Source organism: Aptenodytes patagonicus, chromosome W (assembly GCF_965638725.1).
Source record: "Aptenodytes patagonicus chromosome W, bAptPat1.pri.cur, whole genome shotgun sequence".
Lineage (NCBI taxonomy): Eukaryota > Metazoa > Chordata > Aves > Sphenisciformes > Spheniscidae > Aptenodytes > Aptenodytes patagonicus.
The window spans coordinates 29,551,363-29,839,720 of NC_134981.1; the positions used below are offsets into that span (position 1 = coordinate 29,551,363).

The following is a 288,358-nucleotide window of genomic DNA, read 5'->3' on the forward strand; positions in this document are numbered from 1 at the left end:
GCACAAGCATTGCCCACTAAAACATCTGCCCAAAAGGCTGAATTGATTGCCCTCACTCGGGCTTTGCAGCTAAGTAAAGACAAGCGTGTAAATATTTGGACTGATTCGAAATATGCTTTTGGAATAGTGCATGCGCATGGAGCAATCTGGAAAGAAAAGGGACTATTGTCTGCACAAGGGGCAGAGGTGAAACATAAGGAAGAAATTTTGAGTTTATTAGAAAGTGTAAAAGCCCCTGCTGCTGTAGCTATTATGCACTGTAAAGCTCATCAATCGAGACGAACCACTCAAGAGCAAGGAAATAAACTGGCTGATTTAGCTGCAAAGCGGGCTGCAGAAAAAGGCATAGAGGAGAAAGTGCTAGCTATAGTGCCAGAGAAGAGAATCTCCCTCCAGAAAAACCCTATTTATGATAAGCAAGATTTAAAATTAATCGAGACTTTACAAGCAGAAAGACGAGAGGATGGATGGGCAATTATACCTACAGGTCTAGTAGTCATACCTCATTCCCTCATGAATAATTTAGTAAAGGAGGAACACAACACTGTGCACTGGGGAACTGAAAATTTGCTAAAATATTTGCAGAAGTCGGTTATTAGCAGGAACATGGTAGAAATTATTAAATCGGTCACACAAAGATGTGAAATATGCTGTAGGAATAATCCAAAAACACAGAATAAAGTTCAATTTGGAAAAACCGCTGAAGGACAGGCACCTGGGGAATATTGGCAAATAGATTTTACTGAATTGCCAAGAAAAGGAGGGCTAAAGTATTTGTTGGTCCTCGTGGATACATATACAGGTTGGCCTGAGGCCTTTCCATGTCGCACCAATAAGGCAAAAGATGTAGTAAAAATATTGTTGAAAGAAATAATTCCAAGATTTGGAATACCTCTAGGGATGTCATCAGATAGAGGTCCACATTTTATAGCCAAAGTAATTATTGAAATAAGCAGATTATTAGGTATTAATTGGAACTTACATACCCCTTATAGGCCTCAATCTAGTGGTAAAGCAGAGAGAATGAATTACACCCTTAAAACTCAGTTAAGCAAAATAAGTCAGGAAACCTCAATGAATTGGACACAAGCTTTACCTCTGGCTTTGTTAAGAATTAGAGTCCAACCACGAGGTAGGCAACATCTCAGCCCGTACGAGTTGACGTACGGACGACCGTACCAAATACCTGGACTACCAGGAGAGACGCGAATACAGAGGGAAAGTGATGCAAGAAATTACTTAATTGCCCTCGGGAAAGTTTTACGAGAACTAAATAGATATGTGATTTTAAATAAATCTATAGGTCTTGATTCCCCAGCGCATCCATTTCAGCCTGGCGATTGGGTATACATCAAATCTTGGACTTCTGAACCGCTACAAGAGAAATGGAAAGGACCATTTCAAATCCTGTTAACTACACATGCAGCAATTATAAGAGAAGGAGAAGAAGGCACCTTACCCACTGAAATTCGAAAGGTAATCTGGGACAATGCAACTAAATTTGAAAAGGAATTCCAATCTTGGTGGTATTTAGTTAATTTCACTTATGACCCTATCAACAATAAGGCCACAGCTTTTGTTTTAACAATTCACAATGCTTCAGTATACACCATATACCCAATTATTGCGTTAGGATTAAATCACAATGGAGCTATACTCTATCCACTAGAACACAGAGTATGGGCCCAACAAAAAGGAAACAAGTGGCAGACTGTCGATGTTAACACATGCGTTGTACGGGAACAGCAAGGATTTATTTGTGAAAGTAACACCATCAAAGCCCAAGACATTTGTCTCGACACTGAGCAAAATGTTTGCCATTTTGAAATACATCCTGATGAAACACCTGAAACTGTGCTCGTATATATTGGAAAAGGATGTGTTTGTATGAGAACCCTTTGTGACTCTATTTCTGTAGATGAAATTACTGTAGATACAGACAATCGCTCAAATATATGTGTTTGTAACTTTACTAACATTATGGGATGTGATTTTAATTATTCAGCTCCTGTCACATCTTATCAATTGTTGCAATCAAATTATACATTAAGTGAAGACTTATTGCCTGCTCCCATTGGAATGAATCTTACATTGGTAAAGAAACTATTACATCGCAATGATCTGTGTCAACTACTAGAACGTGTCCAAAACCATGGACACAAAACTCTAATCACTGTTCATCATGATACAAAAGAAATACATCAAATTTTGGAAAGAGTAAAGAAAGATGGAGAACATCACTGGTGGGAAATTCTTTTCGGATGGTCACCGACAGCAACGGGAGTGCTTAACCTTATGCTTCATCCAGTGGTAATTTTACTAACTCTGATCTCAATATGTTTACTGCTTATAGTTATACTGTACATAAAGGTTTGGTACATGATGAGACAAATAACCCAGCTTAGCATATACTATTAATATACTCTGCTCTTTATGCACTGTCCCATTTACCATTGAACTTTGTTAACTCTCTCTTAATGAAATGAGGATTGTAGCTTGCTAGCTACAAATCCTCAAAAGAAAAGGAGGGATTGATACCGAAATACTAAGGAGACATACGGTTTTCTTTGTCGAAGCAAAGTAGCTAAATGTTCTGCAGACTGGACATTCCATAGATAAAAGGAATCCTTGAAGCTGTGTGTACAGGGGTGGAATGGATAAGGAAGTTATGCTGAAATCAGCTACTGCAACTAGGTGAAAAGACTGAGTTCAATTAGCGGACACAGTGAGGAAGACTATCGACGACCACCAGAGGACCCTGGAAGACCACCAATGAACATAAGAGCGCATGCGTTAAAGACTCTTACATATGTTGATGAGTTCCAAGAAATAACATGAATATGCTAATCATTTCTTAGAAATTTAATGAATATGTATATTCTGATTGTACATAACTCCCATAGTTGAGCAGCCCGGCGCACACACTAGGTGGAGCGATCCCCTGTGCGCCCAGCGCCGCAATAAAGAATGCCTGCTTTCTAAAACTCCAAATTGAGTCTTAGAGAGTTTTTCATCTGCCGACTTACGGTAACAGAAATGTGTAGGAAACACAGCATGGAGCAGTGAGCAGCATTAAAGCTTAAATTGCCACAGCTATTTTTGAACAAACCCAGGAAGAGACTTATTCTGGCACTTGATATGGTGCAACAATTGTCTAAGTAAATTATTCCCAAAATTAATTGATTTAATGGGAAAAAAGTCACATTCTACTAGCAACTTCCTACGTATTCTCATTCCACATTTCTTGCAAAAGATAAGTTTGTTTACCAGGGAGTGTTCATGAGTTGAGAGACTTGAGCATCTTCCATCAGCTGACATCACACCTGCATCCACCCTCACCTTTGAAATATTTCTGTACTGTGTACCACCACCATGAAAGAAGCAGAAGAACAGGCAAGCCAGTAGCTAGGACTAATGGACATTTGGGGTTTGTTTATGGATCGCAAAAAAACTTTCTGATACTCCCTGATCCAAGACAGCCACTCCAGCTGTTGGCAAATACAGCTCTGTCAGCTGCCAGCCACAGGGCTGCCAATACAGCCCAAGGAAGGTGCTCCATGCACCTATAGTCAACATAGCACAAGAAGCATTTACTGAGTAACTCAGCATTAGTAGACAACATAAAAGCATTTCAACCTTCTGGATTTCAGTAAGTTTTCAGAAATAGGGCCACCGCTTCTGAAGCTTCAATACAGTTACTGAAACTAGTGATCAGCCCAGGTGTGCAAGAGCTGCTGTAACCATGACCTTACTAATGGTGTCTGGAAAGAGACCATCACCTAAGATCTGCTCAGTTTACACAAGAATTGTAAGAACAAGGGCAACATTTACATAGCTAGCACAAGTTCAGAGTTAACCCTCTTATCACAACCATGACAAGGATTTTGGAGGTCTCAGGGTCACAGAGATAATCCACATCAACACTGAGCTTACAGAATCTCTCACATTAGTATATTTATACTTGAGATGACAGTAAATGAGGTGTTTTACAGGTCTAGTTTGCAACAATTTTCAAATGATCCCATGGATTTTTAAATGAAGCTAAAATTGAAACTTCTATAAAAAATAACCAAAGAGCATGCAAAGAAAATAACATGTTTTAATTTCTGAATGCAGATTTATGGAACCCTTTACAAGACAATTCCAAGTTATTCAGTGATAACAATTCCCAAAACTGTCTGGTTTTGTTATTTTTAAAAACTGAGGCTGGAAAAAAAAGTACTGCAAGACATACAGCAGCATTTAACGCTTCCTGGTCATTCATTTGCACTCATATGTGACTATTTGCAATAGTTCAATAACACCACATGGCTGCTTCTAGCAGGCCGATCCTTTAATAAGGGGTTTGCCACAGACATACCAAAAGACTTCTTATACCAAAAGAAGGCAAAGAAAGGAGCAGAGGCTTTTATTTCCCAAGGCCAATCCCCCCTCAATTTCCTGCCACCAGAGACTTTTCCCCCACGGAAAGCAAGACATGAGCAAGGAGAAGGGCTCTTTTGGCACCACAACAGGGAAGCTCAATGCACAGGACATAAGAGGATGGAGAGAACAAAATCATCTTATGGTGACAGAAAAGAATTTGCAAAGTCAAGATTGAGGGAGAGGAAGAGAGATACATGAGTGAATACTGTAAAATGCTGGAATAAAAGTTTTTCACTGGAGCATTTGAATTAAATATTAGCTAAATCACATTTGGCAGTCCCAGCTGTGTGCCATCCTGGCCACACAGTAGGCAAGGCAGCACTCCAGTCCACTGGCAAGAAATTCTGCAAGTTTTGTGTATCCCCCCCACCTTCCTGCCTCTTCCACCTGAGCCCCTGCCTCCCTGCCCCAGTATTAGCACACTGAAAAGCATTTAATAGAACCATGCTGTAACAGCTGAAAACACAAAAACAAAAGCCAAGCCCCTCTTGCACAAAAACTCCTGACTGACACTTTGCTGGCCATAGCCAGCCCTGGTGAAAGTAGAGCCCAGTATGAATGCAGTGACTGACAGACACTAGGCAGCATACCATTTACATATGTCTGTACCATGAGGACAAGCTGCAAACGTGAAACATTTGCCATCACACTTCAGTGCTGTAGTTTCAAGAAAAAGCTAGTTGCATTTTAGGTGGTCAAGGTGACCCCAAAAACCTTAGGCTATATGAGACCATATAACTATTTTGTCCTAATGTGAACAAGGCCAGTAAGTTCAGTGCCATCTTTTTATTTCTAGTAAAATTTGTACTTTCAGGTACCCAGGAACCCCAGGAGTGCCTGCCCAGGGTGGTTTGGCTCAGCTGTCGCTCCTAGGGTGGAAGTTTAGGTGCTGATACCCCACCAACACAGCACCAGCCAACCCCTGTAACTGGAGCAGGTCTGACCTGGTAATGCTCTCTGAGCCAGGCTCATTGCTACCTGAGCTGCCCTCACTACAGTGGGGCAGAAGCCTATAGCACTGACAGGCAGTTGGAAAATACATGGACAGGATTACATGTACAGATATCAGAAGAACACTGCTCAAAGATATAGAGGCAGAAAGAGTTCCCTCCCAAGCCTCCATTCCCAAATACCAACTGACAGGTATCTAATGTAACAGTTTATTAAATATGCAGTAGAATATGCCAAATTTAACTACGAACAGAGATCATTCAATAGGCCACTAAAAAATGGTTTTACAGCACCAAATGCCTATGAGTTCTGTTAAGGTATTTAGTACCTACAGGTCTACTGTTGTACGGGAGACATTTATCTTTGGATGAAAAGTTTAAGGCTCCGATCAAGACAGCCTTCTATAGACTTCCTCTGTCAAAGAGGACAGTTGCAAGCAGCTAGCACATACCCCACAACAATAAAACCAGATTGCCCGAGTCTTTTTGTCTATGGCTCCAGTTAAGGGAATTTAGTTCATTCCCTGAACATTTTCTCTAAGAAAGGGCTCTGGGCAAAGGCAGACACTGTAAACACTCAAAAACCTACCACAGCTATGAACTTGGAGGGCAGATTCACTTGATATAGTAGACTAATACACTTTATTAATTATGAGGCTCTTCAATCTGGCATTTTTCAAATCTCACAGGTTTAAGTATAACTGTATTAGTTCTAATAAATTCAAATTCCCTCTGAACTGACAAGACTTTGTTAATCTCATCTTGAAGAACTTAATTTTTCAGGTTACTTGCTTGTGTCTACTCTATAGCCCACTCTAAAAAGTAAAGTTTGGATTAATGCAGCAAATACTGACCATAAGAGCCGCATTGTCTTGAAACCATTTCCACTAATGAAAGCACTGCAATGACATTAAATGTCAATCTTGACTAAAATATCAGGATAATATTGGAAGCATTGTGTAAACACCTCAAAATAAGCATTCTGCTTGAAATAGCAATACCAAGACCACTAAAATACAGGAAGCATAACTAGCTTTCAATCACTGTTATAGCAACCACAGCACAAGCAACATACAAACTTAGCATCAAAGCTATTAGTTTGCAAGTTTTTAAGTCTCTACTCAACAAGGGAATTCACATCCTCAAGGGCTGAGCACTGACTTTTATCAACTTTTGCATAGCTGCAGTCTGTTTCTTTTGTTAAAGTACTACAAGATTTAGCACTTTTTCTAGAACTTGTAATGGTTTTTCCTCCAAGCTTTGCCCTAGTTTTCAGCTCACACTCTGTGGTCAGCCTCCTTATAATAAGGCATTTACAGCTGCTACAGGGAGCAGAGTGGTCTGAATAGCTACTCCATCAGTAGTATCTTGCCCAGGTGAGTCTCTGCCGTTCCTCTGTACTACATGGGAACTCTCTGTAGAGACCCAGTGTCACAACAAGGCTTGTTCTCTTACCATCAGCAGTTTTTTCCTGCTTCTCCTGGCCTGAAAACTAAAGGCTTTCAAGAGTGAGCTCAAGTAAAATACTTAATTGCTAACAGTTTTCATACAAATGGTCAACTTCCAAGAAAGCATAATATTTTATAACTTGATGGAATAAATTTAAATAACTTGATTGAATGTAAATTTGCATCTCAAGTGTACCAAAAAAGCTAGTGCAGACCAATTCTCCCTACTGCTATAGGAGCCCAAAAATCTCAACTGCTCATTTCTTCATCCTTTCAGGGATTCCAGATACAACCATCAACGGGCAGCATTTGCAGCCTGAACAGAAGCAGCCTACTGCCAATCAGCACCCTCCCACCATGGTTTTAGTAAAAAGGATCCAGATGAATGTTACAGAAATCCACCTCTATTTTTATCAGAAGCCTCCATAAACATTTATGGAGCTACTTAATTTTGTTTAAGTATGGCAAAAAAAAGGGGAAACTTGAGTGTTATTGTCATGGTTCAATGTTATGGGAAACACCAGCCCTTGTTTTGCCTGTTATTATCCACAATACTAAGAAATTTTATTCATTTTGTTCTAGAATAATTTACATCAGTGAAGTCTTCAGCAAAACCATGTGGTCTTACTTCTCATTATATGTATGAAGATAGAAATTGGCGCACAAGCAAGCAGCTTGCTTTACATATAAAAGCTGTATATCTTCTGGAGCATTCTAACCCATTTATTAAACATTACCATGGTCAGAGGTGATATAAATTCAAAGCAGCAGGCAGTCACATCTGATACTTGCAGGTAAGCTGTCTGCCTACCTTCAGTAGTCAGCTGCCATGCAACTTCAAACACCAAACCAAGGCTGGTTGGTCTCCCAGCCTCCACTAAATCCCAGTGAAGAAATCTCTTCTGCTCTGGTCCGAAAAGCAATATTCAAAACAACTTCTGAGCTCAGATATAGTGAAATCATGTTTACTGTGTGCCTGGTTCTGTAAAAACAGCTGACCATTTTTCCTTGGTAAAAGCTCTGTCTCAGATTTATCTAAATGACTCTTGTGTTCCTTTTCACTTACACCACCACATATCCATACTGATATTTCAATGCATTATTTCTTCTGCTACATTGTGTTGAGAACATATGGAATTTAAGACTTGTTTACCACTGAACAGAGGCCAGCCAGCTATTGATTGGGTAAGTTGGCCTCAAAAAACCTAAAAATCCCAGAAATAAGCAGCACATACCACAAGTCAAATCTCATCCCTACAGTTTTGAGGCCCTGCAAGTCAAGAGTAACTTTACCAGCAGAAAAGGGTTGGAAAAGCATCTTGAATCTTACTTTGTGTACAAGAAGCATTTATTTTTCCTTTCTTGTTCAAGTAGTCTAGTATTTAGACAGTTCCTTACTATTTTCTTACCATTGCAGCAGTGCCTGGCAAACACTGCAATGCCTTTACTGACACTTACAGCTTTATGAAACTACAGCATTAGAGACCAAATTCCCTCAGACATTTCTGTAACTCCAAACTCCCTTGGCAGCAGGAGAGCTGAGAGCAGCCCCAGCCCTAGCAGGCAGGCAGAGCACCAGGGTAGCAGCAGCACCACAGCAGGGGCACCCAGGGGGAGACCATGGTGATTCACACTGCTCCTTCCCACATGCCCTGGTTCACCTCCACACTTGTGTGCCACCCACACATTTTGCTGCCCCATTGCACACACATTTTCCAGATCTCTATGTGTAGCAGTAACACAGTTTAAATCAACTTGACCTGCTGTTCCCCCAGCTGCTTGTGCTCATCCCTGCTACTATGTCACATTGGCAGACCTGCCTGCAGGTTCATGCTGCAAGCCAGACCAGGGACCTAATCCAGTCAAAAATAATCATGCGGAAGGAGTTGAGGTTGCCTCTTCCACCAGCAGAGCTGACTGAAAGCATGTGCTAAACCACAGCTTCAGGGTACCTTTCCAGAGCACATTTAAATTCTGGCTGCCACAGTCCCACCTGGCCAGAAAGTGTCATGTGTCATAATGTCATGTTCCCCCCACCTCAGGCCAGCACACACAGCTGTGAGATCTGCAGCCAGCCCCTTCAGAGGCCTGAAGTGACTGGAAATCCAGCAATGCAAATCATCTCTGCAAGTAGCTATTAGCTTCCTGACAGATTAGGTCTCTGTGCCATTGTATGAGCATTGGCAAGAGGTGAAGACTGCAGCAGCCTGGCAAAGCAGCTGAAGGTACCTCAGCAAGTTCAGGCTGCTGAAGCTTCACCAGTTGCAATAATCTGTAGCAAGGCAGGAGCTGGGATCCCAATGTAATTAACACCAGTTAAAAACAGGAGCTTCTCTCATGAAATAAGATGACCCTAGATACAGGATCATGTTTTCCGCAAAGCAAACCTGTGTCCTTGTTAAGTTTAAGCTTTTTACCTTGTTTCTAATTGCTTCAGACTATTAGGCACATATATCCCCTGTACTTATCTATGATTGAAGCATCCCATTAAAAACACAAGTAAAACATTTACTGGCCTGTAGTTCCACATTATAACCCCATAGAAGAGTGATTGCTTTAGTGAAGCATATTTCTGTACAGAGTTTGGGCATTTCCCATTCCAACTCCCCCTTGATTAATCTGTGCTGCACTCCTAGAAGCTGTGAGGCTCTGATCCTGCAAATATAACCAGCGTACTTAGCAGCTTTACAAATCAAGCACAAATGCAGGAGGATACCCTTAATTTTCAGGAGGAACAGCCAATAGAGGATGGGTAGCACATATGACTACATATTTCCCAGACTTTGGAGCCTGGTAAGAATCAGTTTAAATACCTTGCTGGAGGCCATGAGAGCTTTTGTTGCACTTTGGAGCAGGCCAGAGTCCACAGGGGAGGACTGGCAGAGACCACATCCTTCATCACCTACTTTAGCTGAAGCCACAGGCCACTTAGCCTGATAGACCCCAAGCCAAGAGAAGCACCTGGGATCAGGGCAGTTTCTGCCAGCTCTGGAGCTTGGCTGGCAGGCACCACACCTTGAGGCAGCAGCTCCTTAGGGGCTGGCAGCTGTTTGCCAGTGGTTGCAAGTCAGAGCCATAAGGTGCTCCTTGAATCTGACTCCTGAAGAATTTATACCTGGCCGACCTCTTAAGTTGGGCAATAAGTGATAACAAAGACCTGACATAATTCCTCCAGGTAAATGTTTCTTGCTAGTGCATACTCACTTGAACAAAACAGGAATTTAACACTGAAATCGGCCACCAGCACAAGTTCTTAATGGCTGTTTATTTGCTTATACATTTCAAAAGGTATTTAGGAGCGAGAGAAGGGTACCATGCAGAGTTCGTATGAATACCACCTGGTTCAGTATCTCCTCTGATGGGTAGCAGGGAAGTTGATCTCCAAACCAAAACATCCCTTTTCTCCACTCCACAGACCTCCTTGCAAGCACCGTGGCCCCATCCCCTCCCTCTCCTGCCCACCCCAACGCTCTACCAAGGACCTCAGCCATCACACAGCACCCTGCAGGCACTGCCTGCCCCTGCCAGCCCATCAGCCCCATGGACCAGGGTACCCCCAGCCAGTGCCACAGCAGCTGGCAAAACACAGCTGGAGCAGTGCCAGGGCAAGGTGTTGGTCACCAACACAAACCTGCCCCTGTGCCAGGTGCTCAGCAGCTCCCCACTCCCCCCTTCTTCCCCCCAGCTCTGAAGGTAAGACAGTATACATCCTGCAGACAACCCTCCTCAAAGCCCAGCTGGCATCGGGCTGAAGATGATGTTGTTTTCTGAAGGTGAACACAAGCCTCAAGGTACAGGAAGTGCTGACCCATGAGCGAGCCATGCAGGGCCCAGCTCATCTCATCAAGGACTGGAAAATGAGGTTCCCACAGCAGGCAAGTCCTCCCCACTTGCCTCCCCTCCCCAGGGTGGGGGCACCTGGACCCTGCCCTCCCCAGGCCAGGGTGGGCACCACTTCCCCCCTGTCCAGCACCTGCACTTTCATTCCACAACATGCAGCAATTCAAGGATACCTGTTCCAAAAAAAACCACAAAAATAGCCTGAACAAGTGAAGTAAACACAGCAGGTTAATTATTTCCTGCAAGAAGTGGAGCACAGGAGAGCACACTCTTATCTCAGTGAAATATGACCCACCAGTCCTGCCTATCACTGCCAAGCATTTTTTCTACCTTACATGTAAGATTATTCCTAGTAAATCAGTCAACTTGAATCAGCAACAGTATCAAGCTAATCTTGAGCTAGAACTATGTAATTGAAACACCACTTAAAGAGGCAAGTTGCAAATCTGCATACTTCCTATTCCCTGCCTTGAGTATTAGAGTTGATCTAGCACACTCACATGTGCTATAAATCCCATTTCCAGCGCAATATTAATATTTCCTGTTTCAATGGCATTCAAGTAGCTTTAAGCATGCTGTAACATAGCTCCGTCCTTTCTTTACTGAGGGACTTCAGGGGAGATGAGCCTGCTTTGTATAAAAAGCACAGAGAACCACTCCTACCAAATGAATTATGTGCACTTGGTTAAACAAAGCAGTTAAAGTTTAAGTTCTCATTCAGCAGTTTAATTATTAGCAACCTACAAAAGAGTGGAAGATATAAACAGTGTATTTGGTTGCCAAATTACACCCCTCAATAAAAAAGCATTCACATGTATAGGATACAGTTAAGTTTTGGGATTTTTTTTTTTCCCCAGCTTTAAAAAACCCACCTGTTTTCACTTAGAAAAATCCTATGGAACTTTTACCAAAAGATTTTTCTTCTTCAGTTGAAAAATAGCCATTTGTTTCCCCATGCTCAATACAGAGATGCAGACAAATTTATAGTTTCTGAAGTTAAACACTTTTTGAAAAGCCACCGGTTTGCAAGCTTTCACATCCTGCCAAAGTAAGAAGCTAGCTGCAGTTTCATAGAGAGGCATAGGCTGTGTTTCACTTTAGGTTTGCCCTGCCTGCCTCCACAGGCAGGGCAGCTCTCCCTCACAAAGCTTCATGTTGCTTTTGTCTCACCTCCTAACTCCTAGCACCAGACAGAAGCATTTCAGGGATGAGCCTACATGATACTCCTTTCTGACAGGTTTCCTCACACCTCCTTTTCAACATGTTTGACGATGCTGAAGCATCTAATTTCTCTCCCACTCTGTACACAGGGACCTGGGGTGTATGTTAATTCGGCTACTCTGAGCATGGAAATGCCCAAAATCCTTTGCAAATCCAGACCTTCATGGCCTCACTCACTATAGCTTTATTACATTCTTGGAAGCATGGTGAAGCCATTCAGACATTTCTTACAAAACATAAGTATTTATTTCTGCACACAGGTTTCGGGGAGACCTAGCTATAATGGACCTGAAAGTGTTAGGAAAAAAAGGCCCTCAAAAATACACTGCTGCCTGATTTGCTATCTTCCTATGTTCAAAACTTCACATTTAATCTGTGAAGCACATCCAAGATTTATACTTTTCTTTGTAATCTTCAACAGCACTAAGCATTTTTGTCTTAAAAATGGCTCATACCTTGAATTGTATTACAAGTCCCAGTTCTCTGCAATTCTGTGAACCTCTGCAACTGATTGTGCTGGGATTGAGAAATAAGCCAGGCAACAGCTGTAGCCGGACTGGAAACTAGCTATGTAAATTCAGTTGCAGTGCACCTGTTAACACTGTTTCTGCTGTATAAGCTGCTTCCTTGTACTTGTATGATCTCACCTGAGTTAGCGCTGGACACAAGTATCTGAAAGACTCAATGGAGCACCAACAGAAATATCTTCCACATCTTTAAGCTATTGACAGCATGCAGAGTTGGAGGCACCTTTCAATAAGCAGTCCATGAAGCCACAAGGGTTTGGCCTTAATAGGCTAAGAGAAGGCTCAAAGACTTTGTTCTGATGTCCTGTTTCTCCCACGAACAGTGTTCATCCTGAACTAGCACCCAAGAAGGGATCCTCTTGTTTGGTTTCCTTCAGCTATTTCCTGACTTTAGAGATGAAAGCGATCAGCCCTGAGGATTTTTTTCCAGATGCGCACCTTTGAGTTACTACATCAGCAAGACTTGTAATGCAAAACTAGTTTTTAAGTTAGGGGTATGTCTTCCCAGTTACTCTCCCTTTGTGCTACAAGGTCTTATGCCCAGGGACACTTTTCTCCCAGTAGTATCCATCAGGCTACAAAACATAACTAGAGAAGAAGACATATGCAAGTCTTGGCTATCAAAATGAAATGCCACTGATAACCACACAGACTGGTTCATGTATTTCCTAGCAGAGAATTATCATAGTAAAATGCTAACCTTCTTCAGAGCAACACAAACTCTGCCAGGAGCCTGAAGCCAAGTCAATGTATTGGGTCTGGCTGGGATGGAATTAACTTCCCCAGAGCAGCCCTCAGTGCTGTGCTTTGTATTGGTAGCTAGAAAGGTGTTGATAACACACCAGTGTTTTGGCTACTGCTGAGCAGTGCTCCCACAGCATCAAGGCTGTCTCTCCAACATCCCTCCCCCAAAGGCCAGTAGGCTGGGCAAGATCTTGGGAGGGGACATAGCCAGAACAGCTGACCAAAGAGATATTCCATACCATATGACATCATGCTCAGCAATAAGATCTAAGAGAAAGGAGGAGGGGAGAGGGCATTCATTATTAAGGCTTTTGTCTTCCAGAGCAACCACTACTCATGCTGAGGCCCTACTTCCCAGGAAGTGGCTGGACATCACCTGCTGACGGGAAGTAGAGAATAAATCTTTTGTTTTCCTTTGCTTCCACATGCAGCCTTTACTTTTGCTTTATTAAACTGCCTTTATCTCAACCCACGAGTTCTTTTTCATCTTATTTTCTCCCTCCCTGTCCTGCTGAGAAGGGGGAGTGATAGAGTGGCTTAGTGGGCATCTGGCAACCAGCCAAGGTCAACCCACCACAGTCAGAAATCCAAGTTAAATGTTTAAAACAGTACTAGGTCACTAAAGCAAGGAGTCTTAGCAATTTGATAGCCTAACTTGGACAACTTATTAACTCTTCTAGGAAAGCCAGCACAGATGATGTATTCAATGTCAGGAGATGTTTGCAAGTGATCCAAAGTGCAGTTTTAGTTATACAGAGAGCCTACAACTTATGTGCTTCATAAGAGCTCAGATAATGCTGGCATAAGTTTTCTAGTTAGAGAGATTTTTTTGGGGCTTTTTAAGATGCTGCTTCTCTCCTCCTCCCAAAGTGGCAGGCAAATACAGTGTAGATAAAACATTTGGTTCTCTAGACACAGGCTAGAGCTAAAAAAAGCAATCACATGCACCCATACTTGTAATATCACCACAGACAGGGCTATGGTTTGCAGGAGTTCCTTGTTTTGTTTTTATAAAATATAAGCATCAACCTGGCATATTTGAGGAGCCTTTGCCCATTCCCTTGAAAGGAATGTTATCTCAAAGGTTCCTACAGCAAAAAAAACATCCTAAAAAAAGAGGATGCAGTGCAATACAGCAGCCACAACCTCTCACTCAGGGAAGGACAGAATAGCCACTGGAGCCTGAGCAAGCAGGCAGCATTGGTCAGAGGGGAGCTGGCATCAGAAAAGCAAAGAATGCTCTCATCCACTCCTGTCTGCACCCTGGGACAGAAGGTCAAACACCAGGAAAGCAGCTACAACTCAAAACAACTTTTACCTAGTCACCCCAGCAAAAAGCTCTGAACTATCACAGCAAAGCATAAATACTGAGAGGATAGACCATATCTTCAAATCAATATTCAGCATGCTTAATGTGGTCATTCTTTCCCCACAATAAATGAGAGCCTGAAATTCTTAAGAATACTCTGAGCAGCTCTGGCAACAAGGTAAATCATCCTTAGCACCCAGGCAGAAAACAAGGCAAAGGATGAGCCCTTTGCTCAAAGTCAAAGCCTCATCTTCGACCATATTGGACTTTATGGCAGACTAGCAAGTGCCACGTGTCCAAATTCACACATCCCGAGACCAGTCAAGACCAGATCTGCACAACAAAGCCCCTTTTGCTGGGGACCCAACAGGCACATCACATACATTCAAGGGGTTTCTGCACATCAGGCAAGCAGACAAAGTGCCAACCTGGGGCCGGAGCACCATGCAGCACAGAGCATGCCCTCAGCACCATATCCTCCCAGGCCCCATTCACCTGCCCAGACACTGCCTCACCATGTGGGCAACAGCACAGCAAGCCAGGATGACCAGGAGATTGGCTTCACAAGCAAGCTCTTCATCATTGCTAACGCTAGCGTGGACATCCAGCCTATGTATCTAGTAACCACTCCAAAAAATATTATCAGTACTAACAACTGTGAACACACCTTCAAAAGTCTCTCATCTACTGACTAGATAGTACAAATGAAAAATGAAACCTACAGGCAGGGTCCATAGACTGCCCTAACTGGCAGGCATCGATAGAGGAAAATGCTCGGGAGGGTGCAACATCCTCCAAGCTGATGGTCTCATTGCCAAACACCACCTTTTCTGTCTACCCTGGGTGGAAGTAAGGTGAGCCCTAACATTGTCAAGGGTTTTCATACTTCTGTCAAAAAAGAGTTTTCAGAACTGGTTTTAAACAAAACTGCTATGCTAAGACCTGGAAAGCTGCTCATCAGAACACAGGATGCCAGAGTTGTTGCAAGCTTTACAAGTAATTTGCATGTTCACATTTTGTGATGTCTAAAGTATCAGAGGCATTTCTTATAGGGATGGCAAAGCCAAGGGCTTGCACTGCTCTGCCCAAAGGAACCAGGAGAAAGTACAACCCCATGCAGGATCCCAGCACAGCAATGCTGAGCGCACCCTGCAGCAGGAGGAGGGAAGGTGCTTCAGGGCTTTTCTTAAGTATACTTTTGAGAAGGAAACACACATCATCTGAAAGGAGATGCCTGGTACCTGCACTACTTCTCACCTCACCCCAACTATTAAAGTTACAAAGTTCTAAGCCAAAGTTTTAATTTTATAATCCAAAATTCCAAAGTTATAATCCAAAGGTTACAAAGTTACAACCTGAAGTTATAGTCACAGCCTAAAGTTATAAAGTTACAACCCAAAGTGATACTTATAACACCAAGTTATAAAGTTAAAACTCAGAGCTCTAGCTCTAACCTAAAACTCTCAAGTTACAATGCAAAATTACAGCTATAATCCATTCAGAAAGTTTCAGAACAAAACCCAGCCAGAGCTCACTGCAAGCAAACCTAAAGCAAGCCAGAGTGCTGCTCTGCAACAGCATCTGCTGGGATGGCTTTGTTTTCCCTCAAGCCCCTCTTTTAATATTAAACCGAGAAAGCCAGTAAGGGATGGGGACCAAAAAAAAAAAAAAAAGCCTGAAGCGCTCTGCCTGACCCCACTCACAGCTGTAGCAGGGCCACTGCAGGGGCGCCAGCATAGCACATAGCACCAGCACCAGCACCAGCACCAGCACCAGCACCAGCACCAGCACCAGCACCAGCACCACGGACAGCGCCTACTGCCACCCGCCCTTCTTATGTGCGGCCTGGGCCGCGCTGATTTGCTGCCACCCGCACCCGCCCCTCGTGGGGCTGCGGCCACCCGGGAGCAGGAGCGGAGTGTATGCCGCGGGCGAGGCACAGCCACGAGAAAAAAAAAAAGAAAGGGAGAAAAACAAAGAAAAAAGGAAGAAAGAAAAAAGGGGGAAAAAAGCAAAGAAACCCAAAACCAAAAAGCAAAAAACAAAAATAAAACCAAATCAAAAAGAAAAAAAACAAAAAAAAGAGAGAAAAAAAAAGTGATAAAAAACCCCGCAACCCCACAATGGGAAAGGCCAAGGAGCCTCTGGTGTTTTGGCAGCACGGTCTGTGAAGAGGGGTGAAAAGCAAGCCTGGAACTACCCCCTGCAATTTTGCTCTTTTGAAAAACTCTCACCCTCCACAAGCAGCATTTTCACTGGGCCTGGAATCCACTGACGCAATCTGCAGGGCACCTTGGGAGTGGGGTGCGCCCATGCGAGCCTGCCCCTTGTTGGTGCCCCTTTCCAAGGGGTTTTGCACAGGAGCAGGGCAGGTGCCTGCATCAATGGCTTCCCTGCAGGGTGCCAGCCCTCAGAGAGGGCTTCATTTCAGACAGCAGAAGAACAAAGAAGAAGAAACAAAGCAGAAGAACAAAGAAAAGAACAAACAATAGAACAAAACAAAAGAACAAAGCTGTGTGCCAAAGGTTCACATTTTGTGGCCACCAGCTCCCGGGCACATCTGAAATACACCTGGAGATGGGCAGGGTCAGGGGTTTCTCAAATGGAGGTATATTTTAAGGTGGCACTGTATCTTCAGGGCTGCCTCTAAGCCCTCTGACATGAAGTTTGCTGGAAGACAAGAATAAAAGTGTCCATGCACAGCCACAACCTGCCTCACAGAGTCCATGGGACATGACACACTTGAACGTGTTTTGTGGTTCAATGCACAGCAAGGTGGCTCTCGATGGGTGTTTGCAGATTGTCCAGAAGATTTCAGTCATTTCTGTTTCAAAATAAAACAGTGCTTGATCTATAGAGCCTCCTCTGTAGCTTTCCACAGGTTTGAGGATGTCTGTGGGTTGTTTGCAAGGCCTCCGTTTTGCTCCCTTTTTCCTCCATCCCTAGAGCCCAGGGACAATGATTTACTGTAAAGGTGTGTGATGAAGGTACTGGCAGAGCCACAGTCTGCACTTGGCTTTCTGAATGTTTTCTTGAATTTTAAACAATCACCCATTTACTTGCTTCTCCTCTTATTAAAGAAAGAAAGTGGGTGACCAAACCCAACATGGACATTGAGAGATTGGCTTTCACAGTTTAAAGTGCATTTGAGTTGATTGAAAACATTACCTTTGCTTTAAATGACCATTTTTACTGTCTTTTATACTGTTATACTTAGTCTAAGTCAAGAAAATATTGAAGAACACTCTCTCCCTCCATTTCTTTTATTCTTTAGTCAGAATCAGACATTTCAAAGTTTTCTTTAAAATATTTTTTCTGACTAAAATCGAGTGGCTTTGTCCCCCGAAAAAGCTTAGTTTTGGCAGAGCTGCATCACGTTTTAAATGACAAAACTTCTCTCTTGAAAAGTGCTCAGCCTGGTCTGCACCGTGCATAACATGGTGGCAGGAGGGTCTCCCAGAGGAACTGTCTGGCAAAGCCCCAGAGGGTCTCTGTGAGATGGTGCCAGTCTCTGGTGCGTTTTCTTGCTCCCTCACTCACTGTGGTTGGAAAGACAAGGGTGTGTGCAGCCGTAGTGTCATGTGCATGTACATTGACACTGCTGCTGAGAGAATGTTCATCCTTGTCTCTCAGCCTCTGTACCTGCAATGTGTCCTCTCCCTCCTCCGCCCTGTGGCTCCCTTTGCCCTGGACTGGCACAGGTGTTTGTGTCACTGGATGGGGACTCAGCAAATTGATCCAGATGAAAAACTAATTTTTTTCTTTCAGTAGGGTTATTTCTTAGGCCAGCAGTTCCTCAATCTCTTTCACCCAGCAGCCTTTCAAATGTGAGTGCCAGCACAGAACAGGGGGCAGCCTGGGGAGGAGAAACGAAAGGCCAGGGTAGGGAGAAGTGAGAGTGATTTTTTGGCAGCAGTAACCTCCATAATGCTCGCAGAACAACAGGCATGACAGGAACCAAATGCTCTCAGCAGGAGATGAGACAGGTAAAGAATATTGGAGTAATAAGCAGCAGCCACGTGGGTCTGCTCATGACTTTTTGCATTAGATTTAATCCCTGGTTTTCCAACTTGAAAGGCAAGTTCCATCAGCTGTTCATGGCATGAAGATTTAGACACCTCTGGTAGGAACAAAGCAGAGGGGTGGCAGCCTGCCCCTGCAAGCTGCCGGGTGCTGCACAACATGTTGGGGAGTAGCCCTTCTGCACCTCCCTTCTTTCCTTCCTCCTTATTTCCCTTCCCAAGTGCCACTGCAGCTGCGTTCAGTGCCCACTTGGCTCGTCGGAAAGTTTCCCTGCAAGAAAGGCAGCACACCGTGCATTCTCCCACTGTGTTACAGGAACCTGATTGCAGTAAATGATATAAAATCAGCCTTTTAGTCATTCTACACCAGACCTAAGTCTATGGACCATATTCTCTTTTAAGCACTCAAGTGCTCCGCTTTTATAGTTACTAAGAAGCACGCACTTAAGAAATCAGTGTAGTCAGCTATCTAGAGTAAATGTCTGAATGTGATCATTTCCTGTTTGCACTCTGAGTCCTTTAATGGAGCTTAAGATCAACATCCTCACTGTATTATTAAGGACATCGTGCTGTGGATAATGTGATTCTCACTGCATTCTTGCTAACAGTCCAGTTCCAACCTCCGCACCTGCCCATGAATGAAGCAATGCGCACCCATAGGGAGTGAACATGGGAGTAAGCTCCGGGTGAACAGGCTGTATTTAAATACACTGACTGTATTTTCAGAGGCAGCTATGGACTACTCCAAATCTAACAGGGAAACAAGCTGAAGGAAAACTGAGAGGAGAGAGGAATAAAAATGTACCCTTCCTACATCTCATTGCCTGCCCTTGGATCAAAAAACTGCAGAGGCCTCTGCTACTTCATGTTTCCTGACAGTCCTGTTGTGTACAAAGGGATTTTATACAGCAAAGGATATTGATATTTGAAATTCTTGGGTGGCTTATGTAGCAGTGACGCAAATACATGCAGGTAATTTTTTTTTGGAAACAGCAGCTCTAATGTCACTTTTTCTGTGACAGTACCTTTATTTTATTGGTAAATCATATGCCTTGGCTGGCTACATTTGTCCTACAGAAAGGAAAACTGCACTTGCTAATTTAAAAGAGGCTTTTTTTTTTTTTCTATTAGATATCACAGAGAAAGTCCGTATCCTTTTAATTTTCGCAGGAGAGAAAGCCTGGTCTGGAGAGATCGCCCGGGTAAACAGGAACAGGGAGCTGCTCCTTGGGTGGGGCAGCCTGAATCTGTGCAGCACAATATGGAAGGAGATTAACTCCAGGCAGGTTCCCAGTTACCACAAGGACCTTTTCAATTGTTTCCTTCGCACAGCTAATTAAAGGCTGACAAGCTCAAGCTGGACTTGCCACACTGGCACTTGTGCAGATCGAATGGCAGTGTGTCGTAACCAAAAACATCTGGCCATCCTTTACGCTCCCTGTGCAGTGAGCAGATCTTTCCTTGACTGGTGAGGTGGACCCCAGGTGCCTCAGCATGAGGGGAGGGCCACCTCAGCCCTGCTGGACATCAGAGGTGGCCAAAGGGACAGTGACTCACGGGGGCCGTGGTGGCAGAACTGGGCCCCCTGTACACTGACAAGGATTTCAGCAGGAGCGCCAGGTGAACCCAGATTTATAATTTTGCATAGATTGCAGTGAAAAGGCCACGACCACTGTGTTTATGAATCAAACCAGAAGGTCAAGAGGCGCTCAAGGCAATGTTAGGAAACACAAAATCAGGAACTGCCCCCCCAGCACAGCTGCCGTGCAGTGCTACAGCAGTGCTACTGTCTGTGGTGGATCTTGCAAGCAGCCTCTTCCGCCGCAAAGGGAATCGGCTGTGGGGATTAGCACCGGGAACTGGGCTGGGTTACAGCCTCCCCCTCAGCACGATATTTGTGTTATGCATTATTTATTGTCATGAGGTACATAAACAAATAAGTCATCACATAATTGGCCTCAGGGATCCCTGAAAAAAACACAGCTAGTGTCAGTGGGAGGCTGTAACTCCCCTGGTTGGGAAAAGCATGCGAGGGACATCACTTGCCTCCGCTCCCTTCCTTATGCGCTTGGAGCAGAGAGGCGACAGTGCAACCCAGAGCTCCCCTTCCCTGATTCCCCTGTTGGCTCTTCCCTTCCAACAAGTGAGCTCCTGTGATCACAGCAGAAACTCCAATTAAAAAAGTAGATTAAGCTCAAGCTAGACCAGAGCTATATCAGCCAGAAGCATCCTAAAGAAATGTGAGAGGGTGAACTGTGGCAGTAATTCAAAATACTGTGGCAAATTGAATGGATGGGTAAAATGGAGACCCGGAGCAGAAGTGACAAAAGCGCTTTTTGATCTCAGCAGCAACGGTTCCTTTCCGTTGAGGAAGTTATTTTAACTTCTGAACTATCCTGGCATACAATCGAAGGCAACACTGAATACCAAAACTCAACGTCTAGAGGAATACATTCCTCAGATTTTACAATGGTTTCTAGGGCGAGCGAAGGTAACCAGAAGTAGGCCTAACTAAGCTCTACTGGGCATCAATCTAAATAAAAAATAATTATGTTGTTATTTATCTTGAAATCGAAAACCCAGTTTTTAAAAACAAAAGAAATAGTTCATGGGATGGAGGGAAAACAAACGTGGGTAACTTTGACTGAGCCAAACTTTTAGAGAAAGAAACCAGAAGATGTGTATAAAAATGTGCACAAAAGAGTGTTTTTGTATAGCACTGACACCTGAAAAAGAAAATTATAAAGAAATTACTTCAGAGTCAGAAATCGTTCATCTTTCTACTGCTTGCAAATCTCATGTTGTTTGTCTTAAAACTCCAGCTACCAAAGTGAGAAGGTGCTTAAGCATCTGCACTTACATTGTTCTAAGGACAAGAGCCTTTCTAGACCTTGTGTTTTGAGGGAAAACCTGCAAATACAGACCTGAAAATATCAAAAGCCATATACCCCCCAGCATTTTTTGTCAGTAAAACCTCATGATTTCTAAGTTAGTGCCATGAATCCAAGGATTTTGATTTCAAACACTTACCCCTTGGCGACAACAATAGTGTGACTCTGCAGTGACTCTTCCCGGGTCCTGAATTGCACGTTACAAATTGGAGACGCACCACTCACACTGATGTTGTTGTGCCTGCATGGCTATCTGTGGAGCCACACCATTAACTCAGTTGTGGGACTGAGTTGACTTAACATTCCTCTTCCCTCCCCAAAAGATGTGATTCTGAAGAAGCCAGCTCAGCTCCTAAAGAGCTGCTTAAGTATAAATGAGGGGGAGTGGTATGTCTTGTGCTGAAAATGAGAAGCAGTGGTTGGGTAGGAATACCATGCTATACCATACCTTGCTGCATCTACCACTAATTATTTCTTGCTGTGCATCATAGCCTTACCTAAGGTACATTTCTAAAGTGTACTTTTATGTCCTTTCCTGTCAGGTGAGGGGTCCCTCTGCTTTTCCCATCCTGGCAAGGCCTGGTTAAATCCTGCCTGCCAAGGTACCTAAGAAACCAGTTTCTCCGCTTGAACAGGTTTTAAAAAAAAAGTATTTGTTCAAAATGTCTTGGACAAATGCCCTGGATCCTGAAAAAGTGTCAAGAGTTTAGCAAGACAGAGGTGGAAATCTTTCTGCAAGAACTCTGCCAGAAAAGAGCACCTGGAAGCAACTTTGTTTTTCTAAGGGAAAAAGGGTATTCCTCAGATAACCAGATCCCAAATCAGTTGCAGCTGTAGAATTAAAATCAGTATCTCAAATTCCACGTAAAAATTAACCAGAAGCCCGTGTAGGTCAGGGAGCACTGGAATCCTGATGCTGGATTATTGGGTTATGGCAGCACCACTTGCGGAGAGGCCCAGAGCCACCCTCCGCTTGAGACTTGACAGAGGGAGCCTGGGTCAGACACAGTCTGAGCCTCCCTTGGAAAGTGTGTCCCGGAGATCCTGTGCCCCAAGGCTTCCCAGACTGGCGGCGTGCAGCCTGGCAGAGGCTGCTACGCATGAGACCCCTTCGGAGAAGCATGGCCACCAGCTCCCATGCAGCACCTCAGAGCGATGCTAGCAGGCGACCTCGCCAGGGAAATATCCAGCCGGGTTCTCATGGTGCTTTTAACCTTGAAACTATTTTGTCAGCTATCTGTCAATAACAAGTGAAGAGGGGCTGTCTCGGGTCCTCATCAACTGCCCTTCTCAAGGCCCCACCAAAACACATGGCTAATTCTTGTGGCAGGAAAACAAAAAAAGGATGTGAAATCACTTTTGGTTTGTACCTCTAGAACTTATTAAATGTCTCTTTTCTGCTGGAAGCTTTCCATGGTGCTATCTGCAAAGTTTCATCCTGGAGCCAAACTTTGTGGTGATTACAAAGCCCCTGAAAATGCTCTGGTTGAAGTAGTCAGAGTGACTCGGGGCTGCACGATGCTCTCCCTGAGCACCGACTGCCTGTGAGCAGAGGTGAGCTAGTCCCTGGCTCAGGACATTTTGCTCGCCCGTGTCACGAAGCGTGCGGTTCCCGGGCAGTAAGTTTACCCACAAGTGAAGGATCTCAGCCTGCTGCTGTGCAATGATAGCTGAAACTGTGTGAGCTTTATGATAAGATCTTTCCTGATCCTTTCCATTAGTTATTTTTCCTACTCCACCTGTAGGTCAAATTGGCAATTGCATTATATCAACGTAGACCTGTTTATTTTCTATACCCAGATACTGGTTTCTGCAATAAAATACGCTCCCCTGACATGGCCAGCATTAATGTTTCCACGTAGGGAGGGTCCTGTGTCATAGTGAACAGATATTTTTCCTTGGTTTCAACATTCATGTAACAATAACAATGCAAAGCAACATATTTAATTACAGATGACTTCTTAAACAGATGTGTGCTATTATCCACCTTTTTTGGGAGGGGTTATGATCAGTCAATAGTTTTGATATGCTTTTGCCAGACAAAGTCCCGAGTTTTTCCCTGGGAATTGGGTTCCATATGCCCACGTATTCCTGTCCTTAGCAATTATGTATTTTATATGTATTTTAGCTCACAAAACAGTATGACAGCCCTACCAAAGACTGGTTAGAGTTCACATTAGTGGTGTAATACTGATATTCCTGTAACTCAAGAGTATAGCAATATCTTATTTTTCCTTGGGCCTACTTCAACATCTTTACTAATAGCTAGTGATCTCTTTTTTTCTGAACAGATTCACCATTTTATTTGAATTTAAAAAGCTCTGATTTTAGCTAAAGACTGAAAAGGCAAAGTCAAACTCCTCCTGCATACTGAGAATTGGGCTGTTGAGTAATTGTGCTCAAGGAGCCTGAGCTCATTTTCCATATAATTTTACTGGACACTAACAAAAAAATGTAACTCATTATGAACAGAATAGCAGGCAAACATATCAATAGATAGGAGTTCGCCAAGGCCCCGGACCTGCTGGATGGGAAATAAACCTGGGAAAAAAGATCCTAACTGCTATGTAATCCTACATACCAGGAGGATTGCCTTTCAAATGGTCTAGCTCTACCACCAACGCTGCAAAACACTGTTTGTAGGCAGAATCCAGACTTTGCAAGCAAGTCCTTGGGGCAGCGTGTGCAAGGACAGCCGCTCAAAGCTAAATGATCTAGCAAATATGAGAGTCCACTAATGGCTTCACTTCCAGGACGCTGGAGAAGGTGAATTACTCTTAGTTTTATCTGATTTTTCATTCCTACTCTCTGTAAAGTCTGCCAGCTGGCCTGACTGCAAAGCAAAGGATGTTTTTACTTCAAGTCAGGAACGCCCTGAGATTCCTGGGATTAAGTGGTTTGCAGTCTGTATGGGCACACAGGTCCTGAAAACCAACATTTTCCTTCTCTGACAGAATTTGTGGTTGTTGTAGTAGTTTAAAGGCAGTGGCTAGTAGGAGAGCACCTGAAGGAAACGTGGCCTTAGATGAAGTGCTCAAAGTAATCAGGTGAAAATTGCACGATTCTAGTCTCAGTTTTGGGTTCCTTGGGTGAGGAGAAAAAGAAAGTCCCAGAGGAAAAGAACATAAAAAGAACATAAAAATGGCTCATCCCTATCCTCCCATTCTCTCCTTTCTCTCTTTCAGGTGTATTTGGGAATTTCTCTTCTTATTTAATGAATTGTCAGTGTTGGATGATGAATAAGGGAAAATACAATTAAATATGTTATGATGCAACCTATTGTAAAATCCACAATTCAGAGCTATTGTAACCACTGACAAAACCACTGTTATTCTGCAATAATCCAACTCTGTGCATTATCATGAAACTTTTTTAATAAAAGTGCCATTTGCCTGTGGGAGAACTGAGGTTAGCTTAGCCTGTATCTGATCAGAATTCAGCCAAACTATCTAGATATCCAACCAACATTTTATGTGGTTACAGCAGGCATTTCACACTTCATTTTTGTAGCTAATGATTCTTAACTACCTATTTTTTTCAGCATTGGGACAGTGTGTTTGAGGAATACTTTGACAATTTCCCATTCTGTGGTTAGAAGTGCCACAGTCTTAGCTTTTCTGAAGGATAACAGAAGTAACTCATGAATTGATAAGGCTGACACTGGTTTGTCTTCTCATTTTCAAGGCTGGAAACATTGCCTGGATTGGTTAGCGCAGGCGTTTCCAGATGTAGTTTGTTCAGGTATTACCACTGATGGCAGCAGCTGCAGCTTCTGCCTCCAGGTCTAAACGTAGGGATGGCATTTGGCTTTCTGAGCAGAATTAATACGGCATTTTGAAGAAGGCAGTGTACCATAGTGCAGTCAATAGTGGTACACAGATCACAGCTGACGAACCTCAGTGTTTGCATAATTCAGCAATTCAGCAATTGATGTGGTCAGGCCCCTACTTCTATAATCTCAGGAGGTCTCTCTGTAATATGGCTCTTGGTGTCTTCCCAAGCTATTCTGCACATATAATATTAGTCTGCTATAGTAATACAAAATCATTACTGCAGTCCTAATCAGACCAGTTAGGTCCACTCCAAGAGCAAGAAGTAACATGATGTGCAAGAAGTAACATGATGTGCGAGAAGTCTCACGATCACTAGCCCTTGTTCTCGTGGGGGACTTCAACTTACCAGATGTCTGCTAGAAATACAATACAGCAGAGAGGAAACAGTCGAGGAGGTTCCTGGAGTGTGTGGAAGATAACTTCCTGACACAGCTGGTGAGTGAGCCAACTAGGGAAGGCTCCCCGCTGGACCTGTTGTTTGCGAACAGAGAAGGACTTGTGGGTGATGTGACGGTTGGAGGCTGTCTTGGGCAAATGAGAGAGTTTTCGATTCTCGGAGAAGTAAGGATGGTAGTTAGCAGAACTGCTACCTTGGACTTCCAGAGGGCAGACTTTGGCCTGTTTAGGGGCCTGGTTGACAGAGTCCCTTGGGAGGCAGTCCTGAAGGGCAAAGGAGTCCAGGAAGGCTGGATATTCTTCAAGAAGGAAATCTTAAAAGCACAGGAGCAGGCCGTCCCCTTGTGCCGAAAAACGAGCCAGCGGGGAAGAAGACCGGCCTGGCTGAACAGAGAGCTTTGGCTAGAACTCAAAAAAAAAAGAGAGTTTATGACCTTTGGAAGAAGGGGCAGGCAACTCAGGAGGACTACAAGGATGTCGTGACGCTATGCAGGGAGAAAATCAGAAGGGCCAAAGCCCAGCTAGAACTGAATCTGGCTGCTGCCGTAAAAGACAATAAAAAATGTTTCTATAAATACATTAGCAACAAAAGGAGGGCTAAGGACAATCTCCATCCTTTACTGGATGCGGGGGGAAACATAGTGACAAAGGATGAGGAAAAGGCTGAGGTACTCAATGCCTTCTTTGCCTCAGTCTTTAATAGTAAGACCAGTTGTTCTGGGGGTACCCAGCCCCCTGAGCTGGAAGACAGGGATGGGGAGCAGAATGAAGCCCCCATAATCCAAGGGGAAATGGTTAGCGACCTGCTACACCACTTACTTAGACACACACAAGTCTATGGGGCCGGATGGGATCCACCCAAGGGTACTGAGGGAGCTGGCGGAAGTGCTCACCAAGCCACTTTCAATCATTTATCAGCAGTCCTGGCTAACCAGGGAGGTCCCAGTTGACTGGAGGTTAGCAAATGTGACGCCCATCTACAAGAAGGGCCGGAAGGAGGATCCGGGGAACTACAGGCCTGTTGGTCTGACCTCGGTGCCGGGGAAGGTTATGGAGCAGATCATCTTGAGTGCCATCACACGGCACGTACAGGACACCCAGGTGATCAGGCCCAGTCAGCATGGGTTTATGAAAGGCAGGTCCTGCTTGACTAACCTGATCTCCTTCTATGACCAGGTGACCCGCTTAGTGGACGAGGGAAAGGCTGTGGATGTTGTCTGCCTAGACTTTAGTAAAGCCTTTGACACCGTTTCCCACAGCATTCTCCTGGAGAAACTGGCTGCTCACGGCTTGGACGGATGTACTCTGCGCTGGGTAAAAAACTGGCTGGATGGCCGGGCCGAAAGAGTTGTGGTGAATGGAGTTAAATCCAGTTGGCGGCCGGTCACAAGTGGTGTTCCCCAGGGCTCAGTTTTGGGGCCAGTTCTGTTTAATATCTTTATCAATGATCTGGACGAGGGGATCGAGTGCACCCTCAGTAAGTTTGCAGACGACACCAAGTTGGGCGGGAGTGTTGATCTGCTTGAGGGTAGGAAGGCTCTGCAGAGGGACCTGGACAGGCTGGATCGATGGGCCGAGGCCAATTGTATGAGGTTTATCAAGGCTAAGTGTCAGGTCCTGCACTTGGGTCACAACAACCCCATGCAACGCTATAGGCTTGGGGAAGAGTGGCTGGAAAGCTGCCTGTCGGAAAAGGACCTGGGGCTGCTGGTTGATAGCCGGCTGAATATGAGCCAGCAGTGCGCCCAGGTGGCCAAGAAGGCCAATGGCATCCTGGCTTGTATCAGAAATAGTGTGGCCAGCAGGACTAGGGAAGTGATCTCCTAAGTAGCAAGTGATAGGACGAGAGGAAACGGCCTCAAGTTGTGCCAGGGGAGGTTTAGATTTCTTCACTGAAAGGGTTGTCAAGCATTGGAACAGACTGCCCAGGGAAGTGGTTGAGTCACCATCCCTGGAGGTATTTAAAAGACATGTAGATGTGGCACTTAGGGACATGGTTTAGTCGTGGACTTGGTAGTGTTAGGTTAATGGACTTGATGCTCTTAAGGGTCTTTTCCAACCTAAATGATTCTATGTTTCTATGAAATGCATCCGCATGCTTTCTGCAGAATGAGCGGATTCACCTGAATACTGTGAAAGTTTACATACGGTGCCACCAGAAAACACATAGAATGGTATGATTTTCAGTTCATCTTAAGATTCTTAGGAAAGTCTATGAAGTACTTTGAGCCAATGTTTCTTTTCTCTGTTGTCAATGTAAAGCGCCATAAAAAGCTTCCAGATATGACTAAATGGGATGGGGAGCAGTTTGAATTAGATACTGATCTCACATCAGCCTAATATATCATGTGCATAACTTTACAATTGCAATGGATTAAATAATAATCATAGTCTAGATTACATCCTAGTGGAAAGCAAGACATATGGAGGATGCACATGATCTATCTTAACATTTGGTCTCAGGTATACACAATGCCGCATACCACAAAATGCTGCCTCCTCCTCTTACATTTGCATCCACAGTCTCTATGTACTTGTGTTGTCTCACACAATATATAGACACACACACACAGAGCTCTAAGTTAAGCATCCAATGCTCTGTCTGAATTAAGTATCACCTTTTTCCTAGCATAACTGTGTCAGCCAGGAGCTTACACACATATGCCTGCAAAATTCTTCGGAGAAATGCAGTCCTACAAGCAGGAGTGTCCTTTTTGCAGGATGATGTGCTCCGACACAAGATTGCCCTGCTACTGAAGGTTTTCTGGAGATTAGGTAAAGTTTCTGAAAGGTAGCTATGAAGAATATGTGCAAATCTTCTCCCGCACTCCCTTTTGGATTGTTATCTTATCTTCTACACAAAAGAGGTTGATTTCTTCCCAGAACGAGACTAGGAGACACAGGCATAAAAGCTTCATCTCTACTAGAGGAAGAGAGTAGTATAGTTATACTAAAAAAACCCTTCACACACAGGTAGATGAGGGTGTAGATCTAAGCAGGCTTAAAATATGGATTAGTACTTCTGTTGGTTATACTTAAAAAATGAAGAATGTTTTTTCTATACTGTACCACAAATAGAAAAAACTCCAATTGCCAAAGGACAGTCACAAAATCACGTGTCCTTGGTTGTTGGGTTTTGCAGTCAGTGCTCTTGCATGAGCTGAAAAACACTTCAATTTACATGTCGCTTAACTTTTCCCTGTTGGTGACACAGCTGAAAAGGCTCACGTGCTTTGCTTAGTCCATCATCTGTTTGGAATAATCTATATTTGGAAATGTATTTCCAATCCAGCCATGGAGATGGCAGAATATAACTAACTCAGCAGTTTTTTGTTATTTTAAAGCTACCACAATGAAGAACTAATATTGCAGTGCTGCTTCAGTTTTTTGTTTGTTTGGGTTTTTTTGTGGATACCAATTTCTTATGGAACCATAGTTTATTGTATAAATTCCTATTGGCCTTTTGGATCCATGGATCATTACACCTTGCAGCAGTATGCTTTTCACACAAAGTTAGATTATACCCTGTGAGTGATAACATACCCCTGCAGTGAAGTTATGTAGTGAAAGAGCAAATTTCTGTTTTGTGCAATTATATACCATAAAAATATGAATCTCAGATGATTACCTGAAGGAGAACTTTGTCTCTTGCAACCATAGCAATTTTTACTGTCTTTTTTTTAATGGTTATTTACATTTCTTTAACTTTATTGTTCCATGTTTTCTTTTAATACATGTTCAACCTCTATTACAGGCACTGAAGATGAGATACATAGAGAGCATTTGTAAAAGAACTATTAAGGTAAAACAACTGTTTTCAGTATTTTGTGAGTAGTGAAGAATGATGTTCTGGCTATCATCACACACACACCCCTGATGTATTCATTACAGAGAACAAATCTTTATTTGAATATAGCGGAGAAAAAAATGTCCCTTTATTAATCTGATGTACACTAAATAACTTTGCATTTATTACATGGATGATAACTATTTGGCAGATAAATTTATAAACACTTCCACATTTTATAGATTTATACCGTACACAGTCATCCTACACAGAGCATGCCCTTTCACAAGTATACAGACAGCTTTCCTCAGGGGACTTAAAACACTTGATCAAACATTTTGGAAGTTAGCAATCTGACACAGAGGAGCATACTGGAAAGATGAGTTCACAATTGTACTATCTGGACTTGAAATGAAAAATTCAGAACTCTAAAAAAGAGAATGTATCAATGCACACACATGCAAACACATATATACAATAGTGATGACTGTAACCTGCATTACAGGAGATCACACACAGCAGTAAAGAAAACAAAGAAAGAAAGAGAGGTCAGGACCATTGCCAAAATCTTGTTGCAGATTAGTAGATCTGGAAGTAAGCATGTATAAATGGGGATTTGACTTCAAGGTATCTCATTACCATATATACAATATGTACATGTTTCCTCGCATTAAGAAATGGAAACTGTCAGAAATGGTTATGATTTCCTTGACATATGCACACTAACACACCTGCGCTTTTGTACACTAAAGACAGTTTGAAAAAATTATAATCCTAGTTGGCTCAGACCAGTTGGCAATTTGAGTGGAAGTTTAGTAGGAGAAACTGGAAGCAGAAAATAGCTCACGAAAAACAACAAAAGAATACATTTTTTTTCCTTCTGTTCCTCAGCATTAGAAGATGCTAACAAGTTTTTAAGAAAATCAGTAACCTGACAATGCCAATAAATTACAGTGAAGGCAAAGAGCTCTACTTTCAGTACCTCATCCTTGCTGCCTGACTTCTGCACATACATTATTACACTGCAAAGGAAACTGCCCACTTAAAAAAAAATCTACTTATGTACAGTAAATTGTCACAAGGATAAGATACAATTTAGTTGTCACAATGTTATGCAGCTGAGGGTAATACAACAATTTTTAATACAATGTAGAATCATAGAATCATTAAGGTTGGAAAAGACCTCTAAGATCATTGAGTCCAACTGTCAACCCAACACCACCATGCCCACTAAACCATGTCCCTAAGCACCTCATCTACATGTCTTTTAAATACCTCCAGGGATGGGGACTCAACCACTTCCCTGGGCAGCCTGTTCCAATGTTTAACCACTCTTTCAGTAAAGAAATTTTTCCTCACGTCCAATCTAAACCTCCCCTGGCGCAACTTGAGGCCATTTCCTCTCATCCTATCAACTTGCTACCTTGGGAGAAGAGACTGACACCCACCTCGCTACAACCTCCTTTCAGGTAGTTGTAGAGCGCGATAATAAGGTCTCCCCTCAGCCTCCTTTTCTCCAGGCTAAACAACCCCAGTTCCCTCAGCCGCTCCTCATAAGACTTGTTCTCCAGACCCCTCACCAGCTTCGTTGCCCTTCTCTGGACACACTCTAACACCTCAATGTCCTTCTTGTAATGAGGGGCCCAAAACTGAACACAGTATTCGAGGGGCGGCCTCACCAGTGCCGAGTACAGGGGCACGATCACTTCCCTACTCCTGCTGGCCACACTATTTCTGATGCAGGCCAGGATGCTATATATAACATTCTGTAGAAAAAGGCTAAAATAAGCTGTCAGTTGATTTATTAGGCTTGCAGCATGGAATGCTATTTAAAACCCTTTTACTGTTTGGGAAACATTGCATTCATAGGGAAAAGCCAGGCTAAAATTATTCATATTAAAAAAAAGGGGCTAAATGAACACATTTCTCTCACATCAGCAATTCCAACATGACAGTATACACAATCATGTATTTAATATTTTTGAGAATATGGTTTGTAAGTCTTACATCCACCTGTGTTGTAGGGGGGTGTGCGTATATATGCATGTATACTCACCCACACCCACATGTGTGTCTGTATATGTATTCACTTTTATCTGTGTAATACTTATTCTTTACAATCTACAGTATTATATAGCTGCAGGCTAGGATTTAAAGAAAACAGCTGCCAAAATTAAAAATAATTGAACTCTAGGCCTTGAAATCTTACTCTTCATGGTTTGCATTTAATTTGATTCCATTTTTTTTTTTTTCCCCACCCTCTTCTTTTGAAGGATCACTTTTTAACTGGTTAAGACAGGCCTACATGAGATTCACAAATGATTTCTATCACATAGCCAGTGGGGGACAGGTGTATATTTACAAGGCAGACATTAAGAGGACAGAAGACGTATTATCAGAAATACATAGTTAGAAAATATGCAGCATTATCAGAGAGAAATGCTAGGTGACACTGGAACAACATATAAGACATTGGACTCTTACAGAATACTATGCTTGCAATGAGTTATGAGTGCTGTCCATTAGCAGCAAGTAGCTTCAACTTGCTTGGTCAGGACTACTGGTGAAAACTGAGTGGCAGGTGGTAGATGTCCAAAACCAGAAAGTAAGAGGCTGAGCAAAAAAGCAGATCCTTAGGATCCAAGAGACATTAGGAAACATTTCTTTACCGAGAGGGTGGTCAAACACTGGAACAGGCTTCCTAGAGAGGTGGTCAATGCCCCGTGCCTGTCAGTGTTTAAGGGCATTGTCCAAATGCCTCTTAATAACATGCTTTAACTTTTGGTCAGCCCTGAAGTGGTCAGGCAGTTGGACTAGCTGATAATTGTAGGTCCCTTCCAACTGAAATATTCTATTCTAATTCCTACTGTCCAATATTTATTACCTGAAATTGCTTTGGAAGCTGGAGGAAAAAAAAAAAAAAAAGATTCATTAAAGACCAGCCAAATCACTTTTGCTTATAACCTAAGTAACATTTGTGTACAGATCTCCATAGATTAAATATTTCTGTTCCAGCCTGTGGATTGTACCTATCTAACCAAGTATTTATAGCTTGAAATTGCATTCACTCCTTCTGTCTTCATGGGATAAATCTTTACTGCACTCAAGCCCAAACATCTTGATTGTTCAAACAGCTTTGATGCTGGCTTGCACTAGGAAGATTCTAGCTTTAGGTTTTGTTTAATATGTTGGAAATGTTCATGGATTTTTTTTCTTTGTCCTTCTCTTCCATTTACTTTTTCTCCCTTTTCTACCCACTATCCTCCTTTTTTTTTTTTTCTTCCTTTCCTTTTCCTACCTTAGAACATTCACTCTAATCCCAAACCATGCAAGGTCCATGTTGTTGGGCATTTTGTTCATCTTTACTAATCCCTGCTGTTGCTATATTCAAAGCACAACGTAGGCTCTCATGCTGCTCACTTCACTACATCCAGACTTAATCATATACTTACAATGTGGTCAGGATTTAAGATAAGAACCAGAATTGAAATCAGCCTAATTTTACATGTAATGAGATTTTAGCATGTTAGCCTTGAACCAGAGGCCTCAAAAGTTGAATCTTATTTTCCTGTGGCCCATTTTCTCCACACTGGTCAGGTGGCATGAAGTATTGGATCTGGATGTTCTTCAGAATTGCATACAGAGATGGACAGAATATACTACTTTAAGTGGACAGTGCATAGCAAGACAATGTAATATTTTACCATTGCTGTTGATGTTTACTCCAAACATGTACAGAGGCTTCAGATTTCAAAATAAGATGTACAGTAAGTACAAGGAGGTGAACACATGCTACTAATGAATGGCACAGAAAAGCAGTGCTCAAATATAATTCTCATTGGAGAAGACAGCCTTGAAATAATAATAAGACTATGACTAGTGGACAAAAGCCACAGATGCAAAACTAAGGCCAGCATTTTGTTCTTAACCTGGGGCTTGGTGAAAAATAATTCTTCCTCCTTTTTTTTTTTTTTTAAACATAGTTTAGAAATTTAAGACGTGTTTAAATCAAATTTAAATATCAAATATTTTCTCAAATATTTTGACTGTTTATATTGTAAAATAAACACACTTCCTAAACTTTGTTTCTTACTATATTATATTTAAATTATCAACATCAAAAAAACCCCACTAGTTTTCTGTACTCATGCTTTTTTAGTTTAGCCACTTTTCTCATTTGTTAATAGCAGAAAACCACATCTTGGGCTAACATTTTGGTGCTACAATGTGTAGCACAGGCATTTGTTAATAAATGTAACTTCCAGATTCAGTAAATTAAACAGTGAACTTTAAATGTAATGAATGGTCATCTTATGTGGACTGTCTTTTACTGACTCTTTCATTACAACTAAGACAATGACTGACAGAATGCAGTGATAGATATTACTACCCAAAGGTAAGTAGTTCACATATATGAGCAAGAGAGAAATTCATGGAGAAAAAACAAACAAAACTATCTTACTACACGATGACCTTATCTGAAAGCCTAATTTCTTTGGCAATGATTCAACCACCTAATAAATGTTGTCAGGCATAATTAGAAAAAATACTGATAAGTCTTCCCTTATGTTTTATACCAAGTTTTTTCTTTGAAACTTGAAACTGCAGATAGTTCATCAGCCGATACAAGTTGTCTTAGCTCCACTGAAAGCAATGCCAGTTTCTGTCATCACAGGATCTGCCCCTTTTGTCTGCTAGTTTTATGGATGTATCTATATTTAATTTTTAATGCTAACATTTTAAAGAGATCCCAAAACCTTTTACAGAGCAGTAGGATTGGTGGGAAACTCTTTATCGTAATCCAGAACAGTTCACAGCATATGGATTAGAAGGAATATCTTCACTACCATTTACTCTCTATCCTTACACTTGGTCTAATAAATACATTACCACTTCCTACAGCCTTGGCATGGCTTCTTTTTTAATGGCCTTTCAGATAGATGTTTGAAAGTGTTAAATGGTAAGATATCTCTAGAACTATTAAAAATCAGCTGAGTAAATGGTTATATGAAGGAGTGTATAAACTGTGAAAATAATTAAGGTGTTTTTTATTATTGCTTTTCTTTGTTTTGATATTATTTTAAAAAAATATTTTTAGATGTGTTAATTACATTATACTCTATGTTGAAATTATGACCTGACTAAATTTAGTAGGTGGCATTCTACAGCCACATATTTTTATAACCATTCTATGACAAAGAAATATATATTAGAAGTATAAATACTAAACAAACTTTTCTGAAAACATCTTACTTTTTATATAGTTCACTGGCCTGATTCTTCCTTTATTCATACTTACAACAACATAAATACTGGTTTCCATTGATTCACTCCTGGAGTAAGACAAATTCACTGTTTTAAAATGACAAAAATATTCCAGGTGCCACAAGTGAGAAGAAAACAAAAAAAAAATCTGGAGGACCAGCAGCAAAGAGTGAAAGTGCCTATTTTATTATTCTCTTTTTGCTGCTCACCCATTATGGGCTTTTCATCTCCCTGCAGTAGCTGTTGCCTTCTCCTCAGCAAATACAGGGTGTAGTTGGTAATCTTTACTTTAGATTGAATCTACCTAAAAGGGTTTCCCCAAGAAAGAGGCATTGCCACAAGCTTTTACCATCTAAGCATAGCCACAGAAGGTCAGTATTCTCAGTACTGATGAAGTCTATACAGTTTCCTGGTTAATGCTGCATGCATTGATAAATGCAAGATTAACATTCTCTGCACCAATACTGTTAATTGACTTGCATGTCTGTACTGTTACAAAAGCTCACAATGCCACGGCCAAATTTAGCATGTATATTTAAATAATATGACTGCTTGTATTTTAAATATCTAATTATCAGTATGGTTTTTACCTTCCTGGACATGTCATTGAAAGTGTTTTAAGAGGTAGCTTTGCAGTTTGAAGTTAAATGGTTTTATGCAAAAGCAAACAAAAGTGAAGTTTAAAACTTTCACACAGAGGTTTCTAAATCTCTGCCACTCCAAAGTATCTTTTGAGTTTGATTTCTGACATCTGAGCACTCTACTAAGTGTTGAGAATCTGAAGCCTTTGAACCATCAGTCAGGAGAGTTGACATTTGTATGAAGGAGGAAATAAATACTAAATGGCCTTTTCCAGTTACATCAACACCTGGGTTCTTGTGTCAGGAAGCCGAAGTCCTACCAGACCTCCACATACTAGAACAGTAGAAGCAAGGAGAATAGGGATTGCTTTGGTGATACCAACAAGGGAACCGAATATTAAGTTTCCAAGTACAGCTGCTGCTTTACATAGTGCATTCAAAAAGCCAAAGCCTGTTGCCCTAGAAGAGAAAACAGAATAAAGTTAAAAATGGGTGAAAGAGTAAAGCCTTTGAGACAAACCCTCAATGGGAATAAATCAGTACAGCCCCAATATCTTAAACAGAATTTATGCCAACAAGGATTCTGTACCTTTTCTTTATAATGTGAAATCAAAGCTCGGCTGCTACAGCATTTTATTAAGGCAAATCCATTTTATTGCCTCAGGGACCAAAATGTGAAATGAATGACTGAATAGATAACTTTGTACCTCTACACTAGAACAAAGGACTTGCAAATGGAAATTCAGTAACATTTGAAGTGTTGGACTGGGAGACAGGAGGTGGGGAATCTTTTGAGAGCTACTTTGTGATTTGGGAAGGAAGTCATCAGAATAAAAGGATGATCATCGTGGGGTACTGAATAGAAATGGATTTCTTACAGGTGGTATACATGTTCAACCAGTGCTTTCTCAAAAGGCTAATTAGACCTCCAACAATAATGAATAACTGTCTCTTAGGGGTAAAGAGAATGGGGCATAATAAAACCTGCTTGGTACAGAAGAGATCTGAGAAACTTTAGAGAAAAGGGAAAGGAAATAGATTGCCAACAGAAAGTATGACACTGGTAACTCAGAGGGGCTTTTGCATTGCAGAGGCGTGATTTTAGTAATCTGGATTTAGTATTTTAGATATTTGGTAACCTGTGTGTAGATGTATTATGCAAACTGCTATCATTTTAATAAATTGTGTTTTGACATGACTGTATGATTCATAGTTGCAGGAATAACCTTGTCCTAACAAAAGTGTCTTAAAAATATCTGTACAATAGTAGAATCTCTAACATTTCTCAAATCTCTTAGAAGCGAGAGAAGGACTACGCAGAGCTCACACTGTGCTCGCTGGGGTAAAATAATAAGAATCAGGAGGATAGAAACTTCTTTTCAGAACAAAACGTTTCTTTCTTGTTAATATTAAGTACTGCCATTAGAAGGAAAAAGCCCCCAGTCTAAACAGCAGGGATTAACAGAAATACTAATGGACTGAGAGACTAAAAAGAGCCCTAGTTATTGTACTGAGGTACACGTGAGGGAAAGGAAGAAGTCCTGTGCTTGGATGCGGCCTGAATTCCTAAGTAAGTTTGAGGAACTTCTACTGGAGATCCTAAAGAGCAGCCCAGAGAATCAACTTGAAGTAAGCAGACTTGATCCCAACTGAGATCAAGGATATAAACTCTTGAGGTTCTTCACAACACTATTTTTTTATTCTGAAAACAGCAAACCATGGTATCAAGGGAGAAAAGATCCTCTCCCTCAAGCAACCAATGGACATGTCCACAGCCCAGAGTGTCACTAGTTCACCTACACTGCTCTTCTGCAAATCTGGTCATTGGATCTCAACAGTGTTGATCAGTCAGGCCCTTCAGTGTCCTACACCCAAGTCTTATACCGGGGGAGAGGCAAAAGCTTTGTCTAGTATAGTTGATGGGGATATAGGTGTTTTCAGCACTGTCCATGCCCTGACTGTATCTGACATGCTGTGCTTCAGAATTATACCAGTTCTGGTATATTTGAGGACCCTGCACCAAAAGAATGATGAAGGTAGGTCTAGATCCTTCTGGCATATTTCTAAAGGGCTCTAGTTTGCTCTAAGAAGCTGAACTCTAGTTAATCCACAGAGTCAACTTCAGAATCTGAACAAGATTCAGAAGTGTGCTAATTTGAAATAATGGTACTTTGACTGTCAAATTCTTGAATCAGTTAACAGAATGTTTGCAGGACAGAATTAAGTCATGGAACAGACTAGTTAATATACCTTCAAAAAGTTTTTTTTCCCCGTTAACATTAAATATTCATTTCTCCATGGTTGCAGACCAAAGTCAACCCTCTAAAACATTTCTTATGGAAGTAAAATCATAAGAGTCGATACTTGCTGTTCCAGTGTCAGCTCTATGTATTATATGCCTTTTCTGACCCCAGGACAAGACACAAGTTAGTCTCTTTTGCTGGGTGATTATAACCATAATATATTTATTGGAACTTTGGCTATATGTCTCTTGCAATGGACAGCAGTATTTCAGTCTCTTTAGAATATCTGAGATTTAGCAAAGTAATTATGATTTTGCCTGAAGTAATCTTAATTCCTCTTTTTGTAAAACATGGTACCCATCCAGATATTGCACGACAAGAAATATCTGTGATATCTAAGGAAGGAGAGAAAGATCATTTGGATGGCAGAGCAGAAACTACCCAGAAACACTGGTTGAAAAAACAAGCAGAAGAGACTCAAATATGCTTCCTGAATGGTCAAAGCCCTTACTTGCTTGTTTTTTCTAAATTTGATTAAACTTGCAGTACTTACATAATACTTAGTGCCTAAAAAGCTAAATGTGCACATCCTGGAGGTTACCATCTTCAAAGTGACATACTCTGCTGCCCAACAGTGCAGACCAGTGAGGGCTGCACACTGCTGAGAGCAGCAGATGAGGAAACTTTGGAAGTGTTGCTTGTGAAGCTTTTCTGACAGAGAAACATTTGCAGCAGTTCCTTGAAAATTCCTTCCTCAGAGAAGGAATGAGCAAGTTTTAGGAAGACTTTTGGAGAAATCAGTCCAAAGGAAGAGTGGAAGATGCACTGAAGGAAGCAGCAAAGAGCCACCCTACTGGAGTAATCTTTCAAAGCCTATGAGAAGATCAAGTCTCTACCACAGAAACATCTGTACTACAAGGGCAGATAAAGTGGAGCATCAGAAGAATACCTGGAGGAAGCTGACCAGAACTGGAAGAAGCTCCTGACAGGGAAGGAGCTCCAGACTGACATATCTTCTAGGGTGAATGAGAGCGCAGGTAGGAAGAAGGAGCAGGAAGAAGACAGACTGGTTGACAGCCAGCTGAATATGAGCCAGCAGTGTGCCCAGGCAGCCAAGGCCAATAGCATCCTGGCTTGTATCAGAAATAGCGTGACCAGCAGGACTAGGGAAGTGATTGTCCCCCTGTACTTGGCACTGGTGAGGCTGCACCTCAAATACTGTGTTCAGTTTTGGGCCACTCACTACAAGAAAGACATTGAGGTGCTGGAGCGTGTCCAAAGAAGAGCAACGAAGCTGGTGAAGGGTCTAGAGAACAAGTCTCATGAAGAGCGGATGAGGGAACTGGGGCTGTTTAGCCTGGAGAAAAGGAGGCTGAGGGAAGACCTTATAGGCCTCTACAACTACCTGAAAGTTTGTAGCAAGGTGGGTGTCAGTCTCTTCTCCCAAGGTAACAAGTGATAGGATGAGAGGAAACGGCCTCAAGTTGCACCAGGGGAGGTTTAGACTGGATATTAGGAAAAATTTCTTCACCGAAAGGGTTGTCAAGCATTGGAACAGGCTGCCTGGGGAAGTGGTTGAGTGACCATCCTTGGAGGTATTTAAAAGACGTGTAGATGTGGTGCTTAGGGACATGGTTTAGTGGTGGACTTGTTAGTGTTAGGTTAATGGTTGGACTCGATGCTCTTAAGGGTCTTTTCCAACCTAAATGATTCTATGAAAGTAGACTTTATCCCAAACAGGTAGGAAAAGGTTAAAGACAACACAGCTAGCCTGGAAAACAGAGTCTATCTGATAGGGTAATAACAGGCTACAGCTATTTTGAACAAGTCAGGGAAAGAAGGAGAGAGGAAGAGTCAGAACTGTTCCAATTTCGGCCTTGTTTATGCACAGAAAGTATTTCTAAAGTTATAGTGGTGACTGGTTGTGATCAATGTCTGCACATGTAAATAATTTCTTCAGCTGCCAGTACTGATGTAAAACCAAACTTGCTCCCAAATAACTGTAACAGGAAAAAAAACCAGCAACAACTAAAACATCGGTGCGTTATCAACATTGTTCTGGTCCTAAATCCAAGACACAGCACTGTACCAGCTACTAGGAAGGAAATTAACTCTATCCCTGCCGAAACCAGGACAACAACCCAGCAGAAGCTCAATCTTTTGATCTTAAGCAGTTTTCAGGCATGTCCTTTTGCCTAAAATATGCACATCATTGGCAGGAACATTTTTACAGGCTTAAGTAAAATGTTGTTGTGACCTGTACCTGAAAAGCATTGTCACTGTTCAATCTTCTGCCTTCATATCCTTAAGTTTTAATACTATGTTTGAATGTGAATTTGTTGTGCACTAATACTCAGAAAAAAGTCATTGAGCAAACTGTTGAGCTCTAGGGATAGCAAATTCAGACTTGTTGGTTTATAATCATCTTTCTTTGAACAGTGTTTGCAATTCAAATCAGCTAAAATCTGTATGAATTCATACCTTCATAAGTCATTCTATGAATCCAAGGAGTAAAAATAGCCATGCAATATATATGCTGCAATACAAATACATATATGAGTGCAGTTTTCCTCTTGCAGCACAAATACAGTCTTTGCTACAGTGTTTCAGGAAAGTGCTAGAATGTATGGAAAGTCTGCAAATGATCAAAGATATGTGACGTGTCATCTCAGCATCATGAATGAATTAAGTGAAAAGAATTCAAAGGCATAAGGCCATTACTATATACACAAATTTCTGTTATGTTGATCAGTTATTGGGTAAAGCACTGGCACAAAAACGTCTTTTTGACTCCATGAGCAATCCTCATCATTGGCCAAGGGAGTTTGGTAGCAAGAATCCCTTGTCCAGCTAGAGAATGTCAACAAATCCTTCAAGCACATCAGTAAGACAATGCTGATGAATCAATTTGGGCTTGCCTCAAGAACAAAAAAAAAGTTACAGATTTTAGTATTGATAGAAGAAAAATGCAGAAGTCCTATAAATGTGTCAGGTCTGAGAGAAAGCTGAATGTTAGAGAAGGAATTTTCCCAAATGTATTTGACTTCTGGTGCTGGGAAAGCTGTGACAAATTAAAATACTTAGCTTCCTTTCACCTAAGCCCCACATAACAAATAGCAAGAATCCAAACAGTTAAAAATAGAGATATTATCCAAGCCTTTAGATTAAAAGAGCTTGTTTCCTGGTTGCCACATATGCTCCTTCTTAGACCAGGTGCTTATATTCCTACATAAAATATTTCAGGCTCACCTTTCCACTGCTGATAGTCAGAGCACCTAACAACTTCGTTGTCCTGCAGTGGAGTGCTACTGAATGTGTAGCACAGATATTTCATAACCTTCTTGCCAGAGCTAGTGCCGAGCCTATCCAGCACTTCACAAAAATCTCTGAATCCCATTTATGTGGATGTTGATAATATGCAAAGGCTATGAAAACAGAGTTTCTGAGTGTGCTATGGACAATTTTCTAATGTCCAGACATTTTCAGATCTTTTAAAAAATGAGTACATAGATGCATATTATAGCCTGGCCAATTAGAGCACTCAGTGTGCAAGTAAAACCGTGAAATTTGCCTTCCTGCCTTGGTCTACTGCCTAAGGAATTGCACAGGTTCAGCATTTCATGCCTTAAAAACATCAACATGAAATTTCAGCAAAATGCAGTTGAACCACATCCACAGGATGGCAGTAGAAAATAGCTGTCAGGAAGTCTACTGTAAGTTCATGACTGCTGTTATGACTCAAAAGAATAGAAAACTTCTCTTCTGACAGCCACAACAATAAAAAGTTGTATTTGAGATACCCCATGAATAATGTTTATTACTCTGGGGACAAATTCTCAGGGCTCAAGAAGAGGAGCAAAAGATAAATATAATGAACTGAAGATAGGTGACTTATTTCTTAATTATGACCAAACCCTTATGAACTTATTTCAGAGGTATTAAAAAAGGCAAACCAGGATGACTTCATTTTATAGCACACCTTGAATTCTAAATATTCCTGGCCAAGATTCAAACCCAGATGTGTCTGGCAGCTGTAGTAAAACCGATGAATTGTTGGTTATGATGCAATCTGACCTTGATTTACTCTGCGGGAGATACAAGGAGATGACCTATTTCTATTCCACTTTCTGTTTAGGTTTGGCTTATTTGTTGTATCCACTCCTTGACAAGAGTCTTGGCTTATAAAGTTGGTGCTTCCTAAGTTAGTTCACAAGAAGATATTTATCATTTATGTGAAAGTAACGATTGCATTTTAAAGTCATAAAAATCTCCTAAATATTACTTCTTCAGAGAATTTTAACTCTCTTCCATTCATATTTGTACTACAGGCAGAGCTAGGAAATTGTGCAATGTTATTGCAAGCCCCTTGGGCACACACATTACAACGCATTCTATAATTACCTCATCACGCAATATTTTTTTCTGCATTACTCTGCCAATGCACAGAACAAAGAGAGCTTGAGGGATAAAACATGTATGTAGTGAAGGAAACTTGGTTTCCCTCATCTGTTGCAGAAGTTGAAAGGTGCACTGTGAATAAGGTTGGGGACTGCAAGATGAGAAAGCAGAGTCTCATGGTTAAGGTACTTGAGTGCTGTCAGGAGAAAGGATACAATCCCTGCTCCTGCCACAGAATTCCTATATGATACTAGCAAGTCACTTAAAGCTAACTAAACGGTCATTAAGTATGCATTTTACATTTTCTGTGTGCTCAGCTTAGCACCTTCAGGTTTGTGTTGCTGAAGTGCTGAGCACTTATAGCTGCAGTGGAAGTTATACTTTCGCCCCATTCCCTCTTCTAAAATGCTCAGTGACTGGGATCATAGGTACCACATGTGTCAAATTGGGCACCTAAAGTAATTTTTAAAAATATCTTTTTCCTCTGTGCCTCAATTTCTACATCACCTTCTTTCAAAGTAGTGTTCTGAAAATACAGAAAGTTTATGAAAGAGTAGGAAATGACTCTAGGAGCACTCAGAAATACTTGCAAGACGTTTAATAACTCTCCTTTAGAGCAGAGCTTCCATGGCTATGGAATAGTTTGGTTTGGCTTTCAAGAGGGTCACAACCGACCAAAGACTTTTCAGAACCAGCTGACTGCTGAGCAATCCAGGATAACACAGGCCATTAAGATAAGACAAAAGACAAGAGAAAAGATGAGACAAAAGATGAGATAATACAAGTTCTTTACATTGCGGAGCTGGATTAATTTACTTGCTTATTGGAAATTAGCTAGTCATCATGAGTGTCCTTTAAAATTTGTGTATTGAAAAGTAAAAAAAATTAAATAATATTATTAAAAGATTATTCATTACCACCATCTGGAAGACAGAAACCTACCTATGACTAGCACTGGTAACATATCATCATCTTTTAACGTAACTTCTTCATCTACCTGAGAACCATTTGAAATCTATACAGTCTCTAACATCTCTTATTTTAGCAGTTGTGCAAATCAACTGAGGTTTTATAAAGAATATGCAGACAAAAGCTACGCTACAATGGCATAAAGTTTGAAAGTACTTATCAAGAATTTAGGACAAACTACTTATCCCTGGATTTGAGGTGATTAAGTAAATTAAAATGTAAATATGTAGGGGACTTTGAATGCATACAGAATCCAAACCTGTTAAGATTTTGAAGCAACCTTAACTCTGCCCTGCAGGCAGCTGATGAAGAGGAAACAAACATGTCTCATGTATCATATACACTGAACATTTCCAAATTGCTCACCACACCCCTACCTGGCAAAAAGCCAGTATGACCCATAAATAACCTAGAGTGCAATTTATGAAACACCTTTTGTACTACCCTGCATGACACTGGCAAAGCCCCAGCAGTTTGGCAAGTGGCTGGTTTCCATGAGGAGTTGTGCAGGAGGAAAAGGAGGAGCTGTCCAGCCTGGTCTCTTGTGCATTGTAGTGTGAACTGGCCTCCTTCCTGTCCTGGTTTCGGCTGGGATAGAGTTAATTTCCTTCCTAGTAGCTGGTACAGTGCTGTGTTTTGGATTCAGTATGAGAATAACGTTGATAACACACTGATGTTTTAGTTGTTGCTAAGTAGTGCTTACACTACTCAAGGACTTTTCAGCTTCTCAGGCCCTGCCAGCAAGAAGCTGGGAGGGGGCACAGACAGGACAGCTGACCCAAACAGGCCAAAGGGGTATTCCATACCATATGACATCATGCTCAGTGTATAAACTGGGGGGAGTTAGCCAGGGGGCAGTGACTGCTGCTCGGGAACTGGCTGGGCATCAGTCAGCGGGTGGTGAGCAATTGCATCGCGCATCACTTAGTTTGTATATTCTTTTATCATTATTATTAGGATTATTTTCCCTTCCTTTTCTGTCCTATTAAACTGTCTTTATCTCAACCCATGAATTTTACTCTTTTTTTCCCCCCAATTCTCTCCCCCATCCCACTGGGCGGTGGGGGGGAGTGAGCAAACAGCTGTGTGGTGTTTAGCTGCCTGCCAGGTTAAACCACAACACTCATCCACACACATTTCTTCCAGCCCAACCTTCAGCTGCACTTTGCTGCTGGTTTGTGGTCATTTCACTGGTTGGGAGTAAGGAAAAAGTACATATTGGAATAGTAAAATGGTGACACAGTGAGCAAAATTGTTGTGCCTAGATCGCCTTTTGAGGGAAAACTGGAAGCCAGTTTCAGGACCGGATTAATTCTGGATGCAGCTTTAAAGTGAAAGTGGAGCACATCATCTTAAGTATGAAGGACCTCGTATGCAAAAACAGATCAGGCAGCTTCGTTTACCATATATGCCTGGAAAGGCTGTTCAGCCCTACTGCTACTTGCAGAACCTGGAAATTCCCAGCAAACTGTGGCAAGTCATGCCAGGCTATGGAGATCAGAGGAGTCTTAGAAGGAAAGACTGGGCCATCAGAGGTGGGTAATGGTGGCTGTTAAACTGTAGCTGGTCTGGACAAAAAAAATATCAGAGGAAAAACTGTGGGAAACAGCCTATTTGAGTCCCTGAAGGTATTAATTTTCAAATAGTTCTATGAAGCATGAAGAAGCTTTGCCCCAATCTAAAAGAGACATGTATAGGAAGAGACTTTTAGAATTGCTTGTTTACTTATAACCCAACTGGCAAAAACTGGCAGTGATGGAACCAGAACTTTTGGGGGGGAAAAAAAAAAAAATCTCATCTTCAGTATATGTCAGCAATGTCTTTACAGACAAAGGTAGATTTGGCCTATCAGCCTTTTTATATTGATAATATAAAATGACAAGTTTTCTATCTGAGTTGTTGTGAAAAAAACCCCAACAACTCAGCTGCAAGTAAATTTTTGAGGTGGAATTCAATATAGCTATTATTGTACACATAAGCTTTTTAAAAAGGAAAATGGGGAAAAACTTGCTACAATCCCAAAGCTAGCAGAAACTTAAAAACAGCTATTATCTACAAAATTCAGATGCCCTAGAATAGATATCAGTTACATTCTTTTTATCATTTCTAGTAGTAATGATCATTTTTTCCTCCGTTAACATCAATGGCTTTTTAAATTATTTTTCTTTACTTCATTTTAAGAAAATATTTGTGCCCACTACATTCAGGAATGTCAAGAAGATAGCTATTTCTAAAGGATATTTATTAGAATTATATCATAGAGTTTGGCTGATGGAATAATTCTTGCCAGAAGAGCAATTTCCTGAGGTATAATAAAAACAGTAGTGCTTAATATTAAAGCTTAGTGCTTTGGATTCATAAATACCCTAGTATGGTTATTTGATACAACCACAACAATGGAGATACATTTCTTGTGTGAAGAAGCATATATTTTTTTAAATGCCAATGAAAAGAAAACAGAGAAGCCAGTCTACAGTCTTCCTCTCCTAATGGACAATACCAAAGCCAGTTGCACCTGTGTCCAAAAACTTCGACTTGCCAGCAAGGTATCACACATATATAAACTGAAAATTTTTTTCACCATATTTGAAACTTCTGGTGAATGCCATAATGAATAGCACTGTGATAAGAGAAAGGACACGCTGCCCCTTGGCAGGAATCTGGACAATTTTACACAGAATTTCTTTAACGAGGGGGGGGAGATCCCAGCCTATTCAAGAAAATGTGGCTTTTATATTTTTACACTTGACATAAAATGGCATATGACTCAACTGTTCTTCCTTCAGTCCATTCAGTGACAAGATCAGTGTTAAGGAGTACCCTGTATGTCAAAAAACCCCCTATGTTGTCTAGCAGCAATGCTTGCAGGAAATGAAAACTGTCCTGAGCATTTCTGCAAGAGCCTTGAAGGGTCAGGAGCAGTGCCTGAGATGTTTTTGTATCTGCTTAATGACCACAGAATCATAAAATCATAGAATCACTGAGGTTGGAAAAGACCTCTAAGATCATTGAGTCCAACCGTCAACCCAACACCACCATGCCCACTAAACCATGTCCCTAAGCGCCTCATCTACATGTCTTTTAAATACTTCCAGGGATGGGGACTCAACCACTTCCCTGGGCAGCCTGTTCCAATGTTTAACCACTCTTTCAGTAAAGAAATTTTTCCTCGCGTCCAATCTAAACCTCCCCTGGCGCAACTTGAGGCCATTTCCTCTCGTCCTATCGCTAGTTACTTGGGAGAAGAGACCAACACCCACCTCGCTACAACCTCCTTTCAGGTAGTTGTAGAGAGCGATGAGGTCTCCCCTCAGCCTCCTTTTCTCCAGGCTAAACAACCCCAGTTCCCTCAGCCGCTCCTCATAAGACTTGTTCTCCAGACCCTTCACCAGCCTCATTGCCTTCTCTGGACACGCTCCAGCACCTCGACGTCCTTCTTGTAGTGAGGGGCCCAAAACTGAACACAGTATTCAAGGGGCGGCCTCACCAGTGCCGAGTACAGGGGCACGATCACTTCCCTACTCCTGCTGGCCACACTATTTCTGATACAGGCCAGGATGCCATTGGCCTTCTTGGCCGCCTGGGCACACTGCCGGCTCATGTTCAGCCGGCTGTCGACCAGCACCCCCAGGTCCTTTTCCGCCAGGCAGCTTTCCAGCCACTCTTCCCCAAGCCTGTAGCGCTGCATGGGGTTGTTGTGGCCGAAGTGCAGGACCCAGCACTTGGCCCTGTTGAATCTCATACAGTTGGCCTCGGCCCATCGATCCAGCCTGTCCAGGTCCCTCTGCAGAGCCTTCCTACCCTCGAGCAGATCAACACTCCCGCCCAACTTGGTGTCGTCTGCAAACTTACCGAGGGTGCACTCAATCCCCTCATCCAGATCATTGATAAAGATATTGAACAAGACCGGCCCCAAAACTGAGCCCTGGGGAACACCGCTCGTGACCGGCCACCAACTGGATTTAACTCCCTTCACCACAACTCACTGGGCCCGGCCGTCCAGCCAGATTTTTACCCAGCAAAGAGTACACTTGTCTAAGCCGTGAGCAGCCAGCTTCTCTAGGAGAATGCTGTGGGAGACGGTGTCAAAGGCCTTACTGAAGTCCAGGTAGACCACATCCACAGCCTTTCCCTCATCCACTAGGCGGGTCACCTGGTCATAGAAGGAGATCAGGTTGGTCAAGCAGGACCTGCCTCTCATGAATCCGTGCTGGCTGGGCCTGATCCCCTGGTTGTCCCGCACATGCCTTGTGAGCGCCCTCAAGATGAACCGCTCCATAATCTTCCCCGGCACCGAGGTCAGGCTGACAGGCCTATAGTTCCCCAGATCCTCCTTCCGGCCCTTCTTGTAGATGGGCGTCACATTGGCAAGCCTCCAGTCGTCCGGGACCTCCCCCGTTAACCAGGACTGCTGATAAATGATGGAGAGTGGCTTGGCAAGCTCCTCCACCAGCTCCCTCAGCACTCTCGGGTGGATCCCATCCGGCCCCATAGACTTGTGAGCATCCAGGTGGCGTAGCAGGTCGTTAACTGCTTCCTCTTGGATTATGGGGGGTTCATCCTGCTCGCCGTCCTTGTCTTCCAGCTCGGGAGGCCGAGTACCCTGAGGAAAACTGGTCTGCCTGTTAAAGACTGAGGCAAAGAAGGCAATGAGTACCTCAGCCTTTTCCTCATCCTCGGTGACAATGTTCCCCCCCTGCATCCAATAAAGGATGGAGATTCTCCTTGGCTCTCTTCTTGTCATTAATATATTTGTAAAAACTTTTTTTGTTGTCTTTAACGACAGCGGCCAGATTGCATTCTAGCTGGGCTTTTGCCTTTCTCATTTCCTCTCTGCATGACCTAACGAGATCCCTGTACTCTTCCTGAGTCGCCTGCCCCTTCTTCCACAAGGGGTAAACTCTCCTTTTTTTCCTGAGTCCCAGCAAGAGCTCCCCGTTCAGCCAGGCCGGTCGTCTTCCCCGCCCGTTCTTCTTATGGCGTACAGGGACAGCCTGCTCCTGCGCCTTTAAGACTTCCTTCTTGAAGAACGTCCAGCCTTCCTGGACCCCTTTGCCCTTCAGGACTGTCGCCCAAGGGACTCTCTCAACCAGCGTCCTGAACAGGCCAAAGTCTGCCCTCCGGAAGTCCATGGTTGCGGTTTTCCTGGCCCCCCTTACTTCACCAAGAATCGAGAATTCTACCATTTCATGGTCGCTAAGCCCAAGACGGATTCCAACCACCACATCTCCCACCAGTCCTTCTCTGTTAGTAAACAGCAGGTCGAGTGAGGCACCTCCCCTGGTAGGCTCACTTACCAGCTGTGTCAGGAAGTTGTCTTCCACACACTCCAGGAACCTCCTAGACTGCTTCCTCTCTGCCGTGTTGTATTTCCAGCAGACGTCCGGGAAGTTGAAGTCCCCCACGAGAACAAGGGCTAGCGATCGTGAGACTTCTCCCAGCTGCTTATAGAATATTTCGTCTGCCTCTTCATCCTGGTTGGGTGGTCTATAACAGACTCCCAGCAGGATATCTGCCTCGTTGGCCTTCCCCCTCATCCTTACCCATAAACACTCGACCGTATCATCATCACAATCGTTGAGCTCTAGACAATCAAAACACTCCCTAACATACAGGGCCACCCCACCGCCTCTCCTTCCTCGCCTGTCCCTTCTGAAGAGTCTATAGCCATCCATTGCAGCACTCCCATCGTGAAAGTCACCCCACCATGTTTCTGTGATGGCGACTAAGTCATATCTCTCCCGCTGCACAACGGCTTCCAGCTCCTCCTGTTTGCTGCCCATGCTGCGTGCATTGGTGTAGATGCACTTGAGCTGGGCTATCAATTTCGCCCCCAGCATTGGCATGCTACCCCTAGGCTCATCTCTAGCGAGCCTGGTTTTATCCCCTTCCCCCTTCAAACCTAGTTTAAAGCCCTCTCAATGAGCCCCGCCAATTCATGAGCAATGATCCTTTTCCGCCTGTGAGACAGCTGAACTCCATCTGCCGCCAGCAGGCCCGGTGCCGTGTAAACCTCCCCGTGATTAAAAAAGCCAGAATTCCTCCGATCGCACCAGCCCCTGAGCCACGTGTTGATCAGGTGTGTTTTCCTGTTCCTTTCAGTATTCTTCCCTGCCACTGTAGGGATAGAGGAAAACACTACCTATGCTCCCGATCCTTCAACCAGTTGCCCCAGTGCCCTGAAGTCCCTTTTGATCACTGCAGGACTTCTCTCTGCAACCTCATCACTGCCAGCCTGTATAACCAACAGCGGGTAGTAATCGGAAGGCCGTACCAGACCAGGGAGCTTCCTAGTGATGTCTCTGACCCGGGCCCCAGGGAGGCAGCAGACTTCCCTGTGGGACAGGTCCGGTCGGCATATAGGGCCCTCTGTTCCCCTCAGAAGGGGAACATGATGGGTACATACAGACTCCTAGTGACCTTGCATACAAATTCGTAGCAGACTGATTAACGGCTCGGCATGGTTCAAGCCCACAGTCTCTTCCAGAAGATGCTGTTCAGCTCCAGAGAGTGATTTTTTATTATCATCCCCACCATTTCACAGCCAACAGACAAATGCAGCTATATTGCTATTTTGGACCAACTGTTGCCATCATAGCTAGTTGCACTAGGGGAAACCCAAAAATATTCCATAACTGTTTTCAGAAATACTATTCATTAGCTGTGTTTTAAATGAGAGTAGCAGTTAGACCTTTTTTTTTTTTTCCATATGAAACTACATTTGTGGTATTTTCCCGATTAGGTGATATTTGATGCGAAATACATACCAAATAACTAAAAAAATAATCTTTTTGATTATTTCCTTCCCCCTTGTTACTCATAAGACAAACTATTCGTTCAGCCCACTCAAAACATCACTACCACTGTAAACCTCATACTTAACCATTTCTATTTACCATTTCTACTGGTACGTAGAGATAGAGTCAGCAAGGTTAATGGAGATGCATCTGTACGTACCTTCTGTCTGTAGGATACAGCTCCACAGTAACGACATCAAGAGAGTTCCACGCTGAGATGGTGAGACCGTTGTAGAGGCACAGCATACCTATCATCATGGATTCACTGGTCCCAAACCACAGGAAAAAACAGCTTATGCCAGAAAGAACCATGGAACCACCTAGGTACAAGACAGATGAAACGAACACTAAGTGGAGCTGTATTTAAAGAACAATGTTTGTTGTATCAAATGTTTCTATTCACACAATGTAGCTAAATAATTTACCCATATATTTGAGTTAAAAACTAAAGAGACATCCTCTGCTGGTAAGACCAGTCAGGCAGACAAACATTATAAGGGGCTCAGGGAAAAAAAACATAACTCCTCAAACATTAGTATATATAATAAAGTATTAAGCTGGAACCCTCTCTGAACTCCCAAAGCAATCTACCTGGGAAAAACTACCCTTATTCTTCTTCATTCATCATCTTCTGCAATCACATGAAACTCATTCATATATTGTAGTAACGAAAACACTGAGTGGGAATTGCATTTATATAGAAATATTCTCCTAGAAAATGAACATAATGAACTACCACATAGTTATTTAAGTAAAATGAAAACAGATTTGTGATTGCAGATAATCCACAGTAGATATCTTTCAGCTGTGTTACTTTGCAAAGTAGATAACAGGCAAAGGACTGCTGACTCTTCCTAGGAGCTGCTTCACAAATGGAGGGTCATCTGTATATATTTTGCTTTCCTTTCAGTTAGAGCAAAGACAAGCCAATGGTCAACACTCCAAAATCTCATCCCAAATGCCTAAATTGCAGTCTTGTAATATCAGTGTGGAAGACCAATGACTGATAACGTGACATAGCAGAACTGGTTACAGACCCCTTTGTTCCTAGAGTTTCTAAACTGGGGGCTTTTTAAAACTGCACTTAGAATACCACATAAATGAAGTATCTGTAGAAGGAATGTTCTGCATCTCTCTGAACCAAATCCTTTAAAAAGAGAACATGTTACTTTATCAGGAGAGCTTTAGGTGTTGGTGTTGTACTCTAAAGTGAAGCCCCTACCTAGCATCGTTAACCGTCCAATTCTATCCATCAGGAGAGCAGACACAATATTCCCTGGTAACACTGCCAAAGTTCCCAGGAAATTAACAAAGTAGATCCAGTAGGCACTGTAGTCGTCATTGAAAGAAATCGTGCATCCTGTCCTGATGTGGAAAAATGTGCAATTTATCAGTTCGCTGTCAACAAATTTATATTGCTCGAGATCTGTGGAAAGAAGAAAAAGAAAGATTTCAGCTAACAGCTGACTTCATGTGCAGCTTTTGATTAAAAACATTTCAAGTTTAGGCAACTTTAATGACAACTAGGAGCTTTCACTGCTTTGTAAAATGGGACTAGTTATTGCTGATAACTTTTTATCTTAATAGAAAAATATGCAAAGCTCATGAAAAAGAGCAACTAAGGCCTGGAATTAGGCAAATTATATTAATGTATTTCAGCTCTGCTTGGACTGTATTTGGTTAAGACCTCTCAGCACCAGCTGGTCTTGCATAAAAAGCACTGGATATCTGCAAGTTTCTATCACTTGGTCCTGCTCAGTATCAGACCTTCTATTCCCACAAGAGATAGCCTTTCAGATGAGACTGCTGATTGCACCCAGCTTGGTTTGACTTCTTTTAAAGGGAAATGTTCCTACAGAATTCAGATTAAACCCATTTTCATTTCTGAGCAGGCAGCTTTGTCTTCAGCTTGAACATGCAACAGTTCAGGCCATTCTTCTTCGAATACCATTTCAGAGATCTCTCCTTATACTTTCCTCTTTCCTTCTGTTCCTCCTGTCAGCCTTTTAACGCTGAATCAAGAATACTTTCCTTCCAGGCAAAGGAAGCTGGGCACTGCTTGTTCTGAAACATAACTCTATTACTGTTGTGATTGCTGGAGTTACAGGAAAGCGATAAGAAGTGCCGCATCATTCCAACAAGCTTAGCTGGCCATATTCTATTTTCACTTACATTGTATTAAACTGAAAAAAATGAGTCCTCTGTTTAAACATAGGAAAATACGCATTCCTATTTTTGGTAGAATACTTAGTAGTCTGGGAATGATTATAGATAAGGTACTTTGAATCCTGAACTCAGATCCCCATGCCACAGCAAGCACAATTGTCCTGGTTTTGGCTGGGATAAAGTTAATTTTCTTCCTAGTAGCTGGTACAGTGCTGTGTTTTGGATTTAGTATGAGAATAATGTTGATAACACACTGATGTTTTAGTTGTTGCTAAGTAGTGCTTACACTAGTCAAGGACATTTCAGCTTCCCATGCTCTACCGACTGAGAAGGCTGGAGGTGCACAAGAAGCTGGGAGGGGGCACAGCCAGGACAGCTGACCCAAACTGGCCAAAGGGATATTCCATACCATATGATGTCATGCTCAGTACATAAACTGGGGGGAGTTAGCCGGGGGAGGGGTGATCGCTGCTCAGGGACTGGCTGGGCATCGGTGGGTGGGTGGTGAGCAATTGCATTGTGCATCACTTATTTTGTATATTCTTTTATCATTATCATTATTATTATTATTATTTTCCCTTCCTTTTCTGTCCTATTAAACTGTCTTTATCTCAACCCACAAATTTTACTTTTTTTTTTTTCCAATTCTCTCCCCCATCCCACTGGGCGGTGTGGGGGAGTGAGCGAATGGCTGTGTGGTGTTTAGCTGCCTGCCGGGTTAAACCACAACAGTCCTTTTGGCACCCAACGTGGGGCACGAAGGGTTGAGATAACGACAGATCTGACCAGAGCATGTTAAGACAAATTTGTTATAAGCATTCATCATATTGGTTTAACAGTCGCTGGTCACAATGTTGATTAATTCACTCTCAAAGTTGTCATGCTTGCTCTCAAAGTCGTGTTATGTAACACCTTACTTGCTGTATATGTTCCCTGTTGTGCTGTCTATCACCTCTGGGAGCTGGATCAAGGATATCATTTTGCTGCACTGTGTAACACTACTGGTTTATGATGTGATAAAATTTTTGGTCATGAGACTAATTTTTGTATTTGTACTTCCATATTTGTACTCAGCATTGCCATCATCTCCGTACCTCAGGAGCCACTTTTCAGAAACTATTAATAATTACACCTTTTCCCTTTTCTTCTCGGGGAAACAATCTACGGGGGAGATGAGGGGAGACACTTTCCCCCGCTCCTTCACCTTCCCTTTCTCCTTCAGGCCAGTTGCAACATCTCTTCAGAATATTGAATATCCTTGGGATGTTCAAACCAGCATGGTCCTATTGCACTGTCTCCTGAATGTGGTTCAGGTCGTGATCTTGTTCAAGGTTAAACAATTATTTAAGAATACCATCCAGAGATCAATCGCGTTGACAGGCACTGCGGCTAATCAAACACATTTATAGGCACTGCGGCTACTCCAAACCCCACGACAGGCATTGTGGCTACTCAGACCCTGGTGACAGGCACTGCAACTACTCCAGCCCCCACGACAGGCATTGCAGCTACTTAAACCCCTGCGACAGGTACTGTGGCTACTCAAATCCCCACGACAGGCACTGTGGCTGAACCAGAGAACCAACCCGTGCTAGTATCGGTCACCCTTATACACAAGAAGAAATAGACAAGAAAATCAACTTGTTTAGTAAGGGATGAAGATGAACCAGGACCATCACGAGAACAGGAGCAGGAAGAGGCAGAACCCAAAAATGAGATGGTAACCACCCGATCCCTATCCCTGAGTGAGCTGCGAGATATGCGAAAAGATTTCAGTCGTCGTCCAGGCGAGCATGTTGTCACCTGGCTGCTCCGATGCTGGGATAATGGAACCAGTAGCCTAGAATTAGAGGGTAAAGAAGCCAAGCAGCTGGGATCCCTTTCTAGGGAAGGGGGCATTGACAAAGCGATTGGAAAAGGGACACGAGTCCTCAGCCTCTGGAGGCAACTCCTGTCAGGCATGAAGGAAAGGTATCCCTTCAAGGAAAATGTTCTATGTCACCCAGGCAAGTGGACCACCATGGAGAGAGGTATCCAGTACCTGAGGGAATTAGCCGTGCTGGAGGTGATTTATGATGACCTGAAGAAAGAGCAGTTCTCCAAAGATCCAGATGAAGTCAAGTGCACAGAACTCATGTGGCGGAAGTTTGTACAGAGTACACCATTGTCATATGCCAATTCATTGGCAGTGATGACCTGGAAAGATGGAGAGGGACAAACTGTGGATGAATTGGCTCGTCAACTCCGGCAATACAAAGAAAGTCTCTCTTCCTCCCTCGTCTCGGCTGTGGAGAAACTGTCCCGGGAGGTCCAGCAACTCAGAGAGGATAGGTCCTACTCCCCACCTGTACGGACCAGTATCTCAGCCATTAGGAGTCAGCATTCCTCTGCTCAGGAGAGAGGATATAGTGGATATACACCATGGGACACCCTCTGGTTTTACCTGCGTGACCATGGAGAGGACATGAGGAAGTGGGATGGAAAATCTACCTCAGCCCTAGGGGCACGGGTATGTGAGTTGCAAGGGAAAACAATCACAGAAAGAGGTTCTTCCAGGAAAATTGCTGCTCCAGTTTCCAGCGGGCAGTTCCCCAGACAGAGTAGAAGGGCTGATTTTACTTCCAATCTTAATAAAGGGACTTTTGATTCGCATTTACAAGAAGTGAGTAACAGACACTATGACCAGGACTAGAGGGGCCCTGCCTCCAGCCAGGGGGAGGAAAGGGACAACCGGGTTTACTGGACTGTGTGGATTCGGTGGCCTGGCACATCAGACCCACAGAAGTATAAGGCTCTAGTAGACACTGGTGCACAGCGTACCCTAATGCCATCAAGCTACATAGGGGCAGAACCCATCTGTATTTCTGGGGTGACGGGGGGATCCCAACAGCTAACTGTATTGGAAGCCGAAGTGAGTCTAACTGGGAATGGCTGGCAGAAGCACCCCATTGTGACTGGCCCAGATGCTCCGTGCATCCTTGGCATAGACTACCTCAGGAGAGGGTATTTCAAGGACCCAAAAGGGTACCGGTGGGCTTTTGGTATAGCTGCCTTGGAGACGGAGGAAATTAAACAGCTGTCCACCTTGCCTGGTCTCTCGGAGGACCCCTCTGTTGTGGGGCTGCTGAAGGTCAAAGACCAACAAGTGCCAATCGCTACCACCACGGTGCACTGGCGGCAATATCGCACCAACCGAGACTCCCTGATTCCCATTCATGAGCTGATTCGTCGACTGGAGAGCCAAACAGTGATCAGCAAGACTCGCTCTCACCCTTTAACAGTCCCATATGGCCAGTGCGGAAGTCTAATGGAGAGTGGAGACTGACAGTAGACTATCGTGGCCTAAATGAAGTCACGCCACCGCTGAGTGCTGCCGTGCCGGACATGCTAGAACTTCAATACGAACTGGAGTCAAAGGCAGCCAAGTGGTATGCCACAATTGATATTGCTAATGCATTTTTCTCAATCCCTTTGGCAGCAGAGTGCAGGCCACAGTTTGCTTTCACTTGGAGGGGCGTCCAGTACACCTGGAACCGACTGCCCCAGGGATGGAAACACAGCCCCACCATTTGCCATGGACTAATCCAGACTGCACTGGAACAGGGTGAGGCTCCGGAACACCTGCAATGCATTGATGACATCATCGTGTGGGGCAACACAGCAGGAGAAGTTTTTGAAAAAAGGAAGGAAATAGTCCAAATCCTGCTGAAGGCTGGTTTTGCCGTAAAACAAAGTAAGGTCAAGGGACCTGCACAGGAGACCCAATTTTTAGGAATAAAATGGCAAGATGGTCATCGTCAGATCCCAATGGATGTGAACAACAAAATAACAGCCATGTCTCCACCAACTAGCAAAAAGGAAACACAAGCTTTCTTAGGCGTCGTGGGTTTTTGGAGAATGCATATTCCAAATTACAGTCTGATCGTGAACCCTCTCTATCAAGTGACCTGAAAGAAGAATGATTTCAAATGGGGCCCTGAGCAACGACAAGCCTTTGAACAAATTAAAGAGGAGATAGTTCATACAGTAGCCCTGGGGCCAGTCCGGGCAGGACAAGATGTAAAAAATGTGCTCTACACCGCAGCCGGGGAGAATGGCCCTACCTGGAGCCTCTGGCAGAAAGCACCAGGGGAATCGGGCATATAGAGGATCCAAGGCCTATTCTCCAATTGAAAAAGAGATATTGGCAGCATATGAAGGGGTTCGAGCTGCTTCAGAAGTGATCGGCACTGAAGCACAGCTCCTCCTGGCACCCCGACTGCCGGTGCTGGGCTGGATGTTCAAAGGGAGGGTCCCCTGTACACATCATGCAACTGATGCTACGTGGAGGAAGTGGGTTGCACTGATCACACAACGGGCTCAAATAGGAAACCCCAGTCGCCCAGGAACCTTGGAAGTGATCATGGATTGGCCAGAGCACAAAGATTTTGGAATATCGCCAGAGGAGGAGGTGACGCGTGCTGAGGAGGCCCCAATGTATAATAAACTACCAGAAAATGAGAAGCAATATGCCCTGTTCACTGATGGGTCCTGTCGTCTTGTAGGAAAGCATCGGAGGTGGAAAGCTGCTGTATGGAGTCCTATGCGACAAGTTGTAGAAACTGCTGAAGGAGAAGGTGAATCGAGCCAATTTGCAGAAGTAAAGGCCATCCAGCTGGCTTTAGACATTGCTGACCGAGAGAAGTGGCCAGTGCTCTATCTCCATACTGACTCATGGATGGTGGCAAATGCCTGTGGGGGTGGTTGCAGCAATGGAAGCAGAGCAACTGGCAGCGCGGAGGCAAACCCATCTGGGCTGCCGCATTGTGGCAAGATATTGCTGCCCGGGTGGAGAACCTGGTTGTAAAAGTCCGTCACGTAGATGCTCACGTACCCAAGAGTCGGGCCACTGAAGAACATCAAAACAACCAGCAGGTGGATCAGGCTGCTAAGACTGAAGTGGCTCAGGTGGATCTGGACTGGCAACATAAGGGTGAATTATTTCTAGCTCGGTGGGCCCATGACACCTCAGGCCATCAAGGAAGAGATGCAACATACAGATGGGCTCGTGATCAAGGGGTGGACTTGACCATGGACACTATTGCGCAGGTTATCCATGAATGCGAAACATGCGCTGCAATCAAGCAAGCCAAGCGGTTAAAGCCCCTCTGGTATGGAGGACGATGGCTGAAATATCAATATGGGGAGACCTGGCAGATCCATTATATCACACTCCCACAAACCCGCCAAGGCAAGTGCCACGTGCTTACAATGGTGGAGGCAACCACCGGATGGCTGGAAACATATCCCGTGCCCCATGCCACCGCCCGGAACACTATCCTGGGCCTTGAAAAGCAAGTCCTATGGCGACATGGCACCCCAGAAAGAATTGAGTCAGACAATGGGACTCATTTCTGAAACAACCTCATAGACACCTGGGCCAAAGACCATGGCATTGAGTGGGTATATCACATCCCCTATCATGCACCAACCTCCGGGATAATTGAACAATACAATGGACTGTTAAAGACTACACTGAGAGCAATGGGTGGCGGGACATTCAAACATTGGGATACCCATTTAGCAAAGGCCACCTGGTTAGTCAACACGAGGGGATCTGCCAATCGAGCAGGCCCTGCCCAGTCAGAACTTGTACGTACTGTAGATGGGAATAAAGTCCCTGTAGTGCACATAAAAATATGCTGGGGAAAACAGTCTGGGTTATTCCTGCCTCGGGCAAAGGCAAACCCGTCCATGGGATTGCTTTTGCTCAAGGACCTGGGTGCCCTTGGTGGATAATGCGGGAGGATGGAGAAGTCCGATGTGTACCTCAAGGGGATTTGATTTTGGGTGAGAATAGCCAATGATTTGAATTGTATGCTGTTAATTGCTATGTAATACTGTATATCATCACTTCTGTGGTGGCTATATGCCATATCAATGGTATCACAGTAAGAATCACCCATATTAATGAAGAATATACTTTGATGAAACCAAGCTAAGTGCAGCGATGATAGAACCGGACAAGTGCAGTGGTGATGCAACCAAAATTGGCTTCAGCATGCAACAATCCAACACCACACACCATCTCTCCTGCCCTGAAGGACTGTTATGAGAGACGGAGGCCAAAGTCATGGACTAAATGAACTCAACAAACATTTTAGAGGGACAGCCCATAGACTAAGGGAATGATATCTGTGTGTATATATCAAAAGACAGGAAAAGTGGTGGTGATTAATTGGGATGTATTATGAAGTGTGGGGACCTGGGCATGACGTAGATGGTATAGAATAAGGGGTGGATACTGTCCTGGTTTCGGCTGGGATAGAGTTAATTTTCTTCCTTGCAGCTGGTACAGTGCTGTGTTTTGGATTTAGGATGAGAATAATGTTGATAACACACTGATGTTTTAGTTGTTGCTAAGTAGTGCTTACACTAGTCAAGGACTTTTCAGCTTCTCATGCCCTGCCAGCAAGAAGCTGGGAGGGGGGCACAGCCAGGACAGCTGACCCAAACTGGCCAAAGGGATATTCCATGCCATGTGACGTCATGCTCAGTATATAAACTGGGGGGAGTTGGCTGAGGGAAGGGTGACCGTTGCTTGGGAACTGGCTGGGCATTGGTCGGTGGGTGGTGAGCAATTGCATTGTGCATCACTTATTTTGTATATTCTTTCATCATTAGTATTATTATTATTTTCCCTTCCTTTTCTGTCCTATTAAACTGTCTTTATCTCAACCCACGAATTTTACTTTTTTTTTTTTCTGATTCTCTCCCCCATCCCACTGCAGGGCAGGGGGGAGTGAGTAAACGGCTTTGTGGTGTTTAGCTGCCTGCCAGGTTAAACCACTACAACAATAGAACAATTTATTTCACCAGTCCCATTTAGACCAAATAAAAATACACCTAGTTAAAGCTGTCAGTAAAGCTGTAAACATATTTTCTCCTCTCCAGACTGAATCTTTGTAGAGATTATTAAAATCAAAGTGATGTTTATTATCTGAGTCAATATTAGGCCTGCGGTATCTCCAATGGCGTGTGATCCTTTCTCTTTTCTGGTATTACATTACTGAGGCCTGTTGTTTTTTATAGCTTTTTATTCCCTACAAGAAGGCTTCTTGTATGCCCTATTAGAAATCCAGAAATTATAAACAGTCCAATATAGTAAGATGAGAACATGCAGCTAAAGAATGGGTGTTCAGGGTTTTTTCTTGCAATACCTGTGTTGTAGAAGGTGGTATTCACGAAAGTACAGTTCCTGAAGTACGTGTTCAGTGAAGTAATGTCTTCAAACACACAATTCTTAAAATGGGAATCTTCAAAGGTTACTGATTTAAATTTCATCATAATAAACCTGTTCAATACAAATAATTTCTGTCAGTCTACCTTCATATGTTAGAAAGAGCAACAGGTCAAGCTGACACAGCTACACAGGTCTAAAAAATCTTAACCCCAGAAACAGTGATTCCTTAAAGGCATTCTGGAAACATAATTAACAATTAGCTGATTCTAGAATACTATCGTTCAGAAAAAACATTAATAGGACAAATAGCTCCACATAGCTGCCAGCCATAACCAGTAATACAATGTCTTTGATAGTATTTCAGTTATTACTTGCCCTTAATCATCCACAAAAACCAATGTCATGACAATCATGGAATAGCTTTGTAAAATCACTATTACTTGTAATTTGACATTACAGTTGGAAATTAGGAGCTCAGGCTCTAGAAACCCGGTCTCTTGGAACAAACAAGTGCCTGCTAGTACCAACAAGCTGAAAAGAAAGAATTTTTGAAAGAACCTTTATTTTTCCACATGAACACACTGGGCACTGTGTCAGACTCAAATCCAAAACACACTGGTCCAAGTGTTTAAAAATGGTTTCACAAAATGGTTTAACATGAACACAACAATTACATTGGCAGTTATACAGCTAGGTATCTAACTGGAAGTACGTGTTTGTTACTCCTATGTCTGTGGATGCAATTGCAATTACTGTGTACATAAAACATGCACAAACAAATTGTCAGTAGCTTTTCTTATTTCTAAACATCCTTCTTCCTACTGACTTTCATTTAACTCCTAGGTCTTTGATCATGACTGTAAATCAAGTCATTCATAGAAAAAGTCAAGGACAAAGTGTATTACTAGCAGTAACTTTCTACCTCAACATTACTAGGCTAAAACAATGCTGTAAGCCTTTTCTAGTATACTCATATCAACTAACATTATGCTAACCAAAAAAAAAGACAGATGTAGCAATATATCATTATTTTTGTGATGTCTTTTATTTCACATGAGGGTGTGGAAAAAGCTACAACTAAAAAAGGGCAGTTTTGCTGGCAGACTTCACCCAAAGTGGCAACAATTTGAAAAGCAGTGCTTTAATAGTTATATGACAGTAAGAACTGTTAAAATGGCAAAGCCTTCTGAACACAGACCTGGCTCTACTCTAATTAAACCTGGTGTGACTAGCTAAATATTTTTCTTATAACAAGACTAATAGTAGGAATAGGAACACACAAAATATGCTACCTATGAAATAGTAGGAATTAAACTCTCTCATCAATAAAGTTGTTGGAATCACATCTTTATGAGCAAGGAGAGCAAAAGCTAATTGTGTTTATCACAGGAAAAGGCTTATTAGCTAATGAATTCTCTTTGTGTATTGGTCAGAAAAATGGTGTTTTCAACCCATTAGTTTTAGTTACTATATCATTTCTCATTTATGACAGACTAATTAAAATCAGGCTGGCGTTCAGTGTCAACTCATTATCATTTTTCATATAGCACTTTCTGTTTTAAAATGTAGCTTAATTCCAGAGGAGAACAAAGAGAATTTAGCAATTAGATTAGTCAGTTGGAACAGAAATGACAGACTATATGTCCTACATTCTTCTGATGCACTGATGGACAGGAAATATCTTGTGAGTATATTAAAATTGGTGTTGCAACGATTTGAATTCAAACCCAACAGAAATGTAATGAAGTAAAAAGTATTGATGAATCTTCTAGTTAAGAAATAACATGAAGGAAACACTGAAATTAGGGGTGAGTGGAGCATTGAAACATTTGTGGAGGAAGAATATCAAGAGTCCATACTACTGTGGAAAATGTTTTGTGAATCTCAAATAACTGTCATAGGCCTATTAAATCTGCACATTTGAAAGAGTAAATTAGTGTTTTAGAGGAGATTAGTGTTAGATTTAGTGTTTTACAAGAATTTTCAGTTTAAATTGATAAGATCTCAGTTGACAGAGTGCAAACCAACTAAAACTTAATGACAGTAAATGGTTCTTTGCTTTTAGGAGAACATCTACCTCCTGGAAAGGAATCGAACTGGGAATCTATGGCTAGGTTAAAAATGAGATAACTGTTCATTTTTGTCTGCAATGCATAGACTTTTAACTGCATCAAAACTCAAGTTCTTATAAAAAAAAAAAGCCCTGAATACCAAAATCATTAATTTTATTCACTTAGATATACATTTTCCTATGGAAGTAATAATTAGCACCATAACATCCAGGAGACCATTCACATGGTTATTCTGTATATTTCTTAAGAGAAACCAGATACCTAAACCAGCTGTGTTTAATTTCCCCCTAAGTTATCTAGTTATCTGTAAAGTCTAGATAGAGCCTTAATATGCACAGATTCAGTTAAAAACACAAAAGGCATTGCGAACGTGTTGTTTCCCATTTTAGAGATGTTCATACTTTTTATTGATTTACAGTAATGTTTAGCTTTTATTTTTCTGTGATAAAATCCTATCCTCTCAATGCTCAACGTTTTCACAGAAGCGTCTTTCATCGATACAAGAAAAGAACCAGCAACAGATATGAAAGTACATCCAGCCCCCTACAATATGCCGCATGTGTTGGGTCTGAAAACCTTTGAATACCACTGTGAAAGGAAGTATCATTAACTTAGGCTTTTCAGTTTATTTTTCGGGAGGGCAAGGAAGCTGGGTTTGCATGGAGGATCCTCACACAGGAACCACCAGGGCATGTACAGGTCCACTTCTTCCCATGCTCCAGAGCACCGTTCAAGATCAAGTCATAAGAAATCAAGAGAAATAAATTCCCATTAAAAAGTAACAAAATCATCTATTATTAGTGTGCTGGTTTTGGCAGGGATACAGTTACTTTTCTTCATAGTAGCTAGTATGGGGCTATGTTTGGATTTGTGCTGAAAACAGTGTTGATAATACAGGGATGTTTTAGTTATTGCTGAGCAGGGCTTACACAGAGTCAAGGCCTTTTCTGCTCCTCACACCACCCCTCCAGCGAGTAGGCTGGGGGTGCACAAGAAGTTGGGAGGGGACACAGCCGGGACAGCTGACCCCAACTGGTCAAAGGGATATTCCATACCATATGATGTCATGCTCAGCATATAAAGCTAGGGGAAGAAAAAGGAAGGGGGGACGTTCGGAGTGATGGCGTTCATCTTCCCAAGCAACTGTTATGCGTGATGGAGCCCTGCTTTCCTGGAGATGGCTGAACACCTGCCTGCCGATGGGAAGTAGCAAATGAATTCCTTGTGCGGCTTTTGCTTTACCTATTAAACTGTCTTTATCTCAACCCACGAGTTTTCTCACTTTTACCCTTCTGATTCTCTCCCCCATCCCACTGTGGGGGGAGTGAGCGAGTGGCTGTGTGGTGCTTAGTTGCCGGCTGGGGTTAAACTGCGACGATTAGTTAACGAAGAAAAATATTAGATTATTAGGACATGCTTTAAAACATGCATTTATTCATTCCAGCAAAGTCAGGACATTAGGAAATCTCTAAACCTGTCATTGATGTATTCTCCATTGCTGTGAATCTGATTTTCCAGTGTGAAGTTGAAGACAAAATGTGAAACCTCCTCATTGTGGAAATGTTTCACTCGGGACGCATACTCGTCTGACTGCAGATGTTTAATGACATCAGGAAACCAGATAGACAAGCCATAGTAGCTGTGAAAAACAGAAAACACTCAGTTGCCAATCTCACTGGTTCAGAAACCTGTGCAAGGTGAGGACAATCAGCTCCCTCGGCCACTTACATGATGGAGCTGTTGTACCCCATATCATGGTCTCCATGTATCATGTATAAAGAGCAGAACCAAAGTGGAATTCACTTCTGCATGAAATCAATGTGTCCGGGCCCTGAGAGCACTCCCAGCCCTAACGTCTCTGCACACCCCCGCAGGGCTCCCCCACCCTGACCACAGCCCAGGACCCCATGTCAGCCCCCCCAGGGCCGTCATCCCCTGCCCCAGTGACGTCACAACAGGGCCGGTCTCCAGCTCCCCACAGCCATGCCCTGCCCGGCCATGGGTCCCACCGAACTGAACCCATCTGCAGGCCCACATTCTGGCCTGGCCTCAGCCTGCCCCCATCCCCAGGGAGGTGCCCGATACCTGGGTGCCTCCATCTGCCCTGCTCCTGGCTGGGGCGGTACGACGGGAGTCCCTGCAGGGCCCAGATACAAAGAATGGAGTTTTCCATAGACTGCAGACCATGAGAGGTACAAAGAAGAAATCTTTTCTAGAGTCTGCTTTAAACTTAAATTAGTTTTAAAAACTCAAAAAAAATCCACACAGCACAATTGCCTTTAGATACAAACAGGTGAACTACAGCAGCATGTGCCTGCAGTGACAACAGTGGGCTTGGGAACAGTGGGTGACAACACCCAGTACATCTTTTAAACCCTGTACGAATGAAGTCTGACATCCCTGGTTAAAACATGTACTTCTTTTCAAGTTAACGCAGGTAGAGTACCAAGCGCACATTTTTAAAAAGCTGAGGCAGGCACAGTTCCTCTGTGTTTGCTGATTGACTATATAAAAATATTGAAAGATGCTGACCAATGAAGATGCCAGTTTTCTGAAGCAGATATTCATAGAATCATAGAATCATTGAGGTTGGAAAAGACCTCTAAGATCATTGAGTCCAACCGTCAACCCAACACCACCATGCCCAATAAACCATGTCCCTAAGCGCCTCATCTACATGTCTTTTAAATACTTCCAGGGATGGGGACTCAACCACTTCCCTGGGCAGCCTGTTCCAATGTTTAACCACTCTTTCAGTAAAGAAATTTTTCCTCACGTCCAATCTAAACCTCCCCTGGCGCAACTTGAGGCCATTTCCTCTCGTCCTATCGCTAGTTACTTGGGAGAAGAGACCGACACCCACCTCGCTACAACCTCCTTTCAGGTAGTTGTAGAGAGCGATGAGGTCTCCCCTCAGCCTCCTTTTCTCCAGGCTAAACAACCCCAGTTCCCTCAGCCGCTCCTCATAAGACTTCGTCTCCAGACCCTTCACCAGCCTCATTGCCTTCTCTGGACACGCTCCAGCACCTCGACGTCCTTCTTGTAGTGAGGGGCCCAAAACTGAACACAGTATTCGAGGGGCGGCCTCACCAGTGCCGAGTACAGGGGCACGATCACTTCCCTACTCCTGCTGGCCACACTATTTCTGATACAGGCCAGGATGCCATTGGCCGCCTTGGCCGCCTGGGCACACTGCCGGCTCATGTTCAGCCGGCTGTCGACCAGCACCCCCAGGTCCTTTTCCGCCAGGCAGCTTTCCAGCCACTCTTCCCCAAGCCTGTAGCGCTGCATGGGGTTGTTGTGGCCGAAGTGCAGGACCCGGCACTTGGCCCTGTTGAATCTCATACAGTTGGCCTCGGCCCATCGATCCAGCCTGTCCAGGTCCCTCTGCAGAGCCTTCCTACCCTCGAGCAGATCAACACTCCCGCCCAACTTGGTGTCATCTGCAAACTTACTGAGGGTGCACTCAATCCCCTCATCCAGATCATTGATAAAGATATTGAACAAGACCGGCCCCAAAACTGAGCCCTGGGGAACACCGCTCGTGACCGGCCGCCAACTGGATTGAACTCCCTTCACCACAACTCACTGGGCCCGGCCGTCCAGCCAGATTTTTACCCAGCAAAGAGTACACCTGTCTAAGCTGTGAGCCGCCAGCTTCTCTAGGAGAATGCTGTGGGAGACGGTGTCAAAGGCCTTACTGAAGTCCAGGTAGACCACATCCACAGCCTTTCCCTCATCCACTAGGCGGGTCACCTGGTCATAGAAGGAGATCAGGTTGGTCAAGCAGGACCTGCCTCTCATGAACCCATGCTGGCTGGGCCTGATCCCCTGGTTGTCCCGCTCATGCCTTGTGAGCGCCCTCAAGATGAACCGTTCCATAATCTTCCCCGGCACCGAGGTCAGGCTGACAGGCCTGTAGTTCCCCGGATCCTCCTTCCGGCCCTTCTTGTAGATGGGCGTCACATTGGCAAGCCTCCAGTCGTCCGGGACCTCCCCCGTTAACCAGGACTGCTGATAAATGCTGGAGAGTGGCTTGGCAAGCTCCTCCACCAGCTCCCTCAGCACTCTTGGGTGGATCCCATCCGGCCCCATAGACTTGTGAGCATCCAGGTGGCGTAGCAGGTCGTTAACTGCTTCCTCTTGGATTATGGGGGGTTCATCCTGCTCGCCGTCCCTGTCTTCCAGCTCAGGGGGCCGAGTACCCTGAGGAGAACTGGTCTGACTATTAAAGACTGAGGCAAAGAAGGCATTAAGTACCTCAGCCTTTTCCTCATCCTCGGTGACAATGTTCCCCCCCTGCATCCAATAAAGGATGGAGATTCTCCTTGGCTCTCTTCTGGTCATTAATATATTTGTAAAAACATTTTTTGTTGTCTCTAACGACAGTGGCCAGATTGCATTCTAGCTGGGCTTTTGCCTTTCTCATTTCCTCTCTGCATGACCTAACGAGATCCCTGTACTCTTCCTGAGTCGCCTGCCCCTTCTTCCACAAGGGGTAAACTCTCCTTTTTTTCCTGAGTCCCAGCAAGAGCTCCCCGTTCAGCCAGGCCAGTCATCTTCCCTGCCCATTCTTCTTACGGCGTATGGGGACAGCCTGCTCCTGTGCCTTTAAAACTTCCTTCTTGAAGAACGTCCAGCCTTCCTGGACCCCTTTGCCCTTCAGGACTGTCTCCCAAGGGACTCTCTCAACCAGCGTCCTGAACAGGCCAAAGTCCGCCCTCCGGAAGTCCATGGTTGCGGTTTTGCTGGCCCCCCTCCTTACTTCACCAAGAATCGAGAATTCTACCATTTCATGGTCGCTAAGCCCAAGACGGCCTCCGACCACCACATCTCCCACCAGTCCTTCTCTGTTTGTAAGCAGCAGGTCGAGCGAGGCACCTCCCCTGGTAGGCTCACTTACCAGCTGCGTCAGGAAGTTGTCTTCCACACACTCCAGGAACCTCCTAGACTGCTTCCTCTCTGCCGTGTTGTATTTCCAGCAGACGTCCGGGAAGTTGAAGTCCCCCACGAGAACAAGGGCTAGCGATTGAGAGACTTCTGCCAGCCGCTTGTAGAATGCTTCATCCGCCCCTTCATCCTGGTTGGGTGGTCTATAACAGACTCCCAGCAGGATATCTGCCTCGTTGGCCTTCCCCCTCATCCTTACCCATAAACACTCGACCGTATCATCATCACAATCGTTGAGCTCTAGACAATCAAAACACTCCCTAACATACAGGGCCACCCCACCGCCTCTCCTTCCTCGCCTGTCCCTTCTGAAGAGTCTATAGCCATCCATTGCAGCACTCCCATCGTGAGAGTCACCCCACCATGTTTCTGTGATGGTTACTAAGTCATATCTATCCCGCTGCACAATGGCTTCCAGCTCCTCCTGTTTGCTGCCCATGCGCTGCATGCATTGGTGTAGATGCGCTTGAGCTGGGCTATCGATTTCGCCCCCAGCATCAGCATGCCACCCCTAGGCTCATCTCTAGTGACCCTGGTTTTATCCCCTTCCTCCTTCAAACCTAGTTTAAAGCCCTCTCAATGAGCCCCGCCAATTCATGAGCAATGATCCTTTTCCGCCTGTGAGACAGCTGAACTCCATCTGCTGCCAGCAGGCCCGGTGCCATGTAAACCTCCCCATGATCAAAAAAGCCAGAATTCCTCCGATGGCACCAGCCCCTGAGCCACGTGTTGATCAGGTGTGTTTTCCTGTTCCTTTCAGTATTCTTCCCTGCCACTGTAGGGATTGAGGAAAACACTACCTGTCCTCCTGACCCTTCAACCAGTCGCCCCAGTGCCCTGAAGTCCCTTTTGATCGCTTCTGGACTTCTCTCTGCAACCTCATCACTGCCAGCCTGTATAACCAACAGCGGGTAGTAGTCGGAAGACCGTACCAGACCAGGGAGCTTCCTGGTAATGTCTCTGACCCAGGCCCCAGGGAGGCAGCAGACTTCCCTGTGGGATGGGTCCGGTCGGCATATTGGGCCCTCTGTTCCCCTCAGAAGGGAATCGCCTATAACAATTACCCTCCTTTTTTTCTTAGCAGAGGCAGTCATAATGCTTGGGGCTGACTACCTCACCCTAGGCAACCCCCTGGACGGACCTTCATCTACATCCTCATTTGCCTGGCCCTCATGTTCCAGGGCCCCATATCTGTTGTGTAAGGGCAACCGGGAAGGTGAGGGAGGCCGGGCAGGGGTTCGCCTGGCACCCCGAGCAGGGACCTGTTTCCATTCCCCCCCATCACTTAGGGTCCCTCCTTCTGCCTGGTGGCAAGAAGGCAGGGGATCCTCTGCTTCTTGTGGAGCCTCCATCTGCTGCCTTTGCCTCAGTGATGGTAGGGTACGGCTCCACCAATCTATCTCCCTCTCACACTCCCTGATACTCCTTAACCTTTCCACTTCCTCCTTCAGCTCTGCCACCAGGCTGAGCAGATCATCCACCTGGTCACACCACACACAGGTGTTGTCTCTGCTGCCCTCCGGTACAAGTGACAGGCTCAGGCACTCCCTGCGGCCAGAGACCTGGACAGCTGTATGCTTGTGTGAGGGCTCCGTCTGGGTTGCCACATTCCTTCTGGCGATGGTTTTCGGCCAAGTGGAAACCGTAGCTGGTCCTCTTCTGGGAAGGTGATGAATACTAGTTGAGTTGGCCTCTAGAGCCAGGAGGGGGACTGCACCCCGCCCACTCACCCTCCCTGTGCAAACTGCCACGCCACGTCCTGTTTGCCTGCCCTGTTCACCACGCTCGGGGTTGCTCACGCTCCCTGGGGGCTGCTCTTGTATGTGACGGGGTTTGGCCACCGTCCCTCCTATCCCCGCCCACGCTGAGTCAGAGCTGCCGCTCATCAGGAGCTCCCTCCTCTGGCTTGGGGAGGTTGGGGCCGGGGCACCCTCTCACTCCCTGTGCTTTTGCTTTCGTGGGTTTTGCCGCGGTTTTGCCACTTCAGGAAGGGTCCCCTGGCGCGATCCTCCACTCCGGAGCCCTTCGCCTTGGTGGCTTCGCTGAAATGGCGGGTACACTGGGTTTTAAACTTGATGAGTTAATTCTCGATGAGTTTTAATTCTTGATGAGTCAGTCTTGCAACCAAGAATAGACTAACCAATAAATATAACGTTTTGTGGAAAGATACTGAATAAAACCTTTTTCAAACAAAAGAGGTAATCATAGTGACAGAGATTTGCATGCAGATGATTCTTCTGTCTGTCAAAGTCTATCAAAAATAGTTTAGGATCTCAACCTCTCTTACCCAAAAGACAGGGTGAACCATACAGCTGTAAGTTTGATTGTATTATCCTTCACTGGGTAGTTGAAGCATCTCATAAACGTCAACCAAATCTGTAAATCATTAGGAAATAAGTTTATTTTAAATCGCATTTTGAACAATTTCGTTAAATGATAGAAGCTTTTTGATTCTGATTTGCTTGCTTCTTCAGGGCATCAGAGAGAGCAGATCAGCTCTTTGATACTGAGGTCATAGCTGTATTTCTGATACAAGTATGTTAATCTCCAGCTATAGCCAGGTTGTGCGTGTTCTGTGTCTTTCCAGCTTCTTTTCATAGAATCATAGAATGGTTTGTGTTGGAAGGGACCTCTAAAGGTCATCTAGTCCAACCCCCCTGCCGTGGGCAGGGACATCTTCAACTAGATCAGGTTGCTCAGAGCCCAGTCCAACCTGACCTTGAATGTTTCCAGGGATGGGGCATCCACCACCTCTCTGGGAAACCTGTTCCAGTGCTTCACCACCCTCAGCGTAAAAAATTTCTTCCTTATATCTAGTCTAAATCTACCCCCCTTTAGTTTAAAACCATTACCCCTTGTCCTGTTGCAACAGGCCCTGCTAAAAAGTTTGCCGCCAACTTTCTTATAAGCCCCCTTTAAGTATTGAAAGCCGCAATAAGGTCTCCCCGAAGCCTTCTCTCCAGGCTGAATAATTCCAACTCTCTCAGCCTTTCTTCATAGGAGAGGTGTTCCATCCCCCTGATCATTTTCATGGCCTTCTTCTGGACCCACTCCAACAGGTCCATGTCTTTCTTATGCTGAGGGCTCCAGAGCTGGACGCAGTACTCCAGGTGGGGTCTCACCAGAGCAGAGTAGAGGGGCAGAATCACCTCCCTCGACCTGCTGGCCATGCTTCTTTTTATGCAGCCCAGGATATGGTTGGCTTTCTGGGCTGCAAGTGCACATTGCTGGCTCATGTCAAATTTTTCATCCATCAGTGTGGACTGTGTCATTAATTCACCCCTGCCCTGTTCACCTCAAACTTTCGTAATCTCTAGGCAGCTTCATTTCACTATCTCAAATAAACCAGAGATCGTCAGAAATGTTTCCTTCTCATTTCCCAGTATTACACTGCTTTAAGTTTAGAGAAACTATATTCCATAATTCAACAGGGACACACTCAGAGTCTGATCTATCATAACCATCACAGCTAGAAATTGGTACTTTAACTATATGAGGAAAAGCTGGGACTACCCCCAGGTCAGAGATGCTACAGCAGAGCTGACTGAGAATGGTGTTTCCCCGCCCCATATCTCAAGATGATCTCCTCCTTTAGAAGAGGCAGTCTGTCCTAGGAGATTTTAGCACACATACTTTCCACGTACAGGGAAGACACTGACCCAGGGGGTAGTCCAGTAAGATAACAAGGATGTGAGACAACCAAGCTGCAACTCCTTTAAAGCTGCTTTAGAAACAAGGTCAAATCATAACATTTCAATATTCAAGTACTCTATTTTTGGACAAATAACTTTAAAAGTAGACACTTTCTGGATTTTTTTTTTTCATAGGGAAAATGCTATTTTTCCAAGCAAAGCAATTTTGATTGGAAACATGTGACAAACCTTGGTTTACAACACTTCATCATAGCTCTGGAGAGCTTTAAGATGCCAGATTTTTAACAGCTGTGAAAAGCTATTTTTGACATTTTTAGTGTTTTTTTAAATTAATGAGACTTTTCTCAATTTTCATTACAAGGTTCAAAGATACTGCATAATTTTGGTTTTGTAAAAAAGGATATGGAGCACAGTCCCAGTGAGCTTCTATTAAATTCTCTGAAATAGCCCTAAAGTAGTTTTCTGGTAAAACATTTGACATGACTAAAAATACATGCAGATACGATGCCTTTTAAAGGTTTTATTGACATTCATTTACACAGTTTATACATGACTTTACCATTTGTAAGTAATGTGGCTGCCTCAATTTCCTGCTGATAATTTTTCATCTCATCATATGTCACCTCTTTCCATAGGTATATGTTAATATGCATTCCCAGTACATATTATATTGTGGTGCTTGGACATATGGCTGTGTAACTATTAGCCATCAGTTGTGTAAAGGCCAATGCAGCATTTTCCTCCTCAGAAGTCGGAACCAACCTCTGTGATTCACCTGTGCCTCTTCTGGGTCGGGAAACCAGAATCTTACACTGATTCCTGAATCTCCCAGTTGCATAGAAAATGTAACATTGCAGCTATCACCAGCATGAGCTCAATCAATTCATCCCATTTCTGAATGCTGATTAAAAAAGAGAAAGGTAATTACAGAATGAACAGAGATGTTGTTACTTACACCATATAGCTCTGTGCGAATTCTAACAAAACACCTCCTGTACCAAGTTCCTGTATCGCTCTCTATTTCTATGAGCTCATCTATCTGCTTCGGAGTTTTGATTCTTTTAACCTAGAAATAAAAACAGAACAACAAATATTTGCATTTTCTTGAATCATTAACTGCCTATCGAGGAGTATTAGAAGGTTTTAATAAATCCCATAAACTAAAAATGAGCAGATATTAAACCTGTGTCTACACTAGGAATGCTTTAGAAATATAAAAGAATAGTAGCACACTATAATGTCAAAGTTCATTATGGATGCAACTGTATTGAAAAGCTCTGCTTTCAAACCATGCAGGAAATCCATTTCCTCTGAATAAAACAAGCTGTTACTGTCAGGTTTTGCTAGAGTGTTGCTGTACATGTATCTAATGCCACAAAGGATAAAACATTGTTTAAACCCTCAGTTAAGCATGTCCAGAGTTTGCTATCAAGTTGTTTCTGACTTGCTATCACAACATTGTTGAAACTCTATTGATTAAAGATACAGTATGAAAATAGAAGTATTTGAAATGTCAAGAATTAATAGCTGAATAACATTTTTCTTCTGTTCTTATTTCCTGTAGTGGTAGACAGGGAACTCTCCTTGTCTTTTGGATGTCAGCTTTAACTATTCTTTTTAATGAAGAGAGAAAAAGTTATGAGAAATTATCTGGAACCATGCATGTTATTGCTGTTATGAGCAATCATCTACTTAATCTAAAGTGAAATGAGATAAACAGACATCAGGGAAAAATACAGAAATATCAGTGACAGAGAATGTGATGTTGTCTACAATGCTAATTTTCACTTGCACTCTCCTGTGTAGCAGAACAAGAATATATTATATGGTCTTCTCAGCCACTTCAGGACCTGACAAACTTATACCTTTGTATGGTTTTGGTTTTGGCTTCCACTCTGGTCCCAGGATCATAGCAATATCACAAAAGGCAGTGTATTCATCCACAGCTTATTTAAAAAGACGGCAAATAGAAAGAGAATGGAAAGAAAATAAATAAAATAGGGAAAGGGACTGAAATATAAGGAGGGAGAGAGCAACAGACTGAGTGTTCAATGTTTGGCTGCAATTTCTGAAGGTAGCAATAGCTCGTGTTTCTTCTTAACAGAATGAAGACACCACCACCCACAGATGTATCATAGTGGATTACAGGACATCAAGGAATAGCAGTATTGATGGTAAAGCTCTAGTTTTCAGCCCACTGCTTTTACAGATGTACACTGTTTAAGATGCACCAGCAGCCTCATCCCGTGAACAAAAACAAACAAAAGCCCACTAAGAGGTTTTAGCTGTAACCACCTTCATTTCTGAAACACTGCAGCTCACTGTCTTGCCAAACCATGACTATATCAAAAGCCTGTACCCTTCTCATCATGCCTCTTCCAATAGCAATAATCCTGTCTGCATCATTCAGTTGATTTTAAGCTTTTCTTAAGCTGCTTTTATGAAACATGTTATACAAAAGACTGAGTTGAGTCCTCCAAGATTATTTAAGACCTTGTACATACAGACATCCTCATGTGCTCTCATGCCACACCTCCAGGCAGAAAGAGCATGCCTTTTGAATCACGCTGTATGAGCAAGAACAACACTTGTAGGCTGAGAGGCAGCCTTTTCACTGTCCTGGCCACATGACTTGTTTGGAGCTGTGAAGGTTGGGGGAATCATATATATCCTAGGACCACTGTATTTGACTGGGGACAAAAAGCCCATGGCCTTGATGGTCCTTTAGGATAAGCAAAGTCCTACTGAATCAGGACAACGGACCATGCAAATTCAGCTGTCAATATATGAAGAATTAAAGAAAAAACAATAAAGAATACCTATTTCAATGAAAATGGAACTTCTGTTTAAAAGCAATGGCTAGAAATATGCAATGTTTTAAATTTTACAAAATCAAGACATGCTGCAAAGGAAAATGTTTGTAGAAAAAATGATTAATTAATACACGGCAATGAAAGAGCGGAAAGAATTTTGGTTTTAGGGATACAAAGGTTTTTTTTTACTTAAACATTTAAACCAACCAATCTAATGAATGTATATTTTAAGGACCCAGGAAGGTAATTAAGCATGTACATAAACGTTTAATGTGGGTAGTCCCATAATGGAAGATACTGTCAACTTGCTACCAGCTCTGTTAATGTCACTGCTCTCAGGAGAGATTTTCAAAAGTATTAAGAGCCACCACATCCACAAATTTCACGGTCAATCACTAGAATACATCCATTTTGGAGTTTCTAACTCTAAAACCAACTGTTCATCAGTTGATGCTTTTTCTGTTCTAAAGGTTTGAAGATAAAATCCTCAATAATATGAGCAACAAGAATAAACATGACTTGTGAAAAAAGCTTCTAGGAAAAGATGACATCAATATAATTAGGAAATTATATCAAGGGAAAGCACACTAAAACTATAGCAGTAATGGAGAAAAAGTTACATCAGCTGTAGAATTAGAAAACTTACTATCAAAGTGTATCTGTTTGATGGAACTAGTGACATGAAGTGGAGGAAAATAGTAACACATTAGTCATAGAATGATACTGGATGAAACAACGGGGCTTAGGAGAGCTATGTGAATAAATTACTGAGACAAAATGCCACAATATCCAGGACTAATTTAAATTTTTAAAAAAGAGAGACTAAAAGGATGTCCCAAACAGATTATGCAGACTTTCTTTGCATTCTGGGTTTTATAAGATAAAGTGCTAATAGTGTCCAAAGAGGAGACAATGATGCATTTTCTAATCATATTAATGCAAGCTAAAATTAGGGACTTCTATCAGTGTGTAACCTTGACATACAGTACAGTATTTCTAATCCTGCAACTCCTCGATATCAAGAGTTGAGTCTTCCCAATGCTCATGGCAGAAACTGGCAAAAAAAATCCCAAGAGAGTGGTGTTTTTTTCCTTATTCATGGCTGGCCAATTAACGAAAAAAGCTATAAATAAACTGCTGAGTTTAGCATGGTTCAGCGTTACATTTTAACAACCGTAGAGAGAAAGACTTGTTAGATCACAAGAACTGGAAACAAGCATGTGCTTTGTTTTCTTCTCCATGACTGCTTTATGATGCGATTACAGTTACATCAAACTGATGTGAGACTGTAGCTGATCCTTCCTCCCACTTTTTGTCCCAGCATATTTCTGTCTTCTTCCTCATGCCTAAACTAACACCGTAGGGGGATAGGGTCTATGCTATGGCTGACTGTGCAATCAATCAATGAATATCAATGCTGGCAGAAGAAAAACAAAGTGACTGGGGGCAGGAATACTCTGTCTGAAAGCAGCTCAGATCAGCATGAGCCAAGTGTGAAATTAGACCCTAGCTGTACAGTGTTAGGCAAATCCCTTTACTTGTAAATGAAATAAAAAAATAAAATTTTAGATTAGACAGGATATGGGGTAGGTCACTGGTGTATCAATAAATGTAGATTTAACATGATAGATATGCTAACCAGCCTTCTTTCAGGCTAAATATAGGAGTTCTCGAGCTTCTTTGTGGAAGAAATGAAATGGAGGCAACAGAAACAGCATCCAAGGCAATAAATTGCAAGTCTCAATGGAATAAAGTTATATGGTCAGATGGTCATTCCTTGAGATTGCCTGCAAATGCAGAACCTTTAAGAGGATTTCTTAATTGAGTTATATGTGCGTTAAAGCACAGAGAAAGCCTCTGGAAGAGGAAAAAAAATCCCACACATGGCTCTGAGAGGGAGCAGAGTGCCAGCACTCCCACGGCACAGCACAAGCTGGAAAGGCAGACTGGATTTCAAAGCAAGAAAATGCCTTCTGCTGTTTGGTCCTACTGTATTCAGGAAGATAAAATTGTTGTGTATACTCTTTATAAATAAGGAAGATGCCATAAAAAAAGCCCTACATCTGAACTGCCAATTTCTCCTCCAAATAGAAACAACCCATCAATACTTTGAATATGGTCTTATCATTAGACCTGAAAGTCAACAACAAGATGCAGTTGAGCTTCCAAGATATTTCGAGAAATTTAAATGTCTGAAAAATTACTATTTCACAGAAATGAAAATTAATTTTTTAAAATTACTGTTGTAGCTGATAAAAATGAAAAATCATTTCAAAAGCTTTAAAGACACAACAGACAACTAATTTGTACTTCTACTATGTGCTTTCTGTTATTATTAAGGATGAAGTAAACTTAATAAAAAAACCACAGATGGAGTCTATTAAGTATCTCAGTACAACAGAGAAAATGATCACACCACGGGTTCATATGCTCAAGAATATGCTGGCCAAAGGCTGATATCTTAACATCTGCTGAATATATAACAATTTCAGTAGGAATTCAGTTCTTATATTTAGATATTTAGAGTGCAAATGATTGGCTTTGTCATGCAGAGCATTAATATTGATTGCTTAAGCATTCCAGACCTTGCCAGTCAGCAAGCTGGCTGATGTGCTAAGCAATTAGCTTTAAAAGCAATACTCACTGTGAAGACTTTCTCAGGCTGACTATGAGCTCGCATGTTCGTGTCATGAATTTGCTTGAGTATCATCCAGGCTTCATCGTGTTTTCCAACCTAAACATTTGATCAAAGCATTTAAACAAAACATATACTCAGATTAAGATATTCACTATAGTCACTGAACAATCTTAATGCCTGTTATACAGATGTTATGATGTAAACACAGAAATAATTTTGACGAATCTAAAAACCATTTTGAAAGTTATACCTCCAGCAAGAACCGCGGACTTTCTGGCATAAATGTGAGAGCTACCACAGAAGAGACGCAGGGCAGCGCACAGACGATCACAAATACTCGCCAGCTGTGAAACTGGTAGGCAGAGCCCATGCTGAAACTCCATCCTATGAAAGAAGAAATTCACAAAATGTAGAGAAATAAGGACTATTGTATGTGGGAGTCTGCAGCTTTTTGGAGATGCAAAACGATACCTGTATCTAAATGAAGCCTGATCGATCTCTTCTATTTCCACAAATATCAATGATTTCACAAATAATCTTACACTATGAATTTCCACCTCTTGCATGTGACTCGTCATGCTGGAAAATGGCCATATAATGCAGGATGGGAGACTTCCTTACACAGAGATGAAGAAGCCTCTTTCAAGCCTTTTGGCAAAATCTGCATGAAGGTAGTTATGTGAACCAAACAGGGACACCATCATCATACATAAGACTATATATACAAAGAAATAGTTTTGTATGAATACTGGAAGAAGGGAGAATTAAAAATCTACACTTAGATGATATATTTTATGGAATTTTACGACCTCTGGAATGCTGCATCTGTGTGTCTATTAAAGTAAAGTCTTTGAAAAAAAAATCCATCAAACAATCTATTAGCTTTCACCAACACTGACAAAATCGAAACCTAATTGGCTTCTTCAAGTCTTCCTCTCAGAAGCTATTTAAAGTAGTAATGAGTATTGGGTATTGAATTCTCATAGCGAATCATTAGCAATCAATAAGAAAGGAAGAAACAGTAAAAATATGAGAAAAACATTCAAACAACAGTACAGTCAAGTCTACAGACTGCTGGAAACGGAAATGCTAAAACCAGAGTAAATTACTCAAAATCTCTATGCTCTTGGACCTTCTTCAAATAAGCAGGCATCTTGTAACTCAGCACTAAAGCATGGGGATATGGTTTACATCTGATCTAATTTTCTTTCAATTTTTTTTTTTTTGGTTGAGATGTTTCTGAATTAGTGTTTCCCTTCCATTAGTAGCATGGATGGTTGAGGCCAATGGTTCCTTTAGGTATGGGTGATTAGTATTTTGGAAATTTGAGAGTAGTTTTTATGGTGATATTCACTGTGCTATTTTATAAAAATGAATGTTGTGGGAATAATAATTATCTATATATTTGATTACAAAATATGACAACTGGAATTTTAAGGCTTGCAATTCTGTCATTATTATTAACAAAGAGTTAATTTCAATACTCTTAATAACAGTATCCTAATGTAATACAGTGCAACACATAAAGCATTTACACTGCCCAACTTCGGTTTCCATCTTCTTCCAGAGCACTATACCACTCCTTCAATTCTGTTAAAAGTAGACTGACAGCCATCCCCCTGCCCCATAACTAGATGTGCAGGAAAAAATATTCAGTATTTAAACTTATAACTGAGATGGACAACCTTAACATTGAAGTAGAGAGAGAATTATAATTATATAAAGAGGTTAAGAAAAAAGTACTACAGGAAAAAAACCTCTCCTCATCCGAAAACTTGTTCTTGAGATATATCTGACTGCTGACTAATAACATGCAGTAGAAGCCATTGTTAAAATATACTGAGAAGAACATAAAAGGAAATACTGGAAAACCTGTATGTGAAACTGCAGGGCTGGTAGTTCAGCTTTTTAATAAAATATCTGATTGGACTATTGAAATGCTAGAATTTTAAGAAATTTAAGAATTTCTCTTAAGAAAGAGAAAAATATGATTTGGGTAACTACCTGACCTTTTAGTCTGGCTTCAATACAGCAGAATCTTTCAAGTAAAATTTTCAAGAAAAACTTATTAAAAGCAGAGTGGAAGATAAGAATAACAATAAATGACAGAAGTGGTTACTGGAAGAAAATGGAATCCTGGTTAATGAAAGAGCTGATGCCGGATTCATCTGATATATTTCTTTGCTGATTTTTCTAGACAAAAGACATGGTAAATTAAATCTGTTTGGATGTCAGTAAACAACTGGTACAACATGGTACCAAAGGGCCTATTAAATAGTTCTTCAAAGGAGGTATTAATCTGTTAAATGTATAGTATATTTTGGAATTTAAAGATCTCATGCTGTGGATCATGAATACATTCTTAGAAAAAAAAAATACTTTCTCTTATTAAAGTACTTACATGCTACAATATGAATAATACAGTCATTTGCCCTTTATCAGCAGCTCAGTGAAACATTTTGATCTGCAGACTTGGGAACCTGTTTTTTCTGGTCTCCTACAAACTTTCTGTTTCTGAAATGATATCAGTTTGCTCTACAGGCTCATTTAGCCCTGCCAAGGAAGGCCCAGGAAGACAGAGGTAAAATCAGTGACAGTATTGGCAATGATCTTGGAATGCCATGTTACTTTTGTTTATAGGTAAGGCTCCAGATAAACATACCTCCCCCCTCCAAAGTTCCCTCCAACAGAAGGGAGCTGTCCAAAGAAGGTGTCTAAAATGTCATGTTAAATTTTATTCCAAAATAGAACTTGGAATGAAAATTTAAGATTAAAAAAAAGTGTAAAAGTGTATTAAAAATTTGCTTTTACTGACTTTTGGAAAGTGTCAACTTTTAATCTTATGGAATTTCAAATCTTAAATAATATGGGCATACTTTTCATCTAAATTGGGAAGGGAAGGAAATAAAGAAGGAAAGGTTTACAGTGAGTTAATGAGGCAATTCGAAACCATAACTATGTTTTGGGTATTGTGTACACATTCTATTATAATAATTAGAATTATATTCTTCATTATATATTTTAAACTATAGTACAAAATCACCTGACATAGAACTTGCAAAATTATTTCCTTTTAGTTAGATTAATTTTCAATCAGAGCAGCGAGCTCATCTGACTTGCTGGGCAGTGGTGCAACTGCTAGTGTCATGGGAAAGGAGGCACAGGACTGGGGTTTTCATCTCTCAGAACAGTATGATCAAGGTAGTGGCTCTTTTTGTCACTAGAAACTGTCCCAGAAATACACAGAGCCACTAGCATATTTAGACAATCTGCCTTTTATCACTCTGGCTTATGTTTTGTAAGACTGAGCTGTAGAAAGGGCATTTCTGTGGTAAATTAAATCAACCTGGCTTTATATCTGTTATAAAACAACAGCAACATCTTGTGCTCTGTAGCCAGTCCTGGAAAACACTGGTAATTATTTTAAGGTGTCATTTATTAATGTAAGTGAACCATACTACACTTAATTAAAAGCAATGAGTGCACCATTCATCCTGCTGTCATCCCGACAACCTGCAAAACATCTTTTTTACTCCTCAAAATATCTGAGGGGCTTGTCAAGTGAAATGTTCATTATGGGTTTTATTGCTCTTATTCTGTCTTTTTCTCTATGCATTGTAATAGCTGCTGCAATTTATCACATGATTTAACATATCTGCTGAATTAATGATAATAGTGAATGTCAGAATTATAAGAAGCAATGGGTAGAAAAAATGGCAGCTGCAACACAGCTTTCTTGAGGCTGCTCTCCTGTCTATTCCAGCAGCACATGCTAGATCAGCAAGACAAACATATATTTTAAATGCAGAGCAAGTTTAGATTTATTCTTATGTTTAACACATCCCATTTTCCTAGGTCATGAGCTAATCTGGAAAATGGAGCCATAAGAGTGGTTCTGAATTTAGCTCACAAAGTGGCTTTCATTCCTATTGTATGTAAGTCTTGAAACCAAATGTAAGTGTGTTCTTGGCTGTAACTCAATTTGCTTCTCCCATCCCTGATTTATGATACAATAGCAAAGTCGGAGCAGCTCTACACAGTTGCGTTCAGAGCACTGCACAGCAACCTAGAGCTAAACTTCACCCTTGCTCCCTGGCTATGTCCAAATGCATCTTGGGAATGATTGAGCAATGTAAAACCCGCAGTGACTGAATCTGAAGCCGCTGCAGGAGCCTTCTTGCTGAATATTACCCTCTCACCTTACTGACTGCTAGAAAAGATCAAGTGAATCACAGACATGGCAATTACTGATTACAGAACCACCATAGCATGGAACAGAGCAAACCCAAAATGTACCAAGATGCTAATCTATATCTAATCATCAATTTATATGTTGAATTCAATGTCAACAAAATCTTCCCTCCCAATGCAGCATTTCATCTACTCCATAATATTAATAAATTAAAAGTATATTATAAACAAGTTCTTGCTCCAAAGGAAAGAAAAGACCATTTTTGTCATAGACTTTCTGAATAAATATAGAGGTAAACTTGTCCATATTATGCTGAATTTTATAAATGTATATTACCTGAGAAACAGTGGGTATCTTCAAGGACAAGGATCATCTTTTACAGTGGTTAGGTGACAAGAGTCTACCCAACAAGAGCAGACTAATGGGGATGGTTTGCTTAACTTTTCAAAATGAGGGTGGAAAGGGAACTTGATAGCTCTCTACAAATCCATAAGGGTTACACTAAAGTGCAATGTGGGCAATGAAATAAATGGGTGCCTACAGGATCTGTATAAATACTGGCTGGCAAGGGGAAAGTTACTAAATAACAGAGGAATAAAGTTGTGGAACGCCTTTCTAAGACACTAATGTGAGCAAAGAAAGCCTAACCGAATATAAGGATTTTATGGCATGGTTAGCTAAAGACTGACCAGCCGTGATAACAATTTTTGTTAGTCATTCAGCAGGAATTGGAGGAACTGGATTCATGGCAGTGTCAGAAATTGTCAAAAGCCAAGTTTGCATAAACTCTTGTCTTTTGGTAGATCAAGGGAGGGAGTAGATGCAAGAACATCCCTAAAATTAGAGGCAGAGAGAAACATAGCCAAGAAGTTTATAGGAATTCATAGATTCCATAGCTGCTTCTGCAGAATCCTTTCTATGATTTTCTAACGTTGCTTATTTCTGTTTTAACACACGATCTTTGGTCAGAAGTCAGCTCTCTAGCCTCAATTGTTAATGTTTTAAATTTGAGAAATTTCCAATAACGAAGATGTGTGATTGATCCATAATATGTTGGGTGAACAACTGGCTGACGGGTTGGGCTCAAAGAGTTATAGGAAATGGGGTTACATCAGGCTGGTGGCCAGTCACCAGTGGGATTCCCCAGGGCTCAGTTTTAGGGCCAGTGCTCTTTAATGTCTTAATAAATGATCTGGATGCAGGAATCAAATGTACATTAAGTAAATTTACCAATGATGCTAAACTAGGAGGAGCTGTGGACTCCCTCGAGGGTAGAGGGGCCTTACAGAGAGATCTGGAGAGACTAGGGAGCTGGGCAATCGCCAACCGTATGAAATTTAACAAGAGCAAGTGCCGGATTCTCCACCTGGGATGGGGTAATCCTGGTTATACATACAAATTGGGGGATGAGAGGCTGGAGAGCAGCCCCGCGGAAAGAGATCTGGGGGGTTTGACTTGATGGCAAGTTGAATATGAGTCAACAGTGTGCCCTGGCAGCCAAAAGGGCCAACCGGGTCCTGGGGTGCATCAAGCACAGCATAGCTAGCCGGTCGAGGGAGGCGATTGTCCCCCTCTGCACTGCACTGGTGCGGCCCCACCTCGAGTACTGTGTGCAGTTTTGGGCGCCTCAATGTAAGAAGGACATCAAGCTATTAGAGTGTGCCCAGAGGAGGGCGACCAAGATGGTGAAAGGTCTCGAGGGCAAGACTTATGAGGAGCAGCTGAGGTCCCTTGGCTTGTTCAGCTTGGAGAAGAGAAGGCTGAGGGGTGACCTCATTGCAGTCTACAACTTCCTCAAGGGGGGCAGCGGAGGGGGAGGTGCTGATCTCCTCTCTCTGGTGACCAGGGATAGGACATGAGGAAATGGAATGAAGCTGTGTCAGGGGAAGTTCAGACTGGACGTTAGGAAAAGGTTCTTCGCTGAGAGGGTGGTCGGTCACTGGAACAGGCTCCCCAGGGAAGTGGTCACGGCACCAAGCCTGTCAGAGTTCAAGGAGCGTCTGGATGACACTCTTAGCCATATGGTTTAGTTTTAGGTAGTCCTGCGAGGAGCAGGGAGTTGGACTCAATGATCCTTATGGGTCCCTTCCAACTTGAGATATTCTATGATTCTGTGATTCTATGATCTAAATTGCCACATGGTGGCACTGTTACTGCACTTCATACAAAAATAAGTTTAAAACAAAGTCTGCACGAAGAGTTCTACTATTAAATGTTGTTGTTGTGTTGAGTATTTCCCAAATCTAAGCTAAATCAAAATTAGGAGGACTGGAAATATTTTGCAGCTGGCAGCACTGAAATACATTATTATTGCACTTATATTTAGTCTGTCCTGGCATTACTGAGTTTACTGTGAGTAACATCTAGGATTTGAACCCATATATTTTAGTGGTACTGATTGCAATAATGGTAAAACATCACTGAATGAAAAAAAATTAGTTCAGGTAAGTTATATAGCTGAGGAAGCGTGGTTAGATGTCTTTATGAAACTGAGTGAAATATATGGTTTCTAACAAATGCGGAAATAATGTTTTCAGAATTATTCTGTAATTGTATTACTGTGAAATTCCAGTAACACGAAGTTGTGTTGTCTTTCCTGTGATTAGATTATTAATATCACATGGGAAAGGCAGTGATATTTTTAGCCTGTATAGATAGTTAGATACTCTATAAACCCACAAGCTCAGCAGGTCAGCTGCTGGTAATTTTTGTAGAAGGAATCTGGAAATAAAATAGCTGAAGTGTGGCAGGCCATGATGGAGGTACCTTAACAAAGCTGCCTGTAGGAGACTCTCTAATTCTCATCCGCATCTGTCTGGCTCTCTAGCTGATGCTATTAGCCCCTGGGAGCCATAAGGATCAACAGTTCAATGAAAGAAGAAAGTAATAGTGTTAAACAGATATATTATATAAATATATTAAACTCAGATTTAGTCTGCTGACCCTTAAAACTGTGATTAAAAGGAATGAGGCATTTTCTAAAGACACATTTCCCCTGTCCGGCAGAGAAGGGGGTTGTCAACCACTGACAGTCATCAATTCCCTGTGCTGGCATTGATCTTCATCTGAAGACCTGAGATTATCAGGTCTCTGATCACTCCAGTAACGTTATCTGCCATTTAGACAAGCCCCAGGACAGCTGCAAGCAGGGCTGACATTGCATAGAAAATTATTTGCTCTCTAATATCATCAGACACAATTTCTCTATCCAGTGCACAGCACTGTAGTCCCAGTGAGGCCTCCAGCTGTAGTACCTCTGAACAGTGACATCAATAATCCCCTTTTTTAATGTTTCTAATACCTGCTGTAGTACTGCCCAGTGGAACCCCACGCTGGAGCAGGGAAAGAGTGTGAGGAGGAAGGAGCGGCAGAGACAATGTGTAATGAACTGACCACAACCCCCATTCCCCATCCCCCTGCACTGCTCGGGGGGAGGAGGTAGAGAAGTCAGGAGTAAAGTTGAGCCTGGGAAGAAGGGAGGGGTGGGGGGAAGGTGTTTTTAAGATTTGTTTTTATTTCTCATTATCCTACTCTGATTTAGATTGGCAATAAATTAAATTAATTTCCCCAGGTCAAGTCTGTTTTGCCCGTGATGGTAACTGGTGAGTGATCTCCCTGTCCTTATCTCGACCCATGAGCCTTTCATCATATTTTCTCTCCTCTGTCCTGCTGAGAAGGGGGAATGATAGACCGGCTTGGTGGGCACCTGGCGTCCAGCCAAGGTCAACCCACCACAGTTATAACAAACAGTGGCATAAGAGTAGAAGAGCTTTCGCAAGAGGCAACTTATGGCATTTTCAGAATTGGTTTTGCCTCTTCTGCGCTTACGATATGACTGAGAAAGGTATGATAACAAGATGATTCCTGTACACTTCACAGAGGTGGACAAATTACCTTTTTGCTCATGTAAAGCAGCACTGAAAAAAAATACATTGTAATGATTATCCGTATATACAAAAAGCATGTTAAAGAGGGGAAAAAAAAAAGATCTTGGGTAACTGCACTTTGCAGGGAACAGTCTGGTTTGAACAGCAGCTGTAAGAGTCAGCTGACAGCAAACTAGCTGACAGGAGATGAAGATTCCTCTCCCTCTTAAGTTATTTATCTTATATAGAGTTATATATGTTTGTTTATTCACTTTAGTTAATGTCCAAACCACCACTCTCCCTAACATCATCCAATTACATGGCGAGTTATTGGCAATCTGCTGTGTTTTATTGTGTTTTTCTGTGTATTTATATGCTGCATCCCTATCTATAAAACAGGAACAGTAATACTTACAGGTTAAGTCCTAACTGAGTGCTGGAAGCTCTCAGGAACACTGAAGAGGCATGAAAATAAGAGAAAAATTAGAGCCAAAATATACTGAGCTTGGGAGAAGACTGTACTGTCCAAATCCATAAAGACAGACATTGACATGAGATGCAGAGCTGTTACCCCATATGGGGAGAGGGAAAGGATAAACATCAAATTTGTACAAAACCCTCTATGTGGTTTCTTGATATACCTGCACCTCATTCGTAAGAGAATTAGGGTTGTTCTCCAATACCTGTTTGGCCCTGGAGAGGTGCTCAGCTGATGTGGGATCATCACACAGAGCTTTGTGAGCCTTTCCTAGATAGATCCCCTGATTTAAACTATTCACTGCACCCATCAACATGATACTGCATGAAAATAAGGGCAAAGTGTTCCACCTACAGGAAAGAAACAAAGGATACCACTGCTGAGGAGTGGAGACAACTTTGCAGTCCTCTACTTCTGTTTGATTAACTTTGGCTGCTTAGAATTTTCCATTCTCAAAATAGGGAGAAATAACAGAAACACACTTTGCTAAGATGTCATGCTGATGTAAATGTCTCCACCTGGCCATCACCGTGCAGGATCCAATTTTGCACCTTAGTAATTCTGAATACAAACCCAGTGCAACTATCCTATAGGGCTGGAAATCTATCAAATCTCAAAGCACTTCAACACAGAATTGAAATGTCTTGACTTAGGTCACCATTAAGAGTTTTGGCTCCATCCTGAATCATTTTACTAGACTTCAGACACCTATTACCAGGAATCAAGCCTGAATAACTTCTACATGGCTTCATTCTGAATGCAAATATTGTTCTACTGCTTGGGAAGTGGGCATATCCTCACTCATTACAGTCCCTGGATAATGAGCATAGATTTTCAAAATGTTCCAGGGCAAACCTGTAATTTTCTGCTTAGATCTTAAATCAGTGTTTCTAAAACTTTCTACTTGTGCGTCTTCAGAATAGCTTCCTTCCTCTCTACCCCATACTATATAAAATTCAAATCAGTACAAATTCTCTTAAAACTTATGTTAATTGCATATTTCCGAAATTTAAAATGAGAAACACTAATTCGTAATTGAAATTATTAAGTAAGTAAATATGCATATTCCAGGCTAGAATGTATGTGCACTTCCCTTATGTGCACTCGTGCCCCTTATTCAGAGAAAACTGCCCAAGACTACTAGATATTAATGTAGATTGACGCAGGTCAAATTTTGGCCAGGGTTCAGATGCAAAAATGATGCAAAAATAGATGAAAAAGCTGTGATTTGTAATAAAAAAAAAGCTCAAATGTTGAATTTTGCTATAAATGGCTGCTTTTGTCAGATTTCTGCATCTAAGTTGGATTTGTAAAATGTTCTCCTTTCAGTTAAAGATCTGATGTACATCTACATCTACTTGTAAGTAGAGATAGTAGAACTCATATGGCACCCTCTTCAGTCCTGTGGAAACCAATGCTTGCTATAAGTGCTTGGATGTAAGATTCTTTTATACATTCTGTTAGAATTTGCAATCTTCCCAATGCCCTTGTAATACTGTGGAGTCAGAAAAAAACAAAAGATAATGCTGGGATGCGGTAGGTCAGTGGTTTGTGACCTTTCTGAATTTAAGGACCACTAGACATTTTTCAAATGCATGTGCAGAGTCCTATATGGCTAAGATATATTTGTCTTAATTATTTTTATGGGCATATAGCCTAGAAGCAATCTATGAAATCCCCGCTATTGAAAACCACAGCAGTAGCTGGCAGCATCTGGAAATGAAAACTAAATCAAAGAATGATCTAAGAATTTTCTTAGGTTAAAAACCAGATAAAAAGTGAGCATAAAAATTAAAATATATTTTTCCAATACAAGCAAGATCTATTAAATAATTATACTGAGTTTATATTATAGTCCAAAGCAGAACAGAGACTGAAGAACTGAAAAGATGATGTTCTAATTACTCACATATAAAAAAACCAACAGAATAGGCCACCAAGGATTAATATTTATCTGATACCATCAAAAATCTCATTACAAGCACTGTGTCACATAATTGATCTGACTGTTTGGCTGACTGAGTCAATGGCCCCAGAGATTTATGTACTCATGCAGTTCTGCAAAGTCCTTGCTTGGGTCTGGTTCTGTGCAGCTGTTCAGTGAAGGCACTTTACAATCCGCAAAACAAAGAGGTAACATCTGCTAGACATGACTCTGATAAGACCATAACTTACAGGCTTGTCAGAAAAGGCCATGTCATGCTTTCCAGAGATCATGGATCAAGCAGGTCCAACTGATTTAAAAAAAAGTGGAGGAGAGCACATTTTAAAATAAGCTGCTGTCAGAGCTTAAAAATATCATGGTCAGTGTCAACATTGAGACTGTGTAATCAAATGTCACTAAAACATGCTTCAAATTTTGTTTGTATGACCTCACTTTTGATTTCTTGTTAAGATTTCTACCTCTGGTCTCCCATATGTACTTAGTGGTTTCCACTACTTTATTTTACTACACCTAATTAGGTGAATTGAATTGAAAAATGGTTTGCGTACGAAGGTCGAAACATCTCTTTGAACGGTGCTAATGAGTACAAGAAGAGTAAATCATCAACACCAGACACAATCTGCTTTTACAAGTAGACAATGTAAAATTGCCAAATGCCCTGTGCAGTAGTCATTATGAACAAAGTCTGAAAGAAAACACTTGTCTGCAAGAAAAACTGATTATATTGTTGTCTTACCAATATGCAAAACACAGACACAATGATCTTTATGTATTTGTGTGTGGCACCCTCCACAGTCTATCCATAGCTCTGAGCTCACAAATTGTGGGTGAAACCATTATGGTTTTAAACACACACTTGTTCTCTGTGTGTGCAATCACACCAAAAAATGTGATTAAAACCTTGGAATTATTTTGCTGGGGGGTTGTAAAAAGTGTCATAAAGCTAAGCGTTATATTTGGTGTGACAAGTTGTTGTACACACTACTAACAGCAGCTGTTAATGTGGAAGCTAATTGAAAATGTAAGTGTTCCTGTCCTGGTCTGGGACTTCCAGTGATTTATATTGTCCTGGTTTCGGCAGGGATAGAGTTAATTTCCTTCCTAGTAGCTGGTACAATGCTGTGCTTTGGATTTAGGATGAGAACAAAGTTGATAACGCACCCATGTTTTAGTTGTTGCTAGGTAATGCTTACACTAGCCAAGGACTTTTCAGCTTCCCATGCTCTACCGACTGAGAAGGCTGGAGGTGCACAAGAAGCTGGGAGGGGGCACAGCCAAACTGGCCAAAGGGACATTCCATACCATGTGACGTCATGCTCAGTACATAAACTGGGGAAAGCTGGCCGGGGGGGCCGCTGCTCGGGGACTGGCTGGGCATCGGTCAGCGGGTGGTGAGCAATTGTGCTGTGCATCACTTGCTTTGTGTATTATTATTATTATCATATTATTATTATTATCATTTTATTTCAATTATTAAACTGTTTTTATCTCAACCCACGAGTTTTTTCTAACTTGTGCTCTTCCAATTCTCTCCCCCACCCCACCGTGGGTGGGGGGAGTGAGTGGCTGTGTGGTGCTCAGTTGCCGACTGAGGTTAAACCACGACAGTGCGACAGGCACTGCGGATATCCACCCCTTATTCTATACCATCTGCGTCATGCTCAAGTCTCATATTTTCCAGTACATTTTCATTAATCACCACCCCCCTTTTTTTTTTTTATATATACATATATATACACACACAGAGATATCATTCCCTTAGTCTATGGGCCATCCCTCTAAAATGTTCGGTGAGTTCATTTAGTCCATGACTTTGGGCTCTATCTGTCATAATAATCTTCCAGGGCAGGAAAAATGGAGATGGTATGTGGTGTTGGATTGTTTCATGTTGAAGTCAGTTCTGGTACCATCATCACTGTGCTTTGCTTGGTTTCACTGAAGTTATTCTTCATTAGTCTGGGTGATTCTTATTGTAATAACATTAGTATGGCATCTAATATTATTAGTATTATTATTATAACTATTATAACTATAATTAGTACTTAACATCACATAATTCAGATCATTGGCTATTCTCACCCAAAATCAAATCCCCTTGAGGTACACATCGGACTTCCCCATCCTTCCGCATTATCCACCAAGGGCACCCAGGTCCTTGAGCAAAAGCAATCCCACGGATGGGTTTGCCTCTGCCCGAGGCAGGAATAACCCAAACTGTCTTCCCCAGCATATTTTTTATCTACAGGGACTTTATCCCCTTCTAGAGTACGTAAAAGTTCTGACTGGGCAGGGCCTGCTCGATTGGCAGATCCCCGAGTGTTGACTAACCAGGTGGCCTTTGCTAAATGGGTATCCCAATGTTTGAATGTCCCGCCACCCATTGCTCTCAGTGTAGTCTTTAACAGTCCATTGTATCGTTCGATTTTCCCGGAGGCTGGTGCATGATAGGGGATGTCATATACCCACTCAAGGCCATGGTCTTTGGCCCAGGTGTCTATGAGGTTGTTTCGGAAATGAGTCCCGTTGTCTGACTCAATTCTTTCTGGGGTGCCATGTCGCCATAGGACTTGCTTCTCAAGGCCCAGGATAGTGTTCCGGGCAGTGGCATGGGGCACGGGATATGTTTCCAGCCATCCGGTGGTTGCCTCCACCATTGTAAGCACGTGGCGCTTGCCTTGGCGGGTTTGTGGGAGTGTGATATAATCGATCTGCCAGGCCTCCCCATATTGATATTTCTGCCATTGTCCTCCATACCAGAGGGGCTTTAACCGCTTGGCTTGCTTGATTGCAGCGCATGTTTCGCATTCATGGCTAACCTGCGCAATAGTGTCCATGGTCAAGTCCACCCCTCGATCACGAGCCCATCTGTATGTTGCATCTCTTCCTTGGTGACCTGAGGTGTCATGGGCCCACCGAGCTAGAAATAATTCACCCTTATGTTGCCAGTCCAGATCCACCTGAGCCACTTCAATCTTAGCAGCCTGATCCACCTGCTGGTTGTTTTGATGTTCTTCAGTGGCCCGACTCTTGGGTACGTGAGCATCTACGTGACGAACTTTTACAACCAGGTTCTCCACCCGGGCAGCAATATCTTGCCAGAATGCGGCAGCCCAGATGGGTTTGCCTCTGCGCTGCCAGTTGCTCTGCTTCCATTGCTGCAACCACCCCCACAGGGCATTTGCCACCATCCATGAGTCAGTATAGAGATAGAGCACTGGCCACTTTTCTCGGTCAGCAATGACTAAAGCCAGCTGGATGGCCTTTACTTCTGCAAATTGGCTCGATTCACCTTCTCCTTCAGCAGTTTCTACAACTTGTCGCATAGGACTCCATACAGCAGCTTTCCACCTCCGATGCTTTCCCACAATACGACAGGACCCATCAGTGAACAGGGCATATGGCTTCTCATTTTCTGGTAGTTCATTATACATTGGAGCCTCCTCAGCACGCATTACCTCCTCCTCTGGCGATATTCCAAAATCTTTGCCCTCTGGCCAATCCATGATCACTTCCAAGGTCCCTGGGCAATGATCTGCATCTCTCTGGAGTTACCAGGGTGACAGCATACTTTGTCCAAATATTCTACTAACTCTTCAGGATTCTGCACTTGCTCAGGGGTGAAGTTCCAAAACACTGGGGGTGCCCATTGGCCTAGGTACTTGCCCATCTTGTCCCACACTCCCTGCCACTCATAGCTATTCAGCCTTGGGGCAGATCTCTGGATGATATTCTTAAATTGCTTACCACCTTTAGACAAAACAGAAACAATCTTCCAAAGAAGTACCAATAGAAGTATCTTAACTACCCAAGGCTGTTCAAAATACTGAAATGTTACTGTAATGAGGGAGGAAACATCATAGAAGAAGGTAGTGACACTGCCATCCTGTATTTCCTCCGTAAAAAAACTCTCAGAAACGTTACTGCAATTGCTAGTTGTCTCCACGAAGTGGTATCCGTGGTACAGTAACGGCTTCATTGCGAAACTTACATACCACACTAAGGTCAAGGTCAATGTTCTAAAAACAAACCTCACAAGCGAGACATCACTAATCACTGCAGACCACAGCAAACTGCAAAAACCAACACCAATCTTTAACATGTACAGCAAAAAAAGGAGCACCGTGCAGATTAGACAAATAAATATCGAGAACAGAGAAACCAACACTGTGACCCACAACTATTAACAGATATAAATTCCTTAATACACTCCGGTTAATCTGTTATTATCTCACACCCTTCGAGCCCCACGTTGGGTGCCAAAAAGGACTGTCGTGGTTTAACCTCAGTCGGCAACTGAGCAACACACAGCCGCTCGCTCACTCCTCCCCCCATCCCCGGTGGGTTGGAGGAGAAAATTGGAAGAGCACAAGTGAGAAAAACTCGTGGGTTGAGATAAAAGCAGTTTAATAATTGAAATAAAATGATAATAATAATATGATGATAATAATAATACACAAAGCAAGTGATGCACAGTACAATTGCTCACCACCCGCCGACCGATGCCCAGCCAGTCCCCGAGCAGCGGCCCCCCCGGCCAGCTTTCCCCCAGTTTATGTACTGAGCATGACGTCACATGGTATGGAATGTTTCTTTGGCCAGTTTGGCTGTGCCCCCTCCTAGCTTCTTGTGTGCCTCCAGCCTTCTCAGTCGGCAGAGCATGGGAAGCTGAAAAGTCCTTGGCTAGTGTAAGCATTACCTAGCAACAACTAAAACATCGGGTGCGTTATCAACTTTGTTCTCATCCTAAATCCAAAACACAGCACTGTACCAGCTACTAGGAAGGAAATTAACTCTATCCCTGCCGAAACCAGGACATATGTGCACCTGGACTAAGGATATTTAAACAATGGGCTCATGGTGAACAAGAAAAGAGAAGCAATTAATCTAAAAGGACAATCAGAAAAGGCACAATAAAACACTGCAGTTTATGAAAAGGGGGCCTATTTATCTAGCCTAACTTTTTCAGACAAAACAATCATTGAAATGCTGGAACATTTTCTGAAGAATACAGAGAGGACGTGCCTTTTACCAGTGATGAGCATTTTACCTTTCGCATGCTGCTGAAGTATAACAACAGACCATCGATGCAATTCAAGAAAGTCTTTCAAAATTTAACCTTATTCTTTTATTTGTTTGCAAAGTTGCTGCAAGAGAAAAATCTTTTTTATGAGCATTTTAGTGCTGTGATTTAAGTCTCATTTCCTTTTTTGCTATTTAATTTACCTTTTTTTTTTTAATGTGAAACAAACTAAAAAGGAGCAGTATCCTATCACTAAGAGAGAGACATATCGACTAAACAGGCAGCCTCCTTTTCTCCAAACTAGACAAACCCAAAGTCCTTAGCTGCTCCTCATAGGACAAAATACAAACACAATATATTAAATAGAGCATTATATTGCTTTCCTTTTATAAAGCTTCATGACTTTCTTACAGAGTCTAGAATTTCCAGAGATCATGAAGGAATCAGATGCTTATATCAGATTGAAATACGTAAGGTTGCTGTGGGGAAAAAAAAACCCAATCTAAAAGCCTTACCTTGGTCTCTTTAGCTGTGATTCCTCACTTTTTTATTATATGGCAATGCTACCTTCAGGAAACAATTAGCATGGGGGCCAAAACTTTCAATGCCCCAGAACAAATAGCCTCTGTACTAGAAAGGAAACAAGATAATACGGACTTAAACAAGAGGAGAACAGAGATAGAAAGCGGCATCTCCTCACCTCGGCCAGCAACAAAGCTGAGGAGACCGGGAACTGAAACCTCAGCCCAGAGCCCTCACTACCAAATCTTGCTGTTTCTCTTTGCTTATTTTATACTGTTTTCTGCTGGCATCTTTGGAAAGCATAAAAATATGTCCATGTTGAGAATCTTAAGCGCACAAACACTATACGGGAGTGTTGTGGTTTAACCTCAGCTAGCAACTGAGCACCACACAGCTGCTCGCTCACTCTCCCCCTGCCCTGGGGGAGAGAAGAGTACTCGGAAGAGTAAAAGTGAGAAAACTCGTGGGTTGAGATGAGAACAGTTTAATAATTGAAATAAAATAAAATAGTAATAATAACAACAATAATAATAGAATATACAAAGCAAGTGATGCACAATGCAATTGCTCACCACCCACCGACCGATGCCCAGCCAGTCCCCGAGCAGCGGCCCCCCCGGCCAGCTTTCCCCCAGTTTATATACTGAGCATGACGTCACATGGCATGGAATATCCCTTTGGCCAGTTTGGGTCAGCTGCCCTGGCTGTGCCCCCTCCCAGCTTCTTGTGCGCCTCCAGCCTTCTCAGTCGGTAGAGCATGGGAAGCTGAAAAGTCCTTGACTAGTGTAAGCACTACTTAGCAACAACTAAAACATCCTTGTGTTATCAACATTATTCTCATGCTAAATCCAAAACACAGCACTATACCAGCTACTAGGAAGAAAATTAACTCTATCCCTGCCGAAACCAGGACAGGGAGGTAGATCAATTTTTCCCATATATTTGTACAGGTCCCTCTCCTATAAATATGAGCAGAAAGAATATAGTAAGATGCTGTATTCGGAGACTCAGATGCTCATGGATAATTAAATATACCTTGGTGGAATTACTTTCACTGAAGTAGGCATGATTTTAAAAAAATAACATTTAATTTTTTTCTTTGAGGAAAAGTATAAATAAACTTCCTGAAAAAGAAATCCAATGCCATTCTGCAATTGATTATGTTAATTTTATTTCAATGGAAACTGCACTGCAAATTGAAAAATGATATTGCAGTTGTATATCCAATCCATAGACAGAATATATTATTGAAGTGAAAAGAAACTGTTACTAAAAGGACAATCACTAACTCCTTCAGAGCAGACAGTTTTATAAGCCAGACAAACAATATGGAAGCATGGCTGACAAATTTGTACTGTCGTACTGTGTTCCAGAGAAAATGAGTCTACTTATGTATCTGAATAATCAGAGTAAGACCAGCAACCTCTTCTTTTTACCCATCCCTACAAATCACCTGAGTTTTTCATCTGTTATAGACCAAGCACATATTATGCATCTGCTTTACAAAAGCAACAACAACAACAAAAATTTTTTGTCTTTTTAACATAAAAAATTTTGAACAAAGAAGAAATCTCATCAGACTAGCACCTTATTTGGTTCTGAAAGTGAAAAGCAAGAGTTAGGCTGGATATTGTAGACATTTCTGACGGCCACTGGCCAGACTTCTAAGGCAGCTTCATCAACTTGGATGTAATTTTTCTTAATTTATACTCAAGGCCAATTCATTGTGTGAAACTGAGTTTTTGTTAAAACTAAGGCCGAGGAGATGCTGTTGTTTTATTGCCATAAGAATGACTGACTATTACTATGGTTTCCATGGAAAATTATTTTTATGGCATTAGACAGTGATGTTTATGGCAATCGTCTATTCACCTGTCTGTCAGTTCCTCCACCAACATCGTTTAAAGCCATTGACCTACTTCAATCAAATTTGACAGGAAGAGATAGTCTCAAAGATAATCACATTCCCCAAAGCATTGTGAAATGTGCATGGCGAGGACATAGGAAGCTGAGTGTTTCTTATTGCGCAGTGCTGGGGACAAGAAAGGGCAACTGTAGAGACTATTGCAGAAAGGGATTTGGAAAAAGCAAGGAGAAACTTAAAGTACTGCCATGGTGCCTTGTAAGGGATATAGGGGAAGACTGGAGAGAAAGAGGTTAACCAGGATCACAGGGACATTGACAGAAACCCCTAAGAAACTGGGCCTCATAACTTTTCTGCTCACAAAACAACTTGTTAGTTTTTTAGTGAACCTCTTGATAAACAAATTTTCTCTTTCACCGTCAACCTAAAGAGCCCAGGAGAAAGTTATATTTGAAGCTCACTAACGAGCATCTTTAGTGCTCATTAAGTAGATGTGCTAAAAGCTACTTAAGCTTCTAACACTTGCGAATATAAACATTTAAATGACCATATCAAACCCTGCATTAGGGCACAGAAAATAGCAAACTGATAAACAAAGTGATTTGTTTTGCTTTCCTACCTGAATTTGCATAAGCAGCTGTTCTAAATTCTGCTGTGTTCTATCATTCTTGTTATTTCTAAAGATGAAGATTTTTTTTTAAGTATACACATTTAGTATAATCTAATTTCATAGGATTTTTTTCAAATGAAGAACAGTTCAGGAGTAGGAGTTGATAACTCAAGTTAACGTTAAAACTGCCTCATACCCACTTTAATTAACTTGGATTTAAAAAGTATAGATATAGCTTCAGCCTGCAAGATACAAAATTAATGGAAGTGCACTAAATATAGGGGGAAGGACAGCACATCGGGGATCATTTTACCTCTTAGTGGAATACAAAACAGATCAACAGATGTTGCATTATGTAGTAGATGCCTTTATGTCTGATCTATTCCATTTGTTCAGCATGACACAGTCTCATAGCAAATGCAGATTCAACATTAACAAAGCTCTATCTTCTTTTAAATCTCAAACAGTATTATCCATTGGTTAAAAGGTATCCATAGATTCATGGATTCTTAAGCCAGAAGGTGTATCAGAAAGGCAACTGTATGAAAAAGGCAAAATTGAAGAGTTGCTCTCAATTTTAAAATTTGGATCAAATGTTTTCTCCAAGTTAAAAAAAAAAAAAGAGAGAATATATGTCGTGGTTTAATTTCAGTCGGCAACTAAGCACCACGCAGCCGCTCGCTCACTCCCCCCACCCCCGGTGGGATGGGGGAGAGAATTGGAAGAGCACAAGTTAGAAAAACTCGTGGGTTGAGATAAAAACAGTTTAATAATTGAAATAAAATGATAATAATAATATGATGATAATAATAAAAAAAATACACAAAGCAAGTGATGCACAGTACAATTGCTCACCACCCGCCGACCGATGCCCAGCCAGTCCCCGAGCAGCGGCCCCCCCGGCCAGCTTTCCCCCAGTTTATGTACTGAGCATGACGTCACATGGTATGGAATGTCCCTTTGGCCAGTTTGGCTGTGCCCCCTCCCAGCTTCCTGTGTACCTCCAGTCTTCTCAGTCGGTAGAGCATGGGAAACTAAAAAGTCCTTGGCTAGTGTAAGCATTACCTAGCAACAACTAAAACATCCGTGCGTTATCAACTTTGTTCTCATCCTAAATCCAAAACACTGTACCAGCTACTAGAAAAGAAATTAACTCTATCCCTGCCGAAACCAGGACAATATCCACCCCTTATTCTATACCATCTGCGTCATGCTCAAGTCTCATATTTTCCAGTACATTTTCATTAATCACCACCCCTTTTTTTATATATATATATATATATATACACACACACACACACACAGATATCATTCCCTTCGTCTGTGGGCCATCCCTCTAAAATGTTCGGTGAGTTCATTTAGTCCATGACTTCGGGCTCCATCTGTCATAATAATCTTTCAGGGCAGGAAAAATGGAGATGGTATGTGGTGTTGGATTGTTTCATGTTGAAGTCAGTTCTGGTACCATCATCACTGTGCTTTGCTTGGTTTCACTGAAGTTATTCTTCATTAGTCTGGGTGATTCTTATTGTAGTAACATTAGTATGGCATATAATATTATTAGTATTATTAGTATATCTGTGTATTATTAGTATAACTATTATAACTATAATTAGTACTTAACATCACATAATTCAGATCATTGGCTATTCTCACCCAAAATCAAATCCCTTTGAGGTACACATCGGACTTCCCCATCCTTCCGCATTATCCACCAAGGGCACCCAGGTCCTTGAGCAAAAGCAATCCCATGGATGGGTTTGCCTCTGCCCGAGGCAGGAATAACCCAGACTGTCTTCCCCAGCATATTTTTTATGTGCACTACAGGAACTTTATTCCCATCTACAGTACGTAAAAGTTCTGACTGGGCAGGGCCTGCTCGATTGGCAGATCCCCTCATGTTGACTAACCAGGTGGCCTTTGCTAAATGGGTATCCCAATGTTTGAACGTCCTGCCACCCATTGCTCTCAGTGTAGTCTTTAACAGTCCATTGTATCGTTCAATTTTCCCAGAGGCTGGTGCATGATAGGGGATGTGATACACCCACTCAATGCCATGCTCTTTGGCCCAGGTGTCTATGAGGTTGTTTCGGAAATGAGTCCCGTTGTCTGACTCAATTCTTTCTGGGGTGCCATGTCGCCATAGGACTTGCTTTTCAAGGCCCAGGATAGTGTTCCGGGCGGTGGCATGGGGCACGGGATATGTTTCCAGCCATCCGGTGGTTGCCTCCACCATTGTAAGCACGTGGCGCTTGCCTTGGCGGGTTTGTGGGAGTGTGATATAATCGATCTGCCAGGCCTCCCCATATTTATATTTCAACCATCGTCCTCCATACCAAAAAGGCTTTAACCGCTTGGCTTGCTTGATTGCAGCGCATGTTTCGCATTCATGGATAACCTGCGCAATAGTGTCCATGGTCAAGTCCACCCCTCGATCACGAGCCCATCTGTATGTTGCATCTCTTCCTTGGTGACCTGAGGTGTCATGGGCCCACCGAGCTAGAAATAATTCACCCTTATGTTGCCAGTCCAGATCCACCTGAGCCACTTCAATCTTAGCAGCCTGATCCACCTGCTGGTTGTTTTGATGTTCTTCAGTGGCCCGACTCTTGGGTACGTGAGCATCTACGTGACGAACTTTTACAACCAGGTTCTCCACCCGGGCAGCAATATCTTGCCAGAATGCGGCAGCCCAGATGGGTTTGCCCCTGCGCTGCCAGTTGCTCTGCTTCCATTGCTGCAACCACCCCCACAGGGCATTTGCCACCATCCATGAGACAGTATAGAGATAGAGGACTGGCCACTTCTCTCGGTCAGCAATGTCTAAAGCCAGCTGGATGGCCTTTACTTCTGCAAATTGGCTCGATTCACCTTCTCCTTCAGCAGTTTCTACAACTTGTCGCATAGGACTCCATACAGCAGCTTTCCACCTCCGATGCTTTCTCACAAGACGACAGGACCCATCAGTGAACAGGGCATATTGCTTCTCATTTTCAGGTAGTTCATTATACATTGGGGCCTCTTCAGCACGCGTCACCTCCTCCTCTGGCAATATTCCAAAATCTTTGCCCTCTGGCCAATCCATGATCACTTCCAGGATTCCTGGGCGACTGGGGTTTCCTATTCGAGCCCGTTGTGTGATCAGTGCGACCCACTTCCTCCACGTAGCATCAGTTGCATGTTGTGTACAGGGGACCCTCCCTCTGAACATCCAGCCCAGCACCGGCAGTCGGGGTGCCAGGAGGAGCTGTGCTTCAGTGCCGATCACTTCCGAAGCAGCTCGAACCCCTTCATATGCTGCTAATATCTCTTTTTCAGTTGGAGTATAGCGGGCCTCGGATCCTCTGTATCCCCGACTCCAAAACCCTAGGGGTCGACCTCGAGTCTCCCCTGGTGCTTTCTGCCAGAGGCTCCAGGTAGGGCCGTTCTCCCCGGCTGCGGTGTAGAGCACATTTTTTACCTCTTGCCCTGCCCAGACTGGCCCCAGGGGTACTGCATGAACTATCTCCCCTTTAATTTGTTCAAAAGCTTGTCGTTGCTCAGGGCCCCATTTGAAATCGTTCTTCTTCCGGGTCACTTGATAGAGAGGGTTTATAATCAGACTGTAATTTGGAATGTGCATTCTCCAAAAACCCACGACGCCTAAGAAAGCTTGTGTTTCCTTTTTGCTAGTTGGTGGAGACATGGCTGTTATTTTGTTGATCACATCCATTGGGATCTGACGACGTCCATCTTGCCATTTTATTCCTAAAAATTGGATCTCCTGTGCAGGTCCCTTGACCTTACTTTGGTGTATGGCAAAACCGGCCTTCAGCAGGATTTGGACTATTTCCTTCCCTTTTTCAAAAACTTCTCCTGCTGTGTTGCCCCACATGATGATGTCATCAATGTATTGCAGGTGTTCTGGAGCCTCGCCCTGCTCCAGTGCAGTCTGGATCAGTCCATGGCAAATGGTGGGGCTGTGTTTCCGCCCCTGGGGCAGTCGGTTCCAGGTGTACTGGACGCCCCTCCAAGTGAAAGCAAAATGTGGCCTGCACTCCGCTGCCAAAGGGATGGAGAAAAACGCATTAGCAATATCAACTGTGGCATACCACTTGGCTGCCTTTGACTCCAATTCGTATTGAAGTTCTAGCATGTCTGGCACAGCAGCACTCAGCGGTGGCGTGACTTCATTTAGGCCACGATAGTCTACTGTCAGTCTCCACTCTCCATTAGACTTCCGCACTGGCCATATGGGACTGTTAAAGGGTGAGCGAGTCTTGCTGATCACTCCTTGGCTCTCCAGTCGACGAATCAGCTTATGGATGGGAATCAGGGAGTCTCGGTTGGTGCGATACTGCCGCCAGTGCACTGTGGTGGTAGCAATTGGCACCTGTTGGTCTTCGACCTTCAGCAACCCCACAACAGAGGGGTCCTCCAAGAGACCAGGCAAGGTGGACAGCTGTTTAATTTCCTCCGTCTCCAAGGCAGCTATACCAAAAGCCCACCTGTACCCTTTTGGGTCCTTGAAATACCCTCTCCTGAGGTAGTCTATGCCAAGGATGCACGGAGCATCTGGGCCAGTCACAATGGGGTGCTTCTGCCACCCATTCCTAGTTAGACTCACTTCGGCTTCCAATACAGTTAGCTGTTGGGATCCCCCCGTCACCCCAGAAATACAGATGGGTTCTGCCCCTATATAGCTTGATGGCATTAGGGTACACTGTGCACCGGTGTCTACGAGAGCCTTATACTTCTGTGGGTCCAATGTGCCAGGCCACCGAATCCACACAGTCCAGTAAACCCGGTTGTCCCTTTCCTCCACCTGGCTGGAGGCAGGGCCCCTCTAATCCTCATCACAGTACTCATTTCTCATTTCTTGTACGTACGAGTCAGAAGTTTCTTCATTAAGATCAAGAGTAAGATCAGCCCTTCTACTCTCTCTGGGGAACTGCCCACTGGAAACTGGAGCAGCAATTTTCCTGGAAGAACCTCTTTCTGTGATTGTTTTCCCTTGCAATTCGCGTACCCGTGCCCCTAGGGCTGCAGTAGGTTTCCCATCCCACTTCCTCATGTCCTCTCCGTGGTCACGCAGATAAAACCATAGGGTGCCCCATGGTGTGTACCCTTTATATTCTCTCTCTTGAGCAAAAGAACGCTTACTTCTAATAGCCGAGATACTGGTCCGTACAGGTGAGGAGTAGGACCTATCCTCTCTGAGTTGCTGGATCTCCCGGGACAGTTTTTCGGACGGTTTCTCCACAGCCGAGACGAGGGAGGAAGAAAGACTTTCCTCATATTGCCTGAGTTGACTAGCCAATTCATCCACTGTTTGTTCCTCTCCATCTTTCCAGGTTATCACTGCCAATGAATTGGTGTATGACGATGGTGCGCTCCTTATAAACTTCCGCCACATGGGTCGTGTGCACTTGACTTCGTCTGGATCTTTGGATAGTTGTTCATTGTTCAGGTCATCATAAATCACCTCCAGCACAGCTAATTCTCTCAGAAACTGGATACCCTTCTCCATGGTGGCCCATTTGCTTGGGCGACATATGACATCTTCCTTAAAGGGATACCTTTCCTTCATGCTTGACAAGAGTCTCCTCCAAAGGCTGAGGACTCGTGTCCCTTTTCCAATTGCTTTGTCAATGCCCCCTTCCCTAGAAAGGGATCCCAGCTGCTTGGCTTCCCTACCCTCTAATTCCAGGCTACTGGCCCCATTATCCCAGCATCGGAGCAGCCAGGTGACAATATGCTCACCTGGACGACGGCTGAAATCTTTTCGTATATCTCGCAGCTCACTCAGGGATAGAGATCGGGTGGTCACTGCCTCGTTTATGAGTTCTTCCTCTTCCTCCTCCCCAGTCAGCGGCCGGCTCTCCTCCTCCCGTTCTCGTGATGGCCCTTCTCCAGGGTAGTCGTACAGTTCTTCCTCCGGTTCCCTTTTAGAAGAAGCTTCTTCCTCCCTTACTAAACGAGCCGACTTCCGCTTCCAAAATTTCTTCTTGTGTACAGGGGCGACTGATACCGGCACAGGCTGGTTCTTTGGTTCAGGCACAGGGCGTTTTGCCGGGGTTGGAATGGTCGCAGTCCATGTCGCCGGGGTTGGAGTGGCCGCAGTGCAAGTGCATGTCACCAGAGTCCGAGTAGCCGCAGGGCCTGTTGCCGGGGTTGGAGTGGCCGCAGTGCATGTCGTCGGGGTTGGAGTGACCGCTGTGCAAGTGCATGTCACCGGAGTCCAAGTAGCCGCAGGGCCTGTTGCCGGGGTTGGAGTGACCGCAGTGCAAGTGCATGTCACCGGAGTCTGAGTGGCTGCAGGGCCTGTTGCCGGGGTTGGAGTGGCCGCAGTGCAAGTGCATGTCACTGGAGTCTGAGTGGCCGCAGTGCATGTCGCCGGGGTCGGAGTGGCCACAGTGCATATTACCGGGGTTGGAGTGGCCACAGGGCCTGTCGCCGGGATTGGAGTGGCCGCAGTGCATGTCACCGGAGTCTGAGTGGCCGCAGGGCCTGTTGCCAGGGTTGGAGTGGCCGCAGTGCATGTCACCGGGGTCTGAGTGGCCTCAGTGCATGTCGCCGGGGTCTGAGTGACCGCAGGGCCTGTTGCCGGGGTTGGAGTGGCCGCAGTGCATGTCGCCGGGGTCTGAGTGGCCGCAGTGCATGTCGCCGGGGTCTGAGTGACCGCAGTGCATGTCGCTGGGGTCTGAGTGGCCGCAGTGCATGTCGCCGGGGTTGGAGTGGCCGCTGTGCAAGTGCATGTCACCGGAGTCTGAGTGGCCGCAGTGCATGTCGCCGGGGTCGGAATGGCCGCAGGACCTGTCGCCCGGGTTGGAGTGGCTGCAGGGCCTGTCGCCGGGGTCTGAGTGGCCGCAGGGCCTGTCGCCTGGGTCTGAGTAGCTGCAGTGCATGTTGCTGGGGTCGGAGTGGCTGCAGGGCCTGTTGCCGGGGTCTGAGTGGCTGCATGGCCTGTCGCTGGGGTCGGAGTGGCCGCAGGGCGCGTTGCCCGGGTCTGAGTGGCCGCAGTGCGTGTCGTTTTACTGTCAGAGCCAGAGACCTTCTCTTCCCTTTGAGGGCACTGAATGGTGTTGAACAGGGCTCGGTAGGCATGGGCCAGGCCCCAGCACGTTGCAGTGATCTGCATCTCTCTGGAGTTGCCAGGGTGACAGCATACTTTGTCCAAATATTCTACTAACTTTTCAGGATTCTGCACTTGCTCAGGGGTGACGTTCCAAAACACTGGGGGTGCCCATTGGCCTAGGTACTTGCCCATCTTGTCCCACACTCCCTGCCACTCATAACTATTCAGCCTTGGGGCAGATCTCTGGATGATATTCTTAAATTGCTTACCACCTTTAGACAAAACCGAAACAATATTCCCAAGAAGTATTAATAGAAGTATCTTAACTGCCCAAGGATGTTCAAAATACTGAAAAATTACTGTAATGAAGGAGGAAACATTATAGAAGAAGGTAGTGACCCTGCCATTCTGTATTTCCTCCGTAAAAAAACTCTCAGAAAAGTTACTGCAATTGCTAGTTGTCTCCACGATATGGTATCCATGGTACAGTAATGGCTTCATTGCGAAACTTACATACCAAATTAAGACCAAGGTCAATGTTCTAAAAACAAACCTCACAAGCGAGATATTACTATTCACTGCAGACCACAGCAAACTGCAAAACCCAACACTAATCTTTAACATGTACAGCAGGAAAAAGAGCGCGATGCAGATTATACAAATCAATATCGAGAACAGAGAAACCAACATTGTGACCCACAACCACTAACAGATATAAGTTCTTTAATACACTCCGGTTAACCTGTTATTATCTCAAACCCTTCGAGCCCCATGTTGGGCGCCAAAAAAAGGACTGTCGTGGTTTAATTTCAGTCGGCAACTAAGCACCACGCAGCCGCTCGCTCACTCCCCCCACACCCCCGGTGGGATGGGGGAGAGAATTGGAAGAGCACAAGTGAGAAAAACTCGTGGGTTGAGATAAAAACAGTTTAATAATTGAAATAAAATAATAATAATAATATGATGATAATAATAATAATAATACACAAAGCAAGTGATGCACAGTACAATTGCTCACCACCCGCCGACCGATGCCCAGCCAGTCCCCGAGCAGCGGCCCCCCCGGCCAGCTTTCCCCAGTTTATGTACTGAGCATGACGTCACATGGTATGGAATGTCCCTTTGGCCAGTTTGGCTGTGCCCCCTCCCAGCTTCTTGTGCACCTCCAGCCTTCTCAGTCGGTAGAGCATGGGAAGCTGAAAAGTCCTTGACTAGTGTAAGCATTACCTAGCAACAACTAAAACATCGGTGCGTTATCAACTTTGTTCTCATCCTAAATCCAAAACACTGTACCAGCTACTAGAAAAGAAATTAACTCTATCCCTGCCGAAACCAGGACAAATTTTGTTTTAAAATTCTGCAGATGTATTAGTGCATTCATGGACATTTTACTACTGAGAAAAGACACATACAGCTCTTCCCCAGGCCATCTTCTTTGGCATCTCTCTTTGGTTTTGACTACTAATAAATTTCAGAGATCTTCTGCAGAGGACAGAAGCTACTGTCCATAGAAAATGGAGCCTTGGGCTCAGCTTTTTCCAAAACAGCTGCTGCCACGGCTTGGAGTTGTTCTGAACCACCATGAAAAGGCAGAGTAATAGAGAAAAGTTTGAGAAAAATAAGAAAAATAATGATTTTTTAAAATTGAGACTCCAGAATTTTCAAGATTAGAGAAGGATAGACTTTTTCATTTATCTTTCTACCAGTACAGAGAAACCTTCCGTCTTCCTTTTGGAGCTACCAGCTAGAATAGTTTGATAGACGGGCATTTTCCTATATGTTTTGGGTATGTCCAATGCTACTCCTTTTTTGGGTTGGTTTTTTTTTGTGTTCTTTTTTATTTCTTCTAATTTCTGAAGTTCTCTCTTTTTGTCTTTGTTTTCTTCATTTGGTCTTTTCTGGCCTACCCCAGCACCCTCTGTAGCAACAGTATCTGTTTAATAGTTCTATGGGAACAGGGGTGGATGGGACCCTGAGGGGGCATCCAATGCATCCACTTGCTCCAAATCAGAATCAATGATGGCCCCTACAATATTCTCAAAATATGTTCATCTAATCTTTTCTTAAAGACTTACAGTGACTGAGATTTCACTACTTCCATAGCAGTTTTATTCAAATGCTTAACTAACTAATGCTTAACTAACACACCATTAGAAAGCATTTTTCATTATCTATACTACCCACCTTGACAGAAATTTCAGCTCATTACTTTTTGTCTTATCACCAGTAAGCGGTTTATTCCTTTTCCCTTTGCAGCTAATCATGCTTTTTTCCTATTTGCCTTCTGCAAGATTAGAGTAGACATCACATCTTTCATGTCTAAATCAGTGATGACATCCTATTTCAGCATGTTCCAACTTCAAAGAAACCAAATGTAGCTATTTTTCCTATTTCCAACTCATGTTAATCAGGTGTTGACATACAAGGGACTGCAGTAAATCATCTCTGTAGATATGACTACTGAGTATAGTTCCTTTCCCTGGTTGTTTTGGGTACAGTCACCACAATGATGCAGCAATATGAAATCAGTCAAGCGTGGCTCTTTTTATTATAAATCATGTAAGCGCATCCTGGTCTTTTGATTGGACAGGTGCACAGCATCAGAGACAGTCATATTCTAGTCCCCTCTGGGGACTACAGCAAAGGAAGGGTGGAAGAAGGAACTCGGTGATCCTTGGCCTAAGATGAAACTCACAGAGGCAATCAGCTCCGGTGCAGGCACGTCCCGCAGCAGAGCGGCGGATCGCGGCGTACAGGGGGGTTTCCTGAGCCGGGGAACCCACAGGGGAGCGCAGAGACCCGCCGGGAGCCGGCAGCTCTCACGAGGGTGGCTGATGAGGCATGGGCAGGGCCAGGAGTAACAGCGGCAGATTTAAAGGCAGTGTAACCGCCACCAACCATCACTCGCAGAGGCGATCAGCTCCGGTGCAGGTGCATCCTGCAGCGGAGTGGCAGATCGTGGCGTACAGGGGGGTTTCCTGAGCCGGGGAACCCACAGGGGAGCGCAGAGACCCGCCAGGAGATGGCAGCTCTCACGAGGGCAGCTGATGAGGCGTGGGCAGGGCCAGGAGTAACTGGCTGCCACCCCCCACTCCCACTAAAGGCAGCCCCAGGGAGCACTAGCGACCAGGATGGGCAAACAGGGCATGGCACATCAGCTAGGGCGTGGCGCGGCAGTTTGCGTGGCAGTTCGCACAGAAGGGCACGCAGGGAGGGCGCCTCTTCGAAGGAGAGGCATTCCACGGGCCGAGTGGGGGACTCGGCGTACACATAACCCAGCAACTTGGCACAGGTCAAGGGCACTCATCCTACCTGACCCTCAAGGCAGAATGGTGGGCACTTGTCTGAGGGTAAAGGCCGCAGCTCCAGCTGGGGGGTCTGCACCATCTACCCCAGCGGCGGCCGATGCCTCCACGCAGACAGAACTGCTGAAGGGAGAGGCTGCAGTGCAGACCTCAGGCTGCAGGAAGTGCCTAGACCTCTCTCCTGGGGTAGGGACAGGCAACAGACCTGCCTGCAAAAGGTGTGCCCAGGTCAAGGACCTCCTGCAGCAGGTGGCTGAGATGCAGGAGGCAGTGAGAAGACTGCATAACATCAGGGAGGCAGAGAAGGAGCTAGATAGCTGGTTCCAAGCGCAGTCTGCAGCGGACCCACAGCCCACGGCCAAACAGCCAAAACCTCCCCCACCGGCACATGCAGAAGGGAGCAGGGGGGCCAATAATGCAGAAGAATGGATGGTTGCAAAGGCAAGGACCAGCAGGAGGAAGAGACTTCCCCCGAAGCCTGAGGTGCCCTTGCAGAACCGCTTCACCGCTCTGCAGGCCAAAGAGGAAAGTCCTGTCACACCAGGAGAAGCACTGGAGCTGAGTAATGCAGCCCGATCTGCCCCCCGTATAACAACCAGCACCACTAAGGAAAGGCGATGGGTGATAGCAGTAGGCAACTCTCTTCTGAGAGGTACGGAGGCACCCATTTGCCAACCAGACGCATTCTCTAGAGAGGTGTGCTGCTTACTGGGGGCTCGCAACAGGGATGTCACCGAGAGGCTACCAAGCCTCGTACAGTCCACTGACTATTATCCGCTGCTGCTGTTTCACGTGGGCACCAGTGACACAGCCAGGAGCAGTCTGAGGACTATCAAGAAGGACTACAGAGCCCTGGGAGCAGCGGTAAGGGACTCGGGAGCGCAGGTAGTTTTCTCATCAATCCTGCCGGTCAAAGGGAAGGGGTTTGAAAGGGCCAGTCGAATCTGGCGAGTCAACAAATGGTTATGGGACTGGTGCCACAGCCAGGGGTTCGGCTACTTAGACCATGGGACTCGCTTTGAGAAACCTGGTCTACTGGGGGCTGACGGGGTCCATCTGTCAGAGGAGGGGAAGAGCATCTTCAGTCATAGGCTTGCCAAGCTGGTGAAGAGGGCTTTAAACTAGAGATGCCAGGGGAGGGGAACCTCAGTCCATCCCACTCCTACCGGTTTGATGCCAGGGCCAGCAATAGATGCCCAGAGCCTGGAGAAGGATCACAGGTCAGCAGGCGAGGGCCTGAAGAGCAGCACAAAGGAACTCCAGCCAGTAAGACAGCTTCATCGGGGGCCCAACTTAAATGCCTCTATGCAAACGCACGTAGCATGGGGAATAAACAAGAGGCGTTAGAGACGTGCGCACGCCTGCAGGGCTACGACCTTACTGGCATCACGGAGACGTGGTGGGATGGCTCCTATGATTGGAGTGTTGGGATGGAGGGATACAGGCTCTTTAGGAAGGACAGGCAGGGGAGACGAGGAGGGGGTGTCGCCCTCTATGTCAATGACCAGCTGGAGTGCATGGAGCTCTGCCTGGGGATGGATGAGGAGCCGACCGAGAGCTTATGGGTCAGGATTAAAGGGAAGGCAGGGACAGGTGACATTACGGTGGGGGTCTGCTACAGGCCACCTGACCAGGAAGACCGAGCGGATGAGGCCCTCTATAGACAGATAGGAGTAGCCTCACGCTCACAAGCCCTGGTCCTCATGGGGGACTTCAACCACCCCGACATCTGTTGGAGGGACAACACGGCAGGGCATAAGCAATCCGGGAGGTTCCTGGAATGCGTCGATGACAACTTCTCCAAGTGGTAGAGGAGTCAACGAGGAGAGGTGCTATGCTGGACCTTGTTCTCACCAACAAGGAGGGGCTGGTGGGGAATGTGAAGCTCAAGGGCAGCCTGGGCTGCAGTGACCACGAAATGGTGGAGTTCAAGATCCTCAGGGCACCGAGGAGGGCGCACAGCAAGCTCACTACCCTGGACTTCAGGAGAGCAGACTTTGGCCTCTTCAGGGATCTGCTTGGCAGAGTGCCATGGGACAAAGCCCTGGAGGGAAGAGGGGCCCAAGAAAGCTGGGTAATATTCAAGGATCACCTCCTTCAAGCTCAGGAGCAATGCATCCCAACAAAGATGGGGCAAAAACGCCAGGAGGCCTGCATGGATGAACAAGGAGCTCCTGGACAAACTCAAACACAAAAAGGAAGCCTACAGAGGGTGGAAGCAAGGACAGGTAGCCTGGGAGGAATACAGAGAAATTGTCCGAGCAGCCAGGGATCAGGTTAGGAAAGCTAAAGCCCTGACAGAATTAAATCTGGCCAGGGACGTCAAGGGCAACAAGAAAAGATTCTATAGGTACGTCGGGGATAAAAGGAAGACGAGGGAAAATGTGGGCCCTCTCCGGAACAAAACGGGAGACCTGGTTACCTGGGATATGGAGAAGGCGGAGGTACTCAATGATTTTTTTGCCTCGGTCTTCACCGGCAAGTGCTCGAGCCTCGCCACCCAAGCCGCAGAAGGCAAAGGCGGGGACTGGGAGAATGAAGAGCCGCCCACTGTGGGAGAACACCAGGTTCGAAACCATCTAAGGCACCTGAAGGTGCACAAGTCCATGGGACCCGATGAGATCCATCTGCGGGTCCTGAAGGAACTGGCGGATGAAGTTGCTAAGCCACTATCCATCGTATTTGAGAAGTCATGGCAGTCCGGTGAAGTTCCCACTGACTGGAAAAGGGGAAACATAACCCCCATTTTTAAAAAGGGAAAAAAGGAGGACCCTGGGAACTACAGGCCAGTCAGTCTCACCTCTGTGCCTGGGAAGATCATGGAACAGATCCTCCTGGAAGCTATGCTAAGGCACATGGAGGACAGGGAGGTGATTTGAGACAGCCAGCATGGCTTCACCAAGGGCAAGTCCTGCCTGACTGACCTAGTGGCCTTCTATGATGGAGTGACTACATCAGTGGACACGGGAAGGGCTACAGATGTCATCTATCTGGACCTCTGTAAGGCCTTTGACACGGTCCCCCACAACATCCTTCTCTCTAAACTGGAGAGGTATGGATTTGATGGGTGGACTGTCCGGTGGGTGAGGAATTGGTTAGATGGTCGCATCCAGAGGGTAGTGGTCAACGGCTCAATGTCCAGATGGAGATTGGTTACGAGTGGTGTCCCACAGGGGTCCTTATTGGGACCGGTACTGTTTAATATCTTCATCAATGACATAGACAGTGGGATCGAGTGCACCCTCAGTAAGTTTGCAGATGACACCAAGCTGAGTGGTGCGGTCGACACGCCAGAGGGACGGGATGCCATCCAGAGGGACCTGGACAAGCTCGAGAAGTGGGCCTGTGTGAACCTCATGAGGTTTAACAAGGCCAAGTGCAAGGTCCTGCACCTGGGTCGGGGCAACCCCCAGTATCAATACAGGCTGGGGGATGAAGGGATTGAGAGCAGCCCTGCCGAGAAGGACTTAGAATCACAGAATCATTAAGGTTGGAAAAGGCCTCTAAGATCATCGAGTCCAACCATCAACCCAACACCACCATGCCCACTAAACCATGTCCCTATGTGACGCATCTACACGTCTTTTAAATACCTCCAGGGATGGGGACTCAACCACTTCCCTGGGCAGCCTGTTCCAATGTTTCACCACTCTTTCAGTAAAGAAATTTTTCCTCACGTCCAATCTAAACCTCCCCTGGCGCAACTTGAGGCCATTTCCTCTCGTCCTATCGCTAGTTACTTGGGAGAAGAGACCGATACCCACCTCGCTACAACCTCCTTTCAGGTAGTTGTAGAGAGCGATGAGGTCTCCCCTCACCCTCCTTTTCTCCAGGCTAAACAATCCCAGTTCCCTCAGCCGCTCCTCATAAGACTTGTTCTCCAGACCCCTCACCAGCCTCGTTGCCCTTCTCTGGACACGCTCCAGCACCTCAATGTCCTTCTTGTAGTGAGGGGCCCAAAACTGAACACAGTATTCGAGGGGCAGCCTCACCAGGGCCGAGTACAGGGGCACAATCACTTCCCTACTCCTGCTGGCCACACTATTTCTGATACAGGCCAGGATGCCATTGGCCCTCTTGGCCGCCTGGGCACACTGCCGGCTCATGTTTAGCCAGCTGTCAACCAACACCCCCAGGTCCTTTTCCGACAGGCAGCTTTCCAGCCACTCTTCCCCAAGCCTGTAGCGCTGCATGGGGTTGTTGTGGCCAAAGTGCAGGACCCGGCACTTGGCCTTGTTGAATCTCATACAGTTGGCCTCGGCCCATCGATCCAGCCTGTCCAGGTCCCTCTGCAGAGCCTTCCTACCCTCGAGCAGATCAACACTCCCGCCCAACTTGGTGTCGTCTGCAAACTTACTGAGGGTGCACTCGATCCCCTCGTCCAGATCATTGATAAAGATATTAAACAGAAGTGGCCCCAAAACTGAGCCCTGGGGAACACCACTCGTGACCGGCCGCCAACTGGATTTAACTCCCTTCACCACAACTCTCTGGGCCCAGCCATCCAGCCAGATTGTTACCCAGCAAAGAGTACGCCCGTCCAAGCCACGAGCAGCCAGTTTCTCCAGGAGAATGCTGTGGGAAACAGTGTCAAAGGCCTTGCTGAAGTCCAGGTAGACCACATCTACAGCCTTTCCCTCGTCCACTAGGCGGGTCACCTTGTCATAGAAGAAGATCAGGTTGGTCAAGCAGGACCTGCCTTTCATAAACCCATGCTGATTGGGCCTGATCACCTGGGTGTCCTGTACGTGCCGTGTGATGGCACTCAAGATGATCTGCTCCATAATCTTCCCCGGCACCGAGGTCAGACTGACAGGCCTGTAATTCCCTGGATCCTCCTTCCAGCCCTTCTTGTAGATGGGCGTATAGTTCAGATGAAGTTCTGTTATGTAATGTGATTACACCAGTCTGAATAAAATGTGTAGACTTGTGACCGTTCACTTAACTCCTGCTTAGATTTTGTCTAACACAGCTCATGCTAAGGCCTGATGTATGCTGGGAGCAGCACCATTAGGTCAAAGCAAGAGCACCATGTAGGCAGGACAGGTGGCCAGAAAGAGCTAAAGGGCCATTATGCAGCCATTATCACCTGCAAATTGCTGTCTCCTGCAACCATCATCTTTTTTCTGGCAGTTTCCTCAGAATCTGCTAATTTATGGAAATGGTATAGACCAAACCTCCAAGCTGGAAGGTATAAAACATCATCTTACCCAAAAAGATTTTGAAGTGGCTCCAACAGCAGCTGGACTGCTGAGGCTTTAATGCTTCCTGGTGTGATACAGAGGATGCCTGCATCATCAGCTAGGTAACTAATTCTTTTCCTTGCTCATAGGTGCACAAATTAAGGGTTATAAGTTATGAAACCTTATGACTTGAATGGTGAATAAGTGAATTCACATGAAAGACTAGTCTGGGCAAAAGGGGATTGAGCCCCTGTTTGTTGTGTTTGGGGTTTTTTTATTTCTTAATGAGCTCATGAAATAAAGTTTATATCACAGAGTATGTTGTCCTGTAAATTTGAGAGATCCAAACAGACTGTGACAAGACTAAAGACTTAAATCTGCTTTTTGCATTGAATGTGTTAGAAAGTAGTATGTTTCCTATTCTGTATTATTAAGAGAGTAATTTTGTAGTCTTTTAGTGAATATCTAGCCTAATTTAATTGGAATTTGATGTATATATAAAGAAGTAATGTCTCTGCCTCAGATCATACCATGGAGATTTGTTCATGAAAGCTGTTTGATATGGTTGTCTCCTCTCTCCCCTGGTAAATACCAGAAGCAGGGCGCTAGAGTGTGGGGAAGGTATCATCACTTCATCCTAAAACCATCGGAAAAATTCAGAAAGATAACTGTAAGGAAGATTCCTGAGTCTAAGGCCTTAGGAAAGTAATAAACACTGTGTTGGCAGTGAGTGAGGGACATTAGAGACCACTGGTTTGAAGTTTTAAGAGTTGTTTACTCTGCAAAATGAAAAATCCCACCTATTTCCAATCCTGTTATTATTAGGACTTTTGGACCTTAGTCAGTAGCATAATCCCCTTGTGCCAGGTTCTCTGCTACCATAGGTCAGTTCAATCGGTGGTCATCATCCTCCCAGAAGGAGCTTATCTGTGGTAACCACCTAGCAGAAAGCAATGACGTCCTCTGCACTCACCAGAATGGATATTGGCTACCCAGACAGAGCTCCCACAAAAACATGCAGCCACCCAGGTCTCAGGCTGCAGGGAGTGCCAGAGCCTTTCACTAGTACCTGATGGCAGTAGTGAGAACACCTGTGTGAGGTGTGACCAAGTAGATAATCTGCTCAGCCTGGTGGCAGAGCTATGAGAGGAAGTGGACAGGTTAAGGAGCATCAGGGAGTCTGAGAAAGAGATAGACTGGTGGAACCATGCTCTGCCCTCCCTGAGACAGGAACAGGAACAGCCACCAGAAAAAAACCAAGATCAAGGGGATCCTCCCCCCACCAGGCAGAAGGCAGTAACTTAAAGGAAAGGAGTGAATGGAGGCAAGTCTACACTTAGCGTGGCAGGCGAATCTCCTCCCTGTCTACCTTACCTTCCTAGGTGCCTCTGTACAACAGGTATGAGGCTCTGGATGTGGAAGGTCAGTCAATGGATGATGTGGATGATGGTCCATCTACACCAGGGGTGCTGCCAAGGTCAGAAAGGCCTACCCCCTGTATCACAACCACCTCCAGTCTGCTGCCTCCCTGGGGCCCAGGTTAAGGACATCACTAGGAAACTTCCTAGCCTGGTACGGCCATCAGACTATTACCCATTATTGCTCTTCCATGTGAGTGGCGATGAAGCTGCAATGCGTAGTCCAAAGGCAATCAAAAGAGACTTCAGGGCCTTGGGATGGTGGGTAAGGGAATCCGGAGCCCAGGTAGTTTTCTCCTCTATCCTTCTAGTTGCAGGCAGCAATATTGGAAGAAGCAGACAGATCCAGTCTATTGATACATGGATCTGTAGCTGGTGTCAGCGCCAGAATTTGGGGTTTTTCAGTAATGGGATGGTCTACATGACACCAGGCCTACTGGCATCGGATGGGATTCATCTTTCTCAAAGGGGGAAGAGGGTCTTTGCTCACGAGCTAGCAGGGCTCATTGACAGAGCTTTAAACTAGACTTGAAGGGGGAGGGGGATAACATCAGGCCTGCCTGTGACAAGCTGTGGGATGACATGCCAAGGTTAGAGGGACGGGGTGCTAGTGAGGGCCCTCAGCCTGTTGCTCTGAGACTTTCTGGGTACACTGGAGCACACTTGAAGTCTTACAGAGAGGAGCCAGGGGCTCCTGAGGTAATAGGAGCCAACAGGGAAACACCAGTGAAATACCTCAAAGGAATTAAGGTGTGTTCCTCTAAGAAGGTGACGTGGCCGACAGCCCAGCTGAAGTGCCTCTACACCAATGCACGCAGCACGGGCAACAAACAGGAGGAGTTGGAAGCCACCGTGCTGCTAGAAAGCTACGACCTAGTTGCCATTACTGAAACTTGGTGGGACGAATCCCATGACTGGAGCGCTGCTATCGAGGGCTACAAGCTGTTCAGAAGGGACAGGTGAGGAAGGAGGGGCGGAGGGGTTGCCCCCTTTGTCAAGAAATGGATAGACTGTGAAGAGCTGTCCCTGAAGAATAGCCACAAGCAGGTTGAAAGCTTATGGGTAAGAATTAGAGACCAAGCAAAGAAAGGGAACTTTATGGTTGGTGTTTACTACAGGCTGCCCGGTCAAGGGGAGCCTATTGACAAAGCCTTCTTACTCCAGCTACAGGAAGCATCACGCTCGCAGGCTCTCATCCTGCTGGGGGACTTCAACCACCCCGACATCTGCTGGAAAAGTAGCGCGGCGAGCTGCAGGCAATCCAGGAGACTCCTGGAGTGCATTGAGGATAACTTCTTAGGCCAGGTAATAGACAGCCCTACCAGAGGGGACGTGATACTGGACCTGATGGTCACCAACACAAGTGAGCTAATCAGAGACGTTGGGATTAGAGGCAGCCTGGGCTGCAGTGATCATGCACTGGGGGAGTTTGCGGTCCTGAGGGATATGGGTCAGGCGAAGAGTAAAGTCAGGACCCTGAATTTTGGGAAAGCAAACTTCTAGCTGTTCAAGGAGTTAGTCAATGGGACCCCCCTGGGAAACTGCCCTCAGGGACAAGGGAGCAGAACAGAGCTGGCAGATCTTTAAGGATGCTTTCCATAGAGGGCAACAGCTCTCGATCCCCAGGTGTAAGAAATCAGGAAAAGAAGGTGTGCTGGTTTTGGCTGGGGTAGAGTTAATTTTCTTCATAGTAGCTAGTATGGGGCTGTGTTTTGGATTTGTGCTGAAAGCAGTGTTGATAATACAGGGATGTTTTAGCTATTGCTGAGCAGGGCTTACACAGAGTCAAGGCCTTTTCTGCTTCTCACACCACCCCACCAGCGAGTAGGCTGGGGCCGCACAAGAAGTTGGGAGGGGACACAGCTGGGACAGCTGACCCTAACTGACCAAAGGGATATTCCATACCATATGATGTCATGCTCAGCAATAAAAAGCTGGGGGAAGAAGAAGGAAGGGGGGACGCTTGGAATTATGGTGTTTGTCTTCCCAAGTAACTGTTACGCGTGATGGAGCCCTGCTTTCCTCGAGATGGCTGAACACCTGCCTGCCAATGGGAAGTAGTGAATGAATTCCTTGTTTTGCTTTGCTTGCGCACACGGCTTTTGCTTTACCTATTAAACTGTCTTTATCTCAACCCACGAGTTTTCTCACTTTTACTCTTCCGATTCTCTCCCCCATCCCACTGTGGGGGGAGTGAGTGAGCGGCTGTGTGGTGCTCAGTTGCTGGCTGGGGTTAAACCACGACAGACCTTTTTGGCACCCAACGTGGGGCTCAAGGGGCTCGAGATGATGACAGGTTTGATTGGAATGTGCTAGATTGAATTTAGAGCTGTTATTGTTGTTTAGCTATTAACTGGCAGGCTCCTGTGCTTGCCATGGGGCTTGCTTGCCTTACTGTATATTAGAGTCTAGTGCTCGTTAGTGGCTGCTTTTTGCTTTTGCTGCTTGCTGTAGTGCTGTACTGCTGATCACCGCACTCTGCTGTGCCTGGGAACATTTTGATAACAGCAATGGCGATGCGCCTGGGCTGGCAGATGGCCAGGGCATCGCTGCTGTTTCTGTGCTGCTGTACTGGACAGGCTGGAACTCCAGTGAGAACTCGAGTCAAAGGGATTGTGACCTGTGGATGAGTCCACACGGGAGCAGGACACCCCGAAGTGTCTGTGGCCATGAACAAGTCCACACCAGAGCAGGTACATCTCGAAGCGTCTGTGGCCATGGTTATGTCTCTGCCGCAGCAGGTATACCTCTGAAGGGATTGTGGCCCAAGGATAAGTCCATGCTGCAGCAGGTACACCTTGAAGCATCTGTGGCTGTGCATGAGGTCGTGCTGGAGCACCTCAAAGCATGTGGCCATGGATAGGCCCACAACAGAGTAGGTACACCCCTGGAGGGACTGCAGCCATGGGTAAGGCCATGTTGGAGCAGGTTTACTTCTGAAGGGACTGTGGCTGTGGGTAAGGCCATGCTGGAGCAGGTCTATCTCTGAAGGCATTGTGGCCCATGGAGAAGGCCATGCTGGAACAGGTGCAGCTCAAAGCGATTGTGGCTGTGGATAACTCTGTGCTGCAGCAGGTACACCCCTGGAGAGACTGTGGCTCATAGATGAGGCTCCACTTGGAGCAGGTACTCCCCTAAGGGACTGCAGTCTGTGGATAAGTCCAAGCCGGAGCAGGGGCAAGGGGAGTTCATTGCAGTGTTAAACCCTATGGTCTGGTCCAAAGGGACCAGGGGTGGAGATTGTAATGGAAATGCCTTTAAATTGTTGTAACCCGGGATTTGAGTTGCATGTTATAGGAATTATTATAGCAGGAACCACCTGAACCAATGGAGGACACGCCTTACAAGAAGCAGTGCAAGTGCAGCAGTGACCCAACCTGAGCTGGCTTTGGTGCCCAGTACCTCCATGCAACACACCACTTCTCCTGTCCTGAGTGACCACCATAACAGATGGAGTCCAAAGTCATGGACTAAATGAACTGAGTGGACATTTTGTGGACATTTCTGGACAGTTTCAGGACATTTTACAGGGGTGGTCCATAGACTGAGGGAATGATATCTGTGTATTGTATCAAAGGATGGGAAGCGGGGTGGTGGTTAATGAGGATGTATTGGATAGTGTGGGACCAGAGCATGATGTAGATGGTATGGAATAAGGGGTGGAGAATGTGCTGGTTTTGGCTGGGATAGTGTTAGTTTTCTTCATAGTAGCTAGTATGGGGCTATGTTTTGGATTTGTGCTGAAAACAGTGTTGATAATTGTGATGGTGTGCTCCCCCACCCAACCTGAACTTTATCTCCTGTAACCCTGCTCAAGCGATAACTACCAGGGGTGGTCGTTAATGGATGCTGGTTGTGATAGCTGCGTCAGGCTCAAAGTGGATTTGGGAGCCAGATAACAACACAATAGCCAAGGGCTATTGTGAGAAATATGCCCACCTAACCACAGTTATCAGTATGCAAATATGACTATGAGTCAATCATCTTACCCCTGTAAATAGTGAGTAGCCCAAGAGCCCTTTGAGCTCTCCTGCACGGCAGCGGGTTGCACGGCGGGATCTCCCCTTGAGTAGGGACGCCTCTCAAGGTTACTCCTTGAGGTTGAGAGATTCCTTGCCGCAACAGGTCCTCGGTAAGTGACTAATAGCATGCAAACTTTGAAATCTTAGCTAAGTGATATAAAGGATGAATTGCGCATATATAATCCTTTAGACATAAACTGTTGACCAAGTCTCGGACTAGGATTGGATCCAGCTGCACCTAGACTCCTCTCCGAGAAGGAGTCTAGAAAGCAAGGGGGTCCTTTATGAACCTCACGACTCAACGGGAGGGTCTCCCTGACAGTTTTGTCTGACCCTGTCCTCTATGCAGTAAATAATCAAGTGTACCTTGCCATCGACTCTTGTTAAACCACTGTCGCATTTACCATTGAACTTTGTTAACTCACTGTTTTCTATCAATAAAGTGTATTCTTGCTTCTCTCCTACGAGTGAAGTGCAGTCTCACTCCATCTGCGACAATAATACAGGGATATTTTAGTTGCTGCTGAGCAGTGCTTACACAGAGTCAAGGCCTTTTCTGCTGATCACACCACTCCACCAGCGAGTAGGCTGGGAGTGCACAAGAAGTTAGGAGGGGACACAGCTGGGACAGCTGACCCTAACTGACCAAAGGGATATTCCATACCATATGACGTCATGCTCAGCAATAAAAAAGTGGGCGGAGAAGAAGGAAGGGGGGGGGGTTGGAGTGATGGCGTTTGTCTTCCCAAGTAACTGTTACGTGTGACGGAGCCCTGCTTTCCTGGAGATGGCTGAACACCTGCCTGCCGATGGGAAGTAGCGAATGAATTCCTTGTTTTGCTTTGCTTGTGCGCACAGCTTTTGCTTTACCTATTAAACTGTCTTTATCTCAACCCACGAGTTTCCTCACTTTTACCCTTCCGATTCTCCCCCCCCATCCCACTGTGGGGGGAGTGAGCGAGCAGCTGTGTGGTGCTTAGTTGCTGGCTGGGGTTAAACCATGACAGAAGGCAAGAGACCGGCATGGCTGAGTTTAGACCTCCTGGTCAAACTAAAGGGCAAGAAGGAAATGCACAGGCAGTGGAAGCAGGGACAGGTATCCTGGGAAGAATAAAGGGCCATTGCCCAGTTGTGTAGGGATGGGGTCTGGAAGGCCAAGGCACAGCTGGAGCTGAACTTGGCAAGGGCCGCAAAGAATAATAAGAAGGGCTTCTATAGGTATGTCAGCCAGAAAAGGAAGGTCAAAGAAAGTGTACCCCCCCAGTGAACACGACTGGCAGACTGGTAACAATGGACAATGAGAAGGCCTCAGTTTTCACTGCAGTCTCCTTTCCCACACCTCTCGAGTGGATGGAGCTCAAGGCACGTTCTGGGGAAGCAAAATCCCTCCCACTGTTGGAGAAGATCAGGTTCGAGACCACCTGAGGAACCTGAACAAACATAAGTCTATGGGACCTCATGAGATGCATCCCAGAGTCCTGAGGGAATTGGCTGATGTAGTTGCCAAGCCACTCTCCATGATATTTGAAAAGTCATGGCAGTCATGTGAAGTCCCCGGCGAATGGAAAAACGGAAAAATTGCACCCATTTTTACAAAGGGTAGGAAGGAGGACCCTGGGAACTACCGACCTGTCAGCCTCACCTCTGTGCCTGGGAAGATCATGGAACAGATCCTCCTGGAAGCTATGTTAAGGCACATTGAGGACAGGGAGGTGATTCGAGACAGCCAGCATGGCTTCAACAAGGGCAAGTCTTGCCTGACCAAACTAGTAGCCTTCTATGATGGAGTGACTACATCAGCAGACAAGGGAAGAGCTACGGATATCATCTATCTGGAATTCTGTAAGACCTTTGACACAGTCCCCGACAACATCCTTCTCTCTAAATTGGAGAGGTATGGATTTGATGGATGGATTATTTGGTGCATAAGGAATTGGCTGGATGTTCGCATCCAGAGGGTAGTGGTCAACGGCTCAATGTCCAGATGGAGATTGGTTACGAGTGGTGTCCCACAGGGGTCCGTATTGGGACCAGTACTGTTTAATATCTTCATCAACGACAGTGGGATCGAGTGCACCCTCAGCAAGTTTGCAGATGACACCAAGCTGAGTGGTGTAGTTGACGTGCCAGAGGGACGGGATGCCATCCAGAGGGACCTGGACAAGCTCGAGAAGTGGGCCCGTGTGAACCTCATGAGGTTCAACAAGGCCAAGTGCAAGGTCCTGCACCTGGGTCAGGGCAACCCCCAGTATCAATACAGGCTGGGGGATGAAGGGATTGAGAGCAGCCCTGCCAAGAAGGACTTGGGGGTACTGGTGGATGAAAAGCTGGACATGAGCCAGCAATGTGCGCTCGCAGCCCAGAAAGCCAACCGTATCCTGGGCTGCATCAAAAGAAGCGTGGCCAGCAGGTCGAGGGAGGTGATTCTGCCCCTCTACTCTGCTCTGGTGAGACCCCACCTGGAGTACTGCGTCCAGCTCTGCAGCCCTCAGCATAAGAAAGACATGGACCTGTTGGAGCGGGTCCAGAAGAGGGCCACGAAAATGATCAGGGGGCTGGAATACCTCTCCTATGAAGAAAGGCTGAGAGAGTTGGGGTTGTTCAGCCTAGAGAAGAGAAGGCTTCGGGGAGACCTTATTGCGGCTTTCAATACTTAAAGGGGGCTTATAAGAAAGATGGGGACAGACTTTTTAGCAGGGCCTGTTGCAACAGGACAAGGGGGAATGGTTTTAAACTAAAGGGGGGTAGATATAGACTGGATATAAGGAAGAAATTTTTTACGCTGAGGGTGGTGAAGCACTGGAACAGGTTGCCCAGAGAGGTGGTGGATGCCCCATCCCTGGAAGCATTCAAGGTCAGGTTGGACGGGGCTCTGAGCAACCTGATTTAGTTGAAGATGTCCCTGCTCATTGCAGGGGGGTTGGACTAGATGACCTTTAAAGGTCCCTTCCAACCCAAACCATTCTATGATACTATGATATGGTTGAATTTACAAATAAATCTGGTCGTGATCACCTATTGCTCTGTAAATACCTGCAAAGATATGATTGGAAATCTGGTTCCTTGGTAACCGGTTGTAGAAATTCCTGCTGAGTTGCAAAAGACAACCAAGAAACTGGTAACAATTAATGCCAATGAAGGCCCCTTCCCATAATTTTGGAATGGGCTTAAAAAGATATGAACATGTGATTATGTTTTTTGCTTATCTTTTAAGAACCAAAACCAAATGACATAGAATCATAGAATCATAGATTGATTAAGATTGGAAAAGACCTCTAAGATCATCGAGTCCAACCATCCACCCAACACCACCATGTCACTAAACCATGTCCCTAAGCGCCTCATCTACACGTCTTTTAAATACCTCCAGGGATGGGGACTCAACCACTTCCCTGGGCAGCCTGTTCCAATGTTTAACCACTCTTTCAGTAAAGAAATTTTTCCTCATGTCCAATCTAAATCTCCCCTGGCACAACTTGAGGCCATTTCCTCTCGTCCTATCGCTAGTTACTTGGGAGAAGAGACCAACACCCACCTCGCTACAACCTCCTTTCAGGTAGTTGTAGAGAGCGATGAGGTCTCCCCTCACCCTCCTTTTCTCCAGGCTAAACAACCCCAGTTCCCTCAGCCGCTCCTCATAAGACTTGTTCTCCAGACCCCTCACCAGCCTCGTTGCCCTTCTCTGGACACGCTCCAGCACCTCAACGTCCTTCTTGTAGTGAGAGGCCCAAAACTGAACACAGTATTCGAGGGGCGGCCTCACCAGTGCCGAGTACAGGGGCACGATCACTTCCCTACTCCTACTGGCCACACTATTTCTGATGCAGGCCAGGATGCCATTGGCCCTCTTGGCCGCCTGGGCACACTGCCGGCTCACGTTCAGCCGGCTGTCAACCAACACCCCCAGGTCCTTCTCTGCTGGGCAGCTTTCCAGCCACTCTTCCCCAAGCCTGTAGCGCTGCATGGGGTTGTTGTGGCCAAAGTGCAGGACACGGCACTTGGCCCTGTTGAATCTCATACAATTGGCCTCGGCCCATCGATCCAGCCTGTCCAGGTCCCTCTGCAGAGCCTTCCTACCCTCGAGCAGATCAACACTCCCGCCCAACTTGGTGTCGTCTGCAAACTTACTGAGGGTGCACTCGATCCCCTCGTCCAGATCATCGATAAAGATATTAAACAGAAGTGGCCCCAAAACTGAGCCCTGGGGAACACCGCTCGTGACCAGCCGCCAACTGGATTTAACTCCATTCACCACAACTCTCTGGGCCCGGCCGTCCAGCCAGTTTTTTACCCAGCAAAGAGTACACCTGTCTAAGCCGTGAGCCGCCAGCTTCTCTAGGAGAATGCTGTGGGAGACAGTGTCAAAGGCCTTACTGAAGTCCAGGTAGACCACATCCACAGCCTTTCCCTCGTCCACTAGGCGGGTCACCTGGTCATAGAAGGAGATCAGGTTGGTCAAGCAGGACCTGCCTCTCATGAACCCGTGCTGGCTGGGCCTGATCCCCTGGTTGTCCCGCACATGCCTTGTGAGCGCCCTCAAGATGAACCGCTCCATAATCTTCCCCGGCACCGAGGTCAGGCTGACAGGCCTGTAGTTCCCCGGATCCTCCTTCCAGCCCCTTTTGTAGATGATGTCGTGCTTTAACCTCAGTCGGCAACTAAGCACCACGCAGCCGCTCGCTCACTCCCTCCCACCCAGTGGGATGGGGGAGAGAATTGGAAGAGCACAAGTGAGAAAAACTCGTGGGTTGAGATAAAAACAGTTCAATAATTGAAATAAAATGATAATAAGAATAATATGATAATAATAATAATACACAAAGCAAGTGATGCACAGTACAATTGCTCACCACCCGCTGACCGATGCCCAGCCAGTCCCCGAGCAGCGGCCCCCCCGGCCAGCTTTCCCCAGTTTATGTACTGAGCATGACGTCACATGGTATGGAATGTCCCTTTGGCCAGTTTGGCTGTGCCCCCCTCCCAGCTTCTTGTGCACCTCCAGCCTTCTCAGTCAGTAGAGCATGGGAAACTAAAAAGTCCTTGGCTAGTGTAAGCATTACCTAGCAACAACTAAAACATCGGGTGCGTTATCAACTTTGTTCTCATCCTAAATCCAAAACACAGCATTATACCAGCTACTAGGAAGGAAATTAACTCTATCCCTGCCGAAACCAGGACAATATCCACCCCTTATTCTATACCATCTGCGTCATGCTCAAGTCTCATATTTTCCAGTACATTTTCATTAATCACCACCCCCCTTTTTTTTTATATATACACACACACACACAGAGATATCATTCCATTAGTCTGTGGGCCATCCCTCTAAAATGTTTGGTAAGTTCATTTAGTCCATGACTTCGGGCTCCATCTGTCATAATAATCTTTCAGGGCAGGAAAAATGGAGATGGTATGTGGTGTTGGATTGCTTCATGTTGAAGTCAGTTCTGGTACCATCATCACTGTGCTTTGCTTGGTTTCACTGAAGTTATTCTTCATTAGTCTGGGTGATTCTTATTGTAATATCATTAGTATGGCATATAATATTATTACTATTTTAGTATATCTGTGTATTATTAGTATAACTATTATAACTATAATTAGTACTTAATATCACATAATTCAGATCATTGGCTATTCTCACCCAAAATCAAATCCCCTTGAGGTACACATCGGACTTCCCCATCCTCCTGCATCACCCACCAAGTGCACCCAGGTCCTTGAGCAAAAGCTATCCCACGCATCAGTTTGCCTTTGCCCGAGGCAGGAATAACCCAGACTGTCTTCCCCAGCATATTTTTTATGTGTACTACAGGGACTTTATCCCCTTCTAGAGTACGTAAAAGTTCTGACTGGGCAGGACCTGCTCGATTGGCAGATCCCCGAGTGTTGACTAACCAGGTGGCCTTTGCTAAATGGGTATCCCAATGTTTGAATGTCCCGCCACCCATTGCTCTCAGCGTAGTCTTTAACAGTCCATTGTATTGTTTGATTTTCCCAGAGGCTGGTGCATGATAGGGGATGTGATATACCCACTCAATGCCATGCTCTTTGGCCCAGGTGTCTATGAGGTTGTTTCGGAAATGAGTCCCGTTGTCTGACTCAATTCTTTCTGGGGTGCCATGTCGCCATAGGACTTGCTTTTCAAGGCCCAGGATAGTGTTCCGGGCAGTGGCATGGGGCACGGGATATGTTTCCAGCCATCCGGTGGTTGCCTCCACCATTGTAAGCACGTGGCGCTTGCCTTGGCGGGTTTGTGGGAGTGTGATATAATCGATCTGCCAGGCCTCCCCATATTTATATTTCAGCCTTCGTCCTCCATACCAGAGGGGCTTTAACCGCTTGGCTTGCTTGATCGCAGCGCATGTTTCGCATTCATGGATAACCTGCGCAGTAGTGTCCATGGTCAAGTCCACCCCTCGATCACGAGCCCATCTATATGTTGCATCTCTTCCTTGGTGACCTGAGGTGTCATGGGCCCACCGAGCTAGAAATAATTCACCCTTATGTTGCCAGTCCAGATCCACCTGAGCCACTTCAGTCTTAGCAGCCTGATCCACCTGCTGGTTGTTTTGATGTTCTTCAGTGGCCCGACTCTTGGGTACGCGAGCATCTACGTGACGGACTTTTACAACCAGGTTCTCCACCCGGGCAGCAATATCTTGCCACAATGCGGCAGCCCAGATGGGTTTGCCTCTGCGCTGCCAGTTGCTCTGCTTCCATTGCTGCAACCACCCCCACAGGGCATTTGCCACCATCCAGGAGTCAGTATAGAGATAGAGCACTGGCCACTTCTCTCGGTCAGCAATGTCTAAAGCCAGCTGGATGGCCTTTACTTCTGCAAATTGGCTCGATTCACCTTCTCCTTCAGCAGTTTCTACAACTTGTCGCATAGGACTCCATACAGCAGCTTTCCACCTCCGATGCTTTCCCACAAGATGACAGGACCCATCAGTGAACAGGGCATATGGCTTCTCATTTTCTGGTAGTTCATTATACATTGGGGCCTCCTCAGCATGCGTTACCTCCTCCACTGGCGATATTCCATAATCTTTGTGCTCTGGTCAGTCCATGATCACTTCCAAGATTCCTGGGCAACTGGGGTTTCCTGTTAGAGCCCGTTGTGTGATCAGTGTGACCCACTTCCTCCATGTAGCATCAGTTGCATGATGTGTACAGGGGACCCTCCCTCTGAACATCCAGCCCAGCACCGGCAGTCGGGGTGCCAGGAGGAGCTGTGCTTCAGTGCCGATCACATCCGAAGCAGCTCGAACCCCTTCATATGCTGCTAATATCTCTTTTTCAGTTGGAGTATAGCGGGCCTCGGATCTTCTGTATCCCCGACTCCAAAACCCTAGGGGTCGACCTCGAGTCTCCCCTGGTGCTTTCTGCCAGAGGCTCCAGGTAGGGCCATTCTCCCCGGCTGCGGTGTAGAGCACATTTTTTACCTCTTGCCCTGCCCGGACTGGCCCCAGGGCTACTGCATGAACTATCTCCTCTTTAATTTGTTCAAAGGCTTGTTGTTGCTCAGGGCCCCATTTGAAATCGTTCTTCTTTCGGGTCACTTGATAGAGAGGGCTTACGATCAGACTGTCATTTGGAATATGCATTCTCCAAAAACCCACGACGCCTAAGAAGGCTTGTGTTTCCTTTTTGCTAGTTGGTGGAGACATGGCTGTTATTTTGTTGTTCACATCCATTGGGATCTGACAACATCCATCTTGCCATTTTATTCCTAAAAATTGGGTCTCCTGTGCAGGTCCCTTGACCTTACTTTGTTTTATGGCAAAACCATCCTTCAGCAGGATTTGGACTATTTCCTTCCCTTTTTCAAAAACTTCTCCTGCTGTGTTGCCCCACATGATGATGTCATCAATGTATTGCAGGTGTTCTGGAGCCTCACCCTGTTCCAGTGCAGTCTGGATCAGTCCATGGCAAATGGTGGGGCTGTGTTTCCACCCCTGGGGCAGTCGGTTCCAGGTGTACTGGACGCCCCTCCAAGTGAAAGCAAACTGTGGCCTGCACTCCGCTGCCAAAGGGGTTGAGAAAAATGCATTAGCAATATCAACTGTGGCATACCACTTGGCTGCCTTTGACTCCAATTCGTACTGAAGTTCTAGCATGTCCGGCACAGCAGCACTCAGCAGTGGCGTGACTTCATTTAGGCCACGATAGTCTACTGTCAGTCTCCACTCTCCATTAGACTTCCGCACTGGCCATATGGGACTGTTAAAGGGTGAGCGAGTCTTGCTGATCACTCCTTGGCTCTCCAGTCGACGAATCAGCTCATGAATGGGAATCAAGGAGTCTCGGTTGGTGCGATACTGCCGCCAGTGCACTGTGGTGGTAGCGATTGGCACCTGTTGGTCTTCGACCTTCAGCAACCCCACAACAGAGGGGTCCTCCGAGAGACCAGGCAAGGTGGACAGCTGTTTAATTTCCTCCATCTCCAAGGCAGCTATACCAAAAGCCCACCGGTACCCTTTTGGGTCCTTGAAATACCCTCTCCTAAGGTAGTATATGCCAAGGATGCACGGAGCATCTGGGCCAGTCACAATGGGGTGCTTCTGCCACTCATTCCCAGTTAGACTCACTTCGGCTTCCAATACAGTTAGCTGTTGGGATCCCCCGTCACCCCAGAAATACAGATGGGTTCTGCCCCTATATAGCTTGATGGCATTAGGGTACACTGTGCACCGGTGTCTACCAGAGCCTTATACTTCTGTGGGTCTGATGTGCCAGGCCACCGAATCCACACAGTCCAGTAAACCCGGTTGTCCCTTTCCTCCACCTGGCTGGAGGCAGGGCCCCTCTAGTCCTCATCACAGTACTCATTTCTCACTTCTTGTACATACGAGTCAGAAGTTTCTTCATTAAGATCAGGAGTAAGATCAGCCCTTCTACTCTGTCTGGGGAACTGCCCGCTGGAAACTGGAGCAGCAATTTTCCTGGAAGAACCTCTTTCTGTGATTGTTTTCCCTTGCAATTCACGTACCCATGCCCCTAGGGCTGCGGTAGGTTTCCCATCCCACTTCCTCATGTCCTCTCCGTGGTCACGCAGGTAAAACCATAGGGTGCCCCATGGTGTGTGCCCTTTATATTCTCTCTCTTGAGCAAAAGAACGCTGACTCCTAATAGCCGAGATACTGGTCCGTACAGGTGAGGAGTAGGACCTATCCTCTCTGAGTTGCTGGATCTCCCGGGACAGTTTCTCCACAGCCGAGACGAGGGAGGAAGAGAGACTTTCCTCATATTGCCGGAGTTGACCAGCCAATTCATCCACTGTTTGTTCCTCTCCATCTTTCCAGGTCATCACTGCCAATGAATTGGCATATGACGATGGTGAGCTCCTTATAAACTTCCGCCACATGGGTCGTGTGCACTTGACTTCGTCTGGATCTTTGGATAGTTGTTCATTGTTCAGGTCATCATAAATCACCTCCAGCACAGCTAATTCTCTCAGAAACTGGATACCCTTCTCCATGGTGATCCACTTGCTTGGGCGACATATGACATCTTCCTTGAAGGGATACCTTTCCTTCACGCTTGACAAGAGTCGCCTCCAAAGGCTGAGGACTCGTGTCCCTTTTCCAATTGCTTTGTCAACGCCCCCTTCCCTAGAAAGGGATCCCAGCTGCTTGGCTTCCCTACCCTCTAATTCTAGGCTACTGGCTCCATTATCCCAGCATCGGAGCAGCCAGGTGACAATATGCTCGCCTGGACGACGGCTGAAATCTTTTCGTATATCTCGCAGCTCACTCAGGGATAGAGATCGGGTGGTCACTGCCTCGTTTATGAGTTCTTCCTCTTCTTCCTCCCCGATCAACGGCCGGCTCTCCTCCTCCCGTTCTCGTGATGGCCCTTCTCCCGGGTCGTCTGTCTTGTGCACTTCTTCCTCCAGCCCCCTTTTAGAAGAAGCTTCTTCCTCCCTTACTAAACGAGCTGACTTCCGCTTCCAAAATTTCTTCTTGTGTACAGGGGCGACTGATACCGGCACAGGCTGGTTCTTTGGTTCAGGCACAGGGCCTGTTGCCGGGTCTGAGTGGCCGCAGTGCATGTCACCGGAGTCTGAGTGGCCGCAGGGCCTGTTGCCGGGGTTGGAGTAGCCGCAGTGCATGTCGCCAGGGTCTGAGTGGCCGCAGGGCGTGTTGCCAGGGTCTGAGTGGCTGCAGTGCATGTTGCTGGGGTCGGAGTGGCCGCAGGGCCTGTCGCCGGGGTCTGAGTGGCTGCACGGCCTGTCGCTGGGGTTGGAGTGGCCGCAGGGCGCGTTGCCCGGGTCTGAGTGGCCGCAGTGCGTGTCGTTTTACTGTCAGATCCAGAGACCTTCTCTTCCCTTTGAGGGTACTGAATGGTGTTGAACAGGGCTCGGTAGGCATGGGCCAGGCCCCAGCACGTTGCAGTGATCTGCATCTCTCTGGAGTTGCCAGGGTGACAGCATACTTTGTCCAAATATTCTACTAACTCTTCAGGATTCTGCACTTGCTCAGGGGTGAAGTTCCAAAACACTGGGGGTGCCCATTTGCCTAGGTACTTGCCCATCTTGTCCCACACACCCTGCCACTCATAACTATTCAGCCTTGGGGCAGATCTCTGGATGATATTCTTAAATTGCTTACCAACTTTAGACAAAACCGAAACAATCTTCCAAAGAAGCATTAATAATAGTATCTTAACTGCCCAAGGATGTTCAAAATACTGAAAAGTTACTGTAATGAGGGAGGAAACATCGTAGAAGAAGGTAGTGACACTGCCATCCTGTATTTCCTCCGTAAAAAACCTCTCAGAAAAGTTTCTGTAATTGCTAGTTGTCTCCACGAAATGGTATCCGTGGTACAGTAACGGCTTCATTGCGAAACTTACATACCACACTAAGGTCAAGGTCAATGTTCTAAAAACAAACCTCACAAGCGAGGCATCACTAATCACTGCAGACCACAGCAAACTGCAAAAACCAACACCAATCTTTAACATGTACAGCAGGAAAAAGAGTGCGATGCAGATTATACAAATCAATATTGAGAACAGAGAAACCAACATTGTGACCCACAACTATTAACAGATATAAGTTCCTTAATACACTCCGGTTAATCTGTTATTATCTCAAACCCTTCGAGCCCCACGTTGGGCGCCAAAAAGGACTGTCGTGGTTTAATCTCAGTCGGCAACTAAGCACCACGCAGCTGCTCGCTCACTCCCCCACACCCAGTGGGATGGGGGAGAGAATTGGAAGAGCACAAGTGAGAAAAACTCGTGGGTTGAGATAAAAGCAGTTTAATAATTGAAATAAAATGATGATAATAATACACAAAGCAAGTGATGCACAGTACAATTGCTCACCACCCGCCGACCGATGCCCAGCCAGTCCCCGAGCAGCGGCCCCCCCGGCCAGCTTTCCCCAGTTTATGTACTGAGCATGACGTCACATGGTATGGAATGTTTCTTTGGCCAGTTTGGCTGTGCCCCCTCCCAGCTTCTTGTGCACCTCCAGCCTTCTCAGTCAGTAGAGCATGGGAAACTAAAAAGTCCTTGGCTAGTGTAAGCATTACCTAGCAACAACTAAAAACATCGGTGCGTTATCAACTTTGTTCTCATCCTAAATCCAAAACACAGCATTGTACCAGCTACTAAGAAGGAAATTAACTCTATCCCTGCCGAAACCAGAACAGATGGGCATCACATTGGCAAGCCTCCAGTCGTCCGGGACCTCCCCCGTTAACCAGGACTGCTGATAATCATTAGTGATATAAAAAAAAGGAACATGCAATCTTATTTTATGCTTCATGCAGTCTTCTGCTTGCTGTCACACAATCCTGTGTTTCCTGGGCTTCAGTTTTCAACTGCAGTTTATGCTGTAGCAGCCTTTATACCTGCACCATCGTGGTCATACTCCCCATCACCTCCAGTTGTCTGCCTTGCAATCGAATTTCTTTTAGGCCCTGTATTCCCCTTCTTGTTCAGGAATAAGATTTACAAATCAGTAAGGTCAATATTTGTTTCTCACTAAGCAAAAAACTCTAGGGAATATTTTGAATTCCAAAAGGTTTTTCTGTAATTTATGAAGCCAGAAAAGGCTCGTATACATCATATATGCAAAACATAAAAGTACACGGAATACCAGACCTGATAGTTTAAATACACTGAAATCCTTATCCAGCTTTCCCTGATTTTTAATTTGGAGATATGGCACAATAAAAATCTAGACTCATTTTTAAAATAATACATGTGTATTGCAGGCAACATACATTTTTTTGTAGAATTGATAATTTTATAACTTTCTTTTTTGTTTTTTAATAAGGGGGTAAAATGGCTAGAACAACTTGGATGATTCTTTTTCGTTCCTATCCTCAAACTAATACATAAACTTGGTGTGACAAAAAGATAATATATCACTATCTGGATTTTAAGCTGAAATGTAATTCCTCACTCTTAAGATTCCTCATTATTTGAAAAATTAACCTTTTATACAATACTGTGATACACATTTGATGCATTTGACAGTCTTTGAACTCATCTACCTTGAGACATTATGCTAAATTTAAAGTTGCACTTGCAAAATGGATTATAAAAGAGTAATTATCCTTCCTATCCAGCCTGGCCTAAGTAGTGCATAAAGCAATTTCTCTGTAGCAGCCTAATCTGGAACTTTGTTTATTGGCAGCAGTTAGAAGCATTTCTCTGCAGATGTTTCTTCTAATACCTTCTCCATGACCTGAACTCCTGTTTCAGAAACTCTGAACAAGTCTACATCCATTTTCAATCTTTAAACGCAAACCAACAGCTATAGACTTAAAGAAGCCCTGAAACAGATGCTTGTCTTCCAGATGAAATTAACCTTTCAGCATGTGGTCACTGCAGCACTACATCACACTGAGTCCTCTCTTGACAACACACTGGTGCCAAGGCAACTGTTAGCTTCTCTTTATTTTATGTTTCAGAGCGTTACTCAGGTTTCAGACACTCTCATGCTTTTTGAACAAAAACAGAGATAAACTGTTACATATGGAGAATGTAATCTTTGTTTTCTCATTATTGCTAAATGTTCAACTGGTAAACTCAGATTCACTGGTTGCCTTGGGCTAGATAATGTAAACTGGCTGTGAATCTAGGACTTTTTGAAGTGGCTTATATAAGAACCAGTACAAATGAAAGGAATACATTTGTAGAGGAGGGAGGGGAAAAAAAAATCTACAAAATTAATGTTTTGCTTCCTAGTCAGTGGAGATGTGAATGATGAGAAGGACTGAAAGTGATTTGGAGAAAAATCTGTATCTTTGCTTAATTCTGGCAAAATAATTCCATGGAAACCATGTAGAAATTGTAAAAGAGAAAATACCACTACAAAAGTCTCCTCATAAACACATGTGATACAAATGGTGCAGACATCTGAGCTGTTATTAACCTGACCTGAAATGTTTCCAGGAGAACACAGCAATGTGTGACCACACTCTCCCGAGTGCTAGAGCAGGGTTTGCCCTGGGAACACTTGGTAGTGCCTGAGAACTTGGCACAGCATCATGAAAACAAAGCAGTTTGCCCCTGGTCCTGAGCTGGAGCGATTCCACTAGGAACTAAGACACAGGTTTTAAACTTCACAACATAATTATCAAGTCTAATTTAAAGTGAAGACAATTTTAAGACCTTATCAAACCCCATAAATAGATTCTGTTTAATTTTGCCAAAATGATGTGTAAACCCAATTCTTTTCCTGTGAGAAAGGATTGTTTCTGCTGTTTATAGCTTCCTTTTTAGCCCTCCTTTTGGCTGTTATGACTTTATATGGCTAACACTGAAGAATACTGTCTTTTAAATCCTGTTTTTACATTCTTTTGTCTTAAGTGATTTCACAAATATTTTTGCAGAAGGACACAAAAAAAATCAGTGCGGCATGGCTTTTTGTTGCTGATATTCTTCCACTTCCAAAGAAAGAAGAAAATTATTCCCTCTAGTGCCACTGCTTTGGTATAAGGATGTGTATTATTATTCATTGAGATATACTGCCATGTGACATTTTTAAAGCACCTCAGTAAAGGATATTGAGTTATTTATAAAATCTACAATGAAATTAGACAACCTATTTAAATCAGTCTGTCATAATGTTTGCATTTTGCACTAAAAGATAAAGAAAATAAAAATACATAGGAAAGCAAAAAGTACTTGGCATCCAGAGCTATTTACTAATTGGGAAAAAATTATCCACATTGTGTCTTGTCAGCAAAAATTCCTCTCTCATTCCAGCAATTCAAAGCCAAAAGGCAAGGTTAAAGACACATATTCAGGCTGCGTGTACGGCACTCTAAAATTAGTCTCAATACATCAGTCTAGATATTTGATTAGTCTGCGTGATTATAATTTATTTCTGGGCATTACCACTTGCTAAATGTTCCAATCACTTTGGGCAAACCTTATGAAGTTTTCCTCTCTTTCACAATCCAACTGTGATAAACCTCATTGCTTGGCTTAAGAAAGCTGCTTTGGATGCCAGCTGACTCACAACGTTGCTTTACTTGAAGAGTGCCAGGGAGAAGTACTTGCAGAGGCTGATTTTTAAGAACCACTGAGCAGTCTCAGTGACCCTTGAGAGCCATGAACACTTAATTCTTCTAAAAGGCAAGCCCGAGATACTAAGAATTGAATCTGTTCCTCCACATAATGTTTAACCATGTCAGGGCAGTAAAGAGTTTTTTCACAAAGTGGCATATATTGCATGTTCATAGAACTTCAACCACTGCAAGCTTTCTGTCTTATTCACCCTCATTCACCCCTACAGCATTTAAGTGCACTCTGTTCGATTTCTGTATTTCTATACCACTTAAAAAGATCTACTAAGAACAAAACATTGAGCACAGCTTTATATTCAGAACTAGTGCCTCAAACATTAAGATGGTCCTTTCTTTTCTTTCTCAAGAGTGTATAATTGACATTTTATCTCTGTTTCAAACAAACAAAAAAATCTAGCACAAATTTGACATCTGGCATTTTAAAAGCTATTTTTCTCTGACACAAGTCTCCATAGCACCTATTTTCTCCAGTTTCAACAATAACACCAATTGTATTTTCATGTGTCCAAGTTTCCAGTAATTTTTTTGCTCCACTTAATATATTGTTATTTAGGGTATAATTTATTCTCCTTACTTCCCCCAAAAGGAATAGATTTTTTCTTAACGGCAGGATCGGTATTTTGAGAACAGACATAAAGTCCCCTCTTTAAACTATACTTTAAGAGTTTACTTTTATACTAGAAGAGCTACAAATCACAAAGAGATGTTTTTCTTACCATAATGAGGAATTATTGCCCAAGCCATTGCAGAAGCATAGATACCACCAATCATCCAAAACATACAGAGCCAACTCAGGTGTTCGCCTCGTTTCTCCCGAGCAAGCACTTCTGGAAAATAGGAGAAGACTGTCGGCACAGCTCCACCAATCCTAAAAGGAGATATATATCATGGATTAAGGCAGAGTGTAACAGCTAGTTAAAGTTTGAACAAGCCCATAGTTGCAGTCATTTAAAACCCAAACTACAAGCAGCTTTTCTGGCAAGACTGTTTTTTTCTCAAATTGCACCATGTATTGGAGAACTCTTGAGGAAACTTTCACCAGTTTGGACACAATTTTTGTCAAAGATTTCCTTGAAAACTCTATGTACAATTTGATATGTTTAGTGATTCAAGTGGATTGTCAGTGGTTGCTGGAACTGAAACCAGCACAAAGCGTTGACTTTCACCATTACAAAAATCCTGTAATCATGGCAGTCTACTGACAAGTGTCAAAATACATTTCTTTTAACTGAAAATATTAGTAATTTTCCCAAAGAATAATAGTCTGAAGGTTAGTTGGACAAAAAAAAGTTTAATTTGGTTTTACAAAACTTAGTCTAACTCAAATTATGTATCATTTTCAGTACCAGCTTCCAGATTATCTTTTACTGTCTTTACCTCTTTACTACCAATGCAAGCTGTCAAATGTTCCACAACAGAACAAGTCCTTGTGGGTTTTATTTTTCCTGCTGAAGAAAATACCTGTGAAGCTTGAAGAGATATTCTCACATACCAGATTACATACTTTAAAGCAGTATCTTGAATGGTTTGAATTTTTAACTGAACTTTAAAGATAAATGCATATTTATGCTGTCATCTCAATGACTGCCAAACTGAGAGCAAAAAGAAGGAAGCTTAAAACAGATTAAAACAAATATTTAAAAGGAAAACATGAATACAGAAATGGTATTTCAGTCCTAAGAAAATTCAGTGCCACAGCAATATGGTTTATTTTAAGACATCTTCAAGTACAGCGATGAAATACTGGATTGAGCTGTTACACTTGTTTAGGGGTCTGCTGTTTTGTCACTTCCTTCTAGACAGCTCTTCATGAAGTACTGCCAGTCAACTCTTAGCTTTACAATTAGTGTTTCCCATAGTTGAGACTGCTAGCTCTTATACTCTCTGCCAGTTCTGCAAAGGTTCATACATTCATGAATTCTTGTTAGGTATACAGCTAACAAGAGCTGTATCTCATTTCTTCTCATGAGTGAAAACACTAAAAGGCTTCACTAGTGAATTACCCTGTCACAGGCAACGGGGGCGGATTGTCCTCGGAGGTTCTCCTGGAAGCCCAGGGTGAGGAACGGTGGAAGGGGCATGGCCAAGGGTGGAACCACAGCTCATTTTGCTGTGATGGGGAAGCCCTGCTAGCTCAGTGGTGCTATGAACTGGGGGCTCTCCAGTTCTCAAAGTATAAGCAGATTATAGCTAGGATTTCTTACCCTCCAGGGCTCAGGCACAGCATTGAATTGCACTCCTACAATATTCCCTGAATACAATACTCGCGAATCTGATTAAGTTCTTTTTTTAATGTTGAAAATTCACTAGCAGAATCAGAAACAAGGTCTTCCTCTTTCCTTCCTAAGCTGGAAAGTGCTGATGAGGAGTTATAGGTGCTCACTTCCAAGAAGCCCTAAATCAATACATTGCTCGTGGTATGTCGGAGTTTCCCAGTTTCGACGGCGGAGCGGGAGTGCGAATCCGGAGTAATGATGGATCTCAATATGAGTATGGTCATCCTCCTTTATTTACACTTATAACAGGGCTTATATAGTTATCTACTATGAACACGCGCTTCCTAACAACTTATGATTGGCTAATTGCGGCTATAGACGCACTCACAACACCTTCGGACACACGCTTCATAACAACCTATAATTGGTTAATCACAGCTGTCCACGCACTCACAACACCTTCGGACACGCGCTTCATAACAACCTATAATTGGTTAATCACAGCTGTCCACACGTTCACAACACCCTTCTCATTGGTAGCTGCCGGCTGGTCTCGCCGATCTCTGCCTCCTCCTTATCCCGGGTGTTGTTCCGCTTTTGTTGTTCATCACGTGGCGAGGCTCCTTCTTCTGCCCAGGGAAGGATGGTCAAGGTCACCAGCCGTCTTTGTCAGCATATCGCTGCTACTGTTAAAAACATGGGTTGCTCACGGATCCTAGATCGTGCCCCTGCTGTATCAGCCACTCCTCCACAATTCCCCCTTTTTGTTTTTGAGCAACCCAGACTTGATTAACAATTTTCATAATTGCTTTCTTCACACAGCTAAAAATTATACAAGAGCATATACTTATTACTAATATAACAATTAAAATGCGTAAGCTTTCTTCTATTAAACTTATTATCCAAGATGGCAGTTCCCCAAATATATTCTTAAGCCAGGTATCGAATAACCCCTGATCTTGTTGAATCTTCTTGGCGTAGGGTTAATGCGATATATAGTTGCCGACCCTGGGATTATTAAGATTAGCCCAATTACGATCACATCTGCCTGGCTCAACATTTTCCCTTCTAGGCGAATTGCCTTTCCCCCCCCCCCCTTTTTTTTTTTTTTTTTTTTTTAACAATAATCAATTTGGCAGTTTCGTGGACTGTATTTCGTGTCCAGTGGTTATTAATATTCTATACAGCACTACTTCTTTCAGATAGCAGGTATCACACCACCTTTGTGCGTGCGTGCACCGGGCCCACCACTTCTTATCACAATGGTAACACTGACATAATACCCACGGCACACACCATAAACACTTTAAGCAATTTATCTCACCCTTCACCACTGTCTTTGGAAACACAGTGGTAAAAGATAAGATAAACCGCTCAGAGTTAAGTTTTGCAGTTACGGGTCCTCTGATTCCTGTTGTCCTGATGATAATGCAGGCTTCACAGATCTGCTGGGCACCCAGACCGGTCCATTACCTGTAGAAACACACATATATCCCCTTCCACTAAAGATTACAGGCACAGGGCCCAGCCATTGGCCCGTGGCAGGATCCTGGTAGATTACCTTCCCCCCCCCCCTTTTTTTTTTTTCCCTCTTTTTTTTTTTTTTTTTTTTTTTTTGAGACACAGTGTTCTTAGCTTGCTGCAAAATTTTCCAATCGTGAGGTGCCCACTTATGTCCGTTATTCTCTTGTAGCACGGGAAAGGTGCCTGCTCCAAGGTCAGATGCCGCTTGCCATTGTCCATCCAAAATAGCGTCTCTAGCCACTTCGCTCCAGCGTCTGGGCTGAACCGCCGCTGGTGGCCCAGGGAGGCAAGGGGGTAGGGATCCCCCTGATGCCCCGGACAGGTGTTCCATACCTCCCCTCTGGGCTGTAATTGTTAAGTCCTGTAACTGTTGCACTACCTTCTTCAGGAGCTCATTAGTCTCAGCCATACTCTGTTCTTTGCTGCCACCTTGTGGCAGAGTAGACGCACCTGAAGAGACTCCTAGAGGCGGGGCTGTTGGCCAGGGAGGAGTTAACGGAACCAGCCGCTCCTCCTCCCTGGGTCGTCGCTCTTCCGCGACCGCCTCAGTTGCCTGGTGAGCCTCCCCACCGGCAACTTCCGGACTCTTAGAACAATGGGTCGTAGCCGGGAGACCCGGGGGACATGTTTTAGCCGGGTCGGACAAACCGGAGCGACACTCAACGCTGTCCTTGAGCTCCTGTACAGTTTTAAATGGGCTTCCCGACATTCCTCTTACCGCCGACAGCCCAAAAAACCGTGAGAGTCTAGATTCCGTGCTCTTTGGCTTTTCGGGCGGAGGCTGCGGGGCCAGCATCTGAGCGGCAGCACACGCCACCTCCCTCTCCGCCTTCATGGCTTTCAGAGTCTCTAAGACAGATCTCCACAGCTCTCGTACTGCTTTGATTTCCTTTTCCGTCTTTTCGTCTCCCTCAATAGTCTGTTCCCACATAGTTTTTCCTAATTCTTTCCATTCGAGCATGGAAAAAATCGTATGGGTGTCTTTAAAACGACCCCAACGCTGTCCTAATTTAATCAACTTACAAAGTTGTTTTACCGTTGCTTCTATCCCTCTCTTGGAGAGGATACTCGCAAGCAACGTTGCTGCCGCCTCTAATTCCATGCTGGCAGCTATCCCGCTGGGAGGCAGTTGATCAGGCTGCTCCGTATCTATCCCCTCCGATCACAGGATAGTACAACTCCCAGTCGCTAGTTTCCCGTTCCCCTTCTCTCGCTGCTCTTACCGCAGTCTCGAAGACGCACGTCTAACCATCCTCTGCTACCAGATGTCGGAGTTTCCCAGTTTCGACGGCGGAGCGGGAGTGCGAATCCGGAGTAATGATGGATCTCAATATGAGTATGGTCATCCTCCTTTATTTACACTTATAACAAGGCTTATATAGTTATCTACTATGAACACGCGCTTCCTAACAACTTATGATTGGCTAATTGCGGCTATACACGCACTCACAACACCTTCGGACACGCGCTTCATAACAACCTATAATTGGTTCATCACAGCTGTCCACGCGTTCACAACACCCTTCTCATTGGTAGCTGCCGGCTGGTCTTGCCGATCTCTGCCTCCTCCTTATCCCGGGTGTTGTTCCGCTTTTGTTGTTCATCACGTGGCGAGGCTCCTTCTTCTGCCCAGGGAAGGATGGTCAAGGTCACCAGCCGTCTTTGTCAGCATATCCCTGCTACTGTTAAAAACATGGGTTGCTCACGGATCCTAGATCGTGCCCCTGCTGTATCAGCCACTCCTCCACAGTGGTATGCAGGACAGTATTATTCATGCAATAACACCCTACCGAAAGGTGTGTGGTCTTGGGAGTCTGGGGAGGTCCCTGCTGACTGGAAGCTAGCCAACATTATTCCAATTTACAAGAAGGGCAAGAGGGAAGACCCAGGAAACTACAGACCTGTTAGTCTAACCTCAGTTCCGGGAAAAATTATGGAGAAGATCATACTGGGTGCTATTAAAAGGCATTTAAAGAACAATGCAATCATCAGGCACAGTCAACACGGGTTCACAAAGGGAAAGTCCTGTTTAACTAATTTGATAACCTTCTACGATAAGGTCACCCGCCTAGCGGATGAAGGGAAGGCGATGGATGTAGTTTTTCTGGATTTTAGTAAGGCTTTTGATACTGTCCCTCACAGCATCCTTCTGGACAAGTTGTCCAACTGTGGGATGAGCAGGTATGCAGTGCGCTGGGTGAAGAACTGGCTGAACAGCAGGGCTCAAAGGGTTGTAGTGAATGGGGCTCCATCTGGCTGGCGACCGGTCACCAGCGGGGTTCCTCAGGGTTCAATCCTATGGCCATTTCTGGTCAATATATTTATTAACAATCTGGATGCAGGAATTGAATGCACCATTAGCAAGTTTGCTGATGATACCAAACTGGGAGGTGCTGTTGACTCTCTTGAGGGACAAGAGGCCTTGCAGAGGGATCTAGGTAGATTGGAGCATTGGGCAATCGTCAATGGCATGAAATTTAACAAGCCGAAATGCCGGATCCTGCACCTGGGATGGAGTAATGCCAGGCACAAATATAAATTGGGAGAGGAGTAGCTGGAGAGCAGCCCTGCAGAAAGGGACCTGGGGGTGCTGGTTGACAGCAGGTTCAATATGAGTCAGCAGTGTGCCCTGGCAGCCAAGAGGGCAAACCGCATCCTGGGGTGCATCAAGCACAGTATAACCAGCCGGTCAAGAGAGGTGATTATCCCACTGTATTCAGCATTGGTGTGGCCTCACCTCGAGTATTGTGTGCAGTTCTGGGCCCCACAATTTAAGAAGGATGTGAAGGTCCTTGAATGCGTCCAGAGGAAGGCAACAAAGCTGGTGAAAGGGCTGGAAGGCAAGTCCTATGAGGAGCGGCTAGGGACTCTGGGCTTGTCTAGTTTGGAGAAAAGGAGGCTGAGGGGTGACCTCATTGCTCTCTACAGCTTCCTGAGGAGGGGAAGTGGAGAGGGAGGGGCTGATCTCTTCTCCCTGGTATCCAGTGACAGGACGCGTGGGAATGGTTCAAAGCTGTGCCAGGGGAGGTTTAGACTGGACATTAGGAAGCATTTCTTTACCGAGAGGGTGTTCAAACACCGGAACAGGCTTCCTAGAGAGGTGGGCGATGCCCCAAGCCTGTCAGTGTTTAAGAAGCATTTGGACAATGCCCTTAATAACATGCTTTAACTTTTGGTCAGCCCTGAATTGGTCAGGCAGTTGGACTAGATGATCGTTGTAGGTCCCTTCCAACTGAAATATTCTATTCTATTCTACAATTATAAAAGTAGCCTGTTGGTCTAGATCTGAAGTTCCTGAAGGCAACTGCTTGTGTAGGCCAACTACCTTGTGCTGTGTCTACATGGTCCATATCTCTGCTGGAACATTTTGAAAGTTGTTATGCATACAGACCACTTGCATGTCCTTCCTGTCTTGGCCATTAAGAGAAGGGGGATCTACAAAACTGTAAGAGTTTCTTGCCACTATACATAATGTACAAAAGTGGTGGTAAAAGTCAACTTGGGTGAATTTGCACAGGCAATCACCTCAAAACTGCTAGTTACAAGAAACTTCATTCACAGTTTTGGATTTTAGCTAACTGTTGATTCCTCACAAGAGTGTGATGGATTTGAGCAAGATCTAAATGACAAGTCTAGTGCTACTACATTGACACCAGTACTTGTTAGATCCCAGTAATGTGGAAGGAGGACTGCAGGTAGCTTTAAAGATATTTTCTGAGGAAGGGCTAAGAAAGCTGTCTGAAGGGGAGTCTCAGATTTAATGAAGTATAGTCTAAAGTCTTTTGGAAAAGAAACACTCGCTATATGATAGTACATCTTGAGAGAGATTCTTATTCACAGGGGGCAATGGCAGGGAAAAGGTTCTTAATAGCTTTTGGTTACATAAGTTAACCACATCTAATCTGTATTTCCTAATATTTCTGTGGGTATGGAGAAGAAATTTGGCCAAACTGGCAGTTTTGGCAAATTAAAATAAATCTCTGTAGTCTGGACATAATGTTTGGTTTGTAAAATAGGACACATATATTTAACCTTTTTTATTTTGCTCATGAAAAAGAATCAGTTTCATCTGGGAGCAAACATATGAGGTTGTCTGAAGAATTTCTAAACTGCGGTTGGTCTCAGTTATATATATGTTTATTTCAACTAGCTTTTTACTACATGAAAACTTTGATTACTTTTAGAAGTAACATTTGGGCTGGATAAGCATGATACATTTTCCCAAATTGTATCATCTTTGGTTACTTCAGGGCAACCAAAATGAAATTTGCTGGGATAATACAAATATATAGTGCACTTTTAAGCACTTTATTCTAAATTGAGTTATTGTACTTAGAAAAACCACATCTAAAATGATCTAAAAGTACCAAAACAGTAAACTAATCGCTTAGATGAAATAAATGCAATTTTTTTTTTGTAATGGAGGTTAGATAAAATTCTCTAGCTGAGATTAATACTTCACAGTGGCAGTGTTGAATAAGCAACAACTCCAGTTCCATTCAAGTTAGCAGCGATATTATGAGTCATGTTCTGGTAGTAGAGAAACCTTCCTTTAAAATTTTAAAGACAGATCTAACAAGGTGCTTTTTGATGATAAATCTTTGCACATTCCCCCAATGGCTAATGATGAATACAGCTCACAGTTTCTTGTCTAGGTCTTTTTACTTTGTAGGAAGCCATGTCTAAAGCACTCCTAGACCTTTATCTGGCTTTGGGATTCAGTTTCCTTTTGAGTTTTGATTTTGGATTAATCAATGGAGGAATCAGAGTTGTGATATTATTGTCTGTAAAAAGAAATGATTTTGCAGACTGTCCAACATTTCTTTATTCTTTTCACTAGCTTAAATTCACCTTTCAGACTTTCATATCTCTCAATGCCCTTTACCCAGCAATATCTTAATATTATTTATACTGTTTTGTATTCCAAATCACTTCTTTTGCAATGCAAAATTTTTGCTAGTTTTAGGTTTTTCAGATGCAAAAAATGATCAGAAGGGATTTTTTCCCTGAGCAGTTTACTTCTATAAACTCATTTTGACTACAAGAGGATCTGAGGAGAATCTATTTTATAGTATTTTTTATAAATAAAATCTTCTATCAGATACTGGTTTTATTGTTCATGCTTCTTAATCTATTTTATATTTTCTAGAAGACAACAGACCAGTTTAAACTCTATACACCTAAACAATTTCATATCTTATGAATACTTCTTAAAATTTTATTGACTTTTAATTATATGAAATTGTCCAGATAACTCTCTGTCCCTTCAGACAGCTCTTCTCCGATCTGAGTAGCAATACTATTTTGCCTTTAAAACGTATCATTCAGTTCTTTGCTTAAAATTATTCATATTTCATATTTGGGCTCTGATTCACACAAAATTACTGGAACAAAGGCTCTTCTCTTGATAACAGAGATATATATTCAGTGTCTTTCACTAAGAAAGGGGAACTGACATCTACTGTCCAAAGACAGGACCTCTAAAATGAGGAGAGGTTATAAAGAGAAATTAAGTTGAATTTCTATTCCCATTCAACAGACGCAACTTCCTTTTCATTTGAGCAAGATGTGGGATGTAGAAAGGAATGCAATAAACATTCAAGATTTAATTCAAACCCTTTAAGCAAATTTCCTGTCATACTGCAAGAAGATATGGCTTCAAAGCTGGCACAAACATCTGGAAGTTCTTCAGTGAGTGATACCAAAAAGAGTTTGCCTTACACAGCAGCTGATGCAAAGTATCTGGAAATAGAGAACTGTAAGATGTATGCTCTAACAGTGGGTATATTTGTGCACAGCTGTCTAAAAGTGGAAAGATTTTACTTTGCTGCCTCTGCAGTTGGAACGTTCTAGCCTCTCCCTTCTTTCTTGGTGTTTGGCATATGATGTCTCTGTTGCTATTACAGCTGCTCTCAACATAAGATCATAGCCAAAAGGGGATTAAAAAACAGAGGAAAGGCAGATGTGACACAAATACCATCTTGAATACCACTCTTAAGTGAAAAGTAAGCTTTCTCTGAGAGCGAGTGAGCAGATGAACATTCTGAAAAAGAAGGGCTCCAAACATGCGAAGTCTGGTGGAAAAACTATATCATCACAGGCAAACAGTGAGAACAGAAAATGGAAGAGCCTTCCCTCATCTTGAGGGTATGAAGGACAGATTCAGTTCTAGAAAACCCATGGCTTTTACGATGGCTGATATCTAGGATAAAATGCAACTCTGATACCAGCTGAAGGAGGTTCTTCTGGAGAGAAATCCTGTCTTTGAAGAAAACAGCAAATGTGAGCCAGCCATGAATCTTTCTCTGCAGTAATAGCTATGAGGAATGACTCTGCAGCTCATGCGGTCTTGGGTTTGTGGTGGTGGTGTTGGATTTTTTTTTTCATGTAGTACGTGGTAGCAAATTATCTATCATCATCTGTTCATGCAGTTCTCAGAGATGAGGTAGGAGGACTTTGGATACAGTGGGGACCCACATGGAGGTGTAAGATATGGATATGAAGAGCCTGCTCCTTCAAAGACCATTAATCATAAGCCGGGTACAAAACTGAACATGCTTCCCAATCCAGGACATACATCTATTACGAGTAAAGCTACAGGTACTGTAAGTTACTGCTACAGGTGAAGAGGAGACCCTGCAGGCAAGTTTGGCATGACAAACATATTTTCCCATATGCCCCAAGAGGGACAATCTGGGTGAAAGGCAACAGTGTCACAAACCTGTCTGCCAAAAGACAAACCTTTGTGGCACAAGGGTCCAGTACTGCCCTCACGAATTGGGCAGGCTAAGCAGGAACACAACAAGCTTCTGGACTTTGACAGGATCATGAAAGAGTGAAAGTGTCATGCAACATGATAAAAAAATTGTTTTCTCAGAACAATGGTCCATTAACCAGCCATAGAGGTACAGGAACAGAAAAATCCCTTTGTAGTGAAGACAGCTTGTAACTAGTGTCAGGACCTTGATGAAAATGCAGAACTATGGAGAGACAAAACATAGCACTTGGAACTGATAGTGGCCTATGAAATGAAAAACATGTAGAGAAGCTGGATGGGATTTTTTTGTTTTTCTAAGTTTTTGGGTTTTTTTTAAGAAGTAGAACAGTTGCCATTTCCTTTTAACCTCTTTTAGAGTCATATCTGACAATTTGGTGACAGACTGAGGAGATTCTTCTAGCAAGAGGACTCCTCACATCTCCTTCCTCTCTCCCCTTGCCCTTCTATCCCCCCTCCTAAATCAGTTTAATAGTACTTAGTGCTATGGCAATTTCTTTTTGGTATGACTTTCTAGCCCTACCCTACTTCAGACCAGTTCAAGGGGTTGCTAAAACTGCAAACATCACACAATAGTGTTAGTGTACTATAGCTACATAAACTACAGCCAACAAACCATACCAGCAATGGACTTCATGTGCACAGCTTTATAACACAATATACTGTGCTTTCAGGAGCTCCTGCCTGTTCAGCATCCTAAAGATTGATAGTGGCCTGAAATGGAATTGTAATTGGGAGTTTTGATCTGAATCAAGCAATTACCAGAAATGCTAAACTAACTGCTCTACAGAACAGAGCTCTTGATTATCCAAGGGTGCAGTAAAGGCAGAAGCTTTCTCATAGTAGTTTACTTGTGTATCTCAATCTCAGCTCATGTAAGTTTAAAATAATAAACTTAATCAATCATTACCAATATCTTAAACTTTTCCAACAACTGAGAAGTTATTTAAATTAAAAGAAAAGTAAGACAAAACACAGGGCCACAAACATCATTCTTCTGAAAAGAGCAGTAACATTTGGCATGCTCTAGGGACCCATTTTAAATTTGACAGTCTTGACTGCAGTGGTATTATAAACAACATTATGCACACAAAGACATTAGAAACTTTACAAATATTACTGAAATCTTACAGTACACCTGTGAGAAGGGTATTATTTTGCTGACTGAACAAGCAATACATAGAGAAGCTGAGTCATAAAGAAGTTAAGCAAGTTGATCAAGTTCACAAAGCAAGTCTGTTGCAAAATAAGAACAGAACTCAATCTCACAATTTGCAGTCTGTGCTTTTCCCCTAAAATCATTATTCTTTCCCTTCAGGTTGTTATTTATGAGTGTAGTAGCTACCTTGTTTAATTCTCTCACCCCTGACACAGACTGTATTCCTACATTAAATGCACTTTTCCAAACAGGAAAGTTTTATTAACACACAGTATTGTAGAAATGAACAAAACCAGAGGAGCTTACCCAAATCCAGAAAACAAGCGACAGAAGAGGAAGAAGCCATAGCCCTGGACAAATGATGAAAGGAAGGCAAAGAATCCATTGACAGACATGCATATCAGGAGTGACTGTCTCCTTCCCACCTTGTCTGCCAAGCCTCCCCAGAAGAACGCCCCCACCATCATCCCAAGGTACACTATGCTACCTGCAATACACAAAAAAGATGTTGCTTTGTGAGCTACATAACCGACCACAATTGACCACACCAAAAATAGTCGCATGTACTTGAGTGACTTGCTTTCAGCGATCTTCTGTGTTTATAAAATAGCATAGAGATTATTTTCTCCTTTCTCAGTTAGTAGAAATTGTATGCATAGCTTTGCAAATGTACCTAGGGAGAACAGATTTCCTATTGTGTCTCTGTCATCTGTTAGCAGACACATTGAAGTTTAATATAATTATTAAATGAGGTGCCTCTAGCTAAAACAATTAAAATACAGACAAATAAGATTGAATAGGAGAAAGAATGCCACCATTTCCTCAGTAATAAACTACATTCATGTTAAATACTGCAGAAATTAAAACTTTCCCTACAGAAGCAAATTGTCTGAACATCTCTAGAATATGAGCAGTCCTGGGATTAATCACTGGGAGTAAGATGTGCTAAGTCTAAAGAAAGCTGATTATGAAACAACAGACACTTTCCATTTGAGATCTACAGAACCAAAGATGTCCAGGCTGATTGTTTTTTTTCTCCCTCCTGCTTCAGTGTAATGCTTTATTTTAAAAGGTATTGTTCTGTATACAAAGAAAAGCGCTGGAACAGTTTTGTTTGCAAAGAATTTTAAACAGATACATTACAGTTTATCTGCATACATTAAAATGAGATGGGGAAAAATTATTTTGGGGTGATTTCTTTTTAAAGTTAATGATTTTTTCAAAGTCAAGTACTTTCCCACAGAAAGGTAAGTTGAAATATTTAACACTGACCATTCACATCATATTGTACATCATTTCCTTTCCAGGGACAAACCCTCTGTGGGACACTTGGCAAAGATGCACAACAACAGCAGACTGTAAGAAGCAAAAATAGTTCCCAAGCGTTGGACAGACCCAACCAGATCTGTATTTTGTTTGATACATGTATTATTTCTTCTTCTACCTACTTTCTTATTGAGCTTCCCAGATTGGGTTTTATCTATCTAGAAGTTGCTACCATCTTGTAAGTCTACTACAGAGCAGGATTTAAATATAGAGTAGCTGGAAGCAGTTAAACTATTAGCAAGCCTTGTCCTGTGTCTCTTTTCGATCAGCCACAAGTACTGACAAATTCCCCAGCAACTCTGCTGGGCTTCAGTTGCAGTTGTGTAAAATTCTGGCCTCCAAAAGAATCACCTCTGCCCTGCAGAAGGTAGTTGGAAGGGAAAGAAAGCTGAAAAAATAATTAAATGCTTGGGCTTGGTTAACTGAATATTAACAGAGAGGTCACTCATCAGTATTTCCATGCTTGGAATTCCATATGTTAACATCGGAAGTGCAGACATCTGCAGGGTCTCATGCACCACAAAAATGTCCCTGTTCCCCTGTTCCTGTTTCCACTCTGCTGCTTCCTTATGAGACATAGTTTTAAAACATTTGATATAACACACATAATGTTAAACATACATTAGCAAGATACAGAGTTATATCTTGGTTAGGTGAGTATACTGTTTTTAAAATTTAGAATTTTAGAATTTTTTTAATAAAAATGATGCTATTTATATTTCAAATATTGAATAGAAAACAATAATATGAAGATGATATTATTCATATAAACAATAATATGAAGATGAGGATCAAGAGGACATGTAGTGTTTTCCTCAATCTCTACAGTGGCAGGGAAGAATACTGAAAGGAACAGGAAAACACACCTGATCAACACGTGGCTCAGGGGCTGGTGCGATGGGAGGAATTTTGGCTTCTTTGATCATGGGGAGGTTTACACGGCACCGGGCCTGCTGGCGACAGATGGAGTTCAGCTATCTCACAGGGGGAAAAGGATCATGGCTCATGAATTGGCAGGGCCCATTGAGAGGGCTTTAAACTAGGTTTGAAGGGGGAAGGGGATAAAACCAGGCTCACTAGAGATGAGCCTAGGGGTGGCATGCCGATGCTGGGGGCAAAATCGATAGCCCAGCTCAAGTGCATCTACACCAATGCACGCAGCATGGGCAGCAAACAGGAGGAGCTGGAAGCCATTGTGCAGCGGGATAGCTATGACTTAGTCGCCATCACAGAAACATGGTGGGGTGACTCTCATGATTGGAGTGCTGCAATGGATGGCTATAAACTCTTCAGAAGGGACAGGTTGTGGGGATTAACGGCACGGACTCTGGCAGGCAGCAACCAAAGACCTTTATTGCTCTTTGTTAGCGTTTTTTATAGCAAGCAGAAGTGTACACGCGCTACCTGCAGCTTGCAGATAGGTTATAGCCTTGTGTTCATGCGCATCTATGCTCTAGCAGATTGGCCCGTTATTCCTGATCACGCAAAATGCCCTCATGGCCTTTATCTTGTTTTCTCCTCCCAGCTGCACATTCCTTCCTCCGTTATCTTCTGCTTATGTGCCTTCTTGTGCCTGGTGGTACAGTACTTGCTCATCAAAATCAAACTCAGGAATGTCCATCGTTAAAATTCCCATCCCCACAACAGGCGAGGAAGGAGAGGCGGTGGGGTGGCTCTGTATGTTAGGGAGTGTTTCGATTGTCTAGAGTTCAACGATTGTGACGATGATACGGTCGAGTGTTTATGGGTAAGGATGAGGGGGAAGGCCAACGAGGCAGATATCCTGCTGGGAGTCTGTTATAGACCACCCAACCAGGATGAAGGGGCGGATGAAGCATTCTACAAGCGGCTGGCAGAAGTCTCTCAATCGCTAGCCCTTGTTCTCGTGGGGGACTTCAACTTCCCGGACGTCTGCTGGAAATACAACACGGCAGAGAGGAAGCAGTCTAGGAGGTTCCTGGAGTGTGTGGAAGACAACTTCCTGACACAGCTGGTAAGTGAGCCTACCAGGGGAGGTGCCTCGCTCGACCTGCTGCTTACAAACAGAGAAGGACTGGTGGGAGATGTGGTGGTAGGAGGCCGTCTTGGGCTTAGCGACCATGAAATGGTAGAATTCTCGCTTCTTGGTGAAGTAAGGAGGGGGGCCAGCAAAACCGCAACCATGGACTTCCGGAGGGCGGGCTTTGGCCTGTTCAGGACGCTGGTTGAGAGAGTCCCTTGGGAGACAGTCCTGAAGGGCAAAGGGGTCCAGGAAGGCTGGACGTTCTTCAAGAAGGAAGTCTTAAAGGCGCAGGAGCAGGCTGTCCCCATACGCCGTAAGAAGAACGGGCAGGGAAGACGACCGGCGTGGCTGAACAGGGAGCTCTTGCTGGGACTCAGGAAAAAAAGGAGAGTTTACCCCTTGTGGAAAAAGGGGCAGGCAACTCAAGAAGAGTACAGGGATCTCGTTAGGTCGTGCAGAGAAGAAATGAGAAAGGCAAAAGCCCAGCTAGAACGCAATCTGGCCGCTGTCGTTAGAGACAACAAAAAATGTTTTTACAAATATATTAATGACCAGAAGAGAGCCAAGGAGAATCTCCATCCTTTATTGGATGCAGGGGGGGAACATTGTCACCGAGGATGAGGAAAAGGCTGAGGTACTTAATGCCTTCTTTGCCTCAGTCTTTAACAGGCAGACCAGTTCTCCTCAGGGTACTCGGCCCCCTGAGCTGGAAGACAGGGACGGCGAGCAGGATGAACCCCCCATAATCCAAGAGGAAGCAGTTAACGACCTGCTACGCCACCTGGATGCTCACAAGTCTATGGGGCCGGATGGGATCCACCCGAGAGTGCTGAGGGAGCTGGTGGAGGAGCTTGCCAAGCCACTCTCCATCATTTATCAGCAGTCCTGGTTAACGGGGGAGGTCCCGGACGACTGGAGGCTTGCCAATGTGACGCCCATCTACAAGAAGGGCCGGAAGGAGGATCCGGGGAACTACAGGCCTGTCAGCCTGACCTCGGTGCCGGGGAAGATGATGGAGCGGTTCATCTTGAGGGCGCTCACAAGGCATGTGGGGGACAACCAGGGGATCAGGCCCAGCCAGCACGGGTTCATGAGAGGCAGGTCCTGCTTGACCAACCTGATCTCCTTCTATGACCAGGTGACCCGCCTAGTGGACGAGGGAAAGGCTGTGGATGTGGTCTACCTGGACTTCAGTAAGGCCTTTGACACCGTCTCCACAGCATTCTCCTAGAGAAGCTGGCGGCTCATGGCTTAGACAGGTGTACTCTTTGCTGGGTAAAAAACTGGCTGGACGGCCGGGCCCAGAGAGTTGTGGTGAATGGAGTTAAATCCAGTTGGCGGCCGGTCACGAGCGGTGTTCCCCAGGGCTCAGTTTTGGGGCCACTTCTGTTTAATATCTTTATCGATGATCTGGACGAGGGGATCGAGTGCACCCTCAGTAAGTTTGCAGACGACACCAAGTTGGGCGGGAGTGTTGATCTGCTCGAGGGTAGGAAGGCTCTGCAGAGGGACCTGGACAGGCTGGATCGATGGGCCAAGGCCAATTGTATGAGATTCAACAAGGACAAGTGCCAGGTCCTGCACTTTGGCCACAACAACCCCATGCAGCGCTACAGGCTTGGGGAAGAGTGGCTGGAAAGCTGCCTGGCGGAAAAGGACCTGGGGGTGTTGGTTGACAGCCGGCTGAACATGAGCCGGCAGTGTGCCCAGGAGGCCAAGAAGGCCAATGGCATCCTGGCCTGTATCAGAAATAGTGTGGCCAGCAGGAGTAGGGAAGTGATCGTGCCCCTGTACTTGGCCCTGGTGAGGCCGCCCCTCGAATACTGTGTTCAGTTTTGGGCCCCTCACTACAAGAAGGACGTCGAGGTGCTGGAGCGTGTCCAGAGAAGGGCAACGAGGCTGGTGAAGGGTCTGGAGAACAAGTCTTATGAGGAGCGGCTGAGGGAACTGGGATTGTTTAGCCTGGAGAAAAGGAGGCTGAGGGGAGACCTCATAGCTCTCTACAACTACCTGAAAGGTGGTTGTTGTAGTGAGGTGGGTGTCGGTCTCTTCTCCCAAGTAACTAGCGATAGGACGAGAGGAAATGGCCTCAAGTTGCGCCAGGGGAGGTTTAGATTGGACGTGAGGAAAAATTTCTTTACTGGAAGAGTGGTTAAACATTGGAACAGGCTGCCCAGGGAAGTGGTTGAGTCCCCATCCCTGGAGGTATTTAAAAGACGTGTAGATGCGGCGCTTAGGGACATGGTTTAGTGGGCATGGTGGTGTTGGGTTGACGGTTGGACTCGATGATCTTAGAGGTCTTTTCCAACCTTAATGATTCTATGATTCTATGATTCTATGATCAGCATCCATCAGTTGTTTGTAAATTCAAGGTCCCTACAAATTAACCACCATCTGATGTTGTCTCTGACGAAATTTCTATCTTCTGTATTTTTTTCATTCTTTGCATGATTCAGACAATGTCTGAAACCAAAGAGCAGTGCTTCTGCCAGGTACAATGTAAACCCACATATATATATATATATATATACACCTTGTATACAGAAGCAGTAACTAGAGCAGACTATTCTTGTTGGTCCATTCCTGTATCAACTTCCTTATTGAAAAGAAAGCAGCCTATAACAACCTCTGGTTCAAATAATGAATTCCACATGCTCAGTTATCTGGACCAAAAGAATATCTGTCAGTCCTCAACCTGGGCAATCTGAAGTAGAGGAAAACAGCTATCTATCTCCTTTGCTATTGATTGTGACCAATACCAGCAAATAAATCTTTTCTGCATCTACCTTTTTAGGCAACAGAAAATAAGAACAGGATATTTCTAGACTGTCTTCTCCTTGAGTCCCTAAGGACAGGATGACAGATCCATTGTTGCTCATCACAGGAGCATTAACTCTCTCTTTACCTAAGTAAGACCAACAAGCTCCTTAAGAAGAACAGCTAAATGTCTTCTCAAAACACCTTTTGTCAATGGACATTTTCTAGCTATTACTGGGATCTTAGTCTTTCATCAAAGGATATTGATGAGAATGTAGGTAAATCCATAATTTGCAGAAGTCCTAAGATATCTTCGTTCTTTCTTCTTAGCCCAGGAAGGACACAGACACTACAATAATCTCTTTGGTTTAGAGGAGCTTAGCAACAGATCATTATCAGATAGCTCCTTCATTCTGATCAGAAATTTTTATTCCAATACTTGGGATTTTCCTGAGAGCACACACAAAGATCTCTTAAATTTTCTGGTCCTAAAGAGACAAAGCTTGGCTTGGCATATTCAGTCAGCCTGCTTTAAAATCTCTCCTGTGGGCAAGGTTATTGCACCACACTTCAGGTACACCAATACTCACAAGCAGTTTGGAAACTCCATCCAAAAGATGAAAGATCTTAGCAAAAATAGCTCAATAGTTGCATTGCCAGCAGATTGATTTCAAAAAGCCAACTAAAATGGTTAATTTTTACTCTTAAAGCAAAATACTTTACTACTCTATATGCCATACATAAATGTTGGGCTTTCCCAGTCAACACTCTAATATTAGAAATACTCACAGAAGGCCAGTCAAATATTTTGGCATTTCTTTACATAGATAACTTTGAAATATTTTATGCAAATAATCTTAATTTTACCAAGTAGCTACTTTCCTTGTGATGCATAGAAATATCAAAACACTCTGAACAAAGAAAGAAAAAAGTTTCCAAGTGTTGAGAGTTTAATAACAATAACCTTTCTTTTTGATTAAAAGTCCTTTGCTCATCGTACTGTGCTTTGGCCACTCTTATACCCATATAATACTCCTGAAGAGCATTCAAAAGATAGCTGCTAAAATAATATTCTCCTCCTATCAATAAACTGCTATGAATAAGCCGCTCTCTCAGCTCAACCATTAGCTCATTTTTTCCCATCATATTAACTTTGAATTTTTTCCTAAATGCCTTGCAGATCCTCCACAATCCCTCTCCCCCACTGTGCTGGTTTTGGCTGGGGTAGAGTTAATTTTCTTCATAGTAGCTAGTATGGGGCTATGTTTTGGATTTGTGCTGAAAACAGTGTTGATAATACAGGGGTGTTTTAGCTATTGCTGAGCAGTGCTTACACAGAGTCAAGGCCTTTTCTGCTTCTCACACCACCCCACCAGCGAGTAGGCTGGGGGTGCACAAGAAGTTGGGAGGGGACACAGCCAGGACAGCTGACCCAAACTGACCAAAGGGATATTCCATACCATATGATGTCATGCTCAGCAATAAAAAGCTGGGGGAAGAAGGAGGAAGGGGGGGTGTTTGGAGTGATGGTGTTTGTCTTCCCAAGTAACTGTTATGTGTGATGGAGCCCTGCTTTCCTGGAGATGGCTGAACACCTGCCTGCCAATGGGAAGTAGTGAATGAATTCCTGGTTTTGCCTTGCTTGCGCACACGGCTTTTGCTTTACCTATTAAACTGTCTTTATCTCAACCCACGAGTTTTCTCACTTTTCCTCTTCCGATTCTCTCCCCCATCCCACTGTGGGGGGAGTGAGTGAGCGGCTGTGTGGTGCTTAATTGCTGGCTGGGGTTAAACCACGACACCTACCAAAGATTTGTATCCCTTCCAGCTTTAACCTACTGCACCTACCAGCGATACCTGTTTCAGTGTATTTTCCTGTCTGTCTTTTTCATATTTTCTGTCTCTCTTTATACAGAACATACCTCTTGCCCACAGCCCATAAAGGTAGTCCCCTTCCTCTCAACTTTCAAATCATTCCTTAAGACCTTTCCCCCCCCAGCAATATTCACAATAAGCCATACAAGTGACAAATGGCGAAGGAGAACTCTAACTATGAAGAGTTGAAATAGCTGAACAACCACCTAACAAATGCAAGTTAACCTTGCATTGCACCTAACCAATGACATCAGATTATCATTTTACCCTTCATCATCCCTTCCTTTCCAACCTTTGTAGCTCATTTATCATGTCATGCTACTTGTCAGAACATAAATCTCATGGGGAAAATGCTGCAATTTTTTTTTTTACTCCTTTCATAAAATCACATATTATGTTTTGCATACTGCAAAATATTTTGCATAATTTTAAATATGTAAAAATTAAATAACCTGATGTTGGTCAGACCTTGTTCCCTTTTCTCATTACCTTTAAACAATGGTCATCAAAACAATAATTGTATGGGTATACATATACGTATATATATTTTAATCTAGCGTGTCGTCCTGAAGGTGGTACTCCCTTTTTAAGAAGATACTACTGATCACAAAACTAGCTGCTTTCCTTTTTCTTTTTGGTGCACCCTACTTGTGCCTCTAAAGAAGTTAGCTCATATAGCACAAGGCACACACTGATTTCACATCCAGCATGATCTCAGAAACATTTTAAAAAGTTAATGTTTATTTTAAAATACCAAGACTACTAATGATGTCTGTAACATAAGTCTTTGATTTCCCCCAGGAAGTAATGTGCAATCTCAAACTCTGTCATTTGTTGGAAAGTCACTGAGAAGAGGGAAGTGACAGCCGAGAAGAAACTTGCGCCATGCTAAAATGAATATTCTCTTCTATTGCTCTTTTACCAAGTTTTAACCACCTGTATCTTCTTTCCACAGCAGAAATTCTACATACTTCAATGATTTTTCCCATTGCAGAAATGTACAAAATACATGATTGCATCCTCTTCAGATGAGGGGAGCCGAATTTGGAATTGGTTTACACCACGCAGACACTTTGGCTACCAAGTGGCTAGATTGTAAGGTTTAGCTGTTACTAGCAACCTGAAAGATGCTGTGTGCACATCCTTTTAAAAACAAAGCAGCCAACCAAGAAATCCCTCAAGTGTCCAAACCCTAGTTATAGGCAATTTAAGCAATGGGATAAGAATACATGTATGATCCATCACTGAGGTTCAGTTAAACAGTATATTACTCCTTGTGATGCCATAACTTTATTACTTGCGACGGGATGTTGCAACTCATATCCTGATATCTAAATAATAGCCAAACCCTTCTGAAAATTCAGTCTGTAAGTAAACACTTCATTGGGCGAAAAGAAAGAAATAAAATTAAATACGGACTTCCTTGCAACAGAGAGACTCAGGCTATGGGACTCACTGATGGTCATTTTTGCTTTAACACACCTATTATAAAGTAGATATAAAACTAGTCTGAAGTTGTTTTTTCTTGTTGTGTTGTTTAGGCCATTTCTCTGAGTGAGGAACACATTTCATAGAACTGGAAAAAGTACTCTCATTAAAAAAACTACTCTAAAAATAAGATTAAAAGATTATTTATATTTTGGAAAATTAGATTATAAATGCAGACCTAAGACAGCTCCAACAGGAGAAAAACTCCTTTCATAAGATTATACTGTACTTTAATCAGTATTTTATTTATTTGTAATGGGATCTTCCTATATATTATTGTATAGAATATGTGGGACCTCTCCGTAATGAAACAGTAGACCTGGTTACCCGGGACACGGAGAAGGCGGAGGTACTCAACGACTTTTTTGCCTCGGTCTTCACTGGCAAGTGCTCGAGCCTCGCCGCCCAAGCCGCAGAAGGCAAAGGCGGGGACTGGGAGAATGAAGAGCCGCCCACTGTGGGAGAACACCAGGTTCGAGACCATCTAAGGCACCTGAAGGTGCACAAGTCCATGGGACCCAATGAGATCCATCCGCGGGTCCTGAAGGAACTGGCGGATGAAGTTGCTAAGCCACTATCCATCGTATTTGAGAAGTCGTGGCAGTCCGGTGAAGTTCCCACTGACTGGAAAAGGGGAAACATAACCCCCATTTTTAAAAAGGGAAAAAAGGAAGACCCTGGGAACTACAGGCCAGTCAGTCTCACCTCTGTGCCTGGGAAGATCATGGAACAGATCCTCCTGGAAGCTATGCTAAGGCACGTGGAGGACAGGGAGGTGATTTGAGACAGCCAGCATGGCTTCACCAAGGGCAAGTCCTGCCTGACTAACCTAGTGGCCTTCTATGATGGAGTGACTACATCAGTGGACACGGGAAGGGCTACAGATGTCATCTATCTGAACCTCTGTAAGGCCTTTGACACGGTCCCCCACAACATCCTTCTCTCTAAACTGGAGAGGTATGGATTTGATGGGTGGACTGTCCGGTGGGTGAGGAATTGGTTAGATGGTCGCATCCAGGGGGTAGTGGTCAACGGCTCAATGTCCAGATGGAGATTGGTGATGAGTGGCGTCCCACAGGGATCCGTATTGGGACCGGTACTGTTTAATATCTTCATCAATGACATAGACAGTGGGACCGAGTGCACCCTCAGCAAGTTTGCAGATGACACCAATCTGAGTGGTGCGGTCGACACGCCAGAGGGACGGGATGCCATCCAGAGGGACCTGGACAAGCTCGAGAATTGGGCCTGTGTGAACCTCATGAGGTTTAACAAGGCCAAGTGCAAGGTCCTGCACCTGGGTCAGGGCAACCCCCGGTATTAATACAGGCTGGGGGATGAAGGGATTGAGAGCAGCCCTGCCGAGAAGGACTTGGGGGTACTGGTGGATGAAAAGCTGGACATGAGCCAGCAATGTGCGCTCGCAGCCCAGAAAGCCAACCGTATCCTGGGCTGCATCAAAAGAAGCGTGGCCAGCAGGTCAAGGGACGTGATTCTGCCCCTCTACTCTGCTCTGGTGAGACCCCACCTGGAGTACTGCGTCCAGCTCTGGAGCCCCCAGCACAAGAAAGACACGGAGCTGTTGGAGCGGGTCCAGAAGAGGGTCCCAAAAATGATCAGGGGGATGGAACACCTCTCCTATGAAGAAAGGCTGAGAGAGTTGGGGTTGTTCAGCCTAGAGAAGAGAAGGCTTCAGGGAGACCTTATTGCAGCTTATCAGTACTTAAAGGGGGCTTATAAAAAAGATGGGGACAGACTTTTTAGCAGGGCCTGTTGCAACAGGACAAGGGGGAATGGCTTTAAACTAAAGGGGGGTAGATTTAGACTAGATATAAGGAAGAAATTTTTTACGCTGAGGGTGGTGAAGCACTGGAACAGGTTGCCCAGAGAGGTGGTGGATGCCCCATCCATGGAAGCATTCAAGGTCAGGCTGGACAGGGCTCTGAGCAACCTGATTTAGTTGAAGATGTCCCTGCTCATTGCAGGGGGGTTGGACTAGATGACCTTTAAAGGTCCCTTCCAACCCAAACTATTCTATGATTCTATGATTCTGTATTTCTTCTTCTTGCTGAGGAGCTCATACATCCTCTCTTTCATTTCATAGCTCAACATTTGATACAAGATGCAAAATTCAGAGCTACAAATACACAAATAATGAAGATCAAGATTTGTATATGTGAAAGCTTGTAGATCATAACTTAACTGCATTGCAGAATTAACCAAACAGGTACTTGGAAGACAGTGCACTATCATCATTAAAATGTTCAGTTTGGTTAAAAAACTCAAATTGACACAGTGATTTAAGAAGCGATGTATCGTCAGCCAGAGATCCCATGGCAGTTGAGAGAGGGAGGAAAAAGTAGAGGTGACAGCCAAATTAACTGTGTGAAATCACCATGAACCTCAGCCTTTTCCTTTGGGAGGCATTGCCTTCTTTTGGCCACTTTTGTAAGATTATAAATTTGTGTGACAAATGGTAAAATCACTCATCTCTGATGGGATAGGCAGAGCCAGAAAATAAACTGCAGTGATTAAAAATCAGCCCAGTGGTTTTTAACTATTTTAGACACAATCAATCTCTGAGACAGGGATTTGAAGGTAACTGCAAGCACATAATTATTTAGCTTTATTTATGTGTGCAAATAAATGGTACAGGCATATTTGCATGTGTTGGTAAAGCATGTTTGTAACTGGTTAAATGTACAAGTATCTTACTGGCTACTCATACAATCTTCACAAGTACAGACGTTATCCCAATTGCAGGCTGTATTTTTTTAAATAAAAGTGAGTTTCCCAATAGCCACTGTATTCATTGAATTTAGCTGAAGTAAGCATAGCTTAAACCTTGAAGAAATGTTACATTCTGGCAACAAATGTCTGGCACAAAAAGTGACCTAGTACTTTACTAGCTGTACGTACATTGATCTCTGACACTGTTCCAAGGTATACAAGTCTAGTTATGTCCATTGAAGTAAAAAAAGTAATAACTAAATATTACGTTACTTATAGAGCTCTCAAAAGATGAGTTGGTTAAAACAGCATTTGGCTATGCTGAAAATGCATACAAACACCAAGGCTCTCAGCTACTGTGGTGGGTTGACCTTGGCTGGATGCCGGGTGTCCACCAACCTGTTCTATCACTTCCCCTCCTCAACTGGACAGGGGAGAGAAAGTATGACGAAAGGCTCATGGGTCGAGACAAGGACAGGGAGATCACTCAGCAATTACCATCACAGGCAAAACAGACTCGACTTGGGGAAAAATTAATTTATTACCAATCAAAAGTCAGAGTAGGGTAATGAGAAATAAAAACTAAATCTTAAAACACCTTCCCCCGACCCTTCCCTTCTTCCCGGGCTCAACTTCACTCCCAGCTTCTCTACCTCCTCCCCCCAAGCGGCGCAGGGGGATAGGGAATGGGGGTTGCGGTCAGTTCATTACATGCTGTCTCTGCTGGTCCTTCCTCCTCACGCTCTTCCCCTGCTCCAGCGTGGGGTCCCACCCACGGGAGACAGTCCTCCATGAACTTCTCCAACGTGGGTCCTTCCCACAGGCTGCAGTTCTTCACGAACTGCTTCAGCGTGGGTCCTTTCCATGTGTCCTTTCCACGGGGTGCAGTACTTCAGGAACAGACTGCTCCAGCATGGGTTCCCCATAGGGTCACAAATCCTGCCAGCAAAACCTGCTCCAGCATGGGCTCCTCTCTCCACGGGTTCACAGGTCCTGCCAGGAGCCTTCTCCAGCATGGGCTCTCCACATGGTCACAGCCTTGTTCGGGGCACATCCACCTTCTCTGGCGTGGGGTCCTCCACGGGCTGCAGGTGGATATCTGCTCCACCATTAACCTCCATGGGCTGCAGGGGGACAGCCTGCCTCACCACGGTCTTCACCACGGGCTGCAGGGGAATCTCTGCTCCCGCAGCAGGAGCACCTCCTCCCCCTCCTCCTTCACTGACCTTGGTGTCTGCAGGGCTGTTTCTCTCACATATTCTCACTCCTCTCTCTCCCGGCTGCTGTTGCACAGCAGTGTTTTTCCCCTTCTTAAATATGTTATCACAGAGGTGCTACCACCGTCGCTGATTGGCTCAGCCTTGGACAGCAGCGGGTCCGTCTTGGAGCCGGCTGGCACTGGCTCTGTCGGATGTAGGGGAAACTTCTGGCATCTTCTCACAGAAGCCACCCCTGTAGCCCCGCCGCTACCAAAACCTTGCCATGCAAACCCAATACAGCTATGAAATGCAATGCATTCATTTCATGTTGGCTTGTATTGAATGTGTTACTCAGGTTAAAACTGCATGACTGAAACTGGGTATTAGGCAGTGAAATATTATATTTAACCCCAGGCTAAATGGTGAACCTCTTAAAAGCAAAAGAGTGAACATGTAAATTAATGTTGTCCAATAGCTTGTAGTCCTCATTAAAGCTGCATGCAGGAACACGGTGAAAGAGGAAAAACATTTGACATGGTGCTATTGTTCTCCCTATTAGCACTGTCTTCAAATGGTTTGGGAATGACAGCTAATCATCTTCAGAAAAGGAGGGCAGCTGTGACCCACTGTATTGGGTCTGGCTGGGATGGAGTTAATTTTCCCCATAGCAGCCCTCATATTGCTGTGCTTTGTATTGGTAGCTAGAAAGGTGTTGATAACACCCCAGTGTTTTGGCTACTGCTGAGCAGTGCTCCCACAGCATCAAGGCTGTCTCTCCAACATCCCCCCTCACCCACAAAGCCCAGCAGGCTGGGGGTGGGCATGAGCTTGGGAGGGGACATAACCAGGACAGCTGACCCAAACTGACCAAAGGGATATTCCATACCATACGATATCATGCTCAGCAATAACAGCTAAGAGAAAGGAGGAGGAGCGGGGGCATTCATTATTACGTTTGTCTTCCGGAGCAACTGCTACGTGTACTGAAGCACTAATTCCCAGGAAGTGTCTGGACATTGCCTGCTGACGGGAAGTAAAATAAAATAAAGTAAGATAAATCTTTTTGTTTTCCTTTGCTTCCATGTGTAGCCTTTGCTTTTTCTTTATTAAACTGCCTTTATCTCAACCCACGAGTTCTTTTTCATCTTATTTTCTCCCCACTGTGCTGCTGAGGAGGGGAGTGATAGAGCGGCTTGGCGGGCACCTGGCGGCCAGCAAACGTCAACCCACCACACCCACCTTAAATACTGGCTTATAATGGGAGCCTGCAACAGTACAGAGAACTGAATACACTGCATTTCATTTATGGTTCAAATCTGTGCTCCCAGTTCCTGTCTTGTGACAAGCCCGTGATATTCATTATGACATGGGTTTAGAACAGTTTGTAACAGATAAAAATTACATTGCATACTCTCTTCACTGTCCCTTTTTTTTCCTCAGAAAAGAAAAAACAAACATAACCATCATCTCCACTGGTCCAAATAACGTAGCTGCTTAGAATAGATAAGGATCTGTCCTTTAATTTTTATCCCTTAAATAATTGTTTGAAAGGCAAGCAGAAAAAGCACTGCAGTAGGAGTACTTTAATAATGCCATTGCAAGGGAACTGAACTGTACCAAAGGCGATGTCCTGGTTTCGGCTGGGATAGAGTTAATTTTCTTCCTAGTAGCTGGTACAGTGCTGTGTTTTGGATTTGGTATGAGAATAATGTTGGTAACACGCTGATGTTTTAGTTGTTGCTAAGTAGTGCTTGCACTAGTCGAGATCTTTTCAGCTCCTCATGCCCTGTCAGCGAGAAGCTGGGAGGGGGCACAGCCAGGACAGCTGACCCAAACTGGCCAAAGGGATATTCCATACCATGTGACGTCATACTCAGTATATTAACTGGGGGGAGTTAGCCAGGGGAGGGGTGACCGCTGCTCGGGAACTGGCTGGGCATTGGTCGGCGGGTGGTGAGCAATTGCATTGTGCATCACTTGTTTTGTATATTCTTTTATCAGTATTATTATGATTATTTTGCCTTCCTTTTCTGTCCTATTAAACTGTCTTTATCTCAACCCACGAATTTTACTTTTTTCCCCGATTCTCTCCCCCATCCCACTTTGGGGAGCCAGGGGGTGTGAGCCAATGGCTGTGTGGTGTTTAGCTGCCTGCCAGGTTAAACCACAACAGATGAACAGCATGCATGATGGCATTTGTATTTCTGGCATCTTCTTCTGAAGAAATAAGGCATTAATCCTACATGCCAATTTTCACTTTGCTCTGGAATATTTAGTGCACATTTCAATGACTGCAGCTCTATTTCTAAATCTTTCTATTGCTGCTAAAGATTTATTACTGCTATTAACTGTAAGTGCAATGGACTCTCATTGTTATTTCAGTGAGATTCCTCACACTCAAAGGTCTGCTATGGTTCCAGCAAGTATTCTTAACCTAGATGCATTTCTTGTGAATACAGTAGTTTTCAGACCCATATATAAGTACCTAACATTTTGACGTCTGTGCTCTCTTCAATAAAATTTATACCATGGCTAAGAGTCCACATTAAAAAATTAGTACTGAATCTCTTCCTCTATCCTTGAAGTCCAAAATAATTTTAAAAGAGGGTTTCAACATGCTCTCCATAATAAAAACAAAGGAGTTCCCCTGAAAGTTTCAACTCTATAGGAGCACATCTACTAGCTATACATAACAGTAAAATATAGAGTAGCAGAGCCTGGTTTTCCTTTACTTTATGTCACTTGTCATCTATTTTATCATCACAGATATGGTACTGTCGTGGTTTAATCTCAGTCGGCAACTAAGCACCACGCAGCCGCTCGCTCACTCCCCCGACCCACGGTGGGATGGGGGAGAGAATTGGAAGAGCACAAGTGAGAAAAAACTCATGGGTTGAGATAAAAAAGTTTAATAATTGAAATAAAATGATAATAATAATAATATGATAATAATAATAATACACAAAGCAAGTCATGCACAGTACAATTGCTCACCACCTGCCGACCGATGCCCAGCCAGTCCCCGAGCAGCGGCCTCCCCGGCCAGCTTTCCCCAGTTTATGTACTGAGCATGACATCACATGGTATGGAATGTCCCTTTGGCCAGTTTGGCTGTGCCCCCTCCCAGCTTCTTGTGCACCTCCAGCCTTCTCAGTCGGTAGAGCATGGAAAACTAAAAAGTCCTTGGCTAGTGTAAGCATTACCTAGCAACAACTAAAACATCAGTGTGTTATCAACTTTGTTCTCATCCTAAATCCAAAACACTGTACCAGCTACTAGAAAGGAAATTAACTCTATCCCTACCGAAACCAGGACAGGTACCCTGCTACCAACCGAAATATAGAATCATAGAATCATAGAATCATAGAATCATTGAGGTTGGAAAAGACCTCTAAGATCATCGAGTCCAACCATCCACCCAACACCACCATGCCCACTAAACCATGTCCCTAAGTGCCTCATCTACTCGTCTTTTAAATACCTCCAGGGATGGGGACTCCACCACTTCCCTGGGCAGCCTGTTCCAATGTTTCACCACTCTTTCAGTAAAGAAATTTTTCCTTACATCCAATCTAAACCTCCCCTGGTGCAACTTGAGGCCATTTCCTCTCGTCCTATCGCTAGTTACTTGGGAGAAGAGACCGACACCCACCTCGCTACAACCTCCTTTCAGGTAGTTGTAGAGAGCGATGAGGTCTCCCCTCAGCCTCCTTTTCTCCAGGCTAAACAACCCCAGTTCCCTCAGCCGCTCCTCATAAGACTTGTTCTCCAGACCCCTCACCAGCCTCGTTGCCCTTCTCTGGACACGCTCCAGCACCTCAACGTCCTTCTTGTAGTGAGGGGCCCAAAACTGAACACAGTATTCGAGGGGTGGCCTCACCAGTGCCGAGTACAGGGGCACGATCACTTCCCTAGTCCTGCTGGCCACACTATTTCTGATACAGGCCAGGATGCCATTGGCCTTCTTGGCCGCCTGGGCACACTGCCGGCTCATGTTCAGCCGGCTATCAACCAGCACCCCCAGGTCCTTTTCCGACAGGCAGCTTTCCAGCCACTCTTCCCCAAGCCTGTAGCGCTGCATGGGGTTGTTGTGGCCAAAGTGCAGGACCCGGCACTTGGCCCTGTTGAATCTCATACAATTGGTCTGGGCCCATCGATCCAGCCTGTCCAGGTCCCTCTGCAGAGCCTTCCTACCCTCGAGCAGATCAACACTCCCGCCCAACTTGGTGTCGTCTGCAAACCAGAAGACTCTCACTTACTTTCTCCTACTGTATTCTATGCAGGAACACGCAATAAATCTCACATGTATATAACGACCTATAATATTCAGCAATAAGAGAGAACAGTTTTATACATAGGTGCCTACTTACAGCAGCAGGAAGGAGTTTTACTGCTATATAAGAATGGTTTTGTGACAATCTATTAAAATTCAGACCTTTTAATAAATAAAGAAATGTCAAATATATGGGTAAGTGTTCCTGTCTTCTGCATGATAGCATATGAAGGAACCATGCTGTTAAAACTAAGTATCGCTGGAATTGAGTAGATAAGAGAAAACCATACAGGTTGAAGTAGATTTTGTTTTGAAATAAAATTGTAAATGTCTGAATTTTAAGAAGAAATGCAAACCAGAAAATCAGCTATTCAGTATTGTACTTCCCTAGTTTTCAGTCATTGAATTCTGGACATGGCCCTGAAAATAGAATTTCAGTTAAGCCACAAGTCTAACATAACCTAGCATAAATAAGGCTAGTTAAAAACAGTTTTAATGAATTCACAAACAGGACTAATCTTAACTGATCATTAAGATCAATACATTTATTTTTCATGGCCTTTTTTCAAGTTTTAAAAGTACTTTTATTTACAATCAGCAAAAAGAAAAAGCTTGTGATAAAATGTTTAGTTAACCATCAATTAGCAAAGAAAATCTTTAGCTTCCGTATTAAATCATAGTCCTCAAAAAAGATTAGCAAGCCCAAGAAAGCTCCTCCTCCCCTCCAAATCACACTGTCTCTAGGCATCTGGCCTACACAGAGAATTTATAGCTACTTAATAGGTAGGAAAACAAAAGAATATCACAAGCACTGAATATCGAAGAAAACTCAACATAAAATTTTGCTTAAGATCATTTTAGACTGAACCTCCACAAAAAGAGAAATCTCTCTAAAAGGGAAGTTTGTTGTTTCAGCAACAAGTTACGTGAAGGAAACCTATCCAAACCTGTTAAAAGGAAACCACAGTCTGAGAATAACAATTTGATTCCAGATTTGTCCATATATTTATGTCTCTAAGGATATGTGCAAGGTGTCTAGTGATTTAGTGAGGTGCCTAGACACATTGGAGAATTCCACCAGGCATGTAGATGCCTCAATATTTACAAAATGGTCCTCTCAGACCCAGGTCCGGCAGTCCTTTATTCACTGACATTTTGTCGCACGCTCCCAGATTTCTGCCAAAGCCAAAGAAAATCCATAAAGCTCAGGAGGAGAACAAACGGCTCAACTATAAGATCTTGCCCAAATAAATTTAGACCCTAGTCTGTGTATAAACCAGCAAGCCTGTGCACAACCCATGAGTTCAGAACACTTTCCTTTAAAGGTTTAGTCAAGTATAACAACTGCAATATCTCTTTTGGTTATAGGAAGCTATGTGTTGTACATTTAAAGACAGTTATTTTTTAATTCATGGAATCAGAAAAACTTTCCTCCTGTGCTCCTCTGATAAAAATTTGACTCTACCTTCTCTATAGCTCCCTCAGTTATAGAATCATAGAATGGTTTGGGTTGGAAGGGACCTTTAAAGGTCATCTAGCCCAACCCCCCTGCAATGAGCAGGGACATCTTCAACTAGATCAGGTTGCTCAGAGCCCCGTCCAACCTGACCTCGAATGTTTCCAGGGAAAACATTCCACCATTTTATCTAGTCTGAATCTGCCCTCTTTCAGTTTAAAACCATTCCCCCTTGTCTTATCGCAACAGGCCCTGCTAAAGTCTGTCCCCATCTTTCTTATAAGCCCCCTTTAAGTATTGAAAGGCCGCAATAAGGTCCCCCCCGAAGCCTTCTCTTCTCTAGGCTGAACAACCCCAACTCTCTCAGCCTTTCTTCATAGGAGAGGTATTCCAGCCCCCTGATCATTTTCGTGGCCCTCCTCTGGACCCGCTCCAACAGGTCCGTGTCTTTCTTATGCTGAGGGCTGCAGAGCTGGACGCAGTACTCCAGGTGGGGTCTCACCAGAGCAGAGTAGAGGGGCAGAATCACCTCCCTCGACCTGCTGGCCATGCTTCTTTTGATGCAGCCCAGGATACGATTGGCCTTCTGGGCTGCGAGCGCACATTGCTGGCTCGTGTCCAGCTTTTCATCCACCAGTACCCCCAAGTCCTTCTTGGCAGGGCTGCTCTCAATCCCTTCATCCCCCAGCCTGTATTGATACCAGGGGTTGCCCCGACCCAGGTGCAGGACCTTGCACTTGGCCTTGTTAAACCTCATGAGGTTCACACGGGCCCACTTCTCAAGCTTGTCCAGGTCCCTCTGGATGGCATCCCATCCCTCTGGCGTGTCGACCGCACCACTCAGCTTGGTGTCGTCTGCAAACTTGCTGAGGGTGCGCTCGATCCCACTATGTCATTGATGAAGATATTAAACAGTACTGGTCCCAATAAGGACCCCTGCGGGACGCCACTCGTCACCGATCTCCATCTGGACATTGAGCCGTTGACCACTACCCTCTGGATGCGAACATCCAGCCAATTCCTTATCCACCGGATAGTTCATCCATCAAATCCATCTCTCTCCAGTTTAGAGAGAAGGATGTTGTGGGGGACCGTGTCAAAGGCCTTACAGAGGTCCAGATAGACGACATCTGTAGCCCTTCCCGTGTCCACTGATGTAGTCACTCCATCATAGAAGGCCACTTGGTTAATCAGGCAGGACTTGCCCTTGGTGAAGCCATGCTGGCTGTCTCGAATCACCTCCCTGTCCTCCATGTGCCTTAGCATAGCTTCCAGGAGGATCTGTTCCATGATCTTCCCAGGCACAGAGGTGAGACTGACTGGCCTGTAGTTCCCAGGGTCCTCCTTTTTTCCCTTTTTAAAAATGGGGGTTATGTTTCCCATTTTCCAGCCAGTAGGAACTTCACCTAACTGCCATGACTTTTCAAATATCATGGAGAGTGGCTTTGCAACTACATCAGCCAGTTCCCTCAGGACTCTGGGATGCATCTCGTCAGGTCCCATAGACTTATGTATGTTCATGTTCCTCAGGTGGTCTCGAACCTGATCTTCTCCTACAGTGGGAGGGACCTGCCTTGAGGTCCATCCACTCGAGAGGTGTGCTCCTATGATTGGAGTGTTGGGATGGAGGGATACAGGCTCTTTAGGAAGGACAGGCAGGGGAGATGAGGAGGGGGTGTCGCCCTCTATGTCAATGACCAGCTGGAGTGCATGGAGCTCTGCCTGGGGATGGATGAGGAGCCGACCGAGAGCTTATGGGTCAGAATTAAAGGGAAGGCAGGGACAAGTGACATTATGGTGGGGGTCTGCTACAGGCCACCTGACCAGGAAGACCGAGCGGATGAGGCCCTCTATAGACAGATAGGAGCAGCCTCACGCTCACAAGCCCTGGTCCTCATGGGGGGCTTCAACCACCCCGACATCTGTTGGAGGGACAACACGGCAGGGCATAAGCAATCCGGGAGGTTCCTGGAATGCGTCGATGATAACTTCCTTCTCCAAGTGGTAGAGGAGCCAACGAGGAGAGATGCTATGCTGTACCTTGTTCCCACCAACAAGGAGGGGCTGGTGTAAGTGGAAAGACTGTGTAGATTAGAATTATGTTAGATTACATTTAGTAGGTTTTGAGATAGAGTAGATGTAGAAAGCATTGCATCAAACCAACTAACATGCAAATAGGCAATCAATGCAGAAGTAGTAGGCACATGCCTGTTGTCCCAAACTGAAAAATACTTCAGCCCAAAAGACCTAGTTGACGCCTCTGATACTCTTCTTCCTACAAATATTATACAAAATGTGATTATTATATTCTGATAATATCAGAGAAAACTATTACATCAAGGCATTATTTGACACTAAACGTGGGGTTTCAGAAAATCCTTCAATTTCCGAAGCAAGCTGTTTCTTCCTCTTCATATTCACAATACCTGCATTATCAGCCCAGTGATTGACCATGAGTTTTTTAGAGAGAAGAAAATATATGGCTAATCAACTAAGAATATCTTTTACATATAAAGATTGTTTCTGGTTTTGTTACTGTACTATCTGTGAGCCCTTATCAAGGACACTATTGCACAGGTCATCCATGAATGTGAAACATGCGCTGCAATCAAGCAAGCCAAGCGGTTAAAGCCTCTCTGGTATGGAGGACAATGGCTGAAATATCAATATGGGGAGGCCTGGCAGATCGATTATATCACACTCCCACAAACCCGCCAAGGCAAGCGCCACGTGCTTACAATGGTGGAGGCAACCACCGGATGGCTGGAAACATATCCCGTGCCCCATGCCACTGCCCGGAACACTATCCTGGGCCTTGAAAAGCAAGTCCTATGGCGACATGGCACCCCAGAAAGAATTGAGTCAGACAACGGGACTCATTTCCGAAACAACCTCATAGACACCTGGGCCAAAGAGCACGGCATTGAGTGGGTGTATCACATCCCCTATCATGCACCAGCCTCTGGGAAAATGGAACGATAAAATGGACTGTTAAAGACTACGCTGGGAGCAATGGGTGGCGGGACATTCAAACATTGGGACACACATTTAGCAAAGGCCACCTGGTTAGTCAACACTCGGGGATCTGCCAATCGAGCAGGCCCTGCCCAGTCAGAACTTTTACGTACTATAGATGGGAATAAAGTCCCTGTAGTGCACATAAAAAATATGCTGGGGAAGACAGTCTGGGTTATTCCTGCCTCGGGCAAAGGCAAACCGATACGTGGGATTGCTTTTGCTCAAGGACCTGGGTGCACTTGGTGGGTGATGTGGGAGGATGGGGAAGTCCGATGTGTACCTCAAGGGGATTTGATTTTGGGTGAGAATAGCCAATGATTTGAACTATATGATGTTAATTGCTACATAATATTATATGCCATACTAATGATATTACAATAAGAATCACCCAGGTTAATGAAGAATGAACTTCGATGAAACCAAGCAAAGCACAATGATGATGGAACCAGAACTGACTTCAACATGAAACAATCCAACACCGCATACCATCTCCACCTGTCCTGCCCTGAAAAATTACTATGACAGATGGAGCCCAAAGTCATGGACTAAATGAACTCAACGAACATTTTAGAGGGACAGCCCATAGACTAAGGGAATGATATCTGTGTGTATAAATATCAAAATACAGGAAAAGTGGTGGTGATTAATGGGAATGTATTGGAAAGTGTGGGGACCTGGGCATGATGTAGATGGTATAGAAGAAGGGGTGGATACTGTCCTGGTTTTGGCAGGGATAGAGTTAATTTCCTTCCTATTAGCTGGTATAGTGCTGTGTTTTGGATTTAGGATGAGAATAATGTTGATAACACACTCACGTTTTAGTTGTTGCTAAGCAGTGCTTACGCTACTCAAGGACTTTTCAGCTTCCCATGCTCTACTGACTGAGAAGGCTGGAGGTGCACAAGAAGCTGGGAGGGGGCACAGCCAGGACAGCTGACCCAAACTGGCCAAAGGGATATTCCATACCATATGACGTCATGCTCAGTATATAAACTGGGGGAAAGCTGGCCGGGGGGTGGTGAGCAATTGCATTGTGCATCACTTGCTTTGTATATTCTTCTATTATTATTGTTATTATTAATATTTTATTTTATTTCAATTATTAAGCTGTTCTCATCTCAACCCATGAGTTTTCTCACTTTTACTCTTCCAATTCTCTCCCCCATCCCACCGGGGGAGGGGAGAGTGAGCGAGCGGCTGTGTGGTGCTCAGTTGCCAGCTGAGGTTAAACCACGACAACTCTCTGTGAGCCCTTATCAAGGACTTGGATACCATTGTGTTAAGCAATGTGTTAAATAAAACAGAACAAAAAAGGCTATTCATGCTCAAGAGTTCATTCAGTCAAAACTTTATACAGGGGATGATATATGGATTCAAAACAGACGGGGGAGAATATGATGAAGCAATGAGGAACCATTGGCCTCTGGAAAGGATGGTAGTCGTAGCATATGAGTGGCTAACCAGTTGTCCAGTTTTGTTGGCATGAATGCAAAAAAAGGTTTAAAGAAGATAATCACTTAATCCTGGGACCTTTATATGATTTTTTTTCTAGTGCTGAGGGGATAAAGTACAAAAAAGGGATGGAGGTATCTGTTTGAAAAAGTGTGCCAACTGGGGCCTCAAAGACTGGCATCATAGGGCAGTCAGAAGCAGAAGTCAGCCTGTACTCACTGCTAGCAATGGTGAGAGCAGTGCAGCTGTTAAGTCTTTCACGTGAAGGCAAGCACTTACAGGTCCCATGGGGGAACCAGTGAGGAGATGGTCAGCAGTGGCATGGCATTCTGAACAGATATAGCTTGGAAAGGCTAGCTTTGCCTAGCTTAGGGAAAAGAATGTTTCATTATTTCAGATGCAGAGATGCTGAGGAAAGAAAAGGCTGTAATTTAAATTTTATAGAAAAAAAAGTCTATAAAACTTAAGAACAGTCTGCATGCAAAGACATAGAAACAAAGTTATGTAGAAAAGTACACCCAAATCAGAACCCAGAGAATTAACCTAAAATCAGTCCAGTTCTGAGCTGCATGTAAAACCAAAGGGATAAGATGCAGGCAGGCAAAGAGCTAAAACAATGTCTTTAGGCCTGAGCCTACAACCTGTCTCATGAAGGTACAGTCCTGCCTCATCAGTGCCAGAGCCCAAGAGGTCAGCGTGGATCCACGTATGTGCTGACTGAAAAAGAAAATTATCTAAAAAGAAAATTATAATCTTCATTAAATCTCTAATAGCTGTTAATGCATTTTGTGGCTTGCTTATTTATATTCAACACAAACATATTTTTATATAAGCATTAGTGTTGACAAATTCATATTTAGGCATATTATAAGCAACACTTGTAACAGCATAAAGACAGAGCAGACTTTACTCACCGAGCCATCCTGATCCAGAATTGGGTATACACATATCTGTTTCAGCACTGGGCAACACAAATCCAACTACAAAAACTTCAACCCCATCAGCCATTAGAGCCATTCCCAACACAAAGAAGAGGGCCCACTGGAAACGACCATGGCCGCATTCTTGTATTATCAGTTCGTACTGCTGTGCTAGCTCTTCTTCATCAGCTTTCCTCTCTGTTTCCAGTTCATGACGATCCTTATATTCATCATGCATAGGCTGCCTGAGGGCCACCATGCCATCCTTGCCCTGCCCCATGTTGGGGATTCCCTGATACTCCCCTTCATAAATTTCATCATCTTCGTCATGTCCTTCAGTTGCTTCACTTGATTCTTCATCATCATTAGCTTCTACACCATAATTTCCTCCTTGGACATAGTAATCGTCGTCATCTTCCTCATCCTGGAATCGGTTGTAGGACCTCTGTGTGTATCCATCCTGAGCTTTGTCAACAGCTTTATTCACTTTTTTCACCACTTGCTTCTTCACCTCTTTGGCAATATCTTTTGCCCCTTTCACTAATGAAGTTCTATCTTTGTATGTTTCCTCCATTTTGTATCAAAGAAAGATTGCCGTTCTGCTGCAGAGGACCTGCCGAATACCGTTTTCAATATCTATTGCGTGTTGGACATCAATAGAAAAAGCCCAAGAACATGTGAAGCTGTAATATGCGACCTGCAAAATATGAGAGAAAAAAGTTTATACTTTGCTCCTTCTTATTTGCTTCTTCACACTGATACAATACCATACCAATCTTCATTTAAGCACTGGACACCATAATTCCGGGCTTCAAATATACAAACATGGATTTTCTTCAGAGATGCAAATATCCCAGGTTACAAGGAAAATACTCTAAAGAGAAATCTAATATCTCTACATGTTTTCAGAATGAAATTTATTACACTCTAGTCTTTCAATGAATACTTTTATTCTGAAAGAAAACAAGCAATTCCATGCACCATACATCATATTGACTGTCTCCAGTGTCTTTCCCCATTTGAACTCCCTGCTATGTAATAAAAGGCTACAAATATTAGCTTTTATCTCAGTGAGTTGCCCTTAAATCTCTGTCCTCTGTCCAGCCTCCCACATACATAAATATTGTAGGGAGTTAATATTCTTGAGATCTGTACCAGTCTTTCAAAGCTAACTCAACTTGGCCAATGAATTCACAGTGCATTCACAATGAGTCTTAGCAATGTGTACTCCCACCCTAAAAAAAAAAAAAATAAGCGCAGGGAGGTGGGTGGATTGAAGTGGTGACACTTTCACACTCTGGAGATTTCAAATACCTAAATCATGGACAGACACATCCCTCTCTCCCCTGTCCATAGTGACAGTAGAGGCAGCCTGGAGTAATTGTATATCCTCAGCTAATACACCCTAGAGCGTTAGTCCAGCGTGAGCTCACACCAATCTAACTGCGTGAAAGCATCAAGACATTTCATCCCAGTCCCCCTTCCTGCTCCCCTGCTGTACCTTTTCATCTCTTCCTTTATGTAACCCCAGGATGACAAATGCTGACACAATGAGTCAAGACAATCTTGCTTATTTGACTGAACACTATTTCCTTTTTTTCTGGGCAGTTTTCAGGCATATCAGCAAGGCAACTTGGCTCATCACACATCTGCACAATCACTACGGGTATGTCGTGGTTTAACCTCAGTCGGCAACTGAGCAACACACAGCCGCTCGCTCACTCCCCCCACACACGGTGGGATGGGGGAGAGAATTGGAAGAGCACGACTGAGAAAAACTCGTGGGTTGAGATAAAAACAGTTTAATAATTGAAATAAAATAATAATAATAATGTAATAATAATGATAATACACAAAGCAAGTGATGCACAGTGCAATTGCTCACCACCCACCGACCGATGCCCAGCCAGTCCCCGAGCAGCGGCCCCCCCGGCCAGCTTTCCCCAGTTTATGTACTGAGCATGACGTCACATGGTATGGAATGTCCCTTTGGCCAGTTTGGCTGTGCCCCCCTCCCAGCTTCTTGTGCACCTCCAGCCTTCTCAGTCCGTAGAGCATGGGAAGCTGAAAAGTCCTTGAGTAGCGTAAGCATTACCTAGCAACAAATAAAACATCGGGTGCGTTATCAACTTTGTTCTCATCCTAAATCCAAAACACAGCACTGTACCAGCTACTAGGAAGGAAATTAACTCTATCCCTGCCGAAACCAGGACAATATCCACCCCTTATTCTATACCATCTACGTCATGCTCAAGTCCCATATTTTCCAGTACATTTTCATTAATCACCACCCCTTTTCCTGGGTTTCTTTTAATATATATATACACACACACACACAGATATCATTCCCTTAGTCTGTGGGCCATCCCTCTAAAATGTTCGGTGAGATCATTTAGTCCATGACTTTGGGCTCCATCTGTCATAATAATCTTCCAGGGCAGGAAAAATGGAGATGGTATGTGGTGTTGGATTGTTTCATGTTGAAGTCAGTTCTGGTACCATCATCACTGTCCTTTGCCTGGTTTCACTGAAGTTATTCTTCATTAGTCTGGGTGATTCTTATTGTGATAACATTAGTATGGCATAAAATATTACGTAGAAATTAACATCACATAATTCAGATCATTGGCTATTCTCACCCAAAATCAAATCCCCTTGAGGTACACATCGGACTTCCCCATCCTTCCGCATTATCCACCAAGGGCACCCAGGTCCTTGAGCAAAAGCAATCCCACGGATGGGTTTGCCTTTGCCCGAGGCAGGAATAACCCAAACTGTTTTCCCCAACATATTTTTTATGTGCACTACAGGAACTTTATTCCCATCTACAGTACGTAAAAGTTTTGACTGGGCAGGGCCTGCTCGATTGGCAGATCCCCGAGTGTTGACTAACCAGGTGGCCTTTGCTAAATGTGTGTCCCAATGTTTGAATGTCCCGCCACCCATTGCTCCCAGCGTAGTCTTTAACAGTCCATTGTATCGTTCCATTTTCCCAGAGGCTGGTGCATGATAGGGGATGTGATACACCCACTCAATGCCGTGCTCTTTGGCCCAGGTGTCTATGAGGTTGTTTCGGAAATGAGTCCCGTTGTCTGACTCAATTCTTTCTGGGGTGCCATGTCGCCATAGGACTTGCTTCTCAAGGCCCAGGATAGTGTTCCGGGCAGTGGCATGGGGCACGGGATATGTTTCCAGCCATCCGGTGGTTGCCTCCACCATTGTAAGCACGTGGCGCTTGCCTTGGCGGGTTTGTGGGAGTGTGATATAATCGATCTGCCAGGCCTCCCCATATTGATATTTCTGCCATCGTCCTCCATACCAGAGGGGCTTTAACCGCTTGGCTTGCTTGATTGCAGCGCATGTTTCACATTCATGGATAACCTGCGCAATAGTGTCCATGGTCAAGTCCACCCCTCGATCACGAGCCCATCTGTATGTTCATCTCTTCCCTGATGGCCTGAGGTGTCATGGGCCCACCGAGCTAGAAATAATTCACCCTTATGTTGCCAGTCCAGATCCACCTGAGCCACTTCAATCTTAGCAGCCTGATCCACCTGCTGGTTATTTTGATGTTCTTCAGTGGCCCGACTCTTGGGTACGTGAGCATCTACGTGACGGACTTTTACAACCAGGTTCTCCACCCGGGCAGCAATATCTTACCACAATGCGGCAGCCCAGATGGGTTTGCCTCCGCGCTGCCAGTTGCTCTGCTTCCATTGCTGCAACCACCCCCACAGGGCATTTGCCACCATCCATGAGTCAGTATGGAGATAGAGCACTGGCCACTTCTCTCGGTCAGCAATGTCTAAAGCCAGCTGGATGGCCTTTACTTCTGCAAAATGGCTCGATTCACCTTCTCCTTCAGCAGTTTCTACAACTTGTCGCATAGGACTCCATACAGCAGCTTTCCACCTCCGATGCTTTCCCACAAGATGACAGAACCCATCAGAGAACAGGGCATATTGCTTCTCATTTTCTGGTAGTTCATTATACATTGGGGCCTCCTCAGCACGCGTCACCTCCTCCTCTGGCGATATTCCAAAATCTTTGCCCTCTGGCCAATCCATGATCACTTCCAAGATTCCTGGGCGACTGGGGTTTCCTATTCGAGCCCGTTGTGTGATCAGTGTGACCCACTTACTCCATGTAGCATCAGTTGCATGATGTGTACAGGGGATCCTCCCTCTGAGCATCCAGCCCAGCACCGGCAGTCGGGGTGCCAGGAGGAGCTGTGATTCAGTGCTGATCGCTTCCGAAGCAGCTCGAATCCCTTCATATGCTGCCAATATCTCTTTTTCAGTTGGAGTATAGCGGGCCTCGGATCCTCTGTATCCCCGACTCCAAAACCCTAGGGGTCGACCTCGAGTCTCCCCCGGTGCTTTCTGCCAGAGGCTCCAGGTAGGGCCATTCTCCCCGGCTGCGTTATAGAGCACATTTTTTACATCTTGTCCTGCCCGGACTGGCCCAAGGGCTACTGCATGAACTATCTCCCCTTTAATTTGTTCAAAAGCTTGTCGTTGCTCAGGGCCCCATTTGAAATTGTTCTTCTTCCGGATCACTTGATAGAGAGGGCTTACAATCAGACTGTAATTTGGAATAGGCATTCCCCAGAAGCCCACAACGCCTAAGAAAGGTTGTGTTTCCTTTTTGCTAGTTGGTGGAGACATGGCTGTTATTTTGTTGATCACTTCCATTGGGATCTGACGACGTCCATCTTGCCCTTTTATTCCTAAAAACTGGATCTCCTGTGCAGGTCCCTTGACCTTACTTTGTTTTATGGCAAAACCAGCCTTCAGAAGGATTTGGACTATTTCCTTCCCTTTTTCAAAAACTTCTCCTGCTGTGTTGCCCCACACGATGATGTCATCAATGTATTGCAGGTGTTCTGGAGCCTCACCCTGTTCCAGTGCAGTCTGGATCAGTCCATGGCAAATGGTGGGGCTGTGTTTCCACCCCTGGGGCAGTCGGTTCCAGGTGTACTGGACGCCCCTCCAAGTGAAAGCAAACTGTGGCCTGCACTCTGCTGCCAAAGGGATGGAGAAAAACGCATTAGCAATATCAATTGTGGCATACCACTTGGCTGCCTTTGACTCCAGTTCGTATTGAAGTTCTAGCATGTCTGGCACAGCAGCACTCAGCGGTGGCGTAACTTCATTTAGGCCACGATAGTCTACTGTCAGTCTCCACTCTCCATTAGACTTCCGCACTGGCCATATGGGACTGTTAAAGGGTGAGCGAGCCTTGCTGATCACTCCTTGGCTCTCCAGTCGACGAATCAGCTCATGAATGGGAATCAAGGAGTCTCGGTTGGTGCGATATTGCTGCCGGTGCACTGTGGTGGTAGCGATTGGCACCTGTTGGTCTTCGACCTTCAGCAACCCCACAACAGAGGGGTCCTCCGAGAGACCAGGCAAGGTGGACAGCTGTTTAATTTCCTCCATCTCCAAGGCAGCTATACCAAAAGCCCACCGGTACCCTTTTGGGTCCTTGAAATACCCTCTCCTGAGGTAGTCTATGCCAAGGATGCACGGAGCCTCTGGGCCAGTCACAATGGGGTGCTTCTGCCACCCATTCCCAGTTAGACTCACTTCGGCTTCCAATACAGTTAGCTGTTGGGATCCCCCCGTCACCCCAGAAATACAGATGGGTTCTGCCCCTATATAGCTTGATGGCATTAGGGTACACTGTGCACCGGTGTCTACGAGAGCCTTATACTTCTGTGGGTCTGATGTGCCAGGCCACCGAATCCACACAGTCCAGTAAACCCGGTTGTCCCTTTCCTCCCCCTGGCTGGAGGCAGGGCCCCTCTAATCCTCATCACAGTACTCATTTCTCATTTCTTGTACATATGAATCAGAAGTTTCTTCATTAAGATCAGGAGTAAGATCAGCCCTTCTACTCTGTCTGGGGAACTGCTCACTGGAAACTGGAGCAGCAATTTTCCTGGAAGAACCTCTTTCTGTGATTGCTTTCCCTTGCAATTCATGTACCCGTGCCTCTAGGGCTGAGGTAGGTTTTCCATCCCACTTCCTCATGTCCTCTCCATGGTCACGCAGGTAAAACCATAGGGTGCCCCGTGGTGTGTACCCTTTATATCCTCTCTCTTGAGCAAAAGAACGCTGACTCCTAATAGCCGAGATACTGGTCCGTACAGGTGAGGAGTAGGACCTATCCTCTCTGAGTTGCTGGATCTCCCGGGACAGTTTCTCCACAGCCGAGACGAGGGAGGAAGAGAGACTTTCCTCATATTGCCGGAGTTGACCAGCCAATTCATCCACTGTTTGTTCCTCTCCATCTTTCCAGGTCATCACTGCCAATGAATTGGCGTATGACGATGGTGAGCTCCTTATAAACTTCCGCCACATGGGTCGCGTGCACTTGACTTCGTCTGGATCTTTGGATAGTTGTTCATTGTTCAGGTCACCATAAATCACCTCCAGCACAGGTAATTCTCTCAGAAACTGGATACCCTTCTCCATGGTGATCCACTTGCTTGGGCGACATATGACATCTTCCTTGAAGGGATACCTTTCCTTCACGCTTGACAAGAGTCGTCTCCAAAGGCTGAGGACTCGTGTCCCTTTTCTAATTGCTTTATCAATGCCCCCTTCCCTAGAAAGGGATCCCAGCTGCTGGGCTTCCCTACCCTCTAATTCCAGGCTACTGGCCCCATTATCCCAGCATCGGAGCAGCCAGGTGACAATATGCTCACCTGGACGACGGCTGAAATCTTTTCGTATATCTCGCAGCTCACTCAGGGATAGAGATCGGGTGGTCACTGCCTCGTTTATGAGTTCTTCCTCTTCTTCCTCCCCAAGCAGCGGCCGGCTCTTCTCCTCCCGTTCTCGTGATGGCCCTTCTCCAGGGTCGTCTGCCTCGTACACTTCTTCCTCCAGCTCCGTTTTCGAAGAAGTTTCTTCCTCCCTTACTAAACGAGCCGACTTCTGCTTCCAAGATTTCTTCTTGTGTACAGGGGCAACTGATACCAGCACAGGCTGGTTCTTTGGTTCAGCCACAGGGCGTGTCGCCGGGGTCTGAGTGGTCGCAGTTCCTGTCGCCGGGGTTGGAGTGGCCGCAGAGCCTGTCGCCAGGGTCAAATTAGCCGAAGGGCCTGTTGCTAGAGTCTGAGTAGCCGCAGAGCATGTCACCGGGGTCAGAGTGGCCGCAGTGCATGTTGCCAGGGTCGGAGTGGCCGCACGGCGTGTCACTGGGGTTGGAGTGGCCGCAGGGCATGTCGCCCGGGTTGGAGTCGCCGCAGTGCGTGTCGTTTTACTGTCAGAGCCAGAGACCTTCTCTTCCCTTTGAGGGCACTGAATGGTGTTGAACAGGGCTCGGTAGGCATGGGCCAGGCCCCAGCACGTTGCAATGATCTGCATCTCTCTGGAGCTGCCAGGGTGACAGCATACTTTGTCCAAATATTCTACTAACTCTTCAGGATTCTGCACTTGCTCAGGGGTGAAGTTCCAAAACACTGGGGGTGCCCATTGGCCTAGGTGCTTGCCCAACCTATCCCACACACCCTGCCACTCATAACTATTCAGCCTTGGGGCAGATCTCTGGATGATATTCTTAAATTGCTTACCAACTTTAGACAAAACCGAAACAATATTCCCAAGAAGTACCAATAGAAGTATCTTAACTACCCAAGGATGTTCAAAATACTGACAAGTTACTGTAACGAAGGAGGAAACATCATAGAAGAAGGTAGTGACACTGCCATTCTGTATTTCCTCCGTAAAAAACCTCTCAGAAAAGTTACTGCAATTGCTAGTTGTCTCCACGAAATGGTATCCGTGGTACAGTAACGGCTTCATTGCGAAACTTACATACCACACTAAGGTCAAGGTCAATGTTCTAAAAACAAACCTCACAAGCGAGACATCACTAATCACTGCAGACCACAGCAAACTGCAAAACCCAACACCAATCTTTAACATGTACAGCAAAAAAAGGAGCACGATGCAGATTAGACAAATCAATATTGAGAACAGAGAAACCAACACTGTGACCCACAACTATTAACGGATATAAATTCCTTAATACACTCTGGTTAATCTGTTATTATCTCAAACCCTTCGTGCCCCACGTTGGGTGCCAAAAAGGACCGTCGTGGTTTAACCTCAGTCAGCAACTGAGCACCACGCAGCCGCTTGCTCACTCCCCCCACCCCCCCCGGTGGGATGGGGGAGAGAATTGGAAGAGCACAAGTGAGAAAAACTCATGGGTTGAGATTAAAAGCAGTTTAATAATTGAAATAAAATAATAATAATAATGTAATAATAATAATAATGCACAAAGCAAGTGATGCACAGTACAATTGCTCACCACCCGCCGACCGATGCCCAGCCAGTCCCCGAGCAGCGGCCCCCCCGGCCAGCTTTCCCCAGTTTATGTACTGAGCATGACGTCACATGGTATGGAATGTCCCTTTGGCCAGTTTGGCTGTGCCCCCTCCCAGCTTCTTGTGCACCTGCAGCCTTCTCAGTCAGTAGAGCATGGGAAGCTGAAAAGTCCTTGGCTAGTGTAAGCATTACCTAGCAACAACTAAAACATCGGTACGTTATCAACTTTGTTCTCATCCTAAATCCAAAACACAGCACTGTACCAGCTACTAGGAAGGAAATTAACTCTATCCCTTCCGAAACCAGGACAGGGTAGTAGAAAGAAACGGCAGCAGAGTACAAGCAGTAGGAGGAAAGAAATGCAGGCTCCTTGTTTGGCAACAGTCCATAGTTAGAACAGCTGAAATCAATTACAAAACTGCAACATTACTTGTGTCTAAAGTTAAGGGTGGGGGGTGAATCTGGTCACTGCAACAGGATTGCAGAAGTCTCACCTCTGGGAAAAAGCAGGCTAAAATTTCTGTAACAGTGCTTCCAAGAAAACACCACTTGCTTCCAGCTTGGGGAAAAGGTTATTTTTAACCACAACCAGTTTAATGATCTTTTTTCCAGCATAACCTCAGAAAAAGATGCAGTAGCACAACTAAGGAGGCAGTGAGATGTAATGCAGGAGTAAGAATAAATGGCTTGAAATGTCTGAAGCAAATCCTATTCCCCTTGCTGAAGTATTGTGAACTGTCCCCTGAGCTCCATGGGAGATGACCAGGGTAGTGCTTTGTGAAGCTGCCCTTTACTCATTCAGTTGTAAATACTGTCCCCAGAAGCATATTCCAGACATCAGTTTTAAGACTGATACTGTTTTGAGGGATAGAAAGAATTACAGACTGCATCAGATAAACTAAGGACATGGCATACTTCTGATAAAAGAAAACCAACCCTAAAAAAAAAAATTAAAAAAAAAAAAAATCACAGAAACATGCAGGTAATATGACTTAATAAGCTAAAAGATATTTCCCTAGCTCTTTTTTTATAATGACTATAGAAATTCACCTATAGTGATTAATGTTTTTATTTTTAGTCCCTTCCTCTAGATTAATTTCATACACTCTGAATGTTTCTCAAAGAAATCAGATGTGATGGCACAATTCAACTATTCAATGCAAACTGAAGCATTTACTGGAAGAGAAATGCAGCCTTAAAAAAGCCAGGATGTATATTTATGACTGAAAACTGTAGCCTGATTTTAGGTACATGATGATCCTTCTAAGTAGGTCATCTTGGTGAATCTTTTATGCTAAGGCAGTTTCTCTAATTACAGCTTTTCAGTTTTCAAGGTGCTCCTTAGAAGTTATTGTTTGTGTACTGAATTAGGCATCTGATCTTTACTGTTACCTGTGTGTGGACTACAGTATCTACTAGCTGTTATTGAACATACAATGCATAAAAAAATTCACTGGGTCTGCTGTAGCCTTCTACAAATACTTTCAAGAACTTCATGAACTCCTAACAGGTACTCTTCTGAGGCTTAATGATTACAAAGTGTTACTAGATTTTGACCATTTTAGATTATTTTAGGGTGTGCATGTACCCTATTTAACCTAAAGTCTGAATTGCTCTGATTCTTAGATTACTGCTTTTTTCAGTGATTACAGCCTTCTTTTAAGGATTTTTAGTTGTATTGATATTGTCAAATTCAATTTTATTGTAGGGTATGTCTATGGAGGGAAGACAGCAGTTTAGGAATACTGAATGAAAGTAAAGTCTAAATGCCAACACTGGCAAAATAGTGCTTTGCACTCCTACAGTATACTTATCTCATGAATTCAGCAGACTCTAAAAAGCAACTGAGCTTACAGTGTAGTGTAACTGTAGTTTATGATAGACCGAGTATTTCGATAAGGAATTACACCTGTTCAAACTCATTAACAGTATAACTCTGCCAGCAAAAAAACTTCACATAAACCAAGTCAAATTTCTATCTGGGCAGACAGAAAGATGTACTGAGTATGAAACCAGAAATTTCTCTTTATCTTGCCTAAGTTTCCAAGCAGCATACCTAGTTTGAACACTATTCTTTTAAAGAGCTTTGCTTTCTCAATGAACTGAAATCTCTGCCTTAAGGGTGATAAGTACAAAGAGGAATTATTTACAACCCATGCATGATAGCTCCCCACCCTTTTAATTATGTTGGACTGATTAACTACAAGTAAGCAACTGGAAAGTCTGAAAGAGTGAGGATTAATGACTACCTGAGTAGCATAAAGCAGTTAAAGCACAGTCTAGCCATATACTCTTGTTTGTGGCAACTGTCTTACCCAACAAGCCTGCTTACTTTCACTAAACTAAACACCGCATTCCTATTCAATTCCTTTAATAAAAAAAACCCAAACAAATATAATATTTTCCCAGGAAAATAGTGATTTCACCTAACATAAAAACACTATTTCAAGTAATACCTACAAATAATTTTTTCAGAACACTCAAAGATGCATGCACAAAAAAAAAAAGAAATTATTTGGTTGCTCTAATGTATATTCTTTTCCATTCTATTTACAGATTTCTGTATAGTTACCACTTGGTACACATTGTGCTACATCTAAAATAAAGGTTGGACATTACAAACTAAATCAATGAGGTCCCATGAAGATGTAAATCTATGAGATGTCAGAAATCCCATTCCCACAAAGGCTTACATCTTTGCTTACCATAAGCCATGAGAAGACTCACTGAAGACCATGGGTTACTAACAACACGATATTAACTATATGCATATCTTTAGATAATTTTTTCAGAATAGAATTGGAAGTCACACTCAAATGGAGCTATGGCATTTAAGATATGCTTAGGGACCTAGTACAGCATCTTTCCTGCTTTTCTTTTGCATTTGTATTAAAATTTTACTAAAGTTCTCCAACAATTTTTACATGGGACAGTTCAAATAGCACAAAGGATACAATCCTACAAGTCACCACAGACCTGAGCCATATGCAGAGGTACAACCCATCCTTGAATTTACTGGGATACCTATGGACTTCCTCCCCATCTCTCCATGCACAAAACCATCCTAGAAGAGCTGTTCTTTTATTGTCCCAGGATAGTACTTGCTTCAGTATGCCCTGATAAAGAATAGATACCTTGATTTTAACACGTAAATAAGAGCTGGCACCAAAGTTGATGAGGGTGGGATTCTTTTCAGCCAATATTAGTTGATTAAAAGATAGGCATCTATAGTCTAAGCAAATTTTCTCAGCCTCTTATAGTCAGAGAGAGACACACACCCAGGCTGCAACTCTTCTATCTCAGGCTGCAGTTGCCAAAGCAGTGTAAATCACTGTAAGGCTGCAGTGCCACCAACAGTGGTGGTCCCCAACCCTCTTCCAGTTGTGACGGCATTCTCACCACTTGTCCTGTACCAGCACTTTTCACTATTCATCCTCAGAGCATCTACAAACTACATACACAAGATGAGCCTGGGAATTCATTAGTCTAGTGCATATCAAAGATCATGAGCTCAGCAGAGACGGCAGTTTCATGGTACACTGCAATCTCTCCCTTCCCATTTTATTCCTTTCGTTCCTCATTAAACCAGCAGAGAGAACTGTTTCTCTCTCTGCACTATATGCTCTATCTGCCCAGCTTCTCCTAAACTATTTAACTAATTCACCTAATTAGAATAAAACCAGAGGAATTGCTTTTAACTTGTTTTTGCTTGAAATTTGACAGCCTTTATCAGCCAAAAAAGGGACATTTTTGCCTGAAAGCTTGTCCATTTTTTCTGTGTACATCAACCATTAACAAAAACCACTATTTTTAACTGCCTCTCTGGGCCTTAAAATATCACAAAAAATCAAATTACTAATTCTTTTCTCACAGTGCTTTTGATCACAGGCCTAATTCTTCCTCACTTACAGATGGATATATAAGCACAGAAACAGGATCTGCAAAAGCTCTGCTTAAAGCAGTACAAATCCCAAAAGCTAATATTACTGGCGCAATGAACTCAGACTGAATGCATGTGAGACCAAAAATGAAAAAGTCTACCCAATGCAAATCACGAAATCTTAACTCAAACTGAATCATCTGTGATAAAAATTCAATAATATTGCAAAAATGAATTATCCTTTAACCAAGGGAGCTGGAGTAGAAAATGATAGGTACATGCTCCACTGCAAAGTTAGGAGGAGGGCCATTCTTCACTTTATACTTGCACTATATTACTCCTCCCTGTATTATTTCTATGCTCTAAATACCTTTCAAAGAATATCCTGAAGAAGGATGCCACAATGCTGATAAGTTTTATGAGCAACATCATCCTTTTAAATAGTGATATAAATATGTCTAATTCAGCTAGTCATCATTAAATACACTCAGGCTTTTATACCCCTCTGATCCACAGTTTCACCTAAGGTCAGAATCTGGATTTAGGATTCATCTATGGTCCACCCTCTCTTATTAAGCTCTTTTCACGCTTTCTTTTGACCTACAAAATAGCTTCATTATTGACAGCAAAGGAAGATTCTATCTACTCTTTGGTTGTAATACTTACCAACCTGTCTAATTCCTCAGAAGTAGATTCCACTCAATACCCCCCCAACAGTAGGACTAGACAATGTAACAAAACTGAAATAGTCATATCTATTAATTAAATTACAGCAGCAAAACTGTAAAGACTCTATAGCGGAGTGATCCTTTCCTTTGAATTTTTTTTAATCAAAAGCTTACTTTTCTAGGAAAAGGTGACTGAACAAAAAATAGGAGATACTTTGAAATTTCTTGGTATCTTTTACACAGTAAACTAATAACACAGAGAATAACACATACAAAGAAAACAACTTTAATAGTAAGTTTTTAAAAATCCAATGCTAATTACCTGCTTCCTTGATTTGCCTTATTGTACTTAAATACAGGAGTTTTAATTGCTATTGTTGGTTTTGCAATCAGTCTGATCACAATCTGGCTACTTGAAGATACTACTTGTTGTTTTCACATGGTAAACACTGAAAATGTGGTTCTCATTAAATGAGTGACTGCAAGGCAAGGCAGGACCTTTGGAATGCTCTTCCAACACTGTGGTTTTAATTTGCACTTTGAGCACTCTTCCATGCTTCCTGTAGACCTCTTAAACAAGCATTTCCAGGATCTGTGTTGAGTGGTGGTTACTAAAATGCATCAATGTGTTCAATAAGTGTTGACAAGAATCAAGCAAGGAGAAATTTAAGCCAGACTGGATGACATAAACCAAGTGTCGTGGTTTAATCCCAGTCGGCAACTAAGCACCACACAGACGCTCGCTCCCCCTCCCTCCCTCCCCCCCCCGGTGGGATAGGGGAGAGAATCAGAACAGCAAAAGTAAGAAAACTCGTGGGTTGAGATAAAGACAGTTTAATACTTGAAATACTCCTCTGAAAGTAAAGGCCCATCAGCTGTCAAGAACTGCTCAAGGTGGAAAGAAGAAAGGAAAAGAATCCCCCTCACAATGGAGAAGACAGAAAGCCTGGGGATAGATATCTAGAAAAATGTGTTTTAAAAGTGCTGAGACTGAAGATCTAAGAACAATAGCCAAGAAGTCCTACTCTGAAAGAAAAATAATAAAATAATGCATTGTAGAAAGCCTTCAGGGAAGAAAATCTACAAGTGCAACAGGATCAGCCTCAAACACTTGATACCAAATAAAAGAAATACTACGGAGACATACGGTTCTCTTTGTCGAAACAAAGTAGCTAAATGTTCTGTGGATAGATAGACTGGACATTCCGTAGATAAAAGGAAGCCTTGAAGCTCTGTGTACAGGGGTGGAATAGATAAGGAAGTTATGCTGAAATCAGCTAGCTAGTGCAGCTGGGCCAAAAGACAAACAGTGCAGGCAAAAAGACTGAGTTCAATTAGCGGACACAGTGAGGAAGACTATCGACAACCACCAGAGGACCCTGAAAGACCACCAATGAACATAAGAGCACACGCGTTCAAGACTTTTGCATATGTTAATGAGTTCCAAGAAATAACATGAATATGCTAATGAAATCTAATGAATATGCATATTCTGATTGTACATAACTGGTAATTGATAGATTCGGCGCGCACACTAGGTGGAGTGATCCCCTGTGTGCCTGGCGCCGCAATAAAGAATGCCTGCTTTCTAAAACTCCAAATTGAGTCTTAGAGAGTTTTTAATTTGCTGACTTACGGTAACACACTCAAGTAGCCATTTCTGGAATTACTCTGTACAAATCTGTGATGCACAGGTACTATGAAACAGCAACCACACAAATACTAGACTGACAGATGCCACAGAACAAAACTGGAGCTTAGGGAAAACATGGGAAGGTTGAAGAGCATATTGTAGGGCAAGCTGTATTACAAGTCAGAATTAAGCACATTTCCTTTCTTCCTGGAATAAAACAAACAAGCATTCTTTACATTTCAGGAGGAAATACGGGGTCACAGTCTCTGCTCCCACTGGGAAAAACTTTCTTAAAAGAATCAGCTTTCTGTGCTGCTGGCTTTCTGCAGGGGCGCGTCATCCCTGTGCCTGCAGAATTAGAGTCCCAAGACTGTTCTCAGTTCTGAGCTAATATGGTCTGCTAACTGCCTCATTCTCTGCTGCTGGTTTATATTGCCCTTCTTGTGCGGAATAAGCTGTTGCGGCCAATAAACCTCAATAAGACAGTAGTGGTTTCTTGGCATAATGTTACACCCTGCTTTTTAACCCCACTGCCTTCCAGGCATTTTGCTATTCACTCAAAACACATATTCTTTCTTTTTTATCTTTAACACCTGTTACTTTTTATGGTTTGTAAAAGGATATAAAAAGTTGGAAAATGTATTGGGTTTGCAAGGCAAGGTTTTGGTAGTGGGGGGCTACAGGGGTGGCTTCTGTGAGAAGCTGCTAGAAGCTTCCCCTATGTCCGATAGAGCCAATGCCAGCCGGCTCCAAGACGGACCCGCCGCTGGCCAAAGCTGAGCCAATCAGCGATGGTGGTAGCGCCTCTGTGATAACATATTTAAGAAGGGGAAAAAACTGATGTGCAACAGCAGCTGGGAGAGAGGAGTGAGAATATGTGAGAGAAACAGCCCTGCAGACACCAAGGTCAGTGAAGGAGGAGGGGGAGGAGGTGCTTCAGGTGTCGGAGCAGAGATTCCCCTGCAGACCCTGGTGAAGACCATGGTGAGGCAGGCTGTCCCCCTGCAGCCCATGGAGGTTAATGGTGGAGCAGATATCCACCTGCAGCCCGTGGAGGACCCCACGCCAGAGAAGGTGGATGTGCCCCGAACAAGGCTGTGACCATGTGGAGAGCCCATGCTGGAGAAGGCTCCTGGCAGGACCTGTGAACCCGTGGAGAGAGGAGCCCATGCTGGAGCAGGACTTCTGGCAGGATTTGTGACCCCGTGGGGGACCCACGCTGGAGCAGTCCGTTCCTAAAGGACTGCACCCCGTGGAAAGGACACATGGAAAGGACCCACGCTGAAGCAGTTCATGAAGAACTGCAGCCCATGGGAAGGACCCACGCTGGAGCAGGGGAAGAGTGTGAGGAGGAAGGAGCGGCAGAGACGACGTGTGATGAACTGACTGCAACCCCCATTCCCCATCCCCCTGTGCTGCTCAGGGGGAGGAGGTAGAGAAATTGGGACTGATGTTGAGCCTGGGAAGAAGGGAGGGGTGGAGGGAAGGTGTTTTAAGATTTGTATTTATTTCTCATTACCCTACTCTGATTTGATTGGTAATTAAATTTCCCTGAGTCGAGCCTTTTTTGCCCATGACGGTAACTGGTGAGTGATCTCCCTGTCCTTATCTCAACCCACGAGCCTTTCGTCATATTTTTCTCTCCCCCTGTCCAGCTGAGGAAGGGGAGTGATAGAAAGACTTGGTGGGCACCTGGCATCCAGCCAAGGTCAACCCACTACAGAAAACAAAATCCTTTCTTAGAATTTCATAATTCTCATTTCCTAAATATTTTTTTTTTATTTAAAAGCCTATTATTATCACTTTTCTTATTCAAAGGAAACACTAAGGCTCCCATTACCCACCCACATAGGGGGGCCTGGATGACTCTCATCAGATAATGTTTTTGATTCAAGAACAGAAAATGATCTGTATGCTACCAGTGCCAGCAGACAAATGAAGGAAATAGGTGTTACGCTCCAAACAGGCCTCTTGCCTACTCTGTGGCTGGGGGAGTCTGAAGAGAGTATAAGAAGAAACAACTCACTTGTGTGTGTGTAAAGGCATAGCTTCAAAGTAGGCAACATAAACAACAAATTAAGTCCCAGTAAAACAAGCTCTAAAAGTTATTTTCATTTTTAAAGGAAAAAAAAAAAAAAAGAAAATCAATCAGATGTTTTAAATGTTACGTGGTTTAGCCCCAGCCGGCAACTAAGCACCACACAGCCAGTCGCTCACACCACCCCTCATCGGGGGGGCGGGGGGATCAAACTCCTTGACTGCTTAGCAACAACTAAAACATCAGTGTGTTATCAATATTATTCTCATCCTAAATCCAAAACACAGCACTATACCAGCTACTAGGAAGAAAATTAACTCTCTCCCAGCCGAAACCAGGACAGTATCCACCCCTTCTTCTATACCATCTACATCATGCCCAGGTCCCACACTTTCCAATACATTCCCATTAATCACCATCCCTTTTCCTGTCTTGATATGTATACACACAGATATCATTGCCTATAGTCTATGGGCTATTCCTATAAAATGTTCATGGAGTTCATTTAGTCCATGACTTTGGGCTCCATCTGACATAACAGTCCTTCAGGGCTGGAGAGATGGTGTGTGGTGTTGGATTGTTTCATGTTGAAGCCAGTTTTGGTTTCATCACCGCTGCACTTGTTCGGTTCTACCATCGCTGCACTTTGCTTGGTTTCATCAAAGTTGATTCTTCATTATTCTGGGTGATTCTTACTGTGATACCATTGATACGGCATATAGCCACCACAGAAGAGATGAAATACAGTATTACATAGCAATTAACATCATACAATTTAATTCATTGGCTATTCTCACCCAAAATCAAATCCCCTTGAGGTACACATCGGACTTCCCCATCCTTCCGCATTATCCACCAAGTGCACCCAGGTCCTTGAGCAAAAGCAATCCCACGGATGGGTTTGCCTTTGCCCGAGGCAGGAATAACCCAGACTGTTTTCCCCAACATATTTTTATGTGCACTACAGCAACATTATCCCCATCTACAGTACGTAAAAGTTCTGACTGGGCAGGGCCTGCTCGATTGGCAGATCCCCTAGAGTTGACTAACCAGGTGGCCTTTGCTAAATGTGTATCCCAATGTTTGAACGTCCCACCACCCATTGCTCTCAGTGTAGTCTTTAACAGTCCATTGTATCGTTCAATTTTCCCAGAGGCTGGTGCATGATAGGGGATGTGATATACCCACTCAATGCCGTGCTCTTTGGCCCAGGTGTCTATGAGGTTGTTTCGGAAATGAGTCCCGTTGTCTGACTCAATTCTTTCTGGGGTGCCATGTCGCCATAGGACTTGCTTCTCAAGGCCCAGGATAGTGTTCCGGGCAGTGGCATGGGGCACGGGATATGTTTCCAGCCATCCGGTGGTTGCCTCCACCATTGTAAGCACGTGGCGCTTGCCTTGGCGGGTTTGTGGGAGTGTGATATAATCAATCTGCCAGGCCTCCCCATATTTATATTTCAGCCATCGTCCTCCATACCAGAGGGGCTTTAACCGCTTGGCTTGCTTGATCGCAGCGCATGTTTCGCATTCATGGCTAACCTGCGCAGTAGTGTCCATGGTCAAGTCCACCCCTCGATCACGAGCCCATCTATATGTTGCATCTCTTCCTTGGTGACCTGAGGTGTCATGGGCCCACCGAGCTAGAAATAATTCACCCTTATGTTGCCAGTCCAGATCCACCTGAGCCACTTCAGTCTTAGCAGCCTGGTCCACCTGCTGGTTGTTTTGATGTTCTTCAGTGGCCCGACTCTTGGGTACACGAGCATCTACGTGACAGACTTTTACAACCAGGTTCTCCACCCGGGCAGCAATATCTTGCCACAATGCGGCAGCCCAGATGGGTTTGCCTCTGCGCTGCCAGTTGCTCTGCTTCCATTGCTGCAACCACCCCCACAGGGCATTTGCCACCATCCATGAGTCAGTATAGAGATAGAGCACTGGCCACTTCTCTCGGTCAGCAATGTCTAAAGCCAGCTGGATGGCTTTCACCTCTGCAAACTGACTCGATTCACCTTCTCCTTCAGCAGTGTCTGTAACTTGTCGCATAGGACTCCATACAGCAGCTTTCCACTTCCCATGCTTTCCTGCAATACGACAGGATCCATCAGTGAACAGGGCATATGGCTTCTCATTTTCTGGTAGTTCATTATACATTGGGGCCTCCTCAGCACGCGTCACCTCCTCCTCTGGCGATATTCCAAAATCTTTGCCCTCTGGCCAATCCATGATCACTTCCAGGATTCCTGGGCGACTGGGGTTTCCTATTCGAGCCCGTTGTGTGATCAGTGCGACCCACTTCCTCCACGTAGCATCAGTTGCATGATGTGTACAGGGGACCCTCCCTCTGAACATCCAGCCCAGCACCGGCAGTCGGGGTGCCAGGAGGAGCTGTGCTTCAGTGCCGATCACTTCCGAAGCAGCTTGAACCCCTTCATATGCTGCCAATATCTCTTTTTCAGTTGGAGTATAGCGGGCCTCGGATCCTCTGTATCCCCGACTCCAAAACCCTAGGGGTCGACCTCGAGTCTCCCCCGGTGCTTTCTGCCAGAGGCTCCAGGTAGGGCCATTCTCCCCGGCTGCGGTATAGAGCACATTTTTTACCTCTTGCCCTGCCCGGACTGGCCCAAGGGCTACTGCATGAACTATCTCCTCTTAAATTTGTTCAAAAGCTTGTCGTTGCTCAGGGCCCCATTTGAAATCGTTCTTCTTCCGGATGACTTGATAGAGAGGGCTTACGTTCAGACTGTAATTTGGAATATGCATTCTCCAAAAACCCACGACGCCTAAGAAAGCGTGTGTTTCCTTTTTGCTAGTTGGTGGAGACATGGCTGTTATTTTGTTGATCACATCCATTGGGATCTGACGACGACCATCTTGCCATTTTATTCCTAAAAATTGGGTCTCCTGTGCAGGTCCCTTGACCTTACTTTGTTTTATGGCAAAACCAGCCTTCAGCAGGATTTGGACTATTTCCTTCCCTTTTTCAAAAACTTCTCCTGCTGTGTTGCCCCACACGATGATGTCATCAATGTATTGCAGGTGTTCTGGAGCCTCACCCTGTTCCAGTGCAGTCTGGATCAGTCCATGGCAAATGGTGGGGCTGTGTTTCCACCCCTGGGGCAGTCGGTTCCAGGTGTACTGGACGCCCCTCCAAGTGAAAGCAAACTGTGGCCTGCACTCCGCTGCCAAAGGGATTGAGAAAAACGCATTAGCAATATCAATTGTGGCATACCACTTGGCTGCCTTTGACTCCAGTTCCTATTGAAGTTCTAGCATGTCTGGCACGGCAGCACTCAGCGGTGGCGTGACTTCATTTAGGCCACGATAGTCTACTGTCAGTCTCCACTCTCCATTAGACTTCCGCACTGGCCATATGGGACTGTTAAAGGGTGAGAGCGAGTCTTGCTGATCACTCCTTGGCTCTCCAGTCGACGAATCAGCTCATGAATGGGAATCAGGGAGTCTCGGTTGGTGCGATATTGCTGCCGGTGCACTGTGGTGGTAGCGATTGGCACCTGTTGGTCTTCGACCTTCAGCAACCCCACAACAGAGGGGTCCTCCGAGAGACCAGGCAAGGTGGACAGCTGTTTAATTTCCTCCGTCTCCAAGGCAGCTATACCAAAAGCCCACCGGTACCCTTTTGGGTCCTTGAAATACCCTCTCCTGAGGTAGTCTATGCCAAGGATGCACGGAGCCTCTGGGCCAGTCACAATGGGGTGCTTCTGCCACCCATTCCCAGTTAGGCTCACTTCAGCCTCCAATACAGTTAGCTGTTGGGATCCCCCCGTCACCCCAGAAATACAGATGGGTTCTGCCCCTATATAGCTTGATGGCATTAGGGTACACTGTGCACCAGTGTCTACGAGAGCCTTATACTCCTGTGGGTCCGATGTGTCAGGCCACCAAATCCACACAGTCCAGTAAACCCGGTTGTCCCTTTCCTCCCCCTGGCTGGAGGCAGGGCCCCTCTAATCCTCATCACAGTACTCATTTCTCATTTCTTGTACGTACGGGTCAGAAGTTTCTTCATTAAGATCAAGAGTAAGATCAGCCCTTCTACTCTGTCTGGGGAACTGCCCGCTGGAAACTGGAGCAGCAATTTTCCTGGAAGAACCTCTTTCTGTGATTGTTTTCCCTTGCAATTCACGTACCCGTGCCCTAGGGCTGCAGTAGGTTTTCCATCCCACTTCCTCATGTCCTCTCCGTGGTCACGCAGATAAAACCATAGGGTGCCCCGTGGTGTGTACCCTTTATATCCTCTCTCTTGAGCAAAAGAACGCTGACTCCTAATAGCCGAGATACTGGTCCGTACAGGTGAGGAGTAGGACCTATCCTCTCTGAGTTGCTGGAGCAACCGGGACAGTTTCTCCACAGCCGAGACGAGGGAGGAAGAGAGACTTTCCTCATATTGCCAGAGTTGACCAGCCAATTCATCCACTGTTTGTTCCTCTCCATCTTTCCAGGTCATCACTGCCAATGAATTGGCATATGACGATGGTGAGCTCCTTATAAACTTCCGCCACATGGGTCGCGTGCACTTGACTTCGTCTGTATCTTTGGATAGTTGTTCATTGCTCAGGTCACCATAAATCACCTCCAGCACAGCTAATTCTCTCAGAAACTGGATACCCTTCTCCATGGTGATCCACTTGCTTGGGCGACATATGACATCTTCCTTGAAGGGATACCTTTCCTTCACGCTTGACAAGAGTCGTCTCCAAAGGCTGAGGACTCGTGTCCCTTTTCCAATTGCTTTATCAACGCCCCCTTCCCTAGAAAGGGATCCCAGCTGCTGGGCTTCCCTACCCTCTAATTCCAGGCTACTGGCCCCATTATCCCAGCATCGGAGCAGCCAGGTGACAATATGCTCGCCTGGACGACGGCTGAAATCTTTTCGTATATCTCGCAGCTCACTCGGGGATAGAGATCGGGTGGTCACTGCCTCGTTTATGAGTTCTTCCTCTTCTTCCTCCCCAAGCAGCGGCCGGCTCTCCTCCTCCCGTTCTCGTGATGGCCCTTCTCCAGGGTCGTCTGTCTTGTGCACTTCTTCTTCCAGCCCCCTTTTAGAAGAAGCTTCTTCCTCCCTTACTAAACAAGCCGACTACCGCTTCCAAAATTTCTTCTTGTGTACAGGGGCGACTGATACCGGCACAGGCTGCTTCTTTGGTTCAGCCACAGGGCGTGTTGCCGGGGTCTGAGTGGCCGCAGTACCTGTCGCCAGGGTCTGAGTGGCCGCATTACCTGTCGCCGGGGTCTGAGTGGCCGCAGTGCATGTCACCGGGGTCAGAGCGGTCGCAGGGCGTGTCGCCAGGTTGGAGTGGCCGCAGGGCGCGTCACCCGGGTTGGAGTCGCCGCAGGGCGTGTCGTTTTACTGTCAGATCCAGAGACCTTCTCTTCCCTTTGAGCATACTGAATGGTGTTGAACAGGGCTCGGTAGGCATGGGCCAGGCCCCAGCACGTTGCAATGATCTGCATCTCTCTGGAGTTGCCAGGGTGACAGCATACTTTGTCCAAATATTCTACTAACTCTTCAGGATTCTGCACTTGCTCAGGGGTGAAGTTCCAAAACACTGGGGGTGCCCATTGGCCTAGGTACTTGCCCATCTTGTCCCACACACCCTGCCACTCATAACTATTCAGCCTTGGGGCAGATCTCTGGATGATATTCTTAAATTGCTTACCAACTTTAGACAAAACCGAAACAATATTCCCAAGAAGTACCAATAGAAGTATCTTAACTACCCAAGGATGTTCAAAATACTGAAAAGTTACTGTAATGAAGGAGGAAACATCATAGAAGAAGGTAGTGACGCTGCCATTCTGTATTTCCTCCGTGAAAAACCTCTCAGAAAAGTCACTGTAATTGCTAGTTGTCTCCACGAAGTGGTATCCGTGGTACAGTAACGGCTTCATTGCGAAACTTACATACCACACTAAGGTCAAGGTCAATGTTCTAAAAACAAACCTCACAAGCGAGACATCACTAATCACTGCAGACCACAGCAAACTGCAAAAACCAACACCAACCTTTAACATGTACAGCAAAAAAAGGAGCACGATGCAGATTAGACAAATCAATATTGAGGACAGAGAAACCAACATTGTGACCCACAACTGTTAACAGATATAAATTCCTTAATACACTCCGGTTAATCTGTTCTTATCTCAAACCCTTCGTGCCCCACGTTGGGCGCCAAAAAGGACTGTCGTGGTTTAACCTCAGTCGGCAACTGAGCACCACGCAGCCGCTCGCTCACTCCCCCCCCACCCCCCCCGGTGGGATGGGGGAGAGAATTGGAAGAGCACAAGTGAGAAAAACTCATGGGTTGAGATAAAAACAGTTTAATAATTGAAATAAAATGATAATAATAATATAATAATAATAATAATACACAAAGCAAGTGATGCACAATGCAATTGCTCACCACCCACTGACCGATGCCCAGTCTGTCCCCAAGCAGCAGCCCCCCCGGCCAGCAGCAGCCCCCCCGGCCAGCTTTCCCCAGTTTATGTACTGAGCATGATGTCACATGGTATGGAATGTTTCTTTGGCCAGTTTGGCTGTGCCCCCTCCCAGCTTCTTGTGCACCTCCAGCCTTCTCAGTCGGTAGAGCATGGGAAGCTGAAAAGTCCTTGACTAGTGTAAGCACTACCTAGCAACAACTAAAACATCGGTGCGTTATCAACTTTGTTCTCATCCTAAATCCAAAACACAGCATTGTACCAGCTACTAGGAAGGAAATTAACTCTATCCCTGCCGAAACCAGGACACAAGGCTAATCATGTAGATTCTAGTTTTAGGTATCTCTGGATACATGGAATCTTAGGAGGATATACATTTTCTGGTCAAATGTTTATTTATTTATCAATGTTGTCAAGACATTATTTAAAATCAAAGAGAAAATAATCATCAGAGAAGAAAAGATCATTGACTTATATAGCCCTTTTTATCCAACAAAACCTCTAGACTGACAGATTCTGAGCCAAATTCACATCAAATGCAAATCCATTCACCTCATTTGAATTACAGTGGGGTGTATTGGGATCTAAGCTAGTCAATATATGTATATATGTAGATCTGTAATAATTTAATGTGGTTTCCTACCTCTCACAACTGAGGTGAAGCCACCTGTGGAGGACATCTTTGTTAACTGGCACTTGAGCCCCTACATAGTACTTGATAGCTCAGTAGGACACATAGCTTTATGCTCTTTATAGGCATTCAGTATTACATGTCTCAAAATATTTTTCACGGATTATTACACTCCAAAAAACATGCACAGTAACATCTTTCTAAGAGATAATGGGAAATGTTTTCTACTGTCCTGGTTTCGGCTGGGATAGAGTTAATTTTCTTCCTTGTTGCTGGTATAGTGCTGTGTTTTGGATTTAGTAGGAGAATAATGTGATAACACACTGATGTTTTAGTTGTTGCTAAGCAGTGTTTATACTAGAGTCAAGGACTTTTCAGCTTCCCATACTCTGCCAGTGAGGAGGTGCACAAGAAGCTGAGAGGGAGTATAGCCAGGACAGCTGACCCAAACTGGCCAAAGGGCTATTCCATACCATATGACATCATGCTCAGTATATAAGCTGGGGGGAGTTGGCCAGGGGGCAGCGATCGCTGCTCGAGGACTGGCTGGGCATCGGTCGGCAAGTGGCGAGCAATTGCATCGTGCATCACTTGCTTTGTATATTCTTCTATTATTATTATTATTACTATTTTACTTTATTTTATTTCCATTAATAAACTGTTCTTATCTCAACCCACGAGTTTTCTTACTTTTCCAGTTCTCTCCCCCATCCCACTGGGGCGGGGGGAGTGAGTGAGCGGTTGTGTGGTGCTCAGTTGCCAGCTGAAGTTAAACCACGACATCTACAAGAAAAATCAGGGCCTCTGTACCAACACCAGTATTATGGCAATGGGACCCCATTTTAATTTATGCTGCTATAGTGTACCCTGTGGTGACAAAGGATAACCATATCCTGGGGTGCATTATCAAGAGTTTTATCTGCAGTAATTATACCCCTCTGCTTGTGAAGCCACATCTAGATTAGTATGTCACATTTTGCCCCCCTCACCACCACCTAGTTATAAGGAAGAAATTCTTCACGATGAGGCCAGTGAAGTATGGGAATGGTTGCACAGAGAAGCTCTGGGATCCCCATCCCTGGAGATATTCAAACCTTGACTGGACAAGGCCCTGAGCAACTTGATCTAACTATAAAAGTTGGCCCTACTTTTAGAAGGGGACAGGATGAAATGACCTGAAGGAGTCCCTTCAAATGTAAATTATTCCCTTATTCTTTTGCATTGCCACAGCGTTGTGCAGAAACCCTCTTGCAAGCTTTAAGCTAGCTAGCTTTGAATGGAGGGCAATCTATCTGCATCACGGTCCACGTTGTAGGATAATCTCAAGCATGTTTGTGGTTCGTTCAGGGCATCATACTGGTGTACTGGACTGCAACAGAAACTGCTATTTTAAACATCTTCATTATATCTACAGTATACTGCAGCCAGTGATGAGAAGGCATACCGATGGAAAGACTCCATCTGCATAGAGGAGACTCCCACAAGCCTTAATACTCCTTTTTTTTTTTTTTTCTGAACAGATCACCCTTACAAGATTTCCAAGCACAGAAATGAGTGTGTTGGTTATATGTTTGACATCATTAAGTGCATTTTTCTTTGATACTCTCCCTGTTGTCAGAGCTTGATTTGTTTAAGAAAGCTGAGAGGAAATAACAGTTGAGTTATTTGAAAATAAGGTGCTGCTCACACGCTGAGAAGGAATGTTAAAAGGATAAGTGAATCTGGTGTGAGTGGCAGTCTGTGCACCAGCTACACATGTAGAGAGACAGTGAGTCCTGCTCACGAGAGGTGACGTCTAGACACCAAGAATACTGTCCAAAAGCAAAAGCCACTGTCAACTGCACAACTATACACCAATATGAAAAGTAGGAGGCCAAGACACATGAAATGTTAACATGTGGTATCTTCACCTACTGCATTTAGAATTATCCTCTTTTATCTTGTTGATTAAAACCAGGTCAAATGCAGCTCAATAAAAAATGAGGAGATCTTTGCTCTGTAAAATAAGGAATACTCGTTTTCTAGAATCATAGGAGACCATGGTAATACTTGGTCTTACCTTTCCTTTCAGGACCAGCCCCCTATGACTTATGAAGAAGCACCCCAATCATTCACAGATCCATAAATTCCCTCAAAGAGCGCTAACGAGCCATCACTATAGGATCTTCCATAATCTGTACCAAGCAATTTACTTCATTGGCTTGAGAGTTAAAAAGGAAAATGCCAAATAGTATCTAGTGCCTTCATATCTGTACAAGAAAGATATCATAAATGCCCTGCAGAGAGCTTTCAATATGATCAGGAAATGGAAAAATATACTGTTGATCTTATCTTTATTGTGGTGCTTGGATATATTTTGTGACAGAATTTTCGAGTGCGTTACTTTTTAATGAAAATAAATATGTATTTTGTCCCATTTTTATAGACAGCAAGGGTCTGAGACATACCATCAACTGTCCAAGAGGCAAGATTTCAAGAATCCACACAGATAAAAAAGAAACAACAAAAAGCTACATGTTCGAGAGGAGCGACTTCCAGCTGGAAGTGCTGCTCCAAGGAACCACTCATTTCTCTGCCTTGGGAGAAGCTCAGTGGACCACTTCATTTGTAAAGCTGCAGCAATGGCTGGGATTCCTGGGAAAAAAGCAAAAACTGCCATGGTCGGGGGGTGGGGGGGTAAGGGTGGAATCCAGTTTGGAAAAACAGCTTCTTGGGATTAGCACTGTTACTCTTACAGAAAGGGAAGTTTATCCTCCAGCTTTACATGGCATGAAAATGGTGCCACTGAAAGATCCAGAGGCCCTATGAGATGCTATGAGCAAAGTCACCTCTCAGTTCCATGGTTACCTGTATTTCTAAATAATCAGTTTTCATGATGTATTTCTCGAAGCTCTTCCCTATACAATTCGTATGATCAGTAAAGGGGAAAAAAGCCTACAGGATGCTTTAATGCTGCTATCAACTGCATTCATTGTAACTTGGATTTTCAGTCAAAAATCTAGATATGATTGTGAGATGCAGATTACTATCCTGGAACAAAGCACATAACTAGACCCACACAGCCACAACCACAAAAATAACCTACTGAGAAGGAGAGAGCCAGCTACAGGGATGCTGCTTTATCTTTAAAAAAAAATCTTGCTGCTGGCAAGGAAACATGAAGCTGCAGCAACACCATATTTTTCACGAGTCTCAGATCAATATAAAGCTATATGCCTTGGGTGCTGAAACAGCTACGTTACGTGGTAGGTGTCATTCATATTTTCATTATGGTGCATTTTTAGTTCAGTTAGAAATATTTGGATGGAATGCCCACCTAATCATGAAAGTCTCTGATGTTTTGTTGATGTGAGGCAAGTCTTTACTGTCAGCAGCCAGTCAGCGGAAATGCAGACAGAGGTAAGAATTCAGCCTTAAAAACAAAACGACATTACAATATCTTAATCAATAAACTGTATTATACCGTAAGCAATTTGATTGTTATGTCTGCAGCATTTAAACTTTTATTATCCTCTCTGGGTGGGGAAGTGACTGAGAGTTTGAACCACAGAGAAGGAAAGGATGTGCTTGGCATTGCTTTACCCCTTCTGTTTGTTTTTTTAATAAGGGGACAACAGCTTCAATAATAATCATGCTAAAGAAATCTGCATATGATTGTATTTAATGCACATGTATTTATCTCTCACTGACATAAAAATGGTAATTTGAGACCAAGCCTGACTAACATATCACAGACTGGCAACATATATATTTACAGGAGAATAGGTACTCTGCATATTTAGAATGTCTCTAGAAGAACCATGTAGTGATACACAAAATCAAAGATAAATTAAATGCCTGTGAGGCTCATCTTTGCAGCTGTCAACCAGTGTTTTATGGAAAAAAGGCCCACCATGTTTTGTAACATAGTTACCAGAGAATATATCACATTTAATTTAAAACTGAAACAGTTTGCTAATTTAAAAGAAAAATTTAAATATCTGTTTTCTTCCCAGTGTCAATACTTTGAGCATAGTTTCAATTATTTTTTCCATTTAACTGCTTACAATTACTTAAAAGAAAACAAGCTCTAAATCCAGTCCTCTGTATCATTTTAAAAAGGAATCTGATATGTTTTTAAGAGGAAAATATTATGCACTACATAATACGAAGGCGGTGGCAGCAGCTGTGGGTTCCCTATCACAGGTTTGCAAACACATTTAATCTAATTGATGAGCTTTTGTTTAAACAAGCATTGATATGCATCCTGTGATGCATATGGGTTGCAAAGATTCACAGCAACATACAGCCCAAGTGATTTGCCTGTGAGGCTGAAACAACTTTTATATGACTGAGAATGTGAAATATCTTCATTAATATTATTTTCATACAAAAAAAATATATAATTATATAGCTGGATTCATTCTGGTTCCCACTGAAATGTACAATAAAATTCACACTGATTTTAATGGGAGGATCAGGACTACTGTGGATAAATGTTTGTCCTCTGTGCTTTGGAACACATCATTTTAAAAATTCATTTGAAATCAGCCATTACTGCAAGCAATTTATACAAGCTTATATAATCAGGTACATATAATCTTGATTATAGATTTCATGTTGTCACCTGCGGTAACACCATATTTTGCAAATATAACTGGATGCTTCATGCGATCTTCTTTTGTTGCAAACATCTTTCTTGCATGTTGCTCAGAACTGAGAAAAACCTAACTCATTTTACTATTATTAAAAAATAATTAGATTTCTCAAACATATAATCAGAAAACACTTGGCTTGATCTTATTTGGCCAAATACAAATCTATTTTTCCAGAATGCAATGACATGTGATTTTACATCAAGTTGTCATCGGAGAAAGGCTATGTCTAGTCTGTACCACTGATATTCGGGTCATCTTTATTGAATTAGCAGTAGGAATACAGCTTCAGAAATATAGACATTAAACCATTGTTTCTTCTTTTTCTTCGAGTATCGTTTGGAGGTACCATGTGTGTCAATAATGTTAATTGACAGACTGTCTTTTTGCAATATTTGGCCTATGCAAAGCTTTCCTCCAAATATATATAAAAGTCCACTTGGAATACACTGTGACTATATTTTAGCAAATTCTGCATTTCTTTGGAACTCAGAAAAGCAATGCTTCCTGTTCTCACATTACAGAAACAGATAAAAAACCCCACAAAATAAGCACCGAAACAGTAAGTTTTAATGCACGTTATCATTCAGTAAAATTGCAGAAAATGACTAGCTGAGGAGGAAGGAATGGTGTCTCTGGTTTACCACGGTGCCTTTTTCTCTATGAAAATGCTGAATAAATGCTTAAATACAGGGGGAAAATGCTGAATATTGCACGAAACAGCACAATGATAGTTTTTCATTCCCACAAGGCCCTCAATCCATTAAAAGATAATCCATTGTAAAACTTCAATAATTCAGGAGGACATATGGCATAGTTAAAACAGGACTCTTTCCCATAGAAAACTCAGAGGAAAAACACTTCCGACAGAAGTATACCATTTACAATGATTCTAATCGGAGAACTTTATTTGGTTTTGGGTTTTTTTTTCCCCTAAAATCCTTTGTGGTTAATTGTAAATTCATCAGGAAGTTCCTTCCAAAATCTCCTTACAGTTCTACTTCCAGTTCTATCTGCATTTCTCTTGCAGAGCAATAATCTTTGGCATAGTTTGTGACATCTCTACAGATCAATTCAGCGTCTCCCTCTGTCCCCTAAGGCAAAAGTTGCTGTGAGCTCCCTGCACTGCAGTGCAATGCAGCCCAAGTACCAGCAGTACCAATTGTGTTTGTCTGGGTAGGTTTCCCTTGTGTTGTACTAACCTCTGCAATCCACACCCACCCCACCCCGCCTCCATCAGAGATACACTCATCAGCCTCCTAACCAGCCTCCTAACCGTTTACAGGAAGGAGAGCCAGATACTATCAATCATGGAGGAGCCTCTGGATGATCTCAGCATCTTTCAATAAGACAATCTCCCTCCTCCCCACCTATCTTTATATGCTTCTTCCTCATCACTTCCTTCTCTCCTCGGCTTCCCCTTTTTGTACAGATGTGCCGTGGCTGCCCCAGCCAGCATGACTCAGCTCCCACCCTCGCCCCCCACTTACACCGCACCCACAATGCTTTGCAGGATTAGGCACCCAAGACTCATCAGTGACCTCCATGTTCAGTTACCCCCACGTCAACCAGCCTTCAGGTCTCTGGGGTGTCCTGCCTCCACTCAGTACTGCTGGACCAGCCCCTTTGCCTCTTTGCATCCCTCAGACTCTTCTGCCCTGCAATCCTCATTAAATTAGATGGTGATCACCTCAAAAAACCTTGCCATCCCATGGCTCTTCCTAACCCCGGGACCTGGACTATAATTTTCCCCACTGTGACTTCAGTAAAGGTTGTGTCCAAGAAACCAACCTTTCTCCACGCTCCCCTCTCCATGTACTGCCGGAGGCATATCAGGATCTAAATCCCCAAAGCACCAGGAAAGCAGTAACTGTGTTTTGGAAAAGTCCTTTCCTGAAGCTGTAAGGAAGGGAGTCCCTCCCCCCCCCTTATGGATCATAAATGTTAAACTGTTCTCTGCACATAGTCAATGTGAGTCACAATCCTTGAAGGCAACCTATACTGAGAAAAGGAACACAGTTTTCAAAAGCACTTACATTGTTTATTTTCTTTTTTTTTTTTTCTGTTGCAGGGTCTGAAACCCTGCCTGTTCCCTTCTAAACCCATCTTAGAAAGTGCTGGTTCTCTAAGGAGCTGGAATCTCGACACCCTTCCTGCATCTTTGATTTTCCTTGCCAGCCTTACCGCTAAGACATCTGCAAGCTTGTTTTCTTCAAACATCTGGAGTCTCTGCAAACCTTAACACCCTTGGTTTTTGCTCCCCTAGCATGCAAAAGTTCTGCCAGCCTTAATATGCTAGTCAGCCTCAAAAGCAGAGATTAGACACTCATACCGCCTTGGATCTGTGCAACCTGCTCGCTCTGTGCAAAAGAGCAAGCGAGCTCTGGATAGAGCTGGAGTGAGCAGCAGCCGAGCAGACTGCTCCCGCTCACCGCCGAGATGCGAGGGAACCCCGCGCTCCCTGTAACGCTCGACCTGTCCCGAAGAGAGCTCACCCCCCTCCCTTCCCCAGCAAGCAAAATCTCTATAAGTCCTGTGGAAAAGCTGAAGTCCGCCTCAAGCATGCAAAAAAAAAAAAAAAAAAGAAAAGTTGCCCGGGAGCAGTAGCGGCCGCCTCACTGCCCGGAGCATGACTTACCGGCGGAGCAGCCGGCGGAAAGCTGCGGAGCGGCCGGGCTGCGGGGCGTTCCCGGCTCCCTCCGCTCCCCGCTGCCGCCTGCTCGCGGCGTGAGGCTGCGGGAGAGAGCGAGGAGCTTTCCGGAGGAGCTGCCAAGCGTGACAGACCAGAGAAGGGGCGGACCGGAGTGGCGGTGTGGGCTTCGCGTTGCGGTGAAGCCTCTGCTGCAGTGCCGGAGAGAGAGAGGGAGGGAGCGGGCGAGCGAGCGAGGCGCAGCGCGGGCGGCGGCCGCCACCATCAATAATTGAAAGCGTGGGAGTGCGGGGAGGGCGATCCCCGCTACAGGCAGCGGCCAGAGCCGGGCGAGGAGGAGGCACAGAAACACACATGCACACACACACCCGCAGGCAAGGCTGGGAAGTCTCTGTGAAAACAAGCCCCTTTTTCCTGGTAGAAGGGAAAAATAAAAATAGTGACACCCATGCATGCACTTTATTTCAGAAGACAGTGTTTTATGAGAGGCAGCGACAGGGGAGAGTGTATGAAATGGCTTGTTTCAGAAGGGGTTGCAAGAGGCCCTATGGCCACCCAAAGACCACTGCATCCTTTCTCCTTACTGTCCTCCCAGAGTGTGGGCCATGAGCACTTTGCAGCAACAGTGAGAAGCTGCCTGCGCTCCACATGCAAAGACTGCAAGTTAAGATCAGGGTGAGAAGAAGTGAAGTTGGTGTAGGAAGTCCCACAAGCGAGATTCACTTTCCTGAGTGGAAAAATTCCTGGCTAGGAGAAGAGTGAAGCATTAGAATGGATTACCTTGGGCAATGGTGGAATCCCCATCATTGATGGCTTTTAAGAAAACATCAGAAAAACATACGTTTAAAGATGATTGATTTGTCTTGGGACAAATGGATAAACTAGATTATCTTGTGAAGTCTTTTTTTGGACTTAAGTTCTATGAACAGTAGGAGGTTATTAAGTTTATTACCATTATCACCAATATTTTTAATGCAGTGGCATCAAGGACTGTAAGTGATATCATAACTTTGTTGCACTAGATGTTAATAGCCACCATAGAACAAAACATGAAGACAGTTCCTCCTTTATGATTATATACATTTACATGCAATTGCACTGGCAAAGTGTGTAATGTGACAAATACAGTGGTATCGCCAAAGCGAAGACATGAGAGAAAGTGAAGAGAGAAGGTAGGATTCCATATTAAAACTATTTTTCAAAATGAGCAAATATTCCACCAGTTCTATTAACAAACATGGGACTTGGCTTTACCTCTCCAAAATGTGTTAAACCACAAATTATACCTGTAATAGGAAGGTAGGATAATGGGCAGATACCATCCCCCCCCCCGTACTCTGCACATGCCTAGTGTGTGGCTTCTAGAGTTGTAAGTAATTTCTGATAGTTTGTCTGCCTTTGAGTCTTCCTGCCAATATTTGTGAGCTTATATGCATGTTTTCCTACGCTCTGAAATGCTTTTCCTTTCCTCTGTTGTTGAGCAAAAGACTCAAACAGCAAAGAAAACTGGCTTATTGATTGTCTACCCAGGGGAAAAGCTGAATGAACTATGCATGGAGTGCCATCAAGTGTGAAATGCAAGCAGAAAAATAGAAAAGAAATACCTATTACTTTTTGGTCTCTTTTGGTAATTCTAGTGTTAGAAAATTGCACCTGATGTTAGAAAACAGCACCTCCTTGTTAATAAACTAAACTTGCCATGTACAATATACAAGAAAAGCAAAGATTCCAAAATTTTCCTATGGCAACAAAAGAAAAGGCTATTTGTGCTGCACAAACAAGAATAATGGTAAAATATTGTTCCTGTCCATTTACTGTTGACTGTCTAATAGGAACATTTCTGTATATAAAATGCATCTTAAAGTATCCCAACTGTATTTACTGAAATAAAATTTATTAGGACAAAAGACATGCTCCTTGTGAGTTCTTGAGCAAATATAGCAACCAATTCTGAAAAAAAAAAAAGCCCACCACCAAAACACCACCACATTTAGGTTTTGAATACATAGGACTAAAATGCTAAGGAAAATAAATCAGTGTAATAAAAGCACAACAGACAGACTCAAGACTTTTTTTAACCTTACCTTCAGATTCCACCCAGAAAGGGCCACTACAGCAGCCACCATCCTCCTCACCTACCGTATTAGAGAGAGGGAGGTTCACGTGAGAGGTTTATAGGCATTTCGTAGAAAACAGGCAGATAGAATAAAGGATAAACACAAGAATTTTATCCACAAAAGTAAAAATGTGCAGTTTCATGGTCAGGTTAAACTGAAGTAACACTGTGTTGCTACTGCGGAGAACGGTTCTTCCACTTGTCTGCATGCCCTGCCACTTTCTCAGCATCAGCTTTATTGTTTGTGTGGCTTCAGGGTAGGATGGGTTGGTGAGTAGATCTGACTGAAGAATAAGCCTGGAAATCAAAGGAAAGTATGCCAAAGCCTGATGGGTTTTCAGTCAGACCAGCAACTGACTCACTTGTCTCATTTAGGCTGAGTTAAGCCAATCCTGAAGCTGCAGCACGTGTATAGGACTGACTGCGCCAGCTCAGAAAGGTTGTTGTGGAATGTGAAGCATCATTTAAGTAAAACTGGGTAGTGTCTCCTTTCTCTGTTTTCCATCCATGAGGAGTATTTGTACGATAGGAGAAAATTCCTTCCCCCAAAATGTCCCCATTACAGGTTGGCAGGAAGCAGGTCTCATTTCTACCACCAGGAAACACATCCTGAGGTGGATTGCCTGCACACAGGCAACTCTGATGGAAATAATGCCTCTCAAGTTTGAGAATTTTACACAGATTACCTCTGTCTTCCCTGCTCCTGGATCTGATGGCTTAGACCTTCCTGAAATTTGCCCTCAAGAGTACTCTTATGTATCAGACAAAATTTATTCTTTATACGCATTCAATTAAGCTCATGAAATCTACTGTTCTGTTAGTTTTCTGTAGAGACTACATGACACATCTGGACAGATTCATTTACAGCTATCACAGACTCAATAACACAAGGTATTTTGCTAGCGAGCAATCCTGGAATATGACCACGTACACATTGCATCCCTCTACCAACAGGACAAAAACAAAGACATTGTTTCTAGGTGGATGGAAAACCAACAAAACCTTAGTATCATTACTTTGTAAAGGAATTGAAAAATGCAGACCTTGTGATCCTTCCAAATTATTCATTCCATACTGGTTTTAAAAGTACATGACAAATAAATGTCTGTGATTAAATACTGTAGGATTGTGTCTGGGGTTTTTTTAATTATTATTTTGTTTTCACTTGCACCTTAAATGTTTGTCTATGAGACATTAGCTTTGTTTCTCCACTATTTCCTTTTCAGGATAGAAATACAGTAATATCTGGCTACAGAAAAAAATAGCATCCAGCAAAGATTTATAGTATTTCCCTTGAAACCAAAGTTAAATGTTTCATAGAATCAGTTTTACACCGTACTATATGTTCCTTTTGTACAAGTTCCACCTTTATCATTGATTCAATCCTGCAAGTACTTTTGTTGACTTAAATAGGACTGGCTATGGGAAATGAATAGAATATAGATGTAAAGTGCACAGAAATGTTTCAAGTTAATCCTCAGCAAGGGGTCAGGGACCCACAGGGATCCTCTGAGCTGCCATGGTAAACAGGCTACCTCAGACACTGAAGCACTTCAGTATTTTACTGTATGCAGTGTATAAACATTTGAGACTACATCCATGCACAGTGACCTAACAGAACAGGACCCAGTCCTGAATGAGAAATTTGGACACCTCTTTATTTCAAATAAATAACAGCAAGAAAAGGCCACTTAAATGTACAAAAAGAATTCACTATGGTTTCAGGTGACAGAGACAGAAAAAAATTTTCTACAGTTTGTCTAAAAGAAAAAGAAGAATTGTTTTCTTTAGCTATACATGATACTTGTCTGAATTTGACCCTTAAGAATGTGTATCATAATGTTTAGCCACATCTAATTGGAAATACAAATACAGAGAGTACTACAGTAAAAGGGAAAAATCTGATACTTTTCTGTAAAATGAAAATTACTTTTTAAATCAGTCTATATGGTACTGATTTATACACATAATATACATCAGACCATGTTTTCCTGTGGCTTCATAAAACAAACAAACAAAAAATCCATGACAGGTAAAGGCTGCCATTGATCAAAAGATCCTCTACCTCTGCTAAAATTAAAGGTGAAGAGTCACTAAATAAATCTTCACATAATGTAAGCAGGAGCAACATTATCAGCTGACTAAGTACTCTACCAACAGGAGGACTATTAATACCTGAATCCTTTTGGCCATGATACAGATATGAAAAAAGAATATCTCTCCTTCTTGACATAGCATTTTTTTCTTTTGTCTCACTGCTGTCTAAATTTCATGCTATCCCCCTTGCTTTGTAAGTTACATCCAGTTTGCAGACATCCTAAGTGCAATCATGAGCCCTGTATCCAACTACTTTACAGCATGCCAGGAGAAGGGCACATCAGTTTGCAGTAAGTTATGAGTAGGCTGAGTGGTGTAAAGGAGAGCAACCCTTGAGTTGCTTTATACTTAAGGATCGGGAGCCAAATCTTGATGTCACTGAAACTAGCAGAGATTTTTGTATTTTGGCAGGAGTAGAATTGAGCTTCAAATCTGCTAAAGAGTACGGGTGGCTGTGTGCAAATAACATGTTCCAAGAGACTGTCTCATTTAAAATATAATCCTATTAAACATTTCAAAAATAGAATTGTTAGGAATGCCTGTAGAGTCCATCCATTAAGCTACTTTTTATTCAAAGAATAAGGAGGCTTCTAATGGTTTATCTAAAATTCTATCTGAGTCACCAACATAAATCCAAAACATTCAAATATCCTCTGGTATTAAGCAAATGTGGCCACAGCTGGAGAAGGGGTAAGTCTAAACTCTGACTTTCACCACCACCCCCCCATCCTAGAATTATCTGAATTAGCTATATCAAACACCTACACACAAAGAGATACCATTTTGGTGATTTATAAACATTCACAAGCCCATAATTATAATGTAATCTTTCAAAGCCAGGTTTGAAACAGTTTGTTCCTCCCAGTGATCAGTTATTCACATAAGGGGCTCTAAGTAAATATTCATGTGACTAACAACTCACCAACATGACTAGATACTTCAGACTGGAGTTTCTGAAGGATAGTTATTTTTCACTCTTTCTCCCCTAATGATGTCCTGTCATATCTAAATTATAAAACTATGGCCAGTCAAATAATTTGCAAAACAAATCTAAAAATGCTCAGTAAGCCTTTTCCAATGTCAGATAATTAACTTTTTATCACAATGTTCACAATAAATGTATTAAGATTATTCACTTTTCTGGGCAATATAATCTATTTGATGTTTGTCTTGAATAATTTTTCTAATTGTCCTTTGCAGCTCTTCAATTACTTTACTTTCTCTGATATTATTTTTAATATTAAGAATGCTTAGTTCCCAGAATGGGAAACCTGCATAAAAAGCCTGCCTGAAGTCAAATTTATTTTACCTTTAGGGTGGCATAGCTTTTAGAACCAAAACTGATCAAGTTGTAATGGGGTATTAGAATTTTACATATGTATCTATTTTTTACAAAGAACATCAAAATACTAATGCAAAATAATAAAAATTTGGATAGAAAGCACCATATAGAAAATATTCTCCTGAAAGATTTCTGACTTGTGCTGTTTCATAAACAAGTAAAGGATTTGATTTAAATTAATCACTGTTTTTACAAAGATATGCAGCTGCAGTTGATCTTATCTTCTACTTATCAATTTATAAATTATTGTGCTAATTTTACTTTTGCCTTAGATCACATACATAAAATATAGTAGTACATAAGGAAGGAGATGACAGGAAGAGAGGATTCGGTTTTCTTCATCTAATGATATTTTTCTGAATACACATAATGACCACAACATGCAAATTGAGAATTTTGTTGCTAGGAGCAACACCATACAAAGTATTCTCCCAGCTGCCTCAGTTATTACAGCTTCATCTACTTATCATCACGTGTATTCTCTACGTGTAATGTACTCACTACTAATTTTGTTCTCATAATCTTCCAAGTCAACCATTTCTTCCAGAAAGCCCACAGAGACATCATTCAAATGATTGTTTTGTTCCAGTAACATATCTAGGAGTGGGATGATGTCAGAGAAGAGAGAGGTAGAAAATACCAGAGTTTAGTTAATGCCAAATGTTGTTTCCCAGGACACTAAAAATAGCACCTCTATGCTTCCATTTGAAATTATCTGACTCTAAGGTGGAGGGGCTTTTGACCAACATTGAATATGTTGGCAGACATGTGATGAATGAGTACACATTTAAGAGCTCATTGCCTGAGTACGTAGAGACAGCCACTGTAAGAAAATGGGGATCGCTGAACCTTCTAGGAATGAAGTCACCAATAGGTAAAATGATGTTCACCTACATCTTTTGTACTTGCAAAATAGACATAAATCTGATTACTTCTGCCTCTAGCTACCTGATTTATACCCTGCCATGAATTTATTAGAAAAGTTTAGGTACATGAGGAGCTTCATATATGTTAAAGGCTAGAACTTGGTCTAAATGGGATTTCCCATGTTTGGATGCTCAACTTGAAATGCTTCTAGAAATCTGATCATCAAGTTGAGCACCCACAAATCCAAATGAAGGTAAATTATGTCTGTGGTTAGGTCTGGGTTTTAAAAAAAATCATTATATGCTAATGTCAGGGAGCAGCAGAAGCAGACTGCTCAGTGAGGGAAGCTAGGAGCTAAGTGTGACAGCAAGGCAGGCAGGGGCAGTGAATTCGCTGACAAGCAGCACAGGCTCACAGCACCCGAACAAAGTGAGCAGGACAGGTCCAGTGACGGTAACGAGGTTCAGCCAAAAATCCTGATTCTCAGACAAGTCCACAGCCACGAGGCAGGTCCAAGGTCAAGCCAGGAAGTCAAGTCAGCAAGTCAGTGACAGGACCAGGTCTGGAGACAGTAAACAAGACCAGACACAGTCTAGTGACAGCCAGACAAGTCCACAGAGATAAGGCAGGTCTGAGATGAAGGCAGGTCAGCAGTTCAGGGCTGGGATCAGGGAGGCACACAGCCAAGCATGGGCACAGCTGCAGGGTAGCTACTGTGGAGACCGAGGGCAAGGGCCTGGGCTTAAAAGCAGTTCCCAAGCAAAGGGGGAGAGGCCCTACTTCTCACAGCTTTTTCTCACACAGCAGCTTCCAGACAGCTCCCTGATGCAAAGCTGGGCAGCTACCAAGGCTGGCCCTGAGCCCAAGCAGCCAACTCTCCCAGAAGGGAGGGTGCGTTCAGGTCCCTGGCACCTAATTCCCATCCTTACCAGGAAAGTGGGGTTTCTGCTGACCTACTGCACACTATGCGGTCCTTTGTCTTTTGTAATGTAACACTTATGATCTACTTTGCTGGTTTAGGATATGTTTTGAGTGAAAAAAGATTTGCACGGTAACAGACACGGAGCATTTGGGGAGACATTTCTGAAGCATGCTTCCCTGTAATAACAGATGCTATGAATATATTGGCAGTTTTTATATATGTGATACACATCACCTTTATGTTCATTATATTATATACACATGCATACAAATACATACTTTTTTTTTTAATATTACACATACAAACATGTACAAACGCACACACATATGTCAATGCATAACCTGACATATATCCTATTTGTGTTAAGGCTTATTCTCAGTATTTCAAGTTGTTACATGTTTTTACAATGTGAAAGACAACCCTTTGTTAAACACAGAATCCAAAGCAGTATACTTAAGGAGGATAAAAGGTCAAAGCAAGGTTAATTGCATTTCTTGACGTTTCACAGAAAATATGAGTTCTTTGCATAGTAAAAGTTTAAAGGAGCAGCTGGCAGTACTGGCAGAAAACTATGGAGTTGTGAAGAAACAATCAATATACCAACACAAAAGGGAAAAGCTATCCTTTAAGTGTAATTAGTAAGGCATTGTAGAAGAGTGGGAATAATGTAAGTACAACATTAGGTCAATAATGATGAAAATAACCCAACTACTTATTTTGTGAAAGTGATCTTTTTTTTCTAAACATACCCTGTTTAGAAACTGGAGAGGAGAAACAAAATCAGAAAAAAGGATTACTAATAATGGCTTTCAAAATACTATAGAATTCAAAAGCTTAACAGACAGAAATACATGTAATTAAAATAAAAAAGCATATTTAAAAGAATGTCTCCTATTAAAAATCTAATTTTAGTTACACTTTTTCTGCACTTTTCAGAGTAAAGTTGAATTCAAAGAATAGGAGCCAAAGGGGAAGACTTGGAAACAGCTGTGAAATATCTTTTTTGTAACAAAAAGCATCAGGCATGTTTTCTGGACTAAAAATTTTTAAAAAGTGTCTCAAATTTAGAAAAAAATCACAGCCAACTGGACTTCTGCTCAGAGCACTGAATTCTAATGCATCCAGTTTCATAGATAGCTGTCACTGAGGTCTCAGTTATGTAAACTATATGCATCTCTGATGTTTCTAGATGCCTTTTTATATTTTGTTTCCCCAACCTTAGCAGCAGCTGTCTCTCTGCTGCTTATTGCTTGTCAAATTGGGAATGGTTATGACAGTCAAGGAAGACTTCTTTCCACTAACTCAGATTTTAATGTTAGCAGCCCTTAAACTGACTATTGCACGGTAGTGGAAAGGATACACTTAAGCCCCTGAGAATTCCAAACACCAAGAGTAGAGTAACATCTCTTTGAGCAGTATTTCTGCACAAGGAAAAGGAGGAGCTAATGTTACCTGGGCAGGGTAGGCTGCGAGAGACTTGATTACAAAATTGAAGTCTGTAATCCAGTTACAGAAGCACATTACAAATTTCCCTGTGACACCTGGCAAGTAAGTCTTCATCTGCTTTGTATCTCCAAAATGGAGACTATAGCACTTCCCTACTTGAGTGGGTTAAGGAAGTGTTGGTACAGTAGTGACTGAGACATCCAGATACCATAAAGAATGAGCTGTATGAGAGAGATTTGAGGCCAAATTCTGATTGCTTTGTACTGCCCTAACAAGCTCTACTAGCCTTGGACATAACTACTACATTCCTTTGTTACAGATTGCTAATGATAATGACTGTGATAATGTTTGATGGATTATGAAAGGCCACTGTTCTTACTTCAGAACATTTAGAGACACCATACTATACACATGTTCAGTGAAAATTCAGTCTTACTCTTTATATTATTAGCAGCTTTGGTATTTGTTGTTATGTAATTCTGAAGACTGCCTTTCTCATGTCTTGCATTTATCAACAAACAAGAGCAAAAAGAATTTGAGAAAAAATTAAAGCCAAATGTATATCATAGATCCTTCTTACTTTTCCTCTTTTTTGTAAGTTCACGTACAGTTCTCAGCAGATTAATGAACCCAGCTCCCAATTTACACTTTTGTTGGCATAGTGAACAGTTTTTGTCTAATTCTACTCAGTTTTAATAGTTATAGCATATAATCCACAGGTACTCTTAAAACAAACATTAATGCCACAGTGCAGGGTTAATTGCTGAATGAGATTATAAAGATGTTTACACAGTTGTAGAAAAAAAAATCCATTGCAATAAAAGCAATTTAGTAAAATCCTTAAAGCAAAGCTGCAGAGTTTGTGGCTATGGAATAAGTGGTCTAAGGAAGAATGGGCAGGCCTATATAGCTATATCAATGAAAAATACTGTAAGTCAAATATATTTAAGTCTGGATAACAGAATATTTGTGATTCTATTAAAAAAAACAGGATAGAAAATGAATTTAATTTTACCATAAACTAGCAAGTTTATCTATGACCAGGCACGTGCTATATTAAAATATCTGTTGTGAGATTACCCACACAGCCTAAGCATCTGGTTAATAACTATTAACCACTAATTAATAACTAACCTAATAATTAACCTAATTAACCTAATAATTAACCACTATTAATAACTAATTAACCACCTGGTTGGGTGGTCTATAACAGACTCCCAGCAGGATATCTGCCTCGTTGGCCTTCCCCCTCATCCTTACCCATAAACACTCGACCGTATCATCGTCACAATCGTTGAACTCTAGACAATCGAAACACTCCCTAACATACAGAGCCACCCCACCGCCTCTCCTTCCTCGCCTGTTGTGGGGATGGGAATTTTAACGATGGACATTCCTGAGTTTGATTTTGATGAGCAAGTACTGTACCACCAGGCACGAGAAGGCACATAAGCAGAAGATAACGGAGGAAGGAATGTGCAGCTGGGAGGAGAAAACAAGATAAAGGCCATGAAGTCATTTTGCGTGATCAGGAATAACGGGCCAATCCACTAGAGCATAGATGCGCATGAACACAAGGCTATAACCTATCTGCAAGCTGCAGGTAGCGCGTGTACACTTCTGCTTGCTATAAAAAACGCTAACAAAGAGCAATAAAGGTCTTTGGTTGCTGGCTGCCAGAGTCCGTGCCGTTAATCCCCACAGTAATATCTAAGCAGCTGCATGATAATTATATCAATGATATATAATTTAGGAAAGAAAATTTAACCTGATCTTTTTAAACTTCCATATTATGAAGTCTGATGTACTATGAAGCACTCCAGGGAAATCACTAGAAGTCACTGTTATTGGACTTTTAAAACTAGAGTATAAACAGCATTGTTGGGCTTTATGTTTAAACTGCAATAATATCCCAGTCTACTCGAAATCTGCCAGGCCTTCAAAATAGTGCAAGATTCAAGAATCAAATGGGTCGTTCTTGTGCCCCTCTAATAACCCTTAATAAAGATTCTTTGAATCAAACAAGGCCTATTATAATACATAAGCAAAGTCAGCTATACAAACATTGAAAGTCTGAAGGAGATTGTAGTCTTCTCACCAGCAGTATCAGCAGCAGAAAAATTCATGGCCACACGGTACAGTTGCTCTCCTTTCGCCCTTCACTTTGGATAGACCTAAGTCCATGCAAAACACAACAATGCTATTTATATTCTTTTCAATGGGTTAAAAAAAACAGGAGAGAAAACACACCCTAGTATATAAAGCCAGAAGTTGTAACCCAGAGTATACAGAAGAGGAGCTAAGAAGCTGCTAACTCTATATAGTCACTCTTCAATTGGATTTATCCTTGTAAGTGTTAGGCAACAGCAGTCACAATGAAAGTATTACAAGAACACTGATTAAATGGGACTGCTATCCATCACAGAGTGCTGCATCTGGTTACTATTAAACCTTAAGTAGTGATTAGAGTCATGCAAAACAGAATTCTGATTGGTTTCTACAAAGACAAAGCTGAAAAAGTTGGCACTTGCTAATGATCTTTTACTGTCAAAAGGGGGAGGGTTGGTGCTGAACATATGAGGAGGAAAAGTTGGTTTCTGAACTCTAAAATGTAGGTCACTTAAGAGATCTGCTAAACTTGCTACATGCTTACAATAAAACTATCATTTGTGTCACTGGAAGACTATTAGAACTGTAATTTACTGAAGTATTATACTGAAGTTATATTCATGCATTTGAGGGTTTTATTTACAGTGATGATAATTTATGAGGAAAAGTTTCTAGGAGGCTAAAGGAAATTGTAGCCTCTTTATCAGTTTTAACTGGTGAAATTGTATTAAATAGTTATCAAAGATACAGTAACTCAATATTCCATATATGTATAACTCTATATACAATTTATGCATGGAAGTTTCAGCTTATTAGTCTAGACCATTTTTTGCTCAGTATCTGATTATTGCAGTATTAAAGACAGTTTGGTATTGTTCCAAAATGCTGCTCTAAAATGTGGTTCCTGATAAGCTAATAGTAAGCTTGAAAAAAACAAAAGCTAAACAGCTCTGTATTTGATCTGCAAATCAGATGCAAGAGAGAAAAGGCTGACATTGTAAATCACAGAGACGTTCAAGGTTAGGGGGCAGCTTGATGGATGAGAAACAGAGGATGAATTCTAGAGTTCTGGAGTGTTTTGATTAGAAGACTCTGTAGAGGAGATCTCTTGTGTTGGTGAACAACTTGCCTTTTCTTTACCCTGCAAAGAAAACCTCTGCAACAAAACATAAGAAAGCACATTAAGTAGTTGTCAGACCAAAGGTCCATCTAGCCTACTAATTTGGGCAGTGCTCAGAAGTGGATGCTTAGGAACTTTAAATAGTTTTTTTTAAGTTTAAGTTTTTAAAACTGTGAGAGTGACTGAGCACTGGCACAGGTTGCCCAGAGAGGTTGTGGAGTCTCCATCCTGGGAGATATTCTGTCCTGGTTTCAGCTGGGATAGAGTTAATTTTCTTCCTAGTAGCTGGTATAGTGCTGTGTTTTGGATTTGGTATGAGAATAATGTTGATAACACACGGATGTTTTAGTTGTTGCTAAGTAGTGCTTACACTAGTCAAGGACTTTTCAGCTTCTCATGCCCTGCCAGCAAGAAGCTGGGAGGGGGCACAGCCAGGACAGCTGACCCAAACTGGCCAAAGGGCTATTCCATACCATATGACGTCATGCTGAGTATATAAACTGGGGGGAGTTAGCCGGGGGAGGGGTGTGACCGCTGCTCGGGAACTGGCTGGGCATCGGTCGGCGGGTGGTGAGCAATTGCATTGTTCATCACTTGTTTTGTATATTCTTTTATCATTATTATTATTATTATTATTATATTCCCTTCCTTTTCTGTCCTATTAAACTGTCTTTATCTCAACCCACGAATTCTACTTCTTTTTTTTTATTCTCTCCCCCATCCCACTGGGGAGAGGGGGGAGTGAGCGAATGGCTGTGTGGTGTTTAGCTGCCTGCTGGGTTAAACCACAACACTACCTCTGGCACAGTACCTCAGAGAAATCCATACAGTAACACCCTACATCTTCAACACTTTGATTTATAGATTGTGTTTATCTACCCTGCAGTGCATTATTGGAATCTAATGTAATCCTTAGCCCAAGATCAGGTACTTGTTAAGTCTTTTTTAGCTGGAGAAGCCCTACTAATTTCTTATGGCTCTTCAAGAAAAAGGCTGTGTAGAGATAAATGGCTCATATGTAGAGATTTAATATAAAGGCACATTACAATGGGCAGAATATTCAGATATATGGATGACAGGAAATCTATAAGAAGTGAATGAGGAAAGGAATATTTAGACATTTTCTTCAAGATGTTGTGATAAAGATGGTGAAGTCTCTTAAGTTGATGAATCTCATCATTATGACTAAAAAGCTTAGTGATGCTGTGAACCCTTGGCATGATGTGAATTAACATATTAGCTTTGGTTGTGATTTCTATATGAGTAATTTCAAAAGCCTCTGATTTCTGGATGTTTTGGATTTGAACTTAAAGAACTTCTATGTGCTTTTTTTTTCTTTTCTCTTTAGAAGATTCCTAATGAACTGAATAATCTACAAAAATTCAAGCTAAATACACAATTGTCATGTTTCCTCACTGATTTTCAAGGTTTCTCTCATTGTAGTTGTTGCCTGAAAATACCCTGGCAGGATCTTGGCCTTCCAGTACTTAAAGGGGGCCTACAGGAAAGATGGGGAGGGACTCTTTATCAGGGAGTGTAGTGATAGGACTAGGGGTAACGGTTTTAAACTGAAAGAGCATAGATTTAGATTAGATATTAGGAAGAAATTCTTTACTGTGAGGGTGGTGAGACACTGCAACAGGTTGCCCAGAGAAGTTGTGGATGCCCCATCCCTGGAAGTGTTCAAGGCCAGGTTGGATGAGGCTTTGAGCAACCTGATCTAGTGGAAGGTATCCCTGCCCATGGCAGGGGGGTTGGAACTAGATGATCTTTAAGGTCCCTTCCAACCCAAACCATTCTATGATTCTATGATTCTATGGTCTGAGGATCTGAGGGATATGTACCAGTAACATACTCCCTGTGACCTTTGTGGTTCAAACATGCACTCCAACATCTTAAAGCCTTCATGGTCATCAGAGGATGTTTCTTCCCCTCTTGCTTCCCCAGTGTCACCCCAGTGTATTTCTCTTTCTGGCCTTTGCAGATGAAAGAGAGGTCCATTACATTACCCTTTGGGTACAATAGGGGGTGTGCTGGTGAGCTCGGGAACCCCATTTTATGTATTTGTCACACTTTTGAGAGAAAATTGACATATTGTTGCCCAGCAAACTTATGTCATGCCTATCTGAAGCCACTTATAGGTCAAATCCAAGCAAAATCATTTATGTATGACTCAAAATAAATCATGTGCTTAATATTTGTAAAAGACATAGGTAAATACACAGAATACACTTAATCTACTTATGCTAAACATACATTAGAAAGTTTCTCACCCCACTGACTTGCTGCTTGCTTCTGTCAAGGCTGCAGTCAAGGTTTCAGTCTCCGTGTATAGCTTATGGGTCAGGATGCATTTATAAGAGAAAATGCTTCCATGAGAGAAGTCACCCAGGAAAGGAAGCCTCCCAACAAGAGCTTCCTTTAGAGACTTCTTTCAGAAGCCTAATCAAATCCTTCTGTCTTAGTGGAACATGTGATGTTATCCTTCACAATCCTAGGAGATCCTGACAGATACAGCCTTTTACCCTGAAACTCAGTCCTTTCTCTTCTTCTATAGGAGTTGATCTGGCCACTTAAAGAGCTATTTCATTTTTTGGAATATACAAGGATCTCTTTGTTAATTGTTAATTAGTCTCTAATCACCTGTACTTGACTGACTAGTTTACTTTCTAGCAAACTGTAGAATTTAAATAGGAGAAGTTAGTAAGAAAGCTGAGTGACCTTGTCATATATCAGTCAGAAGTATTTCTTCCACAAAATCTTAATTCTCTATTAGGCTGTAAATTAACAAACGTCCTTGACGTAAGGACATTAGGAAAATATTCTTCACTGGGAGGACAGTGCAACCCTGGAAGAGGTTTCACAGAAAGGTTGTGGAATCTCCATCCTTGGAGATATTTGAAAGCCCTGAGCAACCTGACCTAACTTTGAAGTTAGTTCTGCTTTGAGCAAGACATTAGATCCCAGAGGTCACTCCCAACCTAGATTTCTCTCTATCATTTATTTAAATGAGACAAACATAAATATCTGATTACTAGTTCTTGACTGAGATCAGATGTTATTGTAATTAAATACTTTGGGGTGACAGTGGATTTGGGATGAACTCAGAAGACCTATAGAAGGCCTACAGGAGTTACATATTTGGTTCATTTCTGTTGTTTCTTTTGTTGCTGGTAAATGAAAGTGAAAAATGTCCAGATCTCCTTTTGTTTGGTGAGAATACACTTCCAGTTGATAAAATAGCCTGCCACTAATCTAGTGCTTGCTTGTGGCAAATTTAAAGTATAAACCAGCTGTCACTTGGGCAAGTCTTTGACTGTTAGGGGAGACTTCTGTAGAAAAGCTTCTGAATTCAGTGGAAAAACAATGTTTTAGAAACAAGCTGTTTCACAGTAATTGCTGTCTGACAAAATTGTTTTGCAGATCCATGAAACAGTTTCCATTCATGCACTCCTTAACTTCTACTTGTTGCCACATTGGTTTTGACACAACATAGTATCAATAAGGAAGGTGCAGGTAAATGTTGAGGGGTAAAACTTAAGGTGAAAATTTAAAATGTGAAAAGACAAAACAGTCCAAATGATGAGATGTTCTTAAGTTTTTGCTGCTTAGCTCATTTGGACCAGATGAACTACTTGAAACTATCTCCATTTGTAGTTTCCACTATTTTCCTTTTTTTTTTCTCCCCAGTCACACTTTAAGCAAAAATATCTTGCAAATACTTTGTATTAGCTTGCCTTTAGCACAAAGAATTTAAGATCACTTTTCAGACAGTCACGTACACTGAGGGATAAGATACCTCTGTTTACTTCAGGACAAGACTGAGTACAAACACATTTGTCACAGAGCAGCTGATACACTGCAGCATCACTCCTGATTTCAATTTCCAGTAACTTTTCTGCCAATGCTCACATTCATATTGTCCAAGAACAGATCATACTGTATCTGGCTAATGAAGAACAGCATGTACTCACTCAAAGTATGGGCTCACTCAGCTCAAAGCTGTATTGTTTTTAATGAATATATATTCAATTATTTTTAGAAGTATTGAATCATTTAACTTCATTTAAACACATTTTAGCAACTCCATTTAGAAATACAGTGAATGTAAGAGATACTTGGCTTAAATGTTTATTAAGTAGGGAATAGCATTTCCAAGAATAGTGTGGCTAAGTTAAGGATTAGAGACAATTTTACTGATTTAGTGTGTCTTTGTATATAAATAATATCCTACTAAATCCATCCAGTGGCTATAATGTTAATTCCTGTGTTTATTACTGACCAGTATTTCACAAGTACTTTGCTGCTATAGGTCAGTCCAAGACTTTATTGCAAGATTAGGTACCTCAAATAATATATATACCTCATTTCAACTCCAGTAAGTTGAAAAGTCATATCAGTACTTCATACACTCAGAATGTCTCCATGATACAAACTAAATGAGGAACAAGCTTTGAATGCCTCCTCTGCTCTCTCTGAATATTGCATTCCTCTTCCTGAAAGGGAAGGACATGCTCTTGCAGCACATCCTTTACTTCCCATCTCTTAGAATAGAATCACTGAGGTTGGAAAAGACCTCTAAGATCATCAAGTCCAACCGTCGACCCAACACCACCATGTCCACTAAACCATGTCCCTAAATGCCTCATCTAAACGTCTTTTAAATACCTCCAGGGATGGGGACTCCACCACTTCCCTGGGCAGCCTGTTCCAATGTTTCACCACTCTTTCAGTAAAGAAATTTTTCCTTACATCCAATCTAAACCTCCCCTGCCGCAACTTGAGGCCATTTCCTCTCGTCCTATCGCTAGTTACTTGGGAGAAGAGACCAACACCCACCTCGCTACAACCTCCTTTCAGGTAGTTGTAGAGAGCGATGAGGTCTCCCCTCAGCCTCCTTTTCTCCAGGCTAAACAACCCCAGTTCCCTCAGCCGCTCCTCATAAGACTTGTTCTCCAGACCCCTCACCAGCCTCGTTGCCCTTCTCTGGACACGCTCCAGCACCTCAACGTCCTTCTTGTAGTGAGAGGCCCAAAACTGAACACAGTATTCAAGGGGCGGCCTCACCAGTGCCGAGTACAGGGGCACGATCACTTCCCTACTCCTGCTGGCCACACTATTTCTGATACAGGCCAGGATGCCATTGGCCTTCTTGGCCGCCTGGGCACACTGCCGGCTCACGTTCAGCCGGCTGTCGACCAACACCCCCAGGTCCTTTTCCGACAGGCAGCTTTCCAGCCACTCTTCCCCAAGCCTGTAGCGCTGCATGGGGTTGCTTCAAAGGTTTATAGCTTTTCAGCTCTGGATGCAAGAGACAACTATGAAGATGAGCTCCTTTAGATCTTCTCACCCAATTCTCATCAGACTACAAGTGTCCCAGACTTCTGCACCTCATCTGCCACAGAGCTGGCAGAGATTTGGAGATAATAATGCTTCTCTACTTTCCTGCAGTGGATAGATACCTTAATGATTGTGGGGTGTTCAAATGCTAAAATGCTGGGAGCCACAAAAAAATTGTTAGCTGTTGGATGACAGTGGGAGTTCACACAACTCAGGCTGTACCTGCTCCAATCTTTGCATTGTACAGAGGACTCACTCAATTACTTTGCTGTAGTTGGCTGAAATCTGAGATACAAGGTACATGCTGCATGTATTGGCTACCATAGTTGCAACAGCAACAACAACAAAAGAAAAACAAAAGTAAATAAAATAGAAATAGATGTAAAGCATGCAACCAAGAGTCAAAAGGTGTCAGAAAGGGCAGTACTTCTCAGCAAGGAAGAAAAATGTCAAAATCTGCCTGGGCAGGACTCTGCAGACAGAAAAGAAGGATTGTCCAGAAAAAAGCCCTCTAACTATCTTGGTGGCATGATGCTGAACTTAATCCAGTTTAGTGATGTTCTTTTATGGGAGCTCAAACTGGATGCGGTATTCTAATGTGGTCTAACGAGTGATGAGAAGAGGGATAATCCCTTCCCTTGGTCTACGAGCTGTGTTCCTGTTAATACAGCTCAGGTTACCCTTGGCCTTCTTTGCTGCCAGGGTGCACTGCTGGCTTACGTTCAGCTTACTGTCTACCAGGACTTCTAGGGCCTTTTCTGCAGAGCTGCTCCCTGGCCAGTCAGTCCCCTGCCTGTCTTGGGACTGTAGCAATGGGTTCTTACTTTCCAGGAAGAGGAATTTGCATTTGTTCTTTTTGAATTTCATGATATTTCCTGTCAGTCCGTTCCTCCAGGCTGTCTGGGTATCTCTGAATGACAGCCCTGCCCTCGAGCATATCAACATGTCCTCTAGTTTGGTGTCACCTGCAAACTTGACAAGTGTGCACTCTGTCACCTCCTCCAGAACATTGATAAAGATGTTAAACAGGACATGTTCCACGACAGATCCCTGCAGTACTATATTTGTTATCAGCATTGAGGTAGAGTACAACCCATTACCCACCAGCCTTTGATCCTGGTCACCCAAACTGTTTTTAACTCATCAAGTTGCACATCTATCTAGACTGTAACATTTTAACTTGGATACAAGAATATTGTGGGAGACAGTGTCAAAAGTCTTGCTAAAGTCAAGGTAAAAGACATCTACTGCTCTCATCTATATTCACATCATTAATTTTAAAAACGGTTAAAAATGTTATTTTCCAGAATTATGAGTTATGAGATGTACCACCAGATAGCAGAAGCCTTTTCCCATTGGGGTGAACTTGCTTTCTTTAATTTTCTTTGCTTTAGATTTCTAAGAGCTACCTTAAAACTTGGTGCAAGCTACAATGTTGCAAAGCAAAATCATAAATGAAAGTATGGAATGGTGACACAGCAGTTCAAGTGGAAAAGCTCAATTCCTCTATGGTATTGAATTAGGTCAAAAGTCCTAAACATGATGGACAGTCTGTTGAGAATTCTGGACATGTTAGCAACAGAAAGTCAATTCTTAAAATGCCATGTACCCCCTCAGTCCATCTCATCATCTACTTTCTGGAAACCAGAAAAGTTTGAAATCAGAGATCGCTGGTAATGTCTGCACTTCTGAGGAAGAGAAAACCTAAAATAAAATTCAAATAAGGATAGTGAGCCCAACTATTCAAAGTCAAAAGAATTCTGAGACATTTACTTCCAAAGTAATCAATGCTATAATGTACATTATTCAATCAAAACTGAATAGAAAGGCAAAAAAAAATCTAAAATCTCAAAGTTCTCATATTAGCTGCAAATATTACAGAAACACAACTTTAAGATACTCCTCATATATAGAGTTCCATTTTCCACAGTCATCTGATTAGTTGCCTTTTCTTGATGCAGATCAAACTATCAGTCTAAAGAAAGATTACTGAAATCAGCTCAGAAGCATTGGTCAGCTGATGCAGGCAACCTAAATTTTGCAAAATGATGAGGACAAAAGTGAACTTGGTGGCACAGACAACCAAAGCAGACTGGTGTAGCTTCAGAGCTCTACATTACACTAAAACATGCCCTCAGTCACAATGGGACAATCACTGTTCAAGTGGTACATCATTTTACATAAGTACAAAGGACAGAATATATTATTTATAGAAAATATACATAGCAAAAGAATTTATTCCAAAAAACCCCAAGATGAATATTGTTCACAGGCTCTTTCTCAGAGTGATAAACCACTATTCTCTACATTTTATTTCAATACAAAGTTTTGTAATATGGAAAAAATTTGTAGCACAACTACATTTCACCTTTCAATAAGGTGAGATTAAAATGTTTCTGTTTGAAATTCAATGCTCCCTTTATTAATACAATCCCTGAAATTTAGGCTAGGGGGTGATGGATATGAAGCCTTTCCAAACTTCTTATTGCATGTCCAGAAACATCTAACTACTTAAAGGCTTAGGGACTTACTAAACAGGGACCTTAATACGCCTATTTGACTATACAACCCAAAACTTACAGAAGTTGGGAGTATAATACACCTGGACATCAATAATAATGTGTGGCAGTAACAGCAAATCTCAAAATTCTCATAAAAAACACTGAAAAATAATGTGAGGTTACACATTGCACAGATGACCTATTGAATTTTATTACCTAATTCTCTCAGCATACAAAAGTACATACAACTACCTGGAGGCAAACTAAATCTAACCATATCTGATAGTGTAAACGTCAAAGTTCTTCACTTCCCCAGACAAAATCAAATGTTTTGGAATCGAGGATCCGAATAAATTAGAACAAGCTTAATATTCATAGTGATGAAACCTATCCACCCATTGCTAGCAGTTAACAGCTGTTAAGGAAAGACAGTGGTGGCAGTGCTTCATTTTGCCATTGAATCATTTTTCCTTATAATTTGAAGAACTGGAAAAAAATATACAAATCATTCTCTGAATTTTCTTTTCCTGAGCAGCCCAACCATGATAACAGTGATGCCCTCTATAACAGGGCCACCTGTTACTGTAAGCAGTTGGACACCGTACAAGCTGTCTTTCCAGTCCAGCATTCTTATTACAGAAATGAGCAACTTTTAATGAGAAGATATTTTAAAATCCTTTAGGTTTCAGTGGTGATAATATTCCACCTAATGATTTTAGAACACTAGATCTTGCTAATCCCAGACTTCGCTTTGAAATTCCTAAAAATTAGATTAATTTAGTTGGCACTTGAAGTGTGTATGTGTGTGTGAGCGCATGTGTGCACACAAACACACGTATTTATGGCTCTGATTGCCTCCATATAAACTTATTAAAGAGTAAAATTAGGCTTGAGCCATCATTTGAAAGAATTACTAGTCTTTTTACCACAAAAAAATTCCACCTCCCCAAAATAAGAACAAATAATTGCATGTAAAGAATTAAGAAAATTTAGCAAAATAGATTTTATCAGTTTGGGAGTAAGGAGTAGAAAAATCTCTCACTTCTGATATGCCCCTTAAAGATGGCCTATTTTCACCTACAAATTATCAGACACTGAAGGATCCATGCTATGAAATAGAATTTCTGCCTTAGTAAATTGATGTCTAGAAGATACCAGAAAAGCTGCAGAACAAGACCTGGAGTCTATGCACACATTTACATTTGGCAATAATTCAAGACAGGCATAGATCTTTATCATGGCCAGATGGTTTGTTTCATCTCATCTCTAAGTCATTTAACATATTTGTGCTCACTACTTGTAAAGAAAGAAAGACAGAAGGAAAGAACCCCTCAGTTATCTCTTCCTTTTCTAATTCCAGAGGGGTGTATGACATTTCTCATTTCTAGAAAGAATGCACAGCACAACAGGGAACATATTCAATTCAGATTAATCTGAATATGTGCTTGCTATATCGTAATACAAGCACAAAACTCTACAAATGTTCATTAAGATGTCACTGATCAATGTTAGCCTTCCAAAAAAGAAAAAAAAATTCAAAACAGGCAGATGTTAATACAATAAAAACTTGATTGCCTTAGAGCAATCTTGAGGCAGATTACTTTTTAAATTATACCTGGCATGACTTTTGTAGACAGAGGGGTAAATAAATGTGCATAATAAATTATTTAAAACATTACAGTGAATAATGTATCTCTCATTTTCATATGAAAACTTCTACATACACCGAGCCCCAAATCAATTCAAGTAATCGTGTGCATTTTGCCCATGTAACAAAAATAAGAATAATAGTTTTTAAATAAAATAGTATCCTTCACAAAGCTATTGTGGAAGGATACTTATTTAAGTTACAAAAGTCCTCCATTAAATTGTTTGTCTAAACACACTTTGGTCATTCTGGATTTCATAATGAAGGAAGAAGCAAGTTATGGACAGTCTGAGGCATGGAGAAGTGGCAGTGCTACAACTCAGCAGTCTCAGGAAAGTGGTGCTAGAGTCTGCAGTCATCAAGAGGGAAAGCTAGGATATTCTCATCATTTAGAAGAAATTACTAGAAAACACTCAGTATATGTCACACTTAAGCAATAAACATTAACTCCAAAGCGGGAAAGCCAGCAAGTCACTGGAGTCACAGTTCACTGGCTGTGTTTTCATGTTTGTGACACAAAATATTAGAGTTCACACTATTCCTATTTAATTTAGTTCATGAAAAATCACTACAGTTAATTTATTAATCACTTTTTATATAAAGAATCCAAATCCGTCTGCAATTATACTTTTTTCCCCTATAACTGTCAGCTGAAACTCATGATGAAGTAATCTGAGTCTTCTTCTGCAACATGAGAAATAGGATTTATGTTACAATCTGATTCAAGCATTGAGCAGGACAATGGATTAGATGAGCTCCAGAGGCCCCTTTTGGTCTAAATTTTTATATCATTCTATACATTATCACAGTGTAACTTTGATGTTTCTAGGAGGCACCAGGCCAAAAGGAAAGCTAGCCAAACTGCCAAATTTCCTTCCTCAATGCTACATTTTCCTGTATAAATAAATAAAAAATGTACATAAGTTTTAGGAGCAATTGTGGAGACTGGTTTTAGCTTAAAAGAGTACGAATTAGGATGCACACTTGGCATCTCTTAGGCCTTCAGAAGTGGCTTCAGTTGGTGAGACAATGATTTTGTAATCAAGTGCTTGTGGCACTGAAAGGTGAGAAGGGTGAAAGAGGCCTCCTTTCTTGTACAGTTAAATGTTCCATTATTTCATGAAAAGCAGCAAGAAGGATTTAGTGATATTTACCCTCAAACATCTTACTAATCATACAGGCAGAGAATTCATCTGGGAGGTAGGAGACATAAACTTCAGTCTCTCTAGAGACAGAAAATAATTGAAATTGGGTCCCACACATCCACAATAAGTAGTGTGATCATGGGTCTTGTGGAAAAGTATGGTCACTCCTCTTGGTACTATGCTGAACCAGAGAAGTGTAGTCTAAGACACAGAGAAATACTTACTTTCAAACTTGAGTGAGCTTGGGTAAGAGCCAGAAACTGAACTGCTTCCCACTGGTAAGCCCTGAAGTACTTTTGTGCATGTTCATTAACAGCTACTCAAGCACTTCTGCAGTTTTCTGAGGAAAACATTGGTGGCCCAGTCCACCAGGTACTCATGAGTTCAGAAGTAGCTGAACTGGAGTTTGGGGAACCATGTTTTGTCCTTGAGCACCTTAGATTTGTAGATCTAAGCATTGGTGCACAAAGTAGGGCTAAATATATGGAAAAAATTAACATGAGGAATTATGAAGGCACGTGAAAGAGAGGAAAAATCCATCAGTTTGATAGTGGTGAGAGGGTGATTCTAATAGAGGAAAGTGCTCTCTCTATAATGAAGGAGAAATAACTCCTAGTGGAAGGGAGACCAAAGGTCAAAGGCACAGCTTTTCAATGCAGGAGAGGAAAGAAGCACACACTTGGCTTCACTAATTTAATGTTCAGTCAAAATTTCTGCAATTTTTTTGTTCTAAGGCAGTTCTCAGTTAAAGGGAGAAGAAAAGAAGAAAGAAACTAACAATCAGTTTCTGGGTATCAGCCAAGGAAAGATATGCCTGAATCCATTAGGCTGAGAAGGTTTCATTGTGTAGCTGTTCTAAAAGATTAAATAACATGGCTGACTTCAGACTAAAGAACCTGAATTAGAATTACAACATTCATTGATATAACTGACTGACAACGGACTACAGATTGTACTTTATAGGCCAGTATAATACCCTGTCCTGATGTAAAGGTGACTCAATAGGCCAACAGCCAGAAAACAGTATTTAAATAATAGAATCTGTACTACTGAAGTAAAGTAGAACAAAACTGAAACTGCATTTGAAAAACAAAATATGAAAAAAGAACTTTCTTTTGCTCAGAGACAGTGCTTAAATTTAAGCTGTCAAAGCTCAAAAGTCATAAATATTAGTGCAGTTTTTCAGATAATAGCCTACAGTCAGCCATGACTAAAGAAGAGATTTTGAAAATCATCACTGTTTTGGCATGATTTCCTCTCTGTCCTCTGGCTTATACATGGGTCCAAAAAAACCCTACACCTGAAGCTAAGACCTCCATCACTTTTCACAGGAAGAGCAGGGCAGTTTGTTTCAGCATTCTTACGTACCCTTCTTCACAATAAAAGAACAGGATGCTCTGTACAAATTCCCCAATTAGAGACTGCATAGTGCATATATAAATCCTACTCCCTGTCTCCACCTCCATGACATTGTGATTGGATGTATGAAATCACACTTTGTTTAAAAGGACCTACTTTACCAAGTGATGCAGGTGACTCTATTTTCATTATTTACTCTTCCACCCACTTAAAATAATCCCAAAATGTTAAAAATTTATAACCTTCTTCCAGGTCACTGATAGAAATGTTGAAAAGAAATAGAACCCTTTCAAATGATGAATCTCCCAAAATTTTTTTGAGATCCATCAGTCAGTTCCTAATGTTCTTTGATGTTTGATCTGTCAATATTAAAGAACAGTGACATTTTTAAACAGGATTCTATGCAATAATGAATTAACCCTTTATAAAAGTTAGTTATTACAACTATGCCATTATTTTTATTAATTTGCCTTAGAGCCTTGACAAAAAAAGAAATCATGCTTGACAAGATTTATTTTAATTAAATTAAAATTATGGAGATAATTGTATTCTAATCCTTTGTCATCTGAATACTGTATCAGCTTTTCTGTTATTTTGCCTCAGAGTAGTAAGACTTCAACTGGCTTATAAAAATATTGACATTATCAGTGTATCTTCTTCAGTAGTGACTCCAATATTCAAAAGTTAGCCAGGTTTTAGGAACAGTAGGTACAAGTTTCCAGACTGTTGTGGTTTAACCCCAGGTGGCAACTAAGCACCACACAACCGCTCGCTCACTCCCCCCACAGTGGGATGGGGGAGAGAATCGGAAGAGGAAAAGTGAGAAAACTCGTGGGTTGAGATAAAGACAGTTTAATAGGTAAAGCAAAAGCCGTGTGCGCAAGCAAAGCAAAACAAGGAATTCATTCACTCCTTCCCATTGGCAGGCAGGTGTTCAGACATCTCCAGGAAAGCAGGGCTCCATCATGCGTAATGGTTACTTGGGAAGACAAATGCCATCACTCCAAACACCCCCCCTTCCTTCTTCTTCCCCCAGATTTATATGCTGAGCATGACGTCACATGGTATGGAATATCCCTTTGGTCAGTTTGGGTCAGCTGTCCCGGCTGTGTCCCCTCCCAACTTCTTGTGCGGCCCCAGCCTACTCGCTGGTGGGGTGGTGTGAGAAGCAGAAAAGGCCTTGACTCTGTGTAAGCCCTGCTCAGCAATAGCTAAAACATCCCTGTATTATCAACACTGTTTTCAGCACAAATCCAAAACATAGCCCCATACTAGCTACCCTGAAGAAAATTAACTATGTCCCAGCCAAAACCAGCACATTCTCCACCCCTTATTCCATACCATTTACGCCATGTTCAGGTCCCACACTATCCAATACATCCTCATTAACCGCCACCCCCCTTCCCATCCTTTGATATAACACACAGATATCATTCCCTTAGTCTATGGACCACCCCTGTAAAATGTCCATAAAATGTCCTGAAATGTCCATTGAGTTCATTTAGTCCATGACTTTGGACTCCATCTGTTATGGTGGTCACTCAGGACAGGAGAAGTGGTGTGTTGCATGGAGGTACTGGGCACCAAAGCCAGCTCAGGTTGGGTCACTGCTGCACTTGCACTGCTTCTTGTAAGGCGTGTCCTCCATTGGTTTGGGTGGTTCCTGCTGTAGTAATTCTTATAACATGCAACTCACATCATGGGTTACAACAATGTAAAGGTATTTCCATTTCAATCTCCACCCTGGTCCCTTTGGACCAGACCATAGGGTTTAACATGGCAATGAACTCCTCCCCTTGCCCCTGCTCCGGCTTGGACTTATCCACAGACTGCAGTCCCTTAGAGGTGTACCTGCTCCAAGTGGAGCCTTATCTATGAGCCACAGTCTTTTCAGGGGTATACCTGCTGCAGCATAGACTTATCCACAGCCACAGTGGCTTTGAGGTGCACCTGTTCCAGCGTGGCCTTCTCCATGGGCCACAATGCCTTCAGAGATAGACCTGCTCCAGCGTGGCCTTACTCACAGCCACAGTCCCTTCAGAAGTAAACCTGCCCCAACATGGCCTTACCCATGGCTGCAGTCCCTCCAGGGGCGTACCTGCTCTGTTGCGTTCTTATCCATGCCCACACGCTTTGAGGTGCTCCAACATGGCCTCATGCACAGCCACTGCTGCTTCAAGGTGTACCTGCTGCAGCATGACCTCATGCACAGCCACAGATGCTTCGAGGTGTACCTTCTCCAGCGTGGACTTATCCTTGGGCCACAATCCTTTCAGAGGTATACCTGCTGTGGCACAGACATAACCATGGCCACAGACGCTTCGAGATGTACCTGCTCTGGTGTGGACTTGTTCATGGCCACAGACGCTTCAGGGTGTCCTGCTCCCGTGTGGACTCATCCACAGGTCACAGTCCCTACGACTCGAGTTCACACTGGAGTTCCAGCCTGTCCAGTACAGCAGCACAGAAACAGCAGCGATGCCCTGGCCATCTGCCAGCCCAGGCGCATCGCCATTGCTGTTATCAGAATGTTCCCAGGCACAGCAGAGTGCGGTGATCAGCAGTACAGCACTACAGCAAGCAGCAAAAGCAAAAAGCAGCCACTAACGAGCACTAGACTCTAATATACAGAGGCAAGCAAGCCCCATGGCAAGCACAGGAGCCTGCCAGTTAATAGCTAAACAACAATAACAGCTCTAAATTCAATCTAGCACATTCCAATCAAACCTGTTATCATCTCGAGCCCTTTGAGCCCCACGTTGGGTGCCAAAAAGGACTGTCGTGGTTTAACCCCAGCCAGCAACTAAGCACCACACAGCCGCTCGCTCACTCCCCCCACAGTGGGATGGGGGAGAGAATCGGAAGGGTAAAAATGAGAAAACTCGTGGGTTGAGATAAAGACAGTTTAATAGGTAAAGCAAAAGCCGTGTGCGCAAGCAAAGCAAAACAAGGAATTCATTCACTACTTCCCATGGGCTGGCAGGTGTTCAGCCATCTCCAGGAAAGCAGGGCTCCATCACGCGTAACGGTTACTTGGGAAGACAAACACCATCACTCCAAACATCCCACCCTTCCTTCTTCTTCCCCCAGCTTTTATTGCTGAGCATGACGTCACATGGTATGGAATATCCCTTTGGTCAGTTGGGGTCAGCTGTCCTGGCTGTGTCCCCTCCCAACTTCTTGTGCACCCCCAGCCTACTTGCTGGTGGGGTGGTGTGAGAAGCAGAAAAGGCCTTGACTCTGTGTAAGCCCTGCTCAGCAATAGCTAAAACACCCCTGTATTATCAACACTGTTTTCAGCACAAATCCAAAACATAGCCCCATACTAGCTAATATAAAAAAAATTCACTCTATCCCAGCCAAAACCAGCACACCCCTTCTATGCACAGCATACTGGAATTAAAAGCTGTGCAGGGTCTATTTATTTAAGCTCCGTTTGCCAGAGAAACACTACCTTCCATGCTCTTTTGGGGAAATTCTTCCCCTTCTCCCTTAAATACAACTAATTAATCATGTAAATAAATAGAAATGAGGGATAACAAAGGCAACATTTCATTCAGAACAGTGACTGGTTTGTAAAGTTCAAGGTCTTTCAACTAATTTGGTAAACATGGGAAATAGTATGATCATCTATTTAGGAGCAGCAGAGATTTAAAATCAGAATATGTGGGAAGAAAACGTGCCTGTCCCAATTGTCAGGTGGTGATTTCTTCATATTCAGTAAAATTAATGAGAAGCATTTTTGGTACTGAAATAATCTAAGGACATTTCTCTCCATTCTGCATATTCCTGTTGGGGCTTTTGTCCCAGGATTTCTCATTTCTATTCTCTTGGTTTTAGCTTGTCTGACTTTTGTTTAGTATATATGTTCTGTTGGTCCTGGAATATAAATTAAAATGCCACGGGCACCAGATGTCTGATGGTATGAGCCGGAGCAGAGGCCACAAAACAGAGTTTCAAATTCAAATGGAAATATGAATAACTTAATGTAGGCAATGATGAAACCTGCCTGGAGATCTACGTCTGAGAGAACAGAATATATAGAATGATGATTGTTTTTTCCTTTACTAACATGATCAGATATTGCTATTAATTTGTTATCACTGTGAGAATGTCTATTAATTTTTTTATTTGTTTCTGGTCTCCTTTCCAGCCACGGAAACAACCTAAAGGAAATGGAAGCCACTTACACTCCTTATTTATACCTACTTAGACACTGGTTTGTATCTGGAGAGGTTTAGTTGCCTGCACATTCATGGATTTTGTAAATGCTATTGTACAGCCATTATCTTTTCTTCTTCCTTTACAGTTGAATAGTGTGGTTAACAGACTGACCATTTTAAAAAAAAGATGAAAAATGTTATAGTCATCAGAAACATGTCCACAGTGATGATTTAGCTTAGGAAATAGAACACCCATTGTTTTTTAATGTTAATGTGGTGTTTGTGAAGCGAAACCCTTGCTTCCTCAAATCAGCGAGGGTTTTACATCTGACTCTGATCACATCAATATTTTACTCACAGAAAAGATCTCTTGACGTTCTCTATCTAAAGACTCAGAATCGCAAGTATAACTTGCTATAGGATTGTAAAACTGCAAACCTGTACCATGGTGAAGTGCATTTTTTAATTCAGTCACTTAATGTATTAGCCCTATTCATAATTCATATTTCTTATATTGGACAAGAGAACCAGAATAGGCTAACTGGCGCTACTGGAAGTTTTAAAATGCTGAATCTGCAGCTTTTTGAAACAAAACAACCACAAAAGCTGCTTCTCAAGGGTGGAAAAGATTTTTTGTAATATTTATTGTAATTATTAATACTAATGTAGTCATAACAGCTAGAAACATTCTCTCCTCAAGCATCCATAGGGAACTCCTACTGTTGTCGATGAGCTGAGAGATGCATAGGACATCAGATTCAGAATCTGATATTTCCCCTCTACATTTTGTTTAAAAAGACAGCTTATTTTGCTTTTGTAGTTTGTGACGCTGCCTATGAGGCTGGATAATGACCTTCCACTGTAGACCATTCAAAAAGACCATTTGTGTCTCCCTGAAAACTGTAAGGTCAGCAGAGCCAATAAAGGACTGAAAAACACAGTAATGTCTGATGACTAAGTCATCCCCTAAAGGAAAGACAAGTAAAATGGATTTAATCTCTCAATAAAAACAGACAGATTGTGGTCAGGACTGGTGAGTCTCCCAAATTAAGAAGTAGTAAAGCATAATCATCACACAAATGTCTACTTTGAGTGAGAGTCATATTAGCTCTAAATATTAGTTCTTCTGAAAACAAATGGGAGAGAAAAAATATCACTGCTTTGAAAACAATGTATGTAGCTTACAGTAAGTATATACAAAGGCCCAAATTACAGAGAACTGTAAATCAGAACAAAATCAATACATGTCAGAAGCTAGCATGGAATAAAAAACCAAAATCTTTGGAAAATCTGAAGGAAGAAAAGTTCCACCTGTCTGCAAAAAATATAAAAGAAAATGCTTTTAAGAACAAAAATCTACTCAGATATATTCATGTCCAAAATATGTATTAAATTATAGGTATATTGCTGGTAGCTCTTTCCAAATGTTTTGAATTCTGCTTTTGAGAACATGTACTTTCTTTTTCACTTGGTTTGTAGAGCTAAAAAATCAGAAGTCTCCAGTTCTGATGTGCCCCAGGACTAATACCTGATAGGTATGTTTCCTATGTTTCAAGATTGATCCTGTGAAGACATATGCAGCTAACTAATTTTACGCACAAGAAACCTACTTGTGTATAAAACTAAATATATGCATGAATATTTGCAAGTTCTGGGCCTTAGACAATGCCACAAAATAGCTTGCAATGTATATGAACTGTTCAAAGATTCCTCATACAAATACAAATTTTTTCATTACTCCATTTGGAACTGATTTGTAAATAGATGGTTTGTCAGAAATACCAGCCTTTAGCTCTGACAGGTGAGGCAAGCAATTATCCCAACAATTCATTGCTCCTTGTGAATGTTTTCTGGTAAAACAGCACATTTGAAGACATAACTCACCATAATTTAACAACTCCATCAAAAGGGAAATAACTGTGTAGCTGACCTTGCTAAACAATGTGGGCACAAAACTCTGAGTAGCAAAAAAAAAGAAAAATTAAGATGCAAGTAAATGAAAAGCAGGCATCACTCCCTTTTCTGGTTTAGATCAAGACCCTCAGGATACATAGGAGATGTCATGCAGCATGAGGCCAGAAATTGATTTTCTGAGGCAGACAGATCCCCTCTCTTTCCCCACTCCCTCCCAGGCACTTTGCAGTGTATCATTGCCTCTTTTCAGACACTATAATAATGGCTGCTGGCTGCATCTCCTCTTCTATCCATATTAGTGTTTCAACCAAGCTTGAAGGTTAAAATAAGCCTGGCACTCAGATCCATTTATATCTAAAAGCAAAAACAATTCTAAGGACAACTAATTTATCTCTTTTTTTTTCTTTACGCCTTATCTCACTAAAATAACAAATGTTCTCACTATCTGCAAATATTTAACAGAATATATATATGTACCTATATCTTTCTTGGTTATAAAAATATACTGTTGGTATTCTCTAAGGAATCTAAATAAATTACATTTTGCTCCCAAAGTCCATAGAATTTCAATGGGATAGGAACAACTGTGTTTTGAAAATGCCCAAGCAACTAGATATTCAGCCTCCAAAAAAACAGATATTACATCAAAATATAAAAAAAATAAAGCTATGATCATAAAGATCTCTTTTTCTAAAATAGTGAAAAAGTATTGAGATTCCTATCCAAGCTTATAAATCTTTCCAAGGTAATCTGTCCAAGGGTCCCAATTAGCCTTATACAAAAAGTCTACATTTGATGTTACTTCACAGAGGAAAATTGTAAGAAAATACTTTTTAAAATACAACATAGATGAAACATTCTAGGCTCAATCCCAGGAGTAGAGAGTAGAGTGACATATATCACAGCGTATACAGCTAGTGATCATAACACAGGTCATAACAGTGTTTTGGCTTCATGTGTCATATAGCACATCTGACAAACCAAGCATCTCCAGCTGTAAATTACTAAAGAATGAATTACTGGACTGTCTTTCCATTTCTTATGGTTCCCCAGATTGCTTTTTGTAGTTCCCCCAACTGCTTCTTTACTAACCAATACTTTAATTTAACAATTTAAGTTTTTTGTTATAAACATCAGAGTATTTTAAAGAAGGTTGATGTGATGTGATAGCCCTTGGTATTATTTTGAGTTCTTGAAAATTACAAATACCGGGATTTGCCCATATGACTTGCCATGTCTAACTTTTATGAGTAAGATCAATATGAAACAAGGCCTCACAGATTAGTGATTCAGCACTGTTGTTATTTCATATAAGTTACTGAAGTTATTCTTTTAAACAAATTAATGCAAAATTATATCAGATGAATGGTCTTGAAACTCCTGAGTTATGAAATAAGCTAATGATACCTGGGAAAAGAGAAGAAAAAAAGATATTCTGCATGGATTTCCAAAACTGTGTGTATTAAATGATTTTAACAATAAATGTATGTCCTTATGTGGTTCACACAAGAAAAAATTTGCTGTGTTACATGATTTTGTACACGTTCCCTAATGAACCATTATTGATTTGGCATAAAAGAATTCTGACATTAAAATAGTTAAGGATGGAGACAAGACCTGTAATTTTGAGAAGAGAACTAAGAGACAAGAAATTCTAACCATGGCTCTTAGCTTCAGCTTCTTGGTTTCTCTATTTATGTACTCTAAGTTACTGTCTTGTTATGAGGAGTAATTAATTACTTTTTGGTTTTAAAAAAATAAAAGCCATGGTGTTGTAGTTTAACCTCAGTCGGCAACTGAGCACCACACAGCCGCTCGCTCACTCCCCCCACCCCCGGTGGGATGGGGGAGAGAATTGGAAGAGTAGAAGTGAGAAAACTCGTGGGTTGAGATAAGAACAGTTTAATAATTGAAATAAAATAATAATAACAATAATAATAATATACAAAGCAAGTAATGCACAATGCAATTGCTCACCACCCACCGACCGATGCCCAGCCAGTCCCCGAGCAGCGGCCGCCCCGGCCAGCTTTCCCCCAGTTTATGTACTGAGCATGACGTCACATGGTATGGAATGTCCCTTTGGCCAGTTTGGGTCAGCTATCCTGGCTGTGCCCCCTCCCAGCTTCTTGTGCGCCTCCAGCCTTCTCAGTCGGTAGAGCATGGGAAGCTGAAAAGTCCTTGGCTAGTGTAAGCACTACTTAGCAACAACTAACACATCTGTGTGTTATCAACATTATTCTCATGCTAAATCCAAAACACAGCACTATACCAGCTACTAGGAAGGAAATTAACTCTATCCCTGCTGAAACCAGGACACATGGAGATCAGAAGTGTCATAACAATAAATTTTTTAAAATATCATCAGTTAAATTATTCAGATCAAATCATAGAATCATGGCAATGTTGTCAGTACTGGACCTCTAGAAGAAATCTAGGGTAGCCTCCTGCTCGTAGTAGGACCATTGCCAATATTAGAGCAGGCTAGCTGTGGATACATCCAGCTGAATTTTGAAAATCTCTCAGGATGGAGATTCCACAAACTCCCTGAGTTTTGAATTAATTTGGAAATATCAGAAGAAAAGCCATGTTTGGAGCTGAACATTGCTTTTTTGGTATTGTAATGTAACAGTCAAGTGCCTAAAGACACCGGTCAGAATATGGGCATAACTGCTTGAGAGTATGTGTTTGTTGCTCAACAGAATGTGAAGAAGAGACTTCAAAGCTAGTAGCAATCACCAATACATAAACAAGGTATACTGTAGTGCTGCATTGAGATAACAGCTTGGATCCTGAAGCAGTTAACTGATGTTTAACTAGCTGGTGATAAGCTCGTTTCTGAGCACACTAAAATTATTGCAGAAGAATTTTGAGCTTGTTTTAACAGAAAAAGTAGAAGTAACATGCTTTATGATTTAAACTAAAACAGTTGTTTACCTACTCTAATCCAGGCTAGCAGAAGGAAGATGGTATAGTATTTAGAAACACCATTGTTCTATCTTATGTACTTTAATATTAATTTACCAACTATTTCTCAGCTGAAATGAGTACATAACAATGTTACTTTTACTGGCTACACAAGTCACTTTTATCAGGTTCACATCAACAGCTAGCCTTGGTTATTTCTTTGGTTATTATAACTTCACCTTGCATTTCATAATTTGAGCTTGCATTTCATCATTCCTTCAGATGAAATAAATTTAAACCAAACAGGCTTAAATCTCTTCTGGCTGTACTACTGAAAACCTGAAACACTTCAATTGAGTTAATACAGTTTGTTTGTACCTACCTTGTTTGATGGACCTGACCCGAGCCTCTGGATCAGGGATTGTGTGTTCTCAGAAGATCAGGATCTTCTTTCTATCAGCCTGCAGAGAACTGGGAGGAAAGCTGAGCCTGGAGTTTATTAGGCTTTTCCCTGACAAAAGCCTCAGTCAAGTCAGCTAACACAGTGAACACTTCAGCAACATCTAAAGTACCCACAATTTCTTCTTAGCTCCTGAGCCCAAATGCCTATCCTGGTTGCAGAACCATCAGATACCAGGGATACAAACCTCCTTCTCCTCAGACATTGCCTTCTATGGAAAGGAAATGTGGATGTGTGCCAGAAGAGATCCACAATATGCCTCAGAGCATCAGGACTCCAAGGTGTGCCACAGCACATATCTAACATTCAGTCAAAAAGCATTAAGTCTATTTTCATTTCCTTTGGTCAAAGGCCCTAATATTTTATTTTTCTTTCTTAAGTGTATGTAATTTATTCCAAAAAGCCAGTCCACCACAAAAGTAGCATCTGAGAAACAGCTCAGAGATCTCAAGGTTGCAGCATCATACTGCAAATCTAACCCTACTGTAATGCTCGCTTAGCCCCATCCTTCTTTTTCCCTCTGTGCCGCAATAGACAATAGCGAGTATGTGGGTGGAAGGAATCACTTGAAGTTGACAGTTTGCTACAGTTCCTTAGAGCTGCACAGAATTCTGAGTCACTGTATCAGGACTACATTTCTCTTAGCAACAGAATTTGCCCTCAGCAAATTGGAGCCTCTTCTCTGTCCTGCATAAGAATGTACTTTAGACCAAGAAAAAAAAAAAGAAAGAAACACTAATACCTGTAAGTGGCTCAGACTAGAAGAAAGTAACATAAAGAAGCAGATATCTGAAAATCACATTTGCCCTTCTTTTCTCTTACCTTTCTAAGATATCTTATCTTTCTTAAATTAGAAAGAATACTCTGCACTTCAGGTTATAGTCATAGCGAGGCTAAAGGTTTTTATATGACACCGTGGGCCTCTAGGTCCAAAATATATTCCTTAAAATTCACCATCTAAACTTGGAGGCCTGTGAGTTTTCTCATTATAGTTGTCAGGACTCTAAATTTCTGCTACTGGGCAACTACAGAGCCACCTAAGGACTGAGCATGCTCAGTTTATTTCATGCTAAGCTCAAACAAGAGTCACATAGTAGGAATTCCCCACATATCTTACCTCTGGGGTCCAAAGCCTACAGTATTCCTTAGAAAATTACAAACTGTCCCACAAAGCACAGTCAAAAAGGAACAATACCCTACTCCTCATCCTCTGCTGCCAAACAGAGCACTCATTCAGAAGCTAGAAGAGAAATCTGGAAATTTCTTCTGTCTGGATATAAATCTTTGTCTTAGAAATGTAGCCTAAACATAGGTCTGTACATTAGTGACATGTACATTAGTACATGGAGTGACTACATCAGTGGACACGGGAAGGGCTACAGATGTCATCTATCTGGACCTCTGTAAGGCCTTTGACACGGTCCCCCACAACATCCTTCTCTCTAAACTGGAGAGGTATGGATTTGATGGGTGGACTGTCCGGTGGGTGAGGAATTGGTTAGATGGTCGCATCCAGGGGGTAGTGGTCAACGGCTCAATGTCCAGATGGAGGTTGGTGACGAGTGCCGTCCCACAGGGGTCTGTATTGGGACCGGTACTGTTTAATATCTTCATCAATGACATAGACAGTGGGACCGAGTGCACCCTCAGCAAGTTTGCAGATGACACCAAGCTGAGTGGTGTGGTTGACACGCCAGAGGGACGGGATGCCATCCAGAGGGACCTGGACAAGCTCGAGAAGTGGGCCCGTGTGAACCTCATGAGGTTTAACAAGGCCAAGTGCAAGGTCCTGCACCTGGGTCGGGGCAACCCCCAGTATCAATACAGGCTGGGGGATGAAGGGATTGAGAGCAGCCCTGCCAAGAAGGACTTGGGGGTACTGGTGGATGAAAAGCTGGACATGAGCCAGCAATGTGCGCTCGCAGCCCAGAAGGCCAATCATATCCTGGGCTGCATCAAAAGAAGCGTGGCCAGCAGGCCGAGGGAGGTGATTCTGCCCCTCTACTCTGCTCTGGTGAGACCCCACCTGGAGTACTGCATCCAGCTCTGCAGCCCTCAGCATAAGAAAGACATGGACCTGTTGGAGCGGGTCCAGAAGAGGGCCACGAAAATGATCAGGGGGATGGAACACCTCTCCTATGAAGAAAGGCTGAGAGAGTTGGGGTTGTTCAGCCTAGAGAAGAGAAGGCTTCGGGGAGACCTTATTGCGGCCTATCAGTACTTAAAGGGGGCTTATAAAAAAAGATGGCAGCAAACTTTTTAGCAGGGCCTGTTGCGACAGGACAAGGGGGAATGGCTTTAAACTAAAGGGGGGTAGATTTAGACTAGATATAAGGAAGACATTTTTTACGCTGAGGGTGGTGAAACACTGGAACAGGTTGCCCAGAGAGGTGGTGGATGCCCCATCCCTGGAAGCATTCAAGGTCAGGTTGGACGGGGCTCTGAGCAACCTGATCTAGTTGAAGATGTCCCTGCCCATGGCAGGGGGGTTGGACTAGATGACCTTTAAAGGTCCCTTCCAACCCAAACTCTTCTATGATTCTATGATTCTATTAGCCTTATGATACTCTTAACATGTTAGTACAATGTCTTCATGAATACCATGTCTACGCACCTGACATTCCCCAAGCATTTTATAGGGAGAGAGGGCACCTAACTTGGGGGTTGAATTCCAGGGCATAAGAAGGCGTTTAAAAATTAGGTTAAAGTTTTCAGTGGTGCAGCACCAGCACAAAAGCAGAGTATGCTAGCAGAAGACTGTGAAGGTGCCCTAAGTATGCTTGAAAGTCTGATCATAAGATCTATGTGCCAAGACAGAATGATGAAGCCTGAAATTCCCCTGTTTGTAACTGTTAACTGCTTCACCTCCAAATTTCTCATTGCCTCAGCTTCTTAAATATAAATTAGAGATCAGAAAAGAAAGGGAAAATGCATGGGGCTTTAAAGTGAGGTTTTGTTGACATCATTCAATAAGAAAAGTTTGTGGAAAAAATAGGTTTGGAACAAAGCACGTACAACTCTTTATGGAGTAAATCTGACATAAATCAGCACTTGATCTCACATAGCTTGGTTCCAAATGTTAGAAGTTATGACAGCCTCATAAACCAGCAAAATTCACTGTGGTTTCCTCAGGATTATAGCACTTCATTTCCACATTTCACCTATTGACCTCTTCATTCATTCTTGTCAGTGACATTTCATTATATAGTATACACATGATTTGGAACTAGAAAAATCAATTCTAAGAACTCATGTCCCCTTTTCACACTGGGGATGAAATGATTTCTTTTAAAATAAATTTACAAAGAAATCAGGAAAGTACTGGCTGCAAACAGGAAAAAAGTAATAAAGAGATGAATTTCAAATAGGCCTTGTGTTTAGTGCATATATTAAACTGTAGAAATGTGAGAAGGAGCCTGAATCTAAAGCTTTAGCTCTAATTGTCTGTTTGATAAATTACACAAACACACAGCCAAATAGAATGAATGACCCCACAGACAGTTGGTGCTTGTTACCAGGTTAACATAGTAAGTCTGTAGTAAAAGAAGCCTGTCTTATCTTTTTAGTCCATCATGTTTCTGCCCTCCTGAAGTCCATGGTTGTAATTGTGTTATTAATCTTGCTCACTTCTTTCAGTATCTTAAACTCTACCATTTCATGATTGCCAAAGCCAAGACTGCCATAACCTTCACACTCCCAACCAGTTCTTTCTGAGTAAAAGATCCAGTAGAGCATCTTCCCTAGTCAGCTTGTCCATCAAGAAATTGTCTTAAACATACTCCAGAAATCTATTGAATTGCTTCTGCCCAGCCATCTTTCAGTAGGTGTTGGAGTAGCTCATGTTCCTCACTAGAACCAGGGCCTGCAACTGTGAGGCTTCTTCCAGTTGTCTAAAGAAAGCTTCATCTACTTATAGTTATTAGGTGGTCTGTAGCAGACACCCACCATGAAGTCACTCTTGTTGATCTCTCCTTTGATGCTCCTTTACCCATGAACATGCAAATTTGAGCTGCTTTGTGTATTTGAGCTTTCTGCCTTTGTGTAAACTGCAACCCCTCCTCTTTGCCTTCCTGATCCGTCTTACCTAGACTCCACGTCCATTCATCACAACACTATTCAAGCGAACTATCTCACCATGTCTCTCTGATCCCAGTGAGATCATAGCTATGCAACTGCACATGGACTTCTCCCATGTGTTTCCCATGCTGTGTGAATTGATGCACAGGTATTTGAGAAGGGCCTCCAGTCACACTGCTTTCTCAGTGGAAATATGAGAGCCTCCTCCTTCATGCTGTGTCCCCAGGCACTTCCTTACTGCCTCTCATGCCTCCTTCCACTTCCCTTCAGGCTTTGGTCACCATTCCCCAGCAAACCTAGATTAAGGTCTTCCTTATCTGTTGGCAAAGATGCTCTTGCCCCCTCACGTTGGTCAATCTCTCCCTTGTGGTTTTTATTCTTCAAAGTGAAAAAAGTAGTTATCAAAGACAAAGCCTTGCCCATGACATCAGCTGTGCAACCAGGCATTGACCTGCCAGATGCCTTTCTGCTCCACTCAGAATCGAGAATGTGAGGTGTGGGAATAAAGAAAAGGAAAGACAATGAAGTTTTCAGCATAACATGTTGATTTCCCTGAGGAGTTTCTTTGTCACAATGAGCTACCTAGCTTGTCACAGAATAGACTTGAACAGAATAGAATAGAACAGAACAGAACAGAACAGAACATTTCAGTTGGAAGGGACCTACAATGATCATCTAGTCCAACTGCCTGACCAATTCAGGGCTGACCAAAAGTTAAAGCATGTTATTAAGGGCATTGTCCAAATGCCTCTTGAACACTGACAGGCTTGGGACATCGACCACCCCTCTAGGAGGTCTGTTCCAGTGTTTGACCACCCTCTCACAGTAAAGAAATACTTCCTAATGTCCAGTCTAAACCTCCCCTGGCACAGCTTTGAACCATTCCCATGCGTCCTGTCACTGGATACCAGGGAGAAGAGATCAGCCCCTCCCTCTCCTCTTCCCCTCCTCAGGAAGCTGTAGAGAGCAATGAGGTCACCCCCTCAGCCTCCTTTTCTCCAAACTAGACAAACCCAGAGTCCTTAGCCGCTCCTCATAGGACTTGCCTTCCAGCCCTTTCACCAGCTTTGTTGCCTTCCCCTGGACGCATTCAAGGACCTTCACATCCTTCTTAAATTGTGGGGCCCAGAACTGCACACAGTACTCAAGGTGAGGCCACACCAATGCTGAATACAGCAGGATAATCACCTCTCTTGACCAGCTGGTTATACTGTGCTTGATGCACCCCAGGATGCGATTTGCCCTCTTGGCTGCCAGGGCACACTGCTGACTCATATTGAGCCTGCTGCTGACCAGCACCCCCAGATCCCTTTCTGCAGGGCTGCTCTCCAGCTACTCCTCTCCCAATTTATACTTGTGCCTGGCATTACTCCATCCCAGGTGCAGGATCCGGCATTTCGACTTGTTAAATTTCATGCCATTGACGATTGCCCAATGCTCCAATCTACCTAGATCCCTCTGCAAGGCCTCTTGTCCCTCAAGAGAGTCAACAGCACCTCCCAGTTTGGTATCATCAGCAAACTTGCTAATGGTGCATTCAATTCCTGCATCCAGATTGTTAATAAATATATTGACCAGAAATGGCCATAGGATTGAACCCTGAGGAACCCCGCTGGTGACCGGTCGCCAGCCAGATGGAGCCCCATTCACTACAACCCTTTGAGCCCTGCTGTTCAGCCAGTTCTTCACCCAGCGCACTGCATACCTGCTCATCCCACAGTTGGACAACTTGTCCAGAAGGATGCTGTGAGGGACAGTATCAAAAGCCTTACTAAAATCCAGAAAAACTACATCTATCGCCTTCCGTTCATCCGCTAGGCAGGTGACCTTATCGTAGAAGGATATCAAATTAGTTAAACAGGACTTTCCCTTTGTGAACCCATGTTGACGGTGCCTGATGATTGCATTGTTCTTTAAATGCCTTTCAATAGTACTCAGTATAATCTTCTCTATAATTTTTCCAGGAACTGAGGTTAGTCTAACAGGTCTCTAGTTCCCTGGGTCTTCCCTCTTGCCCTTCTTGTAAATTGGAATAATGTTGGCTAGCTTCCAGTCAGCAGGGACCTCCCCAGACTCCCAAGACCTTTGGTAGATGATCGAGAGGGGTCCTGCCATAACATGCTCTAGCTCCTTCAGTACTCTAGGATGAATCCCATCAGGCCCCATGGACTTGTGAACACAGTTCTATTTTCCATTGCATTTTGTGTTTTCTGTGCATCTTCAAAATTACCTATTAATTTTTGCCTGTTTGAAATTTTTTTATGGCAAACACTTGTCGTAGTTTAATGTCAGTCGGCAACTGAGCACCACGCAGCCGCTTGCTCACTCCCCCCACCCCCAGTGGGATGGGGGAGAGAATTGGAAGAGCACAAGTGAGAAAAACTCGTGGGTTGAGATAAAAACAGTTTAATAATTGAAATAAAATGATAATAATAATATGATGATAATAATAATACACAAAGCAAGTGATGCACAGTACAATTGCTCACCACCCACCGACCGATGCCCAGCCAGTCCCTGAGCAGCGGCCCCCCTAGCCAGCTTTCCCCAGTTTATGTACTGAGCATGACGTCACATGGTATGGAATGTTTCTTTGGCCAGTTTGGCTGTGCCCCCTCCCAGCTTCTTGCGCACCTCCAGCCTTCTCAGTCGGTAGAGCATGGGAAACTAAAAAGTCCTTGGCTAGTGTAAGCATTACCTAGCAACAACTAAAATATGGGTGCGTTATCAACTTTGTTCTCATCCTAAATCCAAAACACTGTACCAGCTACTAGGAAGGAAATTAACTCTATCCCTGCCGAAACCAGGACAATATCCACCCCTTATTCTATACCATCTGCGTCATGCTCAAGTCTCATATTTTCCAGTACATTTTCATTAATCACCACCCCCCCTTCTTTTTTTTTAATATATATACACACACAGACACACAGAGATATCATTCCCTTCGTCTGTGGGCCATCCCTCTAAAATGTTCGGTGAGTTCATTTAGTCCATGACTTCAGGCTCCATCTGTCATAATAATCTTCCAGGGCAGGAAAAATGGAGATGGTATGTGGTGTTGGATTGTTTCATGTTGAAGTCAGTTCTGGTACCATCATCACTGTGCTTTGCTTGGTTTCACTGAAGTTATTCTTCATTAGTCTGGGTGATTCTTACTGTAATAACATTAGTATGGCATATAATATTATTAGTATTATTAGTATATCTGTGTATTATTAGTATAACTATTATAACTATAATTAGTACTTAACATCACATAATTCAGATCATTGGCTATTCTCACCCAAAATCAAATCCCCTTGAGGTACACATTGGACTTCCCCATCCTTCCGCATTATCCACCAAGGGCACCCAGGTCCTTGAGCAAAAGCAATCCCACGGATGGGTTTGCCTCTGCTCGAGGCAGGAATAACCCAGACTGTCTTCCCCAGCATATTTTTTATGTGCACTACAGGGACTTTATTCCCATCTACAGTACGTACAAGTTCTGACTGGGCAAGGCCTGCTCGATTGGCAGATCCCCGAGTGTTGACTAACCAGGTAGCCTTTGCTAAATGTGTATCCCAATGTTTGAATGTCCCGCCACCCATTGCTCTCAGTGTAGTCTTTAACAGTCCATTGTATCGTTCGATTTTCCCAGAGGCTGGTGCATGATATGCATGCATATGCATGCACTCAATGCCATGCTCTTTGGCCCAGGTGTCTATGAGGTTTGTGGGGATGGGAATCTCACTAACGGACATTCCTGAGTTTGATTTTAATGAGCAAACTCTGTACCACCTGGCATGACAAGGCACTTAAGCAGAAAACAACAGAGAAAGGAATGTGCAGCTGGAAGGAGAAATACAAGATAAAGACCATGAGGGCATTTCGCATGATCAGAAAGAACGGGCCAATCTGCTAGAGCATAGATGCGCGTGAACACAAGGCTATAACCTATCTGCAAGCTGCAGGTAGCGCGTGTACACTTCTGCTTGCTATAAAAGATGCTAACAAAGAGCAATAAAGGTCTTTGGTTGCCGTGTCTGCCGGAGTCCGTGCCGCTTTTCACCCCCACAAATGGCGCCCAACGTGGGGCGAAAATGCTGGAACAGAGCACCGGTGGGGAGCCAGCTGAACGAGTCACAGCCAGCGGGAGACAGAGCAGTCTCAGGAAAGAGCTGGAGCCGGAACTTTGAATCATCGCCTCGTTGGAGCAGAGGTGAGCAGCTGGGAAACTTAAAATGGGATCGCAACTAACTAAGGAGGAGGAATCTATACTATGTATTATTAAGAAACTGTTAGAAAAGCGTGGAGTTAAGTATGATGACCATACCCTCCGCCTATTGCTTTCATGGCTAAAACGAAAGGGAATTCCCCTTGATTCGGCTACTGCTTTTAACGGTGAGCGGGAGACCCGCTACGGGGCGCGGGACTTGCTCAGTTAATGGGGGAGGACCCTATCAATACGCCACAACTGCAGGCATGGCTGGTGCCTGAAATTTTAAGACAATCAGCAGACCTTGCGTTTCAAGCAATGGTAAAGGTCCCTGATACAGGACGACCGGTAAAATCTTTTACTAGCATTAAGCAAGGGACCAACGAACCTTATATGGATTTTATCGACAAGCTCCAAGAAGCTATTCAAAAACAAATACAAAATCCTGAAGCCAAAGAGGCATTGCTTATGAAATTGGCTATAGAGAATGCCAATGAGGACTGTAAAAGAGTCTTACAGACATTGCGAAATCCGACCATAATAGACATGCTTGACGCGTGCAATCGTGTGGGTTCAATTACACATAAGAATGAGGTTTTTGCAGCCTGTTTAGCCGCTGCCTTGCGTCCCGGTAACAAAGCGTGTTTCCGCTGTGGAAACTCGGGGCATTTTAAACGGCAATGTCCTGAGAATCCTGTACAGAAGGGAGGATCAGAAGGAATTCAGCAGCCCCCTGGTATTTGCCCGCGCTGCCGCAAGGGGAGGTACTATGTTAATCAATGTTGGTCAAAGTACGATCTCCGCGGTCGACCCTTGTCGGGAAACGGGAAGTCGAGCGCGAGGTGGGGGCGCGCACCGACACAAATGCCACCCCAAAATCCCCAACCCCAAAACCCCATGAGACCGCTGTCTCAGCAGGCCTGGATCACCTCAAGGCCAGAACCATGGGCAGTGCCGGAGTGGATGTCTCCACAGCCACCAATCTCTCTATAAACGATCAGACTGTGCACAGGGTGCCCCTCAATGTGAGAGGCCCCCTTGGCCAGGGGCTGAGTGCCCTATTGGTGGGGAGGTCCAGTGCTACTATGCAGGGTTTGTTTGTGTTACCTGGGGTTATCGACTCTGATTATACGGGACAGCTGCAAGCATTGCTATGGACCCCCTCTCCTCCAGTATTTATTCCAGCTGGAAGTAGGATTGCACAGCTAGTTCCTTTTAAGAGTATGGTTCGTAATCGGGATCCTATTTCCCGGGGAGCTGGTGGATTTGGGTCAACAGGTGAACCAAATATTTTTTGGACTCAGCTTGTCCAAAGAACTCAGCCCACTTTGACCTGCACTCTAAAGAATAAAGGCAGCAAACCGGAACAACTGGTAGTGAAGGGAATGATAGATACAGGGGCAGACGTTACTATCATCAGTACTGCAAAGTGGCCTGGATCATGGGAAACCATCCCGGTCAACACAGGGCTAGTGGGAATCGGAGGCCTGTCGACGTCCAGGCAGAGTGCCAACTTAATACAGATTGTAAGCCCGGAAGGACAGGTTGCAACTATTCGACCTTTTGTGGTTCCTGTGCCGTTAAACCTGTGGGGACGAGATGTCTTGAGCACTTGGGGACTAGTGATTGGCACTGCTGATCCGCATCAACATTTTTAGCGGGGGTCACTGGCGCTCGGCCCACCGTTCGACTCACATGGCTCACCGATCAGCCAGTGTGGGTGGATCAGTGGCCCCTATCACAGGAAAAGGCCGACGCGTTGCGAACGTTAGTGGACGAGCAAGTGAGTCAAGGACATCTGGTTCCCACCACCAGCGCCTGGAACACCCCAGTGTTTGTTATAAAAAAGAAAAGTGGCAAATGGAGACTTCTACATGATTTACGGCAAGTAAATGCCGTGATTCAAGATATGGGGACATTGCAACCAGGTATGCCTTCACCGACATTGATACCTCGTCAATGGGACATTGTGATTATCGATTTGAAAGACTGCTTTTTCACGATTCCCTTAGCGCCGGAAGATGCTCCCAGATTTGCCTTCTCTCTCCCAGTTGTAAACCATCAAGGGCCTAGGTTGCGATATCATTGGACGGTGTTGCCCCAGGGCATGAAAAACAGTCCCACAATATGTCAAATGTATGTTGCGCGTGCGTTGTCGCCCATAAGAAACAAATATCCTGACTTAATTTGTTATCACTACATGGACGATATTGTAATCGCCGGACGAGACCCAAAGGAACTCATCACAGTTATGAAAGATATGTTGCAGGGGTTAAAGACATACGGCTTGCAAATAGCTCCTGAAAAGGTGCAAGTGCAAGCCCCGTGGAAGTACTTGGGGTGGAAGATTTTAGAACATACGATACAGCCCCAACCCATAACCTTGCAATCTAACATTAAAACACTGAATGACTTGCAAAAACTAGTAGGGACTATCAATTGGGTACGCCCATTGCTGGGAATAGATAATGACATGTTAAACCCACTGTTCAAGTTGTTAAAGGGTAATCCTGAGTTGACATCTCCACGAGAATTAACGACAGAGGCCAAACAAGCGCTACAAAAAAATATCACAGGTGCTTACCGAAAGGCAAGCACAACGCGTAATTGAAGGATTGGGAGTTAACTTGTATGTCCTGAATCAGTCCCGACAAGCAGTGGGCCTCTTAGGCCAATGGGACACCAAGGGTACCCAGGATCCCTTAGCCATCATTGAGTGGGTATTCCTGCCGCATCAAGCACCAAAAACGATAGTGACGAGGGTGGAAATGTTTTCGATGCTTGTGCGAAAGGGACGCGCGCGATGTTTGGAATTAACGGGCACAGATCTTAAAACAATTTATCTCCCACTGACTAAAGACCACCTTAATTGGTGTGAGGCTAATAGCCTAGAACTACAGATAGCGCTGGAAAACTTTAAGGGACAAATTCTAATTCACTATCCATCTCACAAATTATTCTCCCTTAATGAGGAAATTAGTATAATTCCTGAATCGTTGAGTAAGGAGGTACCTGTCGAAGGACCCACCTTATTCACCGATGGATCAGGACGAACAGGTAAGGCAGTTATAGTGTGGTGTGAAAAAGGGGAATGGAAAAATCAAGTTCACCATGTTGTAGGAAGTCCTCAGCTGGTGGAAATATACGCAGTAATTCAGGTCTTTCTCCAATGGGAGATGCCATTAAATTTGGTTACTGATTCTCAGTACGTCGCCAACGTTGTCAGGCGCTTGGAAAAGGCTTGGCTCAAAGAAGTTGATAACGAACCTGTGTTTTTAATGTTCAAACAGGTATGGGACTTGTTGAATCGCCGCGTAAACCCGTATTACATGCTCCACGTGAGGAGTCATACCTCTCTCCCAGGGTTTATATCAGAAGGGAATGCGCGAGCTGATCGTCTCGCTGCCCCCGTATGGACAGTCCCTGTACCAGACGTTTCTACACAAGCCCGATTGTCGCACGAGTTTTTCCATCAATCTGCCCGAATGCTGCGTCGACAATTTGGGTTGACTTGGGACACGGCACGAAGTATTGTACAAATGTGTCCTGACTGTCAGCAATTAGTTCCCATACCCCAAACAGGGGTAAATCCCCGAGGAGAAAAGGCCCTACAGATTTGGCAATCCGATGTTACTCTCATCGGAGAATTTGGCAAACAAAAATATGTGCATGTTTCCATCGATACGTTCTCCGGAGCTCTATGGGCGACCGCAGAGACCGGAGAAAAAAGCAAAGATATTTTACGGCACTGGAAAGGGGCCTTTGCTGCTCTAGGGGTTCCACACCAGATCAAAACGGACAATGGGCCCGGGTACATAAGCGCAAAAACGCAGGCCTTTTTGGCACAATGGGGCATTCAACATATCACTGGTATCCCTTATTCCCCTCAGAGCCAGGGTATCGTTGAGCGGGCTCATCTCACTCTCAAGCAGCTACTACAAAAACAAAAAGGGGGAATGCTAGGGGAATCACCGCAAGCCCGCCTCCATAAAGCAATATATGTGTTAAATCATCTTACAATAAGGGAAGACAGGACAGCAGTTGGCAGCCCTAACACAGTAATAGCGAGACACTTTACATCTTGTAACTCAGCTTCTCTGGTAGGAGAAAGGGCTCGGGTGTGGGTCAAGTCATTGGAAAATAGCCAATGGGAAGGCCCTTATGATCTTATAACATGGGGGAGAGGATATGCTTGTGTTTCCACAGATCGTGGACCCCGGTGGATACCTGCCCGCTGCGTTCGACCGTATCTGGACAAGGAGCCCAAGGAGCCCACAGATGCATCAACGGTTTGAAGTAGATTACTGGGACTTACACAAAGTATCTCATTCGATATTTGGGGAACCACCTAGTGGACCAGGCCGTGCCGGGGTATATAGGGGACCAAGTGGGTTGCCATTAGCCGTGGACTGGGAACACCAGGCAGCAGAGAACAGTCAACTGGATAATCGAGAGGTGACAGGAATTCCCTGCCTCCAGTGTCCCGGATCAACACATCACGCATGGACTTTGTGCAAATGTGATAATTGCAAAAAAAAAAAACCTGGTATTGTCACTCTCAGTTCCGGGCGGGAAGGTGCACAAGGTGTAAAGGGAATACCACCGGGAACGCCGAACCACAGAATCTACAGCTAGTGTGTGGGAGATCACATTGTGTCCCCCAGCTGTGGACTGTGTGGGAAACGGACTGGGAAAGCACCAAACGACAGTGTGACAAATGACTTGGGTGGAAACGGAACAAAAAGAGAATGTAAACCATGACGCCAGTATGGGGGGGTGTCTTGTGGCTAGTATCACTGTGTGCGGTTGCTGCGTTATGGGCACCCTCACAGCCGAAGGAAAATGTTTGGGTAACTCTGGCCAATCAGACAGGACAGGATTCCATCTGCCTGTCGATATCTTCCCCCGGTAACCCCTTTTCTACCTGCCTAGTGGGGCTTCCTTTAGATAATTGGGACTTGGGCCTGATTAGTCCTTTCAAGGAGGCCTGCGGGGGGGGACGACACGCCACTGACAATTGGGATGGATGCCTGCCACATCTTAATCACTTGCCAATAGAACCTCAGGAACTCGAGCTATTAGGGTCCATAAAAATGGATTGGTGTTTGTATTTCAATTATTCAGGGGCCAATGTTTCCCGAGCCTGGTCAGTTAACGCTACCCTGGGAATCTATAAAAATGAATCACTGTGGTGTAACCACACAAGCAGCAATATATCTAAATCATCTAATGCACCTATAGGATTACCCAGGGGGGTCTTTTTAATATGTGGAGACCGGGCCTGGCCTGGCATTCCCTCTCATATTAAAGGTGGGCCGTGTTCGTTGGGAAGATTAACTCTACTAATGCCAAACACATCTATGATCCTAGACCACAGAAGGGGCACCCCTAAGATGCGCGGTAAGCGCAGAGCACATGCCTACACTTCACAATGTGATGATGCTGTCGACCTATGGAACCGGAACACTATAGCTGCGGTTGCAATCTTGGCTCCAGGTGTCGCAGCAGCAAAGAGTTTGGTCACATTAAATAAATTAGGATGTTGGCTAGCGAAACAATCAAATGCAACCTCTGAAGCACTAACGGGATTACTAATGGATGTAGATTCTATACGACATGCTACTTTGCAAAATAGAGCAGCGATAGATTTTTTGCTTTTAGTGCAAGGCCATGGGTGTGAAGAGTTGGAGGGAATGTGTTGTATGAACCTATCTGATCATTCGGAATCAATTCACCGCAGCATTCAGATGTTGAAGGAAGGAGTACAGAAGCTAAGAGTGGAAGACCCCTGGGACTGGTTGGATAAATTATTCGGGAAATGGGGTCTAAGTGGCTGGTTAAAAGGACTAGCCAAGCTAGGAGGGCTATGCTTAGTAATGTTCCGTTGCATCCTGGTTTGTGTGCCGTGTCTGTTACAAGGTATGCGAAAAATGATTGAAAGATCTGTTTCAGCAGTGTTTCTAGTAAAACAAAAAGGGGGAGATGTGGGGATGGGAATCTCACTAACGGACATTCCTGAGTTTGATTTTAATGAGCAAACACTGTACCACCTGGCATGACAAGGCACTTAAGCAGAAAACAACGGAGAAAGGAATGTGCAGCTGGAAGGAGAAAAACAAGATAAAGACCATGAGGGCATTTCGCATGATCAGAAAGAACGGGCCAATCTGCTAGAGCATAGATGCGCGTGAACACAAGGCTATAACCTATCTGCAAGCTGCAGGTAGCGCGTGTACACTTCTGCTTGCTATAAAAGATGCTAACAAAAAGCAATAAAGGTCTTTGGTTGCCGTGTCTGCCGGAGTCCGTGCCGCTTTTCACCCCCACAGAGGTTGTTTCGGAAATGAGTCCCGTTGTCTGACTCAGTTCTTGCTGGGGTGCCATGTCGCCATAGGACTTGCTTTTCAAGGCCCAGGATAGTGTTCCGGGCGGTGGCATGGGGCACGGGATATGTTTCCAGCTATCCGGTGGTTGCCTCCACCATTGTAAGCACGTGGCGCTTGCCTTGGCGGGTTTGTGGGAGTGTGATATAATCAATCTGCCAGGCCTCCCCATATTGATATTTCAGCCATCATCCTCCATACCAGAGGGGCTTTAACCGCTTGGCTTGCTTGATCGCAGCGCATGTTTCGCATTCATGGATAACCTGGGCTATAGTGTCCATGGTCAAGTCCACCCCTCGATCACGAGCCCATCTGTATGTTGCATCTCTTCCTTGATGGCCTGAGGTGTCATGGGCCCACCGAGCTAGAAATAATTCACCCTTATGTTGCCAGTCCAGATCCACCTGAGCCACTTCAATCTTAGCAGCCTGATCCACCTGCTGGTTATTTTGATGTTCTTCAGTGGCCCGACTCTTGGGTACGTGAGCATCTACGTGACGGACTTTTACAACCAGGTTCTCCACCCGGGCAGCAATATCTTGCCACAATGCGGCAGCCCAGATGGGTTTGCCTCTGCGCTGCCAGTTGCTCTGCTTCCATTGCTGCAACCACCCCCACAGGGCATTTGCCACCATCCATGAGTCAGTATAGAGATAGAGCACTGGCCACTTCTCTCGGTCAGCAATGTCTAAAGCCAGCTGGATGGCCTTTACTTCTGCAAATTGGCTCGATTCACCTTCTCCTTCAGCAGTTTCTACAACTTGTCGCATAGGACTCCATACAGCAGCTTTCCACCTCCGATGCTTTCCCACAAGACGACAGGACCCATCAGTGAACAGGGCATATTGCTTCTCATTTTCTGGTAGTTCATTATACATTGGGGCCTCCTCAGCACCTCCTCACCTCATCCTCTGGCGATATTCCAAAATCTTTGCCTTCTGGCCAATCCATGATCACTTCCAGGATTCCTGGGCGACTGGGGTTTCCTATTCGAGCCCGTTGTGTGATCAGGGCGACCCACTTCCTCCACGTAGCATCAGTTGCATGATGTGTACAGGGGACCCTCCCTCTGAACATCCAGCCCAGCACCGGCAGTCGGGGTGCCAGGAGGAGCTGTGCTTCAGTGCCGATCACTTCTGAAGCAGCTCAAACCCCTTCATAGGCTGCCAATATCTCTTTTTCAGTTGGAGTATAGCGGGCCTCGGATCCTCTGTATCCCCGACTCCAAAACCCTAGGGGTCGACCTCGAGTCTCCCCAGGTGCTTTCCGCAAGAGGCTCCAGGTAGGGCCATTCTCCCCGGCTGCGGTATAGAGCACATTTTTTACCTCTTGCCCTGCCCGGACTGGCCCCAGGGCTATTGTGTGAACTATCTCCTCTTTAATTTGTTCAAAAGCTTGTCGTTGCTCAGGGCCCCATTTGAAATCGTTCTTCTTCCGGATCACTTGATAGAGAGGGTTTACGATCAGACTGTAATTTGGAATATGCATTCTCCAAAAACCCACGACGCCTAAGAAAGCTTGTGTTTCCTTTTTGCTAGTTGGTGGAGACATGGCTGTTATTTTGTTGATCACATCCATTGGGATCTGACGACGACCATCTTGCCATTTTATTCCTAAAAATTGGATCTCCTGTGCAGGTCCCTTGACCTTACTTTGTTTTATGGCAAACCCGGCCTTCAGCAGGATTTGGACTATTTCCTTCCCTTTCTCAAAAACTTCTCCTGCTCTGTTGCCCCACACGATGATGTCATCATTGTATTGCAGGTGTTCTGGAGCTCCACCCTGTTCCAGTGCAGTCTGGATCAGTCCATGGCAAATGGTGGGGCTGTGTTTCCACCCCTGGGGCAGTCGGTTCCAGGTGTACTGGACGCCCCTCCAAGTGAAAGCAAACTGTGGCCTGCACTCTGCTGCCAAAGGGACTGAGAGAAACGCATTAGCAATATCAACTGTGGCATACCACTTGGCTGCCTTTGACTCCAGTTCGTATTGAAGTTCTAGCATGTCCAGCACAGCAGCACTCAGCAGTGGCGTGACTTCATTTAGGCCACAATAGTCTACTGTTAGTCTCCACTCTCCATTAGACTTCCGCACTGGCCATATGGGACTGTTAAAGGGTGAGCGAGTCTTGCTGATCTCTCCTTGGCTCTCCAGTCGACGAATCAGCTCATGAATGGGAATCAAGGAGTCTCGGTTGGTGCGATATTGCCGCCGGTGCACCGTGGTGGTAGCGATTGGCACCTGTTGGTCTTCGACCTTCAGCAACCCCACAACAGAGGGGTCCTCCGAGAGACCAGGCAAGGTGGACAGCTGTTTAATTTCCTCCATCTCCAAGGCAGCTATACCAAAAGCCCACCGGTACCCTTTTGGGTCCTTGAAATACCCTCTCCTGAGGTAGTCTATGCCAAGGATGCACGGAGCCTCTGGGCCAGTCACAAGGGGGTGCTTCTGCCACCCATTCCCAGTTAGACTCACTTCAGCCTCCAATACAGTTAGCTGTTGGGATCCCCCCGTCACCCCAGAAATACAGATGGGTTCTGCCCCTATATAGCTTGATGGCATTAGGGTACACTGTGCACCGGTGTCTACGAGAGCCTTATACTTCTGTGGGTCTGACGTGCCAGGCCACCGAATCCACACAGTCCAGTAAACCCGGTTGTCCCTTTCCTCCCCCTGGCTGGAGGCAGGGCCCCTCTAATCCTCATCACAGTACTCATTTCTCATTTCTTGTAAACACGAGTCAGAAGTTTCTTCATTAAGATCAAGAGTAAGATCAGCCCTTCTACTCTCTCTGGGGAACTGCCCGCTGGAAACTGGAGCAGCAATTTTCCTGGAAGAACCTCTTTCTGTGATTGTTTTCCCTTGCAATTCACGTACCCGTGCCCCTAGGGCTGCAGTAGGTTTCCCATCCCACTTCCTCATGTCCTCTCCGTGGTCACGCAGATAAAACCATAGGGTGCCCCGTGGTGTGTACCCTTTATATCCTCTCTCTTGAGCAAAAGAACGCTGACTCCTAATAGCCGAGATACTGGTCCATACAGGTGAGGAGTAGGACCTATCCTCTCTGAGTTGCTGGATCTCCCGTGACAGTTTTTCGGACAGTTTCTCCACAGCCGAGACGAGGGAGGAAGAGAGACTTTCCTCATATTGCCGGAGTTGACCAGCCAATTCATCCACTGTTTGTTCCTCTCCATCTTTCCAGGTCATCACTGCCAATGAATTGGCGTATGACGATGGTGAGCTCCTTATAAACTTCTGCCACATGGGTCGTGTGCACTTGACTTCGTCTGGATCTTTGGATAGTTGTTCATTGTTCAGGTCATCATAAATCACCTCCAGCACAGCTAATTCTCTCAGAAACTGGATACCCTTCTCCATGGTGGCCCACTTGCTTGGGCGACATATGACATCTTCCTTGAAGGGATACCTTTCCTTCACGCTTGACAAGAGTCGCCTCCAAAGGCTGAGGACTCGTGTCCCTTTTCCAATTGCTTTGTCAATGCCCCCTTCCCTAGAAAGGGATCCCAGCTGCTTGGCTTCCCTACCCTCTAATTCTAGGCTACTGGCCCCATTATCCCAGCATCGGAGCAGCCAGGTGACAATATGCTCACCTGGACGACGGCTGAAATCTTTTCGTATACCTCACAGCTCACTCAGGGATAGAGATCGGGTGGTCACTGCCTCGTTTATGAGTTCTTCCTCTTCCTCCTCCCCAGTCAGCGGCCGGCTCTCCTCCTCCCGTTCTCGTGATGGCCCTTCTCTAGGGTCATCTGTCTCGTACACTTCTTCCTCCAGCCCCCTTTTAGAAGAAGCTTCTTCCTCCCTTACTAAAAGAGCCGACTTCCGCTTCCAAAATTTCTTCTTGTGTACAGGGGCGACAGATACCAGCACAGGCTGGTTCTTTGGTTCAGCCAGAGGGCGTGTCGCCGGGGTCTGAGTGGCCGCAGTGCATGTCACTGGAGTCTGAGTGGCCGCAGGGCCTGTCGCCGGGGTTGGAGTGGCCGCAGTGCATATCGCCGGGGTTGGAGTGGCCGCAGGGCCTGTCGCCAGGGTCTGAGTGGCCGCAGTGCATGTCGCCGGGGTCGGAATGGCCGCAGGACCTGTCGCCGGGGTCTGAGTGGCCGCAGGGCCTGTCGCCAGGGTTGGAGTGGCCGCAGGGCGTGTTGCCCGGGTCTGAGTAGCCACAGGGCCTGTTGCCGGGGTCTGAGTAGCTGCAGTGCATGTTGCTGGGGTCGGACTGGCCGCAGGGCGTGTTGCCCGGGTCTGAGTGGCCGCAGTGCGTGTCGTTTTACTGTCAGAGCCAGAGACCTTCTCTTCCCTTTGAGGGTACTGAATGGTGTTGAACAGGGCTCGGTAGGCATGGGCCAGGCCCCAGCACGTTGCAATGATCTGCATCTCTCTGGAGTTGCCAGGGTGACAGCATACTTTGTCCAAATATTCCACTAACTTTTCAGGATTCTGCACTTGCTCAGGGGTGAAGTTCCAAAACACTGGGGGTGCCCATTGGCCTAGGTACTTGCCCATCTTGTCCCACACACCCTGCCACTCATAATTATTCAGCCTTGGGGCAGATCTCTGGATGATATTCTTAAATTGCTTACCAACTTTAGACAAAACCGAAACAATATTCCCAAGAAGTATTAATAGAAGTATCTTAGCTGCCCAAGGATGTTCAAAATACTGAAAAATTACTGTAATGAAGGAGGAAACATTATAGAAGAAGGTAGTGACCCTGCCATTCTGTATTTCCTCCGTTAAAAAACTCTCAGAAAAGTCACTGTAATTGCTAGTTGTCTCCACGAAATGGTCTCCGTGGTACAGTAACGGCTTCATTGCGAAACCTACATACCACACTAAGGTCAAGGTCAATGTTCTAAAAACAAACCTCACAAGCGAGACATCACTAATCACTGCAGACCACAGCAAACTGCAAAACCCAACACCAATCTTTAACATGTACAGCAGGAAAAAGAGTGCGATCCAGATTATACAAATCAATATCGAGAACAGAGAAACCAACATTGTGACCCACAACTATTAACAGATATAAGTTCCTTAATACACTCCGGTTAATCTGTTATTATCTCAAACCCTTCGTGCCCCACGTTGGGCGCCAAAAAGGACTGTCGTGGTTTAATCGCAGTCGGCAACTAAGCACCACGCAGCCGCTCGCTCACTCCCCCCACCCCCGGTGGGATGGGGGAGAGAATTGGAAGAGCACAAGTGAGAAAAAACTCGTGGGTTGAGATAAAAACAGTTTAATAATTGAAATAAAATGATTATAATAATAATATGATAATAATAATAATAATACACAAAGCAAGTGATGCATAGTACAATTGCTCACCACCTGCCGACCAATGCCCAGCCAGTCCCCGAGCAGTGGCCCCCCCGGCCAGCTTTCCCCAGTTTATGTACTGAGCATGACGTCACATGGTATGGAATGTCCCTTTGGCCAGTTTGGCTGTGCCCCCCTCCCAGCTTCTTGTGCACCTCCAGCCTTCTCAGTCAGTAGAGCATGGGAAGCTGAAAAGTCCTTGGCTAGTGTAAGCATTACCTAGCAACAACTAAAACATCGGTGTGTTATCAACTTTGTTCTCATCCTAAATCCAAAACACTGTACCAGCTACTAGAAAGGAAATTAACTCTATCCCTGCCGAAACCAGGACAACACTCTAGTGGGAAGATCTTTTACACCGCATAATATACGGGCATTTTGTCTGCACAACTGCTTGTATTTTTATTTTACATTGCACACTGCTAATCTCAAATTAAATCCAAACTCACATGCATGAATAGCATATGAAATGCATGCACGTAAAGAAGAGGAAACCAAAGCATTATGCGCAGGACAGCTGAAAAAAATCGTTCTGTTTATTACTAGTATGGCTTCAGCTGGAGTACCATGTTGAATGCTGCACATAGTATCTGAAGAAAGACATGACTCCTTCAGAAAATAAAGCTCAAAGAAGAGTATCTTGGATGATCAGAGGCTTAGGAAAGATGACATATGAGGGGAGACTGAGAACTGGATTGATATAGTCAAGAGAAGACTGACAGGATCAGGAGAACAGTCTTAAAATACGCAAAAATAATCCACAATGAAATAACAGGTTCTCCGTGGCCCTATGAAACAGACAAGAAGTAATGGGCTAACCACAGTAAGTGAGATTACTTTAAGCACTAGGAAAAGCTTCTCAGAGGTAAGACGGTGAAGCACTGGGACACATTGGCTAAGACTGCGAAATCTTCATGACTTGTGGATTTTTGAAAAACATTTTGCTTACACAAATATCTATCATGAATGATTTAAGTAGAATTTATCTTGCATTGGAGCAAGGAGATGCTAAAACTTATTTCCTGAGGTCCTTTCCAGTTCTACTTAGCAAGATGAGATATTTCCACCGCTACCATTAAGAAAACAAAGAGCAAACCAAGTCAATAGAGAGATAGATACAAAACGTTCAATTTAAATAAAAAAAAAAAAAACAAGCAACTTTTTTTACTGTGAGGGTGGTCACACCCTGCAACAGGTTGCCCAGAGAGGTTGTGGAGTCTCTGTCCTTGGAGATATTTTAAATTTGACTGGATATGGCCCTGAGCAATCTGCTCTAGCTGATCCTGCTTTGAGCCAGGGGTTGGACTCAACAATCTCCATAGACCCCTTCCAACCTCATCCATTATGTGTGTGAGATGCAATCAAATATTTCAAATATATTTAAAGCAGTGATTCCCATCTGTCACTCAGGCTGTGACCAAGGCCTCGATCCAGCTTCTTGGCAGTTAGTAGTCTTACAATTGATTTATTCTAGCTTTTGTTATAACTCAGGCTGTCCTGTTTCTTAGAGAAACTTCATCAAGAGAGGGGTTGGACAAAGGCCTGAAGCATCAATAATTGCAGCCTTAGAAATAATTTTTCACTTTGGTCAGAAGGGAAGCAACTCAAGCATCTGGGTATTCAACCACGAATTTGAGAACAGAATGTCTATTAAAAGTAGGCAAATATTCATCTGAGCTACTATCAGATATAACAAGAACTGTGCTACAGAAGACTCTTCCCCAAAAAAACACATCTTTGCATCCTGTATCAGAGATTCTTGTAATCAGTGCATTTTTCTTCATGATTCTTTTAAATAAACAGCTACTGAAATCTGAACACAGGCTATTACCATGGAATAACTGCTTAATTACAAATGCAGATTAAATTAAGTACTTGTCTTTAAACACTAGCAAATAAAACAAGTATAAATATGTCATTTTGCTGTTGTATATAGAAAAATAATAACAAAAATTAATAATATTAACTCATAAGAACATGGGAACTTATAAAAAGGAAAACATTTGCAATCAAGCCAAGCCCCAAACTTCATTAAAATATAGATAAAATCTCTTTTCTTTTTTTGTTTTCAGTGATAGTACTATTCAGTGGTCATCCTATTTAGATAAACACATTAAAAAACTATACCGATCATCAGCTTTTTAACCAGTGCATTTTTCCATATTCTAAAACATACTTTATTTTTTAATAGTCTATAGGAGAATAGGATTGGTGTTGTGGTTTAACCTCAGCCGGCAACTAAGCACCACACAGCCGCTCGCTCACTCCCCCCACAGTGGGATGGGGGAGAGAATCGGAAGGGTAAAAGTGAGAAAGCTCGTGGGTTGAGATAAAGACAGTTTAATAGGTAAAGCAAAAGCCGTGCATGCAAGCAAAGCAAAACAAGGAATTCATTCACTACTTCCCATTGGCAGGCAGGTGTTCAGACATCTCCAGGAAAGCAGGGCTCCATCACGTGTAACGGTGACTTGGGAAGACAAACGCCATCACTCCAAATGTCCCCCACTTCCTTCTTCTTCCCCCAGCTTTATATGCTGAGCATGACGTCACATGGTATGGAATATCCCTTTGGCCAGTTTGGGTCAGCTGTCCTGGCTGTGCCCCCCTTCTTGTGCACCTCCAGCCTTCTCAGTCGGTAGAGCATGGGAAACTAAAAAGTCCTTGACTAGTGTAAGCACTGCTTAGCAACAACTAAAACATCAGTGTGTTATCAACATTATTCTCATCCTAAATCCAAAACACAGCACTGTGCCAGCTACTAGGAAGGAAATTAACTCTATCCCTGCCGAAACCAGGACAATTGGATATCTTATTTTTATCAGTGGTATGCACTAGTGCAGTTTGAGAGTTATGAATAAGAAGTCAGAATTGAAGCAATCGCTGCTGTTCTAATGGAAAGTGAAGCCTTTTCACTACCCATGAGAGGCTATGAACTGCCTAAGAAAAGTTTCTGCAAAGACATGAATATTGTGAGTCTCATATACAGTAGTGCTGAAAATTTGAGAGAAAACCCATAGAAGTCCTTAAAATGTCAAAAAACACATCTTCTCATGAAAGACTACAAAAGATCAATCTCTCATCAGAAAGAAAGAAGGTGTGTGATCTGATTAATGTTGACATATATGGAGACAACATGAACCAAAGGCAAAAGCTTTAAACTAGATAATATTAGACAAATAGGCATAACATTTTAACAGGAAGAATAATTAACGGTTGGAGCAACTTCAAAAAACTAGGATGGGTTTTCCGTCCTTGACATATTTAGGTTAAGCTCAGATATTGTTCTGAAGATATACTGACATTTGCATAGCAATTAATTAAAGGAAGACTCATAACCTACAGAATGGAGACAGTCAGTCAAGATAACTACAAAGGTACCATCTGGCTTCATAATCAATGAATGTGTAAACTCTCATGCCTTTTATTGAAGTTGCAAGTATTTAACATCTTGCCAGAAGTTCAGCCCTAATTAGTTTGTCAGTAAAGTATGTGTTCAGGGTTTCTTGATACATAACCTTGGACCAGCAAGGTGAAAGCATGGACTCAACAGAGTAAGTGGCAAATCTGCCACAGAACTTAAGAAAATCAGAATTTCACTGGGTTAGGAGCATTTGTCAATACTGCAAAAAATACAACTGCCTTTGACTGTTTCCCCTAGCCTCCAAAAAGAGTTAATTTTGTAATTATTATTAATATAATACTCACTTTATTAAGATATCTCAATAACATTGCAAGGTAGTTGTTTTCCAAAGCAGTATATTGCCTGCAAGACATCAGTCTAACATTGTTTCTGTTGACAGCACTAAGAGTCCAGTTACGTTTATTAAAATTTTCTGTACCTCATAAATTGTATTCATTTTTAATACCTAGCTCAGAAATTGGAAAGCATAATTCAAGAAAACCCACAAAAGTAACATGAAAGAATACATAAATGAAAATAAATAAGCAAAGTTAAATGAGAATTTCTTAACTTCACCTGGGTTGGGGCAACCCCCAGTATCAATACAGGCTGGGGGATGAAGGGATTGAGAGCAGCCCTGCCAAGAAGGACTTGGGGGTACTGGTGGATGAAAAGCTGGACATGAGCCAGCAATGTGTGCTCGCAGCCCAGAAAGCCAACCGTATCCTGGGCTGCATCAAAAGAAGCGTGGCCAGCAGGCCGAGGGAGGTGATTCTGCCCCTCTACTCTGCTCTGGTGAGACCCCACCTGGAGTACTGCGTCCAGCTCTGCAGCCCTCAGCATAAGAAAGACATGGACCTGTTGGAGCGGGTCCAGAGGAGGGCCACGAAAATGATCAGGGGGATGGAACACCTCTCCTATGAAGAAAGGCTGAGAGAGTTGGGGTTGTTCAGCCTAGAGAAGAGAAGGCTTTGGGGAGACCTTATTGCGGCCTTTCAATACTTAAAGGGGGCTTATAAGAAAGATGGGGACAGACTTTTTAGCAGGGCCTGTTGCGACAGGACAAGGGGGAATGGCTTTCAACTAAAGGGGGGTAGTTTTAGACTAGATATAAGGAAGAAATTTTTTATGCTGAGGGTGGTGAAACACTGGAACAGGTTGCCCAGAGAGGTGGTGGATGCCCCATCCCTAGAAACATTCAAGGTCAGGTTGGACGGGGCTCTGAGCAACCTGATCTAGTTGAAGATGTCCCTGCTCATTGCAGGGGGGTTGGACTAGATGACCTTTAAAGGTCCCTTCCAACCCAAACCATTCTATGATTCTATGATTCCAATTTGAACTTTTTCCAGGCTTCCAAAAGCTTTTCAGGGATATTAACAAAACTATGATTCAGATGGACTGTTCCTAGGACTTCCTCTCTGCTGCTAGGTTTCTTTCTCAGTATGTTTTTTACATGAAGGCTCTTTCATTCAGCCCCATTTACATATTCCTTCGAATGCATTACAGTATATCTACCATTTTTAAAACATATCCCAGATACTTCCATCTTCTTTTACAGATAACTTAAGAGAAAAAGGAATGTTGAAATTTCCAACTGATTCTATCACGGTATGAATTTATTCCAGTTAATACTAATCGTTTTTCTTAGACACTTCCTTTCTAAGGCATCTAGAGGCCTATCTACCACTATAGTGGATTTCCAGATTTCATTTCCATAAATTGAGGAAGAAAAATAATTTAATTGAAGACCTGTATGGGTTCTAGATTTTTTAATTATTAACTCTTGGTTTATACTTATAAAAAAGTTTGCATAATGTCAGCTTACGACCTGCTCTTCTTCTGGGCATCCCTACTTAATCATATGTTACTATCAACTATATGACTTGACTCTCTCTGTATCCTTTTGTCATCTTTGTGATAGGATCTGTTGAGGGTTTTTACTGAAGAAAGTTTTTTTTCATAACTGATCATTTGTCCTATCTTTAGTGGGATGAGGCGAATTTGTGGTCTTTATTTACATGGTGGCTGAACTGCCATGCAGAAGAGCTGAATTTTGCTAATGACATGCAATTTGTCCTTTCTTCTTCACCTCCAGTTTTTCTCATGGCAAAGTCAATGGCAGTCCTAAAGAAGAGAAATAAGGGAATGCATTAATATTTGACACCTATGTCTATGTCAAACCATTCATTCAAGGCTACACTTCCTTGAACTGTGAATGTTAAATCTTGAAGAAAACATTCCTAGTGAAAAAATATAAACAGCTTTTCAAAGGATTCCAGTGTAAAAAAGTTCAATTTTTTTAATGGTAGAAGAAACTCCTTTTTTATGCTCACATAACTCAAATAATTTGAAAGGATTCTCTTCAAATTTTCCCATTAAAAATAATCACTTTTGATGAAGAACAAGCAGGAAAAATGCCAGTTGAAAAAGTAATTTTGGGGAGGTCATAAATCACTGGAAAAACTTTGAACAAAACTATTGTCTGACCCATAATAGCATTCTGAGAACAATGCTGTACTAAAATAAACCTCACTGCCAAATTGTGAGACAAACTTGCTGTTACACTACTGCTGAAATCATTCTTTGTGCAATGCCAGCAGGCATAACATTTTGCTTTCAGTGCCCACCCACAGCTACTCAGAAGAGAAAGCACATGTACTGCATTTGTACAATTAGCCAGTCAGATTATGAGAAACTGTTGAGCTCTGCCAGCTAAGCAAAATGGCATTATAAATATGCCTAATAAGGGTATAAATATAACTTTCCTTTCTCTGCATTTGCAGTGAATCTTCATGAGTCCTCTAACACAGGACAGAATCAAAAGTCAAAAGCGGTAAAGTTACATTGCAGATTTCTTGACCTTTAAAGGACAGGGGATAATATCTGGCATTAAACAGACTACCCGCAAGGATGGTGATTCAAAGTGGAAATTAACTCAGAGTGGGAATTCAGAGTGAGAATTCACTGTTGTTATTTTCTCACCATTTATGGAAGGACCTAATGCCATTAATGCAGCTAAGTATTTCAAGAAATGCTAATTCTGGAAGAGACAGATTTTGGTGTTACATATAGGCACAAGCCTCTAGAAGTTATGTTGTAATTCCCAAGATAGACATTTTCTTTAAAGAAATGATGATATCAGGAATCCATGAGGAGAAACTCAACACTAATGACAAGTCTACCACAAACAGCTGTGGAGAAGCCACTCCAAGATCTTGCTCTTTCTGTCTCCCAAAAAGAATGAAGAATTTTCCTTCAAATTTCTGAGATGAGAAGAAAATATTTTCCATCTTTCCTTTTCCTTATTCCATTACAACACAAGTCTATCCTATGCAGAGTGAGATAATCAAAAGATCACGTTTAGACAGACTACTACGGACAGGCAAGGTGGACTTAGGTCCCACAGTCTGACAGAGCAATGAAGAATTCATATCATCTACTGACAGCTGTTCAGTGTTGCTAGGTTTTGGGTCCTGTTGTCTACCTACTAGAGAGCTGTACCTTACTCTATGAACACCATAAGCTCTCTTAAAATTAGACATCACAGTGAATATAGATAATAGAGCTGTGTTAAATGCCATTGTAGGGAGTCTAATTCTATAGATCTACAGTGAAGTTACAGGACACATTTATTTACCTTGCTTCATGGCTGTTTTACTTCCTGTGGTGGCTACACTGTTACCAGGACTAATTATTTTAAAGCTAGTTTAATTTACACTGCTGTTCTTTTCACTGCCTCCAATATGAACATACCTACAGTAAAAATATTCTCAGCAGAGTTAGATCTTTTACTGGCCACTGCAGTCTTCCCACTATGGGTTAATATAGCTGGAACAGAGAGCAGAAAACCTGTATTGTGTAATAAATTCAGGCTTATGCTATTGGCTTAGAGAAAGTATTACTATGCTAGTAGGACTAAGGGCAAGTTTCTTCAGGATACGTTTGATAACACAGCTACTTAAGAGAATCTCTAGAAGTAAATTCAACAAAATCAGCAAATTCAGCATACAAACAAAACAGTTATGTTTCATCTGTTGTCCCTCCTATCCCAAATAAAGAGAAGAAAAGAAACCAGTGTTGTGCTCATATACTAGGGGATGCTGTAATATTTGTTCTATTGCAAGGATTGAAAATTATTTTTTTCTGCTCAATATTTTCAAGGGATCAAAACTGTGGTTTTTTTTTAAAGAAGTAAGTTATTATTTAGCAAAACACTGAAGAAATTCCCATGACACTTCCATGTTTAAGGTCCGTGTTGATGGACCTTAATGATGATGATGATGTCTGGTTCAAGTTGCTCACTGCTCAGTGAATGCTGGACAAAGTGGTTCTCACTGCTTAGAAGTCTAAATTTCCTACTGCCAGTTACCCTCCCTCACTTTTTCCTAACCAGATTTGAGTTTCACTGTTACTGAAATTGACCTTGGAAAACCACATCCTTGAGCAGTTCCTTTCTTGCCTGAAAACTCCTCTGCCCCCTGGAATGTGTCTTGAGTTTGTCTGGTTAGTTTTGTTAAGGACTGGATCCAACTTGTCTTGTTTGAGACATGTCCTTTGACTTCACATTTGAAAGATGGGACTGCATGAATGCAGACTGACAGGATCAAATCCCTGTTATGTAAATTCTCTAAGCTTCTGAAGCCAGTAACACTAACTCTATGAGTAAGGGTTCAATAATGTCAATAGGGAGTTCACAGTCTGACCCAATGTCTGCTAAACATCTCACAGGCAAATAAAAACAAAAGGTTCTTGATGTAGTGTTTAAAACCCGAGGTCTACAGTGTGACTAGCTACAGTATAACAGTGATGGGAAAGAGTGGAAAAGGGTCAGAAAGCAAGAAGCAGAGCAGAAACATCACATCCATTGTTCCACTATCCATTAAAAAAAGCTGCATCTAAATATTAATCCAGCCCCAAATAAATAAAGTGATAAAATAGGAGACAAAACACCAGACAGGGTTGAGCATTGGTGGTGTCAGTTCTGCCTAGTTCCATGTCAGAAGGAAAGAAATGGGTCTCCCAGGGCAAACCAGTAAATACGCTGAAGGGCAGGTCCTTGAGGAACAAAGTCCAGAGAGACCTTGACAGATTGGAGGAATGTGCCAAGAAGAACTGCATGAAATTCAACAAGGACGAATGCAAATTCCTCCACCTGGGAAGGAGGAACCCCTTGCAACCATACAGACAGGGGTCTGACTGGCCGGGGAGCAGTTCTGCGGAAAAGGCAGCTAAGATGGCCAACAGCATCCTGGGCTGTATCAACAGGAGCACAGCCAGTAAATCAAGCGGAGCGATTATCCCTCTACTCAGTACTTGTTGGACTGCATGTAGAAAACTGTGCCCACTGTTGGGCCCCCCAGTACATGAAAGACTTGAGTAAACTGGAGCGAGTTCAGCAGAGGGCCACCAAGATGGTCTGGGGGCTTGCCCTGTGAGGAGAGGCAGAAGAAACTGGGCTTGTTCAGTGTGAAGAAAAGAAGGCTTCAGGCAGAGCTAATAGCAGTCTTGCAATATCTACAAGAGGCCAGGCCAGTCAGTGGTGCATGCTGGGGGATGAGAGACAGCAGACACTAAAACAAGAGAGGTTCAGACTGGATAGAAGGAAAAAAAATCACTATGAGGACAGTCAAACGGAACGGGTTGCCCAGAGAGGCTGCACAGTCTCCATTTTTGGTTGCCCTTTCTTGTACTGGGATTTACTGGAGTAAGTCCACTGAACAGCCACAAAGATGATTAAGGAACTGGAGCATCTCTCATATGAGAACAGGCTAAGAGAGCAGGGATTGTTTAGCCTAGAAAACAGAAGGCTTGGGGTAATTTTATCAATGTTTATAAATATCTGCTGTGAGGGTGTAAAGAACATGGAGCAAGATTCTTCTTAGTGGTGCCCAGTGACAGAACAAGAGGCAATGGGCACAAATAGAAACACAGGAAATTCCATCTGAACATAAGAAAAAAACTTTTTTACTGTGAGGACGATCAAACACTGGATCAAGTTACCCAGAGAGGCCGTGGACTTTCATTCCTTGGAGATACTCAAAACCTGACTGGACATGTCCCTGAGCAACCTGCTCTACCTGACCCTGCTGGGGTGGGGGCTGGACTAGGCAATCTCCAGAGGTCCCTTCAAACCTCAACTAGTTTGTGATTCTGTGCAATTCTGTTGGAGGTTGTGTAGTTATGACCAGACTGGATAAATCCCTGAGCAACCTATTCTGACCTAACAGTTGATCCTGTTCTGAGCAGGAGATTGGACTACAGACCACCTAAGGTTCTTTCCAAGCTCAGTTATCTTATGATGCTATGCTTGGAAGCAGAACTAGGTACTAGAGTGAGAAGACAGTAATGATAAGCCAGCTAAACAGTTTGGGAAGAAATAACGTAGTTAGAAGGGAAAAGAAAAACCAAAATAGAATGGTGCCCTATCATAACTCTCAAATGATTCTCTCATGCTCAACTGTAGAAACCCCATGAGTTACTGCAACACTGCAAATAATTTCATGACAGTCATGTCTGAACTTACTTTTAGGTCTACTACTGTCAAAACACAACCACCACCAAATATAAAGCATTACACTTGGATCCATGAGAAGCAACTGAGACAAGTACACTTATTATCAGTAGACTTCACAGCTAACTTCACAGTAATACTATCCGATGAAATCATAACTGAAAGAATGAAGCAAACAGTGTTACTTTCCCCCATATGCAAAGCTGTGAAAGATATGGTTGAGAGAAGATAGAAAGATGATAGTAACATCTAAAGAAAAGACTACAAGAAAATTATGAGGAATATCTTTGTGAAAGTTGTTTATTTGGAGAAACAGATTGTCTGCAAGCATAAAAATGAACTTCAGTAAAACCTTTGTCATGTATTCAAAAAGAAAAAAAAGAAAATTGCAATTGCTGCGTACATCCTATTGCAAAAAGGTACAAGTGGGCTAAATCTTGCTCAGTTATATACACCTGGAGTCCAGATTTTATAACATATATCTTATGATGGAAACTGTCCTGTATAAGCTAGAGCAGAAATGAGACCCAGCATGATTTCCTATTCAGAGAGACACCTGTGCTCATCTAGTCTAGATAATTGTTTTGAGTACAACTGAGAAATGACAAACAAGTTATAAAGTTTCTGTAAGGAGGGGACACTGACTAACAGCTTGGCACCCAAAGAGAAACCACAGTAACAGCTGCCTTTCCAGCAAAGTGGTAGGTCTATATATAATTAAACATAAGCTTACAGAAAAACAAAGTCTGCATACCCATCTGAATGTCCTCCAAATTAAGAGAGTTTGGAAGAATAGCTTCTAAATCCTTGGTTCATCCTTGCTAGAGAAAAAAAAAAAGTTTTGCACAAGCTACAGAGGAGAATTAGGCCCACACACTTCTGAAAAAAAAAAAGCCACTAAAACTGATTGATTCAAAAAGGTACATACTGAACCCATGGCAAAACCAAAACTGGTTTCAGTTAGTTTAATGTGTCTATGTTAGGGCAGTATTTTCTGTGAACAAACAATAGAAGAGAAATCCATGACAAGAGAAGCAATTAATTGAAAGTTAGAGATTCTAAGCATCAGCAGGGAGAAGGAAATGCTGTGAAAAATTGAAGATGAAAAGGAAAATATTCAAAGTATTCTTCTAAAGGTCAAGGAAAATATCAAAGAAACTACTCCATGGAAATGTCATTAACCTTAAAATCCTGAGAGTAGAGGCAAATAGAAGGACTTGTACAATATGCTTGGTTGAAAACATACCCTGACTGGCCCTCACTACAACTACATTTAAATGATGTATTATATTGCACATCGGATTTGCTTAAAAAAAAAAAATTGTCCGCCACTGTCCTGGTTTCGGCAGGGATAGAGTGAATTTCCTTCCTAGTAGCTGGTACAGTGCTGTGTTTTGGATTTAGGGTGAGAACAATGTTGATAACACACCGATGTTTTAGTTGTTGCTAGGCAATGCTTACACTAGTCAAAGACTTTTCAGCTTCCCATGCTCTACCGACTGAGAAGGCTGGAGGTGCACAAGAAGCTGGGAGGGGGCACAGCCGGGACAGCTGACCCAAACTGACCAAAGGGATATTCCATACCATGTGACGTCATGCTCAGCATATAAAGCTGGGGGAAGAAGAAGGAAGGGGGGGACGTTCGGAGTGATGGTGTTTGTCTTCCCAAGTCACCGTTACACGTGATGGAGCCCTGCTTTCCTGGAGATGGCTGAACACCTGCCTGCCGATGGGAAGTAGTGAATGAATTCCTTGTTTTGCTTTGCTTGCGTGTGCGGCTTTTGCTTTACCTGTTAAACTGTCTATTTCAACCCACGAGCTTTCTCACTTTTACCCTTCCGATTCTCTCCCCCATCCCACTGTGGGGGGAGTGAGCGAGCGGCTGCGTGGTGCTCAGTTGCCAACTGAGGTTAAACCACGACAGCCACCAACATTGTTTCATGTTCCAATGGAGAAGAGAGAATACCCTTCAATAGCCCAATAAGCTATACATAATAAAAGCAAGAAAATCATTGTCTCGGTGAATATACTCCTCTCGGAGATGAAAAGAGTTGAAACTAGAACCACATTAAATCAGGTTTATTTCAACATTTCAAGTTTAGCCAGAAAGTTCAGATCCATTTTACTGGATAAATGTCAGCTTCTCCTACTGAATATACTTTTACTGAACATGGGCTTTGATCTCCTGTAGTACAATTGCTATAGTCTCTTTTAGAACATTTCAGTTTTTCTATAAATACTTTTGGTTTCTGAAAATCCATCTTACTTTTAAAATCCTCATAGTAATTCTCAGCAGCCATTTATCCAGATGAATTTTCAGCTTTTGAATAGAGGAAAAATAAAGGCTAAAATTTTCCCACACTTTTATTTCCTATTGGAATATGGACTATGTCTCATTCAGTGCAAATGAACAAAATGTCAGAGAAAAAAAGAGAACAGTGAAAGAACATATTCGACTCCCAATACATTTTAAAACATATTAGTACTACTATTGTCTAGGAATATATCAGATAGCATAAACTTCAGCTTCTGCATGGATTGGGAAATCCACATGTAAAAAAAAAAAAGCAAGCTATTTTTATTGAATGTACTGATGCTGTAAAGCCAAAGACTTATTTCAAAAGAAGGACTCAATAAATCAAAATCAATTGGTTGCAATATTGTTTTGGTTATTTACAAGCTATTAGTAATATGTAATAACAATTATAATACTGCAATTCTAGCAATTTGTGACTGCATGGTTTTAAAAAATTAAGGTTTAAAAAAAGATCAGGAAAATCAAAAAGAGCAGGAAAATCATCTTATTAAGTACTCTGGGTGACACAGTCATTAGATCTAGGGATCTCAAGGTCTATCCAAATCTGAAGAGCACCAAAGTGTTAAAACAGAGAATGGAATTCTGTGTTTGCTGAAAATAGCAAAACTCATTTAACTTCAGTTGGATCAATGTTTCACCTATGTACAACTCTAACATCTTCAGTGGAAACAATTCAGAATCCAGAGCTATGTTCTGGACAAAGATAAAATATGGTTTTTTGGTACATGGCATAATGTGATTCAATTATGCTTAAATCATTAAAAGTTATTAAATAACTGTTCTTATTATTACACAAAAGCCCCATGGTCTAATGGGATCCTTAATTAACCCAGAAGTTAACCCTCGGTTTTTGAGAATCTGGGCCCTAAAAGATTGAAAGACAAGCTCTGGGTCCTCTCATTCTTGCTGACAATCACACTCACCTCTGCCAGTGCTGAAAGCACCACAATGCTTAATTATATCATATTCCAAAACACTGACATATAACCTGTAAATTATTTATGGCCTTATTTATTTATGGGTATATGCTGCTATGTTGTGATGCAGGAGTTTTATTATAAGGATAATAATAGTTTAGAAATCAATATCTGATCTTCTATCCAAATGACAGACAACCTCACTAACTAACTAATCCTGTTTAAGATTTGCTGGTTTTGTAAAGGATTAATTTTTTAAAAAAAATCAACTAGAAAAGATAATGCCATACATATTTTAATATAGTTAGCAGAACAGTAATGTGACTTTTAAACAGATATACCACCTTTTGATCAAAAAACTCCAACAGAAAAGTATCAGACTTCATTTAGAAAGCCTGATAATATAGTTAGGGGGTCAACCCTGTTCCCTATAGCCAAAATTTTCTAGCAAAGTTGTAACTGCAAAATAATTTGAATTGGATATTTTAAACAGGAAATTCCAATAATCAAATCCCAAATTTTCAACATCAATCAATGACTTCCATTCCAAACTTTACTGCCATCAGTAGGCATTTCTTAAAAGAAATATCTTACTCAATATAACAGATATAATTAATAATAGTATACATGGACCTTGTTAATTCTAAGACTTTCAGACCATGTGGTAAGCATAATGGTATTAGGCCTCAGCCTCTCCCTATAAGTAACAAGTTATTACACCCATTTTACAGATGAGGGAAGTAAAGGTAAAGTGCTTCTGTGTACTTTCTCCTCTGTTAAGAGTTAGGCTGCCTCATGTACCAGAAAATAAAGTCAGAATAGCTAATATCAAGTTTACATTCTAGTTAATTGTTTTCTCTGTCTGTACTCTTACATTATAAAGAAGTTAACTGATTTATCCAGTGTCCAGGACAGAATCACAGATAAAACCTACCTCTCCTATTTGGGTGCCTTTTGCTAGATTTGTGGTGACCTATTTCTGATATTGCTGTTCTGTCATGCTGTATTTAAAACTTTCCCTGTTACTCTGTTAGATGTCTCATTCTCATAGGTCTCTTTTTCAGTCCTTTCATTGATCCTGAATTTAGCTGGCCAGTTACCCACTCTGACACTGCCAGCTCCCTGGGGACACCCTCCATTGCTGACTTGCTGTTTGGAATTCTAAGAAATTAGTTCTTGCATTTTAGATAACACTTTCCTGTGCACTGAAATGGAGGCTACAAAGTATGACTCGAGCTTATTTTTGAAGAGATTACAAAACCAGAGTATACATACAATTTACATTTGTGTAGCCCTTGCAAACTACTCTGTCTTCTACAGATTTCAATACCATTTCATTTTTCTTTAAATTCCCACAGTCCTTCACACAGAAGAATGGGTTTTCCAGAGGGGCTGTCTGACTAGTCACAAAACACTGCTGCTTATAAGGGTTGCTTTGGTTGAAATTGTTTGAATGAGTATGGGCCACTAACTTGAAAAGGGCTTGAAAAGCCAGGGCACTATATAAAATCTTGATCTGCCTTAAAAATATTGTTTGAAAGATTTTAAATCTTACAGTCTGAAGGAATGAAGAAAAATTAGCATGAGCATTTTACTTCTGTGTCCCCTGGCATATACCTCTGCCTCTTATCTTATGATTCCTTTATATTTAGAAAACCAGAGACAGATTCTGGACATTTTTACATCAGAAAACAGTCTGTGTCCCATTTTTAAACTGGATTATGTTGTCCCAATAAAGATTGTTTCTCTACTCTACTCCTGGGCCCTTCTTTATAACTGACTGCTTTGAGAAGAGCATGTAGGCATACTAAAGAAGAAACAGTCTTTGCATTGTTCCCTACTTTATTGCCATTGTGGGTCAAGTACCCAGGGAGCCTAAGCTGCCCCACAGAAGCACAAAAAGCTGACATTTCCCAGAGCAAAAGATCAACAAGGAAAGCTTTTTGATGTTCTATTCATTATACAGTAGTCTTAAAACAATGTCCTGCCCTTACTTAGAGAAGACTGTAAAGTTATGATCTACCCTAAAATATGAATCAGGGATTTTAACATGCAGAGGAAAAACCTTCATAAGGAGTCAAGAACTATCAAGTGCTTGATAATATGGGTGTTTGGGCTACATCTCATTAATAAGGCCACAATAAGGAATTGTGTACATACTTGTGGGTTTTCTTGTACATCACTTACAAGCATACAAAGCTTGGTTTTTTAACCATGAATGAGTATTCTGGAATATTCCAGAATTTTTCTGCTTCAATTTGCATCGCAGACTTACCTTTTTCTGTTTTCTATTCCCATTACTTACTTTCTCTGTGACTTTTCCAACAAAAATGATCCTGCTCCTCAGCAAAAGTTGCAGAATAATTTCCTCCTATCTTCCTCCCACTTCATGACTCAAGACCATCTGCTGGCGCTTCTCCTCCAAAGTACTCTGTTTTAGTAGATACGACAGATATTGGTGAACAAGTATCATGGTAAGAGATATGCTGGAAAGGGAGAACAAGATGGAAAATAAAGTTGTAATGATATTTGATTTGCTCCTCCTCATCTCTTCTGCATCATAAAGTGACAAGATATACAAGGCAAGAAGGGTATTACAGATTAGGAACTACATTTTGCCTTTTGTGCACTCTTGTATTGATCCCCATGAAACCAAGGGAATTGCTATAACCTAAGAGTCAAAGGTCTGCTTTCCAACATGAGTTGTACTTGATACAGCGCTGCATTGGGTTCCATCTTCTGTATAAGTACTTTAAGGGATTCAAGTACTGAGTCCTGGACTAAAGGAGGAGGTGATATGTAAACTGTTAAAGCTGCACCAAACTGGCAAAGATGTCCTGGTTTCGGCAGGGATAGAGTTAATTTTCTTCCTAGTAGCTGGTACAGTGCTGTGTTTTGGATTTAGCGTGAGAATAATGTTGATAACACACTGATGTTTTAGTTGTTGCTAAGCAGTGTTTATACTAAGTCAAGGACTTTTCAGCTTCCCATACTCTGCCAGCGAGGAGGTGCACAAGAAGCTGGGAGGGAGCATAGCCAGGACAGCTGACCCAAACTGGCTAAAGGGATATTCCATACAATATGACGTCATGCTCAGTATATAAGCTGGGGAGAGTTGGCCAGGGGGCAGTGATTGCTGCTCAGGGACTGACTGGGCGTCAGTTGGCGGGCGGTGAGCGGTTGAATCACCTCTTGGTTTTTTTTTTCCTTCCTGGGTTTTGTTCCTCTCTCTCTCTCTCTTGTTGTTTTACTTTCCATTACAATTTATTATTGTTGTTGTTGTTGTTGTTGTTGTTATTTATTTCAAGTATTAAACTGTTCTTATCTCAACCCACGAGTTCTCTTACTTTTCCTCTTCTGATTCTCTCCCCATCCCACTGGGGTGGGGGGAGGGTGAGCGAGCGGCTGCGTGGTGCCTAGTTGCCGACTGAAATTAAACCACGACAGTCCTTTTTTGGCGCCCAACGTGGGGCACGAAGAGTTTGAGATAATAACAGATTAACCGGAGTGTATTAAGGAACTTATATCTGTTAGTAGTTGTGGGTCACAATGTTGGTTTCTCTGTTCTCGATATTGATTTGTATAATCTGCATCGTGCTCCTTTTTTTTTGCTGTACATGTTAAAGATTGGTGTTGGGTTTTGCAGTTTGCTGTGGTCTGCAGTGAATAGTGATGTCTCGCTTGTGAGGTTTGTTTTTAGAACATTGACCTTGACCTTAGTGTGGTATGTAAACTTCGCAATGAAGCCGTTACTGTACCACAGATACAATTTCATGGAGATAACTAGCAATTACAGTGACTTTTCTGAGAGGTTTTTTACGGAGGAAATACAGAATGGCAGTGTCACTACCTTCTTCTATGATGTTTCCTCCTTCATTACAGTAACTTTTCAGTATTTTGAACATCCTTGGGCAGTTAAGATACTTCTATTAATACTTCTTGGGAATATTGTTTCGGTTTTGTCTAAAGTTGGTAAGCAATTTAAGAATATCATCCAGAGATCTGCCCCAAGGCTGAATAGTTATGAGTGGCAGGGTGTGTGGGACAAGATGGGCAAGTACCTAGGCCAATGGGCACCCCCAGTGTTTTGGAACTTCACCCCTGAGCAAGTGCAGAATCCTGAAAAGTTAGTAGAATACTTGGACAAAGTATGCTGTCACCCTGGCAACTGCAGATCATTGCAACATGCTGGGGCCTGGCCCATGCCTACCGAGCCCTGTTCAACACCATTCAGTACCCTCAAAGGGAAGAGAAGGTCTCTGGCTCTGACAGTAAAACGACACACACTGCGGCCACTCAGACCCGGGCAACGCGCCCTGCGGCCACTCCAACCCCAGCGACATGCCGTGCAGCCACTCAGACCCCGGCAACAGGCCCTGCAGCCACTCTGACCCCAGCAACATGCACTGCAGCTACTCAGATGCCGGCAACAGACCCTGCGGCCACTCAAACCCGGGCATCATGCACTACGGCCACTCCAACACTGGCGACAGGCTCTGCGGCCACTCAGACCCCGGCGACATGCACTATAGCCACTCAGATCCTGGCGACAGGCCCTGCGGCCATTCCGACCCCGGTGACAGGCCCTGCAGCCACTCCAACCCAGGCGACATGCACTGTGGCCACTCCAACCCCGGCGACATACACGGCGGCCACTCCAACCTCGGCGACATGCACTGCGGCCACTCCAACCCCGGCAACAGGCCCTGCGGCCACTCAGACTCCGGTGACATGCACTTGCACTGCGGCCACTCCAACCCCAGCAACACGCCCTGTGGATGAACCAAAAAACCAGGCTGTGCCGGTATCAGTCGCCCCTGTACACAAGAAGAAGTTTTGGAAGCAGAAGTCGGCTCGTTTAGTAAGGGAGGAAGAAGCTTCTTCTAAAAGGGAACCGGAGGAAGAAGTATACGAGACAGATGACCCTGGAGAAGGGCCATCACGAGAACGGGAGGAGGAGAGCCGGCCGCTGACTGGGGAGGAGGAAGAGGAAGAACTCATAAACGAGGCAGTGACCACCCGATCTCTATCCCTGAGTGAGCTGTGAGATATACGAAAAGATTTCAGCCGCCATCCAGGTGAGCATATTGTCACCTGGCTGCTCCGATGCTGGGATAATGGGGCCAGTAGCCTGGAATTAGAGGGTAGGGAAGCCAAGCAGCTGGGATCCCTTTCTAGGGAAGGAGGCATTGATAAAGCAATTGGAAAAGGGACACGAGTCCTCAGCCTTTGGAGGCGACTCTTGTCAAGCGTGAAGGAAAGGTATCCCTTTAAGGAAGATGTCATATGTCGCCCAAGCAAGTGGGCCACCATGGAGAAGGGTATCCAGTTTCTGAGAGAATTAGCTGTGCTGGAGGTGATTTATGATGACCTGAACAATGAACAACTATCCAAAGATCCAGACGAAGTCAAGTGCACACGACCCATGTGGCGGAAGTTTATAAGGAGCTCACCATCGTCATATGCCAATTCATTGGCAGTGATAACCTGGAAAGATGGAGAGGAACAAACAGTGGATGAATTGGCTAGTCAACTCCGGCAATACGAGGAAAGTCTTTCTTCCTCCCTCGTCTCGGCTGTGGAGAAACTGTCCGAAAAACTGTCCCGGGAGATCCAGCAACTCAGAGAGGATAGGTCCTACTCCTCACCTGTACGGACCAGTATCTCGGCTATTAGGAGTCAGCGTTCTTTTGCTCAAGAGAGAGGATATAAAGGGTACACACCACGGGGCACCCTATGGTTTTATCTGTGTGACCACGGAGAGGACATGAGGAAGTGGGATGGGAAACCTACTGCAGCCCTAGAGGCACGGGTACGTGAATTGCAAGGGAAAACAATCACAGAAAGAGGTTCTTCCAGGAAAATTGCTGCTCCAGTTTCCAGCGGGCAATTCCCCAGAGAGAGTAGAAGGGCTGATCTTACTCCTGATCTTAATGAAGAAACTTCTGACTCGTACGTACAAGAAATGAGAAATGAGTACTGTGATGAGGATTAGACAGGCCCTGCCTCCAGCCAGGGGGAGGAAAGGGACAACCGGGTTTACTGGACTGTGTGGATTCGGTGGCCTGGCACATCAGACCCACAGAAGTATAAGGCTCTCGTAGACACCGGTGCACAGTGTACCCTAATGCCATCAAGCTATATAGGGGCAGAACCCATCTGTATTTCTGGGGTGACGGGGGATCCCAACAGCTAACTGTATTGGAGGCTGAAGTGAGCCTAACTGGGAATGAGTGGCAAAAGCACCCCCTTGTGACTGGCCCAGAGGCTCCGTGCATCCTTGGCATAGACTACCTCAGGAGAGGGTATTTCAAGGACCCAAAAGGGTACTGGTGGGCTTTTGGTATAGCTGCCTTGGAGATGGAGGAAATTAAACAGCTGTCCACCTTGCCTGGTCTCTCGGAGGACCCCTCCGTTGTGGGGTTGCTGAAGGTCAAAGACCAACAGGTGCCAATCGCTACCACCACAGTGCACCGGCGGCAATATCGCACCAACCGAGACTCCCTGATTCCCATTCATGAGCTGATTCATCGACTGGAGAGCCAAGGAGTGATCAGCAAGACTCGCTCACCCTTTAACAGTCCCATATGGCCAGTGCGGAAGTCTAATGGAGAGTGGAGACTGACAGTAGACTATCGTGGCCTGAATGAAGTCACGCCACCGCTGAGTGCTGCTGTGCCGGACATGCTAGAACTTCAATACGAATTGGAGTCAAAGGCAGCCAAGTGATATGCCACAATTGATATTGCTAATGCGTTTTTCTCCATCCCTTTGGCAGCAGAGTGCAGGCCACAGTTTGCTTTCACTTGGAGGGGCGTCCAGTACACCTGGAACCGACTGCCCCAGGGGCGGAAACACAGCCCCACCATTTGCCATGGACTGATCCAGACTGCACTGGAACAGGGTGGAGCTCCAGAACACCTGCAATGCATTGATGACATCATCATGTGGGGCAACAGAGCAGGAGAAGTTTTTGAGAAAGGGAAGGAAATAGTCCAAATCCTGCTGAAGGCCAGTTTTGCCATCAAACAAAGTAAGGTCAAGGGACCTGCACAGGAGATCCAATTTTTAGGAATAAAATGGCAAGATGGTCGTCGTCAGATCCCAATGGATGTGATCAACAAAATAACAGCCATGTCTCCACCAACTAGCAAAAAGGAAACACAAGCTTTCTTAGGCGTCGTGGGTTTTTGGAGAATGCATATTCCAAATTACAGTCTAATCATAAACCCTCTCTATCAAGTGACCCGAAAGAAGAACGATTTCAAATGGGGCCCTGAGCAACGACAAGCTTTTGAACAAATTAAAGGGGAGATAGTTCATGCAGTAGCCCTGGGGCAAGTCCGGGCAGGGCAAGATGTAAAAAATGTGCTCTACACCGCAGCCGGGGAGAATGGCCCTACCTGGAGCCTCTGGCAGAAAGCACCTGGGGAGACTCGAGGTCGACCCCTAGGGTTTTGGAGTCGGGGATACAAAGGATCCGAGGCCCATTGTACTCCAATTGAAAAAGAGATATTGGCAGCATATGAAGGGGTTCGAGCTGCTTCAGAAGTGATCGGCACTGAAGCACAGCTCCTCCTGGCACCCCAACTGCCGGTGCTGGGCTGGATGTTCAGAGGGAGGGTCCCCTGTACACATCATGCAACTGATGCTACGTGGAGGAAGTGGGTCGCCCTGATCACACAACGGGCTCGAATAGGAAACCCCAGTCGCCCAGGAATCCTGGAAGTGATCATGGATTGGCCAGAGGGCAAAGATTTTGGAATATCGCCAGAGGAGGAGGTAACGCGTGCTGAGGAGGCCCCAATGTATAATGAACTACCTGAAAATGAGAAGCAATATGCCCTGTTCACTGATGGGTCCTGTCATCTTGTGGGAAAGCATCGGAGGTGGAAAGCTGCTGTATGGAGTCCTATGCGACAAGTTGTAGAAACTGCTGAAGGAGAAGGTGAATCGAGCCAATTTGCAGAAGTAAAGGCCATCCAGCTGGCTTTAGACATTGCTGACCGAGAGAAGTGGCCAGTGCTCTATCTCTATACTGACTCATGGATGGTGGCAAATGCCCTGTGGGGGTGGTTGCAGCAATGGAAGCAGAGCAACTGGCAGCGCGGAGGCAAACCCATCTGGGCTGCCGCATTCTGGCAAGATATTGCTGCCCGGGTGGAGAACCTGGTTGTAAAAGTCCGTCACGTAGATGCTCACGTACCCAAGAGTCGGGCCACTGAAGAACATCAAAACAACCAGCAGGTGGACCAGGCTGCTAAGATTGAAGTGGCTCAGGTGGATCTGGACTGGCAACATAAGGGTGAATTATTTCTAGCTCGGTGGGCCCATGACACCTCAGGCCACCAAGGAAGAGATGCAACATACAGATGGGCTCGTGATCGAGGGGTGGACTTGACCATGGACACTATTGCGCAGGTTATCCATGAATGCGAAACATGCGCTGCGATCAAGCAAGCCAAGCGGTTAAAGCCCCTCTGGTATGGAGGACGAAGGCTGAAATATAAATATGGGGAGGCCTGGCAGATCGATTATATCACACTCCCACAAACCCGCCAAGGCAAGCGCCACGTGCTTACAATGGTGGAGGCAACCACCGGATGGCTGGAAACATATCCCGTGCCCCATGCCACTGCCCGGAACACTATCCTGGGCCTTGAAAAGCAAGTCCTATGGCGACATGGCACCCCAGAAAGAATTGAGTCAGACAACGGGACTCATTTCCGAAACAACCTCATAGACACCTGGGCCAAAGACCATGGCATTGAGTGGGTGTATCACATCCCCTATCATGCACCAGCCTCTGGGAAAATGGAACGATACAATGGACTGTTAAAGACTACGCTGAGAGCAATGGGTGGCGGGACATTCAAACATTGGGATACGCATTTAGCAAAGGCCACCTGGTTAGTCAACACGAGGGGATCTGCCAATCGAGCTGGCCCTGCCCAGTCAGAACTTTTACCTACTGTAGATGGGAATAAAGTCCCTGTAGTACACATAAAAAATATGTTGGGGAAAACAGTCTGGGTTATTCCTGCCTCGGGCAAAGGCAAACCCATCCGTGGGATTGCTTTTGCTCAAGGACCTGGGTGCCCTTGGTGGATAATGCGGAAGGATGGGGAAGTCCGATGTGTACCTCAAGAGGATTTGATTTTGGGTGAGAATAGCCAATGATCTGAATTATGTGATGTTAACTGCTACATAATATTATATGCCATACTAATGTTATTACAATAAGAATCACCCAGACTAATGAAGAATAACTTCAGTGAAACCAAGCAAAGGACAGTGATGATGGTACCAGAACTGACTTCAACATGAAACAATCCAACACCACATACCATCTCCATTTTTCCTGCCCTGGAAGATTATTATGACAGATGGAGCCCAAAGTCATGGACTAAATGAACTCACTGAACATTTTAGAGGGATGGCCCATAGACTAAGGCAATGATATCTCTGTGTGTACATATACATAAAAAAAAAAAACAGGAAAAGGGGTGGTGATTAATGAAAATGTACTGGAAAATATGAGACTTGAGCATGACGCAGATGGTATAGAATAAGGGGTGGATACTGTCCTGGTTTCGGCAGGGATAGAGTTAATTTCCTTCCTAGTAGCTGGTACAGTGCTGTGTTTTGGATTTAGGATGAGAAGAAAGTTGATAACGCACCGATGTTTTAGTTGTTGCTAGGTAATGCTTACACTAGCCAAGGACTTTTCAGCTTCCCATGCTCTACTGACTGAGAAGGCTGCAGGTGTGCAAGAAGCTGGGAGGGGGGCACAGCCAAACTGGCCAAAGAAACATTCCATACCATGTGACGTCATGCTCAGTACATATACTGGGGGAAAGCTGGCCGGGGGGGCCGCTGCTCTGGGACTGGCTGGGCATCGGTCGGCGGGTGGTGAGCAATTGCACTGTGCATCACTTGCTTTGTGTATTATTATTATTATTACATTATTATTATTATTACATTATTATTATTGTTATTATTATTTTATTTCAATTATTAAACTGCTTTTATCTCAACCCACGAGTTTTTCTCACTTGTGCTCTTCCAATTCTCTCCCCCATCCCACTGGGGGGGTGTGGGGGAGGAGCAGTGAGCAAGCGGCTGTGTGGTACTCGGTTGCTGACTGAGGTTAAACCACGACAGGTCCTCCTTTTTACCCTTTTTAAAAATGGGTGCAATGTTTCCCTTTTTCCATTCGCCCGGGACTTCACCTGACTGCCATGACTTTTCAAATATCATGGAGAGTGGCTTGGCAACTCCATCAGCCAATTCCCTCAGGACTCTGGGATTCGTCTCATCAGTTCCCATAGACTTATGTATGTTCGGGTTCCTCAGTGGTCTCGAACCTGATCTTCTCCTACAGTGGGAGGGGTCTTGCTCTCCCAGTCCCTGCCTTGAGGTCCATCCACTCGAGAGGTGCGGGAAGAGAGACTGACAGTGAAGACTGAGGCAAAAAAGTCATTGAGTAGCTCAGCCTTCTCCTCGTCCGTTGTTACCAGTTTGCCAGTTGTGTTCATCAGGGGGGTATGCTTTCTTTGACCTTCCTTTTCTGGCTGACATACCTATAGAAGCCCTTCTTATTATTCTTTGCGGCCCTTGCCAAGTTCAGCTCCAGCCGCGCCTTGGCCTTCCTAACCCCATCCCTACACAACCAGGCAACGTCCCTATACTCTTCCCAGGATACCTGTCCCTGCTTCCACTGCCTGTGCATTTCCTTCTTGCTCTTTAGTTTGACCAGCAGGTCTTGACTCAGCCATGCTGGTCTCTTGCCTTCCTTTCCTGATTTCTTACACCTGGGGATCGAGAGCTCTTGCACTGTATGGAAAGCATCCTTAAAGATCTGCCAGCTCTGTTCTGCTCCCTTGTCCCTGAGGGCAGTTTCCCAGGGGGTCCCATTGACTAACTCCTTGAACAGCTGGAAGTTTGCTTTCCTAAAATTCAGGGTCCTGACTTTACTCTTCGCCTGACCCATATCCCTCAGGACTGCAAACTCCACCAGTGCATGATCACTGCAGCCCAGGCTGCCTCCAATCTTGACGTCACCGATTAGCTCACTTGCATTGGTGACCATCAGGTCCAGTATCACGTCCCCTCTGGTAGGGCTGTCTATTACCTGGCCTAAGAAGTTATCCTCAATGCACTCCAGGAGTCTCCTGGATTGCCTGCAGCTCGCCGCGCTACTTTTCCAGCAGATGTCAGGGTGATTGAAGTCCCCCAGCAGGATGAGAGCCTGCGAGCGTGATGCTTCCTGTAGCTGGAGTAAGAAGGCTTTGTCAATAGGCTCCCCTTGACCGGGCGGCCTGTAGTAAACACCAACCATAAAGTTCCCTTTCTTTGCTTGGTCTCTAATTCCTACCCATAAGCTTTCAACCTGCTTGTGGCTATTCTTCAGGGACAGCTCTTCACAATCTATCCATTTCTTGACAAAGGGGGCAACCCCTCCGCCCCTCCTTCCTCACCTGTCCCTTCTGAACAGCTTGTAGCCCTCGATAGCAGCGCTCCAGTCATGGGATTCGTCCCACCAAGTTTCAGTAATGGCAACTAGGTCGTAGCTTTCTAGCAGCACGGTGGCTTCCAACTCCTCCTGTTTGTTGCCCGTGCTGCGTGCATTGGTGTAGAGGCACTTCAGCTGGGCTGTCGGCCACGTCACCTTCTTAGAGGAACACACCTTAATTCCTTTGAGGTATTTCACTGGTGTTTCCCTGTTGGCTCCTATTACCTCAGGAGCCCCTGGCTCCTCTCTGTAAGACTTCAAGTGTGCTCCAGTGTACCCAGAAAGTCTCAGAGCAACAGGCTGAGGGCCCTCACTAGCACCCCATCCCTCTAACCTTGGAGTGTTGTCCCATGGCTTGTCACGGGCAAGCCTGATGTTATCCCCCTCCCCCTTCAAGTCTAGTTTAAAGCTCTGTCAATGAGCCCTGCTAGCTCGTGAGCAAAGACCCTCTTCCCCCTTTGAGAAAGGTGAATCCCATCCGATGCCAGCAGGCCTGGTGTTGTGGAGACCATCCCATTATCGAAAACCCCCAAATTCTGGTGGTGACACCAGCAAGTCAGGCATTATTATTCTGATTCCAAAATTTCTATCAGCTTAAGCTCCATGGGTTACAGAAATATCTGGGACAGAAGAGATGCAGTTCAAGAGATTAAAACTGGAACTAATCTTAGGAGGGTTCTCCAAATGAGAAATGCATTGACAGAGATTACTGCTTTTGTGAGGACTGTCACATGTAGAAAAAGACTGACAGAAGCTGGCAAATATTAAAGAACAGGAAAAGGTGTCAGCTCATAAACAGTACCTGTTTGTGGGGTCCAACTCAAAAAATAATTGGAGAAAAGGAAAAATTATTGGTATTTGTAGTTCACGTACAAATAGAATTCCCTTTATGCTATTGTGCACTTTACTTCCTTTAAATGTCTCTTCTGGTGCTTTTGAGAACAGCTCTCCCTTTCTCTTATGTTAGCTGTTTATAAGTTTATAATCCTCCCATTATTCCTTTGAAGATTGTCATAAAAAACAGCAGGTAATTTAAGAAGCAAAACTAAATATGGGTTTTGTAGAACAAGTCATTCTACATGTACAGCTAGTGTAAACAAAAGTGCCAGTGAGAGGCACATTTCGGAAATGCTGTAACTTTTATGACTTATATAAAACTTAAAGGAAAAATCTTACTTTGGGGAAAAACTGTCATGAGGAGAAATTTAGGGGGATTGATTTCCTTTGCCACAGAGAAAAAATTGGTTATTAAAGAAAAATAAAGTATGTTTTAGAAGGAGAAATACAATTCAACTATAGCTATGGGCTCAGAAAAATGAATAAGTTACCGTGAGACAAAGAATAACTATACACCAGGCAATTCACAGAAGCTGTCTGAGAGCATGGTTCTAACCTGTAAGAAACACAAAGTAATTTGAATGAGCTTTGATGTCTTTCACTGGCAGCTAAGCTAGCTTGAATGACCTCTCCTGGTAATTTTCTGCTCTCAGCTGGCTAGAAATGCATAAATGAACAGCTTTCAAATGTAAATCGATAGGTGTTAACTACTTAAATCACAGCAGCTTGTTTGCAACTTTAGTTACTGTTATCTAAAATTATTGTTAGTCACAACAGTACTGTTGTACAGTAGTTTTGTACAGTTTTGTTTTAGCAATATGAAGATACATTATTTGTTATTAGAATTAAAATAGCCTCTAATCATGCACAGCTTGATATCAATGACATAAAAGCAATTACAGTGCAATCACACAAAATAACATTGTTGGCAGTCTCCACTTACAGTTTCCTAAATCACCACATTCCAAAAATCAAGTATTTACTAATGTTATCATTAGACCGATTATATGCTGTATTGCTTTCTTCCCTTTAGTGCCTCTTTAAGTCTTAAAAGAGAGCATGGCAATTTTATTGCCTGGTCTTTTAACGTGCCTTTTAAATCAAATAATATAATCAAAAGCTAATTTCTGTAGATCCAGACTGATACAACTTTTCTCTTATTTAATCACATTTTATGTATTGCAATCCACTACACTCACTTCTGTCTCAACAACAGTAGTTATACTGGAGCTTCCAGTTTTGTAAACATATATTTCTAATGGAATAGCTGGATTATGCACCTACTCAAAATAAAAGGAAAATGGAAAGATTTTTGACTGAACTGTGATTTGACAGAAACTGGCATCACAGTTTCTAAGATTTGTGTCACATACTTTGAATTTAAGAAGTTAATATTTAAAATATGTGTTTTATCTCGTGTATTTAGCCTATATAAATTTAAAGATGATAACAGGAGAGAGTTGGCTAGATTCTCTAGTCTGCCTTGCACGGCCTATCACTACAACTGCCTTGCAGTTTTGCCTAGCACTGCCTGTCACTGAAACTGCATCTAACAGAGTATTGATGAGGTCGTTTTATCATGATGTGGTAAAAACTAGAACAGGCAGGCACTACCAAAAGTTCGATATCAAAAGATTCAGAAAGAGGTGGCATAGTATTTGCTCTCGGGTTTAGGGATATTTTAGGAAATATATTTTAGGAAAACATTTATAAAATCATAGAAACATAGAATCATTTAGCTTGGAAAAGACCCTTAAGATCACTGCGTCCAACTGTAAACCTAACACTACCAAGTCCACCAATCATGTCCTTAAGCACCACATCTACACGTCTTTTAAATACCTCCAGGGATGGTGATTCAACCACTTCCCTGGGCAGCCTGTTACAATGCCTGACAACCCTTTCAGTGAAGAAATTTTTCCTAATATCGTATCTAAACCTCCCCTGGAACAACTTGAGGCCGTTTCCTCTCGTCCTATCACTTGTTACTTGAGAAAAGAGACCGATGCCCACCTCGCTACAACCTCCTTTCAAGTAGCTGTAGAGAGCGATGAGGTCTCCCCTCAGCCTCCTCTTCTCCAGACTAAACAACCCCAGGTCCCTCAGCCACTCCTCATAGGACTTGTGCTCTAGACGCTTGTCGTAGTTTAACCTCAGTCGGCAACTAAGCACCACGCAGCCGCTCGCTCACTCCCTCCCACCCGGTGGGATGGGGGAGAGAATTGGAAGAGCACAAGTGAGAAAAACTCGTGGGTTGAGATAAAAACAGTTTAATAATTGAAATAAAATTATAATGATAATAATAATAATAATAATACACAAAGCAAGTGATGCACAGTACAATTGCTCACCACCCGCCGACCGATGCCCAGCCAGTCCCCAAGCAGCGGCCCCCCCAGGCCAGCTTTCCCCAGTTTATGTACTGAGCATGACGTCACATGGTATGGAATGTCCCTTTGGCCAGTTTGGCTGTGCCCCCTCCCAGCTTCTTGTGCACCTCCAGCCTTCTCAGTCAGTAGAGCATGGAAAACTAAGAAGTCCTTGGCTAGTGTAAGCATTACCTAGCAACAACTAAAACATCGGTGCGTTATCAATTTTGTTCTCATCCTAAATCCAAAACACTGTACCAGCTACTAGAAAGGAAATTAACTCTATCCCTGCCGAAACCAGGACAGTATCCACCCCTTATTCTATACCATCTGCGTCATGCTCAAGTCTCATATTTTCCAGTACATTTTCATTAATCACCACCCCCCCTTCTTTTTTTTTTTTTTAATATATATACACACACACACACACACACACACAAAGAGATATCATTCCCTTCGTCTGTGGGCCATCCCTCTAAAATGTTCAGTGAGTTCATTTAGTCCATGATTTCGGGCTCCATCTGTCATAATAATCTTCCAGGGCAGGAAAAATGGAGATGGTATGTGGTGTTGGATTGTTTCATGTTGAAGTCAGTTCTGGTACCATCATCACTGTGCTTTGCTTGGTTTCACTGAAGTTATTCTTCATTAGTCTGGGTGATTCTTACTGTAATAACATTAGTATGGCATATAATATTATTAGTATTATTAGCATATCTGTGTATTATTAGTATAACTATTATAACTATAATTAGTACTTAACATCACATAATTCAGATCATTGGCTATTCTCACCCAAAATCAAATCCCCTTGAGGTACACATCGGACTTCCCCATCCTTCCGCATTATCCACCAAGGGCACCCAGGTCCTTGAGCAAAAGCAATCCCACGGATGGGTTTGCCTCTGCCCGAGGCAGGAATAACCCAGACTGTCTTCCCCAGCATATTTTTTATGTGCACTACAGGGACTTTATTCCCATCTACAGTACGTAAAAGTTCTGACTGGGCAGGGCCAGCTCGATTGGCAGATCCCCTCGTGTTGACTAACCAGGTGGCCTTTGCTAAACGCGTGGCCCAATGTTTGAACGTTCCGCCACCCATTGCTCTCAGCGTAGTCTTTAACAGTCCATTGTATCGTTCAATTTTCCCAGAGGCTGGTGCGTGATAGGGGATGTGATACACCCACTCAATGCCATGCTCTTTGGCCCAGGTGTCTATGAGGTTGTTTCGGAAATGAGTCCCGTTGTCTGACTCAATTCTTTCTGGGGTGCCATGTCGCCATAGGACTTGCTTTTCAAGGCCCAGGATAGTATTCCGGGCAGTGGCATGGGGCACGGGATATGTTTCCAGCTATCCGGTGGTTGCCTCCACCATTTTAAGCACGTGGCGCTTACCTTGGTGGGTTTGTGGGAGTGTGATATAATCGATCTGCCAGGCCTCCCCATATTGATATTTCAGCCATCGTCCTCCATACCAGAGGGGCTTTAACCGCTTGGCTTGCTTGATCGCAGCGCATGTGTCGCATTCATGGATAACCTGCGCAATAGTGTCCATGGTCAAGTCCACCCCTCGATCACGAGCCCATCTGTATGTTGCATCTCTTCCTTGATGGCCTGAGGTGTCATGGGCCCACCGAGCTAGAAATAATTCACCCTTATGTTGCCAGTCCAGATCCACCTGAGCCACTTCAATCTTAGCAGCCTGGTCCACCTGCTGGTTGTTTTGATGTTCTTCAGTGGCCCGACTCTTGGGTACGTGAGCATCTACGTGACGGACTTTTACAACCAGGTTCTCCACCCGGGCAGCAATATCTTGCCACAATGCGGCAGCCCAGATGGGTTTGCCTCCGCGCTGCCAGTTGCTCTGCTTCCGTTGCTGCAACCACCCCCACAGGGCATTTGCCACCATCCATGAGTCAGTATGGAGATAGAGCACTGGCCACTTCTCTCGGTCAGCAATGTCTAAAGCCAGCTGGATGGCCTTTACTTCTGCAAATTGGCTCGATTCACCTTCTCCTTCAGCAGTTTCTACAACTTGTCGCATAGGACTCCACACAGCAGCTTTCCACCTCCGATGCTTTCCCACAAGACGACAGGACCCATCAGTGAACAGGGCATATTGCTTCTCATTTTCAGGTAGTTCATTATACATTGGGGCCTCCTCAGCACGCGTCACCTCCTCCTCTGGCGATATTCCAAAATCTTTGCCCTCTGGCCAATCCATGATCACTTCCAGGATTCCTGGGCGACTGGGGTTTCCTATTCGAGCCCGTTGTGTGATCAGGGCGACCCACTTCCTCCATGTAGCATCAGTTGCATGTTGTGTACAGGGGATCCTCCCTCTGAACATCCAGCCCAGCACCGGCAGTCGGGGTGCCAGGAGGAGCTGTGCTTCAGTGCCGATCACTTCCGAAGCAGCTCGAACCCCTTCATATGCTGCCAATATCTCTTTTTCAGTTGGAGTATAGCGGGCCTCGGATCCTCTGTATCCCCGACTCCAAAACCCTAGGGGTCGACCTCGAGTCTCCCCAGGTGCTTTCTGCCAGAGGCTCCAGGTAGGGCCATTCTCCCCGGCTGCGGTGTAGAGCACATTTTTTACATCTTGCCCTGCCCGGACTGGCCCCAGGGCTACTGCGTGAACTATCTCCTCTTTAATTTGTTCAAAGGCTTGTCGTTGCTCAGGGCCCCATTTGAAATTGTTCTTCTTCCGGGTCACTTGGTAGAGAGGGTTTACAATCAGACTGTAATTTGGAATATGCATTCTCCAAAAACCCACGACGCCTAAGAAAGCTTGTGTTTCCTTTTTGCTAGGTGGTGGAGACATGGCTGTTATTTTGTTGATCACATCCATTGGGATCTGACGACATCCATCTTGCCATTTTATTCCTAAAAACTGGATCGCCTGTGCAGGTCCCTTGACCTTACTTTGTTTTATGGCAAAACCGGCCTTCAGCAGGATTTGGAGTATTTCCTTCCCTTTTTCAAAAACTTCTCCTGCTCTGTTGCCCCACACGATGATGTCATCAATGTATTGCAGGTGTTCTGGAGCCTCACCCTGTTCCAGTGCAGTCTGGATCAGTCCATGGCAAAGGGTGGGGCTGTGTTTCCGCCCCTGGGGCAGTCGGTTCCAGGTGTACTGGACGCCCCTCCAAGTGAAAGCAAACTGTGGCCTGCACTCTGCTGCCAAAGGGATGGAGAAAAACGCATTAGCAATATCAACTGTGGCATACCACTTGGCTGCCTTTGACTCCAGTTCGTATTGAAGTTCTAGCATGTCTGGCACAGCAGCACTCAGCGGTGGCGTGACTTCATTTAGGCCACGATAGTCTACTGTTAAGTCTCCACTCTCCATTAGACTTCCGCACTGGCCATATGGGACTGTTAAAGGGTGAACGAGTCTTGCTGATCACTCCTTGGCTCTCCAGTCGACGAATCAGCTCATGAATGGGAATCAGGGAGTCTCGGTTGGTGCGATATTGCCGCCGGTGCACCGTGGTGGTAGCGATTGGCACCTGTTGGTCTTCGACCTTCAGCAACCCCAAAACAGAGGGGTCCTCCGAGAGACCAGGCAAGGTGGACAGCTGTTTAATTTCCTCCATCTCCAAGGCAGCTATACCAAAAGCCCACCGGTACCCTTTTGGGTCCTTGAAATACCCTCTCCTGAGGTAGTCTATGCCAAGGATGCACGGAGCATCTGGGCCAGTCACAAGGGGGTGCTTTTGCCACTCATTCCCAGTTAGGCTCACTTCAGCCTCCAATACAGTTAGCTGTTGGGATCCCCCGTCACCCCAGAAATACAGATGGGTTCTGCCCCTATATAGCTTGATGGCATTAGGGTACACTGTGCACCGGTGTCTACCAGAGCCTTATACTTCTGTGGGTCCGATGTGCCAGGCCACCAAATCCACACAGTCCAGTAAACCCGGTTGTCCCTTTCCTCCCCCTGGCTGAAGGCAGGGCTCCTCTAGTACTCATCACAGTAGTCATTTCTCGTAAATACGAGTCAGAAGTTTCTTCATAAAAATCAGAAGTAAGATCAGCCCTTCTACTCTCTCTGGGGAATTGCCCACTGGAAACTGGAGCAGCAATTTTCCTGGAAGAACCCCTTTCTGTGATTGTTTTCCCTTGCAATTCACGTACCCGTGCCCCTAGGGCTGAGGTAGGTTTCCCATCCCACTTCCTCATGTCCTCTCCGTGGTCACGCAGGTAAAACCACAGGGTGGCCTGTGCTGTATATCCACTACATCCTCTCTCCTGAGCAGAGGGACACTTACTCCTAATGGCTGAGATACTGGTCTGTACAGGTGGGGAGTAGGACCTATCCTCTCTGAGTTGCTGGAACTCCCGGGACAGTTTCTCCACAGCCGAGACGAGGGAGGAAGAGAGACTTTCCTCATATTGCCGGAGTTGACCAGCCAATTCATCCACTGTTTGTTCCTCTCCATCTTTCCAGGTCATCACTGCCAATGAATTGGCGTATGACGATGGTGAGCTCCTTATAAACTTCCGCCACATGGGTCGTGTGCACTTGACTTCGTCTGGATCTTTGGATAGCTGTTCATTGCTTAGGTCACCTTAAATCACCTCCAGCACAGCTAATTCTCTCAGAAACTGGATACCCTTCTCCATGGTGGCCCACTTGCTTGGGCGACATATGACATCTTCCTTGAAGGGATACCTTTCCTTCACGCTTGACAAGAGTCGCCTCCAAAGGCTGAGGACTCGTGTCCCTTTTCCAATTGCTTTGTCAATGCCCCCTTCCCTAGAAAGGGATCCCAGCTGCTTGGCTTCCCTACCCTCTAATTCCAGGCTACTGGCCCCGTTATCCCAGCATCGGAGCAGCCACGTGACAACATGCTCACCTGGACGACGGCTGAAATCTTTTCGTATACCTCACAGCTCACTCAGGGATAGAGATCGGGTGGTCACTGCCTCGTTTATGAGTTCTTCCTCTTCTTCCTCCCCGATCAGCGGCCGGCTCTCCTCCTCCTTTTCTCGTGATGGCCCTTCTCCAGGGTCATCTGTCTCGTACACTTCTTCCTCCGGCTCCCTTTTAGAAGAAGCTTCGTCCTCCCTTAATAAACGAGCTGACTTCCGCTTCCAAGATTTCTTCTTCTGTAGAGGGGCGACTGATACCGGCACAGGTTGGCTTTTTGGTTCAGCCACAGGGCCTGTCGCCGCGGTCTGAGTGGCTGCAGGGCCTTTTGCCGGGGGCTGAGTAGCCGCAGTGCCTGTCGCTGGGGTCGGAGTGGCTGCAGGGCCTGTCGTTTTACCGTCAAATCCAGAGACCTTCTCTTCCCTTTGAGAGTATTGAAGAGTGTTGAACAGGGCTCGGTAGGCACGGGCCAGGCCCCAGCACGTTGCAATGATCTGCATCTCTCTGGAGTTACCAGGGTGACAGCATACTTTGTCCAAATATTCTACTAACTCTTCAGGATTCTGCACTTGCTCAGGGGTGAAGTTCCAAAACACTGGGGGTGCCCATTGGCCTAGGTACTTGCCCAACCTATCCCACACACCCTGCCACTCATAACTATTCAGCCTTGGGGCAGATCTCTGGATGATATTCTTAAATTGCTTATTAACCTTAGACAAAACCGAAACAATATTCCAAAGAAATACCAATAGAAATATCTTAACTACCCAAGGATGTTCAAAATACTGAAAAGTTACTGTAATGAAGGAGGAAACATCATAGAAGAAGGTAGTGACACTGCCATTCTGTATTTCCTCCGTAAAAAAACTCTCAGAGGAAGAACTGTAATTGCTAGTCATCTCCACGAAGTGGTATCCGTAGTACAGTAATGGCTTCATTAGGAAACTCACATACCAAATTAAGCCCAAGGTCAGCGTTTTAAAAATAATCCTCCCAAGCGGAACATCACCAATCACTGCAGACCACAACAAACTGCAAAAACCAACACCAACCTTTAACATGTACAGCAAAAAAACGAGCACGATGCAGATTAGACAAATTAATATCGAGAACAGAGGAACCAACATTGTGACCCACAACAGATATAAATTCCTTAATACACTCCGGTTAATCTGTTATTATCTCAAACCCTTCGAGCCCCACGTTGGGTGCCAAAAAGGACTGTCGTGGTTTAACCTCAGTCGGCAACTGAGCACCACGCAGCCGCTCGCTCACTCCCCCCACCCCCGGTGGGATGGGGGAAAAGAATTGGAAGAGCACAAGTGAGAAAAACTCGTGGGTTGAGATAAAAACAGTTTAATAATTGAAATAAAATAATAATAACAATAATACTAATAATGTAATAATAATAATAATAATACACAAAACAAGTGATGCACAGTACAATTGCTCACCACCCGCCGACCGATGCCCAGCCAGTCCCCGAGCAGCGGCCCCCCTGGCCAGCTTTCCCCAGTTTATGTACTGAGCATGACGTCACATGGTATGGAATGTCCCTTTGGCCAGTTTGGCTGTGCCCCCTCCCAGCTTCTTGTGCACCTGCAGCCTTCTCAGTCAGTAGAGCATGGGAGGCTGAGAAGTCCTTGACTAGCGTAAGCACTACTTAGCAACAACTAAAACATCCGTGTGTTATCAACTTTGTTCTCATCCTAAATCCAAAACACAGCACTGTACCAGCTACTAGGAAGGAAATTAACTCTATCCCTGCCAAAACCAGGACAGGACCCTGGGAACTACCGACCTGTCAGTCTCACCTCTGTGCCTGGGAAGATCATGGAACAGATCCTCCTGGAAGCTGTGCTAAGGCACATGGAGGACAGGGAGGTGATTCGAGACAGCCAGCATGGCTTCACGAAGGGCAAGTCCTGCCTGACTAACCTAGTGGCCTTCTACGATGGCGTGACTACATCAGTGGACACGGGAAGGGCTACAGATGTCGTCTATCTGGACCTCTGTAAGGCCTTTGACATGGTCCCCCACAACATCCTTCTCTCTATACTGGAGAGGTATGGATTTGATGGGTAGACTGTCCGGTGGGTGAGGAATTGGTTGGATGGTCGCATCCAGAGGGCAGTGGTCAACTGCTCAATATCCAGATGGAGATTGGTGATGAGTGGCATCCTGCAGGGGTCTGTATTGGGACCGGTACTGTTTAATATCTTCATCAATGACATAGACAGTGGGATCGAGCGCACCCTCAGCAAGTTTGCAGATGACACCAAGCTGAGCGGTGCGGTCGACACGCCAGAGGGACGGGATGCCATCCAGAGGGACCTGGACAAGCTCGAGAAGTGGGCCTGTGTGAACCTCATGAGGTTTAACAAGGCCAAGTGCAAGGTCCTGCACCTGGGTCAGGGCAACCCCCAGTATCAATACAGGCTGGGGGATGAAGGGATTGAGAGCAGCCCTGCCGAGAAGGACTTGGGGGTACTGGTGGATGAAAAGCTGGACACGAGCCAGCAATGTGCGCTCGCAGCCCAGAAGGCCAATCGTATCCTGGGCTGCATCAAAAGAAGCGTGGCCAGCAGGTCGAGGGAGGTGATTCTGCCCCTCTACTCTGCTCTGGTGAGACCCCACCTGGAGTACTGCGTCCAGCTCTGGAGCCCTCAGCATAAGAAAAACACGGACCTGTTGGAGCGGGTCCAGAAGAGGGCCACGAAAATGATCAGGGGGATGGAACACCTCTCCTATGAAGAAAGGCTGAGAGAGTTGGGGTTGTTCAGCCTAGAGAAGAGAAGGCTTCGGGGAGACCTTATTGCAGCCTTTCAATACTTAAAGGGGGCTTATAAAAAAGATGGCAGCAAACTTTTTAGCAGGGCCTGTTGCGACAGGACAAGGGGGAATGGCTTTCAACTAAAGGGGGGTAGATTTAGACTAGATATAAGGAAGAAATTTTTTCTGGATCATTATTTCGAAGACAAATAAAGAAATAGAGGGTTTGCACAATACAACCATATGTCCTTATGTATTCTGTTGGGCACAAAGACCTATCCAGTCATCACGATACAGGTTCAATCACACAGTATTTAGATGCATATAACGTCTAAATCATTTAGCCATTTACAGCATGGACATAGCCTCCATCCATTCTGCCACAGACCTAAACTATTCTTGCTTTTCCTTATACAAAAAAAAGGTCAAGGAATTTTATCATTCCCTTAAGGTGCACCACCCTGTCTCTTGCCTGACAGAACCAGCAGTTCTGCCTCTTCAATTCCTGGCCTTCTCAGTGTTGGGGCTCACCTAGTAATCGCATTACCATTGGCACCACAGCTTCCTGTTGCATTCGATTTTATTTTGCGGGAAGCAGAGTGAAGGCAGAAATTATGACATATTCTATCAATTCCATTCTCTCCAGTTTCTGGTCTGCCTCCTTTATACCTTTTATTTGCCAGTGAAGATATGAGAATTAAAGAAGGGATTACAGTATGCAGGGACAATATATACCCTTCCAGGACAATCCCTACAAAATTCTAATATATTTTGACTTCCTTCCAATCAACTGTATTTTGAACAATAAAACTATTGAACAGCACAAAATCATGGAGCATCATCACAGAGAAGCTTTTGAAAATAAAAACATTTGATTCTACTCTTTAAAGATTTCAGTAATATTCAGTGATGAACTTTGCACATTTTAAATAACACCATATGAATGTTAAATTCAATAATGGGATAGCTAATAAAAATCAGGGGTGCTAGAAATAGAAAAGTAACGTGTTCATAGAGAGTGAAGAAGAATGAAAAAGCCCTCAAGAATAACCTATCCAACACTCCATCTGGGGAAAAAAAAATACATCAAAACAAAAAAGTAATATCTAGTATTTACATATTTTGTTATTGTATGAGAACAGAAAACAGTCATGCTTATAGATGTGGTTTTTCAATGCAAAGTTACTACAAATTAAAAAAAAATTAAAAAGCTTTGGTTAAAAACATTTTAGCAAATAAACTTTAAAGGATATAATTGCATTTATTGTAACAATTAAATGCTGAAATAATGCATTCAGTGATGAGAGAATAAGCTGAAGATCAAAAAGGGTTAATTTGGGGTGATCTGAAAGTCTTACAATGATTCCATATTGCAGAGCATTTCTCTAATCTATCACTGTTTCATTATCTTTTCCCTTACCATTTATGTTCTGCTTTCATTTCTTTCCTTATCTCACTGATATTTTGCAGCCTTAAAGCTAAACCAGCAATATCAGTGCAACATTGATCTGCCATGAGTAGCAGCTCCCTGTCAAGCATAAATTAAGGTCAGGTGTGTGCATTAGGATGAGGGTCAGTAATTTGCCTGACATTTTGACTGGTCCCAACCCCGGAGGCTGCTCTAATTTCAACCAGCTGACTATGATGATAGAAAATCATACCCAACTAGCAAGTAGGATCTTCTTACTCTGTCTCTAAACATATCAGAAATTTCTCTTAGCTAGGAAAATCATTAGATACCTATGCATAGGTTTCATCCACACCTACAGTCTATAGCTGAAATTGAGATGAAAAATCTCATTTGCACATGTTCTCATCTTATACACTTTGTTTTAATTTTAAGGTCTGCTCATAAGTCATCTGGAGATGGATGGGTATTTATACTCTCTTCTCCTTGTAAGTATTATCATAATATCTGACACATGGTGAATATATTTGTGCTCAGAAATACTGTGTTCCTCCAACTTAACATGGAAGTACTTACAGGTAATTCCATGATTTTTTGATAAAAATACGATTGTTCTGTAAGGTTACCTTTGTGTCCTATAACACACCAGCTAGTATGCACATATACATAGAAATGCAACCAGAATCACTACAGGTTTATGAATGAGAGGGAAGTTCAGTACCACTAACCCAGCTGAAGAGAAGGTAGCAAGTGTTCTGCTCTCAAAAGCAGGGCTATTTTCATCTCATGAGTACCTCCCATCTTTTCCTAGTGACTGTTATCTGCTCATTAGGTGGCTGGTTTTAGGAACAGGGTTACAACTAAAAATCATGATTGCTATCTTTAAAGTGAAAATGCCCACTATTTCTAATGGGTATTTCTAACTTTCCTTCAAGCGTTCCATTCAAATTTTACACAAAAAGTTTAATGAAACTTTTTTTTGTACAGATGCAGACACATTATATTTTTTCATTTCTTCTATCTCCCCACACATAGGTAAAAGGGGGAGCAAATATCAGAACAGTAGGAAAGAAGGAATAGTAAAGATTCCCTATATTTTGAAAGATGGAGATACAGATTATCTAGTTTACAATGTCAAACCCCTGTGCTCTTCCATTTGAAGTCCTTAGCTTCTTCATGATATGGACTATTTAGAAGTTAGAATTTCTTATTCTCTGCAAAGGTATTTTTCAGGCTACTGATTTTGGTATAGAAATGCTGCTGAGATTCTGTAGGGGTTGGGAGGACATTTGCAGAAATAAAGACCTGTTGGAAACTGATTATATTTGTGATTATAAGAAAAATTCCCCTAGAGATATTTGTAGGCGGAATTAGCAACCATAAAGACAGGAAGATTTAATTATATATACTGTTGTTCTGCTCTGTACAATGTAATCTTGACAGGCAGTGCACATTACCTGTAACTTTTTTTTTTTTTTTTTTTAAATATTTTCAGTATATGCATATCATCTGCCAGGAACAAAAAAAGCTCCAATGCTACAGCTAAAGATGTGGGGGAAGGGAGGCGATATTGAAGTGTTCCTCTTTCTTTTGTGGTTAATTATAGGAGAGCCATTGTCTGCTTGAGGTGTGAATACCTTTAAGAATATAATTACTACTAAAAATCATAACTGGTTT

General features: G+C 43.7%; 1 protein-coding gene across 3 annotated transcripts; it reads right to left on the reverse strand.

Moving 5' to 3' along the window:
- Positions 1-34,484: 34,484 nt before the first annotated feature.
- LOC143172018 (synaptic vesicle glycoprotein 2C-like) lies at positions 34,485-196,316 on the reverse strand. Of its 3 annotated transcripts, none has more exons than XM_076361232.1 (13): positions 196,296-196,316; positions 165,365-166,067; positions 141,181-141,361; positions 129,917-130,068; positions 75,411-75,544; positions 75,167-75,256; positions 70,665-70,775; positions 68,344-68,432; positions 62,581-62,745; positions 59,012-59,145; positions 50,869-51,072; positions 49,807-49,966; positions 34,485-35,698 (listed from the first exon to the last, which is right to left on the reverse strand). In XM_076361232.1, exons 2-13 carry the CDS (start codon positions 165,942-165,944, stop codon positions 35,515-35,517), a joined length of 2,184 nt encoding a protein of 727 aa, XP_076217347.1. In that variant the 5' UTR covers positions 165,945-166,067; positions 196,296-196,316; the 3' UTR covers positions 34,485-35,514. The 3 variants fall into 3 exon arrangements, with proteins under 3 accessions (XP_076217347.1, XP_076217346.1, XP_076217348.1); XM_076361231.1 differs by lacking the exon at positions 196,296-196,316 and adding an exon at positions 192,340-192,376; XM_076361233.1 differs by lacking the exons at positions 129,917-130,068; positions 141,181-141,361; positions 165,365-166,067; positions 196,296-196,316 and adding an exon at positions 83,634-83,658.
- Positions 196,317-288,358: the final 92,042 nt, after the last annotated feature.

Excerpts from the sequence above, each read along its gene's own strand:
- LOC143172018 (XM_076361232.1), bottom strand. The coding sequence starts at position 165,944 with ATGGAGGAAACATACAAAGATAGAACTTCATTAGTGAAAGGGGCAAAA. Across the intron at positions 75,257-75,410 it reads GTCCGCGGTTCTTGCTGGAG|GTTGGAAAACACGATGAAGC; the intron begins GTATAACTTTCA and ends TCAAATGTTTAG. Across the intron at positions 59,146-62,580 it reads GGAGAATACATCAATGACAG|GTTTATTATGATGAAATTTA; the intron begins GTTTAGAGATTT and ends TGTATTGAACAG.